The sequence below is a fragment of the Uloborus diversus genome, unplaced genomic scaffold (genome assembly GCF_026930045.1).
Source record: "Uloborus diversus isolate 005 unplaced genomic scaffold, Udiv.v.3.1 scaffold_14, whole genome shotgun sequence".
In the NCBI taxonomy this organism is placed as follows: domain Eukaryota; kingdom Metazoa; phylum Arthropoda; class Arachnida; order Araneae; family Uloboridae; genus Uloborus; species Uloborus diversus.
Genome location: NW_026558098.1, coordinates 8,973,383 through 9,261,740, shown reverse-complemented (window position 1 = coordinate 9,261,740; position 288,358 = coordinate 8,973,383). Strand labels below are relative to the sequence as shown.

General features: G+C 35.3%; 3 protein-coding genes across 3 annotated transcripts; 1 reads left to right on the top strand and 2 right to left on the bottom strand.

Moving 5' to 3' along the window:
- The first annotated feature begins 12,483 nt into the window (after positions 1–12,483).
- On the top strand, positions 12,484–13,692 carry LOC129232925 (zinc finger protein 135-like). The gene is made up of 2 exons (XM_054867028.1): positions 12,484–12,492; positions 12,782–13,692. Exons 1-2 carry the CDS (start codon positions 12,484–12,486, stop codon positions 13,562–13,564), a joined length of 792 nt encoding a protein of 263 aa, XP_054723003.1. The 3' UTR covers positions 13,565–13,692.
- A 97,379-nt stretch (positions 13,693–111,071) lies between these two features.
- Positions 111,072–112,699, bottom strand: LOC129232924 (zinc finger protein 271-like). Its single transcript, XM_054867027.1, has one exon. It carries the CDS (start codon positions 112,697–112,699, stop codon positions 111,320–111,322), a length of 1,380 nt encoding a protein of 459 aa, XP_054723002.1. The 3' UTR covers positions 111,072–111,319.
- A 466-nt stretch (positions 112,700–113,165) lies between these two features.
- LOC129232923 (zinc finger protein 271-like) lies at positions 113,166–222,574 on the bottom strand. The gene is made up of 2 exons (XM_054867026.1): positions 221,541–222,574; positions 113,166–113,208 (listed from the first exon to the last, which is right to left on the bottom strand). Exons 1-2 carry the CDS (start codon positions 222,572–222,574, stop codon positions 113,166–113,168), a joined length of 1,077 nt encoding a protein of 358 aa, XP_054723001.1.
- Positions 222,575–288,358: the final 65,784 nt, after the last annotated feature.

Below are 288,358 nucleotides of genomic sequence, written 5' to 3'. Positions count from 1 at the left end.
GATTTTCTCGTGACTCGTGTGTAAAACATTTGCTACTGATTGAAACCTGTGAAACCGTGAAATAATAATACTCTTTACTCAAAAGAAAACATGCTTTGTTATTCCTTACTCGAAAACCAATTTTAAAGTTTCCTAAGGGTTTATAGAGCATGTATTTTTGGTACGTTGATACACGTTTTTCGTGTAAAAAAATTAAAAAAAAAATCTCAAAAGTGCATGCGAGAGAAGTTCTTCTCGTAAATTGTGTTCAAAGCCAAACTCTCAACGTGGGAAAGAGAAAGTAGGGGAATATGGAGCAAAGTGAAATAGTTTAGGAAACTGGACTTTTTCAATTTGAACAAATTTTTTATTTTCGGCAGGAAATTTATGATTTCAAAAAAAAAAAAAATTGTAAATTTTTTACTTTTTTTAAAAGATGGGGCAAAGTGAAAAACATTTTCTGTTTGATTGTAAAAAAATATTTTTGATCAAATGAACAGTAAATAATATATTGAATTAATAAATGAAAAGATAACAAAACAATTTAATTGATTAATGTAAGAAGAAAAAATTTTGATTGAGTAAAAGAGTGAATGTAAGAAGAAATAATTTCGTAATTCACTAAAAATAAGTGAATTACAAAATAGAGGAATGTAAATTTATTCATAAATAAATGAGCAATTGAGTGATTTAGTAAATTATTGAATGAGCAAACGAAATACACTATTTCACTTTGCCCTGCATGCACTTGACTAAATGAGCAATATATTTAAAAGTCAAATATGTAACTAAATATATTCTGAACAGAATATTAAAAGGTCTCAATTAGTATTTAAAACGTTAATAATAAGAACTTTTATCATTTTCAAAAATAATTTTTGACTTTTAACAAAATATTACAATGTGAGTATCAATTTTTGAAAATTTCATGTATTATCGTATGCTTTAATCTTCCGCGGTATTTTTTCCTTTATTGGAATGGACTACATGTGTGAGTACATAGTTAAAATGTTACCAGATAGGTGGCGCTAAAAGCAAAGTTAATACTTCATAATTTCACATTGGCACGATATTTCACTTTGTACCACGTTCCTCTACTTTTAAAATTTCATGCAAGGCAAAAAAAAAAAAAAAACGACGGTTTTTTAAAAAATCTGGTGATATGCTCTGCAACTGAAACTTTGGAAATGTGTATTTTATTCCTTAAAATTTCATTAGGTGGAAGCATTTTATAAACTCACTTACAAACTTGTATTCGGAATTTCAAAGAAGCTATTAAATTGTTCTTAACAGAGAAAATTGTTGTGATTTTGACAATACTTGTTTTCTCACACATTTGGCTGTTCACTATGCTGAGACTTATACTGTTTGACTACGGATTGTATGTAATTTGGCAATCTGCCAAGTAAAGACGATTCCATCTGAATGAATCTAGCAGGGGAGGAGGGAAAATAACGATGGGATTTTGATGCAGGCGCTTTATAAAGTAACTAGTGCCTTATTCATTTATTGCATTCTCAAAAATAAAATAAAGGAAAACAAAAATAGTTACCATGGAAACAACGAAAAGATTATACAATATTTCCATCGTTCAGGAACGTAGCAGCAAAATGGTAAGCTCAAAACTTTATTGTGAATAAATAAATCAATTAATTTTTGCCGTGAGAATATAGATCGAATATATTTTAGATTTAAAAAATGTTGCTGTGAGCAAATTTTCATTTTTACAAAACTGAGACTAAATAATAGAGAGGCAAAAGTGCACATCTAAAAGAAAACAACTAACATCCCTATAAACTAATAGATACGTCCATTTCCGCCTATAACCGGATATTAGCCTTTCCATGTAATCGATGGTCAGACAGTAATTTGTTCTCTAGTACAGTCATGAGCTGGATACAGAAGTGGTTTACTTGAACCTTTCTCGTTCATTGTCTCATAGTTAACTCTACCTCAGAGCCAGACGGACGTAAGTCACTTAATCGCAACTTTACAGGGGACAGGAAAGACTTTTATTCTGGCACATGCTTAAGAATGGGATGTGCGCTCTTTTGACCTTGGTAAAAAATTGCAAAGAGTGGTTTCTTTTTCTTCTTTTTAAGAATTACGGTTTACATGGCTCGATACAGAATAAGCTTTCACATACAATGCACTAAATAAACAGAAAATCGCCATTTTTGGACTTACATCGCTCTGGCTCTAAGTAACAGGATAGTTCCCTAGTACAATCATGATATACATACAGAAGTGGCTTATTTAAAGCCATCTCGCTCATTGTTTTTCATTGAGTGTTGGCAAAGTTTTGAGTTATGTGGGACCAGGTAGTTGAATAGTAACAGCAACAAAACTTAAAACATTTTGTATCAGCGTAATATAGTAACAGCCGCTAAAACCAGGACTTTTCAAAATTGGATAGCCTTTAAAACTGCACAAATCTTCCCCGAGTTTTATGCTTGGTTCAATCATATTTTGTGTAATTAACATGCTTTTTATCCGTTCTCTTTGGGCAGTTGATAAAACTTGAGTACTTCTGTACGTTGCCTCTTATCTTATTCAAAGCCAGGAAATTTTTTAGCCACAAAATGAAATCAATCAAACTAAGGCATTTCTAGACTAGAATACTAAAAAACCCATATTGGCGAAAATCCATTTTCTTGCTAAGTGTGCTCTAAGAAATTTTCTCAACTAGGTCATTTGAGCCAATCAATGTTAAGTTGAGCTTCGTGGGCGGTCGGTTGAGCCAATCAATGGTCGATTGAGCTTATTGGGCGGCTAGTAGGGCGGTCAGTCGCGCCAATCAAAGGTCAGTTGAGCCAGTCAAAGGTCAGTTGAGCCAATCAATTATTAGTTGAGCTCAGTGAGCAGTAGTTGAGCATATCAAAGGTCGGTTGAGCTTATTGGGCGGCTAGTAGGGAGGTCAGTCGCGCCAATCAAAGGTCAGTTGAGCCAGTCAAAGGTCAGTTGAGCCAGTCAAAGGTCAGTTGAGCCAATCAATTATTAGTTGAGCTCAGTGGGCAGTAGTTGAGCATATCAAAGGTCTGTTGAGCTTAGTGGGCGGTCAGTTGAGCCAAACAATGGTCAGTTGAGCTAGCAAAACTGAAAAGGCACTTGAAAATCCTTGTTAACGAAAAGCAATGTTACCGTGTTGCTAGTTCTGAAGAATTCCTCAGGCAGGTATTCTTCTTAAAAGACACTTGAGAAAAACATAGCTAAGGAAAAACCATAGGGCCTCATGACGTAATTTGAGCATGGTGAGTTAATTTTGGTATGAGTTGTACCATATTAAATGGAATGAAAACGAGTTATTTAAACCAAAAAAATTCAGTTATAAATATTTTTGCCTCTGAGTTTATTCTGGAAATAATGTTGATAACATTATTACTGAAATTGATAAAAATTAAATTTAATTCTTTAAACAAAGCAATGCTAATCACACCAACTCTTTATTTTTTCATTGAATTTTAAATTTTTCTTTAATAGTTTTCATGCAGTCAATGATTTAAAGACATGAGGTAATTTAAATATGCAATACATTTTTACTTCCTTTTACAAAAAAGGAAGTATTGTATTCGCGAAAAAATTTTCACTCAAAAATCGCCCTTAATTTCCATCTTGCTCACCCCCAAATGAATGTTGAGTTTTTTTTCGATTCGACCACATGCGGAAAAGTGCCTAAGAATGTATAGACACGCGAAATATCCATTTTGACCATCACCGAGGTAATTACAACGACTTTTCTCGTGACGTCTGTATGTTTGTGCGTATGTGCGTATGTATCTCGCATAACTCAAAAATGGTATGTCCTAGAAAGTTGAAATTTGGTACATAGACTCGTAGTGGGGTCTAGTTGTGCACCTCCCCTTTTGGTTGCTTTCGGATGTTCCTAAGGGGGTCTTTTGCACCTTTTTGGGGGGAAATCATTGTTAATTTCGATGTAAACTCAAGTGGCGGTATAATTTGTCGGACACTTGGCGATATATCGCCAGTCTTTTGGTCGCCAAGTTTTGTCGCCAACTTGGCGACAAATTTGGCGGAGTTTTTTTTTTTTTTTTGGTTTCAATTTGGCCATTGTTGGTGATATTTAGAGAATAAATATTGAATCACATTAAAATAGCGAATAATGGGGAAATGACATTAAATTGGAGTAAAAGGAAGTCATGTGATGCACACATCAGCTCGTTTTTATTAGAATGAAAAGTGATCATTTTATAGAACTATAAAAACAAGCATTTATGTATGTCATCAGCACTTAAGATTATATGTGCCAAACATTTGTTGGTGTGATTGATGTTTGTAAAAGTTTTCTTTTCTATGGGATAGCAGTATAAACAGAAATCACCAACTGCCAACGCATGCAACATACCGACTGACCAGTATATTCTCTTAGTTCCACTTTCAACCACCAACACATGCAATGAACCGACATTCCAGGATATTTTATCAGCTTTAAAGAGATGACATCTACCTCCAGCTCGTTTATTCCCTATTCCTGACTGATGAGTGCACAGCAAGGGTAAAACTGCAGTTTGTGGACGAGATAACCAGGCTGTTTGTATATTGCTTGTACGAGGCGGGTTTTTAAAGTTAGACCCGTTTTGTTTTAGACACCAGTAGTTTGCACGCATATCGCAACGAACACTTGCGCTGTGTACCGGCATGCCCGAAGAACAACTGTGCTCATTTTCAGCTCTGTAGCTAATCTGTACGGTTCTGTTCTATGCTTTCATAATGTTGAAGACTATCCACATTCGCCCCGAGGCTTCGAAATCTATGAGGGTCAGTCAATAAATAACGAAGCAGAGACTATAAAACAGGCTTTATTCGACATTCTTCAAAAATACTGACCGAAATTGTTTAAACATTTATCCCTCTTTGAAATGAGTCGCATCATTCCGTGCTCATTAACACTAGAATTACGGAAGGGGTAATTTTGACCTCAAGCAAGCTTCTTTTATTAACTGCTCTTTCATATCTTCAGAAATTTCTTAATCTTTTCATGATTTTTACTTCCTTTTACAAAAAAGGAAGTTTTGTATATGCGAAAAAAATTTCACTCAAAAATCGACCTTAATTTTCATTTCACTCGCCCCCAAATAAATGTTAAGTTTTTTTTTTTTTTTTTTTTTTTTTTTTTTTTGCGACTCGACTACGCATGGATAAAAGCCTAAGATCGTATAGACACGCGAGATATCCATTTTCACGATTCCCGAGTTAATTTCAACGAGTTTTCTCGTGACGTCTGTATGTACGTATGTATGTGTGTATGTATCTCGCATAACTCAAAAACGGTATGTCCTAGAAAGTTGAAATTTGGTACGTTGACAACTAGTGAGATCTAGTTGTGCACCTCCCCTTTTGGTTGTATTCGGGTGTTTCTAAAGGGGTCTTTTGCCCTTTTTCGGGGGGGAAATCATTGTTAATTTCGATGTCAACTCGATTGGTGTAATAATTTCGCGGACACTTGGCGATATATCGCCAGTGTAATTTTCGCCAAGTTTTGTCGCCAACTTGGCGACAAAGTTGGCGATTTAAAAAAAAATTTCTTTTTTTAAAATCTGATTTCAATTTAGCCCTTGTTGGTGATATTTAAAGAGTAAACTACTGAATCACATAAAAATTGACAGTAATGGGGAAATGACATTAAATTGGGGTAAAAAGAAGTCATGTGATGCACACATCAGCTCGTTTCTAAATCATTGTGCTGTGTGATAAGGTTTTCAAGGGAAAAAAAAATTCCCACCCAAACTTAAAGGTTATACCTAGAATTACTGACAGGTCCCTGCGAGAAAAAATAAATACTAATGCGTTTCATCGCTATCTATGTGCGTTCTGTAAACTAAATTTGTTTTTGCGAACTAAGCAAGGAAGAAGGGGAAAAAACTCTCTTGCCTGCATGATATCAGAAATCGAATAAGACCAAAAGATGAAAGCTTGGGAGAAAATGGAGTAAATCAATTATAACTACAAACAATTTTTTTACTTCATTGAAGCTTGCAAAAGGTCTGAAAGCAAAGAGATTCAGTAATGTTGGAACAATAAATCGCCGGAAACGGGAAATTCCTGCTAGTTTCAAAAATGCTAAAAGCAAACAATTTTCTTCTTCTGTGGTGAAACACGACAATGTAATTCTTACATCGTATCAAGGTAAAGTAAGGAAAAATATAATTTTGCTTAGTACACTCCATTCATCTATTGAATTTGAAGCTAATGAAAACGAGCTGATGTGTGCATCACATGACTTCCTTTTACACCAATTTAATGTTACTTCCCTATTATTGCAATTTTAACGTGATTCTCTCTCTAACTCTCTAAATATCACCAACAATGGTCACATAGAGACCAGATTTAAAAAAAAAAAACAATAAAAATAAAAACAATCGTCAAATTTGTCGCCAAGTTGGTGACAAAACTTGGCGACCAAAGGACTGGCTATATATCGCCAAGTGTCCGCCAAATTATAACACCACTTGAATTTGCATCGAAATTAACAATGAATTCCCCCCAAAAAGGTGCAAAAGACCCCTTTAGAAACACTCGAATGCAACACAAAAAAGGAGGTGCACAACTAGACCCCACTAGGAGTCTACGTACCAAATTTCAACTTTCTAGGACATACCGTTCTTGAGTTATGCGACATACATACACACATACGTCACGAGAAAAGTCGTTATAATTAACTCGGGAAACTTCAAAATGGATATTTCGGGCGTCTATACGTTCTTAGGTACATGTGTACGTGTGGTCGGGTCGAAAAAAAAAAACTCAACATTCATTTGGGGGTGAGCAAAATGGAAATTAAGGCCGATTTTTGAGTGAAATTTTTTTCGCGAATACAGTACTTCCTTTTTTGTAAAAGGAAGTAAAAAGACTCCGAATGTAGTCCGTTATGTCCATTTGTTTAACGTTCACTATCTTACCAATCTAGAATCACAATTCTAGGCCAGTATTTTTTAATTATTTGCTAAAATTGCATTTACTTGCGTAATATGGTTCAATAACAAAACGCATCAAACTTAGCTACATGGCCCCTGCATAAATTCCAACAATGACGCATTGTAATCCCATTAAAAGTTAAACTGAAAGTCTGAAATCTGATAAATGTCGACATTAGCCCGTGCATATGACATACACATACCAAAGACATCAGTGATATACTTAATATTTCTGGTGAATCACCAGTAAAAGTCGACAATCTTTAATTTTGGTGTTTTACAGTAACATATATACACTGCTTTTAAAAAAGTAATTGGCAGAAACGTTTCGCTATTAATAAATGAAAAAAATAAATACGGTCCAAATCCCGATGCTTTTCTTTTTTTTTTTTTTTTCAATGAAGAAAAAAATAGTGGCAGTACTACACAAAGGTGCATATACACAACATAGTCAGACAAGGGGGCAAATTTCAAATTCAGTCGTTTAATATTGGCTTGGGCGGGGAGTGATAGTCTAAGCGAGCAGTGCCAGATCTTTAATTTTTCTGAGCTGTAACAAATATTGACACTGATTCTCTCAGTAGTGATGGGCATTATCGAGACCTTTTGATAATCGAGATCTTTCCAAATCGAGAACTTGAGCGATTGATAATCGAGAACTCTAGCTGAGTCAATCGATAACCATGAATTCGTGATAATAAGAGGTCTCGAGGGATTCGATTATACCCATCACTACACTGTTAAAACCGGAGGAGCCAGATAGGTGCGATTTTCCGCCTTAGGGTGCAAAGACGGAGCCATAGAGAGTCACAGAGGCTAGGAAATATTGTTCCGATATCTTTTAGCACCTCAGTGGAGGAAAGAAGGTAATGAAGGGCCATCAGCCCTCGCAGTAGCCAATAGCGACTCTTTTCCTCCGCAAAGGTGCCTCGCTCGCACATGCGCTGTGCACTCCGGCATAAGTTCAGTTCAGCCACTTTAATGGCGGACGACGATGCTGCAACGTAGTTGTTGATACATTAAATTTTCACATTGAATTGACAACTAAACTGGATTAAAATTCAACATTTCTGGGACAAACCTTCAAAACCTTGCGTAAGTATAGTCATTTAATCATGGTATAACATTTAAGGCTTTCCAACAGGCTTTTAGTGTTTTCAGAGTCGAGTTTCAACAAAGTAAACTGAGTACTACTTCTTGTTTATAGTTAACCGTTTTAATATAGTGATGTATGGCTTTTTCTATCATGTGTACTAATATATGCTGTTACTTGCTTGTCGCTTCAGCGGTCTCGCGGATTTTCCCCAAAATGTTTATTGTTAGCAATACCAAATAATTAATAAGTAACCGTTACGAAAATTTAACGATGTAACTTAACTGCTACAGCAGATACACTAAATGTCTTTATCTTCACAATAAAATAGCTGCGTAGACGTAGCAAAGGAAAAAAAAAGGACGCAAAAGAAATCTCTCTGTGTTTCATGCCATGACTCATTACGTAAAAATATTTCGCTGGTGTTATTTCAAAAAAAAAAAAAAAAAACGAATGCATTGTCTAGACGCGTTTATTATTATTTTTTTCTGATTTCTGTTTCCAATGCTTTTTTATTATGTGGGCCGCCAAAAATTTGTTTTGATTTTAGTGTCAAAAAAGTTCCTATTTAAAAAAGAAAAAAAAAGTTCCTTTTTAGATTACTTATGTTCAAATAGGATATTCAAATTTCGAACCATATATGTATACGTATCAATATGTTACTCTTGATTAAAATATTTTGAACGTTTATAAAACGCCTGCAATTTATGAAACGATTTGATTTTTCCGTGATTGTAATATAACTGAAAATTTTTGAATGTGTCCGTAAATTATCCATAGATGCCTACATTCTTAATTTTTGGTATTATGCTGTAGTAAATGTCAATATCCATTTAAAACTACAGAACAATCCAAGGGTTTTTATGAGATTTAGAACTCGGATAGAGGAATTGAAGTCATGAACGCTTCTAAATTATGTTGGAAAGTCTGAAATATGATCAAATGCCTTAAATGACAAATTTTAACCCAAAATCAATTCAATGTGAAAAACGTACTAAGACTTTGTATATCATAAACACAAACAATAAACACAATAATATTCAAAAATGCACACAATACGGGGGAGGGGGGTGGGAGAGGATCTGCTGCAGAAATCAGTAATGGTGCCATTTATCTCTCTGAAGGTTCCTTCTTTTCACCGCCGCTGTCTGTCTTTTAAAAGGTGCCCGATTTTCACCCTAATAAGAGGTGCGATTTCGGCTCCGTATTGGGTGTCGCTGGTGAACAAGCGTTTCACCCCTGAAAGGTGCCAAACGCAACCTGTAGTTTAACAGTGTAGCCCTTACCCATCTACCTTCAAGTTTTTTGTATCAAGTTTGAACGAAGAAAATAATTGTTGAGGATCTAAATGAAATATCCAACTTTCCTCCAGATAGTTGTGTAAAGCCTTTGCATTTATTTATTGTTTTTCTCATTACTGATTGGCAACGGACTGTAAGAACTTTTTCAGCATTGCAAACCATGTGTTTTGTCATTCAACCATTATGTTATGTGAAATGTAGCCGTGTCTTTTGTTTTCATGTTAACAGTGTTAATAGTCTGCTGACTTTAATAAAATAAAATAGTTACTTAAAATTATACAGTCCACGCTTATTCCTTTACGGGCCATCGAATTTACAATAATTATGGTGAATTTTGACACCTTTCAGAAGTTGCCGCCTGTAGCAAGGGCTAGCTCCCATACATGTAGTGCAGTCCAACACACTAAAAACAAGCGCAAAGAGACTGCAGCCTTTGCTTGTTAAAAAAAGAGTGCTCGTAAAAAAAGGATTTGTAGAAAAAATCATGAAATTGTATACATACTACGTTATTTTTATTTTTCTGTATAGCACCAAAGTTAGCTATCATTTACTGAGTCTAGCTGGACAAAAATCAAAATTGCATCACTGTTGTTGCTCGATACGCAACATTTTATTAAAAACTTAAGCACCTATAAAGCAATGAACCATGTCTAATTTAGACAGTTAGTTCCTGGAATTTTGTCCCTAAAGGCTTGAAGTTCACATTTCTCAATAGCACATTTTGTGTTCTTCTCCATGTAAGATAATTGGTTAGTGCTGTACTTTGTCTGGCCTCATCTCAAAGTATTTGTACTTATATATTGACATTGCGTTATCCAAGGTTATTATTATTCATCAATTTCATTTATTAAAGGCAAGTTTTAAATGCATTTTTATTTAAGTGAAAAAAAATGCGAATTTCGCACTATTTCACCGAAAGTTATTAGAGCTGCAAAAAAAAAAAAAATCACAATCCTCCGCCTTCTAATTTACATTTTTATATACCAGATATATTAAAAAATATCCATGCAAAATATTATAGTCCGGCTCTACCCGGCCATAGGAGTATTTTCAGGTTTTGTGAACCATGTAGGTTTGTTAAAAAAAAAAAAAAAAAAAAAAAAAATGAATTTCTACTCAATAAAGGTGCTCATGATCGATTTATTTGATCCCTTTAGTTTTGATTTGTTTTTTACTATCGTCTTCTGTTAATTACCGCCTGCTGTTTATTTGGAAAACTTGTTTTTTCTCCTTTGGCAACTATATTGTCACTTTCATTACTGTTCTAAAGTTTTTGTAAAATATGTTTTCCTACTGATAATATATGCGAATATTTTTGCTTAATACAGTTCATTTTTATTAATGTCCTCTAATTATTATTTCTTTTATGGTATTTTCAGGTATAATCAGGATTTCATGTTGGTTGGAATACAGCAAGTGTGATGCCGGATTACCATGCAAATTTGTTTCTGCTTTTGTTTGAAGACTTATTTCCAACTCATCGTTTGAGGAAATGCAATGATGGCGGAATTCCCTAAATTTTAGGTTCACATACATTCCTTAGACTTGCGGCAACAGCATATAGAGAAGACAGTGTATGTTGTGTGAAGTGCAGACTGCTCCAAGTCCGGACTCGCTTTTCGTGCCATCGCCAGTAAATATCTCAAGATTTGCATGAATTTAAATTCGTGTAGCTGTAGTTCTTACTTAGGTTATCTATTAATCCTAATATCACCGTTGAATGAAAAATATTCAGTGACCTTGCGCTCGACGAACCTCACCGGTCAACCGGTAAGTAACCAGTTACTAACCGCAGCGTTCTATGATCAACCGGTTACCGTACCATTCCATCATATATATCTTATGAAAGAAAACTTTTATATTTTTCCGCAATGGCACATCAGCCTGAGATCAGCCTTGACTCTAAGAACAATTATTTTTGTGAACATTGTTCAAAAGCATTTTCCTGTCCCTATCACTTAAAAACGCATTTGATAACCCATACTGGCAAGAAACCGTATTCATGTGAACAGTGCTCAAAGATATTTTCGGATGATTCAAATTTAAAGGCGCATTTGAGAACCCATACCGGCGAGAAACCATATTCATGTGAACAGTGCTCAAAGGTATTTTCGGATGATTCAAATTTAAAGGCGCTTTTGAGAACCCATACCGGCGAGAAACCATATTCATGTGAACAGTGCTCAAAGGTATTTTCGGATGATTCAAATTTAAAGGCGCTTTTGAGAACCCATACCGGCGAGAAACCATATTCATGTGAACAGTGCTCAAAGGTATTTTCGGATGATTCAAATTTAAAGGCGCTTTTGAGAACCCATACCGGCGAGAAACCATATTCATGTGAACAGTGCTCAAAGGTATTTTCGGATGATTCAAATTTAAAGGCGCTTTTGAGAACCCATACCGGCGAGAAACCATATTCATGTGAACAGTGCTCAAAGGTATTTTCGGATGATTCAAATTTAAAGGCGCTTTTGAGAACCCATACCGGCGAGAAACCATATTCATGTGAACAGTGCTCAAAGGTATTTTCGGATGATTCAAATTTAAAGGCGCTTTTGAGAACCCATACCGGCGAGAAACCATATTCATGTGAACAGTGCTCAAAGGTATTTTCGGATGATTCAAATTTAAAGGCGCTTTTGAGAACCCATACCGGCGAGAAACCATATTCATGTGAACAGTGCTCAAAGGTATTTTCGGATGATTCAAATTTAAAGGCGCTTTTGAGAACCCATACCGGCGAGAAACCATATTCATGTGAACAGTGCTCAAAGGTATTTTCGGATGATTCAAATTTAAAGGCGCTTTTGAGAACCCATACCGGCGAGAAACCATATTCATGTGAACAGTGCTCAAAGGTATTTTCGGATGATTCAAATTTAAAGGCGCTTTTGAGAACCCATACCGGCGAGAAACCATATTCATGTGAACAGTGCTCAAAGGTATTTTCGGGTGATTCAAATTTAAAGGCGCTTTTGAGAACCCATACTGGCGAGAAACCATATTCATGTGAACAGTGCTCAAAGGTATTTTCGGATGATTCAAATTTAAAGGCGCTTTTGAGAACCCATACTGGCGAGAAACCATATTCATGTGAACAGTGCTCAAAGGTATTTTCGGGTGATTCAAATTTAAAGGCGCTTTTGAGAACCCATACCGGCGAGAAACCATATTCATGCGAACAGTGCTCAAAGGTATTTTCGGGTGATTCAAATTTAAAGGCGCTTTTGAGAACCCATACTGGCGAGAAACCGTATTCCTGTGAGCAGTGTTCAAAAGCATTTTCCTACCCATCACATTTAAAGAAACATCTGAGAATCCATACTGGTGAGAAACCGTATTCATGTGAAATTTGTTCAAAGGCATTTTCCAATGCTTCAGATTTAAAGAAACATCTGAGAACCCGTACTGGCGAGAAACCGTATTCCTGTGAGCAGTGTTCAAAAGCATTTTCCTACCCATTACATTTAAAGAAACATCTGAGGATCCATACTGGTGAGAAACCTTATTCCTGTGATCATTGTTCAAAGGCATTTTCCCGGCTTGAAACCTTAAAATCACATCGGAGAACCCATACTGGCGAGGAACCGTATTCGTGTGAGCAATGCTCAAAGACATTTTCCATCGCTTCAAAATTAAAGCAACATCTGATGACCCATACTGGACAAAAACCGTATTCATGTGAAATTTGTTCAAAGGCATTTTCACAGCTTGAAAACTTAAAATCACATCGGAGAACCCATACTGGCGAGAAACCGTATTCATGTGAACATTGTTCAAAAACATTTTCCCACGTTCAAAGCTTAAAATCGCATGTGAGAACTCATTCTGGCGAGAAACCGTATTCATGTGAACAATGCTCTAAGGCATTTTCTCACCTTGGATGCTTAAAATCACATCGGAGAACCCATACTGGCGAGAAACCGTATTCATGTGAACATTGTTCAAAAACATTTTCCCACGTTCAAAACTTAAAATCGCATGTGAGAACTCATTCTGGCGAGAAACCGTATTCATGTGAACAATGCTCTAAGGCATTTTCTTACCTTGGATGCTTAAAATCACATCGGAGAACCCATACTGGCGAGAAACCGTATTCATGTGAACATTGTTCAAAAACATTTTCCCACGTTCAAAGCTTAAAATCACATCTGAAAACCCATACTGGCGAGAAACCGCATTCCTGTGAACATTGTTCAAAGATATTTTTCAATGCTTCAGGGTTTAAGAGACATCTGAGGAGCCATACTGGCTAGAAACCGTATTCATATGAACATTGTTTAAAGGCCTTTTCCAACACTTCAGATTTAAAGAAACATCTGTTGAACTATACTGGACAGAAACCGTATTTATGTGAAATTTGTTCAAGAGCATTTTGCCAACTCGAAAACCTAAAATCATACCAGAGAAGTCATACTGGTTAGAAACCGTATTCATGTGAACCGTTTTCCAAAGCTTCAGGTTTAAATTTAAAGAAACATCTGAGGACCCATAGTGGTGAGGAACAGTATTCATGTAAGCAGTAGCGTAACTTCAAATTTTTGGCTCCACGCAAAATCTAATTCCCCCTCCCCCCCTTCAACTGAAAATCGTATTAATGTACATTTTTATTAACATTTTTGCGTTTTTCGGCCCCTCAATTTTTTATATTATATATATTGTTTCAAACAATATGCGATTGTAAGCCATTTTTTTTAAAATGCAATGGGAAGGGGTGAGTGACTTTCTTCCTGTAATTTTTCGGTATTGAAGTTCGAAAAACGCAATTGCAAAAGATCTTTGATGACGTTAAACAACGGAGTTGGGGAAAGGGAATATATCCCTGGAAATTTTTCGAAATTAAACTCCTAAAAACGCATTTGTAGACCACTTTCGATAACGTGTTAATGAGCCCCGGAATTTTTAGAAATCCAAGTTCCAAAAAAGCAATTTTAAACGATCTTTGGACATATTAGGGAGAAGGAGATCTGCGAACTTTCTCGCGGAATGTTTCCGAAATTGAAGCTTAAAAACACAGTTCTAGGCTGTCTTTGGGGAAATTAAAAGAAATTTATTTAGTTTTATTATCCCCTGCTTCCCACCTTCTTGGCTACGTCCTTATCTTCTCTTATTTATTTTGAAAAAAGGAAAAATTGCAAGAAATCTTCTCCCTAGATCAGTTATTTGGTAGATTAGAGTGGTCACTCCTACCCGAATTTTAGACACAATAATTGTGCAATTGTTCACTTAAATATGTTGTTTTTACCTTATGAAATGTAATGAATATTTTTTGCATCCGCCTCGAAATGATGGGCCTGTTTCCCCCAATTTATTTCGTAAAAATAAAACAGTTGGTTTTTTATGATGAAATTTTCGATATCGACACTTCGACCCTAATATTTTAAAGTGTTTGAAATGCACGCGTCTGTGACACCTGTAAAAATGCTCTTAACATTCTAGACTGAACTGGTACGTGGGGTATTTTTTCCACTTTGTTTGGTGTTACCTTTAAAAGCAATTGCATTTACTAATTATACAAGGAAGAAAATAGTAATAAAAGATGAAAAACGAAAACAATCAATTTTCGTAGCCTTGATTTATTTTATGTTTTACTTTATCATTTTATCAATTACTTTAGATTTGTTTTCTTACATATTTATACGCTTTTTTTTAAATTTAAAATTTATTTTTCTACTAATTTGTTTATTCCTTTAAATGTAACTTGGCAATATTCATTGCTTTTACAAAATATTAATAAAACATAGTCTCATATAATATCTCAATAATAAGTTATTATGTGCATACATGTACAGTTGATATCACGTTTTATGCTTTGAAAATTTTCAACGAACAAATGAGCAAAATAATTTTAAAAAACTACTTACGATCAGTCTTGCATAATATAGACGAACACGCGAACAGCGTCCGCAGAAAATGTTTGGCTTCACAGAAAATTTTTTTCAAACTGATAACGTTCATTTAAAAAAAAAAAAAAAAAGATTTTTTTTTTTTTTTGAAGGGAATTTTTAAGAAAATCCCAGAATTTATTTCTGTTAAAGCCTTTCTCCAAAAGCCTTTTAAAGCACTTGTGTAAAAAAAAATAATGGTTTTGGCAGTTTTCTTCAGTTGGTGAAAAATAAGCAATGTTATTGTAAAAAAAAAATTAAATGATTTAAAGCACTTTTTTTCTTGTCTCTTTCATATTTGAATATAAATTTAATTTTTAATTCAAGGGTGAGTTAGGCAAAATTATTATTTGCAGAAAATTTTCCGGTTAGGATTTATGTTCGCAGAAAGCTTTTCGTTTTATCTAAGTCTGCTTACGATTTTACAGAAATGTTTTGGGCGAATCTTTGAAAAATACAATATAATACGCAAACCTACATCACAGTCACTATTCATTGTTCGAACATCGTTTAGAACTCTTTTAAAATTATCAGTTCTTTTGCTTACACTCACGATACAGAATTTAGAATATCTTGAATGTTATTCTAAATGAGAAGAGGTACTTACCGGCCACTTTATGCATTCAAGGTTCCTCACAAAGGAAAGAATTCTTGCTTGTTGTTCATTTATCTAAAATGCAGTAAATATAATTATATATATTTCGGCTTATTATAAAATAAGCCGAAATCAGTTGCTTAACCATGGGAAACTTTTTAAAAAGTAAGGGATCATAAAGGAAGGATAAAAACTGAATACCATTTTGACAGATACAGAAAGCAGTCAATACTTTTTCTGTCATTCGAGTTAGAGCAACTGAAATCCTCCTCCCAGGACCATAAAAGATAGATTTATTTATGTCTGTGGTTTTCTTCCCCTTCCCTGTTAACCTCTAAGGGGCATCCCAAAGGAGCAGGAGCAAGAAAAAAAAAAGATGAAAAAGGCAGTGCCGCATTCCAGAGGAGCCCTTTTTTCGCCACGCACGACGTACTTTAGAACAAGAAAAGATTAAGGAAAAAAAATCGAACAATAGGGACGTTTTCGATTTTTCAATTTTATTTGTATATGATAGAGTAACATGTGTGAACATCATAGGTGAAAAAAATTTTGCGATACTATAAGTAGGTTTTTTTTTTTAATTAATTCTTAAAGTTCAGGCGATTGTGTGGTCAGATGGCACAGGAAGTGACGTCATGCGCTCTTCCGCCGCGGGAGAAGCCGAAGGACCTGCAGTTGGATTTGAAGACGAATCAGGCTTACCTCCTCGCATTTAACTCCTCGCGATTCTGGAACATTAAACCTTGCATCCTCTCGGAAATATTCGAATACCATCATTGATGTTACTTGAGGAAGATTATTAGATTGTGCTTTAACGAATCTGGCCTCCATAGTGTGTTCAAAAGGATTATTAAATTTCTATAAAAAAAAATATCAGCGCGCTCAAAATATCCGTAGCGAAAACAATTGATTTTCGGCGGAAGGCTGCCAATTAGTGCCCTGTGACGTAAGCTCGTGACGTTTCAGAAGAGCGCACTTTTGCGCGTGGATTTTTAAAAATTCATTAAAAATCAATCACGGTGTTTTCAAATTCGGCGACGGTGAATTTTTTAGTTCTGAGGGTCAATTAACAGTATCCAATAGTTAAAATATGAACATTTAATAGGTTGCAACTTTCCTATTGTAAAAGTCAGGACAGGTTCTGGTAAAAAGGATTCTGCGGTGACGTTTGATGCATTGTGACATCTCAAAATAACCAATAACACAGAAAACTATCTTCGCTCGTCTATCCCTTTACATTGACTTCAGGTAATTCAGTGCTCATTCTGAGTCCACGGATATAAGTTGCTCAAGCATATGAAACATTTGAAAGATAAGCGATTACAAAAGATCAAAACTTAAGGCTAAACCCCCATTTCCTTAAAGATCATTTGCATGAATACAACTAAAAGCGCTCCGGGAGTCCCCATTCAACTCAGCAAGGAGGGCATCGAAGGTCCCCACAACTTTTTTTTGCTTCAAAATCTAATTTTTAGCTCCTTGCTTAAAAACTTAGGATAGCCCTGCTCTCCTTATCGGCTCCACGCTGCCAGCTAAATAATTTGTTCACTGACATTAATTCAACTTATAGCTTCGTTCAATTTAAAAAATAAAATTTTCGCAATAGCTATATATTGTTGAAATTTACTAAGTTTGAGCCGGGTCGGTCATTTTCCAGGATATGGCGGAGGGTATGAATTTAATGCACTTTATTGGGGAAAAACATCAAAATACAAGCAAAAATTGCATTGTATCTAAATTCCTGGACTTCCTTGATTGCTCAGATGACGGGTCTGGTTTGGGCCCCTTTCACTCGCTAAGCGAACTCTATTTCAACCTTGACAAACTTCTGCAAGCATAAATCTATCTGCTAGTTGTGAAAATTTTCTTAACATGCGACGTGCAGGAGGCTGGGGCATAATGCTGACACTGAGTCTCGAAATCCAGATCCTACCCCAAAACTTCTCTTGTCTGTCCTTTCCCGGACACTCGTACAGTTAAAACTCATATTTTCCCTTGTCTCTGGGGCAGGTGACCGGGTGGGGGAGGGGGGAGGTCATTATGATACTTTTTCCCCGGGCCAAGGTTTGGCTTTTGTGCATGGAGGCAGGGCCGTCCGAAGAGAGGACGGCGCCCGGGCCGAATATTTTCTGGCGCCCCCTTTCCATACTAGAGATGAGTTCGGGATCATTTTTGAGAGCCCGGGCCCGCCCGAGCCCGAAAATTTGTAACCGAGCCCGCCCGAGACCGAGTGATATCGTCTCGGATCAAAATCCAAGCCCGAAGTATTCTTGTATCAAAAACGGAGCCTTCTACAGTCTGACATGATCTCTCTGTTAATGAAAATTGTTACGTCAAATGTTCTTATTAACAGAGAGAAGTTCCTAAATTTTCTTAAAATGCTCCACTTCAAATGCATTACTGTATGACATATTGCAATAGTAATGGCCAAAAAACACTATAAATAAGCGTTAATTAATTTGTTTTGTTTTGTTTTTTGGTGGGGAGCGGGGTGGTAAATTTGACATTGATTGAACTGATTTAAATGTTCCTTTCATTTTCTCACAGTAGGAAAATGTTTATTTTCTTTGAATTTGTATGGAGATTGGCGATTGAACATCTGCGCTTGAGCCAGAGCCCGAAACCTATTTTCGGTTCTAGAGTCCGAACCCTCTTCGGGCCCGGGCTGAGCCCGTCTCATCTCTATTCCATACCCCGAATGGTGGGCAATTTTCGGAAAAGCAACCAAAATTTTATATCAATTATTACATGATTAAACATGTAATCTAAAATAATGTGTAAGATTTGAAAAACCATTTTTTAAAAAAGAATAATGCTAAAAAGTATTTTAAATGTTGTAAAAGCTTAGTTCACGGCTCCCCTTCATATCTTAGCACCTGGGGCGATTGCCCCGCTCGCCCCCCTCTTCGGACGACCCTGCGGAGGTTGGGGGCCTCTCTACTCAGGGTCTTAGAACCGAATAAGTCAACTAGACCGTGACTTAGGGCCCCTGCTATTTGGGGGCCCGATAAAGGCTAAAACTGTATTAGCAAGCGGCAAAAATTGTGATGTTTGACGTCAAGGACGGCCCGAAAAAGTGTTCGGCCTGGGGCCCCGATATCTTAATTGGCCCAATCTCTATTTACATTGGAAAGAAGTGCAAAGTTTTGGAACTCAAGAATCAAATATGCTTCTCAAACTAAGTGTGATTCACAAAAAAATTATAATAAAATTGAATGAAAATGAAGCTCAAAAATTTTTGGGCCCTTTCTGATTCCCCCCCCCCCCCCCGCTTTGCGTGGTCGTGCGGTACGTAGTTACGCTACTGTACTTATGTGACGTATATCAGTCTCGAAAATTTTCCAGGGCGAATTCCGAATGCCATTACTCCCCGTTAATTCGCCTTAGATGGCCTAAAACTGCATTTCCAACGCTTCAATTTCTAAAAATTCCCGGGTGACACCCCCCCCCCCCCCATTTGAACATCAAACGAAAACAAAGAAAGAGATCCATCCCTCTTTTTGTCAAAATACAGTGGAGCGCGAAATCTTCACTTGGTATTGGTCCCTGCTAAGCCTCGGGAGGGGGGGGGGGGGGAGATACGATTTCAATAGAGTTCGGATGTGTGAGGTGGGGCGTAATCTCTAAGTTTGGCCTAGGGGCGTAAATAGATGTTAATCCGGCCCTGTATATGAAATGGCACCCAATACTTCCCTCCTTTTTTGTTTCGTTCAAGGAAGTAAACGGTGAACGTAGCTATGTTGTCTGAATAGGGTACAATTTTAATCAGGAATATTTTTCGGATAATCCGACTTTTCAGTTTTCCGAGATTGTGTCAGCCCCCATTGCCACAGATTTTCGAGACTCTACTATACTGATCCATATTTTGTAGTGGTGCCATCTACACTTATGAAAAGGAACTAGAAAAAAATGCAGCAATGAGTTTAAAGCGCGGTTTTTTTTAAAAAGAAAAGGAAAACTTTGAAATTGCTTTCTTTCTATGAGAAGTGCTATGGTCCCAAAATAAAAACAAACTTCATCAGAAAAATCTGGAAGGCGCATAAAGGAAAAAACAAAGAGCAAAGTATGATATATAGTCGCACATCAGTGCATCAAAGAAAAGAACCACATTTTGTAGTGCTGCCATCTATACTTGTATAAATGACCTAAAAAAAGTGTTGGATTTTGTTTTAAAGCGCTTTTTCTTTTACAGTATAAATAAAAAACATTCAAATTGTTGTATTTTCTGTAAGGCTCGGTCATCGCAAAATAAAAATTTCACCATCAAAGTTCAATTGGCTTGCTGCTTCTTTTAGCGGGGTGGGGGAGGGGCAGTTTCCTTCCCCTAGACCTTGAAACTTAATAGTCTTACTTACAAGCGGGAGTGGTTTTTGTTACTTCCGATAAAATTTACATTGATTATCACCCCCCTCCCTGTACAATTGTTATAAAAAATTAATTTAGGCCCCTAGGTGTTATTTTCGGCCAGTTTGGCAAAACCCGAAACTTTGCTCTGGTAATCTTAGCTCTGCAACAATGAAAAATCCGACCCAAAAGGGCTAAACTGATGCACAGGCCTATTTATATAGCGGCTGATGAGTTTAGGAAATACGGCTGAACATATGTAAATGCAAACATACACTGACTGTTAAAATCATAACCCTTCCTTTTGGCTTCGCCGTAGTCAGGGAAATAGAAAATATTATAAATTTATAAATGCGAGTGTCAAAGTAAAAATAAATAAATAAAACATTGCTTGCTTGAAATCAGAAAAATAAGGATAATTTGATTGCAAACATAAGCAACAACTTCATATCCCAGAATCCACCCGTCCAAGTACTTTACATTTATGTGTAAATAGCATCATTCACCAATTATAACTAGGAATACCAAAAAAAAAAGAAAGAAAGAAAAGAAAAAGAAAATAACTTAGTCTCCCTCTGTCCCACTTTCCCCTACTCAGTGCAGCGGAGAGAGTCACAAACTAAATGAACCATATTTTGACAGTTTATTTCGCTAAATATTACACAAGATATTTTTGTCCTATTTCACTTTCAGATACAAGCAAAATATAATTGCTTCAGTGCAATCTTACTTCAAGCGCACCATTTAGATATTACAACTATTTAAAATAAGCATTAATGATAGAACTGTCACCAATTTCTGCACCAGCGAGAAAAGTGGGGGCACGAAAATGCTCCATTTAAATGCAGCATTGTGAAAAAACAAACGGAAAAATTTTATGTTTATGTTACATGCTTATTCTCTGCGAATCATATGGAACGTACACAAAATAAATTAAAAATTCCCTTAAAGGCGACCGTTTGGTTTTAGAATTTGCTCTAATCTCTTATAGATTCTCTTTTCCACAAATTTCTGTAACCTGACCTCAAAGAAGTGACTTAGATTACTTTCGTGTGAAGTGAGTACAGTGAAACCTGTGTAAGTTCGCGGTGCAGTACTTTAGTGGTCAACTTAAACAGGTGGTCAACTTATAGAGGTTGATTTATATGATAAGCGCTAATTTCGTACCCGAAAAAAGCGGTCAACCTAAACAGATGGTCAACTTGCAAGGGTGTTCAATTTCACAGGTTTTACTGTATTAGTAAAAGTATAAAAGCATTTTCAAAAGCCTTTGTCTCAGACATGGGTGCAAGACCTTCCGTCTCAGGACGGATTTCCGTCTTGACAAAATTTCCGAGACGGAGGTCGGGACGGAAAAATTCGATGACGAAAAGAAATTCGATGACTTTCTTTTAGTTTTTAATGAAAAAAGAAAAATTGAGTGTTTGAAAAATATACTTTAATATTACTGGACCGTTCCATAACCACGAATTTACATCGACATTCTCTCGGTTTTCTGCCATGGGCTCGTTTTGTTTGCAACGTGCTTTTGGAGGAGTGGCTTTTCGACTCGCGCCATTTCACTTTTTTTTAGGTGTAGCTCTGTTATTTCCAACTCACTGCATTGACCAAGGAGTTGCTGGTAGGAAACACCGATGGGCAACCGTTCCTGCATTTTTGACAAAGACTTGAGGAAACACTAAATTCTGTCATTGAATCTAACACTCGCTAAACTGGGAATATTGGAGGGGGGGGAGAGAGAGAGAAAGGAAAGAAGAAAAATAACGGAGCACGAGTTTGCGAAAAAAACGCTGCTCTTACAAAGAGGGTAATCTGTTCGCAAATTAAAACGTTGGTTTTAAAACGTTGATATCTTGGATAATCTAAGGCGGGGTTGAGGGGTTACTCACGGGTTACAGTATAAAATATCGAAAAACTGAATTGAAAATATTTTTGAAGCTAGGAGTGGTTCGATATTTCTCCTCTGCAAACCCTTAAAAATTTAAAAGTCAAAAAGTTTTAGGCTGTCTTTAATGATGTAAAAGCGGGGAGGGGGAGGTTTAAAAAAAAAAATCGAAGACTGGAGACTTAAAAACACTAATTTAGGCAATCTTTGGTGAATTTATGAGAGATGGTTTTGGTGTTTTAACATGAAAATGTTTTGTAGCTAATGTATTAAAAACTATTTGAGGCTATACGTAAATGACTTAAGTTAAAGGACATTTGAGACCCTCTTCCGAAAAGTGTTTGTAATTGAAGTCTTAAAACTTTCATGCTGTCTTTGGCAATGTTAAGAGGGAGGGAGGGCGCTCTCTTTAGGCGAAATTTCGAAATTGGAGTCGTTAAAGCGCAACTTAAGACCATCTTGGGGTTCGGGGTTCTCCTTTCCTAAAAAATATTCAAAGCTGAAGTACTCAGCTTTAGGTAATCTTTGGAAGACTTAAGAAGAGGGAATTCGAAGGCTTTCTCTCAATACGTTTTAGAATTTAATTTCTTAAATCTTCGGTGATGAAAAGGGAAAACCGTAAATTTAACTAAAATTTAGTGAACTTAGAGGAAAGAGTTCGGGGGGGGGGAGTCTCTCTCCCCGAAGTATTGAAATGCTGTTTTAGCTATTTTTGAGTGAGTTAAGAGTTAGGGAATTCAGGGGTCTTTCTCGAAACGTTTTCGAAATTGAAGTCTTAAAACTTTGGGTTGTCATTGGCGATGTGTGGAAGGGAGTTGCTCTCTCAATAGAAAAATTAACCTTAAACAAAAACTTACACTGCATTTAGTAAACACAATGAGAGGAGGGGGGTATTCCGCACCCTCAGCCCGAAATATTTTCGTTTCTGAAATTTTTAGAGCTTTGTTTTGGGCTATCTTTGACTGACTTAAGGGGGAAGGATGTAGGAAGATTCTTTAAAAAAGTTTCCAAAATTAAAGGATTAAAGTTTTTAGGCGGTCATAAGTCATGTTTATAGGTAAGAGGGGTACTATTCCTACAAAACAATTTAGAAACTGAAGCCTTAAAAATTGAAATTTAGGACATTTGTGGTGAATTCAGAGGAAGGGTTTCGGGAGTTCTCTTCCGAAAACTCTCTGATGCTGAAATATTTAAAACTCCACTTTAGACTATATTTGAGTGCCTTAAGAGGGATGTGATTCGGGAACCCTGCCTGGGGTTAGGATTCGGTTCCCCTATTTCTTTTTTTAATTAATGAATGTTGGAAAGGGTACCTTGTTAAAAAAATATATCTACTTCACTGAAGCGATTTTTTATTGCTAATTCTATCTTATAAAAGAATTCTTTTTCAAATGAAGACTGTGTGGGGGAATGGTGACAGTTCATTATCATTAGTCGGCTTTACCCTTCCCCCACCTTTCCTTCTTTTCTAGTTTGTTAGCGCTACCTTGGGTAGACTTTCCGATCAGAACTGATTTATGTTGCAAAAGTGAAAATCTTATGTCCTAAGCGATTTTATTGCTACAATAAAAATGTTTACGATCGGCAAAAAAATAATGGTGGGGTGTTGCAAACGCTTTTACCCCTTACATTATCCAACATTGTCTAAAATTGCGTTTTTGAAACTTCAATTTCGAAATGTTACCGAAGGTGGGTTCCAGAACTTCATCCCTTCAATAAAGCGTACAAACGTTATGAAATTTAAATTACAATTTGTTTTTAAATCTTCAATTTCAGGAAAAGCCCATAGCGCCCCCCCCCCCCTTCTCTAATATTTTTTGATGGTTGCCCAATATTGTGATTTTGGTACTATATGTTCTTTTGGTTTCTGATTTATATCTCGTTACAACTCATGCAAACTAAAAGAGGGTCCACGATAACTTGAACTGAAACAACTACTTAGCATTGGCGGGTCATTTGCAAACTGGTGATAAAGAATATTCAGCTCAGAACTCTTTAGAGGAACTTCCTGGCAATGGAAGTCGAGCGGAACGGTTTTTTTGCGCAACTTGTTCACAATCATTTTCTCGAGCTCACGATTTAAAGATTCATGTAAGTGTGCATACTGGGGAAAGATCTCACGTCTGCGAACGCTGCTCAAAGGCCTTTTCCAAAGCGTCCAATTTGAAGGCGCACATGAGTGTCCACACTGGCAAAAAACCATTTGAGCGTGAACACTGTTCAAGGGCATTTTCTCGCTTCACGCATTTAAGGACACACTTAAGGATGCATACTGGCGAAAGACCTTATTCGTGCGGAACTTGTTTAAAGACATTTGCTCAGCCTTCAAACTTAAAGACACATTTAAGGATCCATACAGGGGAAAAGCCTTATTTGTGTGAGCATTGCTCAATAGCATTTGCGAAGAGTACTTACTTAAAGAAGCATTTAAGGGTGCATGCTCGTGAGAAGCCATGTTAATGCGTAGACAGTTAGAAAAATAAATAAATCAATCAAATGCCTTCGTGCCTAAGAGACGCCTGAAGGTAACCTATTTCTGTCAATCTTGCTCAATTACACTTTTTCTTGCTTCAGATTTTAAAGACATGGTAGAGGTTTTGTATAAGGTGGTTGGATAGTGTTGAGAAGGACCTAGAAAGGACTACTTGGAGTGACCTTTCGATATAGCCGATATTTATTATATCGAAAGGTATAGTTAGTAGAAATATATTTTTGTCCCATTTTCGATTTTTGAAATAATGATGGATGCCATTTAGTGGTGCTTCAGTTCTGCTAGTCTCCCTAATTGGTACATGTGCCTACAAACACTAATGTGTTGTGCAGTATGTCACTAGTTCCAATACTTTTGCAGCAACTATATTATATAGGTTCTACGATTGAGTTGAATCCTACAGAATATATTGTTTTATTTTTAAGAGAAACAAAAAAAAAAAAAAAAAACATGTTTGGCCATCAGTCAGATATTGCGACTGTAGAGAATTAGTTAATTTTTTTTTTTTTTTTTGGTCCTTTTGAATCATCGGGTCAATGTTCCTTTTTCTGTGGAAGAACTATGATTCGTAAAATTGAAACTGCATACCGAATAATGAAACAGAAATAATCTCAATATTTTTTTCCCATTCAACACTCCCATTTTTTCCCAAATTTCTCTAAAATACTTTTTCAATCTTAATATGTGTGATTTAACATTAATTTATGTAAAACTACCTTCTTTAAATTAACATTAATTATGTTTCTTATGATGATAAAATTTGTATGTAGTCTAAAAGTGAAAAATAAAGTGATTTTCCTGTTCTATTAATGTATGCCAATTACTGGATCACAAGGCGTCATACACTCTTGGTATCAGGTGCCAATTACTGGTGATTTTGGTAACTTTTTATACATACTTTCTTTTAAAAATATCTATTCAAATATTTTTGATTTTAGTGAACTAAATAGATGCACAGATGTGCATTTTTCAATGAAAAAAATATTTGCAAGTATATATATTTTTTCTAAGTAATGAAAACAGAGGTAAGTTTAAGGACAAACTCTTAAAGTGCCAATTACTGGGGTCGTTACCCTATACACCCTTTATATATTTTTTGTTAAATGTGTACAGTGACTACATGAACATCGAAAAGGCTTTTTTTTTATTAAGACGGCGCTTTTGCTAGGGATGTATCACTAAATCAACATCGAAATGTTTATTTTTTACTCTTTAGTTCAAACTTGTCTCAGGAAATTTTTCTCGTTGATTCACGAGCACGAAATACTGGATACTGACATGCATGCGGACCATTATCACTGGCGCTGACACAGAAAGACGAGGATCGAGAGGACTATCTCGTTGGAGAGGATTATGAATCATAAAGATCGACAAGCAGTCAGGGGCGGACTGGATCTCCCAAGAGGGTGCCAATCTTAACTACCAAAGGGCACGAAAGAACTGAGGTTTAAGAAGAGCGCAAAGGTTTCAAAGGTGCAAAAATAAACGAAAGCGCACAGGTTTGAGGGCGTGAAAAAACGAATGCGCACAGGTTGAAGGGCGGTAAAAGTAAATAAATAAAGTAAACAAAGTCGCACAGGTTTGAGGGAGCCAAAAAAAAAAGAAGGCACACCTCCATGTGTTTCTCTTGACGGGACTAAAAAACTTTATGCGCCCTCGCTTTTTTTTGCGCATCCTTGTTTCTGAGCTGCATTTTTTTTTTTTTTTTTTTTTGCTCTCAAACTTGAACACTTTTGGTTCCCCCCCCCCCCCCCCGATCCTCGAACCGTTTTTTTTAAAATTATTTTATTTAATTTGTGTCTTTGAACGTGTGCGCCTTCGTTTTTTTTTTTGCGGCCTTTAATCCTGAGCTCTTTTTTTCCCACCCTCGAACCCCCTCTTTTTTTTTCATTTTATTTTATTTGTGCCTAACTTATTCGCCTATTTCATTTTGCGCCCTCAAACTTGTAAGACTTCGGTTTTTTTTTTTTCAATTTTTTTTTACTTCCTCAAACCTGAGCGTCTTCTCTCTTTTTTTTGCGTCCTTGAACATGTGCGCCTTCGTTTTTTTTTTTTTTTTTTTTTTTGCGTTCTCAAACCTATGCGTCCTTTTTTTTTTCCGTTCTTGATCCTAAGCGCCTCCGTATTTTTTTTTTCTCCTTTTTCTTTTTTTTTTTCTTTTTAATTTTTTTTGCACTCTCAACCCTGAGCGCCTTCGTTATTTTTTTTTTTCGCCCTGGAACCTTTTTTTTTTCATTTCATTTTATTTGTGCCCTCGAACGTTTGCGCATGTTTCTTTTTGCTCCCTCAAACCTGTGTGTGCGACTTTTTTTTTATTTGGGCCTTTGAACTTGTGCGCCTTTTTTTTTTCTGCGTCCTTTGAGAGCCAAGGTTGGTGCCCTTGGGAATCTATTCCGGCCCTGGTAGAAAGATCCATTTTTGGGTCCAAAACTTTAATTTCGAATAAAAAAAAACACTATTCACATAAAAAATTTTTCGAAAATATCGACAAACCTTCCCAGCACTAAACCTAGATAAACTGAAAATTTTAACGAAATTAGTCGTGTAGTTTCTGAATTTACCCCGTACATATACATTTGGATTTTGTGTTTTATTTATATAAATAAGATATTAATGCTAAATTATAGGCACACTTAATTTAATTCGTAATCATCAGTATTATCGTAACTTTAATAAATATACATAATACGGGAAGGTTTGTGACTGAAGGTCTGTCATGCGACTTATATGCAACATTCGGTGCTTCAAGATTTATTATTTTTATGTTTATTATATTTTACTATTTAATTTTTTCATTTATTTATATTAATGTTTAGTTTTTTTTTTTTTTTCAACCTGAACTTTTTTTGGACATGGGGCTCATAGAAGTGAAGCCGATACTTAGGTTACATCGAAAAGTAAATGATTGTACATCAAAAGATACAATCAAAAACAAACTGTGGAAAAAAAAGAAAAAACAATTCATTTTGATGATTTTTTAAATATTTTAGGGGGGAGTACCACCCTGAGGGTCCCTCCTTGCTGCAAATGCTCATCCTTTTAAACTTTTCTTTTCTCTAGTCCCCCAGAAGAATCCTCCCTCCCATTCCAAATAAAAATATTAGCTTAGAAAAAATGGTAGGGGGAGGAGGTAAATCTCCAGAACTCCAAAACGGGGTGGGTAATAGGGGGAAAGTGGTCATATTTGCAGGTTCGGATATATAAATTTTGACCCCCTGCAACAAAATCTGCAGGTACTCCTCCCCAGGGGCCAGCAGTGTATATTTGCAACGTTAAAAAGTCTTAGCGCTAGTTTTTTTCTTCTTTTCTTACTGTTTCTTGGGCTTTTGGGCCCCTTAAGGCCGTGACCCTCCCCCCCCCCCCGCACTTCGGGGTCTGCGGGAACGCATATTTGGATTCAGGGGGTCATTTTAAAAAACGACATTTTATACAACATTTTACAGAAACGATTGATACAATCGATATCGATAGTGCTGTTACAGAATTTCCGTTGATGAAAAGTAGAAAATTAAAATTTTAAGTCAAGAAGAAAAAATCTTTTCAAGTATAAAAAAAAATGTGTCGATCAGGTAATTTATAATCATATATTTTTCGTCTTCTTTTCAATAAAAGGTTTAAGAAATATTACCAGTATACACAGTTTTAGATCATGTTTTAAATCTTTTTATTTTGGGAAAATATTATCTCTCATAATACAATAATTTTTGAAAAATATTTATCAGGGTTTTTCGATCAACAGTATTTCCTGTTGAAGTAAGATTATGTTAAAATGTAAAACATGTTTCAGATAATAAAATCTTGTTTTCGTTCTGTAAGATATTAAGCATGTCGTTGTGGGGGGCAGGGGGGCATATAGCAGGACAGTGTAGGAGGGGCGGCAAATTTGGTGCTTGCCCCGTGCGGCAGAAACCTGCGCTACGCCGCTGTTCTTATATAATTAAAATCTGAACGTATGTATCTATGTATGTACCTATGTAGTCTTCTATGTCCGAATTTCTTCTCCTGAACATCAGTGATCTGACCATCGAACCAGGTATTGATGGATTCGTTATCTTCCCGTCTTTAAGTTTGGCTATTTAACATAATCCTCCGATAATAATTAGTGGAGTTTTCAATTAAAAACTTAATTATGACCCTCAGATTTCAACATAACATCCCTATTTTTTGAAGGCTTTCCTCCACTACATTATTATTCAATGCTTCATCTCAACTTTCTGCAACAATGCTTTTATAAAAATTGATAGCGGTGAAGAAAATCATTAAAAGGAAAGATCTGTTGCCATTTTTTTCCTCAAATATGAACAAGTAAAATTCTTGCTTTTCCTGTGATCGGGGAATTAAAAATGTTTACTTTTGGTTTATTTTTCCGCAATCTGCCGCAAAGTTTACTGTTTTTTTTTTTTTTTGTTCAAGCCTGAGTGTTGAACATGTGTCACTTTACATAACACTTATTTTTTAGGTAGACTGATCAAAGCGGGGCGAGGCAGCTCGAGACCCACGTGATAACAGGCCAGACAACTCCTCTCCCCCCCGCTTCGTTACGCCACCAGTCGTCGATCTATGAACTTGGCGCGAAACTTTGAAAGCAGTGCAGTTTACAATGCAGTTACATAGTGCTGCTTGCTCTGGCTGAAATAAATGAAATAGGAAATATGTAACTTCGGATGCACATTCTTGTGAACACAATACTGTTGGATTTATCTCATCCTTTAAACGTACCGGAATGTAGAGGCAATTAAAAATATATATATATAATTAGTCTTGTAAGTGTCTGAGTGTCTGCTGAGTGAGTCAGCGATTTGCGCTACCGAACAACCTGCATGCGAAGAAAAAAATCGGGCGCCTCATGGAATAAATTTTAAAGTTCGGAGGTAAGTACTTTTCTCAGATAAATAAATTAACATTTTATCCATTAGAATTCATGCAGTTAAGGTTACTTAACTTTTCCTCCATTACACAAACAATTGTCAGTTTCCTTTCTGATATCTTTGTCTGTAATTTGTAATTTCAGCATACTGCTTTAATATTTGAAACGGTTCACTTGCAACTTTTTATTTCTTTATTTTTTCAAGCATGTACACGCATTTATTCGAAATGGATTTTCCAAGCTGACAATATACATATATCAAAATTTTCTGCGAATATACTTGTTGCTATCAGAAGCAACGTAACTTGGTGTTGATATTCAGTTAATATGTAAACAAGTTTATTGAAACAGGCTTTTAACTGAACTAATCTTATATTTTCGGTTTCGATTAAATTGTTTCATACGCTAGCATGTGTTATTTTGATCAAAAAACATTCCTTGATGGGCTTCCGTAGTTCTGAGATAAGAAGATTAGCTTTGAACGCCGGAGGGCGTGGGTTCGATACTTAAACATTTTCCCCCAACTACGCCCCTGCAATGTTATTCAAACAAGCTGGTTCTGTGCGCAAACTAAAAAAAAATATGTTTTTTTGCTCTGTTGTCTTTAAGTTTTAAGATATTTATGTACAAATTGTGGTTGAGTTAACGGTATTCATGATTTCTGGGCTTGCGAAAGATTACTTTTGAGCAGTGGATACACAACGTGCTTTTGCCAAATGCTCTATGATTGTTTGTTATGCTTAAAAAAGGCAAAATGTCTTGAACTATATAATTTTGAACTCCTTGGGTTTTCTGTTAATAAGCTTTCAGGAACTGTGAAACTGTAATATAAATTGAATTAAGGGGCTGTCCATAAAGGATGTTGCAAAATTTTGAACAAATCCCCCCCCCCTCCCTCCTTGTTACATGTAACACTGTTCAACATGAGCATATTGTTATAAACAACGCGTGATGTCACACTTCTTTTAATCCTTTCCCTTCCCCCTGTCACAAAAATGTCACACTGAATTCCTAAAAGAGCCTACTCAGAAAAATGTTGATCTAAATTTAACATATATGAAGTTTTAAGTATTGAAGAAAGTTGTTAAAATGGTCATTCTATGAGAAGTTTTTTGAAAAAGGTTACTTTGTCATCAATTAATGCTCTTTAAAATAATTTTTCAAATGCCTAAAATGATGAACTATTAAAGCCCCCCCCCCACACGCAAGAATCATTAGCATCAGAAAAAGCTAAAAATGGAAAAGTAGCCAAATTCCAAAAAAAAAGGCTGCTTTGATATTGAATACATTTTTTTGATGTACAACATACAGTATTCATGATCTTGTATAATTCATTCTTTACTTAACGTTTTTAAAGTTGAATTCCTGTGTAACTTTTCGAGAGTGCCCACCGAAGGGGGGAGGGGTATTAATCATAGTCTCATAATAATGATAGCTTTTCAACGGCTATAGTTATAAATAACTGTGCCCTTGAAATTTTAAGGGAGATGGGAGAGATGTTTATGGGGTATTTTTCTTGAAGTTTTCATAATTGAAGGAGGTAGGGCACCGTTTACTTTGGGGGATGGCACCCAAACATTCATGTCTTTTTAAAAGTATAAATTTGCTAAGCTAAGTTAACATTAATAATCTGGTATTATGTATTTTAATTTGATGTTATGTCTTTGAAACGTATTGCAGTTATATTTCCCGTTTACTTTAGTAAAAATGTTTATTTATATTTTAAAATTTCATTTTATTCTTATTCAAATACAATGGTAAAATTATTTTTTGTTTTGATGTAATTGTAAAATGAAAGTTCATCTATTTATTTGAATACTTCTTAAGAGTTAATGTTTCAATACAATATACGAGTAGTTAAAATGCGATTAGTGTTAAAAAAAATTTCAAATGAAAAATAAAACCGTTTATTTATCACTTCGTTTTTACAAGATTGTAAAATAAAATCGTGTTTAGTTATTTGAATACTTTGTAAGACTTATAAATGTTTTTATGTGAAATACTATGAATTAAGCTCAGTGTATTTTTTCATGTATGATTATTGGTTCCTTTTTATGTTTTCTAATGAAAAAGTAGAAGTTTTAATGCTACTAAAATAATAGAAGACAATAATAAATAAACCAAATAGTTAATTAAACCAAAATACTAATCGAAGAGCTCACTTCCCAATATCATTGTGGATCGACTAACGATGACGTCATTTGCTAGTTGGATGGCCTTCGTATCTCGAAGGCCTCGGGCAGCTAGTGTAAGATATAAATCATGAATTAAAGTAGAGTAGTAAGATATAAATCATGTATTACATTGACCTTTTCCATTAATCGAATGGGTCCCAAAATTTCCACTATGAACAATTCCACGAAAAGTTGGGCATAAGGGTGTAAATTTAAAAATTGTTTCATTGCTACGAGTAATATATCGTAGCTAGACTACGTCTAGTGGTCAGAGAAGTCCGACTTCAGATGGGCAGGTTCGAGTTTCGAATCCCGACTCGGGCATAGATGTATACTTTCTCTCTCCTGGCCTTGTCCTTTCTGAGTGCAAATCTGTTGATGTGCTGTGAATGGTTGGTTGTCTACCCTATAAACGGGTCCTCGCGGCATGTGTACTGTGGAAGTTTAGGAAATTACACGGACAATTTTTATTAAACTTCTGTCTTTATTTATTTATTTATTCATTGTATTGTAACGGATTCGGTGCGACTTCCACTTTCTTGAAATGAAGACACAGTTATTGATTAAAAATACAGGAAATTTATTTACACTATGTACAGGAAAGATCGTCAACAACTGCTAAATTATTCATCAGCAATTAAGCAATTATCACACAACACCGTAAACTCAACGTTTACACACGTATTTACTTCCAAATACGAAAACAACACAGCGAAATGCCTCGCAATAAACAGAGCAAGTACGCTCTCAGTTCGAAATCTCAATCGAAACTCTCTTTTTATCCATCGCTAACGGCTTATATACACACCGAAAAGAAATCTCTCAAATATTCCACACGCTTCTGGAAAAGAGTAGACTGTTATCAAATTTTATCAATGAACAAAAAGGAAATAGGGGGGGTCGTATACTTTAGCCATATGAAAAGGGGTTGTATACTCATTACGGGAAACTATTTACAGGTTACGTTACTACAATAATTACTATTTACAGGATTTGTAACATTGCCCCCTTCCTAAGGACTGCACGTCCCGGGCAGTACAATCCCCAGAAAGGGTGCCAAACTTCTATCACAAGTTCACAATTACACACATTAAATAATAACCAATAGTGCAAAGGAAACACAATAATAACAAGAAATATTACTAAACATTAAAAGCAAAAATTATCTACAACTTTTATGTTATCAACCATGGTTGTTTACGTAATACTCATGAACTATGGCCATAGTATGGGGCTAACCGATCATAATGTACAACCCTAGGTTTTGCATTAGGTGATTTTTGGATCCTCACTACGACGTCATTTAGTCGGTTAAGGACTTTGTGGGGTCCGTCCCAATGCGACTGCAATTTGGGTGACAGACCTTTCCGTCGGATGGGATTCCATAGCCAAACCTTGTCGCCTTCGTTGAATTCATGTCCAGTAGACCTTGTGTCGTATCGGGTCTTCATCTTCTCCGCCGCGATGTTGATTCGCTCTCGTGCGAAGTTATGAACGTCTTCCAACCGGGCCTGGAGATCCTGGATGTACTCCTCAGGCGATGCAGGCCCATCCGGAGGACGACCGAAGACGAGATCACAAGGTAGCCTTAGCTCTCGTCCGAAGAGCATCTGAGATGGGGCATATCCGGTAGTCTCGTGGACAGCACTGCGGTAGGCCAGCAGGAACAAAGGTAGCTTCTTGTCCCAATCCTGTTGATTTCTGGAGACCATAAGTGAGAGATTATTCAGGATTGTGCGGTTAAATCTCTCCACCATGCCGTCCGATTATGGGTGTAGTGGTGTTGTCCTAGTTTTCTCAATTCCGAGAATTTGACATAGGCCCTTAAACACAGCAGAGATGAAATTCCTCCCTTGATCGGAATGAATCTGAAAAGGTGTTCCGTATCTCGAGATCCAATGTTGGACTAGAGTCTCTGCTACGGTGGTAGCCTCTTGATGTGGAATGGGATATGCTTCCGGCCATTTGGTGAAGTAGTCGATGGAAACAAGAATGTATTTGTTCCCATCAGCAGTTTTTGGTAGAGGACCCAGGATGTCGATCCCAATTCGTTCGAAAGGAGCTCCAACGTTGTACAGATGTAGCTTCCCTCTGCTTCTCTTCTTCGGTCCTTTACGAGCAGCACAGGCGTCACAAGAATGGCACCACTTCTCCACGTCATCCTTCGCCTTGCTCCAGAAGAAGCGCTCCCGAACTTTATTGAGGGTTTTCAAGACACCAAAATGTCCACCAGTCGCACTACTATGTATTTCTTTCAGAACATCTGAAATCCTTGATCGGGGAAGTAGTAACTGCCACCTAGATGTTTTGCCGTCGTCCGATTCCCATTTTCGGTGTAGCACGCCGTTCCGTAAATGGAGCGAGTTCCATAAAGCCCAGTATCTTTTTGTTGCAGGACTGAAGATGGAAACGTCCTGCCAGCTAGGTCGCCGACTGTCACTTTCCATGAACTCCAAAATTGGTTTTATGTCGGGGTCTTCAAGTTGAGCTTTTCGAACTTGGTCGTCACTCCATGGATCAGGTTCTGATGATATTGGAGTCACTGTCACCTGATAGGCGGTAGGGCTACTCGTTCCATACTGTTTCTCGATTCGGGAACAATAGTGGCAGTTCTCAGGACAGGGTCTCCTTGATAAAGCGTCAGCATTACCGTGAGATAACCCTTTTCGATGCTTGATCTCCATGTCATATTCCTGGAGCCGCTGTATCCTTCTGGCTATCTGGCCTTCCGGATTTTTGAAGTTCAAAAGCCAAGTTAATGAGGCATGATCTGTCCGAAGCAGAAATTTTCGGCCGTAGAGATAATGATGGAAGTGTTCTACAGCTTTCACTATGGCCAGTAACTCCTTTCTGGTGACGCAATAATTTCGCTCCGACTTTGATAAGCATTTGCTCCAGTAAGCGATGACATGTTCATTTCCGTCAATTTCTTGGGATAAAACAGCTCCGATGCCCTCGTTGCTCGCATCAGTGTCCAGGATGAAGGATTTTTCAGGCTGAGGATAGGCGAGGATAGGCGTTGATGTTAAAGCCTTCTTCAGTCGTAGAAATGCATCTTCACATTCTTTGGACCATTCAAACTTTTGCTTGCTCTCCGTCAGCTTATGCAAAGGTCGTGCAATGTTGGAAAAACCCTTTACAAACTTCCTGTAGTACGTGCAGAGCCCCAGGAAACTTCGCAGCTGATGGATGTTTTCGGGACGACTCCAACTCCTGACCGCGGATACCTTTTCTGGATCGGTTTGTACACCTTCAGAAGAGATTATGTGACCAAGGTATTTCACTTCCCGGTGGAACAAATTACATTTGGACGGGCTTAACTTCAGATTGGCTTCCTTAAGCTTCTGCAGCACCTTCCTAAGATTTGCCAGATATTCTTCGAAACTGCGTCAACGATGATGATATCGTCTAAGTAGACCAGACAGGATTCGTAGGAAAGTCCTCTTAACACTGTCTCCATAAGACGCTCGAACGTAGCTGGTGCATTGCAGAGGCCGAAGGGCATCACTTTAAACTGCCATAAGCCTTGTCCAGTTGTAAACGCTGTCTTCTCTCGGTCATCAGGGTGTATCTCAACCTGCCAGTAGCCGCTCTTCAAGTCCAGGTTCGAAAACCACTTGTGTCAGGAAAGAGTGTCCAAGGTGTCGTCTATCCGTGGAAGAGGGTAACTGTCTTTCTTGGTGATTTCATTCAGCCGTCGGTAATCGACACAAAATCTGGTGGAGCCATCTTTCTTTCGGACCAAGACGATGGGAGAGGCCCAAGGACTGGATGACGGTTCGATAACATCATTCTCCTTCATCTCTTTCAGGAGGGTTTCAACCTCTTCCTTCTTGGCGAACGGTAGTCGTCTTGGATGCTGTTTAATAGGGAGGTGTTCGCCAGTGTAGATCCTATGCTGCGTTAAATTCGTCCGGCCCACATCCTCCGATGTAGATGAAAACAGATGCTTGAAGTCGTCCACCAATTGTTCCGCAGCAGTTCTTTGATCTTTCGATAATGGCGCACTCCCAATTAATTTCGATGTCAAGGACTCAGAAGACACAGTCTCGGGGGAATTGATTCTTCTAAATGAGGCAGTTTACTGGAGTACAAGTTGCTAACACTTCACCTTTCCGAATATTCCTTGGCCTTTCACTCACGTTGGCGACTCTCACAGGAATTACATCATTAGAAAGGTCCACAAGCGTAGATGCTATCAGCTCTCCTTTTAGGTTATTGCTTAGGTTAGGGTATTCAATGAGTCCAAATCGAAAACTATTGCTTTCTTCAAGGGAGCCAGGTATTAATGATTCTGACCTTGAGGGAATCGATAAATCTGTTTGGGCTATTATTTGATGAGCGGATTTTACATCACTTTCTGCAGGGAAAACGGCTATGTCTTCTCTCATCGAGTGCAGCTCATTAGTCTTGAAGTCGAGAGTGAAGTCATATTTCTTCAAAAAGTCCAATCCGAGAATGAAGGGGTCCGTGATATTAGCGACGAATGCCGTATGATGGTAGGTGGCATTCCCAAACACTATTTCCAAGTCCACTTTACCGTCAATCTCGATTTTGTCACCTGTCACAGTCTGGAGACTTACGCGTGGCGATGTCCACAGCAGTTTCAATCCAAATTCACGAGCAACATCTGTCCTAATGATTGTCACATTGGCTCCAGTGTCGACAATCAGTCTACAGGGGTTCCCATTTACATGTGCGTAAATGAAAAGTCCATCACTGCCACTACTAGAAGAGGAAATCTGCAGAGCTCTGGTGGTGGTGATTTCCTTCCCTCGCGTAGCTTGGCGAGCCGGACAACTCCTTCGCAGGTGTCCTTCACTACCGCATTTCCAGCACTTCTGCTCTTGTTTCCTTTGGGCTGTTATGCTGCTCAGATGTCTTGTCAAGTCACCGAGTTGTCTCTCAAGTTCAGCGAGGTGGGACGACCTGGAATCAGACTCATCAGCTTCCTGAGTCCGGATTAGATGGCGATCCACACGGGTTGCTTCTTGGGCGGCCTCGTATCTCATAGCATACACAACAGCAGGATTCAGGTCTTTGACATCCGCCATCCGTAGAGCTTTCTGGATTTCCAGATCTCGAACCCCGTCGATGTAATAGTTGAGTGCCAGGTTGTCTCGAACATCCGCAGGACAGTCGCAAAAAGCAAGATAAGACAGTCTCTCGATGTCCGCCGCTAGCTCTTGCAGGGTTTCCCCGGTTTTCTGGAAACGGGACTTCAACTGGAGTCGGCTGAAATCTTTCTGGCACTTCTCACAGAAGCGAAGCTCCAACGCAGATGTGAGGGCGGCGAAATCCAGCCGCTGGCTGTCCGGAAGGGTCTGAAGAATGTCCGCTGCGTCACTTCTCAGGGATGCTGCAAGATGGCAGGCCTTGGTAGCAGAGTCCCATCCGTTCGCTTCCGCCACTATCATGAATTGGGTCTTGTACACCTGCCACGAACTTTTCCCATCAAATGTGGCCAGTTTAATGGACGGTCGAGCAACAGATGTGGGAGCGCCAAACTGTACAGAGCTGCTTTCCGCGGTCGCCAATCTCCTTTCCATGTCTTTAATTATTTCTTCCTTAAATGAAGTAAATTTCTTGTCTTCTTCTTCCAACTTATTTTCCACATTGGCGATACGCTCTTCCACAGTATCAAATTTTTCTTCCAGAGCATCAACTTTATCTCCCATGGCGGTTAGTTGATTCTCCATCATGGTTTTCATCGACGTTAGGTCACTTTTTATTTCATCTTGACTTGTAGTAATTTTAGCAGTTAAATCACTATTTAACTGTTCTTGGTTAGTCGCCAATTCATTTTTCAATTGTTCTTGATTAGCCGCCAATTCGTTTTTCAATTGTACTTGATTCGCAGTCAATTCATTTTTTAATTGGTCTTGATTAGCCGCCATATCATTTTTTAATTGTTCCTGATTAGCCGCCATATCACCCTTCACAGAGTTGATTGCGTCAAGAAGTTGTTTTAATTGTTCATCCATTGCGCGAGTAATCACCATAAAAATAAAGTCCAAATTCAAAAAGTCTTTATGAAAAAAATGTCCAAAGTCACACTTACTCCAAGAAAGTCCAGAAGAAGCCTCACGTTGGGCGCCAATTGTAACGGATTCGGTGCGACTTCCACTTTCTTGAAATGAAGACAGTTCTTGCTCTCAGTTCGAAATCTCAATCGAAACTCTCTTTTTATCCATCGCTAACGGCTTATATACACACCGAAAAGAAATCTCTCAAATATTCCACACGCTTCTGGAAAAGAGTAGACCGTTATCAAATTTTATCAATGAACAAAAAGGAAATAATGGGGTCGTATACTTTAGCCATATGAAAAGGGGTTGTATATTCATTACGGGAAACTATTTACAGGTTACGTTACTACAATAATTACTATTTACAGGATTTGTAACAGTATTTATTTATTTTATTTTTTATTTATTTATTTTTTGTGCCTTAAGTTATTAAGAAAAACTTTTCATTCATCCAGGATTGATTTAAAGCAGCAGCATTTGTATTGTAGTGTGTATATATTACCACTTGTAACATTTGTTTATATTTTGGAGGAAATTATTATTATTAGTTATTATATTATAATCACCCCCTGATTATTATTGGTAGTAGTAAAAATAAAGTAATGAGGTCTCTGCTGTCACACCCATCAGAAAAAATATGCTTAAGCATTGCACATATATGCCATGCATATATATGCATCGCAAATGCATTCTTCCATGGAAAAACATGAAACTTTCCAAAGTTTAAATATTTGCTGGCCTCAATAAGAGTACGATGTTTAAAAATTTGAATAAATTTATATTCTCTGGGAAAATTTTGTTTTGACCGGAGTGACAAAAGATTCTGACGGGCGTGACAAAATCATTGTGGCAGGCATGAGAGCATTTAAAATCGCTTTTTAAAACTTTCTAAATGAAATAGAAGATAGAACCATTTTGTTTCTTCACAAACTAGCATGCTAGTTTTTAAAAAAAAATCTGAAAACCTTATAACATGACATATTTGAATCATGTGTATTTCAGTTTTTTTTTTTTTTTTTTTGGTAGGTGTTAAGTGAGTTACTTTTATTTAATTCTTGAAGCGTTTTAAAGGAATAAAATAGCTTTAAGGGAAGTAAATAACCACCTGCACACTCCCATAATTACTCTGTTTTTCAAAAATGCCTCAGTCAAATTCTTTTTGTTAGCTTAAGTATCATATCGAAGACACTGCAGTTATTCAACAAGTAAACTTTGCCCGGATTTGCTTTTGCACAGAGTCTCAAGATGCAATTAAGTCTCATTTAAACCAATTTTAACATTTGCAAGTTGTTCATGGTTAAACAATAATACAATTTGCTCCTTTATGGAAGGCAATTCCATGCCAAAATACACCATAGCACAGAAATGTGGATGTGCCTATCTATTAATTTTTCTAAAAATAATTATATACATATATGTAACAGATTCAACATATTTATGTAAAATTACAAACAATATTTTGTATGTATTTTTATTGTCAATAAAAGTATTTAGGGGACCTGTGTCTGAGTCACATTGGTCACGTAGTGTGAGTCACATATGGTATAAACTAATTATATATTTCATTAATCTAGCAGCAATATAAATTTAAAGTACTGTCATTACAAGTTTCAACCACCTACAAATTTTTTTTTTACTCAACAGAGGAAAATACAGTTTTTTATACTTAATCACAGTTTTTTTATGTATCACTTCCTTTTCGTGTAGTGTGAATAACAACTGAGCTTTATCCTTGTACACAGAATATGCAATGAAATTTAATGGCTAGGATATTTATGTATAAATTAAAAATCAATCAAGGTAAAACAGCACTGGTAAATCTCGGTTTTTTTGCCGTACTAGTATTTTTATGAACATTTTAAGATTCAGGTTTAGCTCATTAGTAAAGTAAGTCGCGCATGGAACTAGCCGTAAGTAAGTAACTGAAGCGTGCAGCATGAAAAATATGATGTATGGGACATTTTAAAATGCTAGCATAACTGATCTGAAAACGGAATTTTCTAAACTATAAAAAGTGAAAAAAAAATGTTCTGATTGCTGCCGAGCTCAATCTAAAACGATGTACTTATATAACAATCAAACCAGTGCTTCCTTCCAGGGCAGGGGATTTTATACTGACATGAGACTAGAACTTTTCCCCCATTTTGTATGAAAAAGGGACAGTCACACAGTGGGGGGGGGGGGGGGCTAAATACAGTCAACATTGTCAAACGGAGCTAAGTCAAAACAAACAACTTATCATTTATTTAATTGTGTTGTGAAAATAATCAGAATTGAACTGTACATTGAAGCAAATACTGTAGTCCGAGCAATAGTGCAGGTAGAAATATCTTCCGGAGGATTTTTTTGATCAAAAATACCTTCTAGAGGTGTTTTTTGATCAAAAATACCTTCTAGAGGTGTTTTTTGATCAAAAATACCTTTTGGAGGAGTTTTTTGATCAAAAACACCTTCTGGAGGGTTTTTTAAAATCAAAATTACCTTCTGGAGGTGTTTTTCTTAATTAAAAATACTTCCTGGAGGGTTTTTTTTTTAATCAAAAATACCTTCTGAAGGGTTTTTTTTTAAAATCAAAACAGCCCTTTCATACGCGTAAACTACTGTATTGGAATTTGCATCCATGTTAAAGCTAATGGCTCCAAAATTATTTAAATTGAACATACTGATATGTTTTCAATGTAAAATATAAATGTCATTGCAACACAAATAGTATATTTTTCTCTCAATCTGGTTATACTAACACCCGATACAGCAATTTTTATTATTATTATTTTTTTTTCATTTCACTTATCACCTAAGGCAGTGGTACAATGCACTGCTTTATTAGTACATTGCATTATGTCCCTTCCGGGTGACGGAACGGGGCGTTTGAAGTAGATTTTGTTTCATAAGTAAATAAAAAAAAAGGGCTAGAAATTTTATTTTTGGTAGCAACAGTACAGATTTGTCGTAAGAACTTGGTAGAACATTAACATTTAATCGTTTTGAAGAAAATAATATAACAATTCTCTTCTACTCTTGTCCAATTAGAAAACCTTACGATAACTTAATAATGAAGAAAAAGTAGATATTAAAAGAACTTATTAAAACATGTTTCTAAATGCATAAATTATTCGCCCTCGTGTCGCGTTATATCGAAATATACATTTTCAAAGCCTGCCGAAATGCCAAGAAAATTCGCCAAATTTAGCTAATTTTCCCCTATTTTACAGTCCTCTTGGGTCCAATTAAAGAACATAAAAGAGACTCTACCAGCGATGTCTTGCTAGTTGTGAAGGCACTTGAGTCTGTCTTTTGCTGCAATAGCCCATTAAATCAAAATTTTTGTTGCACTTTTTTAACGGACCAGTCTCGTACGTCACACGTTAATTTCTGCGGGTTTTTTCATTCAGTGTTGCTTGTCTGTTAATAAATTGTCTTCGATCTTGGTCATTACACGGTAAAAATAAATGTAATCTTACTCCGTAAATACGGTGGCAGCATTCTGCACTTTGTGTAACCTTATTCCGGCGGTTAGCTTCCTCCATAGCAATGGAGTAACTTTACTGTTTGACCGCGGATTGTATGTAATTTGGCAATCTGCCAAGTAAAGACTTCCATCTGAATGAATCTAGCAGGGGAGAAGGGAAAATAACGATGGGATTTTGATGCGCTCGTTTTATGTCACTAGTGCCTTATTTATTTATTGCATTCTCTAGAATAAAATAAGGGAAAACAAAAATAGTTACCATGGACACAACAAAAAGAAAAGAAATTATTTTCATTTCGTTCAGGAACGTAAAAGCAAAATGGCAATCTCAAAACTTTGTTGTTAATAAATAAATGAATTAATTTTTGCCTTGAGAATATAGATCGAATATACTTTAGATTAAAAAAATGTTGCTGAGAGCAAATTTTCATTTTTACAAAACTAAGGCTAAATAATAGAAATTCAAAAGTCCACATCTGTAACAAACCAACTAACACCCCTATAAAACCAGATATTAGCCTTTCCATGTAATCGATGGTCAGACAGTACTGATAAAGCTGGTATAACGTTATGAGTGTACACCAGTTTTATCAGTTAAGTTACTCCATTGCTATGGAGGCAGCTAAGTTGCCAAGACTTTTACGGAGTAAGGTTACACATTTTTTTTTCTTTTTACAGTGATAGGGGTGGTGGTCAGCCTCTCTACAGTGTCTATTATGCCTTAAATTAGGAAATTTCGACACTCTTTGGAGACACTGAGGACCTCAGAATGCTGAATTTCCTTGCGATTACTGAAATGGAATTTCCCACACGTCTGGCTCCAACAACCGTTTTGCGTTCGAAGTCTTTCCATTCCTGTCGTGTGACCATAATCAGGTTCGAAACCTTTTCACATAAACCACTTAAATATGAATGAAAGCCCTACCGATGCCCTACCCATTTATACACCTTAACGTGCTACTATTACAAGACACTATTCCGTATGTTTGCATCTTACCATCTCATGACTTTGTCCCTCGGGTCCCATGTCAGTGGGATTAACTGGTATTTGCAATAACTGTCGATTACTGATCGTAACCGCCGGTTGTTTGCAATAATCACTACTTATTAGTAATATAATCACCGAATGTTATTAATTACCACCGTTTATAACATAGTAAATAACTATATTTATTACTTTTACATCATTATATATATTTTGCGTGAGTTTTAATAAAGTAGATATTTTTGTACACGTTCTCCTTTTCGATACTTGACTTAAAAATTATGTAACTATTAAAGTGAACCAATTCTTTTCATTTCTTTTCAGTGACTGCATGACATGGGATTTTAAAAAAGTGTGAGCCTTCAACTGGGAATCAATATACGCCTCAGAGTGAACTTTCATCCAAGGAATTTTACCAAAGTAAATGCTTGAAGAAACGCAGCTGAAGAAAGCTATCTAGACATTTTTTCTGTCCCTGTACACGATAAATAGCTTAAACAGTACCTGCAATTAAGGTTGTGAAGCAGTGCTGGAGCTGGCTTAGACATTGGTCCATTTTAAAAGTGTTTTTCAACTGTATGGATATAAGATTTTTCAGTTGAACAGCAGTTAGAAAGTAGCCATTCTACTGTCTGACCATCGATTACATGGAAAGGCTAATATCCGGTTTATAGGCGGAAATGGACGTATCTATTAGTTTATAGGGATGTCAGTTGGTTTGTTTCACATGTGCACTTTTGTCTCTTTATTATTTAGCCTTAATTTTGTAAAAATGAAAATTTGCTCACAGCAACATTTTTTAAATCTGAAGTATATTCGATCTATATTCTCACGGCAAAAATTAATTTATTTATTCACAACAAAGTTTTGAGCTTACCATTTTGCTTTTACGTTCCTGAACGAAATGAAAATATTTTATTCACTTTTTGTTGTTTCCATGGTAACTATTTTTGTTTCCCCTTATTTTATTTTTGAGAATGCAATAAACGAATAAGGTACTAGTGACATTATAAAACGCGTGCATCAAAGTCCCATTGCAATTTTCCCTTCTCCCCTGTTAGATTCATTCAGATGGAATCATCTTTACTTGGCAGATTGCCAAATTACATACAATCCGTGGTCAAACAGTAGAAGCGATAGTTTTTGTGATCGCCTATGTCTTTCAACATGCTTCTCGTTTTTGAATGAAACTGTAGTAGGGGGAAGCAACCATTTTTTGTAGAAGTCAGTTTGTTTCTTGAGCAATATTTCTTTTCTCCCAGCCAGCGAAGGAGGCACGAAAACAGACATTGCAAATCAACAGAACCATTTTTCCTTTATGACTCTCCACTGCTGATATGAAGGAGACCGAGTTGCTCTCTGACACGAAGCTTCTCATTTGATCTCTGCACGACATTTAACCATGTTTTGAATCACCATCAATACAGATAGTTTTAAATTTCTTATATTCCTTCTACATTGCTTACACGATCTCTTGCAACAGAAGTTACTGACCGTTATTCCATTATGAATAACATGAAACAATACATATTTCCAGAAAAAAAATGGTGGATCATTTAATGTAGTCCACTCATCTAAAAAGGAATTCATTCGCAGCATAGCAGTGTTCTTTTTTCCTGAACTGACAAAAAGCACTCAAAAACTGAAATGTATGTTGTGGAATTTGTAAACAGGACGTTTTGTGCGAAAGCAATTTACTAGCTTTCACAAAAAATGCTGAAAATAGATTTTCTCGTGACTCGTGTGTAAAACATTTGCTACTGATTGAAACCTGTGAAACCGTGAAATAATAATACTCTTTACACAAAAGAAAACATGCTTTGTTATTCCTTACTCGAAATCATTTTTAAAGTTTCCTAAGGGTTTATAGAGCATGTATTTTAGGTACGTTGATGCACGTTTTTCGTGTTAAAAAAAAATTTAAAAAAAAATCTCAAAAGTGCATGCGAGAGAAGTTATATTTTCTTTTGGTTTCTGATTTATATCTCGTTACAACTCATGCAAACTAAAAGAGGGTCCATGATAACCTGAATTGAAACAACTACTTAGCAATGGCAGGTTATTTGCAAACCGAAACTGGTGATAAAGACTATTCAACTCGGAAGTCTTTAGAGGTACTTCCTGGCAATGGAAGTCGAGCTGCTAAGAAACGGTTTTCGTGTGCAACTTGTTCACTAGCATTTTCTCGAGCTCACGATTTGAAGATTCATGTAAGTGTGCATACTGGCCGAAAGATCTCACATCTGCGAACGCTGCTCAAAGGCCTTTTCCAAAGCGTCCAATTTGAAGGCGCACATGAGTGTCCACACTGGCAAAAAAACATTCGAGTGTGAACACTGTTCAAGGGCATTTTCTCGCTTCACGCATTTAAGGATACACTTAAAGATGCATACTGGCGAAAGACCTTATTCGTGCGGAACTTGTTTAAAGACATTTGCTCAGCCTTCAAATTTAAGGACACATTTAAGGATCCATACAGGGGAAAAGCCTTATTTGTGTGAGCATTGCTCAAGAGCATTTGCGAAGAGTACTTACTTAAAGAAGCATTTAAGGGTGCATGCTCGTGAGAAGCCATGTTAGTGCGAAGACAGTTCAAAATAAATAAATAAATCAAATGCCTTCGTGCCTAAGCAGGGTTGGCAAGTTTCTGCCGAGGCAGTTAAAACCACTGGTAGAAACCGGTTAAAACCGGCATGGCTAATACCATTATCTGCCATTTTGCGACTGAAGCTGGCAAAAACTCACAAAATGAAAAATTAATTCTTGATATACAACAGAAAATACACGGAAAAAATAATTGTTTACCAAAATGCTGTAATTTTATTGCAAAATTATCACAATTCAATATCAAATGTTACATTGTTTGGAACCTGCAATTGCCTCTTAGAAAAAGTAGTTTAAAAAATCTAAACAGGTTCTCATTTTACTACGCACAAATGAGAAATTTTAGAATATTGTTTAAACAGGAGAGCTAGCAGACAATGCATCAAGGAGCAAGCAATGTTCGTGAAACTTTCATCTATTGTATAACTGGTCCACCATGTTGTAAAACGTGACCTGGTGATCCCCATCAAATCATCTTCGATTTGAAGGCCGTTCTACAAAAGTGCAGGCATGCTTTTGAAACTAGCCTATGCATATTTTCAGCTTCCAAGACACAAATTATGACGATCAAGAACACCTCAAAAATAAAAGAAAAAGTGGGCACCAAAATGGCCTCATGCCAAACCACCGTGCCGAAAATGGCAATTCGTTTCACAAAGCTGATCTGCCATTTTGGAGCTGCCTTTTTTTTTTCGATTCTAGATCCTCAGGATTTGGGTCTTGGAAGCTGAAAATGTGTACAGGTGAGTTCCAAAGGCATGTCTGCACCTCTATAAAATTTCGTTCAAATCGAAGAGGGTCGGATGGAGACGACGGGGTCACTTGACATAGAATGACTCAGTTTTTGACGCAACATTGTTACCTGATTCCTGCCAAAGCCAGCGCGACTCAGCTTAAATAATATCGAACCTTTCTTACCTGCTGTGATGTCCTTATGCAGAAAATTTTTGGGCCATTATAATATGACATAGCTCTGGTACTCACGGACTCTTACTTTATTGCAACATTCACACTGCGTCCGCAGATCCGTCACCGACGTATGCTTTTCTCCCTAAAACCAGTTTTCGGCCGCCGTTGCCATGACAGCAAGCCGTATTGTACGGGACTCGTCGACGGGACGAGAAGCCAGATATCTGACGGCTCTGACGTCCGTAGAGTTGGGCGTCGTATTTCATTGGTCTCCACGAGATGAGCGCGCTTTCTCTCTTGGGTGAGAGACTGACATGTGCCTCTTTCTCTTTCCGCAAAGTATGAATGCTTCTCCCTTTTTGGAAAACGTTACTCTGTCCGCTTTACGTGGCGAACGTGATGTGCGGACGCTGTTTGAATGTTGCATATGCCGGTGTATGTCATCTGAAACAAGTGTGTTCTGAGACAAAGGCTTTTGAAAATGCTTTTATACTTTTACTAATACAGTAAGACCTGTGAAATTGAACACCCTTGCAAGTTGACCACCTGTTTAGGTTGACCGCTTTTTCCGGGTACGAAATTAGCGCTTATCATATAAATCAACCTCTGTAAGTTGACCACCTGTTTAAGTTGACCACTAAAGTACTGCACCGCGAACTTACACAGGTTTCACTGTACTCACTTCACACGAAAGTAATCTAAGTCACTTCTTTGAGGTCAGGTGACAGAAATTTGTGGAAAAGAGAATCTATAAGAGATTAGAGCAAATTCTGAAACCAAACGGTCGCTTTTAAGGGAATTTTTAATTTATTTTGTGTACGTTCCATAGGATTCGCAGAGAATAAGCATGTAACATAAACATTAAATTTTTCCGTTTGTTTTTTCACAATGCTGCATTTAAATGGAGCATTTTCGTGCCCCCACTCTTCTCGCTGGTGCAGAAATTGGTGACAGTTCTATAATTAATGCTTATTTTAATTAGTTGTAATATCTAAATGGTGCGCTTGAAGTAAGATTGCACTGAAGCAATTATATTTTGCTTGTATCTGAAAGTGAAATAGGACAAAAATATCTTCTGTGTAATATTTAGCGAAATAAACTGTCAAAATATGGATCATTTAGTTTGTGACTCTCTCCGCTGCACTGAGTAGAGGAAAGTGGGGCAGAGGGAGACTAAGATATTTTCTTTTTCTTTTCTTTCTTTTTTTTTTGGTATTCCTAGTTATAATTGGTGAATGATGCTATTTACACATAAATGTAAAGTACTTGGACGGGTGGATTCTGGGATATGAAGTTGTTGCTTATGTTTGCAATCAATTTATCCTTATTTTTCTGATTTCCGGTAAGCAATGTTTTATTTATTTATTTTTACTTTGACACTCGCATTTATAAATTTATAATATTTTCTATTTCCCTGACTACGGTGAAGCCAAAAGGAAGGGTTATGATTTTAACAGTCAGTGTATGTTTGCATTTACATATGTTCAGCCGTATTTTCTAAATTCATCAGCCGCTATATAAATAGGCCTGCGCATCAGTTTAGCCCTTTTGGGTCGGATTTTTCACTGTTGCAGAGCTTAGATTACCAGAGCAAAGTTTCGGGTTTTGCCAAACTGGCCGAAAATAACACCTAGGGGCCTAAATTAATTTTTTATAACAATTGTACAGGGAGGGGGGGTGATAATCAATGTAAATTTTATCGGAAACAACAAAAACCACTCCCGTTTGTAAGACTATTCAGTTTCAAGGCCTGGGGGAAGGAAACTGCCCCTCCCCCACCCCGCTAAAAGAAGCAGCAAGCCAATTGAACTTTTACGGTGAAATGTTTTTATTTTTATTTTACAATGACCGAGCCTTACAGAAAATACAACAATTTGAATGTTTTTTATTTTTACTGTAAAAGAAAAAGCGCTTTAAAAAAAAAATCCAACACTTTTTTTAGGTCATTGATACAAGTGTAGATGGCAGCACTACAAAATGTGGTTCCTTTCTTTGATGCACTGCTGTGCGACTGTATATCATACTTTGCTATTTGTTTTTTCCTTTATGCGCCTTCCAGATTTTTTCTAATGTAGTTTGTTTTTATTTGGGATCATCTCATAGAAAAAAAGCAATTTCAAAGTTTTCCTTTTCTTTTTTAAAACACCGCGCTTTAAACTCATTGCTGCATTTCTTTCTAGTTCTTTTTCATAAGTGTAGATGGCACCACTACAAAATATTGATCAGTGTAGTAGAGTCTCGAAAATCTGAGGCAATGGGGGCTGACGCAATCTCGGAAAACTGAAAACTCGGATTATCCGAAAAATATTCTTGATTAAAATTGTACCCTATTCAGACAACATAGCTACGTTCACCGTTTACTTCCTTGAACGAAACAAAAAAGTGCCATTTCATATACAGGGCCGGATTAACATCTATTTACTCCCCTAGGCCAAACTTAGAGATTACGCCCCACCTCACACATCCGAACTCTATTGAAATCGTATCTCCCCCCCCCCCTCCCGAGGCTTAGCAGGGACCAGTACCAAGTGAAGATTTCGCGCTCCACTGTATTTTGACAAAAAGAGGGGTGGATTTCTTTCTTTGTTTTCGTTTGATGATGTTCAAATGGGGGGGGGTGTCCCCCGGGAATTTTTAGAAATTGAAGCGTTGGAAATGCAGTTTTAGGCGAATTAACGGGGAGTAATGGCATTCGGAATTCGCCCTGGAAAATTTTCGAGACTGATATACGTAACATAAGTACAGTGGCGTAACTACGTACCGCACGACCACGCAACGAGGGGGGGGGGGGAATCAGAAAGGGCCCAAAAATTTTTGAGCTTCATTTTCATTTAATTTTATTATAATTTTTTTGTGAATCACACTTAGTTTGAGAAGCATATTTGATTCTTGAGTTCCAAAACTTTGCACTTCTTTCCAATGTAAATAGAGATAGGACCAATTAAGATATCGGGGGCCCCAGGCCGAACACTTTTTCGGGCCGTCCTTGAAGTCAAACATCACAATTTTTGCAGCTTGCTAATACAGTTTTAGCCTTTATCGGGCCCCCAAATAGCAGGGGCCCTAAGCCACGGTCTAGTTGACTTATTCGGTTCTAAGACCCTGAGTAGAGAGGCCCCCAACCTCCGCAGGGTCGTCCGAAGAGGGGGGCGAGCGGGGCAATCGCCCCAGGTGCTAAGATATGAAGGGGAGCCGTGAACTAAGCTTTTACAACATTTAAAATACTTTTTAGCATTATTCTTTTTTAAAAAATGGTTTTTCAAATCTTACACATTATTTTAGATTACATGTTTAATTATGTAATAATTGATATAAAATTTTGGTTGATTTTCCGAAAATTGCCCACCATTCGGGGTATGGAATAGAGATGAGACGGGCTCAGCCCGGGCCCGACAGTCCGAGCCCGGGCCCGAAGAGGGCTCGGGCTCTAGAACCGAGAATAGGTTTCGGGCTCTGGCTCAAGTGTCGTGAACGGCTGCTCCCACGCTCGTCAAGGTCGCCTCTCACACCCCTCTTGACCCCTGACCGGATGTGGGGGCTCTTTTCGAATGGGGTTGGTGGGAACCGGGTGACTGGACGAAAGGGAGAGATGCGGAGAACAGGACGAGAGAAGGAAGGATGCGATTAGAGCTCTGGAGATGTCTTGTCTCTCGTTGACTTTCTTGGACATTTTTGTTTTTCGAGCAATCATACTATACGAGATGTAAATATTTTATGTGAATTGTGATGTGTCCCTTTTTCCTATGTCAATAAAAAAAAAACTTGGGACTTAGTGCTTATTCTCACTTACATATCGGAGCGGCAAACCATCCCAAAAAAATATGGAAACTTACCCAACGCGGTACTCCGAATTAAACGATTACATGAAAGAGCAAATTCGCGACATTGGTGGCAGCGGTGAGGGATTGGTTTGGCTGCGACGATGATCTGATGATGAGAAATAGCTCCAACGGAGTGCAGTTTACAGATCTGGTTGCTGGCAAGGATTACAAGACGTGGCTCCAAATAATGACCGTTATTTAAGCCGTCTTCTGATGATGACGCCAAGATGTGGATCCAGTGGACCGTTATTCAAGCCGTCTTCTAATGATGATGCCGATAAGGGTATCCGATTGACTGTCGATTTAACCGTCTTCTGTTGATGACATCGAAAAGTTTGCGCCAGTGGACGACTGATGAGCCTCCATTCCTTTCGTAACGATGAGGACAGAAGAGCCCTTCGACTAGCCGCAAAGTGTTCTTTTTCGTGTTTTGTGGAAGAATTGGTTTCCAGCAGAAATTGTGTGCTTCTAGTGATTCGTGTGTGACCGTCTTCGTGGTGATTAAGTTGAAACTCTCATCTGCGCACGAGTGGTAGTGATGATCCCGAAGTCTTCAATCGAGTGTGGTGAGTGGCATTTGCTTCTTTTCATTTTATTTGCTTTTTGCAGGGATTCTATTCTATCTTTAACTGTGTGTGTGTCAGTAATGTTTAACAATGTATATTTAATAGAATTAGAATGCTCTAAGAGGTGGAAAATTTAAAAAAGAAATTTTAATGTCATTCTTAAAGTAAAATATATTCTTATCTGTAATTCTGAATGCATTGGTGGTTAATGAAATAGCTTTAACGTAAATGTATTTTGGAACATATTTAAATATTGTCACTCGGGAAAGTTTTAGTTGAAGTATATTTCTTTTTGCTATTGTTAAAATAAGTAAATAAAATGGCTTTCCTAAAGAAAGGGAGAAAGGTAGATCTAATGGTGTTAGCAGAAGAAATGGGCTTGCAGGTTACACCTAACAGTAAAATTTTTGAGTTGATAAAACTAATTACAGAAAGTGATGATTTTAAAAAAGATGAAGAGGGGATAAAAGATATATATGGGAGTGTGGTGGAGGAAAGATTACAAAGGGAGGAACAGGAAAAAGAGGAGCGGGAGCGCGAACGTGAAAAACGAGAAAGTGAAGAGCGCATTGAATTGGCGAGAATCAATCAGCAGGGGGTATTGAGGGAACGTAGGAATTCTGATAGTGGAGAAAACTACCAGAGAGAGAGGACTTTGGAAGAGATAGTTAGAGCAGTTCGAGTCCTAACTCTTAGAGTCCCGAACGCGAAATTTTATATCGGAGGCTGATTTTAGTCTAGCATGAAAGTAGCGCCATCTGATTGGTCTTCGCAGACACGTGACGCATCTGATGGTTTGCTCTCCCTAAGCAACTTTCCGCAGCGACTATGAACATGAACGGAACGTTCAGAAAACTTTATTTTTTTTTACACAACACAGAATGACTATCGAATGGGGCAAGTGTCATGTGCAGATTAGTGACGTGAATTATTTATGCAAGTTTAGATTTTTTACTGAGGATTAGTTTTTACTTATCACCGCTCTCGCCTTAAGAATCATGAAATGTTAGTGTCATGTGCAGATTAGCGACGTGGATAATGTATGCAAGTTTAGATTTATTTCTATGGATTAGCTTTTACTAATCACTGCTCTCGCCTTTAGAATCATAAAATGTTCTGTGGGAGGGAAAAAGGCAGTATATCCAAATTTTCCATTTTTAGGCAATTTTGTCCTCTATTGTAGTTTAGCTGGCAAAAGCACTTTTTAAAATTTATTGTGCAGACATTTGATTTCTGTGTTGATGTTCGTGTAAAATTTTTGTTTTTCTATTGAGTTACCAAACATGGTTTTTATGAAATCAATGCAAAAGCAGCGCTTTTTATTTTGCCACATTATTACTTGAATTGCAATTTTTTTCAAAATCATAAATCTTTTAATGAAAAAATGTTATGAACATACATTAGGGTGGCTGAAAAAAAACTTTTTTAGAATTTCTATGATGCGTAGTACTGAAAAGGTGCAACTGGTGAAGCAAAGTGCACTCAAAAACTTGATTTTTGTTGGAAATTGTTTTAATCTGCTGCAATTGCATTTAAGTTTCGACCAAATGGTGCTTGTTTGTACTTGGGAAAATTAGTGGAAAAAAAAAGCATTTTTATATTCTTGATGTGGTAATGCTTTAAGATTGTAGTTGGTAGCCATGAATCCTATAAAAAATTTGATGTGTGTGGTATAGTTTACTGCATGAAATGATTTTATTTAAATGCTTTGTCTGGTATGAATTAAGTACTCAATAAATTTTAACATTTCTTTTGTATGTGAAAATACAAAAAAAAAAACTTTTGACTCAACCTTGTAAAATGACAAAAGAAAAAAAAAAGTGATTTGAAGATGCATTTACTACAATCGAACTCCAATTTAACGAATTCATTGTGATCAAATTTTTTATGCGTTAAATCGTGGTTATTCATAAAATGGGGGTGTGAAAAAATTATTTAAAAAACTGCACTTGATCTCAATCCCCTAATAAGCAACTGTGTAAAAATATCCAGTTATAAAGTGTACAATTTTCATTCAGCATCTCCCAACTTATTACACACAAGTTAATTTAAAATTTCAAACTACTGAGCAATTGATGTTTGACAACTTCCTTGATAATTGTCTCGAAATAGTTCTCTTGAGGGCCTCGGTAGCGCAGTTGGTTGGCGCGTCATTGTTGTAATCCCGAGGTGGTGGGTTCGATTCCCGCCCATTGCCCTGGTTGTAACTTCCTTTTCTGTGCTGTTAATTCTGTCCTACACTATGTCCCTGTATTGTGCTATTTGTCATATTGGATGTGAGATCATAAACAGGTCCCGTCTGACCGAGTACACGAGCTTGAAATGTATGTTGTCAATAAACCAAACCAATAGTTCTCTTTGGACTAGATGGAGAGAAGAAAATACTGTGTCACTCCATGGAAGTAGGAATACAGGAGGGAACATACCGTATCTACTCCCATTGTCGCGTTTGAAGTAACTGTATGACAGAGGTGGCCACATTGGTTGGTGAGAGAGGAGAGAAAAACTGTCATCATGCGGGCGGAAAATGTCGCGTGTTTTACTTTTCTCACTTTAATTGATTAAGTATTTATTGCCTGCCTAGGAAATTAAAAGATAATGCCCAACACAATTTTATTTTAAGCTTTAATTTCCAAAGAATTAACAGAAATGCTTTTGTCTAAAGGTATAGGAGTATATCCTAACACATTAACAGTTCTGTTAGTGTAATACAAAATTACCAGTGAAAGTCTTTAAAAGACATTTTGTTAGATGTAAAATCAAAGGTAATAGCTAACTTGCTAGAAAACTTTTTTAAACCTGCTGAATTAAATTGAATATCAGGTACATTTTAAAAGAAATTATGAAACTAGGCCCTAAAACAAGTCAATTTTTTAGAAACATAAAAGTTACCAAGAAGAAAGTTTAAGAAATTTTTTTTTAAAGATTTCATATGCAAGTCTACTTTGACATTATAGTATCTTCATCTGCAGAAAGAAAAAAAAAACCATATTTTTTGAAAATTTTCAATGTATATTTGAATAACATTTTTTTTATTACGAAGTACCCTGACCTAAAATTCCAAATTTCAGCTATAAGTAATAATATGGTTTCGTTTTAAGGTTTTCATTTTGAAGTTTTAAAACTTCACTAAAATAAAGAGAGACAAATAAATGATCAACTGATTTTAACATAATTTTATTAATAAAACTATGATTTTCTCATACATAAGATTACAAAATTATTGGAACTTTGCAGCCATGTCCATATTATAAAATTAGAATGCAGCACAATGAAAAATAGCAGCTGGTATTCAACAACGATAAATAAAGGAACAACATAAATAAAAAACCAATTTTGATAAAATTGCCAGAATAAGGATTAAAAAAAAAAAAAAAACTCTTTAAAAAAATGAAACTTTGAAGCCCATGTCCAGATTACAAAATTAGAATACACCACACTGAAAAATAGCAGCTGGAATTCAAAACAGATAATTAAAGGAATTAACATGAATGAAAAAACTAATTTTGATAAAATTGCTAGAATAGGAATTAAAAAAAAATAACAATCTATAGAATTTTTTTTTAAGGGAATTCCACGCAAACAAATGTTAAATTGCATGAAATTAAAAACAACTTAAAATCCTATCGATCCAGTTCTTTGAATTTTGATGATAGATTCTTTATTATTATCAGAGATGCACAGAATATTTCGTTGGTATTCAGTATAATGCATATTGGCAGACAAACTGAATTTTTGGTTTGGTTACACAATGATGGCAACTTTATCTTTAAGCAAAGCATAAAAAAAAAATCATATCTTATTCAAGCATTTATAAATCTTAAAAATTTACTGAACTTATCTTAATTTTAAAAGTAAGCTGAGTGGATTCATCTATTGTACAAAATATACTATGTTTATTGGTGTAAAGTAAGTAATATCTGCAAATTTTTGAACATAAATTAAAAAAATATGATTTAAATAAAAAAATTTCAAAAAAAAAAAAAAAAACACAAACCCTGCTTGAACTCCTTAAGACCGAGTCCGCCCAAAAACGGCTTTGTAGCTTAGATCCGAGACCGCCCGAATACGGCCCACTTAAACAAACACGGGGGGTAGTGGGCAGAAAGGGACACCTACTGAGAGACCACCCCAAGGAAGTTCCTTTCTTCTTGCCGGTAGTCATTTAGCAAGTGGCAGCGACGATTGCATGAATGGAGAGCTGCTAATGACTTGTGGTCACATGGTATCCTCAAAAAATTAGAAAAGACGAATTCGCTGTACAATTGCATTTTAATTTCCTCTACTTTTAATTCTCACCATTTTATACCAGTTTTTAGAAACAAATGGTATTTTGGGTTTTATAAATTTATGTACGAATTATTATTATCGGTAAAAATAATACAAAACTATGTTGATAAAGCACACAATTTACAAATAATTGCATATACATGCGTCGGGGTTACAAGGAACTTCGAAACACGTGTATGCAACTACTATTTGCAAAATTTTGCCATCTGTTAACTTTTTTTTCATTATTTTTATTTTCAGCCTCAAATCTTATTTCTTTCCAGTTTTAGAATCTCAAAAGCAACGCTTAGCAAATCAAACTAAAAAGGCGTCTAAACGGATCTGTTAAGAGCTTGAATGGGTCCTTGAAAATAAACTGCCTTCCCTCCCCCACTCCCCTCACACAACTGTTACTCAAACAGTAGCGCAACAAAAAATGAGATAAGAGGTCATAATTACATCAAGAGATAATAACTACATATAGGCACACATAATATGTATATTATTTAAGCATGGTCCGACCAACTCCAAATTTCAGGTCGCTGTGGTGACTAAAGAAAATGCCTTGGCAACTATTCTCCCAGAATGGGAGAGAAAAAAAGAATTGTGTTATCATCTTATAAAATATTTAATCTAGCGAAGGATTACTTTTCCTTTTGAGCTCAAAATTCTGATTAAAGTCATACTTACTAGTTATACATTAAAAATTTGCACTTCTAAAAATGCAAGCACAAAATTTTCTTCTGAACAACAGGTCACTCACGCTCAAAGCAATATTTTTATGCATACATATCTATCTTTATATACATTAAAATAATGAAATAAGAAGTTGTGTTTGTCTGTCTCGTGACAATTGTTACAAATCTCTAACAATGAAAATTTCGGGAAGAGTTCAGTTAACGATGAGGTTTAACTAAAAAAAAAAGAGTTGTGTGTCGTGCTATGTATGGTGCGGTTGTAATAAGTTGAGCTACGACGTTGGCAATGTTTACCTTTTCTTAAAGAAATTAGAAAAATATAGAAATATAGATAGATAGATATATTCAGACATAGGTAGATTTAAACACATGTACAGAGATATATTTTCTGATTTTCTGTAATTCTTAAACATGTCTCTTAAAAATCTAAAAAAAGAATGTTATATAATTTTATTGTAGCCTTTTTCAATAACTTTCTAAAAAAGGAAAACATGTATTAAAAATAACCATATGTTTTGTAATTTATTTATTCTGCAGAAGAATAAAAGTTATTGGCTATGCTCAAACTTTTTTAATCGAAATCGGGGGAAATGTTTCCAAAAACTAAAGCTACTAGAAAGGTTAGGCATTTTGCGCTGTTGGCTGAATATGATATCCAAAAAAAAAAAAAACGAACTTATTAGCAATATGGGCAGGTACTGATGGAAGGTCACGCTGTGAGACCACCTCAAAGATCCTTTCTTCCGACCGAAGTATTTTCAACTGATGGGACAAGTGACAGTGATGTACAATTCCCAATGGCAATACAACTACAAGGATTGATAGCTAATAACTTGTGAAGATGCCCGCTTTTCGGGAGGAAGGGGAAATGAAGAAACTTTGATATTCGTTCTAACTTTTTCATTCATGCGACTTGTTCTATTTTTTTTTCCTTTTGAAATTCTTCATTGCTTTTGATTTTTGAATATTTTTTTTCTGGTTCAGATGTTTTATTCATAATTTTAAAACATCCCATGTGTCTATAGATTGCAGACAGCTGAACCAACAAGAAAGATACGCAATAAACACTAGACAAGAGAAATAGCGAAAAATGCCGCTCGCCTGAAGTGAGACAGCGATTAAGGTGACAGCTTACCATGCCTCCTGTAATTAGTGCACACAAGAACTGAGATGCTGCCAATGGGGGTCTCAGAGTGGACGATTCCATTTCCAAAATAGCTTGGTCGAAAAAGTCAGGACTTAACTGTAGTAAAAAATTCCCCCCTTCCCGGTCTTAAAGAGTTAAAATAATATAAATTTAATATGGATAATTTAAAGATGTAAACGAAAATGCATGAAAGCATCCTAAATTAGACAAGCATTTTCCATTTTAAATTAGTATGAAATTCAAATATTAGTTGAAAATTTTTAACCACATATTTCTTATCTTAAACAAATCTGTAAAATACGGTATTTGGTGCATCTCTAATAACCATTATTTATTTATTTTTTTTATACTTCCAAAAGATTTAATATTTGCACAGAATGTCAGATTGCATTTCATCAGCACATTATAAAACTAATTTTAAACTGATTGATTTTATGGTTTAATTTGTATTTTGAATTTTATTTAATTAAAAAAATATAACTGACCTTAAAAATTTATAATATGTTTATAAAACTGACGAATAGATTGCTTTTTGAATGTGAGATTTTTACAGTAATGAGATATGCAGACTTTAAAATATTTAAATATGATGCAGCGCAGAAGATGAATAAGATAATTCTCCATTGGCTGAGTGTCAAACTGATGTTGGTTTAGAGCTGAAAAATATTGGCGGGATTGAATTCTTCTGAAAACTTCAGGTGCTTTTTGAATTATAATTAATTTTGGACTTTTCAATTTATTTTGCACAATGTGCTGACGAAACACAATCTCACACTCTTTGCAAATACTGAAAACATCATTCGATGGATAGATAAGCTTCTCCTTAGATTTATATGAGTTTAGTGATAACGATTTTGGAATGACATTAGCATACAGTGCAGTTATGCATACTGAGCATTTCAATGAGCTACTTATTTTTTTTTTGCAACAAAACCAGCAATGTAATGAATTACATCATTCGTGTATTCCGTTAAATACACACATGGAAGATCTGATTCATCAACTTCCACCATTGATGTTTGTGGGGTAGTAATGTTAATCACTTTCTTGGAACTGGAAACAGTTAAAAAATTTTATGTCTGTAAGCGGAACACAGTTCCCGGAAATATTTGCCGAACACTTTATTTCTGTGTTCACAAGTAACTTCCGGTAGGCAGAACGAAACTGGCGTGCAGTCGGATTGTCATTGCTGCCTCCCTGGAACCTAACAGCAGAAAACAGCAGCTCCACATGATCTTGACTCAACTTATACATAGGAATGTACGAGAGAGTGGGGCACTCGGTAGAAATCCATGTTCTGACAATAGCTTCAAAACTGTTAATACAAATTAGAAAACCAAGGAAAACAGTTTTCCTTCTGGACTCCAAAATTGGGATACCAGCACGGCTTTCTTTCAGGGAAAGAATGTATGATTTTGCTTTTTGCATGAAGTTTAAGTATTCATTTAAATTTTCTTTGGAAACAGCCTTCTTATAGCCTTGCTGATGTATTGACCTAGAATTCAAAATGTCAAAGAGAATATTAATTATTCTTAAAAATTCAGTTGTAGCTTCACTCCCCTGAAAATCTTGTAATTTAAGTTTGTTGTTACAAAAGTCAATGGAATCAGCTACGCTTGAAGTAAACAGCTGCGCCGCCAACTTCACTTTCATTTTCTGTTTCGAAAAGTTTATATGCCCTCCTCTCAACTTATTTCCTAAGTGGAGACCTTCAATTTCCTGTAAATCGTTGAGTGCCTCCACATATTTCCAGTCAATAATCTCTGTAGAGAAAAGACTCTTTTTCTCTCCAAATGTGTTTCTCACAAGCTTCAACATATGTGGTTGATCTGGGAAAACTGCTATTTGTTTATTCGAGTCACTAGGATGAGGGAAACAAGTTTTCAATGAATTGACATCATCAAAATTGCATCCCAGTTGCTTTGCCATCGAGAAATTGGTTGAGAGGCCATCAAAAGTTAATGACGCTACATTGACTATTTTCATGCAAAAGAGATAAGTAGTGTTTAACGAGCATGTGTTTTTGGGTGGAGCTCAATCCGTCTGTCAAAAAATAACCAATTGGTAACTTAAAATGACTGTTGACGCATACCAAAAGCAAAACGAATGCTTCCTTAGCCAATGGCAGACCATCATCAGCATTATCATCAAATCCTAAATTTATTAGGCCATGAACTTGTTTACCATCAAATTCTGCTTGCTGGCGGATAGACATTTCATCCATTATTAGAGAAAAAACCAAGGGATTAGGCGAATTTCTAATCTTCAATGATAAAGCATCAATTGCTTCTTTTGTGAAACCTGCTGCAGCGTCGATGTGTTGGTACCAGCGACTTAAAGTTTTCTGCTGTGGAAGAGCTAATCCAAATATAGAGCGCACATACTCGTATGCCCTTGGTGAGTAAAAGCTTAGGGTCAATGCGAATGATCTCAGTTCTGCTGAGTACTTTTGAGGCAAAGGACATTCGGTTACAGTCGACAGCTGGTGGTTTATAAATTCTTTATTAACAGCAGAAACTGTTGACAATACATCGAGCATCATGATCTAAAAACTTTCTCTCTTTAAGATCAGCAAGCAACTCTGACAAACTATCTATTTTTTTTCTCAAAGCGACAGACTTTTTGTTGCAAAACTTTAAGCTTTTTATCTTTTTTTCCAATAATTTCACTAAGTTCCACTACTTTACGCTTGTATGTTGCTTTGGTAGGGGATTGTGAAGAACTGAAGGCTAACTCTAATTCTGTAGTAGGCCTCAGAACTGTTGGCTACCCCTAATTCAGGAGTAGCTGACTGTACTGCAGCCTCAGAGTTGAGAGGAGCAAAGGCCCTTTGCATCAGTGGCTTCCGAGTTTTTGTCACCTAAAAATATAAAAAGAAAAATAATTTATTTGAGAAAAATAACATTAAGGCTCCTCCGAGCTAGCTTCAAACCATTTAGGTTAAAGATATTTATCACACATTGTTTTAGACATCACGTTCCCAGATAATGGAATATTCTACCTACTGGTGTCATTTTTCATGAAAAATTGGCTTCTCAAGCAAGCATCAAACAGGACACCATTGTCGCAGGGTAGGGATTGTATGTGCTCAAAATCCCAATCAATTTGATTTCAGTGTAAAATAAATTATATCAAGTAATTAACCCAATAACTCACAGAAATGATGAAATACAAAATTTAAATTTAAACAAAACTTTTCATATAATAATTTTCATATAATTACTCTACAGATGCTGTTTCCACAAGTGTGCATGAAAGAGTGTGTAAGTAAATGTGAGACTTTCAAATCTAATTAAAGATCTAATTAAGCACCCTGCATCTTTTTCTATCTGGAGAAAAGACTACATCCAACTATTCTTTACCTACTAATAATAAAGCTGAAAGTTCCTCTATCTGGATATCTGAATGTCCGGATCTCTGTGACGTGCATAGCACCTAGACCGTTTGGCTGATTTTCATAAAATTTGACAAAAAATTAGTTTGTAGCAAGGGGGTGTGCACCACAAAGCGATTTTTTTTGAAAATTCGATTTTGTTCTGTTCCAATTTTAAGAACATTTTAACGAGCAAATTATCATATCAGGGACGAGTAAATTACCAAATTATCATAACGTGGAACCGTAACATGGGCAAGCAAATTGGCGAGAAATTTACTATCCATTATTTCTAAATATACAGGCTAACCAAATGAACTTTTTATTTTCTACTACAGGCAACGCGGTGCACATACCATTGGTAAAATATAAAATGTTCCTCACCTATGCTGAAACATGAACATTGGAAATTTCAATCTTACAAAATGTTGTAATTATACAATCTGCACCCATAATGATAGCTCCGTAACTGACAAACAACTAAAACTAAGTTAATAAAATAACAATTCCAGGATTCGTACACAATTCCTTAAATCAAAATCCAGGGTCTTGAAAAATGCCAACAGTATCATTTGGAAATAGAGACGACCTCTTCTATGTTGAGAATATCATTTTGGGGTGTTTTTCTAGTATTTAGCAGGGGGGGGGGGCGGCATCGCTAACTCAAGTAGCAATATTTATCTACCATTCTACATTATGTTAAATTATACTAGAAATATTTCTGTACAGCATTTAAAATAATTGTAACAAAAAAAAAAATAATAAATAAAATTCAGACGAGGGGGTTCAGCATTTAACTTTTTGACCAAGGACACTCTTAAAATTGCACAGAATTTCGTTTAAAACTTATAAATTCCGTGATTTTAAACAAAAATAAAAATAGATTTTATTTGTTTACTTCTTAACAAAGCGTACTAAACATCAAAAAATCGGAATCCCATAGCGAATGCAAAGAGATCGCAATTCTCAAAGTGAAGGCATCAAAGGTATAAAAAACGGCTTGTAAAAGAAATATTTTTGATAAAATTATTTTTAAATTGCATTTTAGAGTCCTATGATAAACATATCATTAATATCTGTGGACACAGCTAAAGCAAAAATAAAATTAAACCATTGATTCAGCATTTTAATTTTTGAGTCATAAAAGAAAATGGAATTTTGCTTTAAAAACTTGAAGTGCGTGTTCTAACAAAAATATACTTTTCATTTATTTGCATCCTAATAAAACGAAGTTAGCTTGAAAAATGAACAAAATATGATTCTTATATCGGATGTTAAAAGATTGCATTTTTAAAAATGTAGACATCTAAAGAAAAAAAAGGCAAGTAAAACAGTTTATTTAAAGTTAATCATCCTTGTTAGCATCGAAAAATCAAACCCATATAATTTTCTCCCCAAAATAACAGTTGAACATCGCACCACACCATAGAAACGCAAATATTGACAAGCTGGTAAAATGATGAGAATATTTTCTAATCAAGTCATTATAAAGGTTTAACGCCAGACGCTAAATGTCGATAATTTTAAAGTTGGTAACCCTATCTGAAGCGATCACATTTTTTTTCCAAACCCTTACTATCCCTTTGCAGTTCTAAGTTCATTTCGCTGATATGTATTATTATTGTTTATTAAATCATCAGTGGGGGAGAAAAGTGCTTACCAAATGCCTTTTCAGAAAAGTTTACAACAACACCGCTGCTAATTAGCTGTGATAAAACAAACAAAATTATTTGAAACCAAACTTATTTCCAGCTGTTAATTTCTTTCCAAGAAGCAAACAACAAGCATTATATTTATTTGGCAGTAGAAATTTATCGCTTGCAGGAGCATCACAAGAGTGCCGATTTTTTTTCTTTGCAAAATTAGCAGATTTTGTATAAGCTGATCCCTCTAATTTGAATTTAAGAAAGGTTCCAAAAATTTAATATGCGTTACTTTGCTTTCAGATTTGCTCCTTCAAAAAACAATTTGTGAAAGATCCGATCTTGTTTATCAGAATTTTGTGAAGGGTCCGTTTTGGTTGATCGGGATTTTGTGAAAGGTCCGTTTTGTTTGATAGGGATTTTGTGAAAGGTCCGTTTTGGTTGATCGGATTTTTGTGAAGGGTCCGTTAACGGACCCAAATATCCTCTGGCCAGACCCCTGTATATACATACATATATATATATATATGGGCAGTTCTCAAAAGGTGGGAACAAAAAAAGTTAACTTTGAGCAATTTCAAAAATTTTCGAATTTGACATCAATTTTGATTTTATTCTATAGTATGCATACCTAGAACACAATATATGAACATGAAAAGACAGCAGGTATTTGTAAAAATTGTTAATTAGCAAATTAAATCAGCAGTCTGTAGGTAACAGATTTTGGACATTGTTGTCCTGTAGGTAACGGATTTTGGACATCATCATAACGTAAGTTTCACCATTTTTGACAATTGTTAATCTGATTTTTAACTTTTCCAATGAAAATTTTATTTACTACTTTTTAAATTTTGCAATTTATTAATAAAGAGGATATTAATGAAATACTTGAATGGCTATACATGCTGCTCCTTACATATAATAAAAGTTTTGGAATGATTTTGAAGAAATTGATGCAAAGTTAAAAAAAAAGCTTCAAATTAAAAATAATACAATTGTAAAATGTGACATCAGTTTTAATAATGAATATTTTTTCTAATGTCATAAGAATTAAAATGATGTCTAAAAAAATTATTGAAGAAAGCAATTCGTATTTCTATTTGGAGATCGTTAAATTATGTTTCCAAAAGAAAGAAGAGAAAAAGAATTCTAAAATAATAAAAGCGGGAAAAAAAAAATGCTAGCGCAGGTGACAAAGTCGCCAAAACTGGTACAGCTGACGATAAACTACATTTGTCAAATTGGAATTCCCCTCTGGTAACTTTTAGCTTATCGTATACTGTGTTGTCGCCAACGGAGGTTTGCTTGGCGATTTTAGCGCAAAATGGCTTTTGGTTCGATCATAAGCAGCCATGTTTCTACTGTAATTTATGTATTGTTCAATGCGTAACATATTAATTATGCAAAATACCAATGGATTAAAGAAGATAACATTATAATAACGTTTTTTATTGAGGTTAGAAGACAGTAGATCATCAAAAATTATGAATAAATGGACAGAATTATCGGCGTCAAGATCGTAACGCCATTTGGACATCTCACATGTACGTTTAAAAAAAATTATTTTTCTTCTAAGATACTGCATAAAAGCTTATGAAAACACTTTTAAACAATTAAAAATTGATTCTGAGGCTCGATAAACACCTTTAAAATGAAAACATCATATACTTAGTTCTCAAAAAATAGCATTGTAAAGATCGTAAATTTTGGACATGCATCAAATTTCAAACTTACTATTTTCTAAAATCGTCTACAAAGTGAATAATCTGTCTTTACTTTTGTTATTTGTGTAAAATATTAACAAAAAATTATTTAGTGTAAGATTCATACCTTTAAATTTTTTTTGAAACGTAGGGAAATAATTTTAAAAAATTTTTCTTTAATGGTACATTTGCTCAGTTAACGTTTTGGTATGTCCAAAATTGTGCCATTTAGCAAAGAAAATATTTTTTTAAGGGCATTTAAAGAGCATTTTTTCCATAATTTATGTCAATTCTTGTCTATACAGTATTATAATTTAACTCAAAAATTTTTGAGTTAATTAAAATTAAAGTTATTTGGTGTTGAAGCTTCAAAGTTGAGGTCTGTGTTTGCTCCCACCTTTTGAGAACTGCCCATATATATATATATACTAGCAAAAATACCAGGCGTTGCCTGGGTCAGTAATAATTATGAGAAAAAATCGTTACTTGCTTTTGTTTTCTGTTTTAAGTGAAAGAATTTAAAACATCTTTTTGACATGATTAAAAATCGAGTTTCTTCCTTTCCCATAAAACTAAAACAGCATAAGTATAAAGAACAAAATAGTATTGATTTAGAAACGAAAGCACTATATTTAAGCATAAATAAATTTCCAAAACATGAAATTAATCTTCTCATGTTTAAAAAGATTAATCTGTTGATATTTTTTTTTTAACATGGAGTCTAAAACCTTCTCTGTATGGCTATTGAAGTACGAAGTTTTTAAAAAAATGTAGCTGCGCTCGTAATCCCTTATACTTGCTGTAGTTATTTTGGGAAATTTCAACCATTGTGGGCTCTTGGTGCGATTTTACCGAATTTGTGGGAATCGTTTTGGGATACCTTCGATGATGCTCCACCCTTCTTTCCTTACTTTGTAAAATGATATGATATTAATTTTTGTTACAGAGATATTATCGCCAGTGCTGAGATACTTTTGGTCACCATAAAATGGCGCTAGAGTTTCATCCGAAATGTTTCCAAAATAAGTAGTAAAATTTGGCGATTGTTTGAAATTGTGCAAAAAGGAAAATTAATGGAAGTTTTTGTGCTGTTTATGGATTTGCCTAATTTAGATGCTGGATTATTTAACACAGTAAAAAAAGTTTTTTAAAGATTCTTTGATTGGCAATATTTTGTTTACATGGTGAAAGCAGAGAAACATTATAACGTAGTCTTCGGCTTCAAAAATAGCAAAAATTTTGGTAATCTGCTGGATGATTGGATAATGAGTAAGTGTTCAATCAGCATAAATAATAATAAAAACCATTAATTACATTAAAGTTCCATTTAAATGGAAAATCATCAGCCAAATCATGTATTATTTGCCAATCTTGTGCAAAAATATTACTTCAGGATTTGACTTGAGAAAAGCCTTGAACAATCACGAAAAGCAAAGAAAGTCAACAATACAACAATTGTCGGTATCGACAGGGAGTTGAGATGATAGTAATACTGTATTGAGAAACTGAGAAATACTGTATTGAGTTGAGGAAAGCCTTCGAACATGGAACTAAAAAGCTCATAACTTGTTTTTTATTCTAATTAGAAATTTCGAACAGGTGCCATCTTCAGCAGAAAAATCAGAGCTTTCGATGGACAGATAATGTAAATATGTTCAAGTATTTTTTCATCCCTATATTAGAGAATTTACACGAAAATAGTATTTTATTGCCCCCCTAACGGGGTTTGCGGCCCATAACGGGACGAAAACTACATGTGTTATTCTGATGCATAAGTTGTCAAGTTTCATCAAAATCCGTTCAGTAGTTTTTGCGTGAAAGAGTAACAAACATCCATACATCCAGACAAACTTTCGCAGATATAATAGTAGTAAGATACATACATATATAAATATATACATACATACATATATATATATACATACATATATAAATATATACATACATACATATATATATATACATACATATATAAATATATACATACACATATATATACATACATATATAAATATATACATACATATATATATACATCTCTCTCTCGCTAATAGGCTATCGGATCTCTGATATATATACATACATATACATATATATATATATAGATATATATACAGTCGGACCTCTATATATCGAAGTAGCAAATTGCCGGAAAAAAATTCGATATATAGAAATTTCGATATATGGAAATTACCTTATTTTATCATAAAAATATCCTAAAACATTAAAACTAAAGCTAATGTTTGTGTATGAAACCCTATTTCAAATTTATACGAGCTTCGGATTAAATGAAAATTAATATTTAAAAAATTAACAGAAATTACATTTTTGCGCTTTCATACATTTTCATTCTTCGGCAATTTCACTTGATCCGCTACATAAAGGAGATTTTCATTTTGACAATGTAATCGAGAGAAAAGTAAAAAAACATTCTACCTAACTTGAATGATTTTTACTGAAACTAGAAAGACTAGGAATGATAATCAACAGAGAAAAGGGATAACTTGAAACATTATATTACAGTGCTACTGGTTAAAACTAAGATTTGAAATAAACTTAAGGAAATTTAAGAACTCCAGAACGGAACAACGACCTATATACACACCCCTCAACCCCAGATTCCTTCTGAGTTTCGTAGCAACCTTTGAACATAATTTTCTCCCGTAACCTTCAGTTTTCATGAGACAAACAGTTAAAAGTGGAAAAAAAAAATCTACGAATGTCTCGAAAAAAAAAGTTCGATATATAGAGATTTTTTCGATACATAGAAACAATTTTTCTATGTAATGAACATTGAAATTTGCTGGGATTTCGATATATAGAAAATTTCGATATGTGGAAGTTCGATATATGGAGGTTCGACTGTATATCCTAATGGAAAGGTCCTGTATGTGAAGTAGCAGTCGAAACTTCGGGCATTAATCACATAACATTCAAAAACAGCCAGTAAATATGCCTAATATCAGATAACTTACCTTTAAATCCAGAGCATTTGATCAATCAGTGTTGAGCCGTGAGTTCGTACGAAAGACATTTTAAACACTACAATTAGTAAAACAAATTTAAATGCACAAATCCTTTGTAATGATCATTTTAACCGTTATTTAAAACAGAGAGCTAACGAGAGCAAATCATCAAACATCACGTGACAGGAAGAACTAATCAGGTTGCGCCATATTCATTTAAACGACGACAGCGCAATCTGATTGGTGCTCGCAAGCACGTGAGCCTTTAATGATTTGCTTTCCCTAAGAAATTTTCAATGGAGATTACAGATAACATAAACAAAAGACAACGCTTACTGCTGATCGGCTAATCATGATTCTTTTATTAGATTTTAATGTGACTTTCGCACGTTCTTTTACAGCTCACAGTTTTGTTTGTATTTATTACTGTTATTTCAATTTCAATCCAATCGTTTTTTAAAAAATATTACTTACTAAATTAACCCTGTTTTTAACCACAAAGTAGGAATGTCTGCTACTGCTAGCTGCTATGAATCATTACTTTGCTAAATGGCTTTTACTAGTATTCTTTTACATATTTTATATTTGTTGCACAGAATTTGCTTATTTAAACTGCATTAATTATTTCTAAATTGAAGATATAGCGTTATTTTTTCCTGTATTTTGATTTCTTGTATATTAGAATGATCCTGTATACGTTCGTTCTTTTGCTCTTTTATTGTTTACAAACATTTTATATCTTTTACCTCGTTCAATCTTGACATTGAAGTATTGCTTTGGTTTTTCGTTCTCACTGCCAGTGTTCATCTGTACTTAGTAACAATTGCATATTGTAGGTGTGTACTTTTAATTAATTCACCATAGTGAAAAATCATGATACACTGTGGAGTTGAAGCATAGCAACATTAATGTACATATGGGTTGTTTATTTATTGATTTATATGTTTGCAGGAAATCAACCTTTATATAAAAATGCGGACTTTGTTTCCCTTTCCCTTTACTAATCCCATTTCTGGAAAGTCCATTTCTGAAATAAGTACTAATAGTACCATTTTGGTTTTTTGGTATAAGGTTACCATGATTTAAAATTTATTTGCTGCTCAATGTACCGGTCAATAAAAAGTTAAATTTTCACCTACCATTTAGATTTAAGACTTTTAAAATCAATTAGTCTTAACCACAGTTCATCTTATCCAACAAAAAATTAACAACAAACCTTAAATTGGGAATGGAGAATGTAATTGGTCAAAGAAAGAATTCGTTTTCAGAGTGTTTGAATAAACAAGTTTCGACTGTATTAAGATTAAAAATATAATCTTGTATTCCAAAACTTAATAAGCAGCTCATTGTGAGTATATTTTGTTCCACTAAAAATTAACCAAAAAATGTAACGATGCCAAATTAAAAAGTTAAGCTTAGAATGAGCTATTTGCCATGTAACCAGAAATGCTAAGGGCCATTTTTATAAGGAGAAATCTTCAATTTATAGATTGGAACTCCAAATTTTAACGGTTATTCTCGCATATGTACTGTACATCTATGAAAAAAGGCATTGCTGCAGGATTTTTTCATGCAATGAGAAAGAAATATTGCAGTGGCCTACATACGTTTTTATTTTGGAGCTAGCCCATACAACCAAGTTTACTCCCCCCCCCCTCATCCCACTTTTTTTTTTTTTTTGTAATTTCATTTTCTTTTCTTGGAAAGTGGGGGTTGAGCAACATTGCCCTGATCTTCTCATTTTTTTCAAGGTGGGTCAAGAACTGCATACTGTCACCCAGTGGCGCAACCAAAAATTTGTTTTAGGTTGGCACTCTTAAAAAATTCTCGTTTCTAATGAGGGAGTGAGGAGGGGGGCGGGGGTTCTCCCTTGGAATTATTTTGGACTAAGAATGCAGTTTCAGACGGTCTCTGTTGATGCTGCGGGGAGGAAATTTCGGGGGGCCTTCTGCGGAAATTGTTAGAAATTTAAATCTTAAAAACACCATTATAAGCTATATTTGTCAACATTAGTGTAATGACAGGAGTGGGACTTTTTGAAGTTGCCTCCAATTGATTTTCTAAAAAATAGAGTAAAATCCATCACCTCTCTGCCCAATTTTTCGAAATTGAAGTTCTAAAAATGCAGTTTCAGACTAACTTCCATGATGTTATGCGAAGTGCGGTTCTCGAGCTCTCCCCCAAAATTATTTTGAAATTAAAGTCAAAAAAAAAGGAAGTTTAAAGAGACATTCCGTGATAAATTGAAACGCTCTCCACATTAAATTTTTTGAAATTGTAGTTTTTTCATTTTTAGATTTCATACGGGAGCAGTCGAACCCGAAATTTTTTCGAAATTGAAGTCTTAAAACCATGACTGTGGACTGTATTTGGTAACGTTGGGGCTTCAGCCATTTTTCAAAATTTAAGCTCCATAAAGGCAATCTCAAACAATCTTCGATGCTTTCAGAAAGCAGGGAGATTATTAATTGTCCCCTGGAAATTTTTCGACATTGAACTCTGAAAACAAGGTTTAAGAAGCTCTTTAATGGTTTTAGTTGGTGGAGGGGGCTAGCGAAGTGTAATTACCTCCATGAATAGGTTCATTGTTTTTTTTATGATCCATCATGGGTCAATAGAGATTGAATGTTATAAATTTCATATGTTTGCAAACAAAAATATGAAAGTAAAATGATTAAGAGTGTTTATCCAAAAAAGTTTTTAAATATATCAATATTCTGAAAGTTGTTGCCTCAAACAGATGGGGAGCAAGAACAGAAGATCTTCTTAACATTGCAAACAGTTGCATCAAGAGTAAGATTAATTTCGGTAGTCATATCTACTCATCTACTGCCCAATCAAATAAGAAAAAAAAATTAAAACAATGTACCACGCTGCTCTACCAGTAGCTACTGGCATATGCGTATTTAGGCCGAAATATTTCGGGTGCAAAAATAACGGATCTGGGGAGGGGGGGGGGTATTCCCGGAATAACAAGGCGGTGGCGAAATCAGAAAATAATTTTAGGGCGGAACACACTTTTAAGTCTAAAAAACGTGATGTAAACCATATTTAGTAAGATTAGGGGATGAGCCATTCTTAACATTTCAAACTGCAGAAAAAGTCTTAAACGAAAGTTGATATTAGAAGCAATGGGTGAATCCAGGTACTGGTTTGGAATGGGATTCACGCCCCAGAAAAAATTTTGAAATAGTAGTTTTGAAAATGCTATTTTACAGTTATTGGTGATATTTTAGGGGCAAGAAAGGTACGTGTGGCTCAAAGGCTATTTTTAGAAATTTTAGTCTTATAAATGTGATTATAATCCATATTTATAGTTTCGGTTAGGAGTGAGACTCATAGATTGTCTCCAATCTATTTTTTGAAAAGCAGATAGAAATACGTATCCCCTCCCCCACGCTACCTCTTTGACTTTTCATAATTGAAGTTCTAAAAACACTACGGAGGACATTTTTTGATGCTGTTACCGGTTGAGGTGTTCTGGAGCTCTCCCCTGGAAAATTTTCGAAATTGAAGTCCTAAAAAAGAAGTTCTTCTGCAATACTCCATGGTATTAAAAAAAAAAAAAAAAAAAAAGATTCTCCCAATTAAATATTTCGAAACAGTAGTTTTCAAAACCAAAATATTAACACTCTTGATGATATTAGAGAAAGGGGGTCGGAGGCCCTTGTTCAAATATTTTCCAAAATTAGAGTCTAACACATGAGTGTAAGACCATATTTGGCAATGTTAGGGACACTGCAGTTTTTCAAAACTGAAGCTCCAAAAACACAATTTTAAACGATTTTTGATGTATTTAGGTGGTTAGAAGATCTTCCTTATAAATTTTGCGAAAGTGAAGCCCAAGAAACGAAATTTGAGGTACTCTGTAATAACTTTGGCTGGAGAAAGGGCTTTGGAGAAGAAAAATTTTGAGGGCTAATAGAAAAAATGAAAACAAAATAGAAAAAATGAAAAAAAAAAGAGGAGGGAGATATGAAAGGAAAAGGCTTGTGCGAGGAGGAGGGAGGAGGCACACAATTCGTCGCCGATTATCTGAAGCTGTCCAAAAATTGAAATGTCAATATTTCTTTTTGAAAGAAATTAAGATTTTTTCTCAACATTCTTTTTTTTCGTAAAATAACTGCGTTTTCCCAAAATGAGATCTTTTCTTATCTTTAATAATAAAGAGTATTTTTTTAAAAACATCTACTCAGCATTCTTAATATGAGCACAGTTATGTTTTTCTTGCACTAACGACGTTTGGTGATACACTGGATTCAAGTAAATTTACGAGTGTATCAGCTATGAATTTTTTTCCCCCAACTGCATTTCTGAGTGAAATATACTAAACTAATTTTTTTCAAAGCTCAACCAAAAATTTTGGGGGTGCGGCGCACCCCTGTAAATCCGCCTATGGCTACTGGTCTTCCAAATTTCACTCCATCCCTATCTTGCTCAGAGAAGCAAAAGAAGCTTCCAGCAACCTAGCACATGATCTTAATGCTGAGATCTTTTTTATCAGACAAGTCGCTTTGAGCAAGTTTTCGCCTATCAGGAAAATACTTCTCTCCATGGGTGTAAGACCTTCCGTCTCAGGACGGATTTCCGTCTTGGACAAATTTCCGAGACGGAGGCCGGGACGGAAAGAAATTTGATGACTTTCTTTCAGTTTTTACTTAAAAAAGAATAATTGAGTGTTTGGAAAATATGCTTTAATTACTGGACCGTTCCATAACAACGAATTTACATCGACATTCTCTCGGTTTTCCGCCATGGGCTTGTTTTGTTTGCAACGTTCTTTTGGAGGAATGGCTTTTCGACTCGCGCCGTTTTGACTTTTTTTAGGTACAGCTCCGTTATTTCCAACTCACTGCATTGCAAACCGAGGAGTTGCTCGCTATTCTCCCTGATTTTTCGAAATAATCGGCTCTAATTAAAATTTAGCTTTCTCTCATGCTATTTTCCATCATTCTTTCGTTTTTTTCATTTGCAGATTTTTTTTTTTTTTGCAAACTTTAGACGCATAAATGAAAATTATGTATGCTCTTAAAATGTCGTAAGAGTTGAATCTGAATCACCGATTGAGAGTGATTGCTGACAAGATGAAATGTTTTCGCCACAGCAAAAGGCGTCCACATACCAGGTAAAACGGAAACTATCGGGGATTTCAATGAAAATGGGAATTTTGGAAATAATCGAGGGGAAATTTCAAGCTGGTTGGAAACACCGATGGGCAACCGTTCCTGCATTCTTAACAAAGACTTTAGGAATCACTAAATTCCAATGGAAATATGGGAGGGGGGGGGAGAGAAAGGAAAGGAGAAAAATAACGGCAGCACGAATTTGCGAAAAAACGCTGCTCTCGCAAAGAGGGTAATCAGTTCATCAGAGGATAAGGGGGGGGGGAGCTGAAAATGTTTTCCGTCTTGAATACATCACCAAACTTGCACCCATGCTTCTCTCTTATGAAATAGAAAAAATCCCCGACATCTAAGAAAAAACTCCATTAGGCATCCGGAACAAGAATTTATTGACTGACCTAACAACTTACACCAGCCAATGCATCCCCCTATGAGTACCCTCAATAATCAATCCAAACAGGACTACAATTTCCCTCAAGTCTCTTCCCTTCCAAAAAGATGATATTCAAAGGCAACTAATTAGCAAAGCTTTCGATGACTACAGTGCTACCCACTGGGAAGATTGTCATATTATTGCAACCGATGCTTCCAAAACTCAGTATTCTACAGCAATATGTATCCACAATTCGAGATCAAACGAAAATATAGATGGAAAAATATCAAATATGAACTCCAACTTCTCTGCCGAAGGGCTCACCATTAGTCGATTCCGGAACACAGGATCAAACATGGTTTTCCTTTCCGATAGTTTGTCGGTCATCACTGCACTCAAAGGAGCTAACAATAAATCCCCCAAATCATCACGATGATTACTCAAAATATTGCAAAACACACTTCTAACGGTCATGTATTCGAATTTGCGTGAATCCCTGCTCACGTGGGTATCAAATTCAATGAAACTGCAAACAGTTTGGCCAGTATGGGACACAGGGAAAATATGATACTTCATTAGATCGCTTCCGAGGATATTATCCAAAATCTGAAACAAAAGTACAGAGATAAAGCTACAGTCTCCTGGAACTGCTTTAAATACTCTTTTGGGTACAGCCACATAAACGGTCCTAGTAACAGCAAAAAAAAAAAAAAATCGACAAAAAATAGATATAAAGATGTCCTGCTGTCAATATAAAGATGTCCTGCTATCAACAGCCCGGACTTGTACTCCACTCATGCAGTTCAACCTTCACCGTATAAAACGTAGTAACTCCCCTCTGTGTTCAACTTGCAAAGTTCCTGACACTGGATCATGCTATCCTTGTCTGCAATAAGTTTTTAATAAGGAGAGAGACAGTATCCAAGCCTACATGGGCTGTGTCCCCTTGTCCTTTTCTCTTCTTTTCTCGGCTGCTCAGGTTTTGCAACGTTTGATATCCTTTCTCATGGTCCTGCTTAAGGATAACTCTTAATTTCATTTCCTTTTGTTATTCTTCTGCTTTTGGCTTTTCCCTGGTTGGGGTTGGGTTTTATTTTTGTTTGTTTCTTCGTCCTCGGCTTTCGGCCTTATGTTATTGGTGTTTGTCGTCTTGTTTATTTGCTGAGCCCTGTCCTTCCTTTTGTGTTTCTAGTGGAAACGGGACAGATTTTGGAGTAATAGAGGTGAAGCCACTTTGGTAGAGTGAAGCATATACCTCAAGAAATAATAATAAAAAGAAGAAGATTAAGAATTTTTAAATTCATTTATGGTGGAATATATTTGAAAATTTTAATTGCAGTTTATTTTTGTCCTTAAAATAACCTTTTTTTGTTTTATTTCATTTGCATATTGTCATCACTAGCAAATAACCCATCAAGGCATGATGGGTGAAAAGTGCTTCACTTCAGACTTGAGGGAAGCAAATGCTTGTCTGGGTGTCTTAATAATTTATGGGTTGCAAAATTTTAGACAGTATGTTTTGTTCTGGCAAATAATCAAGTCGAAAACAAACAAAATTTATTGTCCTTTGCTTAGCTTAAAAGCAATTTATACTTTACGGCATATGTTTGTTGTACTTTTTGCATCAACAATTAATTAGACAGTGGATGAAGCCCCCCTAGTTTATTGGAGTTGTGTATTAAGTATTCAGTAGATAGCAGTACCAGTAAAACAATTAGGTTACTTGATCCAGTTCAGCCTTTGGCTCTTTTCATGGCAAAGCATTTCTCAACTTGGATGTTACAGTAAAACAATTAGGTTACTTGATCCAGTTCAGCCTTTGGCTCTTTTCATGGCAAAGCACTTCTCAACTTGGATGTTATCTTTAAACGCGTTTTATTCAAAACTTGAAAATGTCCACTTACATCCCTTTGCTTCTCACTGCCTCATATATAATCAGTTTTACAGAACATGTGAATGTGATAGTGCACATACAATGTAATAGCAAATATCACTATTAAGTTGTGCTATATTTTATTTTATAACATTGATTATCACATTTCAGAAATGATTATAAAAATCACTCATATAAAATCATCATCTTGGTGCTTTTTTTCTCAATTGTGCGCCCCTCGTCGCGGAGTGCTATGTACGCCACTGATATTTACAATTTCATACCTGCCAACCCTTCCGGATTTCCCGGAAGTTTTACGGATTTTCATGTCCTTTTCTGTTTTTCCGGTTATGAGCAAAATCTTCCGTATTTTCACGTTTTGTAGAAAAAAATTGTATTTCACCGATTTTGGCGCTAACGATACTTTTCTGGAACGCGGCACCGCGTTTTAGGCCAAGTAGCCAAGAAAGGTTGCAGTAGGAGAATTGCACGAGAAGACATGAGGGAAGATTATGACGTCACTGAGTGATACAGCGCATGACTTCATCGGAATCCAATCGAAGCAAGCATCGCGGCGGGCAACTAGGGGCACAATTTTGGAGCCGATTATCTTCTCGTTCTCTCAGTTCAAGCTGTTTTTGCTTGTTCTTTTTTTAAGATGAGTACGAGTAAATGTTATTTCCAAACTTTTAAAGAAAGCAATACAAGTAATAGTTACTAAACGAAAGTAAGTTCAATAGATATAAAATTCCTAACTAATATCATATTGTTAAATGTAAAGAGGGTAGGTGTTCTGTTTGATTTTATTTTGCGTTAAAATCTTGTGGATAAAAATATTAAAAAATCTTCCGGATTTTTTTCCTCCGAGGTTGGCAGGTATGCTATTTAAAGATGTTAGCTTGTGCTGATTGAAAATATCAGATGTATAACAAAATGCCAGATCTATACCAAACTATACATTATTTTCAAAAATTTACCAATACTTTTGAACCATGAGGTTCAGAGATGGAGTAATTGTCTTGCAAGGAACATTGAGTGGTTTAATGTGTCCAGATGTCTTAACTCCAACTATCAATAAATTTCAACTCCCTCTCCCTAGCAAAAAAAAAAAAAAAAGATTGATGGGTTCCTTTTTTCTGATATCTTTTTGCCTTTTTTTACTTTAAATTTATTTAATCGTTGTTCTGTATATTGTTTAGAACTCTTGTCTAGTTTTAATTACTTAACTGTGTTATTTTCAGCTATGAAAGTAAAAAGTCTATTCGAAGCTCAATTAAGAATGAAAATGTTTGTTACATTATATGTAATTTCATCATGCACACACTATTAATAAATGTGTAGTGTGTTTACTTATCTCTATTTCCTACATTGACTTTTAAAATATAAGAGAATGTAACACATTTTTTATATCATTATAAAGCTAATAATATACCATACAAAATCAGGGGTCTGGCCAGAGGATATTTGGGTCCGTTAACGGACCCTTCACAAAAATCCGATCAACCATAACGGACCTTTCACAAAATTCCGATCAAACAAAACGGACCTTTCACAAAATCCCGATCAAACAAGATCGGATCTTTCACAAATTGTTTATTGAAAGAGCAAAAGCAAAATAACGCATATTTCTGTGTATAAACCATATTTCTGTGTATAAACCGATAATTTTTGGAGCCTTTTTTGAAGTCAAATTAGAGGGATCATCTTATACCAAATCGGCTAATTTTGAAAAAAAAAAAAAAAAAAAAAAAAAATCGGCACTTTTGCGATGCTATGCTCCTGCAAGTGATGAGTAATTGCTGCTGCCAAATAAATATAATGGTTGTTTGTTTTATCACAGCTAATTAGCAGCGGTGTTGTTGTAAACTTTTCTGAAAAAGGTATTGATAAGCACTTTTCTCCCCGCTCATGATTTAATAAACAATAATAATATGTATCTGCGAAATGAACTTAGAACTGCAAAGGGATAGATAGTAAGGGTGGGGAAAAAAATATGATCTCTTCAGATAGGGTTACCAACTTCAAAATTATCACCACTTAGCGTCTGGCGTTGAACCTTTATAATGACTTGATTAGAAAATATTCTTATCATTTTACCAGCTTGTCAATACTTGCGTTTTTGCGGTGCGGTGCGATGTTTAATTGTTATTTTGGGAGAAAATTATATGGGTTTTGATTTTTCGATGCTAACAAGGATGATTAACTTTAAATAAACTCTTTTAATTATGGTTTTTTTTTTCTTGAGATGTCTACATTTTGAAAAATGCAATCTTTTAACATCCGATATGAGAATCATATTTTGTTCGTTTTTCAAGCTAACTTCGCTTTATTAGGATGCAAATAAATGAAAAGTCTCTTTATTTCTGTTGGAACTCTCATTTCAAGTTTTTAAAGCAAAATTCCATTTTCTGTTATGAGTCAAAAATTAAAATGCTGAATAGATGTTTTTTTTTTTTTTTTTTTTTTTTTTTTTGCGTCAACTGTGTCTACAGATATTAATGAAATGTTTATCATAGGACCTTAAAATGCAATTTTAAAATAATTTTATCAAAAATATTTCTTTTACAAGCCGTTTTTATACTTTTGACGCCTTCACTTTGAGAATTGCGATTTCTTTGCATCCGCTATGGGAATCCGATTTTTCGCATTTTTAATGTTTATTACGCTTTGTCAAGAGGTAAACAATTAAAATATCTTTTTATTTTTGTTAATATTACGAAATTTATAAGTTTTAAACGAAATTCTGTGATTTTTAAGAGTGTCTTCGGTCAAAAAGTTAAATGCTGAACCCTAGTCTGAATTTTATTTTATTTATTTATTTTTTGTTACAGTTATTTTAAATACTGTACAGAAATATTTCTAGTATAATTTAACATAATGTAGAATGGTAGATAAATATTGATACTTGAGAAAGCGATGCCACCCCCCCCCCCCCTGCCAAATATCAGATAAACACTCCAGAATGATTTTTTCGACATAGAAGAGTAAAACACTCAACTTTAAGTTTAATTGATGCAGTTTGTGCCATCTCTAAATTCTAAAATTTTGTTTTAACAAAAAAAAAAAAAAAAATTTTTTTTGAGAAATTATTTGATTTTTCACAAATTTGATTCATTTTTCACAAAATTATTTGATTTTTCACAAAAAACAGACCCTGTGAAAAATCCTGGACAGACCCCTGAAAATATTTTAGGACGAGAAATATATCTTAAAATCTAGGGGGGGGGGCACCCTGCGAGTATGTATGTAAACAAGAACTTTATTATTCCTATGAATGTACTCTTGTTTTGAATAAAAATATTGTTATTCTTCCTTCAATTTCAATCACTTTTTATGTTTTAGCAGGATAGCATCACGGCTCCTTGCCAACCCCCAGAGTTCTGGGGACCACACATTGGGAAACTAATCTTGTTTATCTACTTGATCTGGGTTGTAAGGGAAGGTTGAAAACATTGAACAGAAAAATGGAACTAATCAGTGTGGTCTTGAAACAAAATTTTTTAAAGGGTAAAAATTCTCAATTTACTGAAAGAAAGTCCAAATTTTACCAAATGATGAAAAATTGTAATAAAAATGAAATAAAATATGCATGCATACATACCTGAATCTAATGAGGCATCATTTAAAAAAGGAGGAAAAATATTTGCAATTTTACCACACTGTCTCCAAATATTCCGAATCCTTGGTCAAAATTTGTAAAGTAAGAAAATTGTTTTCAGATGGACACAGCTATCTTCCGTCAAAATACATCTCCGCAAACAACAAAGTATTAACTGCACCGAAAAGTTAGAACAGAGGAATTGATGGAATAAAACACACCAAGTCTCTCTGTTTAATAACCATTCAATATTAATACATGCAGTTGCAGGAGAAATAGTAATTCTTTCTTTTCAGCAACTGCTTCAAATCATGGATAGTAATTGTTCGTTTTGTTAAGGCATGATTCTGTAACATAAGGAAAAGGGAAAATATAATTATTGGTTGTATGGAAAAAATGTGCATTTACTTTAAAAAAAAAAAGATCATATATAAACGTTTTTAGAAAACAAGGAAAAACATGTGCACACACAGATACTGTGACAAAAAAAACAATGAAAAGTTAAACTAAAATTTCTGTCCTATTGCTATATTAGCTAATTTGCTAAGTAGGGCAACATGCAGTACCTTATCGAAAGCTTTTTGAAAATCAATGTAAACAACATCTACACACATCTTGTTATCTCAAGTCATGGTAACCTTTGCCATAGAAGTGTAACAAATTTGTCACACATGTTTAGACTTTTTGGAAGAGCGATACAATGTTTGCCATTTTCCAGTCCTCTGGCACTGTCCGAGTTATATGAATCACTGAAAATATTTATAATAACATCCACTAATTCCTCTGCACATTCAGCTACAATTTTTGCACAAATATTATCTGGTCCCCGAGCTTTAGTTGCTTTAATTTTTTGAAATGAAGTAAAACGTTGCGATAAAATACACTCAGCAACATCCCTATCATTTTTAATTAAATTTATAGTAAAGAGAAAAAAATTAAACTTCAACCTTTTCATTTGATGGTTTTTTCATAAATATCCTTATGGATTTTAGGATTTAAATGAACATGATGTAAAGTTTCCTTTTTTCAATTTGTACAAATAATGCCCCTATTATAACTATATATAGGAAAAAGTTCTGTATAAAATGGTTACTTTTTTTTTTTAAGTGACTAATTTAAAAGTATCCACAGACTAAAAATATGAATTTTTAGACTGTGTAAAGGGAAAGAGAACATGAATAGAAAAAAAATGGTGAAGTGAAAGAAACCCTTGGGATAAAATCAGAATTGATTTTGAAAAAAATTGAAGATTTCTAGGGTTAAGTTCAGGGCCACGCTATCCATATCGTTGCCTTAGAGAACAGCAGTAAAATATCCAATTCCAGAAATAACACTAAGATATCTTACTGTTGCTCTGTGGCGAGAATATGTGCAAAGTCGTGCAGAGCACAGTGGCGCAAGAGTTAAAAAGGCAGCAAGCTCTGCCGATTACAAAATACTAAAATTTTTTAAAAATTCAACCGAAAAAAAGAAAAAGAAGTTATCTTTTCATTATATCTAATGGTGGTCGTAAAATTTTACTGTTCTTTAAATAACAATCCCTTTCATTACATATCTGAAAAGGAAAAATTTTTGCCGTGTTGCATCTAAACATGCTATTCAAAAACAATCTTTACCACTGCAAACAAATGATGATAATGCATGAATAAGAATTTTTTTTCCACGTGTTGGGGCAGACATGCTATTACGGCATGCCTATATATGCTTAAGCATAAGAAGTGCTACAGATTGCTATACAGTACAACCTTGATATCTGGAATCTCTCAGGAAGGAAAAAAAATCAAGACATAGAGGTTTTGCATTATTAAGGTTTTGAAAAAAAAAAAAGTAAAAAATAAGAAAAAGAAGATAAGTAAGAAGAAAAAAAAGCATTGTAACTCTCACAATGACATGTATAGAAATGTCACTGCAGAAACGATAAAACTAATAAGTCCTTTTAGCAATTTACTAAGTTTTAAATGCACACATTCCTCTACTTCAGGATAAGCAGATTTTCGAATTTTCATTTTTTTTACAATTTCCTTGATCATAGTTTTTTCTCGATAGCTTGACAGTTTTTATTATTGTTGAAAGTGTACTGGTAGGGATTTTAAAATTAACAGCAATTACATTTTTCTTCATCAGCATGTTTTCAGCCATTAACATCAACATTTTAATTTTATCCTCAATTGATAACACACGCTTTTCACCAGCCATTTCGCAGGAGTTAAAAATCAAAATGAAGAATAACCCGTTTTCACTGAAAACTGGTTAACTACAAGAACTTCACCCTAGTTCTCAAAGTGATCATGTGTTCCAAACCAGAAGAAAAGAGAAAGAATCTAACCTTTAGATAAAACAGACAAAGAACGTCAGCATCCCCTTCATACCCCCAAAGCTTCCCTATTCTCATACTTTCGAGGAAAAAAGGATGAAGGGCTACATGCAGATGTCTCCATAACTAGTTCTGCTATAAAATTTTCCAATGGAAAAGCACCAATCAAACCTTGCTTCTGTGGCAAAAATTTCGACATAGCAGGGGTTCCGAAAAATAAATTTCGAGATAAATATGGAAAAAGCTTGAGAATTTTATGCAAAAGGCAGGGGAAATTCTACTTTCAAGATATCAAGATTCAACCGTACCTTATTTTACACCTTCAGATAAATGAAGTGTTTGTGCAATGTATCTCTTATGATTTTTAAGAAGTTTTCCAGGTGATTGACTATTTCATGTTATCCTACATAAAAAATAAGGTAAACACATTTGCATATTATTTACTTGTGTGCATTATTTATATATTACAGACAATAATTTAGGCTAACTTATTAGTTTCAGACAGTAACAACGTGAGCATAATTATGCGATGTTTCCTATTTCTTCAACTGCTTGTTCATGAAAATTCAAACGAAAAAGGAGTTTTGGATTATGTATTTTAGACGGTTCGCCAAAGCAGACCCAGCCCAAAAAAAGCTCACCTGGGTTTCTTCGGGTGGGCACACTCGAAAAAAGCCACTATGTCGGTACAGTGGTTTTTTCAAAATTTACTGCATTTTAAAAACATTTATTTCAGAAACAAACTAAATTAGTACTATTTTAAACAATACCAAGTCCAAAAATTGGTATTGATCAATTTAATGACGATATTTAGTTTGTTATAACATTTAATTTTGGTCAATACCTGGTCCAGAAATTGCCATCTTCCTTCATAGACAATTTTATAAGTAATCAAAATTAAAACTACTTATGAATTTCACTTTTTTACATGATTTTGATCAAAATAACAGTAAAAATATTAGAAGAGAGTAAGAGAGAATCAATTCGGAATGTTATCTTTTATACCAAAATGTATTTTTGAGCAAAAGATGACAAATAATGAAACTGTAAGAAGTTAGTTAATTTATTCTGAAAGTAAAGAAATATGCTAAGTGAACTGTGCTTAACATTCAAAATAAAACTCTGTTACAGTTAATTTCTCCATTTTATATCACATTTTATTTAATGGATCTAACTCAAGTTTACATCATTTAACAATAATTTATCTGTTTTGTCATTATGAGGAAACCTTTAAGACTTGATGAATAAAAGCTGTAGGACTATTAAAAAATAATAATCATAATCTACCAATTGGAATCTTAAATAAATACACACATTTTAACTACAGTAAAACCCCTCCTAACGGACACTCCTCTTATTCGGACAATTTTTAATTCCCAGATTCCAAGGCAAATAACCTTATTAACCCCCTGTTCTGCGGACACCCTCTCTATTATGGACAAAAAAATTGGTCCCTTTAATGTTCGCATTAGAGGGGTTTTACTGTATATTATAAAAATTAGACTTATGTGAATCATTTAATAACCTATTTAATGTAAGGGTTGAGCCTAAGAGCATCATAAAAAATGTACAAAACAAAATATAACACGTCATCTTTTCTTCATAATCTTGGGAGCATAATTTTAGAAGCTTTAGTTGCGTTTTAAGAGCCAAGGAAATTTTACTTCTTCATTTTTTAAGAGAATGGGGAGGCGGAATACAAATATACCTAGGGGCTGCATGGAGCTAAATTCGGCTCTACTTTCCATATCAGATTTAATACCCCCTTCCGATGATTGTGATGAAATTATGAAGACTAAGAAGAAATAATGGCAGCTGTCCCCACAATTGATCAAGTGATTCAAAACACAAAAACAGTTTTTCTGCAAATACGAATCAAGAACAAAATTAGCAAAAATCGTTAACATAAACGTGCCTTAAATGAATATCCAAAAACAAAGAACAGATAAAGATTACATTTTACACAAATTCATTGAATAAGTGTCAATTTTTAAACAATATGCTTAGATTTTCAACCTCTCCCACAATTTCAGGTTTTCCTGCTTAGTATGCTGTTTATCGTTAGTCCAACAGAAAATATAAAATCACAGTTCTACTGTAAGTTAATGGAGACAACAAACCACTTGGACTTTTTCTCCATGCACTTAGAAAAGTTTGGTTATTCTGCCTTATATAATTAGAACCTAATAGGAAAGTTTGTATTGATTTAAAAATTAAAAAAAATAAAGAAGAGAAAAAGATATTTAGAAAACTTACATTGTAAAAAGCTATTTTTCAAATTTAATAATGTAATTTTTCTCTAAATCTTTGCTGGTTACTTTGCATTAGATTTTACATTTTTTAATGATATACAGAGTGCAGGGCCGGATTTAGGGGAGGACAGGTGGGGCAACTGCCCCGGGGCCCCCACAATACAATTTTACAAAATATCCTAACTTTCACGGGTCGAAAATATCGGTGTATACATATATATCAAAATATTCGGATATATATCAAAGTATCGGTTATTTTCGAAAATATGATGATCTTTTCAAACCCTGATTAGGGGCCTCCACTCCTTCGTTGCCCCGGGGCCTCCTGACAGAGTGAGCAGAAAGTCTTGCACTTGTTATAAAAAACGTAAATCTGTTCAACATAATTATGTATTTTAGGTAATGTTACACACATTAATTAGAAAAGTTTTTTTAAAAGACCTCTTGCATCAAGGAATTCCAACCTGTGCCCCTTAGAGCTCGAAGAATCTGTAAGCGGTGTACTCTAGTTCCCACCAAGGACTGGCGTGTTTTTTAACATTTTTTCTATCCCAGTACACATAGCAGCTCAAAGGGCTATATCAAGCAGAGTCTTCGCCACACCAGTTACTGATGTCGAAGAATTGAAGCATAGGATACACGCCGCTATGTGTACTGTGACCAGAGTTGTAAGAGTTTCGGCCAGTGGTGATTTTAACCGTGGTTAAAACCGGCTTGGACAAAATCAGTTTTGTCCATAAGAACTGGATACAGGAAATAAAATTTTAAATCAAAATTAATGAGTACATAATCGAAAGACACTGAAACATGTATCCTATAATCAGTGACTATTTATTATTTAAGTAAACAGTTTATTTTACACCCCAGCAAAGTGTTTAAGAAGGTTAGTCATTTACATCATAGGAGAAAACTCATAATTCTTTTAAAATGTTTTGAACAGTCAGGGTTCGTATAGTCCTTCAAAATTCCTTCATTTAGGAAATTTTTTTGAAGGGCCCTTCAAACTCCTTCATTTTGGTTTTAACGCCTTCTTTTCAAGGTTGGCAAGTTTTGGACACTATGGTAAAAGCCTGGTTTTTACCAGGGACGGTAAAACCCTGGTTTTTACTGTCCTGTCCAAAACTATATTTTTAGAAAAATTGTATTCTTTGAGAAAACATCAAAAACAGAATAAAATGTATCAAAGTAATGTTTCATATTGAACATTTATTCAATGAGAACAATCAGCTTATTTACGCAGCTGATTTTAATCTAGTTGCATAAAAGTTGAATTCTTGAAATGACAGAGAGATTGTGAGAAAATAATAAACAAAAAAAAATAAGTCAAAAAAATAAAAGAAATTTTTTGACTATTTATTTTAGAGACGTACCGAGTACTCGGTAATTACTCGGTACTCGGCCAATTTGCCGAGTACTCGGTACTCGGCCAAATTCTGATCAGATACTCGGCCAATACCGAGTAGTTGCAAAAAATTGAATATTGTCCAAGACAGATACCAAAATTTATATTAAAAAAAAAAGAGCAAGCATTATATTCTACAACAATTTACAATTAAAATTTATAAGTCAAATTTAAATTTTGAGAATAATGAAGTTTGTAATGCTTCAATGGTATAAATCTTTCTTTTAATGTCCCCGAAGTTTATTAAACTTGTTTATTAAAAATTATGCAAAAAAAGGCAAGTATAGAAAATATGGAATTTTTATATTAAAAATGGATATTTGCTACAAACAAAAATTAGTTACAAAAAATATAAAAAACCTTTGCTTAAAAAATTAAAGGAAATAAAACAATGTTAAAAGCACAGTGTAGGAACACTGCTGATACGTGTCTTGGAAGTTACAAGGAATTCCTTTTTCTATGCACAAAATGGGAGCTCGTGGATTTAAAGGCATCCGACAAAAGTTGGATTTTTTTGTTGAATGTCTTGACCTTCTCTAGCTCACATGTTATGCACTGAAAAAGACATTCCTTGTAGGGGGGGGGGGGGAGCGTAAACATGTGTCTGCAGTGTTCTTGCACATTTGTTTTATCTGCTTTAAAAAAATATTTATGTTTGGCGGACTGCCAAACATAAATTTTTTTTAAAAAACTGCATAACTGATTGGTATGCAGTGAAACCCCTCCTAACGGACACCCCTCATATGCGGACAATTTTTAATTCCCCAGTTCCAATGCAAATAACATTATTAAACACCTGTCCTGCGGACACCTCTCTATTGCGGACAAAAAAAATTGTCCTGTTAGTGTCCGCCTTAGAGGGATTTTACTGTAATTTGTTTTAATTCCAACTTGATTAATCATACCTTTTATTTATTTATTTTTAATTTTAAAAATCATTTTTTGGTAAAATTTTTGACAAACAAAATTGTTTATATAATGCGTAATTAAATTTCACCAGGAATTTAGTTTTAAAAACTATTATATGGACAAGGAGGTCTATACTACTATTCCAATAAGTTCAAAATTCATCACATGTGTGTCGGTGGTTCTTGTTAAAACATAATTGGTACTTGGTAACTCGGCCGAGTCGTGAAAGGCCGAGTACTCGGTAACTCGGTACTCGGCCGAGTAGTGAAAAGCCGAGTACTCGGTACTCGGCCAAAGTGCTACTCGGTACGTCTCTAATTTATTTAATCAACATGAACATTCAAGTATGAATATATATGTAATTAATTTATGCAGCTGAGTTACATAGGAATTAAATGCTGCATTAAAAATTTCAATTTGTATGCAAGAGTTTTTTTTCTTCATAAACCAAATTTTTGGACAATAATGCAGGTCAAAAAGAAAGTGTTCGAAATATAGTGCAATAATTGACTTAAATGTGATAAATTACAATTTTTTGTAGTTACAGATTGTATTATATTAAAAATATAAACTAAAAACGAATAACACAAGTTTTATAATATAAGTGCATAATCATCAGTTTCTTGTTCCTTTAATCTATGATTTAAAAAATAATTTTTGTTAAAACATCATGTGAAACTTATTTGCAAAAACCATTTAAAAAATTAAGCTTTTTTTTTTTGCACCTAAATATTGCACATTTAATAACATTCCTTTGAGTTACAAAGGGAACTGAAATTAGTTGTCTTGGTAGTGTTGTGAATTTCCTTTCATAACTCTACCAACTGTTACATAAGGAAGTTTTTGTGTAATAGTTATTGGCAACATTATAACTAAAATATTTTTTAAAAAAAGAATTAAGTGAAAACTATATTAAAAACTCATTAATTAAACCTCACATTAATATCTTTAATTATGCATTACGAATATTGCAGTAAATACAAATTGATTAGATTACACCCCTTTAGTTTTAGCATAGTTTTGGACAGTTTAATACAGTTTCGGACACTTTTAGACAGTTTTGGACGGTAAAAACCACCTGTCCTGTCCTAAACCAGTTTTAAACAGTCTAAAACCCAACCCTGCTTCTTTTTTATTTCAAGACTATGTAATCTTCCTCTATGGCAGTAACTTAAAATATTTCGGTCAACAACTTTATCACGAAGATGATTTTGATGTAGTTATTTCATATATTTAATTTTTTCATAAGGGTGTGATTTACAAATTGAGCATAGAAGTCTTAAAAGTTGAAGGTGAAAACATTATTAGATGACTAAGATATAAATGAAGTAAAACATGCTTAAATGGTGCTTGGCTGTTTTTTCAAGTTTTAATGTTATTGCTTTTCCCTCCACCACACTATCAACAGCAAGTCATTTTGTCTAAGAATTTTTTTAAATATTCAAAAATACATAAGTAGATATAATATAGTAAGTGATTACGTTAAAAAACAGTTGTTTTGTAGGTTGCACTTATGATATTGTAAAAATGGTCAACCACTAGCCTTGAGGGAGAGACAGGTTCATGAAATTGTGACAAGGGGAAGAGAGAGGGTGACAAAAGTGACATCACACAGTTATTGTAACAATATGTTTATAAAAAATATGACATGTGGCAAGAGGAGGAGTTACATGAAGTGTGACATTTTGAGATAAACAGGAAGGGGGTTAAATAAAAAAAAAAGGGCGACATCATTTAATGACTCCCATTAGTACTCTTTCAAAATCTCATTTCCTTCAAAACACCTTCATTTTATTTCTGAAATTGAGTACGAACCCTGACAGTGTAAATAGCATAATATATAATTGTTTTTACAGTTTTATGGGCACAAAATAAATTTTAAATTAAATCAAAGTATATTACTTACTTTCTTTAGCTTATATTGCAGGCTGTTTCATAAATAAATGAGTGTCTCTTGTCTTCGCTTTGAACAATTTTTAATGTTAATATAAGAAAAGTTGCATTTATATCAATAAATAAGTTTTAAAATTATTATCTTTTTAAAATTATTATCTATGGTATCTGTTAAAAAACCTGTCCAACCGGCGGAAATTGGAGTACCACTTTGACATTCTCCGAGCAACCAAGAGGGCACACAGTGAACTTTACTGATGCAAGTAGTCTAAAAAAAAACTTCTAAAACTAAGATACATAACAATAACAAACTTACATTATTGTGTCAAACGGTTATTTCTTAATGAATTTTAATAACCAGGGCAAGACTTAAACATTTGTGAAATCCATTGGTGGAAAACGATTCAGTATTTTCAAATTAAATCAAATAAAAATAATTACAAGATGAAAGAGAAGCAGGACTTAACATAATGTCAAGAAAATAAGTTACTTTTTTTGCAAAAACGATTGTTTGATTATGACATACAAAAATTGCATTTAAGAGTGTTTCAGACATGAAATTATACACCTTAAAATCCAACGCATTCGATAAATCAGAGTGTTAGTACGGCGGCTAAATTTTGAGTTTTTAAACGAAGAATTCACTAAAATTGTTTTCTTTTCCAACTGCCAAAACAGGAATGCGAAATGCATTTCTATCGAAAGCAAACCATCAGATGCGTCACGTGTCTGCGAAGACCAATCAGATGGCGCTACTTTCATGCTAGACTAAAATCAGCCTCCGATATAAAATTTCGCGTCCCGAACAAAGCGGACGGGTGGAACCATTTTTTTCATAGTCTGGAAAGGGCATTCGTAAGCGAAAAGGTAGGGTCAGAACACAAAGCTAAAGTACTTATAAACCTTCTGGGAGAAAAGGCAGCCAATCTCTTAACCTATTTAGTTGACGACAAATATGATGATTATGCCGAATTGAAAAAAATAGTGCTTAAAGAGTATGAACCGTCTCCGCAAGTATGCTTAGAGAATTTCAGAAAGGCCAGACGGAGTGATGGGGAGACTTTTGGTCAATTTTCAACCCGACTGACCGCGTTATGGCAGTATTACTTGCAGTTAAGGGAAGTTAAAGATTTTGATACACTGAATCAGTTGATAATTGCCGACAAAATATACCAAGGGCTGGACGAAGAAACAGCGGTGCACATAGGTGTACGACAGGAAAGCGGGTGGTTTAAGCCGGAAAAGCTAGGTCGTGAATGCGATGTGTTTTTTTCTGCTAAGGGAAAATCATATGGAATTCAAAAAGGTCGGGGGGCCGAATTTTCAAACGGAAAGCCTCGGGACGAAAAGGGCACGGAGAAGAAAAACTTTGCTTCAGTCAAAACCGCGGCGCCTCAGTTTGATCGGAGTAGGAGCAAACCAAATAATTTGGAATGCTATACTTGTGGTTCAAAATTTCACCTGAAGAGAAATTGTCCAAAGGAAAATTCACAAAGGAAAACTGTAACCTCGGAATTTAAACCAAGGGCCAATGTTAATCAGGTTAACACAGCAGAAGGGTCTGTGGATGAGGAAGTGGTAGTCGCAAAGGTGGTTTCATTGGGTATGCCTATTCGTAACCGAGAAAATCGGTTTTGCAAATTAAAAAGGGTGCCCGTCAGTGTGAATGGGAAGCATGCGAAAGCCTTATTGGATTCCGGGACGGAAATTACCGTCATTAGACGACAACTAGTAGAAAATATTCAAAATAAGGGAAAACCCGCAATATTTTTAAAGGGTATTTTTGGTCCAGCAGTAAAATGTCCGTTGGTGAATGTACCGTTAGGAATAGTAACGGGAGAAGGCATCAGCGTGAATGGGAAGCATGCGAAAGCCTTATTGGATTCCGGGACGGAAATTACCGTCATTAGACGACAACTAGTAGAAAATATTCAAAATAAGGGAAAACCCGCAATATTTTTAAAGGGTATTTTTGGTCCAGCAGTAAAATGTCCGTTGGTGAATGTACCGTTAGGAATAGTAACGGGAGAAGGCATCAGCGCTCATCGAGAAGTGCTCTGCGCGACCGCGGATGAGTTAGCGGAGGAAATTTTGCTACCCCCGGAAATTTTTGAAATGCTTGGCGAGGGAGGGGGGATTTGCTCACCCACCCCAGTGGAGGAGTCGTTAGGAGAAAAAACGAACCCTAGTAGGGCAAGAAGAGAAGAACGGGAGGAAACTCAGCAGAGTTTGCCACGAAAGGGGCTTTCTGGTCAAGCGGTGGAAGAAGTAGTGGGGGAGGAAGATTTAGAGGTCACCTCGGGGAGAGATAAGCGATCTGCGGATGAAGGGAGCACCGGAAGAGAGCAGAATTCGGGGGAAAATGGGATGGAAGAATTCGGTGGTCGAACAGCTGACCATTTTCGCCGGAAGCAGGAGCTGTGCGAAGGACTCGCTGAGGGATGGAAAAAAGCCCAAGAAGGAAAGGGAAATTATTACGTTGTGGATAACGTTTTATTTCATAGGGATACTGTTTTGGGGGAAAAGGTAGGACAATTGGTGGTTCCAGAGGATTCCAGAGAAGAAGTTATGAGCAGGCCCGTGCTGGGCCTCGAAAGAGGGCGGTGGAAAGATTAGTCGAAGGGCGCCATTTTTTTCAGGTGCATGTTCATACATTGAGGGGGGGGGGGGGGCTTCCTTTTCCAGGAATAAAAACATCAATTCTGGGAAAGTTTTTTCAAATTCTTTCATTCAATTCATTATTCAACTTCAAAAAAATATAATTTTGTTGAATAAGTTACCGCCCTTTGCCAGTTAGCCTTTTGCCAGGGCTAAGGCAAAATTCATGAAATACACCGCCAGCTCAGACATTCCAGCCGAGGACTGCAGTTTCGTGCTTATTAGCACTCATCAGCCCGGAATAGGAAGTAACTGAGCTGGGAGAGGGAAAACTTAAGGTAGTTATAAGTGCCAAACAAACTGGTAGCTATCTATACATATAATAAAATAAGATGTTTGTGTGTGTGTGTGTGGCGCGCGTCCCGGGAAAACGGTAAGGCCTAGAAAGATGAAATTTGGTATACAGGTGTAGTTTTTGCTGAAGTTGTGCACCTCGGGCTTCGATTTTTGATATTTTAATTAGAAAAAAAGTTATTTAATGTTTTACATGATTTTTAGCACTTTTTAGTACTTTTAACCTCACAGACCCCGAACCAATCGCGCCAGACAAATTTTTTTTTGGTACTATAGTATCGGAAATTTAATTTTAAATATGATGAACAAAAAAATTTTGAAAATAGAGCAATTTTTGTATTTTTTATGAATTTTTGAAAAAACCTTTAATTTGCATGTTTTTCTGGGTTTTATTTTTTTCTAATATCATCCTGCGAGAAGTATCAAAGCCTCATTTCTGAAATTTAAGTTGGTAATAGTAAAAACATTTAGCCCTCTTCAAAAGAAAAAAGTTCTTAAAAATACGCAATAGTTTTTTTTTTACAATTTTTTTAATGCTGAACACATCATGTCCTTTCACACATCAGTCGAAAAAAGCGTTCTTCAATCTTTTATGCCTGTGACGTCACTACTTGGGTTTCGATTCGATATTTACGATGGAATCTTAATCGCAAGCAATGTTAATCTTTTTTTTTTACTATATAGCTTACTTCTACATTTTCTGACGTGATGACCACGTGTTTTTTCGGCAGCGCTTGCTTTTTTTCTTTCCTTTTTTTTGTTTTATTTAGGAATTGCATTTATTTCTTTTTCCACCCCCCCCCCCAGCTGGACCTTTCGCTGTATCTATATTACGTTACATTTCATAGTTGTGCGCATTAATTCAATAAAAAAAGCGAGATTTTTTTAATCTTTGTCAAACGCTACTTTTTGCACACTAAGGGGAATTTGAGCTTTCTTTTTTTTTTGCTCTACTTAAATAAAAAAAAGCGGTTTTTTGAGTGTTCTTTGTTTTTATTAGGAAATGGGTGAGGAGGTCAAAATAAATAGAGATGGATAAGAAAATGTAGAGATAGATTGTAAAGGTAGATAGCCGCCGAAGGCGGCAATCTTGGCGTAAAAGTGTGAATGGCACAAAAAAAAGATAGAGATGGATTGATTAATACTGCTGCCAAATTTATTTAAACAGCCGTCGAAGGCGGCAAACTTGAAGTAAAAAGGTAAATGACAAGTTAGCCAAACAGCCGCCGTAGGTGGCTGCTTGTACATTGGATGTCAATGCCCCCCTCCCTCCCCCACATACACCATGACTTTGAAAAAACAATGCTTTCACATAAAAGTGGAAGTGCTTTTTGTTATTTTTCGACAAAATTTGCATGAAGAGTACGTCGTTTGTGTCTCTCCTCCCCCTCCTTTAAAAATATTCCAAACGACGAAACTGGAGACAGATCTAGAAAATATTTTATTCAAATTTTTAATGATAGAGATAGATATAGATTGATTGACACCGCCACGAAATTTATTTAAGCAGCCGCCGAAGGCGGCAACATTGGCATAAAAAAACGAATGATAATACTGATTTATAGAAAAAAACATTGATTAATGTCGTCGCTAAATTGTTTAAGCAGCCGCCGAAGGCGGCACCCCTGGCGTAAAAAGGCAAATGGCGTAAAAGGGCGGACCAGCTGGTCGCCGCAGGCGGCTAGTGTAAAATAAACACACCAGTCACTTTCCCGCACAAAAAAAGCCAATTGGTGTAAAAGCAGATACATTGCCAGATGATAGTTTTTCCGAACAAAACTCCAAATTTTACCTAATGACAGTTTTGCAGAATAGAAATAAATGTTTGGCCGATTGATGATATTTTTGTCCAATAGAACAACTCCAAGTGTTGACAAATGGCTACAAATTGGGCCGAATGAAAGCCAACAGTGCCAAACAAACTGGTAGCTAATACAGAATCGTCTGGTCAGCGCTAATTCTGTATTAGGTACCAGTTTTGTTTGGCACTCTTGGCTTCCTTAAGAGGTTTACCACCTCCAGCTCAGTCACTTCCTATGTCAGGCTGATGAGTGCTAATAAGCACGAAACTACAGTCCTCGGCTGGAATGACTGAGCTGGCGGTGTTTTTCATGCATAATTTTGTTATTTTGTTCCCTCTTCAAGATTGAAGCAACTTTAACAAGAAAGAAAGAAGAAAGACTCATATAGGAGCATACAGTTTTGTGTTCATGCAGAGCCGGATTTAGACTTAATGAGGGCTTAAGCTATTTCAGGCCTAGGCCTTTTATAGTCCAAACAACTTTTCTGTCGGTGGCATAAGAAGCCAGTTATAAATGTTTTCCTCTTTTTTTTTTCTTTTTTCAATGTTTTTGTCTCGTTCTTCTGATACAAACATCCACGCTTTACGTTTTTGTTTTAAAATGTATTCTGCTGTCATCTTTGAACTGACTTTAAGAGGAGAAAATTACTCAACGGAATGACGCAGCTCTCCCTTTTAGTGGAGCATAGAGTATCCCCAATTTCTGGGTGTCCGGGGGTTTCTCCCCCGGAGGAATTTTGAAAAATAAATGCAAAATTCTGTAGTTTGAAGCCTTATAAAGAGTAATTAAAACTACAAAAGTACCAAAAAAAAAAGGCAAACAAAACTTTTTTAAAATTTTATACTCTTTTGAAAATTAGGATAATACATGGTAAAAATTGATTTTGATTTGGCAATTGACAGAGAAAAAGAGCAAGGGAGGAGAAGAGATAATGTATTGTTACTTGTCGACATCGACTTCACTTTTCACTCCACAGTCCCCGTACCTACCACTATTTGTAGCTTAACCAGTTGGATTGGACCCCGAAGACAGCTTTGATCTTTTGAACCAAACGAGAAACCGAGCAATCCCTGGTCCAATACACCACGAGGTATCGTTTCACTTGGAGGACTTCATGACCACGAGCATATTTAACGTCCCCCAGTCACCATTAATGAAGACAGTGGATCTTCGATCAGCGAGGATCGGACCCGGGACCCTCCGCTCACAAGTCTGACACCTTACCGATCAGGTCACCACGGCCCTGCCATCGGCTTCCGAGGAACAATCACTCTGCCAACCCATCCACAAATACAAAATGATCAGTAGTAAAAAATGTTTTTAAAGAAATTTCGTTCATATTTAGAAAATTGGTAACAGGAAGGTATCGTACTGCCGATTCGGACCAATTAATAATGTATTATACACTTGATAAGAAATAAAATTGATGCACACTTTGCTAAGAGTTTCAAAGAATTTCCTGATCATTTTCAAATACTCTAGAACAATAAAAATTAATTGCGGCACTTCATTTGCATTCCCTGCATTTCCAATCTCGGACATTTTAGTATTGGATTGTATATTTTTACAGTATTTTATAATTTAGTAAGAAACAGCTATTTTAAGTTTAAAAAAAAATAAACTATAGATTTCTCTTTACAACTTTCTATCAAATTATAAGTAAAGGAACAGCAATACTAGTATAATGTTTTTTTAAATGCTAAACAGATTGATAATATACAGTAGAAGTGTGATAAAAGCAAGCAATAACAATAGAATGTTCAGTACTGCATTTAGGATTTTTAAAAAAATTGCAAGACATGAGAAAAGTGAAAACCATGATTTTTACATTTTTGACGCAGGATGTAATAAGGAGCTGGATTTGATAAATTTTGGTATCCCCCCTCCCTATTTTCTCTCATTTGTTAAAAATTTTTAAATTCAAAGTTTGTAGCCACACTTTTTTCAAATTTTCAAGGTTTGCAAGCCCTTTAAAATGAAAAGTTTACTTTTTCAAGCATTCTTCTTCTTTTTTTTTTTTTTTTTTTTTTTTTTTTTTAAGGAACGAATCGAGCAATTTTTCGGGAGTTGGGAGGTTGCAGTATTTTGGAAATGCATGAATGTATTTTTTTCAATGTACTATAAACAAGAACAGCGACAGGAAAGCTTCCTCTGGTCTGATTTGTGTATTTTTTTTTCTGTTGACTTGCAAAATGTGGTGTTGTATGTTAGAGAATATAGTATGTATGTAGAATATCATATTCGCATTATACTTCGAAATTTTCGAAATAATAACTACAATTTAACGAATTGACGCAATGCCAAAAAATAATTCACTGATCCAGTAAGAACAATTGTTGGAGATTACCATATATGTAAGTCTGTAGGGTCATACATTCCAAAATATGTGGTATATATCGATAAAAAGATCGATGTTTTAAAACATCGATGTTTGGGAACATTGATGTCTTGCCACCAATGTCGCACCTCTAATTCTTAGTATGACAGTACTGTAATATGCAGCATAATCACAAATTAATAAGTGACTGCAATACTGCAAACAGTGGCGTAGCAACAGCAACATAACGAGTGGGCGAATAAACTTTGCAAGGCCTTCTCCCTGAAATTTAGAATAAATTCCAGATCAAGTTGTTCTTATATTCTGTCTAGGGCCAGCTCCAGTAGTTTCGCCGAGCCGGACTAAAATGCAAAATGCCCCCCCCCCCCCTTTTTTTAAACTATTCAAAATAAATATTGTTCATTAAAAACGAGCCAATAAATCTTGTTAATTAAAAAAAATCAAAATAAAACCGCATATTTATTAAGGCTACACTTAAAGCATACAAGAGTGGGGGGGGCATCAAAAGATACCAATCACATTCTTAGTGACGGCCTCAATGAATAAGTCATGATTTAAAAAATAAAATAAATAAATCAGGACACACCCTTTTTTTTGGTTACATACGCGTCAGCGGTGCAATCAAGAAATGTTTTAAGGGGGGTTCCCTTAAAATTTTCCCTAGCTGATACAAGTTGGGTCCGAGGGTCCTCCCCCGGAGAAATTTTTGAAATTGTGGTCTTAAGAACGCATTTTTAGACGGTCTCCGCTGACATTACGGGGAGGCAGTTTCGGCTTGCCTTCTGAAGACATTTTTAGAAACTGAGTTCTTTAAACGCGATTATAGGCGGTATTTGTTGACATTAGGGTTAGAAATGGGACTTAGGGGCTGTCCCTGATCGATTTTTTTTGCAAAATAGAGTGAAATCAATCAAACCTTTCCCCAATTTTTCAAAATTGAATTTCCAAAACGCAGTTACCGATAGACTGTAATGATGAATTACTGGAAAGGTATCTCTAATATTCCTCCCCAAAAAACATTTCGAAATATAAGTACTTAAAAACGAAGTTTTTAAGCGATATTTAGTGATACTAGGGGAGAGGTTCAAAACTCTCCACTTCCATTTTTTCGGAACTGCAGCTTTTTCATTTTCAGATTTCATACGGGAGCTTCATCTCATTCTATTTAAAGAGGACTACGAGCTAAAACACTTCACCCAATTGTCGTTTTAAAAATTCAATTTTTGACTATTTGGGGAATATTATGAAAGCCCTGGGAGTTCGAGGCACTAGTCCAGAAGTTTTCTGAAATTGAAGTCAAAAAATGCGGCTATATTTAATAACATAAGGGACTCGGCAATTTTGCAAAATTGTAGTTCCGAACAAGAAGTCTTAATTTATTTCTTAGTGGAATTAGGAAAGAGCAGAAAGTGCAAATGTCTTGTTTTCAAATATTTCTTGCAGCTAGTGAGAATTCAAATTGCTCAAGTTCTCTGCATTTCTTTAAATTTTCCGTCGTTTAATATGTACAAAAGTAAGAATAGAAAAATACCTTTACTACTTTAATTCCTTTTTTTCTGCCAATAGAAATATTTATTTTTAAAAAATGTTATAAGGTTATGCTGGTTTACGTCCCAAAATTTTTCGGAGGGGGTAGCGGATCGGGCCCCGCTGCCCGCTGGAGACTGCCCTAGCTACAGTTGATAATATCTAAAACCTATGTATTCTTGTTTAAGCACTTTTATTATACTTGGTCTGACTGTCACGGAAAAAATCTGAGGCCTGCTTTTGCTTACATTTCAGCAATTAGACTAATTAGAGACTTAGGGATTTCACTAAATGATTTGCTTAATCTTAAGATACAACTAACCGCTGAAAAATTTAAATTGTAAACAAACTTATTATTTCGGTTAGGATGGAAAACAGCAAATTTCATGTAATTTCCCCATTAAATGTTTAAATATAAAACCCATTGTTACACATTTTGTTGACTTGCAACACTAATGTTAATATAATCACAATGAAAATTTTGAATCAAGGCTACTCTGGAGCAAGCATGAAATGCTCTCATCTATGAAAATAATTGATATGGGGCTAATTAAAGAGACATATTAAGATTTTTACCACGAGTAACTTGTAGGTTTTGAAACGTAAATTATTTTGAGAAACCTTTAATATTTAAATGGTTTAAATAAATTAGCACACAAATGAATCCTAGAGAGGAACAAAGATTAATTTTTAGTGCCAACAGCGTGATAGTAACATTATTCTATTTCTGAAATGTATTTAAACTAAAAAGAATAAAATAACAGAATTTTTAAAAAATACTAAGCACTTTTCATAATGAACTCAAAAGGACAAAATAACTTTTTTGAGTCAGAAATGACATTTTAAGTATTCCTGTAGTTTTCAATTATTCCAAGAAAAATGTACCCACAAACTAAGAAAAGTGCGACTCAAGTCATTTCAAAAGAAACTTTCCCAGATAAATATACATGATTCATCACACAAATTTATGACTGAAAGCTAGATAATGATAGGAAATTCTCCAAATGACTTGAGCCGCTCTTTTCTTCGTTTACGGGGTCATTTTCTTGGAATAATTGAAAGCTACAGGAATACTTAAAATGTCCTTTCTGACTCAGAAAAGTTATTTTGTCCTTTTGAGTTCATTATGAAAAGTGCTTAGTATTTTTTAAAAATTCTGTTATTTTAATACAAGCGAAATACGAAATATAAAGCAAAACTTACCGAAGTATTTTGCATGCTTTGGGGCAGTATTCTTTAACCAAGAGGAGAGGAAGGTAAAAAGACGAATAATGAAATCTTCAGACAAATTAAGTAACAAAGTCTTGTACTTAATATTTCAGGCAAAACACACTCTGAGGCTTTCATCTGCAAAATGGCTTTTTTTCCCCTTGAAATGTAGAATACATATTGCTGGCAATCGACGCAAAGCAGCTAGCAATTCTATTCACTAATTAAGAGTCTAGATTATCTATATACAGCCCGTTCACGTCCATTTCTTAGCTTGCAGAGCAGTACATGGCAAGAGATAAATAATACTTTTTATGAAAGCTCAATTCTACAAAATTGAGTGGACCAATTCGACCAATTCTACTCTTAAAGAAAAACAGGTTGTTTGTTTCAACTATCTGCAAATCTGACAGAAGCATGAATCGTGAGGAGAGATTATGCTCTTTTATGGAAGCTCGATGTACTGCGAAACGAATAATAGAAAGAAACTTCTGCGCTGATGAAGTGAAGGAATAGTACTTGGTTTAGTTTACTGCAGCTGTTTCGGAACTACTATCAGAGCCGCCGAAAAACAAGCTTGAACCCGCGGGGGGGGGGGGGGACCGCGAACTATGGTTGGTCCATGGGAAATCCTTAAGGCTGCTCTTCAGTGGGAAAGAAAAACCATCTCGCTTGAAAATGGGCCTTTTCTTTAAACGAAAGCAGTGTACATCAGTGAAGTGATTGACACTTCAACAACCAATAGAACGAGCGGTGGCCGATGAAAGTGTGGATCATGTGACCTGTCACATTTTGCAAGGGGACAGACCGGACGCTCCCCTGCTGTGCAGAGTAGTCGAAGGAGGTAATAGCTGACGGCGAAATGAAACCGCAGCTTTTTACAGACCCTTCCAAGGAAATTCTAGTTCTTTCCCTCTTGAGTCTTGACTACATAGGTAAAAGAAAAATAACTCAGTGTAAAAGGCGCGGCATTTTGCAATCCCGCTTGTGATATTAATTTATTTGCATTCGCACTAAAATTAATTTTTGAAACGAAGATTTTTTCCCCCATTAATACGGTTCCTGATCTCATCTAGGAAAAATTAACGAATGAATGAATATTTGCAATAAATTTATAAATTCGTTTTATTTTTAGAAAAATGTTCGTTATTGAAAATTGATAATATCAAAAAAGGAAGGAAAAAAAAGATAGCCTGCATGACCACACTGAATTTTAACGAAATGAACTCCAAATTCTAACCAAAAAATATTCTTTAAAAATGGATGATCCTACTTAATAAATTTGAAAAATCGAGTGCCGAATAAAAGTGGGGACTAACTAGTTATCGGTTGGCGAAATTCTTTCACTTCCTCTGCCTGTTTGCCACTCTCCCCAACCCCATCCGAGTTAGCAGAAAACATTCTTAAAAATGAAACTAGATCCTCTTTGCATAGTTAATACTTGATTGTACAATAAACATTAATGCCACTAATTAGTTACATTAACCTTTATTTGAACTGATAATATTTATATTTTAGTGCTAAATTAAATACTACTTTGTTGGTTAGTTACCTGTTTTACAAATGTAGTGGCGACTAGAAAAAAATGTGGCTACTATAAATACCTTTTCTCACCACTGGTGACCAGAAAATTCCCCTAATCTTTATCTTTGAATCCTTTTCTTTTTGAAAAAATATTTATTTATTTATCTAAGTACTATATGCAGATGAGAAGGCTACGATAGCATTTCTCAAGGGGTTGTTATGGTGAAAGTTCTTTCAAATTGAGCATAACAACGGCAAAGTCGCGGACGGCTACGGATAAGGATTTCCTGAATTTGAAAAATTAAAGATTTTTCTCTGATCTTTGTATGCAAGAGTGCTCACCCTGCTCCAAGCTCAAAGGCAAAAATCACTTTTTCCCCCACTCTCAATGTTTGTAAACTATCTTGCGTTGAAATTTTGCAATAAAACTAAACCTAGCACTTTTAGAGTCTCAGATTCCCAGTTACTAAATTCGGCAAAATACATGAGGTATTACATGCACTATATGACCAAAAGTATTGGGACACTTTCAAAAATTCACAATTTTACGGATTTCTCAAAAAATAAAAGACCAATTGCTCTCTGCTCTGTAATTTTTTTCTCATGAAAAGTATACTCCAGACGTCAAATCCAATAACAATTAAGTCTGCTATTCATTTAGGGGACCAGCAACAAATAATCTGTTCTTATCATGAATCACTCTATAGCGATGGCAGGAAAGTGTTGCCAGTTTGCTAACAATTCCTTACCATTCGTCGCCTATCCTAGAATTATAGAAATTCGGCTCATTAGATTGCTGATAACTTTTTAAAATTTAAAGAAATTGCGGTGGAATTTTTTTCATGGATTGTAGGATGTATCTGAGCTTTGAATTATGAACGTTATAAATTGCTATCTTTCGTGTCTGCGCAGTGAAAAATTAATAGCTTTAACTGTTCATATTTCAACAAATTTTCAATATTTTAACTTCAAATTTTATTATTATGTTTCTCTAAAATGCTGTCAAATATTTTAAAAGTTTAGTAACGTTTGACGAAATACTCTGCGTAATATAAGGCGAAAACCTTCAAAAAAATTTTGCATTTTTGAAAGAAATGCTTATATTTCCATGGGTATAAGAGATACTTTCACAAAAATATAAAAATAAGTTTTTGATAGATTTTTAACTCATTTCTGAAAATTATAGCTTATTCCCAGCAATTTGCAATGAAAAATTATCAAAAAACTTTTTTACTCAATTTGTTGTCGGTCCCCTAAATGAATAGCAGACTTAATTTTTATTGGAAAATGACAACTAGAGTATACATTTTATGCGAAACAAATTATAGAGCAATTGGACTATTATTTCTCGAGAAATCCCTAAACATGTGAATTTTTGAAAGTGTCCCAATGCTTTTGGTCATATAGTGTATATAGTGCTTCTACTTCAACACATTGAGCTTTTATTAAAATTTTCTAATAAGTCTTGTGAGTGTCTGATCCTCGTTAGTTGTCATAATAAATATTAAGGGTTGTACTTTTTCTCAGGAGGCACGAAAATATTACCTACATGTATATCTGCCTGAAAAAAAAAAAAAAAAAATCTCGAAATACTTAGATGAAAAAAAATCTCAACGCCTGGCTCTGCCAGATTTTAAAGTTTTTATCGCTCTGCCTCGTTTTCATGCATCTTGCATTTAATGAATCAATAATAAAAAATAAAAAAAGGGCAAGAAACAGATTTGCAGGAAATACATAAAGTTGAAACAAAAATGAAAATGAACAGCTTACATTTAGGAAAGCAATTATAGGTACAAGTAAGGGTTCACAATTAAAAAAAAAACAAACAAGACAAACTTTTTCTTTTAAGTTCTGTGTTACGCACTTCTGTGCCGAAAAATTATCGTATCCTGTCTTCAGTCACAGAATAAAATGAATGTTCTAATCCAATGATTATCAAGTAATTTTCATTCGTATAGAACAAAAATCTTTTTTGAGATCCCACATTTTCCATTCTATTGACTCCTAGTAATATGTAAATACAGCGAGAGAAAGGATTTAGCTTCTTGTTTAGGAGAGGGAACCATTTCTATATTTAATTAACATGATCTTTATCGTAAGCATACTATTTACTCAGAAATACTCCCTATTTTCCCAAGCACTCTGTTTGAGGGCTATGCCTTTTAATTTTCTCGAAAATAAAAATTTTCAAAATGCACTTTTAGACGATCTCTGGTAGTATTTGGAAGTAAGTAACAGGTCCTGTGATCTTCCACCAGCAAATTTTTGAACTTGAAACGCCAAAAACACAATTTCAGGTTCTTCAATTCTGTTAGGAAACGGGGAGTTCGGAAGCTTTCCCCGGAATTTTTCGAAATAGTCTAAAAACGCAGTCTTAGTGTGATGTTGGGGGGGGGGGGGGAGGCAAAATTTTTAAAGTGTTATAAACATGATTGTAGGCCATCTTTAATAACGTTGGGGACATGCAGGTTTTTGAAATCCAAAAATGCAATTTTAGACGACTTTTTTTTTTATGGTCAAAGGACTTTTCACAAACTCCCTTCCCGAAATTTTTTGAAATTAAAGCCATAAAAACGAAATTTAAGACGATCTTCAATGATGTTTTTTTAAGGGGGGGGGGGGGTGCTTATGTGACCTGAAAACCTTTATGCCTGTAATTAATTTTTTCTACATTGTATTAAAATGCTGATCTAGCTTCTGAGAATGAAAATAGAAAACAGTGAAAACTTGTAACCCCCATTCTATATTGTTCACATTTTAGTTAGCTTTGTCGGCAACATAAGGCTGAAAACGTCATTAAAACTAATACATACAATGCTTAGTAATTCTACCACGGTGTGTTTTTTACATTAACTGAATTATATTAAATTGCTAATATATTTTTCATGATTTTCTATGTGTTTAATGAGTATGTTGGTGTACGGAATGTTTTCCGCAATTGAATTTTCCACCTCCCAAACCTTCTAAAGAAATTTGACGAGTCTGGCTCTTAAAGACACAAATAATTTTCAAAAATGTTTGTTGAGCTGTGGAAAGCACTTTATGTGTGTACCATTTGTAGTAACATAAAACACATGTAAAACGATGCAAAATACCCAGTATCTGGAATACGATTTAATCTATATATAAAAATATTTTTCTACTGGAAGGGAAAAATGTCAACTTTTCGCATTCGACAGCATTGTAACAATGTTCATTATATTGTAAATAAACAATTTGACTCAGAAATATTCCTTTCAAATCTATTTCTTTTCAAACCACAAATTTGAAAAAAAGCAGATGTTGCGAATTTAACAGCTAATAGCACGCATCTACATGGATTCACTTTCAAAAGCACTTGATTCTTCACGAAAGCCTTATAGGAAAAGAGGAAAGAAGAAAGGACGTCCAGCGGAGGTCATTGAGGGGAACTAATGAGAGGGTAATAAATCTTACACCCCATTAGCACTTACCCCTTAAGTCTGTGCTTACCCCTCAAAAAGGGGAGGTTTCTAATAAAGGGCGGGGCGAATGCAAAAAGTGAACGTATTTTGAAATTTTTTTCAATAATTAGAACATGATATTTGTTTAAAAAATGGTCGCATTATTTCAAACAAGATCTCAAAAGAGAGCTGGAAATATTTTGCGTGTCAGGGCGTTCTTAAAATTTCGATAGCACGAGTTGCAGATGTTTTACAGAGCGAAATGTCCAACAGTACCTCGTTTTCGAAGAAATTCATTTTTTCTCGAATTTTAAAAAATCGGAGAATGGACACATCAAAAAAGTAAAAACTAAAAGAAACAGACATGGTCTTGAAAAATACTCAGAAAAAAAACCGGATCCGAAAACTTCACAGGAATTTGTAAAACAAGCTCCAACTTTCTCCGTAGGTTAACATTAGATCCGAATCTTTCAGACTCTCAGTGAAGAGCACCCTTAACGTCTGATTTTAGTTTAGTTTTGACAAAAATGAATGATGCATCATAAAAATCTGTGCTTTACGATGCCATTCCAACTTTTCTGTCAAGGTAAGTCGGGAAGATAACAACAAACACATGCGAATGAGTTCAGAACTCGAACAAAGCAACAATACATCAACAGACCGCCCTGGAAGCAGAAGCTATTTCGATAATGGGAGACATAAAAGACAGTGACATTCCGTATGAATATCCAGATAATCCTAACCATTATTATTCTATTGAGAGGTTATGGAGGAATGAGTTAGTCTCTCCCAAAACTAGTTTGGACATAAAAATACTAGAGTATATTTAAGGGCTGTAATTCAAAAACAAATCAAAATGTTCAGTTTTAAATTTTTTTTCTTTGTGTATTTTTTCTGCAAATGCTGCTGCTATAAAAAAATAATATAAACAGCAAAAAAAATAAATAATAGTAATAATAATTAAAAAAATGAAAAAATGAAAAAAAAAAACGAAAATTAAAAAATAAAAAAAATAATAAAGGCGGCTGCAGCCTCACCGCCCCCCCCCCCCTTAGAGTCGCCACTGGGGTCCTATGTCTTCGTCCTACCTGCCTTGTGTGTAAAAAAACTCGTTCGCTGAGTTACGTTTGGAAAAATCTAAAACCAATGTTTTCGTGCTTTAGATTCTTCTCGAACTTTGGGACCATATGGAATCGTCCTTCAAAATATTGGTAAAAAGACCCCCCCCCACACACACACCCGGCTCAGCTAGGGACCGCCTAGACCTGGCTTCATTGGCCTATTTGAAAATCAAATACTGGGCCACTGTGAGTAAAATTTCGTTCGCTTTTGTTTTAGTTGGTAATGTCTAAAACTAAAACCAATGCATTCGTGTTTTAGATTTTAGTGGAACTTCAGAGCTCAGTGGCATCCAAGGCCTGATTAATGTATAGGCCAACTATACCGTGCCGTAGTGGCCTACTTTTTAGGGGTCCAAAAATGGCTGAAATTGTTTTAGCCTATGGCCAAAATTATAAAGTTTCACAACCGGGGTTTTTCAAAAACATGTTTGGCCTAGGGCCTCCCGATACCTTAATCGGGGCCTTTTGGGGCATCACACGAAGACCGACACGCGGCATTTAGCGTTAGCACCGCCACTACTTGGACTGCTTGTTCTAGGTTCTACTGTTATAAATACGGAAGAGGGCAATTTAACAATGAAATATTGAAACAAAATTATGTTTTATACGGATACAAATGGGGCCAATTGTGTTTGAGCAGACAGCTCTAGATTTTTCGACCTCTTTAGAACTTTGAAAATTGCATTTTTAGAGAAGGTAGACAAATATTTATTACCGACCGGTTTTAGATGATGAGAGTTTCCGGAAAGGGGGGGGGGAGTTTTCTTTCTCGTGGTTGCTTGTCGACCAGCAGATCAGGGAAAAGTTCGAAGCGAGGTCCTTCGGTTTTTTTTTTATCATGAGAAAAATGTGTTTTATCTGTCTTCTTTTACCAATGCGGGACTGAAAAAAAATCCCCCCCCCCCGGAACAAACTTCCATCTGAGAAAAATTCGGAACGAACTGGAGATGCGAGGCCCTAGGAGGTGCGAAGCCCTGGACTGTCTCTCTCTTCGTCCACTCCTTGCTACGCCTCTGACAGCAAATTGAAAACGTATTAGAATGAAAAATAACTTTTTAAGCATGGAGACTTCGAATTTGGCATACTAATTTAGACTGAAACTACACAGTTACCACCACCATCTAAAAAGTTTGCTTTCCTCCCCGCTCCTACTCCCTTTCACGCAAAATTAGGGGAAAAGTACTGAACATATTCATATATTAATCATTAGATAATTATACATGTAATCCTAAATCTTTGTGCACCATAAAAGACAGGAATAAATTTAATATATTTGCATTTACAAAACCATTTTTTTAAAGAATAAAACTCAAAAATAAATTAAATAATTGTATTGCAGCAAAAGCTTAGTTTATTGCACCCTGTCAACCTGTCATATCTCAGCGCCCGGGGCGACAGCCCCGCTCTTCGGGCAGCCCTGGTGGTAGGCTGGCAGGTCTCCTAAGAAATGATGGCACCCTGAGCGAATATTTTCTGCAGCCCCACCCCTCACACAGAAAGGTGGGGGAAAAACTGAACATTTTTACATTTTTCATTTGATAATTTTATATGCAATTCGAAATCGATGCATAACAATGATGCATAAGACAGGAATTAAATCTAATATATTTGCTTTTTAAAAACATTTTGTTTTTTTTTAATGAATAAAATTTTAAAATACATTAATTAATTGTAAAGCAAATTGCAGCAAAAGTTTAATTTATGACGCCTTATATATCTCGGCGCCCGGAGCGATTGCCCCGCTCTTCGGGCGAGCCTGCTGGCAGATCCGTCCTAAGAAATGGCTGCGCCCTTGGCTAATATTTTTTGGGGCCCCTTCCCCTAACGTACAGAATCGTGGGAAAAGTACCGAACATATTCATATTAATTATTAGATAATTGAACATGTTAGTTTTTTTTAGTTGCTTGGGCACTGTCGTATCCTGAATACATCCTTACTAATGTCATGAATGCGAAAGTATTGTAATCTATGTATACCATAATCTATGTGTACAAAAATGTATGTTTACCATAAAAGACAGAGAATTAAACCTAATATATCTATATATCTGAGAGCAAGGAAAATCGCAATTTTTGTACGTTACTCTGGCTCTGAGATACAGATATTTGCATTCTAAAAACCCTTTGTTAAAAAGAATGAAATTAAAAAATAAATTAATGAATTGTAGTGCAGCAAAAGCTTTTTATGGCGCCCTCTCGTATCTCGAAGCCCGAGGCCATCGCCCCGCTCGCCACCCTCTTCGGATGCTTCGGATATCGGACGGCCCGTGACACCAAGGCGCGGTAATCTCTGTATAGGCTATTGGCGATGTAGCTAATCCCCTGCTACACCTTGAAATCGTTTGCATTTTTACACTGCATTTTTCCCATAAATAGAAACCATCTGTTTACTCCAGAGAACAATCTTCTTTAACAGTTCCGAGAGAAGAGGGGGGGGGTCATCAGGTGCAAACAGAGATGAATGACAGAGGGTAGTCTACAGTTTAGAAGTTGCCGACTCTTTTAGAAATCTTTTATTGCAGCTGTTGTATATATCTTAACTAGAAAACCAGTATCTTATTGCGGGTACTTACTTTATGGAAGAGATCGTTATTCCCCTTTGGCAAAATTCTACATGAGTGGTTTCTGTGCGACACATTTTTTTTTTTTTTTTCAAACTATTTTTTTCCGGTTTTGATAAAATTTTTCATTCACTGAAGAAAAGGGCGCCGTAGAAGGGGGCGCATCGGGATTCGTCCCGGTGTCCCGGTGGGCCAGCACGGGCCTGGTTATGAGTTTGGCCCATAATTCCGTTTTCGGTGGTCATATGGGGGTGAGGAAAACTCTAGAGAGAATTAAATATTCATTCTTCTGGGAAGGTCTACGCTCCGATGTTCAAAGGTTCATCGCAGCCTGCAAAGAATGCCAATTGAGGAAACCTATTAAAGTGTCAGATAGGGCCCCAATAACTCCTGTTTCGCGTCCAGATTTACCGTTTCAGGTGGTCAATGTTGATTTAATTGGACCAATTGAGCCAGCCAGCTCACGGGGTCATAAGTATATTTTGTGTTTGGTTGACCAACATACGAGATGGGCAGAAGCCGTACCGCTTACTAGTATTACCGCTAAAGCTACTTGTGAAGCGTTACTAGCAATTTTTTAGCGAACAGGAATTCCAAATGTTATAGCTTCGGATAATGGCCCGAACTTTAATGCAGAGTTAACGAAGGAATTTGAAAAAAGGATCGGGTCGAGCCCTAGATTTTCCTCGCCTGCATATCCTTTGAGTAATGGATTAGTGGAGAGATTTAATCAAACTTTAAAAAGGATGTTACACCATGTGATCAGAGAAGAGGGGAGGCGGTGGCACCTGCAAATTCCTTGTCTTCTTTGGGCATATAGGGAGGTACCCAATATTACGACGGGAGTTGCGCCCTTTCAACTCATGTATGGCAGGCCACCTCAGGGTCCCTTAGCAATCCTAAAAAATACTTGGACGGGAAAGTTTGATAATTTGCAATTAAACACGACTCCGGTTTCAAGTTATTTGCAACAGCTAAAGACTAGGTTAGAAAATGCGTCAAGAGAAGCGGAAATTACCGCGGAAATCGCTCAAGAAAGAGCTGCGCATTATTACAATTTACGATCATCGGATAGAAAATTTGAGGTAGGAGAAAGTGTCGTGGTTTTAATTCCCGATTCAACAAATAAAATTTACTCGCGTTGGCAGGGGTCGGCGACGATAGTGGAAAAGAGAAACAAGCACTCTTTTATTATCCAAATGCCCGATGGTGCCAAAAGACATGTGCATCAAAATAAAATACGACATTATATATCAAGAGCTAATGCTGTAAACGTGATTTTTGAGGGTGAAGAAGAATTTGGGAAAGTAGAATTAATGCCAACTACAGAGACAGGCAGTAATTTTCTGAAAGCGGTTAGTGATTTGAAAATGCCCCATTTAACTCCCTCACAAACAAACGAGGTAAAGAACTTGCTTACCCAATATGAATATGTTTTTACGAAAACAGTTCAGCCAGCTGGGGTTGGATGTCATAAAATTGAGCTAAAACCCAATTTGGAGTATAAGAAACCGCACTGCTACAGCATCCCTGTTGCTTATAGAAGGGAGGTGGACAGGCAAATCCGGGAATTACTAGAGTTAGATCTAATTGAGCCATCAAAATCAGAAATTGCTCATCCCATTGTTTGTGTCGCTAAAAAGGATGCAACTATTAGGATGTGCGTAGATTTTAGGGCATTGAATGCGGTAACGAAAATTCCGGTATTTCCAATGAAAGACATGCAGGAATTAATTTTTGAAGTGGATCTGCACAATATCTTACAAGCTTAGATTTATTGAGGGGTTATTGGCAGATAAAAATGGACGAACGGAGCAAACATCTAACGGCGTTTGCAACTCATTATGGGGTTTATCAATGGAAAACCATGCCCTTCGGGCTTGCCGGGGCCTCGGGTACATTCCAGAGAGAGATTAACCGGGCGCTAGCTAAGCATAAAGATTACGCGCAAGCATACATCGACGACGTAATAATTTTCTCAAAAACATTCGAAGAACATTTGATACACGTAAAGGCGGTATTAACGCACCTGCAAGATTTAGGGTTTGCTGTGCGCTTTGATAAATGTATTTTTTCGGCTAGAAAAATCAAGTATTTGGGTCATACAATAGGGAGTGGAGAGCATGCGCCGGACGAAGAAAAAATAGGGGCGATAAAAAGATTAACCAGGCCCACTACTAAAAGGGGGGTAAGATCGGTGTTAGGACTGATGGGGTTTTATCGAGAATACATACCTCATTACGCTGAGATAGCAGCCCCGCTTGCGGAACTAACAAAGAAAAAGGGTCCGAATTTAGTCAGATGGGGAGAGGTGGGAGAGCCTTCGAAAGTTTAAAAACTGCTTTATGTCGGGTCACGGCGCTATCCACCCCGAATTTTGAGCAACCATTTCAGGTGCACTGTGATGCGTCAGACTATGCCGTCGGTAGTTGTCTAACACAACTAGATACGGAAGGAAATTTCCGACCTATCGCTTTCGCTAGCCAAAAATTTTCAGGTAGTCAGAGAAATTGGGCTAGCATTGAAAAGGAAGCTTGGGCGGTACTCTTTGGGCTAAATAAATTTGACAAATGGATTTTCGGGTCGCAGGTGGAAATTATCACTGACCATAACCCACTGAAGTATCTTAATGAGACGACTCCTAAGAGTCCTAAATTAACACGCTGGGCATTAGCTTTGCAGCGGTGGAGCCATTTTATTACCCACCGTCCTAGGAAACAGCATTTAAGCGCAGATGCACTCTCCAGGCTGGAGTAGAATATAATTTTAAATGCTTGTAAATATGTTTTCCATAGTAATGTGTATCCCTGCAGATTGCAATTAAAATATTGTAAATTGAAGCATTTGTCATTTTACCTGATGTGTTTTGTTCCAGTATTAGACATTTGTGCTACTATGTGCAGTTAGTGAAATTAAGCCCCTATAAAAAGGAGCTAATTTTCCCTCTTGGTGGGGGCGTGTCGTGAACGGCTGCTCCCACGCTCGTCAAGGTCGCCTCTCACACCCCTCTTGACCACTGACCCCTGACCGGATGTGGGGGCTCTTTTCGAATGGGGTTGGTGGGAACCGGGTGACTGGACGAAAGGGAGAGATGCGGAGAACAGGACGAGAGAAGGAAGGATGCGATTAGAGCTCTGGAGATGTCTTGTCTCTCGTTGACTTTCTTGGACATTTTTGTTTTTCGAGCAATCATACTATACGAGATGTAAATATTTTATGTGAATTGTGATGTGTCCCTTTTTACTATGTCAATAAAAAAAAAAACTTGGGACTAAAGTGCTTATTCTCACTTACATATCGGAGCGGCAAACCATCCCAAAAAAATATGGAAACTTACCCAACGCGGTACTCCGAATTAAACGATTACATGAAAGAGCAAATTCGCGACATCAAGCGCAGATGTTCAATCGCCAATCTCCATACAAATTCAAAGCAAATAAACATTTTCCTACTGTGAGAAAATGAAAGGAACATTTAAATCAGTTCAATCAATGTCAAATTTACCACCCCGCTCCCCACCAAAAAAAAAAAAACAAATTAATTAATTAACGCTTATTTATAGTGTTTTTTGGCCATTACTATTGCAATATGTCATACAGTAATGCATTTGAAGTGGAGCATTTTAAGAAAATTTAGAAACTTCTCTCTGTTAATGCAGAACATTTGACGTAACAATTTTCATTAACAGAGAGATCATGTCAGACTGTAGAAGGCTCCGTTTTTGATACAAGAATACTTCGGGCTTGGATTTTGATCCGAGACGATATCACTCGGTCTCGGGCGGGCTCGGTTACAAATTTTCGGGCTCGGGCGGGCCCGGGCTCTCACAAATGAGCCCGAACTCATCTCTAGTATGGAAAGGGGGCGCCAGAAAATATTCGGCCCGGGCGCCGTCCTCTCTTCGGACGGCCCTGCCTCCATGCACAAAAGCCAAACCTTGGCCCGGGGAAAAAATATCATAACGACCCCCCCACCCGGTCACCTGCCACAGAGAGAAGGGGAAATATGAGTTCTAAGTGTACGAGTGTCCGGGAAAGGACAGTCAAGAAAAGTTTTGGGGTAGGATCTGGATTGGGAGACTCAGAGTGTCAGCATTATGCCCCAGCCTCATGCACGACACATATTAAGAAAATTCTCACAACTAACAGAGATTTATGCTTGCGGAAGTTTGTCAAGGTTAAAATAGAGCCCGCTTAACCAGTGAAAGGGGCCCAAACCAGACCCGTCATCTGAGCAATCAAGGAAGTCGGGGAATTAAGATACAATGCAATTGTGCATTTTTGCTTGTATTTTGATGTTTTCCCCCAATAAAGTGCATTAAATTCATACCCTCCCCCATATCCTGAAAAATGACGGACCCGGCTCAAACTTAGTAAATTTCAACAATATATAGCTATTGCGGAAATTTTATTTTTTAAATTGAACGCAGCTTAAGTTGAATTAATGTCAGTGAACAAATTATTTAGCTGCAGCGTGGAGCCGATAAAGAGAGCAGGGATATCCTAAGTTTTTAAGCAAGGAGCTAAACATTCGATTTTGAAGCAGAAAAAAGTTGTGGGGACCTTCGGGGGCCCTCCTTGCTGAGTTGAATGGGACCTCCCAGAGCGCTTTTAGTTGTATTCATGCAAATGATCTTCAGGGAAATGGGGGTTTAGCCCTAAGTTTTGATCTTTTGTAATCGCTTATCTTTCAAATATTTCACATGCTTGAGCAACTTATATATGTGGACTCAAAATGGGCACTAATTTACCAGAAGTCAAGGTAAAGGGATAAACGAGCGAAGATAGTTTTCCGTGTTATTGGTTATTTTGAGATGTCACAATGCATCAAACGTCACCGCAGAATCCTTTTTACCAGAACCGGTCCTGCCTTTTACAATTGTTCGATTTTTTTTTCTTAATCTTTTCTTGTTCTAAAGTACGTCGTGCGTGTCGCGAGGAGTTAAATGCGAGGAGGTAAGCCTTACGCTTCGTCTTCGAAGCCAACTGCTGGTCTTTCGGCTTCTCCCGCGGCGGAAGAGCGCATGACGTCACTTCCTGTGCCATCTGACGTCGCAATCGCTTGAACTTTAAAGATTAATTTAAAAAAAACCTACTTATCGTATCGCAAAAATTTTTTCACCTATGATGTTCACACATGTTACTCTATCATATACAAATAAAATTGAAAAATCGAAAACGTCCCTATTGTTCGATTTTTTTTCCTTAATCTTTTCTTGTTCTAAAGTACGTCGTGCGTGGCGAAAAAAGGGCTCCTCTGGAATGCGGCACTGCCTTTTTCATCTTTTTTTTTTTCTTGCTCCTGCTCCTTCGGGATGCCCCTTAGAGATTAGCAGGGAAGGGGAAGAAAACCACAGAGATAAATAAATCTATCTCTTATGGTCCTGGGAGGAGGATTTCAGTTGCTCTAACTCGCATGACAGAAAAAGTATTGACTGCTTTCTGTATCTGTCAAAATGGTATTCAGTTTTTATCCTTCCTTTATGATCCCTTACTTTTTAAAAAGTTTCCCATGGTTAAGCAACAGATTTCGGCTTATTTTATAATAAGCCGAAATACATATAATTATATTTACTGCATTTTAGATAAATGAACAACAAGCAAGAATTCTTTCCTTTGTGAGGAACCTTGAATGCGTAAAGTGGCCGGTAAGTACCTCTTCTCATTTGGAATATCATTCAAGATATTCTAAATTCTGTATCGTGAGTGTAAGCAAAAGAACTGATAATTTTAAAACAGTTCTAAACGATGTTCGTACAATGTATAGTGACTGTGATGTAGGTTTGCGTATTATATTGTATTTTTCAAAGATTCGTCCAGAACATTTCTGTAAAATCGTAAGTAGTTTTTTAAAATTATTTTGCTCATTTGTTCGTTAAAAATTTTCAAAGCAATAAAAAAGTGATATCAACTGTACATGTATGCACATAATAACTTATTATTGAGATATTATATGAGACTATGTTTTATTAATATTTTGTAAAAGCAATGAATACTGCCAAGTTACATTTAAAGGAATAAACAAATTAGTAGAAAAATAAATTTTAAATAAAAAAAAAGCGTATAAATATGTAAGAAAACAAATCTAAAGTAATTGATAAAATGATAAAGTAAAACATAAAATAAATCAAGGCTATGAAAATTGATTGTTTTCGTTTTTCATCTTTTATTACTATTTTCTTCCTTTTATAATTAGTAAATGCAATTGCTTTTAAAGGTAACACCAAACAAAGTGGAAAAAATACCCCACGTACCAGTTCAGTCTAGAATGTTAAGAGCATTTTTACAGGTGTCACAGACGCGTGCATTTCAAACACTTTAAAATATTAGGGTCGAAGTGTCGATATCGAAAATTTCATGATAAAAAACCAACTGTTTTCTTTTTACAAAATAAATTGGGGGAAACAGGCCCATCATTTCGACGCGGATGCAAGATATATTTATTACATTTCATAAGGTAAAAACGTACGATTTACGTTTTACACGATTTACGTAAACGACTGCACAATTATTGTGTCTAAAATCCGGGTAGGAGTGACCACTCTGATCTACCAAATAACTGAACTAGGGAGAAGATTTCTTGCAATTTTTCTTTTTTTCAAAATAAATAAAAGAAGATAAGGACGTAGCCAAGAAGGTGGGAAGCAGGGGATAATAAAACTAAATAAATTTCTTTTAATTTCCCTAAAGACAGTCTAGAACTGTGTTTTTAAGCTTCAATTTCGGAAACATTCCGCGAGAAAGTTCGCAGATCTCCTTCTCCCTAATATGTCCAAAGATCGCTTAAAATTGCTTTTTTGGTACTTCGATTTCAAAAAATTCCGGGGCTCATTAACACGTTATCGAAAATGGTCTACAAATGCGTTTTTAGGACTTTAATTTCGAAAAATTTCTGGGGATATATCCCCCCCCCCAACTCCGTTGTTTCACGTCATCAAAGATCTTTTGAAATTGCGTTTTTGGAATTTCAATACCGGAAAATTACAGGAAGAGAGTCACTCACCCCTTCCCATTGCGTTGCAAAAAAATGGCTTGCAATCGCATATTGTTTGAAACAATACATATAATTTTAAAAAATTGTGGGGCCAAAAAACACAAAAATGTTAAAAAAATTTTTAGATTAATACGATTTTCAGTTGGGAGGGGGGGACAAAATTAGATTTTGCGGTGGGGCCGAAATTTTGAAGTTACGCTACTACTTGGAAAACGGTTCACATGAATACGGTTTCTCGCCAGTATGGCTTCTCTGGTATGATTTTAAGTTTTCGAGTTGGCAAAATGCTCTTGAACAAATTTCACATAAATGCGGTTTCTGTCCAGTATAGTTCAACAGATGTTTCTTTGAATCTGAAGCGTTGGAAAAGGCCTTTAAACAATGTTCACATGAATACGGTTTCTAGCCAGTATGGGTCCTCAGATGCCTCTTAAAACCTGAAGCGTTGAAAAATATCTTTGAACAATGTTCACAGGAATACGGTTTCTCGCCAGTATGGGTTTTCAGATGTGATTTTAAGCTTTCCGGGTGAGAAAATGCCTTTGAACAATGTTCACATAAATACAGTTTCTCGCTAGCATGGTTTTTCAGATGTGATTTTAAGCTTCCCAGGTGAGAAAATGCCTTAGAGCATTGTTCACATGAATACGGTTTCTCGCCAGAATGAGTTCTCATATGCGATTTTAAGCTTTGAAGGTGGGAAAATGCTTTTGAACAATGTTCACATGAATACGGTTTCTCGCCAGTATGGGTTCTCCGATGTGATTTTAAGTTTTCAAGCTGTGAAAAGGCATTTGAACAAATTTCACATGAATACGGTTTTTGTCCAGTATGGGTCCTCAGATGTTGCTTTAATTTTGAAGCGATGGAAAATGTCTTTGAGCATTGCTCACATGAATACGGTTTCTCGCCAGAATGAGTTCTCATATGTGATTTTAAGTTTTGAAGGAGGGAAAACGCCTTTGAACAATGTTCACATGAATACGGTTTCTCGCCAGTATGGGTTCTCCGATGTGATTTTAACGTTTCAAGTTGGGAAAATGCCTTTGAACAATGATCACAGGAATAAGGTTTCTCACCAGTATGGATCCTCAAATGTTTCTTTAAATGTGATGGGTAGGAAAATGCTTTTGAACACTGCTCACAGGAATACGGTTTCTCGCCAGTACGGGTTCTCAGATGTTTCTTTAAATCTGAAGCATTGGAAAATGCCTTTGAGCAATGTTCACATGAATACGGTTTCTCGCCGGTATGGGTTCTCCGATGTGATTTTAAGTGTACAAGTTGGGAAAATGCCTTTGAACAAATTTCACATGAATACGGTTTCTCACCAGTATGGATCCTCAGATGTTTCTTTAAATGTGATGGGTAGGAAAATGCTTTTGAACACTGCTCACAGGAATACGGTTTCTCGCCAGTATGGGTTCTCAGATGTTTCTTTAAATTTGAATCATCCGAAAATACCTTTGAGCACTGTTCACATGAATACGGTTTCTCGCCGGTATGGGTTCTCAAATGCGTCTTTAAATTTGAATCATCCGAAAATACCTTTAAGCACTGTTCACATGAATATGGTTTCTCGCCGGTATGGGTTCGCAAATGCGCCTTTAAATTTGAATCATCCGAAAATACCTTTGAGCACTGTTCACATGAATACGGTTTCTTGCCAGTATGGGTTCTCAAATGCGTTTTTAAGTGATAGGGACAGGAAAATACTTTTGAACAATGTTCACAAAAATAATTGTTCTTAGAGTCCAGGCTGATCTCAGGCTGATGTGCCATTGCGGAAAAATATAAAAGTTTTCTTTCATAAGATATATATGATGGAATGGTACGGTAACCGGTTGATCATAGAACGCTGCGGTTAGTAACTGGTTACTTACCGGTTGACCGGTGAGGTTCGTCGAACGCAAGGTCACTGAATATTTTTCATTCAACGGTGATATTAGGATTAATAGATAACCTAAGTAAGAACAACAGCTACACGAATTTGAATTCATGCAAAGCTTGAGATATTTACTGGCGATGGCACGAAAAGCGATTCCGGACTTGGCGCAGTCTGCACTTCACACAACATACACTGTCTTCTCTATATGCTGTTGCCGCAAGTCTAAGGAATAAATGCGAACCTAAAATTTAGGGAATTCCGCCGTCATTGCATTTCCTCAAACTATGATTTAGAAATAAGTCTTCAAACGAAAGTAGAAACAAAGTTGCATGGTAATATCGGGCGTGTCGAAGTCCAGCATCACACTTGCTGCATTCCAACCAACATGAAATCCTGATTATACCTGAAAACACCACAAAAGAAATAAGAATTAGAGGGCATTAATAAAAACGAACTGTATTAAGCAAAAATATTCGCATATATCAGTAGGAAAACATATTTTACAAAAACTTTAGAACAGTAATGAAAGTGACAATATAGTTGCCAAAGGAGAAAAAACAAGGTTTCTTAATAAACAGCAGGCGGTAATTAACAGAAGACGATAGTAAAAAACAAATCAAAATTGATGGGAACAAATAAATCGATCATAAGCACTTTTATTGAGTAGGAATTCAGTTTTTTTTTTTAACAAACCTACATGGTTCACAAAACCTGAAAATACTCCTATGGCCGGGCAGAACCGGACTATAATATTTTGCATGGATATTTTTAAATATATCCGGTATATAAAAATGTGTAAATTAGAAGGCGGAGGATTGTGAAGATTTTTTTTTTTTTTTTTTGCTGCTCTAATAACTTTTGGTGAAATAGTGTGAAATTCGCATTTTTTTCACTTAAAAAATAATGAATTTAAAACTTGCCTTTAATAAATGAAACTGATGAATAATAATAATCTTGGATAACACAATGTCAATAAGTACAAATACTTTGAGATGAGGCAGACAAAGTATAGCACTAACCAATTATCTTCCATGGAGAAGAACACAAAATGTGCTATTGAGAAATGTGAACTTCAACCCTTTAGGGACAAAATTCCAGGAACTAACCGTCTAAATTAGACATGGTTCATTGCTTTATAGGTGCTTAAGTTTCTAATAAAATGTTGCGTATCGAGCAACAACAGTGATGCAATTTTGATTTTTGTCCAGCTAGACTCGGTAAATGATAGCTAACTTTGGTGCTATACAGAAAAATAAAAATAACGTAGTATGTATACAATTTCATAATTTTTTCTACAAATCCTTTTTTTACGAGCACTCTTTTTTTAACAAGCAAAGGCTGCAGTCTCTTTGCGCTTGTTTTTAGTGAGTTGGACTGTACTACATGTATGGGAGCTAGCCCTTGCTACAGGCGGCAACTTCTGAAAGGTGTCAAAATTCACCATAATTATTTTAAATTCGATGGCCCGTAAAGGAATAAGCGTGGACTGTATAATTTTAAGTAACTATTTTATTTCATCTAAAGTCAGCAGACTATTAACACTGTTAACGTGAAAACAAAAGACACAGCTACATTTCACATAGCATAATGGTTGAATGACAAAACACAAGGCTTGCAATGCTGAAAAAGTTCTTACAGTTCGTTGCCAATCAGTAATGAGAAAAACAATAAATAAATGCAAAGGCTTTACACAACTATCTGGAGGAAAGTTGGATATTTTATTTAGATTCTCAACAATTATTTTCTTCGTTCAAACTTGATACAAAAACTTGAAGGTAGATGGGTAAGGGCTAGTGATGGGTATAATCGAATCACTCGAGACCTCTTATCATCACAAATTCGTGGTTATTGATTGACTCAGCTCGAGTTCTCGATTATCAATCGCTAAAGATCTCGATTATCAAAAGGTCTCGATAATGCCCATCATGACTGAGGGAATCAGTGTCAATATTTGTTACAGCTCAGAAAAATTAAAGATCTGGCACTGCTCGCTTAGCACTATCAATCCCCGCCCAAGCCAATATTAAACGACTGAATTTGAAATTTGCCCCCTTGTCTGACTATGTTGTGTATATGCACCTTTGTGTAGTACTGCCACTATTTTTTTCTTCATAGAAAAAAAAAAAGCATCGGGATTTGGACCGTATTTATTTTTTTCATTTATTAACAGCGAAACGTTTCTGCCAATTACTTTTTTAAAAGCATGTGTATGCAGTGTATATATGTTACTGTAAAACACCAAAATTAAAGATTGTCGACTTTTACTGGTGATTCACCAGAAATATTAAGTATATCACTGATGTCTTTGGTATGTGTATGTCATATGCACTGGCTAATGTCGACATTTATCAGATTTCAGACTTTCATTTTAACTTTTAATGGGATTACAATGCGTCATTGTAGGAATTTATGCAGGGGCCATGTAGCTAAGTTTGATGCGTTTTGTTATTGAACCATAATACGCAAGTAAATGCAATTTTAGCAAATAATTAAAAAATACTGGCCTAGAATTGTGACTTTAGATTGGTAAGATAGTGAACGTTAAACAAATGGACATTACGGACTACATTCGGAGTCTTTTTTTTTTCATTAACTTCAAATTCAATAGACAAATGGAGTGTACTAAGCAAAATTACATTTTTCCTTACTTTACCTTGATACGATGTAAGAATTACATTGTCGTGTTTCACCACAGAAGAAGAAAATTGTTTGCTTTTAGCATTTTTGAAAGCAGGAATTTCTCGTTTCCGGCGATTATTGTTCCAACATAACTGAATCCCTTTGCTTTCAGACCTTTAGCAAGCTTCAATGAAGTAAAAAAATTGTCTGTAGTTATAATTGATTTACTCCGTTTTTCTCCCAAGCTTTCATCTTTTGGTCTTATTCGATCTTTTCCTAATTACGGAATTCCGTTCAACAAATATTTTGAATTTACGTCAGCAGCTAGCCGAAATTTTATTCCGAATTTATCGGGCTTCTTAGGCATATACTGCAAAAAACGGCATCTTGTTTTTGTCGGAAATAGCTGTTCATCAATCGTAATGTTTTCATTTGGATTGTTGCAAAGCTTACAGTTATCGATAAAAATGTTCCATATCTCCGATATTAGAGCAAATTTGTCAGCATGCAAACGTGAAGATCTGGTATTTTTATCATCAAATCTCAGAAATTTCATTATTTCCAGAAAACTATCTCTACTCATAGTTTCCTGAAAAATTTCGGTCCCCATGTCTTAGACCACAAACTAAGAATAGACAAGCCCTTAGCGGCTATAGCACCCCTTACATACAGCACTGCTATAAATGCGTCAAGTGCTTGTAATGAAATGTTCTAAGAAGCATTTTGAAGCCGAAGCTCCGCTTCAGCCTCTGTACATTTCTTTATAATGCATACAATTTTTTCATTTATAATTAGCCTCCATGCACTTAGCAATTTACCAGAGTCAATGAGACGTTTCACGTAGGATGTCGGTCCTCCATTCTCTCGCAAAATATTTTGTATAGGACGCCATCCAGATGTATTTGAGGTATTTTTCTTTTTTCATACTGTCCCATCACCAGCAGTTTCCTCACAAATATCTGTTTGAACAACGCTGTATTTCTTATTTGCTCTGGAGTGTCCACTAGTTCCTGCTTTGTTGCTCTTAGTCATATCAAAATTAGAATTCGTATTAATTGATCTATTTTCACAATCACTCGAGCTAGAGGATGTCGCTGCATAGTCACTTGCTAAAATAAATTCCCAGTTGCTAGAAGCTTCATTGCTATTATTATCTGATTCAACGATTTCAGAACCAGAATGCATATTGTGATAGAGATTCTATCGCAGTGTGCATTTTCCCTGCGTCTTCTCCTTCTTGCACGATCTATGAAGAGGAGAGAACTATCACCGGCAGATCTGTACTCAAACTTCTGTTCTCCGTGGCGAATGAGGTCTATCACACATATCAGATAGTTTTTGCGTCAATTTTATAATTTCATCTTGCGTTAGCCCTCTTTTACGAGCCATTAGTATGCTTATACGAAAAATTCACGTAAAAAGAACAAAAATTTTTGGCAAAAATTGTTACCCGAGTGAAATCAAATCACATAGCAAAACCTGAAGTCCTTCTATTATGCATAACTTTTCACTGTTCGCTTTCCTTTAGAAAATGTACTGCAACCATTGCAAATCACGTGGCAAGCAGATCTGATATCATGCAGAGACAGTTTTTCCCCCTTCTTCCTTGCTTAGTTCGCAAAAACAAATTTAGTTTACAGAGAGCACATAGATAGCGATGAAACGCATTAGTATTTATTTTTTCTCGCAGGGGTCAAAATGACACCTGTCAGTAATTCTAGGTATAACCTTTAAGTTTGGGTGGGAATTTTTTTTCCTTTGAAAACTTTATCACACAGCACAATGATTTAGAAACGAGCTGATATGTGCATCACATGACTTCCTTTTTACTCCCAATTTAATGTCATTACCCCATTACTGTCAATTTTAATGTGATTCAATAGTTTATTCTCTAAATATCATCAACAGTGGCTAAATTGAAATCGGATGAAAAAAAAAATCGCACACTTTGTCGCTAAGTTGGTGACAAAACTTGGCGAAAAAACACTGGCGATATATCGCCAAGTGTCCGCGAAATTATTACACCACTCGAGTTTAAATCGAAATTAACAATGATCCCCCCCCCCCCGAAAAAAGGCAAAATACCCCTTTAGAAACACCGGAATGCAACCAAAAAGGGAGCCAGAAGAATTCTACGACAGGGGGATCTCTAATTTAGTGCTGCGATAGGACAAATGTCTGAACCGGTATGGTGACTATGTGGAGAAATAATGTAAGGTACGTAGTACGCTACATATGCAATGCAAATACCTGTATGTACCTCATTTTCGGCAAATAAAAAATAGGCGCAAAGACTTCTTGATTTGCCCTCGTATAGTAATGAAATAGCATTGAAAAAAGTCGAGATTTGTATTGAATTTCTAAGAGTAACATAAGAATATACCTTGCATGTTAGGGATTCTACGTACAAAAGACATGGAAATTTTAGCTCAAACTATAATTTTCAAATTTTCTGTGAAAGTAACAACTATTCTTACCTAATGAAGGTTTTTTATTATGCCTCAGTGTATCTATAATGCATTTACACACCAAAATAATTAAAAAGGCCAAAAATATTTTGAAGGAATTATTTACTAAAAAAATGCAAGTTCATGAACATGTTAGAGACTCTAAATATTTGTGACATTTGAGAATGAGTATTGTTTAAAATAGTTATAACAGTATCTAACCAACAACAATACTATCTCATTGCTCAATAGTTTCAATTATAGAATTAACTGTTTTGTCTATTTTTTCATCAATACAACAAGTTGATGTGTACATCACATGACTTCCTTTTACACCAATTTAATGTTATTTCCCCAATACTGACATTTTTAACGTGATTCAATAGTTAACTTTCTGAACATCACCAACAGTGGCCATTTTGAAACCAGATTTTTAAAAAAAATTTAAAAAGTGCCCAATTTGTCGCCAAAACTTGGCGACCAAAAGACTGGCAATATATCGCCAAGTGTCCGCAAAATTATAACACCACCCGAGTTTGTATCGAAATTAACAATGATTTCCCCAAAAAAGGTGCAAAAGACCCCTTTAGAAACACCCGAATGCAATCAAAAGGGGAGGTGCACAACTAGATCTCACTAGGAGTCTGCGTACCAAATTTCAACTTTCTAGGACATACCGTTCTTGAGTTATGCGAGATACATACATACATACGTACATACAGACATCACGAGAAAACTCGTTGTAAATAACTCGGGAATCGTGAAAATGGATATCTCGCGTGTCTATACGGTCTGAGTCCCTTATCCACGTGTTGTCGAGTCGAAAAAAAAAAAACTCAACATTCATTCGGGGGCGAGTAAAATGGAAATTAAGGTCGATTTTTGAGCGAAATTTCTTTCGCATATACAAAACTTCCTTTTTTGTAAAAGGATGTAAAAATCATGAATGGATTAAGAAATTTCTGAAGATATGAAAGAGCAGTTAGTAAAAGAAGCTTGCTTAAGGTCAAAATTACCCCTTCCGTAATTCTAGTGTTAATGAGCACAGAATGATGCGACTCATTTCAAAGAGGGATAAATATTTAACGAATTTTGGTTATTTTTTTTTTTTTTTTTTTTTTTTTTGAAGAATGTCGAATAAAGCCCGTTTTATATTCTCTGCTTCGTTATTTATTGACTGACCCTCATAGATTTGGAAGACTCGGCGCAAATGTGGATAGTCTTCAACATTATGAAAGCATAGAACAGAACCGTAGAGGTTGGCTACACAGCTGAAAATTAGCACAGTTGTTCCCCGGGCAAGCCGGTACACGGCGCACGTGTTCCTTGCGGTATGCGTGCAAACTACAGGTGTCTAAAACAAAACGGGTCTAACTTAAAAAACCCGCCTCGTATAAGAAATATACAAACAGCCTGGTTATCTCATCCACAAACTGCAGTTTTACCCTTGCTGTGCACTCATCAGTCAGGAATAGGGAATAAACGAGCTGGAGGTAGATGTCATCTCATTAAAGCTGAAAAAATATCCTGGAATGGCGGTTCATTGCATGTGTTGGTGGTTGAAAGTGGAACTAAGAGAATGTACTGGTCAGTCGGTATGTTGCATGCGTTGGCAGTTGGCGATTTTTGTTTATACTGTTATCCCATAGAAAAGAAAACTTTTACAAACATCAATCAGACCAACAAATGTTTAGCACATATAATCTTAAGTGCTGATGACATACATAAATGCTTGTTTTTATAGTTCTATAAAATGATCACTTTTCATTCTAATAAAAAAAATGTATTGCATATTTAAATTACCTCATGTCTTTAAATCATTGACTGCATGAAAACTATTAAAGAAAAATTTAAAATTCAATGAAAAAACAAAAGAGTTGGTGTGACTAACATTGCCTTGTTTAAAGAATTAAATTTAATTTTTATCAATTTCAGTAATAATGTTATCAACATTATTTCCAGAATAAACTCAGAGGCACAAATGATATTTATAACTGAATTTTTTTGGTTTAAATAACTGGTTTTCATTCCATTTAATATGGTACAAATCATACCAAAATTAACCCACCATGCTCAAATTACGTCATGAGGCACTATGGTTTTTCCTTAGCATATGTTTTTCTCAAGTGTCTTTTAAGAATACCTGCCTGAGGAATTCTTCAGAACTAGCAACACGGTAACATTGCTTTTCGTTAACATGGATTTTAAAGTGCCTTTTCAGTTTTGCTAACTCAACTGACCATTGATTGGCTCAACTGACAGCCCACTAAGCTCAACCGACCTTTGATATGCTCAACTACTGCCCACTGAGCTCAACTAACAATTGATTGGCTCAACTGACCGCCCACTAATTTCAAAATTTCAACTGACCTTTGATTGGCGCGACTGACCGCTCCACTAAGCTCAACTGATCATTGATTGGCTCGACTACCGCCCACTACGCTCAACTGACCATTGATTGGCTCAACTGACCGCCCAATAAGCTCAATTGACCATTGATTGGCTCAACCGACCGCCCACTAATCTCAACTTAACATTGATTGGCTCAACTGACCTAGTTGAGAAAATTTCGTAGAGCACACTTAGCAAGAAAATGGATTTTCGCCAGTATGGGTTTTTTAGTGTTCTAGTCTAGAAATGCCTTAGTTCGATTGACTTCATTAAGTGGCTGAAAAATTTCCTGGCTTTGAATAAGATAAGAGGCAACGTATAGAAGTACTCAAGTTTCATCAACTGTCCAAAGAGAGCGGATAAAAAGCATGTTAATTGCACAAAATATAATTGAACCAAAAATAAAACTCAGGGGAGAATTTGTGCAGTTTTAAAGGTTATCCAATTTTGAAAAGTCCTGGTTTTAGCGGCTGTTACTATATTACGCTGTCACAAAATGTTTTAAGTTTTGTTGCTGTTACTATTCACCTACCTGGTCCCACATAACTCAAAACTTTGCCAACACTCAATGAAAAACAATGAGCGAGATGGCTTTAAATAAGCCACTTCTGTATGTATATCATAATTGTACTAGGGAACTATCCTGTTACTTAGAGCCAGAGCGATGCAAGTTCAAAAATGGCGATTTTCTGTTTATTTAGTACATTGTATGTGGAAGCTTATTCTGTATCGAGCTATGTAAACCGTAATTCTTAAAAAGAAAACCCTCTTTGCAATTTTTTACCAAGGTCAAAAGAGCGCGCATCCCATTCTTAGTATGTGCCAGAATAAGTCTTTCCTGTCTCCTGTAAAGTTGCGATTAAGTGACTTACGTCCGTCTGGCTCTGCGGTAGAGTTAACTATGAGACAATGAACGAGAAAAGTTCAAGTAAACCACTTCTGTATCCAGCTCATGACTGTACTAGAGAATAAATTACTGTCTGACCATCGATTACATGGAAAGGCTAATATTTGGTTATAGGCGGAAATGGACGTATCTATTAGTTTATAGGGATGTTAGTTATTTTCTTTTAGATGTGCACTTTTGCCTCTCTATTATTTAGTCCTAGTTTTGTAAAAATGAAAATTTGCTCACAGCAAAATTTTTTAAATCTAAAATATATTCGATCTATATTCTCACGGCAAAAATTAATTGATTTATTTATTCACAACAAAGTTTTGAGCTTACCGTTTTGCTTTTACGTTCCTGAACGATGAAAATATTGTATTATCTTTTTGTTGTTTCCATGGTAACTATTTTTGTTTTCCTTTATTTTATTTTTAAGAATGCAATAAATGAATAAGGCACTAGTGACATTATAAAGCGCGTGCATCAAAATCCCATCGTTATTTTCCCTTCTCCCCTGCTAGATTCATTCAGATGGAATCGTCTTTACTTGGCAGATTGCCGAATTACATACAATCCGTTGTCAAACAGTATAAGTCTCAGCATAGTGAACAGCCAAATGTGTGAGAAAACAAGTATTGTCAAAATCACAACAATTTTCTCTGTTAAGAACAATTTAATAGCTTCTTTGAAATTCCGAATACAAGTTTGTAAGTGAGTTTATAAAATGCTTCCACCTAATGAAATTTTAAGGAATAAAATACACATTTCCAAAGTTTCAGTTGCAGAACAAATCACCAGATTTTTTAAAAAACCGTCGTTTTTTTTTTTTTTTTGTCTTGCATGAAATATTAAAAGTAGGGGAACGTGGTAAAAAGTGAGATATCGTGCCAATGTGAAATGATAAAGTATTAGCTTTGCTTTTAGCGCCACCTATCTGGTAACATTTTAACTATGTACTCACACATGTAGTCCATTCCAGTCAGGGAAAAAATACCGCGGAAGATTAAAGCATACGATAATACATGAAATTTTCAAAAATTGATACTCACATTGTAATATTTTGTTAAAAGTCAAAAATTATTTTTGAAAATGATAAAAGTTCTTGTTATTAACGTTTTAAATACTAATTGAGACCTTTTAATATTCTGTTCAGTATATATTTAGTTACGTATTTGACTTTTAAATATATTGCTCATTTAGTCAAGTGCATGCAGGGCAAAGTGAAATAGCGTATTTCATTTGCTCATTAAATAATTTACTGAATCACGCAATTGCTCATTTATTAATGAATACCTTTACATTCCTTTATTTCGTAATTCACTTATTTTTAGTGAATTACGAAATTATTTCTTACTACATTCACTCTTTTACTCAATCAATATTTTTTCTTCTTACATTAATCAATTAATTAATTTGTTTTGTTATCTTTTCATTTATTAATTCAATATTTTAATTACTGTTCATTTGATCAAAAATATTTTTTACAATCGAACAGAGAATATTTATTTTTCACTCTGCCCCATCTTAAAAAAAGTAAAAAATTTCCCTTGTTTTTTTGAAAGCATAAATTTAATGCCAAAATAAAAAAATTATTCAAATCGAAAACGTTCAGTAACCTTAACTATTTCACTTTGCTTCACATTCCCCTACTTTCTCTTTCCCGGGTTGAGAGTTTGGCTTTGAATACAATTTACGAGAAGATCGAATTCATCAGAATCAATTAAAAACACTTTTCACAGAAAGTTGGTTTTTTCCCAGAAGAAACATTCAAAAGTTCATTCAAATAAACATTGGGAAAGCTTTTTTGATAAAATTTATAATGATGAAGCGTTCTCCTGGTGTGCATTGTCAATTGCAAGTGTTGAAGATTTTTCAGTGTCTTCATATACACCAACATCATTTACATATGTTTTTTTGTTTGAATGCATTTTTAATTCTTTCCCTAGGAATCCTACTTGTGAAAATGCCTTCAAACAAATTGTACGAAAAAATGGCTTTTCACCAGTATGAGTTCTCAAGTGGCGTTCAGTTGAGCCAGTTGAGAAAAGGCCGTAGAACAAATTATACAGGAAAGTGGGTTTTCGTCTGAGTGGGCTCTCATGTGCTTTTTAAAGTTTCCAGATCCAAAAAAATCCATTTAGGCAAAACTCACAGGAATACGGTTTCTTTCCGGCAAGGGTTCTCAGATGTCTAATTAAATCTGAAGCGCGGGAAAATACTTTTGAACAATGATCACACGTGATTGGTTTCTCTCCAGTATGGATCATCAAATATACCTTTAAATGTGAAGCGTTGGAAAATGCTTTTGAACACTACTCACAGGAATACGTTTTCTAACGAGTATGGATCCTCAGATGTTTCCTGAAATGTGAAGCGTTGGAAAAGGCTTTTGAACACTGCTCACAGGAATACGGTTTCTCGCCAGTATGGGTTCTCAGATGGGTCTTTAAATTTGAAGCCCAGGAAAATTGCTTCGAGCAATGTTCACAGGCAAATGGCTTCTCGCCAGTATGGGTTCTCAGATGTCGAATTAAATGTGAAATGTCGGAAAATGCTTTAGAACAATGATCACAGGAATGAAGTTTCTCGCCAGTATGGATCTTCAGATGTCGATTTAAATGTGAAATGTTTGAAAATGCTTTAGAACAATGATCACAGGAATGAAGTTTCTCACCAGCATGGATCCTCAGATGTACGTTTAACTGTGAAATTTTGGAAAATGTTTTTGGACACTGCTCACAGGAATGAAGTTTCTCACCAGCATGGATCCTCAGATGTACGTTTAACTGTGAAATTTTGGAAAACGTTTTTGGACACTGCTCACAGGAATACGGTTTCTCGCCAGTATGGATCCTCAGATGTGCCCTTAAGTTTGAAGCGTCGGAATATGCTTTTGAACAATGGTCACAGGAATACGGTTTCTCACCAGTATGGATCCTCAGATGTTTCCTTAAATGTGAAGTGTTGGGAAATGCTTTTGAACACTGCTCACAAGAATACGGTTTCTCGCCAGTGTGGATCCTCAGATGTAGCTTTAAATGGGATGGGGTGAGAAATTGCTTCGAGCAATGTTCACAGGCAAATGGCTTCTCGCCAGTATGAGTTCTCAGGTGTTCCTTTAAATGTGAAGAAGTGGGAAATTGCTTCGAGCAATGTACACAGGGAAACAGTTTCTCGCCAGTATGGATTCTCAGATGTGTCTTTAAACTTGAAGCCCAGGAAAATTGCTTCCAACAAAGTTCACAGGCAAATGGCTTCTCGCCAGTATGGGTTCTCAGGTGGGTCTCTAAATTTGAAGCCCTGGCAAATTGCTTCGAGCAATGTTCACAGGCAAATGGCTTCTCGCCGGTATGGGTTCTCAGATGCGTCTTTAATTGTGAAGCATAAGCAAATACTTTTGAACACTGTTCACAGTAATTACATTTTTTTGCATTATTGGTCTGCGTATGGCATTCCATTTCTTTACAGCAAGAAAGTGTTCATGAATGAAAAAAAAAACCTGATGATTTATTTTTGCTACAATGGATGCTCAAAAATTCCTTTAATCACTAAGCGTACTTAATTCGAAATCAAAAGATAGTTTGTTTTTATTTATTTTTTTTCGTACGAAGTCTCACGTTTAAGATGAAAAGAATTTAAGCGACATTGTTTTGCCAACTCTAATTCAATTCAATTTCAAGACGGGCTTTCAAGTACATAAAACAAATCAAGCTTTTTGTTCATGCAATTGTTCTTAGATTTTATTGCAGAAGTTTGTTTTTAATAAATTTTTTTTTCCGTACGAAGTCTCACGTTTAAGATGAAAAGAATTTAAGCGACATAGTTTTGCCAACTCTAATTCAATTCAATTTCAAGACGGGCTTTCAAGTACATAAAACAAATCAAGCTTTTTGTACATGCAATTGTTCTTAGATTTTGTTGCAGAAGTCAAGTTTTTTTAAAGTAGTCAGAAACGGGTCTTAATTCTTTTTTCTGTTTGATTGTTTCCCGGTTGCCACACTTAGCTTTGACAGCGTCATTATGAGAACTGTCTTTTTGTAAAATTGAACCAACCTAATTTTTAAGAACGAGGTTTTATAAGTACATATCTATTGGCTGTCCCCTATAACATCTCCTGCATACACAAAGATTTCCACATCACAGTTCTCACTTTTCTACCGTTCTCTTTCAATTTTTAAAACTTTCCACACGACACCTGATAAAAATTTACATTCAAAACAAGCTTTTGCAAAATAATATTGAAGTCAATGTTCTTTACCTAAGTAAGAACTACTACTACAAGAACTTGAATGCATAAAATTTGAGAATTTTACTAACGACAGTACGAAAAGAGAGTCGAGAATAGTAGCAGCCAAGCTTAAATTTTTTGAGATGCGCTGCAAGTTTCGGCTGCTCAGGAATGTATACAGTTCTTCATAAGTTATAATTTAAAAAAAAATTTAGAGGGATTTCTTCACACAATTACTTTGACATAATTCCTAAGACGAACGCCCAAACAATGGTGAATATCGGTGTAGGGAGCATCAAAGTCTGGCATCACACTTGTGGAAATCCAACAGCATGTATTTCAAATTATTGCTGAAAAAAATTAGAAGAATTAGAGTACATTAAAGAGAAAAACTTTAAGTAGAAGGGACACAGAATATTTAAAATTGTGCATTAGAAAGAAAACCATTCGGACGACAAGAAAAAACAATGTTTTAAAATGAAAAAAGAAAAAAAATCTTTTGCATTCAACGACACACGCATAGATTGTGAAGATCTTTTTATATACAGTAGAACCTCCTTTAAGGGACTCTAAATAAGGGACACCTCTATTTAAGGGACATTTTTTCTGGTCCCAGTCCCTTTGAATGGAGACCTGCATGTATTGGCCTCTGAATAAGGGACACTATTTAAGGGACAGTTACAGCAAAAACTTTAAAAAAAGAATGTGACTGCATACAAAGTATTAAATTATAACTGGAATTTAAGAGTCTAAAATTCAACTGGTGAAAGTTTAACATTAATGTGTAATGATAGGATTCATTTTTTCAGAGAATTTAATAATGCATGATGATGATGAATTATAAAATTCTTGCTGAAATTTAGGCATGTTTTTCCTTTTCCTCAATTTATTCGTGTGGGCTGACGGCCGATGGATGGTCAATGGCGCACGGATAACTATGTGTAGAAAATTTTGAAATGTAAACATTGAATGAAATTTTTATTGTATTGAATTTTAAGATATATAATATCTAATAAGTTTATGCAAGGAATGACTTCAAAATAATTAATGTGAGTTACAAAACTATACCATTGCCAAATTTTTTATTAAGTTTTAATTGTTAAAAGAATCAATTTTGAAATTTGCATAATTTTGAATTTCAATGGGTTTTAGCCTTTTATCTCTTAATGGTTTACGTTTATTACGAAACTAAACTCATTAAATACATTGAATATATAAACTTGAATACCTCCAAATAGGGACACCTCTATTTAAGGGACATTTTCTGGTCCCTGTCCCTTTGAATTGGGACCTCCATGTATCTGCCTCTGAATAAGGGACACTCTATTTAAGGGACAGTTACAGCAAAAACTTTTTCTTGCTGAAATTTAAGCATGTTTTTCCTTCTCCTCAATTTATTCGTGTGGGCTGACGGCGGATGTATGGTCAACGGCGCACGGATAACTATGTGAAGAAAATTTTGAAATGTAAACATTGAATGAAATTTTTATTGTATTGAATTTTAAGATATATATTATCTAACAAGTTTACGCAAGGAATGACTTCAAAATAATTAGAGTTACAAAACTATACCATTGACAAATTTTTTATTAAGTTTTAATTGTTGAAAAATCAATTTTGAAATTTGAATAATTTTGAATTTCAATGATTTTTAGCCTTTTATTTTAATGGTTTATGTTTATTACGAAACTAAACTCATTAAATACATTGAATATATAAACTCGAATACCTCCGAAGAAGGGACACCTCTATTTAAGGGACATTTTATCTGGTCCCAGTCCCTTTGAATGGAGACCTGCATGTATTTGCCTCTGAATAAGGGACACTCTATTTAAGGGACAGTTACAGCAAAAACTTTTTCTTGCTGAAATTTAAGCAGGTTTTTCCTTCTCCTCAATTTATTCATGTGGGCTGACGGCTGATGGATGGTCAACGGTGCACGGATAACTATGTGAAGAAAATTTTGAAATGTAAACATTGATTGAAATTTTATTGTATTCAATTTTAAGATATATGAAATCTAACAAGTTTATGCAAGGAATGACTTCAAAATAATTAATGTGAGTTACAAAACTATACCACTGCCAAATTTTTTATTAAGTTTCAATTGTTAAAAGAATCAATTTTGAAATTTGAATAATTTTGAATTTCAATGATTTTTAGCCTTTTATCTTAATGGTTTATGTTTATTACGAAACTAAACTCATTAAATACATTGAATATATAAACTCGAATACCTCCGAAGAAGGGACACCTCTATTTAAGTTACATTTTTTCTGGTCCCAGTCCCTTTGAATGGAGACCTGCATGTATTGAAGGGACACTATTTAAGGGACAGTTACAGCAAAAACTTTAAAAAATGAATGTAACTGCATACAAAGTATTGAATTGACTAGAATTTAAGAATCTAAAATTCAACTGATGAAAGTTTGACATTCACGTTTACAAATATGATATATTGTGAAATTGTTGCGAAAATTTGCATGAATGTTTTATACTCTTACCAGGAAACATCACGATCAAGGAAATTCAAAAAAATTCCAAATTGGTGGCATTCGAAAGAGCATTGGAAAACATGTTTATGGCACTGAAACTACGTGCCCTCGTGACCACGTTATCGAAATATGATGTCTTAAAAATTGCCGAAATTTTTAGTAAAGTCGCCAAATTTAGCGAGTTTTGTTCAGAAATGGAAGGTACGGCGCGAATTCAACATCTGCATCTGACAAGACATTTCACTTCCATATTTGGTCACCACCAAGGCGCGTGAGAAATATCGCATTAACTCTTTACTCGGGGTGACTACCATGGCGCGGGGTGTCGTGGCACAGACTGCGGCATTGAAATTTTTAGGGGCTTGTGTTCCGGGATATTAACGTGCAACTGTATAGGGGAAAACGCCACAGCCCGAAATATTTGTTTTATTTTATTGTAAAAACAAAGGAATTTTTTGTTATTCTTAAGACTGTTAAAAAACTGATGTTTAAAACTTTTATGCTTCTGCGGGTGAAATATTTCCACTGAAAGAGTTTTTTCGATGATGAAACTGTTTTGAAAAAAATATGATAACCGTAGAGAAACGGTAAACACACTTTAAAGTCTTTTTTTTTTTTTTTTTTTGAAAGTCGTAAATCTGAAGTCTTCAACAGTATCTAAATACGAAGAAAACGACATTTTTAAAGATTTCAAACCATGTTCTCAAATTAAAAAAAAAAAAAAACGATTTCTGTCAGTTATTTCCAGTGTGTTTTTCGTTATGTGTATCGTCTTCAAGTTATGTGTAAACCCTCTAACAAGTCAAATAAAAAAAATAAAAAAACTGTATCAATTTTTATTTTGCTCGTATTTGAATTCCCTTTTAACGTGAAACATAATTGGTAAAAGTGACTTCAGTATTTTTAAAAATGACTAAATAACATGCAATATGATGTGCATTTACGTTATAGCGACTTTCAGTTGCAGTGACAGACTTTTTCGAACTACAAGGGTTGTTGTTCTACGTCGACTAAAATTTTTGATAAGAATCTGTTATGAAGTAATTTTCGACATCGTTAGTTTTGCTGTGCAAATTTTTGACATTTACTATCCGTTGTTTTCTTTTTTTTAATAATTATTTTTTTTTATTTTAAATTAAACATTTTCGCTAGCAGTGGTCAGACAATAAAATTTCATGAATGATAATAACTTTTGAAAAAATAAATAAGAACTGGGATACTACAATCCATGATCATGTTCTTTCAACATCAAAAACTATCCATTTTATTTTCAATATATAAGCTTTAATAAGCATGTTTTTTTTTACCTATTCATATTAATTCTCGTACATAATTATTAATTACTTACATCACATTTCATTACAAGAGTACAAACTTAAATTAGTTAAGTAAAACACACTTGAAATGCACTTAAATTCTGAAATGCATTATTATCACGATTACAAAGTTAAATCCTACGTTCAATTTCGTTATAAAGTTGTAGCTCCTCTGGATAAAGCTCTCTAGTTTCCATTTCACAGGCTTCATAGTTACTTTTTAATTTTACCCACACAAGTAAAGTGTTAATTTGAAACATCGTTTACGCGCTTTGTAGATGACCAGAAATGGAAATGAGAGTCTTGCTAGACGCAGGCGATGAAATCACGTGGTATTTTCCATTTCTTGCCAAGTCTTTAAATTTGGCGAATTTTCGTAAGATTTAGACAGACTTTGATCCCCCATATCTCAAAAACAAAAGGACGAGGGCACACAATATTTGGGTCAAATTTTTTTCTAAAGATACTCTTTCGAATGCGACCATTTTTAACTTTTTTCATGATTACTGAACTCGTGATGTTTCCTGGTTAGTATTTTTTTCAAGTAGGCTAACAGCTGAAGGATAATCAACAGCTCATGAATAGCTTCATGCAAAAAGCTTGAAATGTGAACACTGATTGAAATTTATAACATATTAAATTTTAAATTCCATGAAATCAATTATTCTGTATCGAGCCATGCAAAACCGTAATACAAAAAAAAAAAAAAAAAAAAAAAAAAAACTCTTTGCAATTTTAAACCAAGGTCAAAAGAACGCACATCCCATTCTTAGCATGTGCCAGAATAAAAGTCTTTCCTCTCTCCTGTAAAGTTGCGATTAAGTGACTTACGTCCATCTGGCTTTGAGGTAAAGTTAACTATGAGACTATGAACAAGAAAGGTTTAAGTAAACCACATCTGTATCCAGCTCATGACTGTACTAGAGATCAAATTACTGTCTGACCATCGATTACATGGAAAGGCTAATATCCGGTTTATAGGCGGAAATGGACGTATCTATTAGTTTATAGGGATGTTAGTTATTTTCTTTTAGATGTGCACTTTTGCCTCTCTATTGTTTAGTCCTAGTTTTGTAAAAATGAAAATTTGCTCACAGCAACATTTTTTAAATCTAAAATATATTCGATCTATATTCTCACGGCAAAAATTAATTGATTTATTTATTCACAACAAAGTTTTGAGCTTACCATTTTGCTGTTACGTTCCTGAACGATGAAAATATTGTATTGTCTTTTCGTTGTTTCCATGGTAACTATTTTTGTTTTCCTTTATTTTATTTTTCAGAATGCAATAAATGAATAAAGCACTAGTGACATTATAAAGCGCGTGCATCAAAATCCCATCGTTATTTTCCCTTCTCCCCTGCTAGATTCATTCAGATGGAATCGTCTTTACTTGGCAGATTGCCGAATTACACACAATCTGTGGTCAAACAGTATAAGTCTCAGCATAGTGAACAGCCAAATGTGTGAGAAAACAAATATTGTCAAAATCACAACAATTTTCTTTGTAAGGAATAATTTAATCGCTTCTTTGAAATTTCTAATACAAGTTTGTTAGTGAGTTTATAAAATGCTTCCACGTAATGGAATTTTAGAGAATAAAATACACATTTCCAAAGTTTCAGTTGCAGAGCATGTCACAAATTTTTTTAAAAAACTTCCGTTTTTTTTTTTTTTTTTTTTTTTTTTTTTTTTTTTTTGTCTTGCATCAAATATTAAAAGTAGAGGAACGAGGGACAAAGTGAAATAGAGTGCCAATGGGAAACGATGAAGTATTAACCTTGCTTTTATCGCCACCTATCTGGTAACATTTTAACTATGTACTCGCACATGTAGTCCATTCCAGTCAGGGAAAAAATACCGCGGAAGATTAAAACATGCAATTTTCAAAAATTGGTACTCACATTGTAATATTTTGTTAAAAGTCAAAAATTATTTTTGAAAATGATAAAAGTTTTTGTTATTAACGTTTTAAATACTAATTGAGACCTTTTAATATTCTGTTCAGCAGGGCTGTGGAGTCGGAGTCGGAGTCGGAGTCGAAGAGTCGGAGTCGGACTGATTTTGGAATAAAGGAGTCGGAGTCGGAGTCGTTGGAAAACATGCCGACTCCGACTCTGACTCCGGGCTTCTTTTTTCCTTTCCTTTTCACTGACTCTGCTTGCATATCTTAAAAATTGATTACCAATTGGTTCGATTACATGTATAAAAAGATACTAATGAGAAAATAACTGCCATTATGGCAATCAGCTAGCTTGAATGCTTACCAAACTTTCTGTAGCCGTCCCCTAGTTTGCTTGCTTTTTAACTTAACTAATAGCAACTGTCAGCAAACGGTTTTGTTGAATAACATTTTCAAGTAATCACTTTCAAATAAAAATAGAAATATAGTGTTTTGTTCTATCTCAGTTTAAAATAGTAAAAGAAACGTAACAAATTAGTAAGTCGACGCCTGTAGCTAAGGTTGAAACGTTTAAGTATGATCGGCAAATTCAAAGAAGTTCTGGCTCGAAAGCACGAATCCAAAAGATACGATGAAATAATCTAATGTTTTTTTCTTTATTAAGACTATTTCTGTAAGCTTGGTTCTCACTAAAAAGTATGGAACAAAATAAGTGTAAAAAATTTCTTGATTACAACACTCAAGAATTGCAGTTAATCTTAAAATCTTCATATTTAGGTTAATTCTAAAGCAGCCAATAAAATTTAAATTAAAAATTTAGCGAAGAAGAAATATAGGTATAGTAAAAGCTATTCGTACAAATTTGTATACCGCCGCGTTTTGTGTAAAATTAGCTCCTGACGCATATGTGCCCTATTTTCGTTGAAATTTTATTGATGAAATATAATTTAAAATATATTCGTGAAAATTTTCAGAATTAAAGTATTTATATTTTTTATAAACTCTGAAATTAACTTTGGGTGTCATCTACTAGATGGATGTCACCAGGTGCAAACCACTCCCTCTCAGGAACTTGGATTTAGAAAAAAAGTTTTTTTTTCTCTCAAGTTACAGCTTTCAAAAATTGAAAGCACACGATTTGATCAATATATATTTGTTAAACATTAAAGGGGGGCAAATTACAGATAATCATTTTCAAAATTTTTAAAAGGGATTTTTAAGTCATCTCACTTTTTAACTCGTAACTATTGGAAAGTTTGATTTTTAAATTGAATTTCTAACGTTGTATGACGTCTTGGGTTTACAATAAAAAACAAAATGCTGAATTTTCATAAAAAGGAATTAATATTTCAATCTCTTTTAAGAGGTTTCCCCCCTTACCTTGAATGGAGAGAGGAAGTTTAAAAAATACAATTAAAAAAATTAAAAAAAAAATCCGGAGTCGGAGTCGGAGTTGGAGTCGGAGTCGGGCGTTTCAAAATCCAGGAGTCGGAGTCGGGGTCGGAGTCGGCCATTTTCCTTCCGACTCCGCAGCCCTGCTGTTCAGTACATATTTAGTTACGTATTTGACTTTTAAATACAGGGTGTTTCAAAATGAATAGCAGGGTTTTAACATGTTATAATATTTATTACACCAAACTTACAGCAACAAGTGATATATCAAATGAAAGAGAAACTCAAACAGTTTTGTTTGTTGGCATCAGTGCGCATGCGCGTGGAATGTTTCTGCTGCAATCCGTCTTCTTATCTGGATACTTTACAGCTATGGCTCTTCCCTCAACTGACACAAGATGAACCAGAAAACTTCATCTTTCAGCAAGATGGTGCACCGCCTCACTGGCATAATGAGGTACACGCAGGGGCGGCATTTCACCATTTCATTTGGGGGGTCGAGTTTCTTAAATATGTATAACCCAAAGCGAAACCAAACACACATTAGCTAACAAGAAGTTGTCATAAAATCGGTTTAGTATGAATAAAATTAGTGTTTAGAAACAATTAAAATTTTGATTCATTGACTAAAAAGTTATCATACAAAACAACTCGCTACTAAAGTTTTTATACCTTTTGGAAAAGTTATAATGCATGATTTTTGGAATTCGGAATCGTGTTACTAATCTATCCGTGCCCAATGTCGTGCTGTTTTGCCAGTTTAGCTAAATGGAAAAGGCATTTTTTTCCCCTTTGTGCTTCGAAAATATTTCTCTAACCTCCTGAGACATAAAAAAAAAAATCTTTCTCAACTAGCTGAACTGATTGTAATAGTTAAAAATAATTGAAGTAACACAAAGTTATGTATGAAAACACTTTTTATAGCTTGCTCTTCAAAAAATGTGAATGGCTTAAACTTTTCATCATTGAATAATCTAGTCATGTCGGCTCTCTCAGCTTCAATGAGATATCATCTGCCACCAGTTCTGTTATTCACTGTTCCAGACTGATGAGTCCATAACAAAGACGAAACTGCAGTCTCTGGATGTGAAAACCATTCTGTCGGTATATTGCTTGTAATTTTTCTTGCCTCATGCTAAAAATTTTACTCACAGTTGAAACATTTTATTTTTCGTTTTCAAAATCCAATCCAAATAAGCATAATCCCAGCCAACCATACAGAAAAATAATTATCATCACATCTTGTGTTAATTTCTTTCGAAACTGAAGCTATTACTTCATACAAAATATTCAAAAATCAATGTTTGACTTCACATCATCATGTGGATATTTGTCACTTTTTTTTTTTTTTTTTGCGCCTCTTTAAAATTGGCTCGGAGGAAGAACTTTTTTCAAGAATTTCCCGATTGATTGAAATATACATCTATAAAAAAAAATCTATTTTCAGTTTCAATTGTAGATTGAACTGTGGTAGTATGGTGCACAGATCAATTGTAGATTGAACTGTGGTTTGAATAGTCGAGTAGCGGATTGAAGATATAGGTTTTGATACGAGTAAAGCATTTTTCAAAAACCTTTTCCCGATGCAAGCAAATTGGATAAAAATTCAAACGAAGTCATACATGCTAAAGGGCATGAGTTTTTTCACCATTGAAAGAATCGTTTTGCAATAATACTTCCAGTCATCAAATCATTGCTTTGAAGTTATAGAGAAATGTTTTTATCGTTTTAACTTTTGAAGATTATCTTGTGTCACTCCACGATTGCATAATTATAAAGCCCCATAAAAGGTATTTGATTGATATGTCTTTTTTTATTCAATAATTAAATGTGCATTTTTAAGAAGTTTCTATGAAAGCATTATAATGTATTGAGCAGCTGAAACGTGTTTCTAGCAGAAGAAAGCGATGAACACTCATTAAATAAATATCCACTTAAAAAACGAGCGTAAAAAAATGTAAAATATCAAGGAATTTTCTTGTGAAAATCATGCTGCCACACCACTTTTCACGAGCCTCTCATATTGGACATACCATCGTTACACTGGGCACACAAGTGTGAAATATTTAACCTATATGAGGTAATGTCTTCTTCAGTTAAAATTAACCATGGTTCTCTATCAGTTTTCTATGTTCTGAAAAAGCCGAAAATACTTCATGAATTTCTAAACGAGATTTCCTTTAATGAACATTGATTTCCGACTTACATAATTGAATTCACCCATTTTCTATCATTCTGCTCAAAAAATTTGGAGGTGCAACCGCCCCCTCTTGACCCCCCTATTTGCCGCCCCTGGGTACACGATTGGCTTAACCTAACTGTACCCGACCGTTGGATTGGCCGTAAGGGGCCTAATGACAGGGCTTGTTTCCCATGGTCTCCACGGTCACCCGACCTAACGCCGTGTGATTTCTATCTTTGGGGGTTTATTAAGGACCGTGTGTATGTGCCTCCACTGCCAGCCGACCTTCCCGAATTAAGGAAAAGGATTGAAACAGCTGTTGCAGCAATTACTAATGAGACACTCATCAAAGTTTGGGAAGAACTCGCATATCGTCTTGACGTGTGCCGAGTGACGAATGGTGCTCACATTTAACACTTGTATGCTATTATGTAAAAAACTGAGTTTTTCTTTCATTTGATATATCACTTGTGGCTGTAAGTTTCGTGTAATAAATATTATAACATGTTAAAACCTCGCTATTCATCTTGAAACACCCTGTATATTGCTCATTTAGTCAAGTGCATGCCGGGCAAAGTGAAATAGTGTATTTTGTTTGCTCATTCAATAATTTACTAAATCACTCACTTCTTCATTTATTAGTGAATACCTTTACATTCTTTTATTTCGTAATTCACTTATTTTCTTATTGAATTCACTCTTTTACGCATTCAATATTTTTTCTTCTTACATTAATCAATTAATTAAATTGTTTTATTATCTTTTCATTTATTAATTCAATATTTTATTTACTGCTCATTTGATCAAAAATATTTTTTACAATCGAACAGAGAATATTTATTTTTCATTCTGCCCCATCTTAAAAGAAGTGAAAAATTTCTCTTGGTTTTTTAGAAAGCATAAATTTCCTGCCGAAAATAAAAAATTTATTCAAATCGAAAACGTTCAGTAACCTTAACTATTTCACTTTGTTTCACATTCCCCTACTTTCTCTTTCCCGCGTTGAGAATTTGGCTTTGAACACAATTTACAGGAAGATCGGATTCATCAGAATCGATTAAAAACACTTTTTACAGGAAGTTAGTTTTTTTCCCAAAAGAAACTTTCAAAAGTTCATTCAAATAAATATTGGGAATGCTTTTTGATAAAATTTATAATGATGAAGCGTTCTCCTGGTGTGCATTGTCAATTGCAAGTGTAGAAGATTTTTCATTGTCTTCATATACACCAACATCATTTACAAGTGTTTTTTTGTTTGAATGCATTTTTAAGTCTTTCCTAGGAATCCTCCTTGTGAAAATGCCTTCAAACAAATTGTACAAAAAAATGGCTTTTCTCCAGTAGGAGTTCTCAAGTGGCGTTCAGATGAGCCAGTTGAGAAAAGGCCATAAAACAAATTATATAGGAAAATGAGTTTTCGCCTGTGTGGGCTCTCATGTGCCTTTTAAAGTTTCCAGATTCAAAAAATCCCTTTAGGCAAAGTTCACAGGAAAACGGTTTCTCTCCGGTATCGGTTCTAGGATGTCTAATTAAATCTGAAGCGCTTTAAAATGCCATTGAACAGGATCCTCAGATGTACCTTTAAATGTGAAGCGTTGGAAAAGGCTTTTGAACACTGCTCACAGGAATACAGTTTCTCACGAGTATGGCTCTTCAGATGTTTCCTTAAATGTGAAGCGTTGGAAAAGGCTTTTGAACACTGCTCACAGGAATACAGTTTCTCACGAGTATGGATCTTCAGATGTTTCCTTAAATGTGAAGCGTTGGAAAAGGCTTTTGAACACTGCTTACAGGAATAGTTTCTCACGAGTATGGATCTTCAGATGTTTCCATAAGTGTGAAGCGTTGGAAAAGGCTTTTGAACACTGCTCACAGGAATACAGTTTCTCACGAGTATGGATCTTCAGATGTTTCCTTAAATGTGAAGCGTTGGAAAAGACTTTTGAACACAACTCACAGGAATAGTTTCTCACGAGTATGGATCTTCAGATGTTTCCTTTTTAAATGTGAAGCATTGGACAATGCTTTTGAACACTACTCACAGGAATACGGTTTCTCACGAGTATGGATCCTCAGATGTTGCCTTAAATGTGAAGCATTGGAAAAGGCTTTTGAACACAACTCACAGGAATAGTTTCTCACGAGTATGGATCCTCAGATGTTTCCTTAAATGTGAAGCGATGGAAAAGGCTTTTGAACACTGCTAACAGGAATACGGTTTCTCGAAAGTGTGGGTTCTCAGATGTGTCATTAAATTTGAAGCCCAGGAAAATTGCTTTGTTCACAGGCAAATGGCTTCTCGCCAGTATGGGTTCTCAGATGTCGATTTAAATGTGAAATGTCGGAAAATGCTTTAGAACAATGATCACAGGAATGAAGTTTCTCGCCAGTATGGATTCTCAGATGTCGATTTAAAGGTGAAGTGTTTGAAAATGCTTTAGAACAATGATCACAGGAATAAGGTTTCTCACCAGTATGGATCCTCAGATGTGCCTTTAAGTTTGAAGCGTCGGAATATGCTTTTGAACAATATTCACAGGAATGAAGTTTCTCGCCAGTATGGATTCTCAGATGTCGATTTAAATGTGAAAAGTTTGAAAATGCTTTAGAACAATGATCACAGGAATAAGGTTTCTCACCAGTATGGATCCTCAGATGTGCCTTTAAGTTTGAAGCGTCGGAATATGCTTTTGAACAATATTCACAGGAATGAAGTTTCTCGCCAGTATGGATTCTCAGATGTCGATTTAAATGTGAAACGTTTGAAAATGCTTTAGAACAATGATCACAGGAATAAGGTTTCTCACCAGTATGGATCCTCAGATGTACGTTTAAATGTGAAATTTTGGAAAATGCTTTTGGACACTGCTCACAGGAATACCGTTTCTCGCCAGTATGGATCCTCAGATGTGCCTTTAAGTTTGAAGCGTCGGAATATGCTTTTGAACAATGGTCACAGGAATATGGTTTCTCGCCAGTATGGATCCTCAGATGTGCCTTTAAGTTTGAAGCGTCAGAATATACTTTTGAACAATGATCACAGGAATGAAGTTTCTCGCCAGTATGGATTCTCAAATGTCGATTTAAATGTGAAGCGTTTGAAAATGCTTTAGAACAATGATCACAGGAATAAGGTTTCTCACCACTATGGATCCTCAGATGTACGTTTAACTGAAATTTTGGAAAATGCTTTTGGACACTGCTCACAGGAATACGGTTTCTTGCCAGTATGGATCCTCAGATGTGCCCTTAAGTTTGAAGCGTCGGAATATGCTTTTGAACAATGGTCACAGGAATACGGTTTCTCACCAGTATGGATCCTCAGATGTGTCCTTAAATGTGAAGCGTTGGAAAAGGCTTTTGAACACTGCTCACAAGAATACGGTTTCTCGCCAGTGTGGATCCTCAGATGTACCTTTAAATAGGAAGGAGTGAGAAATTGCTTCGAGCAATATTCACAGGAAAATGGCTTCTCGCCAGTATGAGTTCTCAGGTGTTGCTTTAAATGTGAAAAAGTGGGGAAATTTCTTCGAGCAATGTACACAAGCAAACGGTTTCTCGCCACTATGGATTCTCAGATGTGCCTTTAAGGTTGAAGCGTCGGAATATGCTTTTGAACAATGGTCACAGGAATAAGGTTTCTCGCCAGTATGGGTCCTCAGATGTCGATTTAAATGTGAAGCGTTGGAAAAGGCTTTTGAACACTGCTCACAAGAATACGGTTTCTCGCCAGTGTGGATCCTCAGATGTACCTTTAAATAGGAAGGGATGAGAAATTGCTTCGAGCAATGTTCACAGGCAAATGGCTTCTCACCAGTATGAGTTCTCAGGTGTCGCTTTAAATGTGAAAAAGTGGGAAATTGCTTCGAGCAATGTACACAGGCAAACAATTTCTCGCCAGTATGGACTCTCAGATGTGTCTTTAAACTTGAAGCCCGGGAAAATTGCTTCCAACAAAGTTCACAGGCAAATGGCTTCTCGCCAGTATGGGTTCTCAGGTGGGTCTCTAAATTTGAAGCCCTGGCAAATTGCTTCGAGCAATGTTCACAGGCAAATGGCTTCTCGCCGGTATGGGTTCTCAGATGTATCTTTAAATGTGAAGCATAAGCAAATACTTTTGAACACTGTTCGCAGTAATAACATTTTTTTGCATTATGGGTCTGCGTATGGCATTCCATTTCTTTACAGTAAGAAAGTGTTCATGAACGAAAAAAAAAAAAAAAACCTGACGATTTATTTTTGCTACAATGGATGCTCAAAAATTCCTTCAATCACTAAGCGTACTTAATTCGAAATCAAAAGATAGTTCTTTTTTTAAATTTTTTAATTTTTTTTTTAGTACGAAGTCTCACATTTAAGATGAAAAGAATTTAAGCGACATAGTTTTGCCAACTTTAATTAAATTCAATTTCAAGACGGGCTTTCAAGTACATGAAACAAATCAAGCTTTTTGTACATGCAATTGTTCTTAGATTTTGTTGCAGAAGTCAAGTTTTTTTAAAGTAGAGTCAGAAACGGGTCTTAATTCTTTTTTCAGTTTGATTGTTTCCCGGTTGCCACACTTTGCTTTGACAGCGTCATTATGAGAACCGTCTTTTTGTAAAATTGAACCAACCTAATTTTTAGGAACGAGGTTTTATAAGTACATATCTATTGGCTGTCCCCTATAACATCTCCTGCATACACAAAGATCTCCACATCACAGTTCTCACTTTTCTACCGTTCTCTTTCAATTTTTAAAACTTTCCACACGACACCTGATAAAACTTTACATTCAAAACAAGCTTTTGCAAAATAATATTGAAGTCAATGTTCTTTACCTACGTAAGAACTACTACTACAAGAACTTGAATGCATAAAATTTGAGAATTTTACTGGCGACAGTATGAAAAGAGAGTCGAGAATAGTAGCAGCCAAAGCTTAAATTTTTTGAGATGCGCTGCAAGTTTCTGCTGCTTAAGAATGCATAAAGTTCTTCATAAGTTATAAATTAAAAAATTTAGAGGGATTTCTTCACACAATTACTATACTTTGACATAATTCCTGAGACGAACGCCCAAACAATGGTGAATATCGGTGTAGGGAGCATCAAAGTCTGGCATCACACTTGTGGAAATCCAACAGCATGTATTTCAAATTATTGCTGAAAAAAATTAGAAGAATTAGAGTACATTAAAGAGAAAAACTTTAAGTAGAAGGGACACAGAATATTTAAAATTGTGCATTAGAAAGAAAACCATTCGGACGACAAGAAAAAACAATGTTTTAAAATGAAAAAAAAAAAAACTTTTGCATTCAACGACACACGCATAGATTGTGAAGACTTTCTTTTTATATACAGTAGAACCTCCTTTAAGGGACGCCTCCAAATAAGGGACACCTCTATTTAAGGGACATTTTTTCTGGTCCTAGTATATTTTCAGAGGTCTTTTTAAATGATATCTTATGTATTAAATATGTGACGGTTATATTCGGTTTTAACGAACTTGGGTTATGTGTGGCAAAGTGAATGAGTTAGGATGACTGAACTTCTTCAAAATGAACAAATTGGAAGTTTTGGAATGAAGGCTTTCACGGCCGGTGCTAATAACGTTGTAAGATTCCGGGCTGTTGTGCCATGGTCTGAGTGTTGTCCAAACGTTTCAGCCGCATCTGCGGCGACCATCGACAGTGTTAGCGTGTTTGAAGCTTCCAAGGAAACGACTTCTTGGTAACTGACGCAGATATCGAAATGTTGTCTTTATTTATGTGGGAAGAGCTAGCACTCCCTTTGTTCTGGGCCAGGATTGTCTGATGAACGTTCATCCTTGTTTCTATTTGGCTGAAACTTGAGCTCTCTTCATTCTGGTTGAGGATTGGCTGCTGGGCGTCGGTCGCTGTTTTTGATTGGCCAGAAGTATCTCTCGTGATAATCCGTAGTGTGTTGATCTTAATTCCTTCTTCCTTTTTGTTAAAATTGTTGGGATGTTTGAAAATTTTGATGGTTTCTCTGTTTAATTTGGCGCAATAGTGGGAAGTCCTAAAAAGCATTTTGGTTTCTTTGAATTTAATGTCATGGGTGTCATCACTAAAAGCGACAGCTGATTTCACAGGCCCCAGGCCTAGACGGCAATTTCTTTGGTGTTCTTTTATCCTTGTACTAGTGGTACTTGCACGACTTTGCCCGCAGTAGAAAAATTAAAAAGTCTTTCAGTTTGCCTGTATATTTACAAATAATGTATGGTGAATTTCTCGCCAATTGGCTTGCCCATGTTGCGGTTCCCACGTTATGATAACTTGGTAATTTACTCGTCCATCTTATGATATACTACAAACTAACTTTGTGCCAAATTTCATGAAAATCGGCCGAACAGTCTAGGCGCTATGCAGGTCACAGAGATCCAGACAGAGAGACTTATAGATTTATTATTAGTCGCTTAGATTAACGCTTCTTTTTGTTGTTCCAATGTAGGCCAATCCGCAGGAACATGGGATCTTGTAAACTCCTGCAACAGACAAAGGATCTCTCGCATCTTTCACTGATTGTAGTAAGTCGCTGACTCGATGGATGGGCTTGAAAACAGTCTTGATTTTGTGTTTGCACAGCTCTTTCAATTCTGTCAGTGATGTCCTCAACATAGGAGAGGTAGGCTGTAGAGTTGACCAGTTCTTCAGATGGCTTGTCTTTCCACTTTGGGGTGAAAAGCTCTTTTGATTTCTTGCTTCGAAATTAAATCATATACCAAAAATTGTGCAGATAGCGATCCTTATACGGATCGCTATCTGGCAGGGGTAGGCCAGAGGAGGCGCCGCCTGCCCTGGGAAAAGCTTCGCCTCCCCTAAGCAAATATTTTTTTTTAAAGAGAAGTGTTTTGCTTTGTCCGTAAAATGAAATTAACTTCAATGTCAAAAATTGCATTGCTAAAAAAATAACTTTTTGAATCACATCGGATTTCGAAACTCCTTCTTGACTACTTCCCTGTAGAACTAGCCCGTGTCTATACCCTGCCAAAGAAAGGCTTCCAGAAAAATTACCCCAAGGTATATACTAAGTCACCCTGTTATTCAGGGTCTGCTGTCGTCGCCAGTACATCGTAAAGGCTGTCAGTGACAGAGATCTATCGGGAATTGGGACTGATTAGCTTTGAGCCATTCAAGAGATTTGTCCAAGACCCAACCCTGTTGTGCCATATGGAATGAATTGATACACAAAACTTTAAAATTCTGGTCCCCCCCCTTTTTTTTTTTTTTTTTGCTTTGTCTCTAGTTCCGAGAAGTCCGTCGGCGGAAGACTAAAAAACACGTGCTCTAATTTTTGGTCCGATGACTTTAGGTGCTAGGCCCATATCGTTTAGTTTATTAATTGTAAATCATTTCCCTATTTCACTAATTTCTTATATGTGTGAAAATATATGCTGTGTATTTTTATGTAATTACCTACTAGTCACGTACTGCTTAGTTGTTGCCATGGTGATTGTGAAAATTATTATTGAAAAGTAGTTGAAAATGAAAAAGTTTTAGCGCCAATAGCGCTTCTGTAATTATAATCAGTATAAAGAAGTTGAATTAAACCGCATAAGAATTTTAATCAACACTAGGCTTCTATTGAAAGTCTTGTCCAAAACTAGTACGTCCGTTACAATTCACAAAAACGTCTAGTTCTCAGATTTATTCTATGCATGAGGACAAAAACATGTACAGGGTGAAAGAAAATATTAGGCTTGATTTAAAGATGCCAAAATTTTAATCAGCAAATTAATAAATGAGCTAGAAACCATCTTGAACTGTTGTATTTTTCTTGCAAATGGTACCTCCGTTACTCTGATTTTGCCCTATTACTATTATTTGTCTGTCCAAAATATATTTTGGCCAACCCTGGACATTCATCTTGGCTACCCTGGACATTCATCCTTGGCTGCTCTGCATACGGACTTCAATCACCATCCGCGACAGAAGAGGGGTGTGCTGAAAACTTTATTCGTTAGGGCCAACAGAATCTGGGAACCAACTGCTATTGAGAAGGAACTTTCCCACCTCACTGAATTAAAATTAGATCGCGCAAACGATAATTTTCATGATATAAAATTTCTGTTCCATTAGGCTTAAAAACGCTTTTAAATTTTTTCCCGGCCTTATTATTATTTTTTTTTTAATTCAAAGGAAGTGAATGTACTCAATGGACAGAGCCGGCCTTAAGCCGATTAGAGCAAAAGAGCCCAATGGGGCCCCGCGCCAGCAGGGGCCCAGCTCTAAAAAAAATTTTTCTTAAAAATAAATAGGAAAATAAAGTAAATAAAAAGTTGAAAAATGAACTTAAATTATCATATGCTTAACTGAAATTTAATTTGCTGGTATGGAGCTACTTTCAGCGCGATTAAGGGAATAGGGGGAGTTTCCTGAGGCTTTTAGCATCCCTATTAAAGTTAGCAAATGTATGTCCAAAACTACTTCAAATAAATTTCCAGAAGAAAAAAAATAAAACATATAGTCAGTTGAACATTTTTAAATCCATATCTAAGGCCGTACCTGCAGTACCTTATAACTTCTGGTCAAGAGAAAGCAACTAAGTAGTAGGGAACAAAAGTACAAATTTTTAATGATTATCAGCAATTAATAAGGTCCGCAATAACGTAAGAGTAAAGGGTCCCTATCCCAGGATCTTACTATCACATGGGAAATGCAGAAATTTACCCGAAACTCCGAAATTTCAGGAATTTCCAAAGCTGTCTTTTTAATTTATTTCATTTAAATATTGACTTTTATAATTGACTTGCTTTCTTTATTTCTGTAGATAAAAAACCTTAAAACTCAGCAGCAAGGACAATTTCTTTAAAACAAAATTAACACTAACGTAGGTACAATTCTGAAAAATAAATAAATAAATGATAAACTTCAAATACTGATTGTTTAATAAGCGTAAAGCATCTCCATAACAATTTTAAAGAAAGCAAATTGCCATTCTTCTTCTAACGTTTAAATACACATAGCCTGGAATATGGTTTTTATATCTTCAAGGCCAAAAAATTTCTCGGGGCAGCCATCAAACCCTGAAATATCTCTTAAAGTGACTGAAGATGCGTTTTGAAGACTTCAATTTCAAAAAAGTCAGGAGAAGGCTACTCAAACGTCCACTCTTACCTCAACTTTATCACAAAAAAATGACCAAAATTATATCATTCAGTTTTCAATTTTAAAGAATTTCCAAGGGAGGAAGATTCATAAATTTCACGACCCTCCTCCCCTTCTGCTCATCTAAAGTCTCCAAAGGTAGCCTAAAACAGTGTTTTTAAGATTTAAATTTTGGAATATTTCATGAGGAAGGCCTCTGAAACCTTTTTTCTAACTAATGACCCCCTTCTTTAGCATCAGCACAATAGCTTAAAATTTCTCTTTTAGAAAATACTGCCACGAGAAAACCCTCAAACCTTTCCTTCCCATGGATAGCATAAAATTGATTTCAGTTTCGAAAAAATTCCGGGAGGAATCTCCTCCCTTTTTCTCTATTGTTACCAAATAGGGCCGAAAATTGAGTTTTTAACACTTCAAATTTTAAAATTTTTCGAAGAGTCACTGAATCCCGTAACGTCACCACTGATAATCTAAAATTGCGCCTTAAAGCCCTCGAGTTTGAAAGTTTTCCGCAGAAGATCACCAGATTCCTTTCTTCTCCATTTTCATCAAACATCACCTAATTGAGACCAAAATTTCTGACAGGAGCCTCTAATTCCCTATCGTTACCAAAATTAATCTAAACTTATCTTAAGTTTTAAAAATAATTCGGTAGGCAGGAAAACTCCGCCTCTTCCCATTTCCCTTCATTTTACACAAAATTGTCCAAATTTACGATTCTAGACGTCTGCTTTGAAGATTCTTCCGGGGACCTTGGGTGATTTATCTGACCTATAACATCCTCCCCTCCCCAAAAAGAAAAAAAACCTCATTTCCGTACCGAAACTGCGTTTTTAAACTTCAATTTCGAAAAATTTTCAAGAAGAGCTCTCCCGTTCCCTGCAATTCCGTTCCGCTTCTTACATCCCAAATACTTTTTTTTTTGCATGTAGACTAAAATTGCTTTTTTAGAACTAATAAATGTTGGTGCATTTTCCTTTTCCGTCTAAGCTATAAATTGCGCACATAGGTGGCTCGTACGAGATGGGTAGGGGAGGGGAGGGGGGGGGGCAACCGTTCACTCACTTCCAACGGTGAAGGGGCGTGCCCCTCTCTTCTCAAAGTTGTACAATAATGATCGATAAAAAAAATGATTTTTTTTCTGGGTGGGTTGATTTATTCCACGAAAATAAAAACTAAAAATTCCAACTAAATGGACTTTTCTCAAGTTATTTCACGTCAATCGAACTTTAACCGTTTACCCGCCAATGTTCCAAAAATGGAACATCATATTTAAGTGAAAATTTTCCCAAGAAATAACGTTAAAATAAACAAGTTTTTTTTAACACAGTTTAGTCTTATTTCAAAGTATTTTTTGATTTCCTGCTTGATTGTTTATATGTTTTCAATTATTTATTGCGATTTTTCAAAGATGAGTGTTTTTTTAGCTTTTTGCAACTTTTTCTTATAAAATTTACCAAAAATTGGTTTTTTCAGAAAATGTGATGATATTTATTATAGTTGTGAAAAATACTTCAATGTATGATTTTAAAATGCTTGTAGAAATGTACAATGATATTTCCGAAAGGTGTACCCCTTCAAAATAGCATGTTCCAATTTTGGAACATTGGCGCTTTTAGGGAGTCAAATTTCCAAGAAGTAAATCGTTCGATTTCCAAGGGGAAATTTCATTTTTCGTAATATATGTTTCTTTTTTTTTTCTCATTTTGAATGTACTCTGATGTAGATGTTGGCAAAACCAAGTAAGTTTATATTTTGAAAGGATATGACGTTTCGTTTCGTTAGCAAAGAAAATAATAAGTCTTCTGTTTGACCGACTATATGGCTCCGAATCCACACCTGCTCGGACAGCTGCATTGTCACGTAATAATAAAAAATAATATTAGTGAGAGTTTTATTCTTCATATTTTAAATGCAGTTCAATAATTCGCTAGCTTTGTTTTCGGGCGAAACGAAATTCTGTTTGACGAATACCAACTGTTCATAAATGTTAAAAAATGTCTACAAGATTTCTTACTGTAGAACAAGCTGTGGCTTATTTAGAGACATTGTCAGATTCGGATTTGTCAGATGTAGATATATGCCAATTACCCCCTGATGAACTAGGCAATATCACTGAGGAAGAATTGTTGACAGAGATGAAATCCTACAATTTTTTGGTTTGTTGCTATTGAGTGGGTACCATTCTGTTCCTTCTGAAGATATGTATTGGAGCAGTGCAGAAGATACATCTGTGCCAATTGTACTAACAGTTATGCCTCAAAATTGTTTTCGAAAAATAAAAAACAACTTTCATTTGATGGACAACCATGAATTAAAACAAAATGACAAACTAAGAAAAGTTTTCCTTATTTACGAAGAATTGTGTAAAAACCCTCAACAATTTGGTGTATTTCATGAAAAATTAAGCATAGATGAATCTATGGTTCCCTACTACGGTCGGCATTCATGTAAAATGTTTATTAGATGAAAACCAATAAGATTCGGCTTCAAAATTTGGATGCTGTGCTCTTCAAGTGGATACCCATATTCCATGGAGATTTATTCAGGCAAAAAAGAAGGATCCCCTGATGTGCAATTAGGATCCAGAGTTGTAAATGATCTATTATCAGTTTTGACTGACACGTCTAAGCATGAAGTATACTTTGATAACTTTTTTACATCATATGACTTAATTTCTCAGCTATCAAAAAAAAAAAGTGTACGAGCAACAGGAACAATTCGTGAAAACCGAACTGGCCATTGTCCACGGAAATCCAAAAAAGCCCTTTCTAAAGAAGATCGCGGAAATTTTTACTATCGATCTGATGGATCAGTGTACATGTGCAGCTGGAAAGATAATGCAGTGGTTACAGTAGCATCTAATTGTTATACACATGAGCCACTTGCATCTGTAAAATGTTACTCAAATGCGCAGAAATGCAAGATAGATGTGCCACAACCTCATCTTATCAAGAGATACAATGAAGGAATGGGGGGTGTGGACGTCTTGGATAAACTTTTAGGGAGCTACAGACCTCATTTGAGGAGTAAAAAATGGTGGTGGAATCTTTTTAGTAATGCGCTGAATATTTCAGTTGTAGCTAGTTGGTTACTTCATTGTGATTTACACGAAGTCAAGATGAAGCATTTAGAGTTCCGAAGAGAAATAACTCACCTCCTTAGAAAAAAAGTACGAGTGGAAAGTCCTCCAGGGCCTCGTTGTCATTTACATAAACGGTCAAGAATGTCTGATGGACATTATATTGTATCTGCATCCCAAGGACGTTGCGTGGTGTGCAAAAAAATACGACTAAGAAATGTTTCCATTGCGACAAACGACTTCACCAGCAACGCTTCCTTTCATATGATGGGCATTAGATATTTCAGTATTGGATTTTCTGAATTCTGATATGTACACAAATGCAATTTAAAATATTATTTTTTCCGCAATAAAGTATGCTAAGATAAAAACCGCATTCAAAACCTCTTAGTTTAAAAAAATTCTCTGAAAAAAAAAAACTTCATGCAAAACGCCAATGTTCCAAAAATGGAACACACTGAAAATCATAGTAAAAATTTTTTTTCTGGAAATTTTATTTTATTTCTGTATTTACTAGACATAAATAGACATAATTTCAAAAAATTACTCAAATTTGATCATCCGTCAATAGTTCGGCGGTTAAACGGTTAAATTGGTGGAGGCAAGTCTACAGTGGCCATTTGGACAGGTTTTGGTGGCCATATTCTACATTTTCTGGCGGTAATCAGTCATGTTAAAATCCCATAATATCGTCCAGTTTTACAAAAAAAAAAAAAAAAAAAAAAGGAAGAAAAAAATCAGCATCAGGTGCGCCGTTCCCTAACCCCACACTTCTTTTGACCCCACAATTTTCTCGTGCACCAACCGCATGTGATTGGGCATAAAGATTCACAGAGCTACTTTTCTTACGTTCTTAAATTTTACACTTATTTTTGGGGCCATTCATTCATTCATTTCTGAAGAAAAAAAGAAGTAAAAATCAAAAGTAGAAATTTTAAGGAAGACTGATAATTGCGACAGTTTCGAATCCTTGGCTGAATCTGAAAAATCAGTTGGCACTTTTCCCAATTTGTACAACCATTCTGTAAAGGGCCCCGCCAGATTTCTTTAATCGGCCCCGCATCTGCTAAGGCCGGCTCTGTCAATGGATGTTGTTCGCAGGCTTTCGAATGGGACCTGAATCAAAGAAATCGGACAACTATTTCGGGTAGAAAGCGCCATTTAATGCCATTTTCGAGTTCTAAAACTAAAATTCAAACAGTTCGGTTGTTTTTTTTGGCGTTCAAAAACTACGTTCCTGCGTTCCTTCTTGGGCGCCCAAGTACCTCCTTGCCAAATTTAGTCCAGATCCGACAAAAACTTTATTTGTATAGGAAACATATAAATACATATATATAAATATACACATGTATTCTTTATTTTATTTATATAGACTAGCTGCCAAGGTAGGTAAGGTTTTGGACACTGCTGTAAAAACTCTGGTTTTTACCGTCCTGTCCAAAACCCTTGTGTACAAAACTGTGCGAAAGTGTCCAAAACTATATTTTTAGAAAATTGCATTCTGAGAGAAAGCATTAAAAACAGAATAAAATGCAGCTAGTCTATATAAATAAAATAAAGAATACATGTGTATATTTATATATATTGGACATTTATTCAGTGGAGAACATTCAACTTATTTATGCAGCTGATTTGAATCTAGTTACATAGAAGTTGAATTCTTTATCAAAATTTCAATTTCTTTGCATTAGTTTTTTTTTTTTTTTTTTGATAATAGCAACCAAATTTCCCTATGTTTATGCATGTGTGCAAATTAAAGCAAGGTTGGCAATTTTTTTATCATCCTGTTCAAAGCCCTTGTGTCCGAAAGTGTCCAAAACTATTTCTTGAGAAACTATATTTTGTGAGAAAATATCAAAAAACAGAACAAAATGAGTCAAAATTATTTATTTATTTATTTTTTTATTAAATTTAATATATTTATTCAGTGTGAAAATTCAAGTATAAATATATATGTAGTTTATTTATGCAGCTGATTTTAATCTAATTATGTAGAAATTAAATTCATTAAAAATTTAAATTTGTATACAGGAGTTTTTTTTTTCTTCCATAGATCAAATTTTTTGACATTTATGCATGTGTGCAAAAGAGTGTTCAAAATACAGTGCAATAATTGACTTAAATGTAATAGGTTACAAGTTTTTGTCGTTTCAGAATGTATTAAAAAATATGAACTAAAATAAGAGAATAACACAAGTTTTACAAAACAGGTGTTTAATCATCAATTTCTAGTTCTTTAATCTTTGATTTAAAAAATAATTTTCGTTAAAACATCATGTAAAACTTATTTGCAAAAATCATATAAAAAATTAAGCTTTTTTTCACCTAAATATTACACATTTAATAATATTCCTTTCGATTATAAATGGAACTGAAATTAGTTGTCTTAGTAGTGTTTTGAATTTCCTCTCATAACTCTACCAACTGTTACATAAGGAAGTTTTTATGTAGTAGTTATTGCCAATTTTTTTAAGTAAAATATTTTTTAAAATAACATTTTAGAAAAAAATATTATAAAAAAACTCATTAATTAAATCTCGGTTATGTCTATAATTGTGCATTACGAATATTGCAGTCAATTCGACTTGGTTAGATTACACCCCTTTAACTTTATCAGTTTTGGACAGTTTAAGACAGTTTCGGGACGGTAAAAACCACCTGTCCTGTCCTAAATCAGTTTTAGACAGTCAAAAACCCAACCCTGCTAGCTGCATTACCCGGCCTTGCACGGTCTACCTCGAAAATAAAAAGTTTTGTCAAGTGACGCATGTTCAACAATCAGGCTTCAATTAGAGAAAAAAAAAAATACTACAAAATTTGCGTCAAAATATTCATTCTCAAAGAAAGAAAAAGCAAATCAAAAGTTCCCGAAAAAATTAAACGCCATAAATACAACTAAAAAAAAAGATAAATTGCCAAATAATAATCAAAAGGGGAAATTTTTGCCTCAAAACAAAAACAAAATTTTTTTTAGTCACAGCCGAGGGAAAAAAACTGGCAACATTCTGAACGCGAATTTAAAATGATATCGAGCAAACGATAATTTTCAGATTTAAAATTTCTGTTTGATTCGGCTTTGCAGTGATTTTTATTTTTTTTCTCCGTGATTTTACACCTTTTCTTTTAAATTCGAAGGAAATGAATGAACTTCATGGGTGTTTTCAGCGGGCTTTCGGATGGGACCAGAATCAAAGAAATTGGATAATTATTTCGGGTAGAAAGAGCCATTTATGAGTCATTAAAATTATTTAATCATTTTAATGCCATTTAAAATTAAAATTCGAGCGGTTCGGTTCTTTTTTGGCGTTCAAAAACCCTTCTACGTTCCTTCTTGGGTGCCCAAGTACCTTCCTGAAAAATTTGGTCCAGATCCGACGAAAACTGGATTTGTATAGAGAAACTATAAACACATAAATATAAATATACACACATATTCTTTGTTTTTTTAATATAGATTTTGTTCGTTTATTTTTTCTTGCAATAACAATTGTTCAATTTTTCAGTAACCATAACAAAAATTTTAAGATGAAATATTTGTGTGAAATTACATCCAAGTTTTCTAAGACAACAGCAGTTCAAATACAAATCACAGACTAAACACAATAATCGACTTTTCTGCACAGAAACTAAAGTTATTTCCCTATTCTCAACTGCAATCGAAAGTATCTGCTTTGCTCTAAAGTGTTTGAGAGTAAATATATGTTATGGGCTAAATGTTGACCCATGTTACTCAAGAGCCTTTCTAAAAATTAGCCACCTCTCTTTTCCTTTAAACCAAACTAACTGGTTTATTACTATACTTGAAACAAATTTCATTTTCAAAGTAATGGAGGAAAATATCAACGATTCTGGAATAATGGCTTCTCTCTTTGTTATGAAATACTAAAAAAAGAAAGAAAAAACGATAAGCAATAAAGAAAAAAAAGAAAGTAAGAAATAAATTAAAATACATTTAAAAATGCTGCAATATTATGTTTTTAAGAATTGAAAAAAGCAATTAACCATTTTCATTTTTGAAATAATAAGTAATAATATTATTTCCTATGAAGCAGGTTACTGATTATTCCACTAAACATCTTTTGTGAATTTAAAATTTAGTTGCAGTCTCCGTTGGGTTCAAAAATCGAAAAGAAATTTTGAGGAAGTATAAAAAGCGCAATCGAGAAGAGATAAATTTTTCTTCTGTTAAGCTTCCCCGCTTGCGTCTCGCCAGACGACTTCAGTTAGGGACTTTTTCCTATTTTCTCCCTACACAACTGAAATCTAGTCCGGGGTCACTTTTAAAGATAACCACCTATGGATATTATTGGGCGGAGTAGAGCTAGCCCAAGGGATAGGGGATTAAGGAGTCGGGTGGGATTGACTTGGGATATGTGAGGTGGGGGGGAGGCGTAATCTCTAAGTTTGGTCTATGACGTAAATAGATGTTAATCCAGCCCTGACCATGTAACCAAATATCGCCATTTAAAGAATCTTTGAAACTTATGTTAAAGTGTAAAATAATCTGCTAACTAAATTAGGCAAATCTATTAACAGCACAAAAACTTCCATTAATTTGTCTTTGTGCACAATTTCAAACACTCGCCAAGTTTAACTACTTACTTCGGAAACATTTCGGATGAAAATAATGTTTAGCATCAATTTATGGTCAGCAAAAATATCTCAGTATTTGACGCTGGTAACATTTTAAGTCTCAACAAGAACCCACAATAGTTAAAATTTTCCAAAATAACTAAGACAAGTATAGTGGGATTTTGGGCGGCAGTGGCGTAGCTACACTTTCTGCCGCCCGGGGCGGTTCCTCAATTTGCTGCCCTTTTGATGGGAAATAGTTAATACATTAAAGAGCCACAAATATTTTAATAAGATTTTAATAACGAAGAAAACACACTTATCTTTTTCCTTCGTATTTTTTCTGCACAAGAAAAAAAAAGGAATTCAGATCCCCACAGAAATATTACAAAACTTAAGTCAAAATTTGTTTGTTCGCTTATAGAAAAAAAGCTTAAAGCTCCCTCCAGTTTTTTTCCCCCTTTTTTTAAAAAAAATTAAAATAAGTTTTATGCTTTTTTTGCGACATTAGAAGGTCAGAACTTCTCAAGCAAATTTTTCGAAATTAAAGTGTTAAAAAAGCAATTTTAGGCTATTTTTGGATACGTGAATTTACTGGGGAAGGTTCGGGGACGCTGTACGGAAAGCTTTTCAACTAAACTGAAAATACGAACTGTAAGCTGTATCTAGTGATGAAGGGCCTCCCCAAACTTCAACAAAGTCTCGGTTTTCTTCCCGAAATATTTTGAAACTTGAAATCAATTCTAGTTTATCTTTGATGGCGTTAAAGAGAATAAGGAACGTTCGGAAGCTTTCTGGAATTTTCATATGCCGAAGTTTCAAAAACGCAATTGTAAGCTATCTTTGACGGCATCAGTTCCCAAATGTTTGCAAAAATGTTGTGAAGTAAAATGGTTTTCCCGTCTCCCCTTGAAACTTTTTGAAAATGACGTCCCAAAACGTGGTTTTAGCCGTTGTTTGGCGAACAAAGTTGTGAGAGAGAGTTTGGAGGGGGGTTTTTCACCCAAAATCTTTTTTTGAAACTTGCTCATTTTAAACTCTTCATCACCGAAAAATAAAATAAGCTTTGTGGTCTTCCCTCAGAAATTTCTAAAAACGAAATTTGGAGCCAACTGTGTGATGACATTAGATGATTTCGTGCACATTTGGGGTCCCTACCTTAGAATTTTTCCGAAATGTAACTTTCAACTACTTTGTGCCATTTTTGGAGACATTGGATGAGATGAGGATTTTGAAGTTTGAAGTTGATGTCCTAAATAAACATATTAGACTATAGTGAATCACGTTACAGGAAGCGTCAGGGCTTGACTGCCCTCAGGAATTCGTTGATATTTAAGTTTCAAAAACTCAATATTAGGCTAAAAGATGAGACGGGACGCGAAGGGATGGGGTGATGTGGGCAAGGGCGCCCATATGCAAAATTTTAAGGGGGGGGGGGGCTCAGATATTTTCCCCATGGTTTAGCAGGATATTTTCCCCATAGAATCCGATTTCAGTACAGATTAGAGTTATTAAAATTTGACACTTTTAATAACTCTTTCATTAATTGCTGGAGAAGAAATGTTTTTACATTTTTGCGAAGAAAAAAGTACTAAAAGCAAGGAAGTTCCAATTTCAGGGGGGGGGGCTTGAGCCCCCTCTTGCCCCCCTATGTGGGCGCCCTAGGATGTGGGCGTTATCCTTTGGAAATGTTTCAAGACTCAAGGCCTAAAACTGCACTTTTGGGCTGTTTGGTGACGTTAAAGAATAGGAAGGTTGGTTGCTCTTCCCGAAAAATGCGACATTTTTTGAGGGTTTAAGAACGCAATTTTAAGCTGTTTTCGGAGGGGCAAAACTCGCTGGCCTTAAAAAACATTTTAAAGCTTTCTTTAGCAACGTTAGACAGCGAAAAAGGGGGAGGACTGAAAATGGAGCCCCCCTAAACGATTTATTAAGCTATGTTTGGCCATGTTAAGGGAGAAAGGAATGGTAACTGGCTCTCCTCTGGACATTTTTCAAAATTATAGTCCTGAAAATACATTTTAAGCTTTGTAACAGTAGGAAGAAGCTTAAAAGTCGGGAAAAGTTTCCTAATTTAAAGTTTTAGAAACTCTAATTCAGGGTCAATTTGGTTTCTCAGAGGGAGTTAAAACTCCCTTTTGGATTCGTGCTTGAGCAAATCACTTAATATTGAAGAACTCAGAAGTTCCCAACCAGGGTACGAGCACGACTCACCCCCTCCCCCTTCCCTAGATTCGGTGCTGCTATATTACCAAATTTGAATGATTTTATTTTTCACTGATAGAGGACGATAAGATAAAGAGATCCTTTACATTCGATTCACCACACTGATTCATTAGAAGAGAGCGTAGTGCATCAAAAATCATTACTTTTGATGTAAATGTGAAAGGCTTTGCCTACAGAAAATTTTACTGATTAAAAACCTTTCTTGAAAATGAATGACTAAATGAGTTTCTCATTGAAACTCATTTAACTCATTTGTTTAAAGGATTTTGCTAATATAAAAGAGAAACACAAGCAATTATTATTCGAGTTGTGAATAAGCGTTTTTATAAAATGAGCATAAAATTCATTCTGTCTTAGTGAAAATTTTGTAATCAATGACCAATCAAAGCAATTGTTGAAATAGATAATACTATCTTGAAAATGAGCAAGAAATCGCCCACCATTTGATACCTCTCTCCTTTTACTCTTGTTGTCACTTTCCTCTAGAAAAAAAGTGTTTTTTTTTTTTTTTTTTTTTTTTTTTTTTTTAAATAAGGTGGTTTCCAAGGAACTTTCTTAAAATCAAGTGGTAAATTCTTCATATAACGAAACGTTATGAAATGTATTGTTTCTTTCGCAATAGTGAACCTTAACAGTAAAAAGGAAAAAACATGGTCCCTTGACTTTAGACTACCACCTCCCTCAGTCTGTAGCTTCAGACGAAGGAAGAGAAAAAACAAACAATAGTGCTGAGATGTCCACAAGAAAAACACATGTTTTGTATTAGAGTAATTTAATTATCATAGTCGTACCAAAACCTTACAATTTGAAGACTTTTTTTTTTTTTTTTTGTTTGCTTCCAGTTATAGATCAAAAGCATGATTTGGAAAAACGTGTTAAATTTTTTCGCATCAAAAGTGTGAAATTGCCGCCCCGCAAAAAGTGCCGCCCGTGGCGGACCACCCCCTCCGCCCCTCCCTAGCTATGCCACTGATGGGCGGCTACATTTTTTTAAAACTGTTTGTATTTATAGAAAAAGTTTTAGACTATGTTCAAAAAAAAAAATTAAATGATTAATCTTTTTGAACAAGTGAAATTTCATATTTTGGAAATTTTTCAAACTTTTATATACTTAAAAGTCGTCTCATAAAAACCTCCCCACCAAGGGGCCTTCTCCACATTAAATACCCATTTAATGTTCTTCCCAGCAAAGTAACGTTCAACTTCATGTGTTTGGAGATGCAAATCAGGCTTGCTATGGAGCTGTAGCCTATTTTAGGTTCCAGAGTAACGCACAAGAACCAAACACCTCATTTATTATGTCCAAATCTAGAGTCGCACCTTTGAAACCATTGACTCTCCCTCGGTTAGAACTAATGGCAGCTCTTATTGCATCAAGACTAGCGAATTACATTAAACAACTTTTCTCGAAGATCAAAACAGTTTTCCTTTGGTCTGACTTCACCATTGTTTTGCATTGGATTAAAGGATCAGCTCGAAACTGGAAGCCTTTCGTAGCGAATCGAGTAACAGAAATTCAGAGCCATACTGATCCGCTGGACTGGAAACATTGTGAGAGCAAATTAAATCCTTCAGATATAATTACAAAAGGAAGCCATGCTGAAGATCTACTGCATTCAGAAAAATGGGTTCATGGTCCTGCGTTCCTTAAGTTACCTGAAGAAAATTGGCCAGTAGGGAAAATGCCATCTTCGAAGTTTGAAGAAATTAAAAATGAAAAAAGAACGAAAATTGAATTTTCCTTACATTGTGCAATCAGAAAGGATGAGAGCCAAAAGGAACCTTTGTTAAAACTTGAAAATTATAACTCCTGGAAGAAATTAAAGCGATTAACGGCATGGATCCAGAGATTTTGCAGAAATATCAGAAAAAGGAAGAAAGATCGCGATTTAGGAGAACTGAAAGCAGAAGAGATGGAAGAAGCAGAAATTTATTGGATTAAGTACGTTCAAGAAGAATGTTATCCGGAAGAAACCCTCTGCTCTCAGAGCAAATAACAAGCTTTCTACTCAGTCAAAATTACTGAAGTTGAATCCGTTTCTTTCGGAAAGTGGACTGCTTCTACTGGGTGGAAGACTGCAAAACGCAAATTTCTCTTCAACTCTCAAGCATCCAATTGTGCTACCATCCAATCATATCCTTGTGCAGATGATCATTTATGATGCTCATGAAAACGTGTTCCATTCGGGAGTGTCGGACACTCTAGTACAAGTCCGAGAAAAGTTTTGGATAATCAAGGGTCGCCAGGCCATCAAGTCCGCTTTGAGCAAGTGTATTGTCTGCAAAAGATTTAATGCTCTACCTGGAAAACAGGTAGTCGCGCCACTTCCATTACCGAGGATTGAACAGTCATGTCCTTTTCATGTTATAGGCATTGATTATGCTGGTCCTCTTTACGTCAAGGATAAGGAGGAAAAACATTACATTTTGCTTATAACCTGTGCCACCACACGTGCAGTGCACTTGGAACTTGTGAATGATTTAACTGCAGAGACCTTTTTGTTGGCATTTAGAAAGTTTGTGTCTCGAAGAGGAATACCTTCTGTAATTTATTCAGACAATGCCAAAACTTTCAAACGATCAAATTTGGACTTGAAGACAATTTTTTCACTAATAAAACACCCAGAAGTTGAACGTTACTTTGCTGGGAAGAACATTAAATGGGTATTTAATGTGGAGAAGGCCCCTTGGTGGGGAGGTTTTTATGAGAGACTAGTGAGAAACGTAAAAACTTCTCTACGGAAAATTTTAGGTAAATCCTCCCTCACTACAGATCAACTTGAAACGACAATTATAGAAATAGAAAGTGTTATCAACTCTAGACCGTTGACTTATTTGTACAACGAACAGAATGAACCATACCCGTTAACACCAGCTCATTTATTAGTAGGAAAGAGACTTCTAAGTTTACCATCAGTAAAATTACTTTGCAAGTCCCAATTCTCTACTAGGAGGTTGCTAATTAAACAATTTAACTATCGAGAGAAACTTATGGAATCATTTTGGAAAAGATGGTTAAGGGAATATCTGTTAGATTTAAATTCAGCACATTTTTCTCTAAACAAGGGAAAAGTAAAGGAACTTAAGGTAGATGATATAGTTTTGATTCGAGATGATTTTTTACCAAGAAATTTTTGGAAGCTAGGAAGAATTATTGCAACCTTCCCTGGTAGGGACGGGAAAATAAGAAGTTGTGAAGTAAAAACAGGCACGACAATTCTTAAAAGACCAGTGCAATTACTGTATAATATGGAACTGCAAGATTATTACTAGATATTTTTCAACGTATTTTTAAAAGGTATTTGTTGTACAGTTAAAATTTTTTATATTTGCGTAAAAGTGTTCTAAATTATTGGTTTAAATATTAACTGTTTTTTATTTTGGTTCAAATTTCAATCATGTATATATTGTAAATAAGAAGTATTTGTTAAAGTTATGTTTTCGTTATTGTATTTGTAAATATTGTATATTTATCTTATTCTTCAAACTGTTAGATTTTTGTATAGATTATTGATACATATTTTTTCTTTTCTAGTTCAAATTTAATGTTAATTAAAATTTGCTCAATTTATGAATAAGGAAAATGAATAACTTATGAATGTGAAAAATCTATGATTATGAAAATTTATGAATATGGTAAGTAATTAGTTACATAAAATATGGTTTAATTAAATTCATGGCTGAATTGTATTCAGAAAAATTAAAGAATGGAAAAAAAAAAAAAAAAATCTTGGAGTTCAGGTAGGAGAAATTCTGCATCTGACAATTTTTATGGCAATTTGATAATTATCTTTATGGTCCATTCTTTAGCTATTGAAAAAATATTTACTGGTTTTGAAATATGATGAATGAACCTTTTATTCTGTATTTGGTGCAAATTATAATGTTTGGAACTTGGATAGAATTTATGAATATGATTTTTAAAAATGTATGGTATTTAAATTTATCTCTGAATTTGATTTAAAAAAAAAAAAAATAAGATTCTTGACTATGAACTCATGTGCTCTCAAGAAAATAATGATGAACCATTGTTCATCTGGGGGGAGTGTGTAAGAAATTATATGCTCCACGTGGTTACATTGCGTAAAACTTGACGGGATCCCAAGATTAATAACTCGGGATCTCCATAATTGCGCAATGGGGCTTTACGCGATTGACTTCTGCGCAGATGCATGAGAGCGCCTGAGTTCATATGGCTATAGGCAGCTATGAAGGCATGACTGCCAAAAAAAATCTCCTGACCGAATAGCGGGATAAATTTATGGATATCTCTTGACCGCTATTCGGGATAAAGGGCAAATTGGCTGCCCATCATGTATACTGTTTCCGTATATAGAAAATAAATTAGTTTGTGTGTTGTGAATGAACGTAGTCTCTTCAATTCTCTCCCTTCTAAAAGTGATACATGAAAAATATGACAAAGAAGAAGGGGCGAAAATCCTCTTCACACTGACCCAGGCAATGCCGGATACTTTTGCTAGTTATTAATGTTTGGAAGTTTATAAATTTGGGCATTGATTTTTTTGCAATTTCGATTTTAAAAAAATATAAAATTGCCTGCATTTTCCAAGTTTTAAAGAATTTTTCAAAATTCCCTGTTTTTGTTGATTTTTGAATTATCAGTATTTTTCCTGTTTCTTCAGGTTCCCCTGTGGCATGACAACCCTATAAAATTAAGTTATCTGGTACTCCAGCTGAGCTACCAATATATTTATTGTTAATTTTTTTAAAAATTGTTACACAAAATAATAATAATAACAATACTAATTGATTAATCTTTTTAAACAACTTAAATTTCATAAATTGGAAATTCTTCAAATTTTTATATGCCAAATGTCCCAGTTTTCAGACCTATTCCCGGTGTTCCGTTCAGTTTGCTCCATGTCCCAGTACAAGACAAATTTGATTACAGATCACCAAAAGTCTAAAAATATTGTCAGCCCCGCTTAATTCGGTAACGGATAAAGGAATACCCCTCTTATACGAATAAAATCTCCTGGAAACGAATATTTCTTCATAAGTGTAATGTTAGATATCCCTGCTTAATCGAATAATTTCCCCGGATAATCAAATAATTGTGATCAGCTTCCTCATATATTTTTGCTGAGAAAAGTTTTGAATACATTAAAATAAAATTAAATAAGAGCAATTATTGACGCAAAATTTTAAGCAGTATTTTTCGGCAAACAATGAGCAGAAAAAACAGTATTCATATTCCATCAAAGCATTTCCATTACTCTATCTAGTTTCTTTTATAGTTGCCATTACCAACAAACAGTCCATAATTGAATTAAAGAACACAATGAAATATAAACATTGCGAACAATAATAAATTGATAAATATTAAGTAAAAAACGGTAATTGAAGTTAAAAAAGAGTTCTCAAAATACTTTGAGCAAGGAATCCACAATTATGAACTTTCTCAAAAAAATATGAACTAAAAAAAAGTGTCGAAACAAAGATTTATTACCTCAAGTAGTAGGAAAGTAAGATGTTTATAATTTTCATGCGTACTTGTATTATATATATACTTAACTATTATACTATTTTGTTGATTACTTAGCTAATTTAAAACTCTTTGTTTACAATAGCATTTTTTCTTCTTTTGCTTATATATTGATTTATTATTATGTTTTAAGACAAAAGTTGTCAACAAGGAAAGATAAATAAAATTTCCTGCTTAATCGAATAATAATTCTTGAAACTGACGGTATTCGTTTAAGCAGGGCCGACACTAATTAACGGTGAAGAATTACTTAAAATAATAACTTTGTTATTTTTGTACCTCAGAGCCGGACAGATTAAGTCCAAAAATTGTGATATTCATTTTATTAGTGCATTGCATGTTGAATCCTAATTCCCATCGTGCCATGCAAACGTAATGGGGTCGTTTCCAAAATTTTAAAAGTTTTCTTTTTTTTCTGAAAGAGCATGCTTAAAAACATAGGATCTGACCATTTTTTAAATAATTTATTTAAGTTTAATATTTTAAAAAAATTACTTAAATCGGTGCGCTGTCATTGTTTACACTTATGTCGTGTGACATCACAAATGATAAAATGCCATTCAATGTTGCCATTCACAGAACAAAATATTTAATTCGCAACTTTACTCATGTGTATTGGCAATGATACGGTGATAGCAAGCGTAGAGTGCAATTTTAATTCGCTGCTTGATTGTCATAACGTGGAAACGTAGTAGAAAGATGCGACCAAGTGCATCATTTGTGACGTCATAAAGACCACGCCTTGTTTGAAAAATCGGACATTTAAAAAAATTATTTAAAAAAAAAAACTGTTGGGAAAATGGAAGTATTTTCTGTGTCCATGTTATTTTTTTTTACTCATTCTATCCATTTCAATGACTAAAAGTAGTACTTTTGTCTGAAGGAAACCACTCCATTCTAAAGAAAAAATCCTTATATATTATTTCTGTACCCTTTTTTCGGTTTCTACGCCAGATCTTCCTCAATTCTTGATCGACTTCTTTGATTTACACCTTATTTTAAAGCTAATCGTGCAGGCTACTGACGAAAAATAGACCCACGGCCTAAAATTGTTTTTTTCTGTCAAAAAACCGGTTTTAAAGAACCAGAGTGAAGTTTTTGGTTAAATTTATAACTTTAACTTGCAGTGAGACCAACAGAGCAGAATAGCTTGATTGGCAGAGCGTTCGACTGGTAACCAGGAGAATGCGTGTTCGGGCCTACGTCCGAACAATCTGCATCAAAAAATTAGATAAATATCGCGCATTACACGAACACTTAATATCAAAGAATAAAAAATATGAGGGAGTAGAATAAATGATGGAAACGGTCAATGCTGTTATGAAAACTTGATGCAACGTTAAGCTAAATTGATTCTTAATTGTGAGGCTTTTTTTTATATATAAGCTTTGGCTCCGGTAAGAAAATTAAAGCATAATGTAAGCGAATATATAAGTATCAGGTTCAAGATTTCAGATTACAATGGAAATAGTTTTTTGTTCAGAAAAAAATAATAAATCGTATATTGAAATATAGATTCTTCTAATGAATTGTTGACTCTTTGTACAAGTAAAAAAATTACTACCTCAATTTGAAGGGTAAACTATATTTTTTTTCTTCTCTTTGTAAAAAGCAAATAGCCTATCACATTTTTACTACATTCGAAAAGCTATGCTTAAAAAAAACTTAGTTCAAATTATTTTGCATTTTAACCGTGCTGTTAAATGATGAACACGTGCTGCCATCTAAGTCATAACGGTTCAAGCAGCCTGCGATAACAAATTGTAAAAAATTTCAAAAAATAAAAACACTTCTCTTCAATATCTTATTTTATATATTATTCGCCGCTCATTTTAAAATTTATCAGGCCAGCTAATGACGAAAAGTAGACTTAGGTCGAAAAATCAAGTTTTCGGAAACGCCCCTTGCTATTGTAAAACCTTGATGCAGCCTGAAGTTCTTATGCAGATTTTTTTTTTTTTTTAAGCAAAGTTCTAATGTAATTTTGCAATTTTTTGCGTCGCTTTCGCCAAGAAAAAAAAAATTAACCTGTGTGTGTGTGTATGTTTTTAAATAAAGATTAAAAGCACTGGACTTAGTTTTTCGGTTAAATTGATAAGTTTTTTTCGGTAGAGTGTTCGGCTATAAACTAACTCAACTTCGGGCAAGCTCGGGCTGTCCAACATAATAGCAAATTTAGATTAATATTACGCAATACATGTACTCATAACATACAATAGATAACACACGTAATAAAATAAATGCAATGGGAATGCTACTTGGTGTTTCGACTCCTTTATGCCGGCTACAGTTATCATTCGGATAAGTTGATTGCTAATCGAAGGGTGTTCTTCCTTTTTTTAAAGCTTTGACACCGTCCAGACCACTAAGCATATTGTATGCATAAAAATGTATTATATTTACCTCAAGGGAATCCTTTTTGTGCAGAAAAACATTTTCATTGTATGTTGAAATGTAGATTTTTCTAATAGCAGTGTTCGACATTTTGTACAAATGAAAAAATATTACGCCAAATTGAAACTACGAGTTTCACCCAGTAAACATTTAATTTTTTATTCGAATACGATATAAAACATTGAAATTGTTATCAATTTCATTAGTAAGAAATCATTTTCTACACCTCTGCTTTCGGCTGAAAAAAAAAAAAAACTTTTTATCTACGTTTTAAAAATTACGCTTAAAAAACGGACTCAGTTCAACTCGTTTTGGTTTTGAATTTTAAGTGTTCGATTAAAAGCGAAACATGTGCGGGCATTTAAGCTGGAACGGTTAAAGCAGCCTGCTGTGTAAAATAGTTCAATATTCAAATATAAAAACACTCATTTTCAATTTAATTTATTACTTCTCTAGAATATTTGTTTCAATTGCTACGTGAGATCTTCCTCATTCTTTAACCAAATGCCATGCTTTACGAATAATTTTAAATCGTACCATGTTGGCTAATGACAAAACATAGACGAATGATCTTTTTTTTTTTGGCAAAAAGCTTTCTTGCTGTTTTTTACTACGCATTCCTTCAATGAATAGCGTTCGAAAAGGAAGGCGCAATTGCTAGGTTTGTTGGAGTGTTGTGCTGTTAATCAGAATGGCGCCAGTTCGATCCGTACCAATAATGTTTCTTTCTTTCCCGTCAGATGCTCACATGGGCAGGACTGTATTTGCCACAACCTGTTTTTTCATATGCACAGTTACTGCTTTTTCACGAGTCACTCAGCCACACTTTTAATGATATTTATGTTTGCATTGAAAATATTTACAATCAAAAGGTTAGCGATGATCAAATTATCACAACGTTGTATTTAACGAGGTTTTGTTAGTGATGTCTTCAAATTTCGTGCCTTCTCTGGTGCGCTTACGTTTTTCCGTTTACTTTTTTTGGTTCTTCTTTAAAATGTTCTTTCTGAAATTTTTAAAGAGCGAAATGCCTAATGAAACTATTTGAAGCACAGTGCAGAGTTCCGCACGGGTCGACTAGTCCTTCCCTTGTAGTTATTTACCAGTGTCAAGAGAGAGCGCGTCTTGTTCTTTGCATGTGCCAGACAAATGTTTTTCCTATCTCCTGTAGAGTAGCAATTATTAAACTTATGTTAGTTTGGCTTTGAGATGCAGATTTGTAACATTGACTAGTAAAACTAAATGGTTAATTACGAAGCAGCAACATTTGGTAATGTACAATATTATTTATTTATAACATATCAAGTTGTTAACTATGATTATGAGTTATCAAGTTATTTATCAGAAAAGAAATTAACGAAAGATTTTTCAGAATTGCGGGTAAACATAAACTAAAATAGCCCTGCTATATTTGATTAATTACTTTTTTATTCGTAATCATACTTTATGCAGATAAATTTTCTTTAGGTTGTAAAGTAGAAGTGTATTTACATTTCACAAAATAGAAAATATTAAATCATTTTTCATTTTAAAATTGCATAAAAAAATACAAATATTACATTAGAATTCCACAGAATATGTGGTATTTGATCAAATATTTGGTGCATAGCGTAATTGAATGGTCGATATTCGGCAAAGTATGGTATTGGGTTCATGAATGTCAAAATCAACTCTTTCTCTCTCTCTGTTTCACTAATTTCAATCGCTCATTCGAGTCTCAGACTCGTCAAGTATTCGGAACAATATTCAGAAGTACTCCAATTGTCTAAATTGAACAGTTGCCCTAAGACAGACAGGGCCGGATTTAAGGGAGGGCATTCGGGGCTAGTGCCCCGGGGCCTCCACAACAAAGGGGCCCCCACAATAAAATTTTTACAAAATATCCTAACTTTCACGGGTTGAAAATATTGGATATATACAATAAAAATATTCGGATATACAAATACAAAAGTGACGACCAGCAACAGGCTCTGGGCCCAGCTAGACTGGTCCTAGTCAATTTACAATCCCCAGTGAAGATCAATGGCCCTCTTAAAACTGTCTACTCCTTTGCTCATTACCACCTCTTCCGGTAAGCTGTTCCAAGGTTCCACTACCCTGCTAAAATAATAATTTTTCCTAATATCCATGTTAGCCTGAGATTTAAATAGCTTAAAACAATGACCCCTTGTCCTGTTTTCAGTGCTAAAGTTTAACCCCGTAACATCTTTCGTTTTAATAAATTTAAACAGCTGAATCATGTCCCCTCGGTCTCTTCTTTGCTCAAGACTGTACATTTTTAGCCTTCTAAGCCTGGAATCATAATCTAAGTGGGAAAGTCCACTTATTAGCCTTGTAGCCCGCCTTTGAACCCTTTCCAATACATTAATGTCTTTCTTAAGATAAGGAGACCAAAACTGAACAGCATACTCCAAATGGGGTCTTACCAAACTTCTATATAAGGGCAGAAGAACTTCTTTAGATTTATTTGAAATAGATCTATTGATAAACCCAAGCATCTTATTGGCTTTGTTGCTAGCAATGCTGCACTGTTGGCTAAACTTTAAATCCTGACTTATTAAGACCCCCAGATCAGTAACTTTGTCTGTCTGACTAATGACTGAACCTTGCAAATAATAACTTGTACACTTATTTCCATGCCCTAAATGTAGCACTTGACATTTCCCAACATTAACAGCCATACCCCATTTATCAGCCCACTCCGTAATATGATCTAGATCCTCTTGCAGCTGATTTGCTTGTTCTTCATTTTCTACAGTCCCCATAACTTTGACATCATCAGCAAAACAATTCATGTTCCCAGAAATATTTTTGTGAATATCGTTCATAAAGACAATGAACAAAACAGGCCCTAACACTGATCCTTGAGGCTAACTTTCACGGGTCGAAAATATTGGATAGATACAATCAAAATATTCAGATATATACCAAAGTATCGGATATTTTCGAAAATATGATCTTTTCGAACCCTGATTCGGGGCCTCCACTCCTTCGTTGCCCCGCTGCCTCCACACTTCCAAATCCGGCCCTGAAGACAGCTATAAAACAAAGTCGTGCCTAACATGAGGGTTTTCGAGGCTAAACCTTTCCTCAGCGAGGAAAAAAATAATGAAAAGCAAAATGAGGAAAATGCACCGGTGCAAAAGAGATTAAAAAATATCAAAACAATTTATTCATAAAAATTCAAACTGTCTTCCGACACAAACATGTGTGTCAGTTGAACAAAGCAGGGTCAATCTAAGATTTCTCTTTGTCATTATATCCCCAAATCCGGAACTTTTCCCTCATAATTCCTTTCCTACTTTCATTTTTCTTTTTAAATATTTGTCTATTACCTATCAAAATTAGTTTTTTCAGTTGAGCTCATTTTTAACTCTTCCCGATGCAGAGGTGCCCCCCCCCCCCTCAAATGCTCCTCAAAGAAACCTCTCCTAAAAATTTCAATGGCACAGTCTGTGCCATGCCAAACAGGCAGTCATGTATCTATATCCATCTCATGAGAAAATTGGTGACTAATTTAAAAGTCATAGCATAGCGAGTCGAAAAAACGTTATTATGATGAAATCACAACTTACTTGTTTTGATGAATATGTAAAGATTTCGAACTTATGACTGTAGCAATTGAAAGTTCTCTCTTAACATACAATTCCGGCAATTAATAGAACAAACATTATTCTTCCGCGGAATTTCAATCCGCGTTCAATTTCTCAATATCGAACAACGCTGCTACAGTACTCTTTATCGGACGGTTGCAGATAAATCCATGGAGATATAAGAAGGAGAGAAATCTCCTACGAATGGCAACACCTGAAAACGGCTCAAAAATTTCACTTTCTCACCATGAGCGCTGTCGTCGATTTATAAAGAGATCGGGTTTCCGGCTTTAATGGCAACATTTCCGGTTTCCATATTACAGTGTAAACAAATCTGATTTCAGACCTTCTTCATGCAAAGATTAATGGTTCTTTTATCGATTGAATGTTCTTAGGAACATTTTTTTACCTTCGTGATGAAAAGAAATTTAGTTTTTTCACTGCATCTTCTGTTTCTAGTTGCATTCCGATTACATTTCATTTCATAATATGGTTCATGATTATTGCTTCGTGTCGAATTGCACTGTGAGAAATTAAGCTGAAAGTAGCTCAAATTAAAAGGGAAAATTTACCCATATTTATTGAGACCCAGAGTGAGTAATTAAAAAAGCATATGAAACATCTGACCTAAATGCTACTATTTTCTTTTATTTTAATTGTAAAATCAAAGAAAATAATTTAACTTGCCCTGTTATAAAAATTCTGAAGCAATTTGTCCAACTCCTAAGTGAATTGCCACAAACGTTTGCTTAGGATTTTTTTTTTAATAAACTGAAATTTCATATGCAAACCTTTAATATGTTCTTTCTATATTTTCTTTTTATCTCAATGAAAGAAAAATCAGTTAACACGTAAATCTGGTACACTATGTATATGCTTATGTTCCATTTATTTATTAAAATATACATATAAAAATAGACACATGTATAATAAACCTGCTGTTTATACCAGTATCCATTGGTCCATAATTTTATCAAATTCCTCTTTTAACCACACAAAGGGCCAAAATTAGGGCATCATATGGTTATACTCAATGTGAACTTACAGCACATTGGTCCTGTATTCAGCACTTCAATAGAAAACAGTATGTCTGGTGCTCTTCAAGTAAATTTGTTTTTCATAAAAATTCATTACGACAAGTTCTTATGAGGTGGAACATGCAAGCAAATGACCAAATTACTGTAGGGGGGAAGGGGGAGAGACAATCTGAAAAAATGGCAACTGAGACAGTGTTTTAATGTGTTGAAAAATATAATTACATTAACTATAAGAAACTAACAGCACTTTCAATTAATTAACGTTATTGGTCGTAAGTTCCTGTCAAAGGTAGTGGCACAGCCACGGGAGGGGTTTTGGGGTTAAAACCCCTCCCAGAACACAAGCACATTCATTTCCTCCATTAAGATCAAGGGAAAAAGCAGAGTATTTGAGCTTTTCCAAGCGGAATAGGTTTCAACAAAATATTTTACTGTTTTTAATCGGGAAGCAATCAGAAATTACTTTTCAATTCTTAAATATAAAAGTTGTATTTCATGATAAGCACCTCACGTCCCCCCTGGTATAAGATAGCTAAAATGGTGTCAATAAAGCTCTACAGGGTATCATGGTCCCTCAACACTTCCATTTCTGCACAACTTCTTTTTAGGGACATCTAGTGAGAGAAAGCCTACCGCACCCGATTTTCTGAGGCTCTTAACCAATTCTCATCAAAAGATCGAAACCGTTATTAGCTAGCATTTGACATTCAAAAATACATGAATGTATTTTAGGAGGAGCTTTTAAGTGATCTCACGAAAAACACGCAAAAAATGAATATAAGATTAAAGTAAAACTAATAATAAATATTCTGTGCTTTTCCCCACTTTCTTCGTTTCAGTGACATCAATATGAATTATTAATTGTTTTTAAGAAGTTACTTAGAATGAATAATTACTAATCTGTAGAAATTCTTTGATATTGAATAATTACGCACAAGGGCACCCATATGCAAAATTTTAAGGGGGGGCTCAAAAATTTTCCCCATGGTTTAGCAAAATATTTTCCCCATGGAAACTGATTTTAGTACAGATTAAAGATGTTAAAATTTGACATTTTTTTATAACTTATTCATGATTGGCTCATATTAGTCATTAATGGCTGGAAAAGAAATTTTTATACATTTTTGCAAAGAAAAAAGCACTAAAAGCAAGGAAGTTCTCATTTCTAAGGGGGGCTTGAGCCCCCCTACCCCCTTATATGGGCGCCCTTGATTACGCATTGTAAATGAATGATAAAGAAAGCAACAATTTTTGTTTTTGAAAACCCCTCCCAGAAAAATTTTCAGGCTGCGCCACTGGTCAAAGGTTGTATAATATTGGTCACTTAAAAGATCGCAAGTATTGTAAGACTCCACAGATTATCCGGCATGCAAGAAAATCTGAAATTCCTTGCATGTTTGACAACCACACTTTATTTTTCCAGCATGCCTGCTAATGCAAGGTAATACGGTAATTTGAATTTTGACATTTTGAATTTAAATTATGTTTTACATTGACGAGCAGGGCCAATCCTAGCAGATGTGCAGCTCATGCACTGCACGCGGGCCGGGCGAGAGCAAGGGGCGGCCGCAGACCACACATAGCTCTATGAGTTAAGCAAAATTCCTCAAGAATTCTTAACAATATAACTTTTTAGAAGTCGAATAAGTATGCTGATTTTAAAATGTTTTGTCCAAGCAAAGTAATTCCTGAATTTCCAATAGCATAGCATTGTTTGAGAAAAATAGAAAGTGAGTGCACAAGTTTGCTTGAATATTCCCCACTCTTTTCTCCTTGCAACCTAGCACAACCGAAGATTAATTAAAATCCTGTATCATGCGTCAACTTACTTCTAAATTTTTTTGAGGGAAACAGCCTCCTCTCCTCTCGTTCTTCCTCTCATGTCACCGAAAACAGATTAAAATGCCTTTTTACGGCTAGTAATAATTTTTGAATGTATCAAATGTAAAACCTCATTATCGCGACACCCGGATTTCACATCACTTTTTCAAAGTTTCAAACTTATGCCATATAATTTCAATGTTAAGTGACTCCAGATTTTACGACAATTTTTTGGTGCAACTCTGATTATGACGACTCTTCGAGCTGCGCAGACTGGATCAAATATTTCTTTGCAATTGAAAAATGTTCAGTAAAATAATGAAGACATCTGGAAATGTTTGTCATAGGAACTTCGGACTCTGAGTAGAGATTTGACCAGGCATGACACCTCGAGAATGGAGGGGGCGAGTAGATAAGTTCTGAAAAGTACGCATTTCAGACTTTGACAAGAGAGACAGTAGAAAGGAATTCAAAGCAGGTGGATTGCAATACTGAATGAGGAAAACAGCACGAGAAGAGAAAGACCATAGCTACATTTAGTTGTAGGTGATCACAACAAGTTTCTCCCATGAGAGAATATTTCGTATATTTTTCATTCTAAATATGACGTTGATGAAACATAATTTCACATAAATGGACTGTTTATCTGAAGTTTGAAAATGAAAGGAAAAATAGAATGTTTCTGACAACTATAGAAATTTAAAGATTTTTGAAATGCTTGAACAACTAAAAATGCATCGAATATAATTACTGCATGTTATCTAATTTCATCTAATAATTACTGCATCTATTGTACAGTACTTTTGTAATGCTGCACTTAATTATTGCTACATACTATACGTACCGTATTATTTTATTTTATACCTTCGCATAAGTTGATATTCGACTGTATATGGGGATGACATTGATACCGAAAGCTTTTTGCTTGACTGGCAAAATATGCATGAAACGGGAAAAAATCCGTTATCATACATTTCTAGAAGACTGTAATATTTATTGCTAACCGGTCAGGGCCTAAGACATTTTAAAATGTTTATCCACGGGACATTTTCTGCTGCCAGAAAGCACAAACGCTGTACTAAATTGGCAATTATCGCTTATTATTTTCTTTCTATGAATGCTTTATTCAAGGCGAATAGTGGGAAAATGGGAACATTTCAATGCCAAACAATCTAATGGCGTCAAACAGAAAAAACTTACAGCGTCAAAATAATATGTCTGAGGTCAGCTCGTATTTTTCAGAGTGTTACGAATCTGATTGGTGCAACTTTTATTCGCTTAAGACTTGCATCAGTCAGATTTGTTTGAAACCTCATTTCTTTTTTTTCGAAACTTATTTAAAAGTAATTTCTTGAAATCGCTACAAACTCCTTTTTTTTTTTTTTGTATCGAACTACTCGCTACTCTACTTTTTTTCAAAAGTAGTGAGCTACACTACAAACTACTAAAAAATGTAGCTACTACAGTAGCGTCGCTACTTGTAGCGCACTACTTCCAACCACTGGGCTTGACTATACCAAAAGAGTACCTTGTTAGAATTAACTTTTCTTACTTCTCATAAATTCATCCTTTTTCTGGTATTTTCCTTTAAACGCGACACAAAAACTTGAAGAAAGATGGATAAGCATGTTAAAAACTAGTCAAAAATTGCAAGATGCTCTAGATGGGCGACACATTTGATCTTCGCACATGGGTGGCCGACACCCTAGGATTGGCCCTGTTCACGAGTTAAGTGAATAATAATAAAATTATAATTTGCCTTCTGACATCTTGAATTCAAATCATGTTTTTTGCAATCATGAGTTGCAATAGTACCCTACTCGTAGGGTTTCTTGTTTCTACAGATAGCTCTTGTCCCTGCAGCGGGCCCCATAGCACTGAAGGGCCCGTGGCCCAATCCAGTGGGTGGTAAGAATCTTTGGTAATTTTTTGCAGGAGGTCCAAAATTTGAATATCCGGTTTCGCCCTGTGTGATTCGACTTTCTTCATAGCGGACATTCTCGCCTTTTATCTACCTTTTTAAGACGCAAGTGGCATCCAGCACAGATCAAAAATCTGCTGTCCCTCTTTTTGAACGGCAGCATCAATATCCTATGGCTCAGGGGCCTCGAGCAGGTCCCTCCTCCTGGGCAGTGGTGTGTGTGTGTATTTTTAAGACGGGGATATGATTGTAGTCACCAAGTCCTCCAAGCGAAATGATAGCTCTGGGGGTTCTGGACCAGGGATTGGTCGGTTTCTGGTCTGGATCTGAAAGTCAGAGCCGTCTTCATTTTCCCACCCAACTGGTTAAGCCACAAATAGTGTTCGGTACGGGGGACCCTGGAATGAAAATTAGAGCTCACAGAGACCGGGATCCACATTCCTCCTAATGGTGATGCTGCATCTCCCTCAAATGTTACCGAGCATCATCCCCCATCCCAAAACGACAGCCCCCCACCCAAAAAAAAAAGAGATCAGAAACCCATAAATACTTCAATGGCAGCGCCCCCCGCCCCTTGTGACCACCTCTCCCTTTTTCACCGACTTCACACAAGAAAAATATTTCTTTCGCATAAGTTTGGTATTACACAGAACCCCGTCTGCCAAACATAATTAGAAGATTGAAATTTAGAAAAATGCCTCCTTTAGGCCAGTCTTACAGAATACTTCAAGGGGGGGGGGACTATCATAGAGAGTAACAGCAAAATTCATACACAAATGCATAATTAAATTGTTTCCAATTTCTGGGAAAGAGGGACAATCAAAATGCCCCCTGATTGCGTAAATGAAAGACATGACCCCCTTCCATATGTTACCCGGGGATAGCCCTTGGTCAAAAGTGTCAATTTTGAGAACTAGGAGGTGTAGAAAAAATATTTCAAAACATAACTCCCTTTATTAGGTTAACCTTAGTCACTTGAAGGAGAATGCATCTCCCCCCCCCCCCCGGATTCGCAACTGACGTGAAATGAAATTGAATCAAAACTAGAGGATTGGAAACTAGAAATATGAATTTTATTTTAGTAGCCAGATTATTATTTTTCAAACAATTTTAAAACTGCAGAAAGCTATACTTAAAAACAGGAGGAGGGGGGGGGGGAGCTCGATCCTTATTATTCAATAAGTATAAATTATGCATTTACTTTGTTAGATTTTATCATGGTTTTTATGTGTGATATTAATATCACAGCCTTTATTTCATTAAAATGAAACAAAAAAAAAAGTTGAACGGAAAATAAATAGAGTTAAAATATAAATTAATAGATTAATATCTCGGCGACGTCATTCATAAATGAAAGGGGGGTAAAACATATCAGCGAGTTTTGCTTAGTTTTGCGAGGAATCAACTGTCCACTTGAATCGCTGCTCATTGCTTATTTTTCTCGGTTTTCCTCTTAAAATTCATAACAGCCCAAGAAGACAATTATGTTTTAATTCCTGCAAATAAATAAGCAGTAGTTTTTTTTTTCTAGTGTCTCAACAAAAAACGAAATCACGCGAAAGGTTCTTTTAAAGGTGCTCTGAAGAAGCCGTACGATATGCAAATGTGTAGCAGACGACACAGGTCCGTTGATGCATTAAAAAAACATTTCTCTCTAAATATATAAGCTTTTAACGGCTTTCTCAGGCATGATATGTTAATCTTCAGTATGCATAGTTATCATATGCCAAAGCTTAATTTTTATTTTCACCGTTTTCAATTTTTCCTGGCGGAAATTAAATTTTCAAATTTACACTAAAATCACCTACGTTCTCTTGGAAATAGTCTAAAATGTGGCAGCAGCGCCCTCTAGAAAAGTGGAATTTTGTTGCCACAATTCGGAAGCGGAGATTTATCTCCTTAGCGTATAGTCTCCATGGATAAATCACAGCGATAATTGAAGGAGCGAACATGGTGCATGGAGTAAGAGCCAATTCTTCATAACAGACATAAGGTTAGTTCGAATAGAGTAACCGGTTGCCCCGTTAGCAGATGACGTTTGTGGTTAGCATTGAGCTGTAACACTAATAAGAGAGCGAATTAATCGGTCCGTTTTTTGCCCAAGTGGGTATGGTAAAAGAATCGCATTTTTAACATTTAAACTCAAGTTTTATCCTGTAAAGCCTTTTGCCATGCAATTTTCAAATCCTTAATATGTTCAAATCGTTGTGGCAAAAGAAGCGGTCTTTTGCCCTTAAACAAGGTGTTTTATCGTGCAATTGGTTTTGCTATACTCGCTCGAAATTCAGATCGTGAGCCTCAGTGTAGAGGAACGGGAAGTTCTCTCTCAAGTGTTATTCGCAGCTTCAATAAACTATAGGGGGCGCTGCAGGCACTGTTTAATGGCGGATGAAAAAGGTAAAACAAACACACGCCGTAACCTTTAACTTGCTTTGACGCTTAGTGAATGACAGTAATTTTTCATCGTGCTTGTGGGAAGCTTTCTTTTCTATTCTTCTGAAATTACATTACATCATAAACTGTCTGAAGCCTGTAATTCACCCCAAAGAAAACACGTGGAATGGAATGTTTTACCTTTTTCTTTAGTGTTGTTAATCACCGCAAGGTAGCGTTATTCGAGCTCTGGAGTTGCGAATAGCTCAATGTTAGTGTGGCGTGTTCATAGTATATTTTCATTAACCGCCAGCTCTATTAAAAGGCGCCTGTTTAGTCAACGGTTAATCTATCCGATCATGCCCATAGTAACGTAACTAACTGGGTGGACGATACATCACCTTCGGCTGAAAGATCGAAGGAAGTGACGTAACGAGCTTTCCACCAGAGAAGTATCCCTAGGCGAGCGGGAAATCGGGCTGTCACAATGAATGTCAAAAATGGACGATAATGTTCAATGTTGGGAGGAATTGTTTCTCAAATGCGAATCTCCTCATTTTGGATATGTTTCATCTTATGACAACTTGATGGGGAGTGGGGCACGAAATGAGGGGGCGACGTAAGGCGTAGAGCCTTTGTGTCTTTGAAGTACTCGTAGATAAAAATTCTGAGAACATATACCTGTTTAGAATCTAACAAAAGGCACTTCTCCTTTGTTCAGTTCCCTCTAAATTTCTTGGAATATAGTCGCTGCGTGGGCTTCCTGGGGAAGTGGGGAATCTAGCATTAAATTTTGCTGCTTATTTTAAATTCAAATGCATTCAAAATTATTACTTGTCACTAATTACAGTTAAATTAATTTTTCATCTCTAAATTCTATTTTGCTTATTTTTTAGAAGATCTGCATATTAATTTGTCAAATTTCCTTAGCCCCCCCTCCCCCCAAAAAGAAAAGCTCACTACGCCACTGATTGGACCCCCTCCGAAATAAAATCCTGGCTACGCTACTGCATACAATTCTTTACTGCTGCATGACTCATAAAATATAACACTATGAAATACAAAGGATAGTAAAATGTAACATCTATTTTTATGCTGTACACATTGAGGAAAGGGAGTCTTGAGAAGCCTATGATTTACACATTTTTTAAAAAACAATAGTAAAACTTTTTAATTGCAAGTTGATTTTCTTTTTACATTATGCAATGAATTTCTGAAATAAACAAAAATCATTTTTTGCTATGGTTGGGGCAAACCTAACCTGGTTAGTTTTTAATGGTGTGATCTGCTTGATAGCTCTGCAATGCCAATCTCTTCTTTAAAACATAGGAAAATGTAAATTTACCTTATCACCTTGTCTAATAATCGCATAAATTCTAAATTTGAAGTAAAGCACAGTGTGTTTTATTGTTTAGGCACAAACTTGCTATGAAAATATAGTAGGCATGTGTTGAAATTTTCGGAGCAACCTCGTCAGTCACAATGCCAGGAAATAAAAACTACCCAAAAATAAAATATTTTGGAGTTAAATGCAATGCCTTCAGTGCAAAGAAATTAAGTTACTCGCCAGAAATGGCTATTTTGTCCGATTAAATGAAACTAATTAAATGATCCCATAAAAAAAAAGAAGTGATAAATTTCCACCTTTTTTATGGAGATACACAAATTTACTATCAAAAAAAAACTTGTTTCAATGCAAGTCATATGTTATTCTTTCTTTATGAACCATAGTTTTCAGAACAAATTTTAAACTTGTTCATTTTTTAAAAAGTATAAGTTATGCAAACTATTTCACTTTGCCCCACATTCCCCTCATATAGCGAAATAACACTTCTTCATTCTTCAGGAGTTAATACTTTAAAAAATAAAATATTGGTTCTTTAAAAATTCCAAATAAAAAACTAATGAAAACACCTTTAAAAATTAAGAACGGTAGTGATTGTTATTGTTATTTTATTTATTTAATTTTTGTACATTACAAATAAAATTAAGATATTATTTTTATATCATTAAAAATGAAGTATGTTCTTTTATTGAAAAATACAGAACAGTAAATATATTTTTTACACTTGTATGTTAATCACGCCCGTCATTTCTAATACTCCCATAAATTTTCTCGGATCAGGCTGGGGGGGGGGGGGGGGGCAATAATAAAATAGTTCAATAATCATGGCCTTTTCCGTTTGTTATACTCATAAGGACTTCCTGTTGTTAAGGCAGCGAAATAACTACTTCTGCCGCAAACATGGGGGGGAAAAAAGGCGGAGCTAAAATGGCGTCACTTCCTTGGATCCTTCAGCCGAGGGAGACGTACCGTCCACCAACTAATGCAACATTCACACTACGTCCGCACATCCGTCACCGACGTATGCTTTTCTCCCTAAAACCAGTTTTCGACCGGCGTTGCCATGACAGCAAGCCGTATTGTACGGGACCTGTCGACGGGACGAGAAGTCAGATTTCTGACGGCTCTGACGTCCGTAGAGTTGGGCGTCGCATTTCATTGGTCTCTACGAGATGAGCCCGCTCTTTCTATTGGATGAGAGACTGACATGTGCCTTTTTCGCGTTCCGCAAAGTATGAATGCTTCTCCCTTTTCGGAAAACGTTACCCTGTCCGCTTTACGTGGCGAACGTGATGTGCGGCCGCTGTTTGAATGTTGCATAACTGAAGCAGACGAAAAACTGATACTCTTGCGTGTTTAAGCCCTTATCACACGATGCAACTTTACTTATGCAATAACATCTCTTAGGTTCTCGCTGCCTTGAAGCGTTTTAAGAATAAGAAAACATAATCTATAAGAAAAAAAAAACACTGAAAAGCGGTTTTGTGCTACATTTATGTACAATTTTGCAGATTTTTGTTATTTCCACCGCAAAGATTCGAAACGAAAAGTATTTGCGCAATTTCGCAGCACACAGCGCAGGAGGTAAACACAGTAATGCGTAGGTGTAAAGCTTATAGAAACTGTAAAATATATAAATAAGGGAAAATAAATTTCAAATCATCTTTAATCATCTCACAAAAGAAATTTATACAATTGCCAGGAAGTTTGCAGGAAAAAGAAAGTTTAACAAATAATTAGTTTCAGCTCGACTAAAACTTCCAATTTTAACTACAGTAGAGCTCTGTTATGAGGAACAGAACATTTATGAGTAGGGGAAGGTGGGGCACCTTGGGACATGGCCCACCTCGGGACACCATAAATTTCAGCTTCAATTTTGTAAACGGAAATTAGTTCTTTTGGGACATCATCGATGGCAGCAAAATCGATGAGGTCTCCTGGACCCCATCCAGACTAGCCACATATTTTCACAATTCCCTTGACGTTACTTTGTTTTAATATATAGAAAGAATATACAATACAGATACATTACAGTTTCATTTAAATTTACAGTAAAATGAAAATACAGGGGACAGAAAGACTTAATAGTGTATGTTCATTAAAAAACACAAAGCTAATACAAGTATCCATACAATTGCAATGGTTATTAGAAAGCAAGTGGTTGAAAGAATTTAACAAGTCATCGCCCAAAACTTTACATCATTAATGAGGTTTAAATGTACTTACATTACAAGTTATTTCAGAAAGGGCTTAAGTCCAACAAATGCAACTTTTCAGAAATCAATAAAAAGTGATTATTTCATTCAGAAATGAACTAAACTCTTCGAAAATTTTTATGACTAATCTAGCCACAAGTAGGATTATTGCCTCACCTTAAATAACGTTTTATTCCGTCAATAAAATTATTTAAAACAATTTTTTTTTTAATTGGACTTGCGCTTTCTGCAATAAATATCGTGAGAGACTAGTTTAGAGTGATGAAAATGTAAATTAAGTGAAACAGATTGTTTCAAACTGATTTATGACAATAAAAAATATAACCAAGTGACAAAAAAAAATAGTGAAGTCCATATTCATAAATTCATATCTTAAGAAAATACATCTTGTGTTTTCCTCTTTTTCTCACCTTGTTTAAATGAAATAATAAAGTTTAAATAAAGAATAATAAAGGTGTAAAAAATGATTTAAAAAAAATACAAAAACTAACAAACTGAGATAAGAAGCAAAAGATTTACGTATGTGTATAAAACTATATTCATATTCATCAAATACATCCTCCATGGAAATCTTTTTTTCTATCCGTCTAGTCTAGTTTTGTATACCAAGTTTTTAGTATGACTGTTCGAAATTGCACTTCGGATAATCAGCTTGATATCTGTTATTTCTTTCAACAGTATTAAAATTTTCTCTTTATACTCAATATTGGCAAAGGTAGTTCAGCCGACAAGCGTTATTTTGCAATATTCTCTTGAAAACCGTCTATGAAATGCTAGCCTGAAACCGTTCCTTTGATGTTCTATCGAATATTTAAACATCATGAATGTTGATAATTGAAAGCATTTGTCGCCAGTAGAATCTTTTTCTCAAATCTCAGTTTGAGGGATAAGTCCTCTTAAAAATTGAAGGGCACGTGTTTTAGCAGTTACAAATTTCACTGTTTTCAACATTTGACGGTGAATATTGATGTAATTTCAGGATTTCATTGATGAGAGATTGGCTTTCACATGGTTCAAATCTGTTATATCTGATTAACATTCTTTTTAATGTCCCAAAATCCCGGTCGCAAAGCACAAATGTCCTCTTAGAGGAAACTCATCAGCAATCTTCAGTTTTATTTCTACAAAACGTCTCCTGCAGTGTTATTCTTATTTTGACCAACGTATATCTCACTAAAAGCATAGTTTTTTCGCAATTAATAGAGTGACGTTAATAAAACCTCTGAGAAATGAGCGAATTTCCTTCCGATTCCGTGATTTTGAATCCCCCCCCAAACCCTTCGAACTAACAAACCTACCATTACCAAATTATGCTAGATCAAAGGAGTTATTTGTTTTTACTTCATTACGCCAAAAAATCTAGTTCTTCTATGATCTTGCCATTACGTCTTACTATTTCTTCTTTCGCGTTTAGTGCAGAAAGGGCAAAAATCCGGGACTTATGCCCTTTCTGCACGAAACGAAAAATGTGCCCCCAAAATAAAGTGCTTTGTTGTACAAGGATTGACTTCCCTGCTAGACCAGTCGATGTCTCTCAACATACAAATATGGGAAAATCTAACTCAATTTTGAAAAAAAAAATTGTGACTTATACCCTTTCTGCAATAATCGATTCAAATGTGAAATATGTTAGATATTATAAATAAGTATTGACAACACACTATACTATTTTATACAAAAGAAAAGTGCTTAACACAGTTCTTAAATTCACTTTGACTTAGGCAGCTAAAAAAAAAGTTAGCTTTTATTTACATTTACAGATTTAAGTGTCATTTATATTTACAGAAAAAGGAAAAACTATACTAATATTATAAAGAAAGCGGGCGGATTTTTGTGTGTTTATATGTTCAAGGTAATCTCTGGACCCACTGCACCTATTTCAAAAATTCCTTCACTACATGAAAGGTGCTTTCTTACTGAGTAACATAGGCTATAATTCGAAAAAATCCGATAAATAGTTCTTTTTTAATTCCAATTTAGGCGCAAATTTCACATAAATTCCCGAATATGGAAGTGAAAAATTACTTGCACACATTAATATTATATATCGTTGAAAATGGTAGAATTTTCTGCGTTCTAAACAATTTGTTTCAATACTTTAACTTAATCACGGCGGGGGTAATTTGCGTTTTTAGCTCCAACTTTTTTAGGCTTGGCTGAAATTTAGGTACTACTTTCTTCATTAAATCTATCAATAAAAAGTGAAGGAATTGTCCCAGTTTCCTTCTTGACACCATTGGAAAAAGTGACTTTTTACTCCAGATCTCTCTCGACCCATGGTCGAAAAACTTAGCTTCTATCTTCAAAGGAAAAAAGTTACAAGCGTTTTTAAACCAAATTCGAAAATGTCATTTTGATTCAGGTTGTCAACCATTTTATTTTCGCGTTTCCACGGTTATGCTTTTTGAATTCATTGTTTATTTCCCTATTTTGCATTTAATTTCTTAAACTTATTTTACTTCGTTTTTCCATGGTTACGATTTTAAAATCCATCTTTCGCATTTTAATTTCTTAAAAGTATTTTAATATATGTCGTCATTGTTTGGAAGGGTAATTTTGAATGGTGTTTTTTTTTTTCTTTTATTTAAGCCTGATTGTTGAATATATGTCACTTGACACAATTTTTATCCTCAAGGTGGACCGGGCAAAGCTGCTCAATATATAAAGATTTGAAAGCTACTGTTAATGTGATTTCATACTTTTTTGTTTGTTTGGCGAAACATTTATTATTGCCAAAGAAAAAACACCCGCTTCACTCGCAAAAGGGCTGGGTTCCGGTAACGTGGTCGCTTGGCGCTGAGCAGTTCAGTCTAGGACTATTGTATTAAAGCAACCGTATATGTAATTCATTGTTCTGGCGATTTGTTTTGAAAGAAAAGAAACTTTTGATCTGTTTTTATCCCAGTGAAACGTACGACATTTTCTTCTTTTTTTCTGACGATGATTTTGGAATGTTCAACTGGATGTTTTTTTTTTCGTTAGACGGATGGATTATGATAGCGTGGTTGTTGGGCGAGTTTGGCGATAAACAATAGAGTTGTGGAACTATTTTTACATTTGACAGATATTATTTGATGTCTTTTTTTTGTTTATTTGGCGAAATACATTAAATTTCAGTACAAACCGCTTCATTCGCTAAATGGAGATTTAAAGCAACTGTAAAACTTATTTAATGATTTGACGAAACGTTTTAAATTCCAAAGAAACTTTAATAGAATTTTTATTTTGAAAAGGTGTGTAAACATTTTATACAAAGAAATATTATCACTTCACATCACATCAGAGGGGGAGGGGGCGTCAATTTTTTTTAATTCAACGGACTTCCATTAAATTTTTAGCACGGGCTTCACTGTGTGGGTACTGCTAGCAATAATAATAAAAAAGCAGAATGCTCTATGTTCATTAAATAACATCGTCCGAATATTGCAGCTGCAGTGAACATCGAGCAGAGAAAAATAGCAAGTTGCCAGAAGTTAATGATTCAGAGAAGAAACTTGAAAAAGTCACCTTTGCCCCGTTTAAACTTAGCTTCGTTACAGAATCAGCATTTTTTGAAATTGAATCAAGTGCATTTGTTTGGGAAAACTTAACTACTTTTTTCCGTACAACGAGGTACAAAGTACAAGGTAATTACCAACCATAAAAACAAAAATTGATAAAACTAATAGCCTACTCAAAGGGGGTTATAGTTATTCTTGTTAGCAAAAATTATGCATCCCGTACCAGATGGCGCCAGACCAGAGGGGGAAAAAAAACCGAAAAATGGCTATTTTACTTCTTGGCAATAAACAAGGCCGCCCTAACCTATTTGGCCACTTTTCCCATAATTTTTCAGACCTTAGTGAGTATGAAAGTAGAAAAGTTCGGCCAATGGTACTTGATGCAGAACCTTTTTTTTTAAAAAAAATTCATGCTATTTAAAAATAAATAAATAAATTCCTTTTCTTTTTTTCTTTCTAAACTTCCTTCGTATTTAGTACATTTTAGTCGTTTTTAGGCTAAAATAGTAGCAGTTGTTTTACAAAATAGTCATCATTGTCTTGGCTAAAATAGTCGTCATAGTCTGTAACTACCCAAAACAGTTGCTTTTTTAGTCGTCAGTGGCAGCCCTGCAGTTTCAAATGTTTCTTTAGTCCTGTAGAATCAAAATATGTCTTTAAACAATGTTCACATGCATAAGGCTTTTCCCCAGTATGGACACGCAAATGTCTTTTTAAGTCTGAACCATTAGAAAACGCTTTTGAGCAATGTTCACACAAAAAAGTCTTTTCACCAGTATGAATTTTCAAGTGTCTCTTGAAGCCTGAACCATAAGAAAACGTTTTTGAGCAATATTTACAAGAATAAGGCTTTTCCCCAGTATGAACTCTCATGTGTCTTCTGAAGTCTGAACAGGCAGAAAACGCTTTTGAGCAATATTCACACGAATAAGGCTTTTCCCCAGTATGACGTCTCAAGTGTTTCTTGAAGTCTGAACAGGCAGAAAACGTTTTTGAGCAATATTCACACGAATAGGACTTTTCCTCAGTATGAACTCTCCAGTGACTCTTGAGCTCTGAATATACAGAAAACGCTTTTGAGCAATATTCACACGAATAAGGCTTTTCACCAGTATGGCCAAGCAAATGTTTCTTTAAGCCTGAAGCAGTATAAAACGTTTTTGAGCAATACTCACACGAATAAGGATATTCACCAGTATGGACACTCAAATGTTTTTTCAAGTCTGAAGCAGTATAAAACGCCTTTGAGCAATACTCACACAAATAAGACTTTTCACCAGTAAGGTCACTCAAGTGCCTCTTCAAGTCTGAACGGGTAGAAAATTTCTTTGAACAACATTTACATGAATGTGGTTTTTCACCAGTATGGACTCTCATGTGTATCTTAAGCTGTGAAACGAAAGAAAATACCTTTGGACAAAGTTTACATGAATGCTGTTTCTTAGAAACACGGATGTTAGAGCTACACGACATTTCAAATGCAAAATTGCGTTCGCGGAATATTCAGAGACTACTATCGTCAAAATGGATTGTCAAACTTTCTATGAGTCAGTGGTCAACTATACCTTCTACCTAAACCACAACAGTCAAGTGCTTTTCAAGTATTACTCTGTACGATTGCTGAGAGAGAATTTTAGTGAAAACATTCAACAAGCCAGGTTTTTGAGAACTGTGAATCAGTAAACAAACTTCAAAATCGATATTAAAAGAACTAAAATGTAGCTAATTAATTACACTGGTACTCATTCCTAAATGTTTCATCAGGTCCCAAACTTCTTCAAGTTCGAGCTCTCAAAGTTACGAAATCTTATTATTTTAAGAATGATTTCTTAAATGATGACTTAAAAAACTCAATCTCTATAAAAAAAATAAATAAATAAAAATAAAAAATCTTTTGAGTACAAAAATACTTCTAACTGAAAAAAGAAAGGAAAAGACAGTTGCTGCGAAATGGTATCTACTTCACAAGTTCGTCTTAAATCTGCTTTGTTCTGATTGAATCAAAGTAAGGTAGTTTTCGGTAGCTTTAAGTGCTGCGTGGTGATCGTCCACACAAATGAATAGTAATCAAGACGATTTCAATTTCATGTTTTTGTTGATAACTTTAAAATTGGTAAAATGTTATAATGATTAACTTACATATTTGGAGTAATACAACAACTTGATGTCCTTCAGATTAGCTGGAGCAAGTCACGGAAAAGTTGGGTTTTGGTGACTAGGAATGTCTTTGCTCATCCTTTTTGCCTACGAAGGTAATACAATAACTTGATGTCCTTCAGATTAGCTGCAGCAAGTCACGGAAAAGTTGGGTTTTGGTGACTAGGAAAGTCTTTGCTCATCCTTTTTGTGTACGAAGAATAATACTGTAGTTCCAGTATTAAAACTAGCGCTTTAGATAGCTGCACCTTTTTCAAATATATCTTTCAATACAAGAAATAATTTGAAAAGCTTGGGGAACCGAAGGACTACTTTTATTAAAAGAGTAACAGTTCTGCAACTGAGTTTTGTCGTCTCTCCTTTTCAGGTACTTGAAGAAAGACTTTGTGATATTTAATGAGCATTAGCAGAAACGACCATGACTTCAGTTTCGAATTATTGGCGACATACACTTTTATACATCAGTTGGAACGACCTGTTATGCATCAATGGCTCAGCTCAGGGAAAGAAAGTCTTCATCTTAAGTCTTAAAATTAGGAAAATGACACTTTGACTGCATTTCTCAAAACTTTGACTTCTATAAACTTCTTCGGTTGCATGTGCACAGGAAGGTTTATGTTGTTCGAGTTGAAGACTGACGTCACAGAAGTTGAAGTCTGATCCCAAACAGTGCAGATTACTGCTGAAAATAATGAGAATAATTAACCAAATTCGTTAAAAGAAAAGAAGACTGTGTTCCCAAAACACAAAATCAATATTAACCCTTTCAGACCTGGTGTCAGGTATACCGAACATACACTTTAAACAGCTGTTAATCATTTAATAATTGATTTAATTAGTCCTGGACATAAACTATATAAACAGCTGTTAATCATTCAATAATTGATTTAATTAGCTGATTTTTTTTTTGTAGTTGACTCTTTACATTCTATTTATTATAATCTGTGAAATAATTTTTCGTTTTGGGATTGACAACACTGACATATAAGGATTGAGAGATACAGAGTGGCTCATTTTTCCAACCATGGATTTTCATCTGAAAAGCGAGGTTTTTTTCCTGATTTTTTAAAAGCATATAATCTTTAATTAATCGTTTCAAACACTTATATTACGTTTTATAATTATTTGTAGAACATTTTATAATGAAGTTTGTTCGGTATTTTATCGTTTTTTGTATATGAAATATTTATTTCAAAAATATAACTCCAGAATATTGGACGTGCCATAACTCTTAATTTTTCTCCTACAAACTCAAAATTTTGTCTATAAGATACCTGTCGCGAATTTGCTCTTTCATATAATCGTTTTATTCGGAGTACCGCGTTGGGTAAGTTTCCATACTTTTGGGATGGTTTGCCGCTCCGATATGTAAGTGAGAATCAGCACTTTAGTCCCAAGGTTTTTTATTATTGAAGTAGGAAAAAGGGACACATCACAATTCACATAAAATATTTACATCTCGTATAGTATGATTGCTCGAAAAACAAAAATGTCCAAGAAAGTCAACGAGAGACAAGACATCTCCAGAGCTCTAATCGCATCCTTCCTTCTCTCGTCCTGTTCTCCGCATCTCTCCCCTTCGTCCAGTCACCCGGTTCCCACCAACCCCATTCGAAAAGAGCCCCCACATCCGGTCAGGGGTCAAGAGGGGTGTGAGAGGCGACCTTGACGAGCGTGGGAGCAGCTGTTCACGACACGCCCCCACCAAGAGGGAAAATTAGCTCCTTTTTATAGGGGCTTAATTTCACTAACTGCACATAGTAGCACAAATGTCTAACACTGGAACAAAACACATCAGGCAAAATGACAAATGCTTCAATTTACAATATTTTAATTGCAATCTGCAGGGATACACATTACTATGGAAAACATATTTACAAGCATTTAAAATTATATTCTACTCCAGCCTGGAGAGTGCATCTGCGCTAAAATGCTGTTTCCCAGGACGGTGGGTAATAAAATGGCTCCACCGCTGCAAAGCTAATGCCCAGCGTGTTAATTTAGGACTCTTAGGAGTCGTCTCATTAAGATACTTCAGTGGGTTATGGTCAGTGATAATTTCCACCTGCGACCCGAAAATCCATTTGTCAAATTTATTTAGCCCAAAGAGTACCGCCCAAGCTTCCTTTTCAATGCTAGCCCAATTTCTCTGACTACCTGAAAATTTTTGGCTAGCGAAAGCGATAGGTCGGAAATTTCCTTCCGTATCTAGTTGTGTTAGACAACTACCGACGGCATAGTCTGACGCATCACAGTGCACCTGAAATGGTTCCTCAAAATTCGGGGTGGATAGCGCCGTGACCCGACATAAAGCAGTTTTTAAACTTTCGAAGGCTCTCTCTTCCACCTCTCCCCATCTGACTAAATTCGGACCCTTTTTCTTTGTTAGTTCCGTAAGCGGGGCTGCTATCTCAGCGTAATGAGGTATGTATTCCCGATAAAACCCCATCAGTCCTAACACCGATCTTACCCCCTTTTTAGTAGTGGGCCTGGTTAATCTTTTTATTGCCCCTATTTTTTCTTCGTCCGGCGCATGCTCTCCACTCCCTATTGTATGACCCAAATACTTGATTTTTTCTAGCCGAAAAAATACATTTGTCAAAACGCACAGCAAACCCCAAATCTTGCAGGTGCGTTAATACCGCCTTTACGTGTATCAAATGTTCTTCGAATGTTTTTGAGAAAATTATTACGTCGTCGATGTATGCTTGCGCGTAATCTTTATGCTTAGCTAGCGCCCGGTTAATCTCTCTTTGGAAGGTACCAGAGGCCCCGGCAAGCCCGAAGGGCATGGTTTTCCATTGATAAACCCCATAATGAGTTGCAAACGCCGTTAGATGTTTGCTCCGTTCATCCATTTTTATCTGCCAATAATCCCTCAATAAATCTAAGCTTGTAAGATATTGTGCAGATCCAGCTTCAAAAATTAATTCCTGCATGTCTTTCATTGGAAATACCGGAATTTTCGTTACCGCATTCAATGCCCTAAAATCTACGCACATTCTAATAGATGCATCCTTTTTAGCCACACAAACAATGGGATGAGCAATTTCTGATTTTGATGGCTCAATTAGATCTAACTCTAGTAATTCCCGGATTTGCCTGTCCACCTCCCTTCTATAAGCAACAGGGATGCTGTAGCAGTGCGGTTTCTTATACTCCAAATTGGGTTTTAGCTCAATTTTATGACATCCAACCCCAGATGGCTGAACTGTTTTCGTAAAAACATATTCATATTGGGTAAGCAAGTTCCTTACCTCGTTTGTCTGTGAGGGAGTTAAATGAGGCATTTTCAAATCACTAACCGCTTTCAGAAAATTACTGCCTTTCTCTGTAGTTGGCATTAATTCTACTTTCCCAAATTCTTCTTCACCCTCAAAAATCACGTTTACAGCATTAGCTCTTGATATATAATGTCGTATTTTATTTTGATGCACAAGTCTTTTGGCACCATCGGGCATTTGGATAATAAAAGAGTGCTTGTTTCTCTTTTCCACTATCGTCGCCGGCCCCTGCCAACGCGCGTAAATTTTATTTGTTGAATCGGGAATTAAAACCACGACACTTTCTCCTACCTCAAATTTTCTATCCGATGATCGTAAATTGTAATAATGCGCAGCTCTTTCTTGAGCGATTTCCGCGGTAATTTCCGCTTCTCTTGCCGCATTTTCTAACCTAGTCTTTAGCTGTTGCAAATAACTTGAAACCGGAGTCGTGTTTAATTGCAAATTATCAAACTTTCCCGTCCAAGTATTTTTTAGGATTGCTAAGGGACCCTGAGGTGGCCTGCCATACATGAGTTGAAAGGGCGCAACTCCCGTCGTAGTATTGGGTACCTCCCTATATGCCCAAAGAACATAAGGAATTTGTAGGTGCCACCGCCTCCCTTCCTCTCTGATCACATGGTGTAACATCCTTTTTAAAGTTTGATTAAATCTCTCCACTAATCCATTACTCAAAGGATATGCAGGCGTGGAAAATCTAGGGCTCGACCCGATCCTTTTTTCAAATTCCTTCGTTAACTCTGCATTAAAGTTCGGGCCATTATCCGAAGCTATAACATTTGGAATTCCTGTTCGGGAAAAAATTGCTAGTAACGCTTCACAAGTAGCTTTAGCGGTAATACTAGTAAGCGGTACGGCTTCTGCCCATCTCGTATGTTGGTCAACCAAACACAAAATATACTTATGACCCCGTGAGCTGGCTGGCTCAATTGGTCCAATTAAATCAACATTGACCACCTGAAACGGTAAATCTGGACGCGAAACAGGAGTTATTGGGGCCCTATCTGACACTTTAATAGGTTTCCTCAATTGGCATTCTTTGCAGGCTGCGATGAACCTTTGAACATCGGAGCGTAGACCTTCCCAGAAGAATGAATATTTAATTCTCTCTAGAGTTTTCCTCACCCCCATATGACCACCGAAAACGGAATTATGGGCCAAACTCATAACTTCTTCTCTGGAATCCTTTGGGACCACCAATTGTCCCACCTTTTCCCCCAAAACCGTATCCCTATGAAATAAAACGTTATCTACAACGTAATAATTTCCCTTTCCTTCTTGGGCTTTTTTCCATCCCTCAGCGAGTCCTTCGCACAGCTCCTGCTTCCGGCGAAAATGGTCAGCTGTTCGACCACCGAATTCTTCTATCCCATTTTCCCCCGAATTCTGCTCTCTTCCGGTGCTCCCTCCATCCGCCGATCGCGTATCTCTTCCCGAGGTGACCTCAAAATCTTCCTCCCCCACTACTTCTTCCACCGCTTGACCAGAAAGCCCCTTTCGTGGCAAACTCTGCTGAGTTTCCTCCCTTTCTTCTTTTCCTGCCCTACTAGGATTCGTTTTTTCTCCTGAGAACGACTCCTCCGCTGGGGTGGGTGAGCAAATCCCCCCTCCCTCGCTAAGCATTTCAAAAATCTCCGGGGGTAGCAAAATTTCCTCCGCTAACTCATCCGCGATCGCGCAGAGCACTTCTCGATGAGCGCTGATGCCTTCTCCCGTTACTATTCCTAACGGTACATTCACCAACGGACATTTTACTGCTGGACCAAAAATACCCTTTAAAAATATTGCGGGTTTTCCCTTAGTTTGGATATTTTCTACTAGTTGTCGTCTAATGACGATAATTTCCGTCCCGGAATCCAATAAGGCCTTTGCATGCTTCCCATTCACACTAACGGGCACCCTTTTTAATTTGCAAAACCGATTTTCTCGGTTACGAATAGGCATACCCAATGAAACCACCTTTGCGACTACCACTTCCTCATCCACAGACCCTTCTGCTGTGTTAACCTGATTAACATTGGCCCTTGGTTTAAATTCCGAGGTTACAGTTTTCCTCTGTGAATTTTCCTTAGGACAATTTCTCTTCAGGTGAAATTTTGAACCACAAGTATAGCATTCCAAATTATTTGGTTTGCTCCTACTTCGATCAAACTGAGGCGCCGCGGTTTTAACTGAAGCAAAGTTTTTCTTTTCCGTGCCCTTTTCGTCCCGAGGCTTTCCGTTTGAAAATTCGGCCCCCCGTCCTTTTTGAATTCCATATGATTTTCCCTTAGCAGAAAAAAACACATCGCATTCACGACCTAGTTTTTCCGGCTTAAACCACCCGCTTTCCTGTCGTACACCTATGTGCACCGCTGTTTCTTCGTCCAGCCCTTGGTATATTTTGTCGGCAATTATCAACTGATTCAGTGTATCAAAATCTTTAACTTCCCTTAACTGCAAGTAATACTGCCATAACGCGGTCAGTCGGGTTGAAAATTGACCAAAAGTCTCCCCATCACTCCGTCTGGCCTTTCTGAAATTCTCTAAGCATACTTGCGGAGACGGTTCATACTCTTTAAGCACTATTTTTTTCAATTCGGCATAATCATCATATTTGTCGTCAACTAAATAGGTTAAGAGATTGGCTGCCTTTTCTCCCAGAAGGTTTATAAGTACTTTAGCTTTGTGTTCTGACCCTACCTTTTCGCTTACGAATGCCCTTTCCAGACTATGAAAAAAATGGTTCCACCCGTCCGCTTTGTTCGGGACTCTAAGAGTTAGGACTCGAACTGCTCTAACTATCTCTTCCAAAGTCCTCTCTCTCTGGTAGTTTTCTCCACTATCAGAATTCCTACGTTCCCTCATTACCCCCTGCTGATTGATTCTCGCCAATTCAATGCGCTCTTCACTTTCTCGTTTTTCACGTTCGCGCTCCCGCTCTCGCTCCTCTTTTTCCTGTTCCTCCCTTCGTAATCTTTCCTCCACCACACTCCCATATATATCCTTTATCCCCTCTTCATCTTTTTTAAAATCATCACTTTCTGTAATTAGTTTTATCAACTCACAAATTTTACTGTTAGGTGTAACCTGCAAGCCCATTTCTTCTGCTAACACCATTAGATCTACCTTTCTCCCTTTCTTTAGGAAAGCCATTTTATTTACTTATTTTAACAATAGCAAAAAGAAATATACTTCAACTAAAACTTTCCCGAGTGACAATATTTAAATATGTTCAAAAATACATTTACGTTAAAGCTATTTCATTAACCAACAATGCATTCAGAATTACAGATAAGAATATATTTTACTTTAAGAATGACATTAAAATTTCTTTTTTAAATTTGCCACCTCTTAGAGCATTCTAATTCTATTAAATATACATTGTTAAACATTACTGACACACAATTAAAGATCGAATAGAATCCCTGCAAAAAGCAAATAAAATGAAAAGAAGCAAATGCCACTCACCACACTCGATTGAAGACTTCGGGATCATCACTACCACTCGTGCACAGATGAGAGTTTCAACTTAATCACCACGAAGACGGTCACACACGAATCACTAGCAGCACACAATTTCTGCTGGATACCAATTCTTCCACAAAACACGAAAAAGAACACTTTGCGGCTAGTCGAAGGGCTCTTCTGTCCTCATCGTTACGAACGGAATGGAGGCTCATCAGTGGTCCACTGGCGCAACTTCTCGACGTCATCAACAGAAGACGGTTAAATCGACAGTCAATCGGATACCCTTATCGGAATCATCATTAGAAGACGGCTTGAATAACGGTCCACTGGATCCACATCTTGGCGTCATCATCAGAAGACGGCTTGAATAACGGTCATTATTCGGAGCCACGTCTTATAATCCTTGCCAGCAACCAGATCTGTAAACTGCACTCCGTTGGAGCTATTTCTCATCATCAGATCATCGTCGCAGCCAAACCAATCCCTCACCGCTGCCACCATTGTCGCGAATTTGCTCTTTCATATAATCGTTTTATTCGGAGTACCGCGTTGGGTAAGTTTCCATACTTTTGGGATGGTTTGCCGCTCCGATATGTAAGTGAGAATCAGCACTTTAGTCCCAAGGTTTTTTATTATTGAAGTAGGAAAAAGGGACACATCACAATTCACATAAAATATTTACATCTCGTATAGTATGATTGCTCGAAAAACAAAAATGTCCAAGAAAGTCAACGAGAGACAAGACATCTCCAGAGCTCTAATCGCATCCTTCCTTCTCTCGTCCTGTTCTCCGCATCTCTCCCCTTCGTCCAGTCACCCGGTTCCCACCAACCCCATTCGAAAAGAGCCCCCACATCCGGTCAGGGGTCAAGAGGGGTGTGAGAGGCGACCTTGACGAGCGTGGGAGCAGCTGTTCACGACAATACCCTTTAGCATAGTACACTGTACCAAATATCAACATTTTTGGTCCAATATTTCATAATTCCGACTGAAGGGGTTAAAGTGGAGTATGCAAATTCGATACGCAGTTGACATAAAAAGGATGTGAATGTGTATACAAATTATACGGTGTAATAATTTAGTTTAACAGTAGACGCACGGGTAAGCTGACTTTTGAAAAAAAAATCCACCTTCATGAACAAGTAGGCATTAATTGATGAAGGACAATTCTGTCGTATTTCTACTTCACAATATAATGTGCAGGGAAAAGTAATGAATTCACGTTGCCACGGTACTAGAACAGACAATGGTGTTGCAGCGCCTCTTGCAGAAGTTGGTTTGCAGCGCCAGCAGAGTACAACTCAACTCGCCAGTGTTGATGTTTTAAAAATTCTGCACGCGGCAGTCGGCAGCTAGTCATTTTTCTCTTGACTTGTCATGCTGTAGTTTTACCTTTGAATGTCTTTTACTTGTTTTTAGTTCTTTACAATGCTCGTACTTGTTTAGTGTTTTAAGATACTAAATTGGTTCTTGTTAAACGAATGCTATGTGCTCCTTTTTCCGACTCTGCAGTGTTAAACTCAACTACCAGGGGCTATGCCAGCATTTTATTACAGCAACCCGTGCTTCTCTAGTTTCCAACCAGTTTTGCAGTGGACACGTACAAGGGGGCCAACAATGTTCAGGTGAACTGTGCGTTTCTTTTCTCTTAACAGCACTGCCAGTTTTTAGTATGAAGTATTACAGGAAACTATAAGACAGTATTGGGATGAAAAAAATTTCAATAAGTAGTAATTAAAAGAGCACAGTTCTGTAGCTGCAACAATCGTCACAGATTCTAGAAGAGGGTTGCAGACAATTTCTGAATTGGAAAAAAAAAAAAAAAAACTTTCTATCCCAATTTGTCGAATTTCAAGTGGAAAACTACAGTTCAGAATGAAACAAAAAAAAAAAAAAAAAAAAAAAAAGAAAGAAAAAGAAAGAAATCTTTCCTAATAATCAGGCTGAAAGTCTGGATCTCTGTGATGCGCATAGTGCCTAGACTTGTTCGGCCGATTTTCATGAAACTTGGCACAAAATTAGTTTGTAGCACAGGGGCGTGTACCTAGCAGGGTTGGCTGAATTGGACCCATTGGGTTTTTTTGAAAAAACCCATTTAAAAAAACCCATTATTTAGCCCACTTATGTGTTTTTTAAATTTTCTAAGAAGTTTTTTAAAAAAAATGGTTAATTTAAATTCTTTCACAATTTAAACTTCTTTTTTATTTATTCTACACCACAGACAATGGACATAAAAATTGAATTTTGAACTTTAATAGTATTTCTTAACTCTTAACGGTATTACAAAAATACTTCAAAGATTTTAAATAAATATATTTAACTTTTTTCTTTAACTGGTCAATAAATAACTCAAATTATCTTGACTAAGTCATGTCACATCTGATTTTCTCAATATTTGTAGATTGCACAGAGGAAACTACTCTAGCTAAAAGACTTCCATGTGATTATTTTCTGCAAACCAACATGTCACAAATCTCGAATAAACACAAGGTATATTTTTCAGAAATTAACAGGTTTTACAAACGGTCGGGCAGAAAACAAAATAGGATGTACAGTATTTTCATTATCTTACAAAAAGTTTAATATTTCTTACTCTGTACACAGAAATAGAAAAACAGGACCATTAAATTCAAAGAAATATCTTGAATAAGCTGGAATTCAGTAAAAAGGGATTTATACTACTTGAGGTTCTACAGTAGTTTTGCATAACAAAATGAAATACAATAAAGTAAAATGCAAAAAAAAAAAAAAAAAAAAATGTAGTAATTAAAAACGAACAATAGATTTTATCACTCAAGAAGTAACTCTGCCTTAATTGCTGGTAATCATGGAAACTAAAAAATATAAAACTTCACCATTCTTGGGTTTCGTCATCTTTTATACTTTTTTTCAGAAAACGCTGAATTTTCCAGCTTTTTTTACCCCAAGATAATTACTGTGCTTTGTCCATATACGTAGGCTACAATATGCTACAAGTACCCCACATTTTCCCTAAAAAAAGACACCCCCCCCCCACACACATTAAAAAAAAACAGCTTTAGTTGGGTTTTATTTAAAAAAAAAAAAAAACCAAAAAAATATGGGTCCATGGGCTTTTTTAAAAAAACCGGGTTTTTGCCAACTGTGGTACCCAGAATTGATTTTTCGAAAATTAGACTTGTTCTTTTTATATCCCAGTTTTAAACACATTTTCACATAAATTTGATAATATGGGGAACAAATATTTCATTCACATATTTAAATTTTAAGTCATTCTAAAGTTCAGAAATTTCTGAATCAGATGAAGTTTGTTCGAAGTTTCTACAAGCATTAGGATAGCTCTAGGAATCGTTTAAAGAAAACTCATGGCATGGTATTGATAAAAACAACAAAACTTTTCAAATACTCGTATTTTATGAAGAAACCAATGAATAAAATGTCTTGATCTCTTTCAGGTAAACTACAGCAAGTCACAAAATGCGTAAGGCTCAGCAATGTCTTTGCTCATATCTCCTTTTGCTAAGAAGAATAATAAAACTGTAGTTTCAGTTTCAAAGTTCGAATATGTTAGATATTACTAGTTCCTATGACTATTGCTCTGCACAAAAAACAATAACAAAGATAATTAATAGCCGACGAAGTGACTGGCAGCCTGGAAATGGAACTTGCTTATGTAAGGTTAATATCGATTTATTTCTCATGATTTTACTATCATTACGTTATAAATGCTCTGCAAAATTTGCTAACATGTTGCAGTGTTCAACGGAATATCTTTTATTCTGTGTTACTGGCACCCGCACGGCTTTGCCCGTAGTAGAAAATTAAAAGGTCCTTTGGTTCGACTGTACATTTACAAATAATGTATGATGAATTTCTCGCCAATTGGCTTGCCCATGTTACGGTTCCACGTTATGATAACTTTGTAATTTACTCGTCCATCTTATGATAATTTTGCTCGGGAACATGTTCTTAAAATTGGAATAGAAAAAGAACAAAATCGAATTTTCAAAAAATCGCTTTTGAGGTGAACATCCCCATGCTACAGACTAACTTTGTGCCAAATTTCATGAAAATCGGCCGAACGGTCTAGGCGCGTCACAGAGATCCGGACAGAGAGACTTTCAGCTTTATTACAGTAGACTCCCGATTATCCGCGAGCAGTTTATCCGCGGGGCAGATTATCCGCGAATCAATCAACAATCACGAACATGTATTTTCGCAGTAAAAAGCGAATACCAGTGGCTGTTTTTTTTTTTTTTTTTTTTTGAAAAATTGTAAATTTACTCAGTTGTTTCTGCTTGATTGATTGATTTAATTTTATTATTATTATTATTATTATTATTATTATTATTATTATTATTATTATTGTGCGTTCTTCATCGTACATACACTTGTTTGTTATTGATGTTACGTTCGGTTGTGCAAAAATACAAAACATTTGTACTGTACTCTATATATATTTTCACTGTTTGCAGAAAGTGTTATGCATCAATACAGTTAATAATTTGAGATAGGACAATTTTTACCTGATTTGTCCCCCATTTTATCTTTTTGCGGTTATCCGCGATTTTTATTATCCGCGGCACTTGTGCCACCCAATTCCGCGGATAATCGGGAGTTAACTGTATTAGTAAAGATTTCTGTTTGCTCCTGCTTGCTCCAACATGTCGGATGCGTCGGCCTCTCCAGTTATAGGGGCTCTAGGCAAATCTAACCAGGCAGCATTGTGAAGACTACTCAGATCCCAGTCACAGTAGGCCAACCACAGTAGACAATGCCAGGTTGCGTTTGCGACAACTGTTGTTGTTTTTTTAATTAGAAAATTAAACTCTAAGCTTTTTTACTTCCTTTTACAAAAAAAAGGAAGTATTGTATTCGCAAAAAAAATATCACTCAAAATTCGGCCTTCATTTCCATTTTGCTCACCCTCGAATTAATGTTGTGTTTTTCTTTCAACCTGATCACACGCGGATAAGTGCCTAAGAACGTATAAACATTCGAAATATCCATTTTGACATTCCCCAAGTTAATTACAACGGCTTTTCTCGTGACGTCTATATGCACGTATGTCGCATAACTCAAGAATGGTATGTCCTAGAAAGTTGAAATTTGGTACGTAGACTCCTAGTGGGGTCTAGTTGTGCACCTCTCCTTTTGGTTGCTTTCGGGTGATTTTAAGGGGATCTTTTGCCCCTTGTTGGGAGGAAATCATTGTTAATTTCGATGTATGCTCAAGTGGTGTTATAATTTGGCGGACACTTGGCGATATATCGCCAGTCTTTTGGTCGCTAAGTTTGTCGCCAACTTGGCGACAAATTTGGCAGATTTTTTTTTTTTTAATCTGGTTTCAATTTGGCCACTGGTGGTGATATTTAGAGAGTAAACTATTGAATTACATTAAAATTGCCAATAATGGGAAAATGACCATAAAATTGGAGTAAAAGGAAGTCATGTGATGCACACATCAGCTCGTTATTTTTTCTGTGAACATAAAATATTTAACGTAACACTGAAAGAGTCATCTAAATGTTAAGTTCACTGTTTTAGAACAATTCTTCTTTGCTATAAATGCTGAGCAAATAAGACAACTCATTGAGTTTGGTTTAAAGAATTACACAACATTCATGACTATTAAACGACAAAGTCTTATCTTATAGCTCATTTTTAGCAGAGAAGTAATACCACAATTTGGGTAATGCTCTCAGAATACTAGAAAATTGAAAAGAAAAACCTTGATTGATATGCAAAATAAATATTAAAAATATATGAAAAAACATATATTCATAAAAATTACACATCGTTTGATCTCATTCAAATTCAATTGAATTCTGTATCGAAATATCTACATATTTTTTTCTTTTGACATCACAAAATGCAACAGCTGAAACTTTATTCCGATTCCAAATTTTCAAGTTTTGTTCGAGCTATCTCAAATTGTTTTAATCATTAAATTAATATTATTCAAAAATGTCTCAATTATATCAGGATTTAAATATCAGTAGGATTACATATAAAACTATACTATTCATTCGTAGATTTTTAAAATCTAGCCAACTTTTCTGTGTTTTGTCGCTATCCTGGCAAAACTACCATTTTTTGGGCAAAATAATCAATCCTAATAACCATGGTTATCTTTAAGCCTTTAACTTCAAAAAAATTAAATATCTTCTTTGTTTTACTGTTATACAGACATAGACAAAAATTTCGAAGGTTGATAGGGTGACATTCTGAAAGATGAAAATTGTCATTAAGTCGGTGTGTTGGAATTTTATATGAACAATGTCCAATCCTAATAAAGACGATTTTTTGAAGAAATAAACAACACAAAACAAGAAAAACGCACTTTAAGAATGTAATTACAGATAACTAAAGAACATAATAGATTTTTGTTCGAAAAACGGGAAAAGAGTCCGGGAGTATGTACAGAGGGGTAGATGGAACACCTGTGGCGAGGGCCCGAGCCTGCCAGAAGGAGGCCCGAGATTTCTTAAATGAGAGGTGAAATAAAGGTAGGGACGGTAGGCAGGGTTGTAGCTTTGGCCTGGACAAAACTGATTTTATCCAGGCCACTGGCTAAAACCGGCCAAAAATGGATTTTACCACCATAGAACTGGCCAAAAATTACTTGAAAATACACTTTTAATTTGTATGTATGTGAGAGAGGTGTGTTTTGCAACTAATAAATCTGTTTGTTGGAAGTTGTTTAATTAAGCATAACAATTTTAGTTAATTAAATATATTAGTGAAGTAATTTACATTACTATAACAATAGTAGTTAACATTTTATTTTCTTCAAAATTAATAACTGAAATTGCTCACACTAAAACAAAAGACATAAGGAATACAAAACAGCCTGTAACATAAATATAGCAACTTTCAGTAGTGTTGCTTTTAATTTTTCAAAAGTGTTTTCCCCTTGCGCCTTTAATTTTGTTTTAAAAAAATGACTATATGTTTCTAAGATAAGTTCTTTTTTTTCTCTCTCTCATTTATTCTTCAAAATTATTTGAAATACTTGGTACGTTTGTGTGTGAGAAAGTCGGTGTCGTCACCTATCTATTCAGCTTACAATGTTTCACTCTATTATTTTTTAATGTTACTGTATATTTTTCATGTAAACCTGATCTTCTAAAGATGCTGTAATTTCTACAAACTTTAAAACATACTATTTAGATAATGAAAGGTGATTGATTATGGTTTATTTTGCATTTCTTTTTAATAATTTATTTGGTTTTCATTTAAAATTTGATAATAATCTAAGCGGCCAAAACTGGATAAAACTGATTTTATCCCGGCCGGTTTTAACCGGTTTTATTCATGATTAAAACCACCACTTACAACCCTGACGGTAGGGCTGAACAATATGGAGAGGGCCCATAAAAATCATTCATTACTGGCCGCGAAAATTTTGTGCACACGTCCGAAAAAACCACTTCTTTAAAACTCAGTTAATGATGGAATAGAAAGCTCAAGTCAGTAATGAAAATAATATTGAAATAACCAAATACAATACAAAATGCAATCATTTTTGTTCACACAATTTTTTAACACGTTTATTAGAGATGCATTAACTTTGGTTCCCATTCGGTAGGTAAAATAATTTAAATAATAAGTAGTAAAAAGTAGGTAAAATTAATATTCTGTCAAAGGAATGTTTGGCAACTGAGTAGAAAATTAATTTAAATTTTGACAATTAGCAAACAAACATTTTTTTTAAATAAAAGGAGCAAAAATGAGAATATAGTTCTTATCTTCAATCATATGGCACATTATAATATTAACCTTACTATTAGTCAGGGCCATCAAGAGGACATGTCAGCCTAATCAGAAACTATAGGGGTCTGGCCCGGTGGGAGGTGGGGACTTGGAATTCAACTAGAAGTATACATGAAATACACCGCCAGCTCAGTCATTTCCAGCCGAGGACTGCAGTTTCGTGCTTATTAGCACTCATCAGCCCGGCATAGGAAAGTGACTGAGCTGGAGATGGAAAACCTCTTAAGGAAGCCAAGAGTGCCAAACAAACTGGTAGCTAATGTAGAATTAGTGCAGACCAGACGAGTGACCAAAGCAAGCTAATAAGAGAGTGCTAATAAGCACGAAACTGCAGTCCTCGGCTGGAAATGACTTAGCTGGCAGTGTATTTCATGTATTTCTGCTTTAGCCCTGGCTATTGGGCGGTAATTTACTGAATATAGAAGTATACATTTTTAAGTTTTATGAAAAAGGCACCCACAAAAGAAAGCCCACAGGGGCTAAGATGGGCACCTTAGCCCAACAAGGTGCCCATCTTAGCTCTCAGCAGCCCGCCCTGCAATTACGAAATACACAACAGCAACCAGAAGGGGAAAAAACCCTAAAGTTTTAAATGTTTATAAATATCTAAACTGAATCAACTATTTTTTCATAAAATATGCAGCTAAAAAAGGAAGAAAAAAACATTTAACATTGTACAGGTAAATAATATACAAGTTATTTACCTGAACATTAAATTTTGCACTATTTGAATTTCTAAGGTTTTACACCAGAAAGAATATTTACCAATTATTAAAAAAATAATAATAATAAAAATAAGTAAAATAAATTAACCATTGTAATAAAAGTCTTAATATTGGCTAATTACGGTGCAGGAATATTTGACACTCTACAAGATTATTTATAACATAACATGTAGTATGTACCATGATTATCAATTATTAAATTAAAGGAATTATCAATTCATGCAGAATTGCACGCAAACATAAATCAAAATAGCCCTTGCCTCAACAAACTTTGCTTTTAGGATAATTTTTTATTTAAAATCATACATGTAGATAGATTTATTTTAGGTTGTTAAATGGAAATGCATTTACATATCACAACAGATAGAAAATATACAATCCTTTTCTATTGAAAATTCAAATGTTAGTTAAAATTTAACAGGATATTTGGTATTTGATCAAATATTCGGTTTTAAGAAGGGTTCGTGATTCTTTTTTATTTAAATTGGATTTTTTAAAATTTAAATCAGATTTTTTTTTTAAATGTTCAATAATCTGTAGATATTAATTATTTAACATGTATATAAACACAATATATTTCATACAACAGATGAATTCACTCAGATTACTTTTAAAATTAAGATAGGTTCTCTAACTATTCAATACATTTTTAATATTTATAAATACGTTATATTGCTTAGATAAGATGTGATTTTGTATTAAGATAAGGTTGCTTTGCTTAAAGATAAGGTTTTGGATCATGTTGTGTTGTACCTATTAGTATAAAATAATATGTTGAAAAATTACTTTTCTTAACTATATTAGTCATGGTGTATAAGAAAAACAGCAAATATTTATTTTGTTCTAAACTGTAATTTTGGAGTAAAAGCATAAAAGCAATATTGCAAGAGTGAAAATCTGTTACACGCACAGAAAGTGGGATCTTTGTAGTTTTGCTTGTTGAATTTAAGATAGTATTGTAACGGATCCGGTGCGACTTCCAACTTTCTTGAAATGACGACACAGTTCTTGAGAAAAACACAGAAGATTTATTTATACTATGTACAGGAAAGATCGTTGACAACTGCTAAATTAATCATCAGCATTTAAGCAAATATCAATCAACACCGTAAACTCAACGGTTGCACACGTATTTACATCCAAATAAGCAAAAATACAGCTCAAAAGGCTTCACAAAACAGAGCAATACATGCTCTCCAGCGTACTGCTGCAACGATTCACAAGCAAAAACTAACTCGAGGCTGACGTTTTATCATGCAGCGGCTATTTATAAACATTGAAAAGTTTCGACAATATTCGAAATGCTTCTTGAAAATCGTAGTATCTTATTTCTTTCCATTTACAAATTTTATCATTCAGAAATGAGGGGACCGTATACCTCAGCCGAATGTATAGGAGCTGTATATTCATTACAAGAAGCTATTTACAGGTTACGTTACTACAATAATTTTAGATGAAAGATAATTTAATAAACGCCAAATTTAGCTACATTACGACAAATTAATCACAAAAATAATTACTATTTACAGAATTTGTAACAGTATGATGCAGTGTAGTTAAATCTAGGGCAATACATTCTAAAAATGCAAAATTAAAATTTATAAAAATAAAATCAACTGATTTTAATTAATGATTTTGTTTAAAAAAATCACTTGATTCAAATCAATTTAATTTAAGTTGATGTTTTTTTTAATCACTTGATTTAAATCGTGATTCAAATCAATGAACCCTGGTTCAAAGTGTAATCAAACTTTCAGTAGTACTCGTCAAAACATGGTATTGTCTGCATGAATGTCGATCAACTGTTACATTGATTTCATCTGGTGATTTGAGGCACAGGCTGATTAAGCATTGGGAACAATGTACAGAAGCAAGTTCCACAAAAAGAGAAAAATATTGCCGCTATGAAATGGGATTGGTTATGTTTTTTGCATTTGCATCTGGGGCATTGCACAGTATTTTTGACATTATGTAGAGTTCGTAACATGACCTTTTCTTGCCATAACTTTTTAATTTACCGTTTGGTTTGCAAATTTAATTATTTTAATTTGAGCTGGTGTGTTGGTAGGAAAAGATCAAAATAAAATATGCTAATCAAACAGTAAATTAAAAAGTTATGGCAAAAAAGGTCACGTCACGGACTCTACATAAAGGTCAAAAATACCGTGGAATGCCCCATCTGCAATAAACTCCTTCTTGTTTAAATTTTAGTACATTATTTCACAACAAAAAACCTGAGCCTAGTGGCTGAGCTATAGGTGGAAAACCTCTTAAAGAAGCCTAGAGTGCCAAACAAACTGGTAGCTAATACAGAATTAGCACTGACCAGACGAGTGACCGAAACAATGGCTCGGTTCAACTCGAAGATTGAAGGCAAAGCAGTTATATTCAGTAAGTTACACCCTATAGCCAGGGCTAAGGCAGAAATACATGAAATACACCGCCAGCTCAGTCAATTCCAGCCGAGGACTGCATTTTTATGCTTACTAGCACTCATCAGCACGGCATAGGAGTTCCAGCCGAGGAGGCAGTCCTCCGCTGGAAGTGACTGAGCTGGTGGTGTATTTCATGTATTTCTGCCTTAGCCCTGGCTATAGGGTGTAACTTACTGAATATACCTGCCTTGCCTTCAATATTCGAGTTGAACCGAGCCATTTTTTCGGTCACTCGTCTGGTCAGTACTAATTCTGTATTAGCTACCAGTTTGTTTGGCACTCTAGGCTTCTTTGAGATGTTTTCCACCTATAGCTCAGTCACTCCTATGCCGGGCTGATGAGTGCTAGTAAGCACGAAACTGTAGTCCTCGGCTGGAATTGACTGAGCTGGTGGTGTATTTCATGTAAAAACCTGCTATATGCGTGATATGTTATTAATGAATCCATGGGTATTTTCAATATCTGTCTGTCTGTAACGTATGTACCACAGTAGTAAACAGAGAATTAAGTTCGATTTGAAAGCAGTAAAATGAATGAACGCTGCGGTGACTAGCCGAGTCAGAATTCTTCTGGAAATATGCCATGATAGTCCTTACATGAATGTAAAATGTCATACCAATTTAGGTATGATGGCAGAAAACAAAATATTCTGGAGGGATTTTGAACAAATGCACCTGGTTCGACTAAATCCTTCGATCCGTCTCTTAAGTGGCGACACGCTCCAGCGTCCGCCATTTTGTGTCGTTCGGCAACTTTCTCCCTATCTCAATAGTAGAAAAATGCAGAGTTTTGCTCATTGAAAAGTATCTTTTTATCAACGAATGTTTACAGATTTTTAATCGTAACTTATGTAACTGATAATATACATACAAAAATGTTGAATTATACCTCAGTAAAATATTTTTTTTATTATTAAACCGAATATTAGTAAAAAGGTGTTTTGAAGAAATTTTCGACTATGTTTAAGAGTAATTTCTTTTTTCCCCTATTGACCTTCTGAGTTAAAAACTACTTGAAGTGTTTTAAATATGCGTCTTATTATTAGAAAGTTGGTGTAATAGAACCAGGGGCGGATACAGAAAAATCTCTCGGAGGGGACCCGGGAAATTGAATTCCCCCTTCCCCCTGCCACATACGGTGTTTCATAACAAAGTTTTCATTACTTTATTTTAAAATGTCTTTTTTAAAATTTTTTTAGGATCCCTTAAGCTAATATCCACTTCTAAGAACATATATATTATGTACCAATATACTTTGAATGTGGACGTAAAACATTTTTAACGTTTCAAGCCAATTAAATACTAAACCATAATAATGTTACCGAAATGCTATACAATTAGCGGTTTTAATTTTAGGAACAATGTCGTAATGATTATAACATGAGGGCGAGGTTATTCAATAAAAAAATATACTCATACCTCATTTGAGGTTTTAATATTATTTTATAGTATTTTACCTATAAAATATTATTTAATTAAGAAAATCATAGTTATTAAACATATAAGTTTTTCTGAAAAATTCAGGACAATTTATTCTATGTGGATTTTGAAGCAGTTGCTGATTGTTCTTGAAGCCATGATACAGTTGAGATAACATATTCATATTACATACCGCCTCCATTAATATCATGGTTTTCTCAAGAAACTACGATATGATTTCTTTCATTATGCATTTTTTATAAGCTGAAAAAGAAAAAGCTATTATTTCGCAAATAGCTTCCTGGATCAAAATAATTCTTTTAGGCACGCCTGCACATTTTTTGAAGAATGTTAGATATTGATTCTATCAAAGAAAAATTAATGGACGAATCGCGATACTACGTTCCCTTGAATTCAGAACCACCGAGTTAAATGTATAAATGTATTCTGCCACTCTAGGACTTAGATATGACTTCTTTAGCAAATAAAAATGCTATTATTCAAAATATGCTTTATGTGTGTTTTGTGTTCTGTTTAATTAACTAAAAAAAAAATGCTATGGAGCAGTCAATTAAAAAATAGTGAATAAAATAGTTAAATAAATTCACCCTTTTGGGGGGGCACGGGCCTCCTGCCCCCCCCCCCCCCCCAAATCCACTACTGAGTAGAACAATAGTGAGCTAAATTAATTATGTAATAAATTATTTGTGGGAAACAGTTTGAACTTATTCATGGCAAGCAGTATCATTTATATTACTAATGTGTGTAGTTTTCTTATAAAAAATGATTCACTTCTAAAAAATTTGCGAAATTTATTTTTGTTTTAACTAATAAGGTTTTATTTTCAGCAGGACTCTTCCATGTTTTTTTTATCAAAATAAAAATTAAACGAAAACAGATTTTTCCGGGCAAAAAAAAAAATCTTTACGTAATTATATAACTTGGCTTGAGCTACGTGTTACTATAATCTCAAAGAAGCTTAATTTTTTTAATGAATAATTTCATACTTTTAATATCTTAATTTTTATGCGCAAAATAGATAAATAATTAACTTGGCAACACACTGAAACTCATGGCTATGACACAATTAAAAGCAAAACGACGTGTTCTTAAAGTAATTTTGCTACAGTTATTGAGACATTTTGAAACTAACTAAATAATAGAAAATTTACTTAAAAAATAAATGAAATAATTAGTATATTTAAATTTTGACGGTTTTGTTATCTTAAACTCAGAAAAATCAGTTTTGAAAACAGGGCAAATATTTTACTACTGCTAGCAATTTATTAGGTGCCGTTACATAGTTGAGCTTTGCAATATTTGAAGGAACTATTTATGATGATTTTAGTGAATATCCTTACTATCCCATGAAAATTAACAAACCATCAGACAGTTTCATGAAAAGTAAAAAATATTACAATTTCACCGAGAGTTTCATAAAGTACCTGAAATTGCGCAGTAGTATTGATGAAAACATTTAAAATACATAAATAATCTTTCAATGTACTTCGATATAATAATTTTGAACTGTTAGAACATCTTGATGCACTACACCAAGGCATCTTCACATTAAAGATAGCGTTTGATGAAAAATACGAATAGCAAAGAGAAAATATCTAGTATTCCGCACAGTGAAATCACACAGGCAACGACACAAAATGGCGGACTGAACCCACGTGACTGCCCGCCTCCAATCGCAGTCGAAAGCGGCGCGCAGTGCATGGATCAAAGTGTGTCGCCACTTAAGAGAAGAATCCAGGGCTTTAGGTACGACCAGGGCCGGATTTGGAAGTGTGGAGGCCCCGGGGCAACGAAGGAGTGGAGGCCCCTAATCAACGTTCGAAAAGATCATCATATTTTCGAAAATATCCAATGCTTTGATATATAATATCCGAATATTTTGATACATGTATATATCCGATATTTTCAACTCGTGAAAGTTAGGATATTTTGTAAAAATTTTATTGTAGGGGTCCGTTTGTTGTGGAGGTCCCCCCCCCCCGGGGCAGTAGCCCCACCCGCCCTCCCCTAAATCTGCCCCTGGGTAGGACACCAAACAGTAACTAATTATTTGACACACTGCTTTATACAGTGAAACACCGTTTATACGTTTTCGAAGGGACTGTATGAAAAAAGTGTACAACAAACGAAAAAACGTATAATAGGTATAGGTTAATATGTATTAGACTTTGCAGGGACCCATTTTAAAAACGTATAATTGATAAAAACGCATAAAAGAGAAACGTATAAACGATGCTTCACTGTACTTCTAATACGGGGAGGCTGAAAATATATTAAAATCTCTCGCTTTATGAAATCCTGAGCATGGGCCTGCTACAAAAATATGTTAATGGACTGAAAGTGATGGTAGTTTTCATTATAAACATGTCATGCTGCATTTTTAATCCAGCTAATTAATTTTCATTTAATTTATTTTCATCATGTTTGCAGATACTGATTAATATATCGGGAAGCACTAGGCAATACACTTTTACGGGGACTCCAATGGTCAAGCTGTATAATTTTAGCCATTGACTCACACAATTTTAACCACTTGAAATCACGAAAATGCAAGGAACCATGAGTTAGTTGGCCTATGTAGCCATTAGGCCCAGTACATTTGGTCAAAAAGTTACATATTGGTGATACCACTAGTGCAGCCAGAAATATCTTCTGGAAGGGGTTTTTTAATTGAAAATACTTTCTGGAGGGTTTTTTTGATCAAAAACACATTCTGAAGGGTTTTTAGATCAAAACAGCTCTTTCATATGCATAAGTTACGGAATTTAGAATTTGCCCCCCCCCCCCTCTTTTTGATGCACCAGTGGGTGATACCATAATTTATTTGATCTTTTCTATAAAACAGGTCTTTAATAAAAATTTTATTAAATAACATGAAGAATTCTGTAAAAACATTTTTGCCAACACAGTGTTGAATGCTGCAGTAGAACATGTAAAATAATCGTCAAAATAAATACGGTACACTGAACATGTAAAATAATCGGCAAAATTAAAAAAAAAAATAGTACAATGTCGTTAACCGGGACCAAAGGTGATACGGATAATCGGGGCAATACGGAGAATGAGCAAACCAAACACTTAAATAATAAACAGATCTACTGCTCTTCAGACCTAGATAAAATTGAAAACTTTTTGCACTGTTAAATGAATTCTTAAGCATTTGCTGCAAAAAAATTTGGTACTTATTGCGGCCTACAGCAAAAGTTGAAAGAGATACAGTCGTCTCTCTCGACTTTCGCAGCTTCACTACATCGCGGTTTTTTTTTTTTTTTTTTTTTAAATATAGTAATCAGATTTTTTTATGCGCTCGTGTAAACTGTTTCCTACATAAGAAAAGTATGTCTTGTCTTTTAAGAAAGGTAAGCCCTTCTGAGGGCTGTAGTAGTACTAGTTGAGGGAGTGGAGGTGTAAAATCGTCGAAGAAAGAGTTGGGAATCGCTATCTCATTTTAATCGTTAAACACTAACTGAAAAGTATAAATCACTGTATCATTACATCTGTAATTGTAAATGGTCTTCAACAATATAATACCGTATATACTCGCGTATAGGTCGATCTCGCGTATAAGTCGACCCCCCCTTTTTCAGAGAAAAAATCCAGAAAAAATCTAAAACCCGCGTATAAGTCGACCCCCATACTTTCCAAAAACATCGCGAATTATTTTCAAAGAAATTTCAAAATAATGAACACATTTATTTACAAATAAAATAGGAATTAAATAGGAAAACATTTCTAAAAGCCTTCAAACTCGGATTTCGAGTCGGACGCAAAAAAAAAGTTCATTAAAGTCCGCTTATGTCATCACCGCGTCATCGTATACATCGGCGGCTGCAGAATCGTCAATGATATCAGAGGTTGCGTTCGACGAATCTCACCGGTAAGTAACCAGTTACTAACCGCGGCGTTCTATGATCAACCGGTTACCGCAGCGGTTACCATTCTAAGCAGTTGATTGGTTGATTTGAGCACGTGATCATTAGCTGTCACGTGATTCACTAACCGGTCGTGCTCGTCGAACGCACTCTCAGTCTGAATGGCGCGACTGTTGACGATAAATATTTTCATATGTTTCACGATATTTGTTAATTGCTGATTTGATCCTTAATAAAGAAGAATAAAATTATCTTTATTTATGTGTATTATTTAGGTTTTTTAAGTTATTATTTTTGAATAAGTTTACTTTTTCACACGATCAACTTATCAGCCACTACCTGTAACCGCACATCGGCATTTCTCGTAGCTTCCCAGCTCTCGTTGATCGGAAAAAAAATTTCGGAAAATTTGACCCGCGTATAAGTCTACTCCCCTTCCTTTGATCTCATTTTTTGGACAAAATTTCTCGACTTATACGCGAGTATATACGGTAGATTTTTAAGTTTTATATGTAATACCTTAAATAAGGATAAATGTAGAGGAAGAACGGGGGTACGTACGGTCACTAACTGGCAATTAATTCATCATCGAACAAGTTGAGCTATTTTCATAGATTAGTAGTAGTGTGTACGAACTGCATGTGTGTGTGTAGTTTATTTCCCAATAAATAACAATGTGATACCTATTAGATCTAACATATCTCATTTTCTCATATTTTGTGCAATTTTTTAAGTAATGCAAATATAATGGTGGCTCTGTTTCGTGTCTAGGGCGTTCTATGTTAAAAACCTATTTAAATTGTCACAAGTAAATTTTATGCGCTCCAATCAGGACATACGGTTTATAAATACAGAATCCTACTTAGCGGAAATTCAGTTATCGCGGTAAAGTCTGGAACGAATTAACCGCGATAAACGAGGGTTGACTGTATACATATAAAGAGCCTTTTAAGTCTGGTATCATTTTCTAAATCGGAAAGACCTCTCGCTGTAGCGCTTTGGTGAAATTTTTCCAATAAAGAAATATCTTTATTCACTTTACACAAATTCCCTATAAACTGACTGCTGATGAAGTGATGTACGTTCAGGATGGACACTGGACCCTCACTTGCTTGTGTTCTTACCCTGCCACACAACTTGTCTTAACACTGTCGAGTGGCTCGACGTTGAAAAGCCAAAAAGCCACGGACAGGCGTTGGACACAGGGACGTAACTAGAGGGTGGCAGACGGGGCTTGTGCCCCGGGCGCCAGATTTTGGGGGCGTTAATCTGACTAAATAGATGCTTAAATTTAATTTTTAAAAAATGGACAAGTTATTAAAAGCCACCCCCCCCCCCAAAAAAAAAAAAACACGCTGTGCAGGGGCTGGCAGAAAGTTTGCATGGTTTAATGTGGATAAAGACAAGGGAAGGATAGACAGAGAGAGAGAGTAGGAGGGCGCAGTAATGGCATGAATGTGTTTTCTCAGAATGACCAGTACTTGTTGTATCTTATCTAAGAATTTTCCTCTCGGAGGAGGAGTATGGGAGCTAAGCTGAGGGATGTACACACCAATACAAAACAGCGGAAATGCTCAAATGTCCTTTTTCTGCAATTAAACGTCATAAAGCTGTCAACAATCCTGTCAACTTTTACAATGACGAGAATTTGTCTTCCCCACCCCAAGGGCCTAAGGGAAAATCGTTACACTGTTCCCTTGGCCGTAGCCCATGGCTTAGGAATTGGAGCCACTATCTTTATCCAACAGAACCATTTTCTAAAGAGTATCTTCTCTAGCTCGCACCACGACCTTTTTTCTGCTTTTTACTCTGTTCTCGGGATATTTTTTGCTCACCTTGTATATTTTTAAATCAATTTTAAGATATGTCGAAATTACTATCTGAAGCTGTATTCAGAAAAAGAGCGAAAGACCACAAAAAAGAGGCCCCCAACAATCTTCATCTTATTTATCATTGTGGTTAAATGCTAAAGACGTTAGGAGAGTAGGTAAGGCATTGTTTATATAATTTGAATGATGTAATACAAATTTGTTGAATTTTATAATTTTTCTCATTCTTGGAAAAATATCTCGCACTATAATGATGGAGATTCAATTTAAAGTTCGGGAGGCTGCCAATTTTTCTTTAGAAAATACTAGGACTTTGAGGATAAATTGAACTAAAACGATAAATTTTCGACTTAGTTTCAATACATTTTTTCCACCCACACAATATTTTAAATATGCTTAAATCATCAACGTCAGTCTATGTGTCAGAATTCTGCCATTTTTTACGGCTCTAAACTTGAATTTTTCTTTGGTACTTTTGATGCATATTATTAATTACAGTAGAACCTCGTTTATCTTGCCCCCGTTTATTCAGATCTCCGGCTTATCCAGATCAAATTTTTAAAGTTAAAAAATATATTCACTTAAATGATATAATTCTAAATTATGATAGCCGGAACGAAACTGTCAATGTACCAAATATTTGCTCTTTATTTTAATTAAGCGCACAACTCCTGCATAGGATGTGCAATAAATTATAGTCATCTAATAAACAACATGGCATATTTGGAGTGTCATTCCTACACCACAGCAGCTGAACTATAAATGATTGAGTAACACGCATCAAACGCGAGTAACAATTCTATGTAATTTTGTTACAGCGTTTTTTTTTTTTTGCTGTCATAAAAGATAAGTCTGCTTATTTACGAATGTTTTACAAATTACCCGGATTTTTGTTATCCGGATTGCCTTTGGTCCCCGCTACTTCGGAAAAATGAAGTTGTACTGAAAATGAAAATAAACTGAACGGAAACGCACTGAAAACATATAATATTTAACATTTTTAAGATGTGTTTTTTTTTTATTTTAAAGTTAACAGAAAGAGATTTGATCTCAAGCACATTAGATTTCTGTATTTCTATTAACTGTTTCTCAGATGTATACTATATACCAGAGTTGGGGGGACGTGTGTCCTTTATAAAAATTAGCTCTTGTAATAATTAATATTTAACTGTACAGATTACAAAAATTTAAAATGTGTTGCACATAAAATTATTAAAATAGAGTTTAAATAAGATAATCTGTCCTTTTGAACAAGGATAAAATACATCAATTAATTTCAAGTAAGAAACAACCTATTAAATTTTTTATCGGATTTAAAATTATTTCACGCATTATTCGCAATTCCAATAAACTATAGGGGTTGCTGCAGCCACTGTCTAATGGCGGATGAAAAAGGTAAAACAAACGAGTGCCATTACTTATAACTTGCTTCGACGCTTTGTGAATGACAGTAATTTTTCATCGTGTTTGTGGGAAGCTTTCTTTTCGATTCTTCTGAAATTACATTACACCACAAACTGTCTGAAGCCTGTTATTTTACCCCAAAGAAATCACGTGAAATGGAATGTTTTACCTTTTTCGGTAGTATTGTTAATCACCGAAAGGTAGCATATTCGAGCTCTGGAGTTGCGAATTGCGATATGTTGCTCTTTTGTAGTTGAATATTGTTATTTTTCTTACGAATTTATATTAAAATACTGAAAAATAAATAATTGAAAATCTTTGTTTCATTGAAGTTATAATTTTTAATTTATTGTTTAAAGCAATATTGCAACAAGTTCTGAATTATTCTCTTGCGAAAATACAAAAATATTTTTCCTTGAATAACTTCATATGTAAAATAATAAATAAAATACTTAATGATTTTTACCCCCTATCGCTAAAAAGTATCGTTTTAAAAAAAAGCAATACAGTGATAAAGCTATATAAAAACTTATAATTACGTAAAAGTCGCATTTATAAGACTTATGGCATTATAGGCAGCGGACTCCTTTATCACTGCCTAATTCAAATATGGCTTCCAGTGGTGAAACGGTTCAAAAATGTTACCAAATGGAATGTTATTTATGCGTTGAAATTTGATAGTTAGAATTAAATTTAAGATTTATTTAAGATCTTAATTTTAGGTTTCAGTTCTTGTTTATTGTATACTAGTGGTACCCGCACAGCTTTGCCCATAATAGAAAAATTAAAAGGTCTTTTGGTTCGCCTGTATATTTACAAATAATTTATGGTGAATTTTCTCGCCAATTGGCTTGTACCCATGTTACGGTTCCACATTATGATAATTTCGTATCCCGCCAATTGGCTCGTGCTCATGTTACGGTTCTACGTTATGATAATTTCGTAATTTACTCTTCCATCTTATGATAATTTCGTTCTTAAAATTTGAATAGAAAAAGAACCACATCGAATTTTTGAAAAATCGCTTCGAAGTGCACACCCCCATGCTACAAACTAACTTTGCGCCAAATTTCATGAAAATCGGCCGAACGGTCTAGGCGCTATACGCGTCACAGAGGTCATGACAGACAGAGAGACTTTCAGCTTTATTATTGGTAAAGATAAAGATAATTTACCATATGGCGCGTTTAGCTCAATATAATATTCTGTCGTGCATATACTGGAGCTTAAACACCCTTTTTAGTTTTTAGTCTTTTGACTATACTTATTGAATCCTCCACGGCTGATGAGCTCATGATTCAACCTTTCAACTTTTTCTATTAATTGCTGCTTGTATTTTTCTTTTTCTCATCATTATTATTCTTAAAAATTGTTTAAAACTTGTTATATGGCTTGTGTATTTTATATATTTATTTGGTTTTTTGTATGGGGGGGGGCGCCGAAACGAGGTCTTGCCCCTGTTCGAAAATGATCTAGTTACGTCCCTGGTTGGACAAACTAAACCTATCAATGGATAGTATCTGTATACGTTTTAACGTGCTGTATAACGTAAAAAAATAAAATTTTAATTGAAATATCAATTAATAATGGAACACAAAACCCAAATGAGAAATCAACCTATCATTAAAATGAACTAAATATGTAGAATGTACCGTCATATATTTTTAATTACATTAAAAAGAACCCATTTGATGTAGCTTATAGTTAAGTAAAGGAATAGAAAGCTCAAATAATCCATAAAAACAACATTTAAAGAAAAAAAATTTTTAAGATAAAATGATTTTTTTTCAAACTATATTTTTAGCATGTCAGAAACCGTTCCTTGTTTTCACTTCGTCGCTAAAACTTTTCTAGGACTCAATAGAGATAAGGGAGACGTTCAAGAATGCAGATTCAGTGAAAAAAGGGTTGTTACAGATCTTTATATATAAAAATGGAGTTTGGTAAATTTGTTCCCTAAGATCTCAGAAACTACCCGGCAGATTTTTCTGAAACTTTCACCGTTTGTTCAGTTTGGTACTGGAAAGGTTTATAAACCAGTTCTAAAAAAACCCGATTGGTACTGGAAAGGTTTATAGACCAGTTCTAAAAAAACCCGATTGATAGTTCCCTTTTTATTCCAATTTTAGTCCCAATTTTCGCATAAATGCCCCACTATTTGGGTGGAAAAAAACGTGCACATATTAACATTATATGTCCATCGAAAAGCGCCATTTTTTCTGCTGAAGATAGCATCTGTTCGAAGTTTCTAAGTTGTATAAAAAACGAGTTATGAGCTTTTTTGTTCCCTGTTCGAAGGCTTTCATCAACCCAAGTCATTATTTATTGTGTCATCTCAACTCCCAAGAATTGTTGTATTGTTGAATATTTTTGCGTTTCGTCTGACTTTTTGAGGCTTTTCTCAAGTCAAATCTTAAAGTAACGTTTTTCCACAAGATTGGCTAAAAATAAATGGATTTGGCTGATCATTTTACTTTTAAACGGAACTTATGTAATTAATGGTCTATTATTATTATTTATGCTGATTGGACACTTGCTCACTATATCCAACCAACCAGCAGAAATATCGCCAGAATTTTTTCAGGAAGATTTCAGTAGCTGATGCATTTGGCAGTTTTTTCCACTGTCGCTGTTTTTGAGCCCAAAGACTATGTAATAATGTTTCTCAGCTTTCACCATATAAACAAAATATCACCAATCAAAGATACTTAAAAAAAAAAAATACTGTGTAAAATAATTCAACAACTAAATTAGGCAAATCCATAAACCGCACAAAAACTTCCAGTCATTTTTCTTTTTGCACGATTTCAAACAATCGCCAAATTTTACTACTTATTTTGGAAACATTTCGGATGAAACCGTTTAGCGCCATTTTTTTTTCCGGACCAAAAGTATCTCGGCATCTGGCAATAATATTTCTATGATAAAAATTAGTAAGGAGGGGAAGTATTATCGAAAGTGTCCCGAAATGATTCTCGCAAATTTGGTAAGATTTTAAACCGCACCAAGTGCCCACAAAAATTGAAATTTCCTAAAATAACTAAAGCAAGTGTAAGGAGAACACGGGCGGCTACATTTTTTAAAACAGTTCGTACATCAATAGCCATACAGAGAAGGTTTTAGATTTAAAAAAAAAAAAAAGTACTAACAGAAAAATCTTTTTAAACATGTAAAGTTTAATTTCATATTTCGGAAATTCTTCAAATTTGTATGTGCTTAAATGTCGTGCTTTCGTTTCTAATTGAATACTATTTTGTTCTTTATACTTATTGCTACTTTAGTTTAATGAGTAAGGAAGAAGCTCGATTTTTAATCACGTCAAAAAGGTTTGTTTTAAATTCTTTCGCTTAAAACAGAAAACAAGGGCAAGTAAAGGTTGTTTCTCATAATTATTACTGACCCAGGCAACGCCGGGTATTTTTGCTAGTATGATATAAAACACTACACGAACCCGAAGAATGAAACAACTTCGCTCTTGATTCGCCCCCGTTTACAGTGATTGCTCCCTTGCTAGTTACAATGCATTAATAACTGCAAAAGGCTTTGAACAAAGTGTCGCAGCATCCAGCTGTGATTGTACACATAAAGTATTTAAAAGTCAAAGAAAAGTGAGCACGATGCATCGGAAAAAGCATTATGAGAAAATTAAAACTTACTCGTTATGATGAACGGAAAAATGTCAGGCAGTTGCAAGTTCTCCGGGAACGCGGCGGACTCCGACAACAAATGTTATTCCCCCAAGGAATTTCAAACTGCATTCATCTTTCAAGTCCAATTACGATCATGAAGTACTGAAGCTTTTACTTTTTAACGGCGGTATTTATTTATTATCGAACTCAGAAAGTATCCTTCTTCTTCTTCTTCTTCTTCTCTATTTTGAGGTATATGCTTCACTCTAACACAGTGGCTTCACCTCTATTACTCCAAAATTTCCATGTTTCTACTTGAAACAAAAGGAAGGACAATGTTCAATATTCAGAAAATAAGACAAAAATTAAAAAACGAGAGGCAGAGAGCAGAGGGCAAGAAAGAGGCAAACAAGGAACAAAGCTGAACCCCAACCAGAGGAAAGACAAGGAGAACACCAAAGGAAAGGAAATTATGTATCAATAGCCTTGAGCAAATCAATGAGAAGGGACATCAAGCGGCGAGAAGCATGAGCAGCAGAGAAAACAAGAGAAAAGGACAAGGGGACACATCCCATATAGGCACGAATTTTGTTTCTTTCCTTGTTATATTTATTGCAGACTAGAATGGCATGGTCTACTGTATCAGGAGTATTGCAAGTTAAGCACAAAGGGGAGTTACTATGATTGATTCGGTGCTGATTGAATTGAGTGAGAGTGGTACGGGTCTGAGCTCTTGATAGCAGGACATCTTCATGACGATTTTTTGTTAAATTGTGATTGCTGTTTCCTTGCCCATTTAAGTGGCTGTATCCAGTATAGTATTTACATCTGTTCCAGGAAGTTGTAGCTTTCTCTCTGTACTTTTGTTTCAGGTTATTTATTACGTCTTCAGGGGCAATCCAGTGGAGAATGATATTTTCCCCGTGTCCCAAGTTAGCCAGTCTGTCAGCAGTTTCATTTGCTTTGATTCCCACGTGAGCAGGGGTCCAAACGAATTCGAGTGTATGACCGATTGAATTGTGATTGGCAATACTTTTTGAAATCATCGTGATGATGTGAGGAGATTTATTGTTAGCTTTTTCGAGGGCAGAAAGGACTGACAAACTGTCGGAGCAGAATACTATCTTTGGACCTGTGTTTCCAAAACGAACAATAGCGAGCCACAGAGCGAGCCCTTCAGCAGTGAAGATGGAGTTCATGTTTGAAATTTTTCCCTTTATATTTTCGTTTGAGCTAGAATTGTGGATCCCTATTGCGGTAGAATATTGGGTTTTTGATGCATCAGTTGCTATTAAATGGCAGTCTTTCCAGTGGGTGGAGTAGTAGTCGTCAAAAGCTTTGCTAATTAGTTGTCTTGGGATGTCTTCTTTTTGAAAAGGAAGGGACTTGAGGGAAATTGTAGTTCTGTTTGGATTAATAATTGACGGAATACTAATAGGTATGCATTGGCTGGGATAGATGTTTAGGTCTGTCAGTAAATTTTTTTTCCGAATTGCTAAAGGAGTTTTTTCTAATTTGGTAGGAATTTTTTTAATCTCATAGGAGAGAAGTGTTTTTCTGATTGGTGAGAGCTTGTCCAAGGCAACTTGTCTGATAAAAAACATCTCAGATTTGAGGTCATGAGTTTGGCTGCAGGAGGTCTCATTTGCTTCTCTAAGCAGGATAGGGATTGGGGTGAATTTTGGGAGGCCAGTTGCTACTCGTAGAGCAGCATGGTATATTATTTCAATTTTATTTTTATTTGTCTGGGCAGAAGATGAATAGATGTGACTGCCAAAATTAATCTTGCTCTTGATGCAGCTATTCGCAATTTTTAAAAGATCTTTTGTTCTTGCTCCCCATCTGTTCGAGGCGACCACTTTTAGAATGTTAGTATATTTAAAGACTTTTTTGGCTAAGTAGTTTATGTGTGATTTAAAGGTGAGGTTATTATTGAAGTATATGCCTAGTATTCTGATATCTTCCCTCCATTCGATGGTATCTTGGTTTATAGATAAATTACGATCCGTCTTCTTTCTTTTACTTGAAAAATTAACTGCCACACATTTCTCCGGTACAATCGTCATGTGCCAAGTTTTACACCAGGAATATACTTTATTTAGCGAATTTTGAACATCATTAAGTGTGTTGTCAATGTCCACACCTGAGCCTAAGATAAAGATATCATCAGCGTAGGTGATTATTTTTACGTTTTTGAGATGTAGGTGGCAAAGATCTTTGATGTAAATTTGGAAAAGAAACGGGCTCAATACCGCACCTTGGGGGACTCCTCTTTGTGATGTTATATTAGTTGAAAAATGTTCTCTCCATCGGACCTGGGCAGATCTGTGACTGATGAAGTTGTGTATCCATTGTGCAGTTTTTCCTTGTATTCCATTTTGTAGCAATTTCCATATTAGACCATCATGCCAAACTGCATCATAGGCTCCCTTAAGATCCAATGCGACGAGGAAGGTGAAACGACCTTCATTTCTTGCTCGGAACAACTCATGATGGATTTCTGCCAAAATTACATCGCAGCCCCTAAAAGGTATAAAGCCGTATTGATTAGGAGGGAAAAGATTCTGTTGAATACTATGGTTTGTCAGCCTGGTTAAGATCATGCGTTCGACAGTTTTAGCGAGAGTAGATGTGAGTGAAATTGGTCTGTACGAGTTTATTTCTTCTTTATTCTTCCCTTTTTTGTGGATTGGAACTATATGGGCATTTTTAAAGGAGTTTGGGACCTCTCCGGTATTCCAGAGATGGTTAATGGTATACAGAATTTTAATCTGGTTATTTGCTGAAATATTTTTTAATGCTTTTGCAGATATTTTATCAGGTCCGGGGGCAGAATTCCTGTTTTTATTGATTGCTTCCTTTAGTTCGTTTAAAGTGAAAGGTGCATCTAAGTAACAGTTTCCACTGAGGTCTAGGGGAATAAATTCGTTGATTTTCTGATGCTTAAAAAATTTGCTGAACGCATTTGCTTGGGCAACAGGTGAATGGAGCTCTCCCGCAGGCGTATTTAGGATAAAGTGAGATTTTGTATCTTCGTACGTTCTGTTATTAATGCTCTTTAGAATTTTATAAATGCTGTGATTTTCCTTTGCCATGTTAATGGTCTTATTCCAATAAATTCTTCGTAAACAATTACATAATCTTCTTAGTTTTGCCCCTATTTGTTTGTATTTTCCCCATGCATCACGGTTTAGAGAGTTTCTTGAAAGTCGAAGATATTTTCTTTTTTGGCCCAGGAGAAAACTGCATTCTCTATTCCACCAGGGATTATTGCTGCTTGTTTTTATAATTTCATTCTTGCTGTTTTTAAAAATGGTTTTTTCTATGATATTATTAAAATCGTTAATATTAATGATGTTGGCATCATTAAGGTATTTGTTTAAATCACAGTTGAAATTTTTCCAGTTTATTTTCCATCTGTTTTGGTAATGACTCCCGAGATGCGGAATATTTATTTTGATAGGGTGATGGTCACTGTCAAAGGTATCGGCAATTACTTCGTATGATAGATGATTGTAAAGGTCCAGAGATGTGATTGTTAAGTCCAGAATAGCAGGTTTATTGTTGATTGAATAGTATGTGGGAGTACTGCAGTTTAAGAGAACCATGTTGTTGTTAATTATCCAGTCGATTACTGTTTCAGCATCCCGGGAGTCATTATCACTGCCAAGGGAGGTGTGGTGGATATTGAAGTCCCCCATAATTAAAAAAGGAGGGGTCAGATATTGTTGAAAGGTAGATAGCCAGTTTTTGTTCCATGAGCCGGATGGAGAATAGATATTAAAAATTTTTAGGTTTTTTTTTTTGTAAAAGATTTCAATTCCAAGTACTTCAACGTTGGAGATAGGTAGGGTGATGTTGATAATTTTAGCAGAATATTTTGTACTGACGGCCGTAATGAGCCCGCCCCCAGGACGGTTTCCCCTGTCCTTACGAAAGATGGTCTTATCTTTCAGATTAAAATAAATTTGATTATTTAAAAAAGTTTCTTGAATGGCGATAACATCAGCGCCCAAGAAAAAATCCGTGTTCAGCCAGGTGCGCTTGTTAGAGACGCTTCTAGCGTTCCACTGTAAGAAGTAGCAACCTGCCATGGAAAACAAAAGGGAAGAAAGGACGAAAAAAGGAAAAGTACAAGCGCACCAGAAAACGGCCGGAAAAGCTAACATTCCACAAAAGAAGAAGCAGCAGGGACCGGCCCAAGAGCCTCATGTTCCATATGATTTTCGTCTTCTAAACAAACCGTGTCTCCTCTTTGCCTCTTAAAGGCGTTCCAGTCGATCTTTGAGTCCATATTTTGAAAGGATATTTTTTTTTTATTGCCAGAGTTGGTAACTAGATTTTGTAGCATTTTTGCCACGTTGGTGTTTATTTGAAGTATACAATTTTTCATCACCATTTCAATTGATGTTTGTAGCTGGCTGATTTGGCTGATGAATTCAGCCCTAATTTTGGATTCAAATATTTCCATTCTTTCTTGAATGGCTTTATCCATGACCTCTTTGGTTATGAATTTATTTTCCTCGCCCTTAGCAGTAATCTTAGCATAAGTGGTGTTATTACTTTTTATTCTTCTTCTAGCTTCACTTAAGCTTAAGTGATTGATGCATTTGAATGTCATGATTTCAGCTTCTTTTATCCTCTTTGGGCATAAATTGAAATTTGCTGGATGTGCATTTTCACAGTTGATACATTTTGGAGGGAAGGTACATATCTCTTTGTGTCTATTTCCGCAATTTATGCACTTACTTGCCTCTGAGCATTTGTTGGTGATATGGAAGAAAGAGAAACAGTTGCTGCATTGTCTTGGCTTGTCAATGAATAGAGATATTTTTTTTCTCATCATGAACACTTTGATATACTCGGGCACTTTGTGCCCTATGATTGTGATTAGTATCATTTCTGTCGGAATCTGCCCCTGAGGGGTATTTTTCTGAAAGCGACGAGCTTCCAATATAATAATTTCATTTTCTAGTTCCAGTTCAGATGTCAGGTCAGTCAGTCCTATGTCGTTATTGATGTCCCTAAGGAGGAAGCGGGAGGTGTAGTTTTCAATGATTAGATGGGCTTGGACTTTTATATTAAGTATGGTCGTTATTGACGTGATTTCTTTAGCACATTCGAAGCTATCAGTAATAATCAAAAGGCTGTCATTTCTGGTGAAGTTGATGCTAGTTATCTCATTGGAGCGTTTGATTTTAGCCATTAATTCAGCCTTGATAAGCTTTGGTTTGTTACGAGGAATTTTTTCTGCGTCGATACCCGATAAAAATATGGGGAACGAGGTGACGCCATTTTCAAATGCTGTTTTTACTATGTCCGCATTTGGTATTTCTTTGGTGTACTTGTGGGGCTCCATGAGGATGGGAGAGCATGCAAAAAAAAGAGAAAGCAAGAAAAAGCAAAAGGCACCTTACCTAGGAAACGAAAAGCATGAAGTGGCAAACTCACCACCGAAAGGGAACTTGCTTGCTCCCCAGGGCAAGTAGAAAATTCATTCGTGGATAACAGTCCTGTATCCGAGAACTACGAAGCCTATAGGAGAGAAAGACCAAGGCCGAGTAGAATCTTATATACAATATGCTGACATACAACGGGACCACCTCGCTCGGCAGCCAATCACTAGACAAAATTTCCGAGTTAGGCCTAGCTCGGATGCATTCCAAAGTCCTGAGTGTTAACTAGCAAAGAACAAGCGGACAAAAAACGAAAGGAAAAAGAAGCGACCAAATTCAACACATTTTCACTTTCTTGAACACAAGCACATTTAGTCAGCTTGTTGGAATCCGCATGCCATGCTTAACCTTTGATGAGGTTCTATACATTTTTTAACAAAAAAAAAGAAAGTATCCAAATGCCCAAGACGAAATCAATGTAAACAACAGAACAATGCCATTTACTTGACAGTTACAGGTAAACCTCAGCGATGTTTGAAAGAGACGACGAACACATGGAAAAATGATCGGTCTAGGAAGATTTTGCGATGTACATTGAGCGCCGGGAACATTGGGAGCCGAGCATATTGTCCCCAATATTCCCGGAGCCCAAAATGCTCGGCGCCCAATGTTCCCGGCAGCAAATTTTGAAACGCTTTCAATGCTTGCGTTCGACGAGCTCAACCGATAGATACCGGTTAACCGATAACGTGACATCTCATGATCACGTGCTTCAATCAACTAATCAACAGATCGAAACTGTAACCGGTAGAGGATAGAAGCGGTTAGCAACCGGTTACTCAGTGGTTGGCCGGTTAGGGTCGTCGAACAAAACCAATTACAGTACATTGGCGAAAAGAGAAATAAAACGAGCGCGTTCTATTAAAAAGCATGGTAACCTGGATACATTAGAGCAATCTCGAGTAAAATGTAAACAGAGCCTGGACAGTATTCACCTGACGTCACTGCGGCCAAAAACCCCTCACTGCAATGCATTGTGGGAACTGTAGCAGACGAAAATCCGGAACTACAGCGTATAGTAACACTTGCTTTTATGTGGCTTATAAACTCTTCTTTCTATTTAAAAATGGGAGTTTTTTTACGTTTTTAACTAAGAAACGTTGTAAAAGAATGATGGACGATTTATTTGATACGAAATACGCTCTTTATTATCGTATTTTCATGGGTTGAAGCCTCTTTAGTTCCTTATCAGAAACATGGTGAAAACTCGAATTCTCTTTTTATTTTCCCCGTTTCTCGGCATTTTCCATGCATTCGTAAGTCTTTTTAAGCCCTTAACATGTTCATTGTGCTCATAAAGTCCAGTAATCCTTAAATAAAACGAGTTTTTTTAGCACTACTGACACTACGTAATTGGTCAAAATTCTTCTGAATCTTAATTTACGTCTGTCTTGTTGTTATGTTTGAAAAATTCTGCTAGCTGTAAACATTTGCAATAAACTCACATTGAAAGAGACGCAGAACAAATTTTAACATGATAGATAATACGTGCTGTTTCAAAATGAGTTTCTTTGACTGTTGATTTTTTTTATGTTCTTAAGAATAGTAACTGAAATACGATTTGAGTGTCTTCTCTTATGTTGTTGATGGTTTAATTATTGGTTTTCTCTGAACAATGTTGAAGATTTTGGTTAGTTCAACGATAATTTAAAGTAGTTATAAGTGTTTTAACAATAAAAATGTCGTGAAAAAATCTGTAAAAAATACTACCATTTAATGATCTAAGAAATACATTTTATCTCAGGAAGGAATATAATCATTTCATTTAATTTGTAATTTCACTTTCATCTGTCTCAGTTTTTAGTTTTATAAAAAAAATAATAATAATAAAAAGAAGTGATGGGTGGGAAGATATTTAGTCACTGCTCCTGTGCTCTGTGGGGCTCCTGAGAATTTGAGCGATCAGTGTCAAGCAGGTACCACGGTACTTGGAAATTTCTCACAGCCACACCACCATGCTCAATTTTTTAGAATGAAGCTAAACTAATCATTCCCTGCCCATTAAGTACATGTCACGATAATAAAAAGAGCAGCTCTAAAGCATTTGACCTTATTTGTCATTTAAATTTTTAACAACGAGAGTACATTTTAAGCACATGGATGTTTTTAATATCGTCAGCCTCTGTGAGTCTGAGCATTTGCCTCCTCTGCCCCCCCCCCCTATCGTCGGCCCTGCCAATGAATAATGAAGTAAAAATATTTACGAAAAATGTTGTGTAGATAGACAAGAAAAATAGTGTTTAATAACAAATACAGTCGGACCTCCGTATATCGAACTTCCACATATCGAAATTTTCAATATATCGAAATCCCAGCAAATTTCTATGTTCACTACATAGAAAAATTGTTTCTATATATCGAAAAAGTCTCTATGTATCGAAATTTTTTTCGAGACATTCGTAGGTTTTTTTCCACTTTAGACTGTTTGTCTTATGAAAAATGAAGGTTAGCGGAGAAAACTATAATCACTAAAGGTTGCTACGAAACTCATAAGGAATATGGGGTTCAGGGGTGTGTAGATAGGGTCGTTGTTCCGTTCTGGAGTTTTTACATTCCCTCAAGTTTATTTCAAATCCTAGTTGCAACCAGTAACACTAAAATCAGTTTCAAGTTATCCCTTTTGTCTGTTGATTATCATTCCTAGTATTTTTAGCTTCAGTAAAAATCATTCAAGTTAAATAGATTGATTTTTTACTTGTCTCTCGATTACATTGTTAAAACGAAAATCCCCTATTGTGGCGGTTCAAGTTGAATTTCCGAAGAATGAAGGTGTATAAAGGAGCAAAAATGTAATTTCTGTTAAATTTTTAATTATTAACTTTCATTTAATCCGATGCTCGTTTAAATTAGCAGTTGGGTTTCATGCACGAAAATTAGTTTTAATTTTAATGTTTTAGGATATTTTTATGATAAAATAAGATTGTTTCTATATATCGAATTTTTTTCCGGCAATTTGCTACTTCGATATATGGAGGTCCGACTGTAATTTTATTAAAATGAAATGAAACTAAGTAAGCAAACATTTAAGCAGTAAGTGACGCCCCTAAACCAGTGAAAAGAATTTACCATAGCTATTCAATAAATAAAAATTAAACTTACTTTTCTAAAAGGAACATTACCAATCCCTAACAAAAACAAAATTCATGCAAAAAACCGCCGGCTTTGTTTATTTACTTAAAATGGCACTCAAAAAAAAAAAAAAAAGGCTCTATGTTTCCCGTAGTGTGCAAAAAGCAGGCCGCTTGCAAAAAAAAAAAAATCACTGCTGTTATTAAACTAATTGCGCACGAATATGTAACGTTAATGTGTTCAGAAAAAAAATCACTGCTTTTATTGAAATAAAATGTGCACGAATATTTGACTAAAAAAAATTACAGCAAAACGTCAAAAAAACAAAACAAAAGAGTATGAAATTTCTGAACATTAAAAAAAGAAAAAAAAAGAGAAAGCAAACGATTTCAGTCAGATCATGTGATGAGGTGAATTCGGAGCTCAACCGGCAATACGTACAGCTCGCGTCGTGTTCTGCATTTCAAAAATTGTTTAAAAAAATATTGTGTATTTTCAAAAACTTTTTTCCTATGAAGGGGACGAAATGTTTTTACTATTGCCAACCAAAATTTTAGAATACAGGCTTTAAGAGTTTTTACAGGATGAGTTTAGAAAAAAAATTAAACCCAAAAAGAAATGAAAAAGTTTTTTTCAAAAATTCCTGAAAAATACAGAATATCTTCAAATTTTTTTTGTTTTTTAACATCCTCAGTTTTTTGTCTTGCCTGAAATATCAAACGTACTTTCTCTTTCCTTCGTTGAGAATATGGCTTTGAACAGAACTTCCAAGAAGATCGCGTCCATCAAGATGCATTCCCAAGCGTTCATTTACTCAAAAAAATTCCCAGAAGCACATTTCACAGGAAGTTGTTTCAAAAGTTCACTCAAGGACATTGAGAATGTCCTTTTACAGTAACTTTATAACAAGGAAGTGTTCTCCTAGTATGGATTCTCAATTACTAGTGTAGAAGACTTTTCAGATACAACATCATATGGGTGTGTGTTTATATTTAAATGCATTTTAAAAGTTTTCCCAGGGCTCCTCCTTTTGAAATGGGATCCTCCTTTTGAAAATTCCTTCGAACAAATTTCGCAGGAAAATGGTTCTTCGCCTGCGTGGGTTCTCTCGTGCCTTTTGAAATGTTCACATCCAGAAAATCTGTTTAAGCAAAATTCACAGGTATGCGGTTTCTCTCCAGTATAGGTTATCAGGTGTGGTTTTAAGCTGTTCGAGTGGAAAAATGCTTTTGGTCAATGTTCACATGACTACTGTGTCTCACCAGTATGAGTTCTCAAGTGTGATTTTAAGGTTTCCAGTTGGTTAAACGCTTTTGAGCAATGTTCACATGAGAACTGTGTCTCAACAGTATGGGTTTTCAAGTGTCCTTTTAAGGTTTCCTTTTGGTTAAATGCTTTTGAGCAATGTTCACATGAATACGGTTTCTCACCAGTATGGATTCTCAAATGTCTCTTAAAATGTGAAGATTTGGAAAACGCCTTTGAACAATGTTCACATGAATACGGTTTTTCGCCAGTATGGGTTCTCAGGTGAGAATTTAAGCTTTTCAGGCGGGGAAACACTTTTGAGCAATGTTCACATGAGTACGATTTCTTGCCAGTATGGGTTCTCAGGTGTAATTTTAATCTTTCCAGTTGGGAAAATGCTCTTGAGCAATGTTCACATGAATACGGTTTCTCGCCAGTATGGATTCTCAGATGCCTCCTTAAATGTGAAGAGCTGTAAAAGGTCTTTGAACAATGTTCACATAAATGCAATTTCTCGCCAGCATGTCTTCTTAAGTGTGATTTTAAGCTATCCTGGCGGGAAAATGCTTTGGAACAATGTTCACATGAGTACGGTTTCTCACCAGTATGGGTTCTTAGGTGTGATTTTAAGCTTTTCGGGTAGAAAAATGCTTTTGAGCAATGTTCACATGAATAAGGTTTCACACCAGAATGGGTATTTAGGTGTTGCTTTAAATTTTGAGCTTTGGAAAATGTCTTAGAACAATGTTCACATGAATACGGTTTCTCGCCAGGATGGGTACTCAAATGTGATTTTAGGCTTTCCAGTTGAGAAAATGCTTTTGAGCAATGTTCACATGAATATGGTTTCTCGACCGTATGGGTTCTCAGGTGTGATTTTAAGCTTTCCCGGTGGTAAAATGCTTTGGAGCAATGTTCACATAAGTACGGTTTCTCGCCAGTATGGGTTCTGAGGTGTGATTTTAAGCTTGTCAGGTAGGAAAAAGCTTTTGAACATTGTTCACACGAATATGGTTTCTCACCAGTATGGATTCTCAGATGTATCCTTAAATGTGAAGACTTGCAAAACGTCTTCGAACAATGTTCACAAGAATATAGTTTCTCACCAGTATGGGTTCTCAGGTGTGAATTTAAGCTATGCATGACGGAAAATGCCTTTGAACAATGTTCACATGAGTACGGTTTCTCGCCAGTATGGGTCCTCACATGTTTCTTTAAATCTGAAGCTTCGTAAAACGTCTTTGAACAATGTTCACATGAATAGGGTTTCTCGCCAGTATGTGTTCTTATGTGCTTCTTTAAACTTGAAGCTTCGGAAAACGCCTTTGAGCAATGTTCACACGAATACGGTTTCTCGCCAGTATGGGTTCTCAGATGTTTCTTTAAATCTGAAGCTACGGAAAACGTCTTTGAACAATGTTCACATGAATACGGTTTCTCGTCAGTATGGGTTCTCATGTGTGATTTTAAGTGTTGAACGCGGGAAAATATCTTTGAACAATGTTCACATGAATAATGCGTTTCCTCTCGAGTATGGATTCTCAGATGTCTCCTTAAATGATCAGTGTTGGAAAATCTTTTCGAGCAATGTTCACAGGCAAATGGCCTCTCGCCAGTATGGACTGTCATATGTCTTTTTAAATGTGCAGCAGAACCAAATACTTTGAAACAGAATTCACAGTTATGACATTTTTTAGCATTATGGATCAGTGTATGGTCTTCCATTGCTTTGCAGTAAGAAAGTAGTCATGCACGAAAAAAAAAAAAAAAAAAAACAGACGTTTTATTTTTGCTAAGATGGATGCTCAAAAGTTTCCTCAGTCACCAAGCGAAATTGATCAGAATTTTTTTTTTATAATGGAGCCTCATATTTGAGAGGAAATAACTTAAGTGTCATTGTTCTGCGAACTCTAATTCCTCCATTCAATTTCAAAACGGGCTTTTAAGGACATAAAACCAATCAAGCTTTTTGTAGTTGCAATTGTTTTTAGATTTTGTCACAGGAGTGAAGTTTTCTCAATCAAGAGTCATAAAGGCTTCTTTCTTTTCCAGTTTAATTGTGTCTCGGTTACCACACTTTACTTTGACAGCGTCATTATGAGAACGACCTTTTTATAAAATTAACCGAACCTAACTTTTACGAACGAGGTTTTATGAGAACACATCTATTGGCTGTCCCTTATAACATCTCCAGCATGCACAAAGATTTCCACATCACAGTTTTTACTACTTTACCGCTCTTTCAATTTTTGAAAACGAAATAGCTGGCATGCTTTCATGGAATTATATCTAGTGTTCTTTATTCCTCACAAAATTGTGAGTTTATGACCTTTGCACAGGACACCCGATAAAAATTTACCTTCACAACAAGCTTTTACAAAATAATATTGAAGTGAATGTTCTTTATCTAAGCAAGAACTACTACTACATGAACTTGAATGCATAAAATTTGAGACATTTACTGGCGACAGTACGAAAAGAGAGTCCAGAATAGTAGCAGCTTAAGCTTCCACTTTTTGAGATGCACTGCAAGCTTCTGTTGTTGGTGCTGGGACAAGCTTAGGAATATATGAAGTTCTGCAGAAGTATTAAATTAAAAGACTTAGAGGGATTTACTGTCCTTGTATTGCTTCACACCATTACTTCGACATAATTCCTAAGACGAACGCCCAAACAATGGTGAATATCGGTAGAGGTAGTGTCAAAGTTTGGCATCACACCTGTGGAAATCCAACAGCATGTATTTCAATTGTCGCTGAAAAAAAAATTAAAAAAATTAGAGTACATTAAAGAAAAAAAAATCAATAGAAGGGACACAGAATATTTAAAATTGAAAAAAAAAAAAAAACTATTTGGACAGCAGGAAAGTGAATGTATTTTAAAATGAAAAAATACTTTAAAATCAGCGACAAACACATATATTGTGAAGACTTTCTTTTTATATAGAAAGGGGAGACAAGGGATACTATCCCCAGTTTAGTTTTATTTTTTTTCTCTGGTGCAAATTATCAGTTGCGAAAAAAAAAAGAAAGAAATATGTGAACAATCGTAATTGCTTCTTCTATCCAACAATATTTTTTTCATTTGAAATGAAATAGATAGTTTACGCAAAATAATATTTTTTAATATTTTTAAAAAGGGATCATGTATCCCCACATCAAGGAATACTTGATCCTTTCAAGGGGGATATTTGATCCCACGGAAAAAATATGTAGACTTGTCATTTTATCAGGAAATAACCTATGGATTTTAGTTTTTCACATAATGCATCTAAAAAATAACAATATTTCTAATTCTTTTCTTAAGTGATAATAATGTGAACACTAAAATAACATTGTTTTAAATTCAACTAGGAAATTTGTAGAAAAATGTACACAACTTTAATGAACTTAGGTGCTTTTGATCAGTTACTTATTCTCCTGCGAACAGAAGTTTTTCTAAATAAAACAAATAATTCTTTTCAAGGTAGTGTAATGAAGCTAAAGTTAAAACAAGTATTAAAAAGTTACAATGATAGCTACAAAAATCAACTTATTTGCTTCTTGTCTTTCCATAATAACATTATGCTACGAAAAGAGGTAAATTATTTTCCAAATAATACCTTAATTTACATTAGTTTTTTCTCATTCGTTCTTTCCTTCTGGCAAAAAGATCACGTCAGCATAATATGCAAATTGCCAGTAGCATTTAAGCTCCCTGCACTTTGTCCCGTTCTCTTCCCTTTGAATTTCAACCCAAGTCAGACTTGGTTGTTTTTTGGCAGCTCAGTTGAGTCTGTCCGTTTTGGCCGATAGCTTCGACTTACTGCTCTTGACATGAATAGCATAGCTCTATGTGTTTAACATTTCATACTTTGACTTAGAATGTTTGCTTCAGAAGTCATTTAAAGTATTATGAGCTACTTAATATTGTATTATTATTATTATTATGAGCAACTTAATATTGCTGAGTTGAGTATCTCCGTTTTGCCGATAGCTTCGGCTTACTGCTCTTGACATGAATATCATAGCTCTATGTGTTTAACGTTTCATACTTTGACTTAGAATGTTTGCTTCAGAAGTCATTTAAAGTATTATGAGCTACTTAATATTGCTCAGTTGAGTATGTCCGTTTTGCCAACAGCTTCGGCTTACAGCTCTTGAAATGAATATCATAGCTGCATATGTGTAACGTTTCATACTTTGACTTAGAATGTTTGCTTCAGAAGTCATTTAAAGTATTATGAGCTACTTAATATTGTAAAGAGCGATTCTAGATATTTCGTTTAACATGTCATTTTGTATATCATAGACATAATAAACAAGTTACTTTTAACTTTGGCTCTTCTTGATGTTGCACAAGATAAATATGTGTTTTCAAGAAATATCACACGTCCTGGTTGAGCTTCCACTAAAAGTTAACATGCTGAGCACTTTTAAAAGCTCACAGCTCAACACATTAGGAGTTTTTCGATTTTTTTTAAAAGAAGGAAAATGTAAGTATCTGTGTACTTATGAAAGAGAAAAGAAATCCTAGCATATATTTTCCAAACCTGAAAACTCAAATGCAAACATTACAGCTGTTGTAGTTCCTTAAGTTCCACTCAACCCAACTGGATGTGGCATCTTAACACATTCATTCTCATCTGCTGCAGTTTTCTCAATTTTTTGGGAAGAATAGATCGATTGAGGATATTACGTTTTAACTTGAAAAAACTTATTTCAAACTCTGAAAACCCAACTTTTTATTTTATTTAATTTACATAATGGACAACTATCCTTTTCGTCTTAAATCTAATGATAGCAAAATCTTTTTTTTTTTTTTTTTGAGCAATCACGATTGCTTATTGCTTTTACTTGACTGTTTTTGGCATTCCTATCATTTTATTTTCCCACCAGCACCCTCTGCAGCATCACCGTCGACCGGCTCCTCACAATGCTGCTCCTATAGTGAAAACCGGCTCCAGGTTGCGCCCATATCCTACACTTACACGCATACATACACGCACGTACACACACACAAACACCTACACACACATACATAAACACACACTCAAACACATACACGCACACACATACATACAGACACCTACAAATACACACACGCCTACCCACAACTACCCACACACTCATGCCTGCACACAGACACAAACACATATGCCAACACACATACACATTCCCCCCCCCCCATCACACACAAACACTCATACACACAACTACGCACAAAATCATACCTGCACGCAGACACAAACACACATGCCTACACACATACACATACCCCACACACACACATAAACACACACGCCTACATACACACACATACACTCGAGATTGCAAAAAACCTAATTTGAATTCAAGATGTCAAAATTCAAATTAATTTTTTTTTGAGCAATCACGATTGCTTATTGTTCTCATTTGACCGGTTTTGAGGTCCGTGCCTTTTTCAGCTTGGACCAGAAGCCTCTGCAGCACCACCGTCCATCGTCCTCTGTAGGCGGCGCGGCTGCTCCGGTCCTGAGCTATCCGCTTCTCCTGGTCGGAGGCGTCCATGTCCTACACACACGCGCGCTCACACACATACACACACGACTTCCCACACATACACTCACATACGCCGACGTGCATACACACAGGTATACACACACACACAAGCCTACACACTTACACACACAACTATGCACATGTAACCGCCCAGGAGGAGAGGCAGGCTTGGATGGGGCGGGGGGGGGGAGACAGGAGCTGTTTCTAGAAACAATAACTCCAATGAGTAGGGTCCTGTCTCAGTTCGTGATTGCGAAAAACATAATTTGAATTCAAAATTTCAGAATTCATATTAATTTTTTTTTTTAAATTCAAACAAAGACACTCAATTTCAACTTGTTCAAGATTAGATTTATCAATAGAGTTAATTATGTTTATATGTTTCAGATGTTATGTGTAAATAAAAACACCGAGTTTGGTTACAAGTGCGAACTGATATTTTAATTATTTAGCAGATTAACTGCAGTGATTGTTTATATCTTTCACTTATACTATGATAAATTTTACTAGGTTAACATGGGATTAAATACATGAAATACACCGCCAGCTCAGTCATTTCCAGCCGAGGACTGATAAGCACAAAACTGCAGTCCTCGGCTGAAATGACTGAGCTAGCGGTGTATTTCATGTATTTCTGCTTTAGCCCTGGCTAATGGGCGGTAATTTACTGAATATGGTTTTAAATGTTTAAAATTTAAGTCAACTAAGTAAACTACAGTTATATTGTTTTCACTGCATTTAGATTGTTATAAGGATACTTAATCCCTGGGATCATGTATCCCTGAAAAAAAAGGGATCAAGTATCCCTAATATGAGATTTTTGCAAACATACTTGTTCTATTATTATAAATCTGCGGCAGTTTACTAAAAATATGTCTTAATTATTAACGACTGTATATACTTTAATATTATACTTCACAATTTTTTTAAGGTTGTATACAACAGATAATGCAAACTTCAGAATGCTTTTGGGCAATTCCATGGTGTCGAACGTAAAAAATGAAGAAAAAACTTTCAGTTTTAATTCCATTTACCGAACATGAACTGATCCAAAAATATTGAATTTATTTACAAGATACTAACTACATTCTGCTGAATAAAAAATCATGATATTTTTTCAAAATAGATCCCTTTAGTATAAATTTTTAAAAAAATAAAGAGTTGATGTCGGATGTAAACACACAAATAGTAAAAATGATGGTTTACTTAAAAATTATTAAAAGTCTGAATTGGCTTTCATTTTAATTTTAGCAACACCTTAGTTCTTAAGCAAACTTATGACTGAAGCATATTTCAGTTTTCAAATGATATAATAAAGAATAAAATTATTTTTAAAAATATTTTGAGCTTGGTGTCAGACGTAAATTGTTCATATTGGACGTAAACTATTGCTCTTAAATGCAAATACATAACAATGGTTGAAACTAAAAATATGTAAATTATAGGTTACATATACAAAATTTACCAAGTAAATTTAGAAGCGGGATTGGTTGGGGGAAGTGGGTCACCACCCTAAAACTGAAATATGCATATGGATTTTATACTTTTTTACATCGATCTTCTTATGGTTCATCACAGTGATTGGTTTTGCATATATTTGGGGTTTCGTGGAATTTTTATTCTAGATCAGAGAACTAGTCAAAAAAAAAAAAAAAAAACCTGGAAAATATTTTTTGGCAAGTTCAAGAACATTTTTCAAAAAAGTGTTTCCCAGCTACTTTTTATTATTTTTTTTATGATCATTAAACCTTCATGTACAGTTTAATTTGAAGTTCATACTACAACCAGAATTCTTGAATAAAAAGCTATTAATAACTTAGAGGAGGGGTCAACTTATCCCATAAAATTTTTACTATAAGAGGTCTCCACACTATGGGGTAAGTGGTTCCCCCCATAACAGTGAGCATTTGAAAATCAAAAGCAACTATCATGACTGTGATGATGAGTAGGAATTCAGCTACAAAAACTGCTAAAGCTGGTGATTAGTTACATGTGAAACTTACGTGAAAGAAAACCATTCAGGTTTATGTAGGGCTTAATGTTGATAATGGTTCTTCCTTAGCCAACTTTACATAGATTCAGTCATTTAGTGTTTCTAATTTCTTTTTCAACTTATAGTTTTGGCTAATTTGCCAAAATTGATCTTAATCAACTGTATTACGTTCATTCAACACACCCTTTATATGAAAAAGTACACCTAATACCTACATACCTAAAGGCTTTCAATAAATTTCAGAAATGAAATTCTTTTGTTTTGTTTTAAAATTTTCCATGATACAGATTTAAAAGACAGTAAATATCTCATAAATAAATGCATTTGCAAAAAAAGTATTCACACTAAAAATTTACAAATTTACATACTTTATCATGTAAGACTCCCCTTATCCCTTTTTTAGATATGCTTCATTTAAATTTAATTAAAACGGGGGTGACCCACTTACCCTATCCATTCAATTTTTTAAAAAATATATTCCTTAAGAATAATTAAAGCAATATTTTAGAATATAATGATGGGACTTTTGTTTATTAATAATGTCCAAGCTAAAATAAGAAAATAACTTAATTTTTTTTTGTTTCAAAACTTTTGTATGTTTTCAAAAACGAACTGTTCTTAAAAGGGGTCCTACTTTCCTTGATGAACTCTATATGTATATACAGTAAATTCACTAAGTTGTTTTTTATGCATGTTTCACTTTAACTTTGAAATTAAAGGCAAAGAAGGATAAACACAGTTAAAAACATATGCTGTTTAAAGGAATGTAACAGTGTCAGACGTAAACAATTTTTTACGTCCGACACCTAGATTTTAATAAAAAATATTCACTTGTCACTAAATGAAAATAGGTTACATCAATGAGATTGAAAATCTTACGTTGTACCCAAAAATACATGTACAGGGTGTTCAGAAAAGGACTCCCTGATTTCGAAATTAAACATCTCGAAAACAAATGCCGATACTGGAATAAAATAAATGGTATGTTTATTGTAAAACCCATAAAAATCATGTACAGAAACTTAGAAATTAGTAACGAAAATTGCCATCAGGGAGTGCTGCACGCTGTAATTGCAATACAAGTCCTCATAAATAGTGCTGCTAAGAGGTTGGACGATAATTTCTAGCAAAAATGTAAATGCCTCTGAGAGGCAAAACTACTACTGAAGCGCCTTACCCCTTTGCAGTACTATTTATGGGGATTTCCATTGCAATAACAGCTTGCAGTGCCCCCTAATGGCAATTTTTTAAACTAATTTCCAAGTTACTGTAGGTGATTTTTTATGGGTTTCACAAGAAACATGCCGTTTATTTTATTCCAATATTGGCCTTTGTTTTCGAGACATTTAATTTTAAAATCAGGGAGTCCTTTCCTGGACATCCTGTATGTAGGTTTAAAATTATTGGCTCAGTATAATTTTGGTGTCGGACGTAAAACACTTAATGTACCCCTATGTACTGATATGGTACATATACATGTATATATCGTCCTCCCAGAGCAACACTAAGATATCTAGTCCCAGGAATAACACTAAGATGTCCTAATGCTGCTCTGAGGCGACGAGTTATACGCCGATTCTAATACAGTAGATCTAAATATAGAGACTTTTTAACGCCTCGCCCCCCTCTCTTTGAAAAGTATATTCTGGCTGCGGTAGTGCATAGAGGTAATTATACTAACAACTAAGTTTTAAACAAAGTGCTAAGGTTTTTCTTATTGTCTTTTCAATCTGAAACCGAAGGATTTTTTCTTTCCAAGTGGTAAAAAATTAAAAAAACTGTAAGAAAATCCGTAAATTTTCAATCATTTACTGCAGTAAAGTGAGTAATAACAGCGTCAAACAGCTCAAACCACAGATAAACTGATGACACATGTTTTGTCGTTACAAGGAGCACTATTTTAGGAGCAAAAGAAATAAGCTTAGTGTGTTGATCCCAGGACCATTTTTATAACATTATCTTTTGTTCTATCAGTCGGAATGAAAGCAAATTTGGTATTCTATCTGTTTTTTGCCGTAAAAAGTCATTTTGCTTATGAAAAAATAGGGGGTTCCCATTCAAAAATTCAGGACTTTGCACGCAATTTGCTTTAAAAAGTCTCTTACAAAAATTTCATTTACGCAGTTTTAACGAACGCTTTAATGCATGTCGCTTGACTCCTTTCTTTCTTAACATGCAGGTATAATTACGGAACAATGAAGATTGCTCCGTTTTTTTCCTCCCATGACTGTGTCGCGGGAGCTTCGGCCACTAGACGGCGCCCCACTCTTTGTTGATGTATGCTAACGCTCAGGGGCGGCAAATGGGGGGATCGAGAGGGGGTAGTTGCACCCCCCAAATTTTTTGAGAGGAATGATAAAAATGAGCAAATTTAATTTATGTAAATCGCAAAGCAATGTTCAAAACCAGACACCAGCAAGTGTTTTCCGTTTCTTAAATTATTAGAAATTCATCAAGCTTTTACCGGCCTTTTCAGAACTGGAAAAAACTGATGAGGAATCATGGTTAATTCTAACTAAAGACTTAATTTCGTCATATAGGCTAAATAGCTCGTTCTTGTGTGCTCTGTGTAAAGATGGTTATGAGAGGACTGTGCAGTGGTGTGGCTGCATGATTTTCACAGAAAAATGCACATTCATTGTTACACTCATGTTTTAAATGTGTCTATTTAATGAGTGTTCATCACTTTCTTCTGCTAGAAACACATTTCAGCTGCTCAATGCATAGTATGCTTTCATAGATACTCTTTAGAAATACATATTATTTTTGAAAAAAAAAATCACATCAACAAATATCTTTTCTGGAGGCTCTTTAACTATACAATCTGCCCCCCCCCCCTATCATGATTACTATCTGTTAGCCAATGAGTGTTTTGTTCCATACTGAGTTAATTCATGTTTAAGAAACTCGAACCCCCAAATGAAATGCTGAAATGCCACCCCTGCTAACGCTATCTGAGTGCGTGGCTATACTGTTATTCTGATTCTCGCATCGGTGTACTTTTTGTGAGCTGCAACTCCGTCCAGTAATAAAATATCGATGTGCTTACATCATTAGTCTTCAATGAAATACGAAACACCCTCGCCTTCAAACCACTCGACAGACTGTACAGCTGAGAACAAAGCCTTCGTCACTTTCACTCAAAAAGGAACTCAAAAGTTATGTGAAAAATGATGAATTCTCGATAAATTCATTCATGTATTTTCTTTAAAAGGTGGACAATTGTACATATGAAATTACATATGTAATTTCATATGTACTGAAGCATTCACTCTTTCAATTAAGAGGAGTGTGCGCTATGTGCCTCGCCTCCATTTTCATATCCATATGTTAGCTACAATTTTCTATTTATTAACAAACAAGAGTTCACAGGAAAGTTTTGAATAAAACAGGCAAACCACATCCACAGGCAAGCACCACATCTCAGATAGCGAGGCCCCTGCAAACGCAATTAGCCAGTTACGGTGATAATGTAAGGCTTTAAACATCACACTTGTTTAATCACTTAATTAACACTTGTTTAATCATTTACTCGAGTGCAACAATAACTGATTATCAAGGCTTCTAACTACAAGTTTATAGTATACTAGCTGCATTGCCCGGCTTTGCGCGGTCTACCTTGAAAATAAAAATTGTGTCAAGTGACGTATAATCAACAATCAGGCTTAAATAAAAGGAAAAAAAAACAATGCAAAATTTCACTCTCAAACGACAGATAATAAAATACTTTTAAGAAAAGAAAATGAGAAAGATGGGTTTAAAAAGCGTAACCATGGAAACACAAAAATAAAATAAGCTAAAGTGAAAACAAAAAAGATGGAAATAAACAATGGAGTCAAAAAACGTACCCAAGGAAGCGCGAAAATAAAATGGTCAACAACTTGAATGGACATGAGGGTTTTTCGAACTTGATTTTAAAAATTTTAAAACTTTTTTTCCTTTGGAAATAGAAGCTTAGTTTTTCGACCACAGGCCAAGATAGATCCGGAGAAAAAATATCGCTCTATCCAATGGTATCAAAAAGAAAACTGTGGGACAGTTCCTTCCATTTTTATTGATATATTTAATGGAGGAAGTAGTGCCTAAATTTCCTTACCCCCCATTTTATTTCCAACATTGTGTCTGGTGTGGATGAATACTTGTTATACAAAGTTACCTTGAAATCTTAACAGCCACAAACATCGGTAGATCAACAATCATGAGGTAACACAGGAGATTTTGGGGCCGTGTTCCTGTAGATGTCTTGCGCAGTTTCGGACAAAAACATGGATTAGAATTCTCCTGTTACAGGACATGGATGGTGTTCTACTGATGTTTATGACTCTTCGAGGTAACAAACACGGTGTAACAAACATTCACCCGCAACTAACCAACACATTGGTGAAAATAAAGGGGGGGGGGGAAGCCACTTTCAGACCAAATAATCGACTCGATTTCTGCACGTTTATAAACAAGCAACAAGGGGGCCTAAATGCAAAATTTTAAGGTGGGGCTCAGATATTTTCTACATAGAAACTGATTACAGTACAGATTAGACTTATTAAAATTCGACAATTGTAATAACTTCAAATATTAATAACTTATTCATTAATTGCCGCAGAATAAATGTTTTTACAATTTTACAAAGAAAAAGCAAGGAAGTTCTAATTTCAAGGGGGGGGGGGAGGCTTGAGTCCCATCCTCACATGGGCACTAGGGTGGTTCAAAAAAACTTTTTTTCAGCTAGAATCCAGGACACCCCCTATATTTTTTATACTTACTATAGTAATATGCTGTAAAAGTTTTAGCTTAGACGGTGCTCAATGGCCCCTCTATTTAACATTAGCCATAGTATAGAAAATTGCAAATTTAGAAATATTTCATTTCCACAGCAGTGTTTTTTTTTTGTAAATAATTATTTTATTTCAATGTATATGCATATTACTTGTGTATATTATAATATGTCCATTGTTTTTTCAGTTCAACGAATTTTTTTAATCCCCCCTCCCCATACTTATGAAGTTTGGGGGAGGGGGTTGAGCACTCTTCTAGTTGAAATAGGAAGCTAAAAATCTTCCAATATATTACTATCCAGGGGCGGCAAATAGGGGGTTCAAGAGGGGGCGGTCGCACCCCCACATTTTTTGAGCAGAATGATAGAAAATGGGTGAATTCAATATATGTAAGTTGGAGATCAATGTTCATTAAAGGAAATCTTGCTGGTTCTCAGCAACTATTTGATGAAACTCGACACAATCTCAGACTAAAAAATGTGTTTTTCGTTATTTGGATGATGACTTAGAAATTCATGAAGTATTTTCAGCTTTTTCATAATATAGAAAACTGATAAAGAACCATGGTTAATTTTAACTAAAGAAGACATTGCCTCATATAGGCTAAATATTTCACACTTGTGTGCCCAGTGTAACGATGGTATGTCCAATAGGAGAGGCCCGTTCAAAGTGGTGTGATTGCATGGTTTTCACAAGAAAATTCCTTGATTACTTTACATTCACTTTTACGCTCATTTTTTAAGTGTATATTTATTTAATGAGTGTTCATCGCTTTCTTCTGATAGAAACACGTTTCAGCAGCTCAATACATTATAATGCTTTCATAGAAACTTCTTAAAAAAGCATGTGATTATTGAATAAAAAAAGACATATCAACCAAATTTACCTTTTATGGGGCTCTATAATTATGCAATCGCGGAGTGACACAAGATAATCTTCAAGAGTTAAAACGATAAAAACATTTCTCTATAACTTCAAAGCAGTGATTTGACGACTGGAGGAATTATTGCAAAACCATTCTTTCAATGGTGAAAAAGCTCATACCCTTTAGCATGTATGACTTCCTTTGAATTTTTATCCAATTTGTTTTTGTAATACTTTCTAAACACTAATTTTATTCATACTAAAAACCGATTTTATGACAACTTCTTGTTAGCTAATGTGTGTTTGGTTTCGCTTTGTGGTTATACATATTTAAGAAACTCGACCCCCCAAATGAAATGGTGAAATGCCGCCCCTGCTACTATCCACAAGCATGGGCGCCCATATGCAAAATCGTAAGGGGGGGGGGGCTCAGATATTTTAACCATGGATTAGCCGGATATTTTCCCCATGGAAGCAGATTTTAGGACAGATTGGAGTCATTAAGATTTGACATCGTTAATAACTTATTCATCAATGGCTGGAGAAGAAATGTTTTTAAATTTTTGCAAAGAAAAAAGTACTAAAAGCAAGGAAGTTCTAAATTTCTAAAGGGGGGCTCGAGCCCCCTTGCCCCCCTATATGGGCGCCTTTGTCCACAAGTCTAAAACTATTGAGGGGTGTCCTGTTATCTAAAAGAAACTTTTATTTTTACATACATTTTTGAACCAGCCTGATGGGCAACCTTGATAAGCAATTAGCTAATACTATGTAAATGTATGACTTGTGTTAAGTATTTTGTTGAGTATAAAGGTGTGTACCTCTTGAGAGTACCCACACAGTAAAGTAATAAAGCGCACTAGCCAGATCATTCCCAGAAAACAGCATCTAAAGTTTTACGCGCATCTTATCCAGGTTGTTCCGTTTCAACCTGCAAGACCTCTATTTTTGCAATCATTAGTCCTAACTGCATACTTCAAGTTGCAGAAATGTTCAAAATCAGATGCAGAATTAAGGTATTGAAAGTTTGAAGCGAGAATAAAAATCAGTCGGAAAATACAAAACTTAACTTTTTATGGGCCCTAGGTTCCCTAATTTTTATTTAGAGAAGTAATTATTCACCACTATTAAAAGAGCACAGTCCTATCCTTTGCATGAGACAGACAAATGTTTTTCCTATCTCCTGTAAAGCAGAGATTATTTGACTTACATTAGTCTGGCTCTGAGGTGCAGATTTGAAACATTGACTTGTAAAATTAATATCGGATTAGCTTGTGAGAATTTTTACAGCAAGATTTTTTTTTTAAAGGCCTTCTAAAAAAATCTTGGCCAATGCAAAGAACATGTAAATAATGTTGGAATTTTTATTCCTCATTCAAAGTTTTTCTTCCAACTAAACTAAAAAGTATAAACATGTAGGAAACAAAGTGTTCGAAAATATCTGCTAGCATCATGTATTATTTAATACCCCTGATTTCGGTTCATAATTCGGTTCCCCTGATTTCGGTCACCATTTTTATTCATAGCATTGAGAATGAACTACCCTATAAAACTCTTCAAAAACCAACCAGGGGTGCGTACCCTTTTGAATACTGGCTATGCTGGAAGGGAGGGGGGTGGGGGGGAGGAGTACTCTGGTGTCCCGGTTGAACATTTCATTCTGGAAAGCCTAACTATTGGTAATAGAGTGAAGCACCGTTTATATGTTTTTGAAGGGACTGTATGAAAAAAGCGTATAAATGAAAAGACGTATAATAGGTGTACGTTAATGTGTATTAGACTCTGCAGGGACCAATTTAAACTAGTATGTTGTGGCCATCACGAAACTTTCTTCTATATTTTTCTTTTTTTATCTGATCCCTCCCCATGCTTAATGAGGAAGCAATATTCCAAAAAAAAAAAAAAATTACATATGCAAAAACTTGACGACCATTCCAATGTATGAATTATTGCAAAAGCAAAGCAAAGAGCGAAAATTGAAAGTTACTTTAAAAGCCTTGCTTGAATTAATTACAAATATTTCACTTGTTAACAAACATAAGATGGCAACAGTTAAAAATTTTAAATCATTGCGAAAATATTTCCGATCATTTCCATACAATTAAAATCACGAGAAATACGCAGACGACAATCTATTACGGTTTAACTTTCTTATTGTTGCATTAATAAAGCTATTTTTATTCGCAAAAAAAAAAAAAAAAGAATCAACACCTCTTGGATCGATTGGCATCAAAATTGAACCAAAGCCTGTTTACATATGGATTCACATATATTCCAAATTTCAACCAGAACGTAGCATTACTTCTTGAGATAGGGCACTCACAATGGAAAAAAAGAACGTGCGATTGCGCTACCCCCTTTTTAGCTGTTGACACCAAAATAAAATCAGCTCTTATACCCACTAAGGGCTACTTGCCGATAAATTTTTCTTTCATTCCGTTCATTATTTCTTGAGATACAGCAGTCACAATTGACGACAAAAAACGTTCTATAGCTCAACCCCCGTTTGAGTTATTGACACCAAAATTGAATCAGCACCTGTTCCCGTTAATGGCAACATATGGACCAAATTTTGTTTGATTCCGCCAGTTACTTCCTGAGGAATAGCAAGCACTCTTAACTCAAAAAACGTCCCATTGCTCCACCCCCCTTGGAGGAATTCGCGCCAAAAACCAATGGGCACAAGTTCACATAGCGGCACATATGTGTACCAAATTTCGTTCGATCTCATGCGGTAGTTTTTGCTGTAGAGCAGCCACAAACAACTGGTCACACACACACAGACAGACAGACATTTTCGAAAAATAGTCGAAATGGACTCAGCACACCTCAAAACGTCCGAATCCGTCAAAATTCGAAATTCGAAAATTTGCACGAATCCAATACTTTCTTCTATATATTAGATATAGAAGAAAGTAAAAACGGGTAACTGATAAAAACGTATAAAAGAGAAACGTATAAACGGTGCTTCACTGTACTATAAACGTATGTATACAGTGCTGTAGCTGGAAAAAATTTCATAACTTAATTTTTTCAAAATGCACTATAATTGTTTAAAACATCTAAAACTGAATGAAGTTTTTTTTGATTCATTTTCGAATGTACGTGAGTATATTGTGCAAAGATCACCTACAACTTTTTTCAATAAGCAAAGTCGTTCATATGAACGAGTTGAATGGCCGTATGAAAAGAATGAACAATCCTCTGATGAACGGTTCAAAAAAAAAAGAACGACATTGCTCACCTATTATTTATATACAAATTTACAGCCTTTTGTTATTTCCACAGCAAAGATACAAAACAAAAAGTATTTGCGCAATTTCACAGCACATAGCGCAGGAGGTCAACACAATAATGTGTAGGTGTAAAGCATAAAGAAACTGTAAAATGAAAATGAATAAATAAGGGAAAATAAATTTCAGATCATCTTTAATCATCAGACAAGAAATACATACAATTGCCAGGAAGTTTGTAGGAAAAGGAAAGTTCAACAAATAATTAGCTTCAGCTTGACTGAAACTTCTAATTTTTAATTACAGTGGAGCTTGGTTTGGGAAACAGAATATTTATGAGTAAGTGTTACGACCTTAGAGCAGGAATTAGTAAATGGAGGGAGCAAGTTCAATCATTTGTACAGCTCAGGCACAGATCCCAAGTCACGTGACTCAACAATAACGAATGGTTGAGACTTGACTTCTGTGAAAGCCGTTTTGAGTGATTCGCGGTTTTGCATGCAACTAGAGAAAGAAATCTGATTTCTTCCAATGCTTTGCTTTAAAATCTATCATGTGACTTAAGATCTTTGCTTCACAAATGAAAGTCTTCACTCGCTCCATTCAACTCTTCTCAATGGTTACGACTATTCTAATGCTGATTTACCTTGCAGATTACTTTTGGGTTTTTTTCATCTCCGTCGCATATCAGTGAGATACATTCTGTTAACGGGACTTTGAATAAGTTCAACTGTATATTAATCCACTTCACAAGTTTTTTTTTTTTTTTTACAGCATATGAAAACATAGATAACAGAAACCCAAGAACATTGCAAATGTTTCAGCTGCAGAAAAGGGGTCCTTCACATCAAAAATTATTCAGGAAGTTTTAACTTGGAACAATAGTTTCACTCCAGCGTGTTATCTCTAGTGTGTTTTGAAGTTTAATAATTGAGAAAATTCCCAAAAAGGAACTTTTCTGGAGTGTGGTTGTTTACCAGAGTGGACTTCAGTGTCCTTGAATGAGAAAATGCTTCAGATGCAACTTCACAGAAATAGTTTTTCCCCAGAACAGAGTCTTAAATGCAAGGTCTCTAAGAAAAGTATCTGACCTCATTTTGTAATGTGAAAACCAGAGTGCTCGTATGAGATGTCCTTGAACCTATTTGCAAATCGTGCCAATTTATATAAGTCTGTCTCTAGCGTTAGTCGCTGCCAAACAGCGACGGTTATAAAACGGTTAGACTGGGATATTGTGCAGTGCTTTTGCCATTTTCTTTTCTCTTCTTTATTGTCTAACGGTTTGAATAGGATATTGTGCAGTACTTTCATCGTTTTCTTCTTTTTTTTCCTTTAATTTCCAGGAAAATCACAAAACCACTGGAGCAGTTTTTTTCCAGAAATTCCAGGAATTTTTTGCAGCGACAGACACATGTTTATCATTCGGAAGATGCAGATGGCTTTCGGTGAAAATTTGCGAGCATATTTTTCGCACTTCATTCAGACTTTTATGGTAAAACAGCCGACTCGTGCTGTTCACTAGGCTGCATATTTTCCTAATATGGCCTTTTGCTACTTCCGACTATTCCCCAAAATTAGCAAGTCACAAAGGAACAACATTTCAGACAAAAGAGTACATAATGGCTGCAACAACAGTCAAAACAGTTTTTTCCCATATGGCAGCACTGTTGGGAGAAGTGCATCGAGTCTGTAGGAGAATACTTTGAGAGGGATTAGGTTTTCAAGGCTCTACGTAAGCCAGTTTTTTTTCTTACTCCAGAGATCGGATACTTTTCAAATAGATGTCGTACTTTCGAATCTGAAGGTAGAGAAAATTCCTTAATACACAGGGTTGGGTTGCTGCCATTACCAATTCTCCAGTATGCATAGCTTCAGGAATTCTAGATCTCAAAAGTCTCTTCCAGCTCAAACTTCACAGCAACATGGTTATCATTCAGAATACATTATCCTCAAGTGTTTTTTTTTTTTTTTTTCAGAATTGCCGCTAGAGATATTTTCTGCACAAACTTAATGTAATATTGCTATTTGCCAGTATGGAATCAAGTGCATTTTCAGATTTCCTTCCAATGAAGATTCCTAAGAAGACACTCTACAGGAAAATGACTTTTCCCCAGAATGAATTCTCAAGTGTCTTTTAGGCCTGTAAATTAAGAAAATTTCTAGGAACGAAACTAACATAAATTAGACACTTTCTTACCATGAATTTTCAAGAGTTGTTTTAGCGTGTTGGAGCGACGAAATATCGTACAACACACTTCACAGGAATATGGCTTTTCCCTGGCATGGATTTTCAAGTGTTCGCTTAGGGTTGCCTGATGAGAAAACTTCCCAGAATGTACTCCACAGGAAAGTGGCTTTTCGTGTGTATGGGTTCTCAAGTGTTCATTAAAGTGCCCATTTTGGGAAAAGGCTTTAGTACAAACTTCACAAACATATGGCCATTTGCCTGTATGGGTTCTCAAGTGTTAATTTAAGTTTCCATTTCCATTCCCTCAAGTGTTCATTAAGTGCTCATTTTGGGAAAAGGCTTTAGTACAAACTTCACAAACATATGGCCTTTTGCCTGTATGGGTTCTCAGGTGTTCATTTAAGTTCCCATTTTGGGAAAAGGCTTTAGTACAAATTTCACAGACATATGACTTTTCGTGTTTATGGGTTCTCAAGTGTTGATTAAAGTGCCCATTTTGGGAAAAGGCTTTAGTACAAACTTTACAGACAAATGGCTTTTCGCCTGTATGGGTTCTCATGTGTTCATTTAAGTGCCCGTTTTGGGAAAAGGCTTTAGCACAAACTTCACAGACATATGGTTTTTCGCCAGTATGGGTCCTCAAGTGTCTTTTCAGGCTTGTTACATCAGCAAATTGCTTTGAACAAACTCCACAGGAGAATGGCTTTTCGCCAGTATGGGTTCTCAAGTGTACTTTCAGGTTTGAAATTGTAGAAAATTTCTTTGAACAGAATCCACAAGAATGTGGTTTTTCACCAGTATGGGTTCTTAAGTGTTCTTTCAGGCTTGCTCGTACAGAGAATTCCTTAGAACACACTTCACAGGAAAATGGCTTTTTTCCGGTATGGATCCTCAAGTGTACTTTCAGATTTGCTAGTAGAGAAAATTCCTTCGAACACACTTTGCAGGAAAACATCTTTTCGCCAATATGGTGTCTCCAGTGCCTTTTCAAGTTCGCTTGTTTAGAAAATTGCTTAGAAAAAACTCCGCAGGAAAATGGTTTTTTGCCACTATGGGCTCTCATATGCTGATTTAAGCTTTCAGACGCAGAAAATACTTCTGAACAATGTCCACATGAATATGGCGTCTCATCAGTATGCACGTTAAGATGGCTCTTGAAATCAGAAGCGGAAGCTTCAGATTTTTTTGAATTCTGACCAATATTCACACAAATTTTTAGATTCAATACGGATTTCAGAATTATATGACACTGTGGAAGGTAGAAAATGTTTCTTGATAAAGTTCAATTTAATAGATTTTCGTACAGATGGTTTCTGAATAGTTCTTTCAGTCATCAAGTGATTGAAATGGACTTAATTCAGAAACCACAACTTCGTAAAATAGTGCCCAAAAGAAACTCAGGTATTTATTCAATCAACTTCAAATCGGGATTTGAAAGGTCTAAAAAAAAAAAAAAATACAGACACAAGGACTTGTTTTATCACAGAAGCACAAATTTTTTCAACCATGAGTCTGAAGCATTTTTTATTTCAGTGTACCTATGTGCCGTTTGATTTAAGTCAAATTGTGATGAAGATCTTGTTCAAATTTGTGACAAACTTTTTTTCTTAAGAACGAGGTTGATAAGTTATCTCCAGCAAACACAATTCTCATAGTCCCGATACTCAATTACTCTTAGATTTGAAGACTCAGATTTGTTTTAAACCCTTTTCAGACATACGATTTTCCTTTATATGGATGACATTTATCCTTTGCCAGTTGTAAGGTAAGGAGAAGACAGATTACAAGAAAATGTATGGATTATCTTCACATAACCGAATCTCAAGACCAAATTTTGCATAAACTTGGCACTAATTTTGCTTTTTGTTCGTGCAGGACCGTAACAAATATTGTTTTTGTTGCTCCTCTCTGGATTGCCACAAGTATTGCGTTCGGTATTCCATACAAAAAGTTTCCACAACAAAATAACCAAGAAAATGGTACTTAGCCCCTATACTGACTCAAATGGCATGCCACCAGGAAAAAAATACTTTTGCACAGAAATCACCAGAACAACGGATTTCAGCATTATCATAGCATTATCTGCTGTCACGAGAAGATAAACTATTACATTAGAATTTACATAAATGTAATTTTTAGGGTAAAAATGGGAATAATGTCTTTTAAAGTGAAAAATGTATTGATTTCTGGTATGTATGCACTTCGTGCATTTCTGGGTGGAGGAGTTCAGACAATATTTCAGAAATACATAGCACAACTGTCCTTTGTTTCATTCATTTACAGAAAGAATATCCTGAAACTATTTCTGTAATCGTCGCACTTTGATCTTCCAATGCAATCGTCTTTTTAGCACAATGAATCAGTCAATGAGTTGACATCTGTTCATTTCAATTTTTAATTTGGAACTCTGAACTAAAATGGCATTAAAATATTTTTTTTAATAACATTCTTTGGCGATTGCTCGCATGTCAGAATTCACAGTCTGAAATTAAATAAAATAAAAACGTGTAAGCTAGCTGAAGAGAAGTAAAAAGATTTAATAAGATTTGAAAAGCAACATTTGACAAATTTCTAGTACATATAATGAATCAAACAAGGAAAAGGAATAACTGATTTAGGAAAATCGGTGAAACTATAGCACTGACGTAGGAAAAGAGGGGATGGCCACTGGGGCCGAACTTCACCCAAAACGTTCATTATTTATCTGATGAAGTTATGTTTGTAACTTTTTTCAGTTCATTTCAAAAGAAAAAAAAAATCTCTCCAAATGTCAAACTTTTGCAATATCTTTTTGGCGCACGAGCAAAAATGGAAAAAGCTAAGGATTAATACAAAAAAAAAAGCCCTTTCCTGCTGTCACAGACTAGAACAGCTGTAGCAAAGGGCACAATAGCTGGAGCAAAAGGAGCATTTGCACTGTTGCAAATAGAAGTTGATTCTTTTTTCTGTATTAACGGTGAGCATACTTTTTTGTCATTTAAAGCATTAATAATGCATTGATCGTGATGAATGAAACTGCTTGCAGTTTCAGAGGTCTGGTCACCAATAGCGAGCAGAGGGCGATAACTCCCTATAATTGAGGCAAACTTAAGCAGGCAGCATTGTGAAGGCTACGCAGATCCTAATCGTAGCACGACGCTGCCAGAGTAGGTTTGCCAGAATCAGTTAATAATGAAAATCCTAATATGGCATAAAAATACAACTCATATGAAAAATTAACACACTTAAACTAGGCTAACAGTAAGATAAATAAATACCTTTGTGCTGAACAGTAAAGTAAGACAAAACAACGTAAATTTACAAATTTGTGCTTCTACTTACGTTGTTTTGTCTTACTTTAGGCTAACATTTTTTTGTTTACTAACTTCAAAAATTCACTTCTATAAGTAAACGTGTTGTAGGAATTTGGTGATAACATTTTTATTTCTAATTGAATTTAAAATAGAATTTTACTTCCTCAACTCAAAATAATAATTTAAAAAAATGAAAACCAGACAGGAGCTCTGGAAATTATACAAAACAATGAATAAATATTTTTTGCGCTGGCCAGTGGGGGGGGGGGGGGGGACTCCGCAAAGTGCGTAATTTTTTCAGAGGGGGGTCTCCGCACAGATCTGAAGTTTGAGAACCTCTGGTATATACTATTCCCAGGGCAGTATCAGCAAATTTTTATTTCATTTTATTTTATTATTATTTTTTTTATTTATTTATTTATTTATTTATTTATTTATTATTTTTTTTTTTTTGTATTTTTGACAACTATTGTACTTTAGATTTATTGCACTACCTTTCTTATTTGATTTCCATTCAAAAAAAAAAAAAAAAGCACGAAATAACGTAAAATTCGAACATTTCCCACACATTTACTGTTGTTATTTAAGGTTACACATTTGTGAGCATTTGATTCAATAAAAGCAGTAAGTTTTTTTCATCTTTTGCACACTGCAGGGAACAGAGAGTTTTTTTTTTCTTTTTGGCACTATTTTAATTAAATAAATAAAGCGTGCCGTTTTTTTGCATAATCTTTGTTCTATAAACAAGAAAAAGATTGTTAATTACCACCAGAGGTAGAAATGCATAGATCATATAGATAGCTTGATAGACAAATAGTGGTCAATATAGGTAGATGCTCAGTAAGAGTTAGATAGGCCCGTATTTACAAAACTTCAACAGGTGATCAATGTCTCCCTCCCCCCCCCTTGACTTTGACAAAATAAAGCATTCACATAAAAGTGGACGGGCTTTTTGTCATTTTCCGACAAAATGGGCATTGAGAGTACATCTCCCCCCCCCCCCCTTCTTTGGGGCTGCTTGCATAAAAAGACGAACCAGCTGGTCGCCGCAGGCGGCTATCTTTTTACATGTTTTGGCAAATAGTTTTAAAATCCAGAGATTTTTTTTTTTTGAAAAGGTGTGTACGCATTTTAGTTGAAGAAAATTGATCCCTTAACACCGAGGGGGGAAGGGGGAGTGGATTTTTTTATTGAACGTACTTCCTTTAAATTCTTAGTTCAAGCAACGTCATGCAGGTACAGCTGGTTTTAATATATTTTTTATTGAAAAAATTTCATAAACAGCAATATCTCAGTATGCGCCTCCAGCTCCATTTCTTCAGCCCTATTCCAGACCGTTGAGCCCAAAACAAGGACGAAACAGCAGTCTCTGAAGGGGATAACTGGGCTGTTGGTATATTACATGCAGCAATAATTTTTTCTTATGTATGTAGCAATGCATATTCACCATACATGTGGGTTCATGATAATTATAGGGGCATTTCAAAGTATTTAGCAGTTACGAACTCTACACTTCATAAGCATGTTTTAGCCTCCAACTCATAATTGGTGCATATTTAGAAGTTAAACTTTTTGTACAGTTAAGGTCCTATGTACGAGGGCAAATCAAAAAGCCTTTGCGCCTATTTTTTAGCCAAAATATGGCTGTGAATTGGTGTTACAATTTGGCGGACACTTGGCAATATATCGCCAGTCTTTTGGTCGCTAAGTTTTGTCGCCAACTTGGCAATTTTTTTTTTATATTTGGCTTCAATTTGGCCACTGTTGATGATATTTAGAGAGTAAACTATTGAATCACATTAAAATTGTCAATAATGGGGAAATGACATTAAATTGATGTAAAAGGAAGTCATATGATGCACACATCAACTCGTTTTAAACAGTTTTTATGAGGAATGGCCCAATAATTTGAATTTATTTCCCACAGAAAGTTCATTTAGTTCATTATTATACCTCAGAGCCAGAAGGATGTAAGTTACATTATGGAAATTTTACAGAAGAGAAGAAAAACTTTTCTTCTGGCGCATGCAAAGGATGGGACATATTGTTACAAATTCTGTAAATAGTAATTATTGTAGTAACGTAACCTGTAAATAGTTTCCCGTAATGAATATACAACCCCTTCACATATGGCTAAAGTATACAACCCCCTATTCTTTTTTTTCTTATTTCATTCACTGATTTTATCAATGAAAGTGTAGTTGTAGAATGTTGTAGCATTTTCTTTAATCTTTGAGAGATTTCTTTTCGGTGTGTATATAAGACGTTAGCGATGGATAAAAAGTTAGTTTCGATTGAGAATTTGTACTGAGAGTGTGTATTAGCTCTGTTTATAGCGAGGCATTTCGCTGTGTTGTTTTCGTATTTGGAAGTAAATACGTGTGTAACCGTTAAGTTTACGGTGTTGAGTGATATTTGCTTAATTGCTGATGATTAATTTAGCAGTTGTTAACGATTTCTACTGTACATAGTGTAAATAAAGCTCCTGTGTTTTTATCAAGAACTGTGTCTTCATTTCAAGAAAGTGGAAGTCGCACCGAATCCGTTACAATATGTTCTTTTAACCCTGGTTAAAAATTGAAATGGATTTTTTTTAAGAATTATGTTCACATGGCTCGATGCGGAATAGGCTTATACATACAACGCACCAGGGCTCGAAAATTATACTGCCCGACATGCCTGGGACATGTAAAAATTCCGATCGGGCATGAAACTTTTACCCTTACATGCACGGCTGGGCATATATTTTTTTGATTAAATATTTTTTCCTAAAATTTAATTTTTCGTATTTCATTGAAAAATTACCGTATCCTTACTTGCAGCTCAAAATTTATTTCAAGCCCTACTGCTAAGATGGTTTGCTGTTTCCGGTTTGCGTGGAAGCGATCCTTCCCATTATATAATTTAAATTGTTAAATTTAACGACGGCTTATTATGTACTATTTATTTAATCATTTTTTAAATGATTTATGTAAAAATAGTTTGTTTGATTAATGCTGTATGACAAATTCAAATGCTATTACTGATATAAAATAGGGAAAACTGGGCATGTAAAATTTGAAAGATTTTTCTAGCCCTGCAACACACTAATAAACAGAAAATTGCAATTTCTAGACTCACATCCGTCTGGCTCTCAGGTACAGATTTGTAGTTTATTTTTTGTCATAAAGAAAAAAAAATATGACAGCAATTTATCCCAGAACCCCCGGAGAACGTTGGCCCACTTTTAGAAAATCCACAAAAACTTTTACAAGGATTAGAAAAGAAATATAGTCGACTCTCAATAACTCGAAGTCCTAGGGGACCAGCTAAAACCTTCCAGTAATCGGTTGTTTGAGTTATTGGAACTTCCTTTCCCAGCCTTCTCAAGAATAATTTTACATTTAATTCAATTTAATTAAGTGCAAAAAGATAGACAATAACCCTTGTAATCATTAAGTTACCACTAGGCAGAAATACATGACTAAGGCAGAAATACATGAAATACACGGCCAGCTCAGTCAATTCCAGCCGAGGACTGCAGTTATGTGCTTATTAGCACTCATCAGCCCGGCATAAGAGTGACTGAGCTGGAGGTGGAAAGCCTCTTAACTAAGCCAAGCGTGCCAAACTGGTAGTTAATACAGAATTGGCACTGACCAGAGAAGTGACCGAAGCCTTAGTCCTGGGTATAGGGCGGTAACTTACTGAATATACCTGCCTTGCCTTCAATATTCGAGTTGTACCGAACCATTGCTTTGGTCACTCATCTGGTCAATGCTAATTCTGTATTAGTTACCAGTTTGTTTGGTACTCTTGGGTAGTTAAGAGGTTTTCCACCTCCAGCTCAGTCACTCCTATGCCGGGCTGATGAGTGCTAATAAGCACGAAACTGCAGTCCTCGGCTGGAATTGACTGAGCTGGCAGTGTATTTCATGTATAACACTTATAGTTGGGATAAAATTATGCATTAGTATGTATTGAATAAAAGAACCTTTACAGAAAATTAATTTAATAAAGATAATTGTCAGATCCGCTTAAACGGGTAATGGATAAATGAATACCCTGCTTATACGAATATAATATCCAAAAATCGAATATTTCCCCCTTACACGCAATTTCAAAGATCCCCGCTTAATCGAATATTTTCTCTGGATAATCGAATAATATTAATCAGCTTTCACAAAAGTTTTTGCTCAGAAAATTTTTCAATAAGTTAGCAATAAATTAAGCAAGAAGAATTATTAACGTAAAAATATAAAGTAAAACCACTGACAATAGCAGGCAAAAAAAACAATATTCATATTCAACCAAACACCTCCACTTTTCTTTCACATTTCTTTTGTCTCTTTGCCGTTACAAAAAAAAAAAAAAAAAAAAATAGGTAGTGCAGTTGATGATTAAATAACAAGGAAATATACACATTTTAGACGATATGTAAATTGATGAATATTAAATGCAAAACATGGCAAACGAGGAGGGGGAAAAGAAGTCAGAAAAAGTGTTCCCAAATGACTGAGCAAGCTATTATGGAATTTTTCAATAGATAAAGTACTGAAAAAAGGTGCCAAAACAAATATTTCATCACTCAAGCTGTAAGGTACTTTCAAAAATTGTCATACCTACTTGTAATATATGTACTAATTATTAAACTGTTTTGTTTTGTTTGTTTTGCTTATTTCAAACACTTCTTACTGACAACATTAATTATTCACTTTATATAGCAATTAATATATTATTATGCTTTGAGACAAATGTTATCAGTTTCGAAAGGTAAATAAAATTTCCCCGCTTAATCGAATAACATTTTCAGGAAATGAGGATATTCGATGAAGCGGGGCCGACAGTACTTAAAAAATTATTTTTGACTGCTTATATATTTTTTTTAAATCACATCTTAAAACGTGAGATTGTAAAAACAATTCGACTTATCTACGTTTTCAGAGTTTTCCAGGCACTGCAGTAAAATGTTTGTAAAATCCCTCCCCCCTCTCCCTTCATAATAGGATCACAAAATGATGCCATTCATCTTTATCTGTGCTTGATTTTAGCTTTATTATCATTGCTGTATATGAAACCACATCTCTTAAATCAGTTTAACTACTGCTTGTTTTGTAGGCAGTTTCTGTCATCAAAGCCATGATTATTGGAGTCATCGGGAAACTAAAGGCTACTTTTTCCAATTTTTGATAAAAATTTTAAATCTCTCAAAAGATTAGCAGGCAATGAAATTTTAGGTCATCAACCAAGGCAAAAAGAAAGAGCCTTATCCACTACTTTGAACTCAATTTTTCAATACTATATGAATTAAGGATTAGTATTGTAAATAAATTATTCCCCAAACACTAGTTGATAAACAAAGTAATGTGATAAAGCAGGGAAAAAACCTTTTTTTCTCGCTTTAGCTGCATTTTATACATAAAATGAAAACGAAACTTTTATAGATACTTTGACTAAAAAGAGGTACATTCGAGATACAGTGCATAACCTTTTATCCGGGAACCAAAAAAACGAGAAACCAGAAAACCAGCAACCTTTTGACGATTTTCCCGTTATTTTTTTAAAATGTTCATTTTTGGCAATTTTTGAAAAACTAAGCATATTTTTTTTGAAATACCTAAAAGAATATGAACAGTTTCTTAATAAATACCATATTAATCATCTATAATTCGGGAAAATGTTTTCAAAAACAAACTTCAGAGGATTCCTTAAAGCGGGGCAAAATTTCCGGAATATTTTCTCAAATTAAAAAGTACCCTCGTAAGTCTGAAATTTTCGTGTTTTATTCCACCTGAATACTAAAGAAATGAATATTATCACATTCTAATGCAATATTTTATTGAAAAGTCTCTAATTAAAGCCGTTTGGAGCGTAAGTGATGTCGGAAAAGCGCGGGAACCAGATTTGCGAATTTTTTGGATAGTTGGTGGTGGAATCTAGAAATCGTTAAACGCAAGACTCATAAATAAAATTTCTATTGGTATGAACTTAATGCAAAAGCAATTGTTATCAATAACTACCATAATCGCAAACACCAAACCTTTAAAAGAAATTTATTTTTAAAAAAGCGCGTTCAAGAAAACAAATCTTTCATACACTATAGTAGAAAAATCACACATTTATGTTCAAAAACTTGTTGCTTGCCTTTCTCTTCATTTTCTTTTGTTTCAAAACATGGAAAAGTAGTTTTTTTTTTTCTTCTTTTCGAAAATAAATGTGAGGGTCTCAGGTCTTATGGATAACTTTCAATAATAAGCATTTCTGGACTGTTTTCTTCTTATTTTAATATGTATTACTATTTATTGTAGTAATTTAAGTTTCATAAACAAACGGCCAATAGCGCTTTTTAGCGACCCAGATAACCAGGAAATTCAGATGTCCGGGACAGCGATGGTCCTGAACTCCCCGGAAATTTGGTTCTCTACTGTATAGAAACAATTTTGCACTGAAAATGCTACATTATTTTGGGACCGAATGAAAACTTTGAGACACAGGAATATTTGAGTTATCAAGAGTTATCATATCTATTCTAGTAATAGCAATAGTGAAGTTGATGAAAATTCGAGTTGTGCTGGGTCTTGAAAAAATGTGGATGGTTCTGGCATAAACAGCACAAAAGTAGAAGTTGGTCAACTTAATAGGGGAGGGTGGGCTACAATGAGGCAAAAAACACATATTTTTCACTTTTTGTACATTGGTGAGTTCTAAAGCACAGAAACATATTTGATTATATTAAAGGTATCAAATTATAGTATATTGCACCAAATTTAGCCCATTTAATGTTAGAAAAAAAAAGTTATGAGGCTTTATAAATTTAATGAAAAGTGTCTCATTGTGGCCCAGTTCTGGGCCACTATGAGACATAACTAGGGCCACAATGGGACAGCTGAATAATCACTGTATTTTTACCTAAAAATATTGCCATCTCATATGCTAATTCTCTTAAATCTCTCGTACTTTTTCCACAACACATTTTTGAACTAGAACCAGAGTAATAAAAGCCAATCCTCTGACTCAGGCCCAGGGTTGCAAAGAAACATATTATTTTTTGTTTAAAGCATATTTTAAATGTTTAAACTGTTTTTTTTTCTTACATACGAAACAATTTTAACTACAGTAAGCAAAAAAAAAAAAAAAATCATTAGGATTTAAAAAAACAAGAAAAGAATAAAATAATAAATGTCAAATATTAATTGATAATTAACTTATATAATTATTTTATACAAATATTAATTATAATTTTAAAGTGCTTTGAAATGAGTACCATGTTTGGCAACCTTATTAACACCTAACCAGTTTCTAGTTTTGTTTTGTACAAAGCTGTGTAGTAAAATAAAAAGTTCACTTGCAATAATTAGTTAAAATATAAATATTTTAAAATCAAGCCTATTTTCTATTGTTAAATTTATTTTTTGTAAACTGAAACAAGAAGTTGATAAGTATCCTACACTTGCTTACTGCTGCTTGGGCCACAATGAGACGTCTCATTGTGGCTCAAACAACAAAATAAAGATTTTTGCTTCATATCATTAAAATAAACCATGAGTTAAAAATAATGTAGCTGAATAATAGAAGATTAAAGTGTCAGTAACAGCATAAACTGCAACACTAAGCGTAATTGTTGAAGTTTTTCAAAATTATGATAGATGCAAGAAATTATCCAATTAACTTTCAGTGTCCAAACAGTAACTAATTTTTTTCTACAAAACAAAAGCATCGAACAGCATGGAACTAGAAATTCTGGGAAGCATTTTGGTTATGTTTACTCTCCTAGGTGATGGTAGCTGTCAGAACTGTATTCATTTTTGAATTTACAATGTCTCATTGTGGCCCACCCTCCCCTATTTGATGTAATTTAATATACAAATACAAATACAAAAGTGACGACCAGCAACAGGCTCTGGGCCCAGCTAGACTGGTCCTAGTCAATTTACAATCCCCAGTGAAGATCAATGGCCCTCTTAAAACTATCTACTCCTTTGCTCATTACCACCTCTTCTGGTAAGCTGTTCCAAGGTTCCACTACCCTGCTAAAATAATAATTTTTCCTAATATCCATGTTAGCCTGAGATTTAAATAGCTTAAAACAATGACCCCTTGTCCTGTTTTCAGTGCTAAACTTTAGCCCCGTAACATCTTTCGTTTTAATTAGAGACGTACTGAGTACTCGGTAACTACTCGGTACTCGGCCTACTCGGCCAATATGCCGAGTACTCGGTACTCGGCCAAATTTTGATCAGATACTCGGCCAATACCGAGTAGTTGCAAAAAATTGAATATATAATTAAATTTACAAAAAAGCTCAAGCATATATAATTTTCTGCAACCATTTACAATTCAAATTTAAATTTTGAGAATAATGAAGTTTGAAATACTTTAATGGAATAAATCTTGGTTCGAATGTCTCGAAAGTTAATAAAACTTTTTTGTTAAAAATTGTGCAAATATGGAATTTTTGCTACACAAACTAAAATTAGTTATAAGATATATAAAAATACCTTAGCTTTAAAAATAAAAGGAAATAAAACAACGTTAGAAGCACAGTGCAGGATCACTGCAGACACGTGTTTTGGCGTTACGAGGAATTTCCTTTTCAATGCACAAAATGTGAGCTCGTTGATTTAAAGGCATCCGGCAAAAGTCGAATTTTTTGCCGTATGCCTTTACAGTCTTTAGTTCACATGTTATGCACTGAAAAGACGATCCTTGTAACACAGAAAAACGTGTCTGCAGTGTTCCTGCACCTTTGTTTTTTTGCTTTTAAATATTATTTGTTTATCGAACTAGACCTATAATGAATAAATTTGTGTAATTTGTTTTAATTCCAACTTGATAAAACATACCTTTTATTTATTCATTTTTAATTTAAAAAATATTATTTTTGCAAAATTTTGTAGTTAAATTTCAGCAGGAATTTAGTTTAAAAACTATTATATGGACAAGGAGGTCTATACTACTATTTCAATAAGTTCAAAATTCATCGATGTGTGTCGGTGGTCCTTCTTTCAACATAATTGGTACTGGGAAACTCGGCCGAGTAATGAAAGGCCGAGTTACTCGGTAACTCGGTACTCGGCCGAGTAGTAAAAGGCCGAGTACTCGGTACTCGGCTACTCGGCCAAAGTGCTACTCGGTACGTCTCTAGTTTTAATAAATTTAAACAGCTGAATCATGTCCCCTCGGTCTCTTCTTTGCTCAAGACTGTACATTTTTAGCCTTCTAAGCCTGGAATCATAATCTAAGTGGGAAAGTCCACTTATTAGCCTTGCAGCCCGCCTTTGAACCCTTTCCAATACCTTAATGTCTTTCTTAAGATAAGGAGACCAAAACTGAACAGCATACTCCAAATGGGGTCTTACCAAACTTCTATATAAGGGCAGAAGAACTTCTTTAGATTTATTTGAAATAGATCTATTGATAAACCCAAGCATCTTATTGGCTTTGTTGCTAGCAATGCTGCACTGTTGGCTAAACTTTAAATCCTGACTTATTAGGACCCCCAGATCAGTAACTTTGTCTGCCTGACTAATGACTGAACCTTGCAAATAATAACTTGTACACTTATTTCCATGCCCTAAATGTAGCACTTGACATTTCCCAACATTAACAGCCATACCCCATTTATCAGCCCACTCCGTAATATGATCTAGATCCTCTTGCAGCTGATTTGCTTGTTCTTCATTTTCTACAGTCCCCATAACTTTGACATCATCAGCAAAACAATTCATGTTCCCAGAAATATTTTCGCGAATATTGTTCATAAAGACAATGAACAAAACAGGCCCTAACACTGATCCTTGAGGAACCCCGCTTAAGACCTCACTCCAATTAGAATAATTTCCCCTTACAACTACTCTTTGTTTCCTTCCGGTCAGCCAATTCTTTACCCAAATGAAAGTTTTCCCTCCTATTCCTATATCAGCTAATTTGCTAAGTAGAGCAACATGCGGTACCTTATCGAAAGCTTTTTGAAAATCAATGTAAACAACATCTACAGGCTTCTTATTGTCCAAAGCCATGGTAACTTTGTCATAGAAATATAATAAATTAGTTGCACAAGATTTACCTTTCCTAAAACCGTACTGAAAACTAGTCAATAGATTATTAGTCTCTAGAAAATTTACTATCTTAATTTTCATCAATGTTTCAAAAATTTTGCAAACCACCGAAGTTAGACTCACAGGTCTATAATTTCCCGCACTCCCTTTAGACCCTTTCTTGAAGAGCGGTGTAATGTTAGCCAGCTTCCAGTCCTCTGGCACTGTCCCCGAATTATAAGAAGCATTGAAAATGTTTGCGATTACATCTGCTAATTCCTCTGCACATTCAACTAAAATTTTCGGATAAATATTATCTGGCCCCGGAGCCTTAGTCTCTTTAATTTTTTTCAAATGAAGTAAAACGTCATCCCTGGAAAATACAAAGTCCTCAAGCTGTACTATAGCTTGTGTCTTGTTGGTGTCAACTGTTGAGATACAGTTATCGTTAAAAACACTCGAAAAAAAGTTATTAAGAACATTAGCAATATCACTATCGTTCTGAATTAAAATTCCGTGCTCATCAACCAGTGGCCCAATATGACTATTTCGAACTTTCCCCGAATTAGCGTATGCAAAAAACCTCTTGGGATTCCTGTTTATGTTATCTGCCAGTCTTTGCTCCAACTCTCTTTTCTGAATCCGTTTTATATGTTTTGTTGTTTTTTTAAATTTATGTTTTTTAATTACTATAATAACAAAAAGTTCTGTCTAGAACTAGACGAGCCTACTTTTCCGTTTACCCATACTACTTTCTAGTACCTGATCAATATTCTCAAAAGTAGCTAAAATCGCAAATGTTTTCAAACATATTTTTAAAATACTTTAAGCTGATTTCTAGAAATAAAATATTCCTCACTCATCTAAAAAAATTAGAAGCGTAAAAAAAAAACGAACAAATAACATAGCAGCAACTTTTAAACAAAGCAGCTAATACACTATTTTTCCATTAAAAAATCTTTAAAAGCTTTCAAAATGAAAAAATAATAATTAAAATTAATAAGCTCATTAAAATAAATACATCATATCAAAAAAAAAAATCGTTTCTTTTTCCCCTGTTGCCAAAAACAATTTTTTAAATGAATTATACTTACCAAAATAAATAAAAACAATAAAATGTCAACTTAAAGAAATAATTTTCATTGTCAAAAAAAAAAAAATCGTCTGCGCATATCTTTATGTAGAAACATAAATGACTTCGAGTTTATTCGTCGCAAACTGAATACCTAAATTAAAACTTTAGCGTAAAAATAAAAACAAGTCAAATCAACAATATTAATTTCACAGTCAAAACCATAGCTGCGGAGTCGGAGTCAATCTCATTTTGGGATAAAGGAGTCGGAGTCGAATATCTAAGAATCAGAGTCAGTCATTTGTCCTCCATGTATAAATTTTTGCCAAAGCTATGAAGTCAGAGTCGAAGTCGGGGAGTCGGAGTCCGATTAATTGTCGGGCACAGGAGCCGGAGTCGGAGTCAAAAAGCCCCTAAATTCTCGGAGTCGAAGTCTGGAGTTTGGCGTCAAGAGCTATTTCCAACAAAATTTTTTTGAAGTAAATCCGCCTTCAAGTACGAAATCTACATTGACTTTCAGTTTCCCCGTAGGAGCTAATGTTAAGGGATTTGAACTGTTCAAAATTGAACGGAAAATTGTTCAAATAAAAAAGATATTTTATATACAAGTTTTTCATCAAAAGCTTTTGCCTGCAAAGTTTGTTTGAAGCAAATTCGCCTCACAGTTCGGAATTGCCTTAAATTTCCCCATAGGCGCTAATGTTAAGTTTTTTTGAACTGTTTAAAATTGAACAAATATAGTTCAAATCAAAAAGTCAAATAGGGGAATGAGGTGTCCTCGCCGAGATCTTTCGAACAAAAAAAAAGTTTTTTTGAATCGGACTATTCATTTAAAAGTTATTAGGGGGGGGCAGACAGACCAACAGACATTTTCCCCCATCTCAATACTCTACTTTCCAATTTTTAATTTTTCAATATTTATTTAATTATTTATTTATTTTTGACTTTTCTTTTGTTTTTCGCGATATTTTTAAGATGCATTAAGCCTTCTTTCATGCTTTTTTCTTCTTTTTTAGACTTTTACTGGGAAAGTAGGCTAACAAAATAGCGTAAGTTAATTACAAATGTTGGACAGTATTTATCATTAAAATTGCAACAAAAGTTGTTTTCCTAATGTTAACTAAGGGATATGTTAAATATTAATGTCAAAAATGTTAATCAATTGAACATTCTCTGGATGAACACTTTCATATGAAGCATTGGCCATACATACAGACGGTAGCAAACTTGAGGACAGTAGGACCGGGAGTGGTGTTTTCATTAACGATATTGAGAATGAATGTAGGCTCAGCATCCGAAACCCTGACTATTGCTCAGTTTTTATATCGGAGATCATAGCTATTGAAGCTGCCCTTAGTGAAGCCATGACCACAGACAAAAATGGTATTTGGATCTTGACTGACAACATAAGTGCTATACAGTATTTTAAAAACTGGCGCAAAATCTTTGACATCCAAAGCCAAAAAATCATTAAACTTCTCTACAAGATGGGTGGGAAGAATTAAGTATGCCTCCAGTAGATTCCATCCCACACCCCAAAGCAGAATACTTGATGATGTTCTGAAACACAAAATCATTTGACTAAAATTGTTCTGCAAGTACTTCAAGCGTTGTATACACAAGCAACCAATGTGACTTTTTCCACAAATCGAGAGCCCTAAATCAAACCGTTTCATAGTTTTTTTTTTCTTTTCTTTTTTCTTAAAACTTCACTGCTGCTATGCATTTCTGTGGAACCTAAACCGATTGAGAATATCCAAAAATGTTTTATACATTTTCTAAAATCCATAGAAAGAGCAAGATACAAAATTTTATAAAATTCCAAACCTAGGTGTCAAACTACTTTTTTTGGGGGGGGGGGGGTATTTTTACATGGCATGAAGGAGCAAGCAATTAAAATAATGTTAATAAATAAATAAATTACTAAAATAATAAACGAAATGAGTCGAATTATGGTAGCGTGTAACAAAATAATTCAAAACTTTCTAAATAATTGAACTAGTTTCAGGATGCAAATGGATTGAAATCTGAAACAAGCTACGCATTTTTCGGCGATGGACGTGTTCCAGTGTTGGCATGTTTCCAAAACATACGTTTGTGGAGGAAATTGCAGTGGATGAAGATCGATTCGAAAAGGAAAGGAGGAACCAAAAACGCTAGAAAAATCAGAATCTTTTCACATTTAAAATATGAAATATCTGTAGAAACTGCCAATTTGCTACAAACATCTTCTAACCCAAGATCGAATTTTGCAAATTATGCAGATTTCTCTAAGTTTAAAGTAAATCTAAAGCTCCTGCAGATGGCTTATCGAATTCAACATTTCTCGTGAGCAATCCGCTGAACTATCGTAATTTCCGAGAATTGTACATTTTTTCTAACTTAAAGAAATCTGCAGCTTCTACATATTTTATGCAGAAATTTCACAGAAATCTGTAGAGTTTCTGCAGAAAATTTCTCTGAGTTTTCCTCTCACATTTGAGCAGAATTGTTCTGCAGCTCAGGCATCTGTTCTGTGACATACGTCGCAAATTTAGTAGTATTCTGCTTTGGGGATCCAACGTTGGAGTTTTTGGAAATGAGATTGCTGATGCGCTCGCCAGACTTAGATAAAATGGAAAGCTTTCTGCGAACACAAATCATAACTGGAAAATTTTCTGCAAATAATTATTTTGCCTACCTCACCCTTGAATAAAAAATTAAATTTATATTCAGATACATGAAAGAGGCAAAAAAAAAGTGCTTTAAATCATTTAATTTTTTTTTACAATAACATATGCTTATTTTTCACCAACTGAAGAAAACTGCCAAAACTATTATCTTTTTTTACACATGTGCTTTAAAAGGCTTTTGGAGAAAGGCTTTAACAGAAATAAACTGGGATTTTCTTAAAAATTCCCTTTAAAAAAAAATTAAATTAATGTTAGCAGTTTGAAAAAAAAATTTCTGCAAAGTCAAAAATTTTCTGCGAACGCTGTTCGCGGGTTTGTCTATATTATGCAAGACTGGCGCTCGCCAAAAATGGTTGTGATCTTCAGAAGGATAATTATTGTGAGCTTACTCCATCGAAAATCCACTCCTTAACCAGACGGCAAATACTCTTGAAATGGCGCATCCCGCCGGTCCACCACTGGTATGCAGCCAAGAGTCCTGGTTTGTCAATTTCTTGCAGTGGTCCCGACCTCTTCAATCAGCCATAGCTCGATTCCCTAGTGGTCATTTAAAGTGTTTAACGTTTTTTAAACAGGGAGAAGATTTTTTCCCTTGTTCCTGTTCCCTTTCTGCAAGTCCTGCTCATCGTCTTGCTTGTATTGGCGCCCTATAAAGGTAGCTGTGCGATGAGCAGGTTCTTATTTACAAGAATCTAGTGAGTCGGGACTTTTTGAACCTGGTGTAGGCTTTCCTACACCAGGGGGGATATGTAACAACAACTCTTTTTCTGGGATGATGAGAAATCTTTAACAAAACTCATGGTAGAAAATAGAACTGCTCATTTAATTGTTTTGTTGAAGCAAAAAAAAGAAAGAAAAAGCGGACCAGCGTGTGCAAACTCTCGCTACACACTGATACAGACAAAAAATTTTCTAAAAGTCTAAGTTAAAGTTTAAGTTGTAATTCTTTTCAAAGGACTTACTTTTAGTTCTTTCTTTTGTGCAGGCTGTTCATCAAGTATTTTTGTAAAGAAAAAGCTGTGTTGAAACAGTAGTCAAATGTAAAGCCTGTAATGTTTTGTAAAGTCTGAAATCAAATAGATAAAATTAATAAAAACTAACAAATTAAAAAATACATAAATAAAAATCTTTTAATTACACAACTCTGAAAAACTAAAGTTTTTACAAAAATATAAAATTAAGTTTTGGCTGATCTTTATGTTATTTGGTCTCCTGATTTCAAAAATGATCTCTAGGGTCTAGGTGGGGTAAAATGGGTATAAAACAGTCAACTTTTGGATTTTGACTCAAATATTTTTGTCAAAATATTTTGTTTCTATTTTTTTGTTTTTTTTTTTTTTTTTTTTTTTTATGTATGCATTACATATGTTGAGAGTAGAATTAAATGATTTTCACACATAATTCGATATAAATTTATTTTTGAGAGGAGTGTTTATGACTATATGTTTTCTATACCCATTTTATCCTACGCAGGTGAAAATGGGTAGCCAGTGGGGTAAAATGGGTATAGTGGAGTAAAACGGGCAGTCCAAGAAATGATAAAAAAGCATACTATTTGTTCAATGCAGTGTAATAATATAGACTTAAGAGTTGGTTAACAAAAATTTAACTATTTAATTTAAAAAAAATAGTGCAAACAGTAAATTTGACAAAATATTAACAAGGTTTATTTCAATGCATGATAGCCATACTTGTCACTTTAAAAAAGTAATGGCCTCTATTGTTAAATTGTGGTTCATTATTTTTTTTAATTATTTGATGTTTTTCAATGAAATCCATGTTGTCTACATCAGGAAAAATAAAAAAGCATCCCTTATCTTGGATTTTGTAAAAATATTTCATCTCATATTTCCCTCAACAGCCATATATTTGCCAATAAATTCTTTCTTGCTTGTTTCTTCTAAGTATAATATTTTATACCCAGGCACCTGTGGTTAAACTTTGCTTCATAAGCATATTTTTAGCAGTTTCTATTCCAGATACTTCCTCTGAATGGAAACTTTCCTCTTTCACTATTTTTTGTTCTTTAATTCATTATTTCTTTCACTTTCAACTCTTAGCCTTTCTAAAACATCGTTGTCAAAACTTTCTGTATTTGCCAGTATACATTTAAGTTGTTTTAAATAACTCATGCAGGTAGTTGTCAAATCTGAAGCTCTTGTTAAAATTGCAGGCAATATTGCACTTTTCAAATGTTTATAAGGTGACAAAATCGTGCTTTGTGACGTATATTTTTCGGATTGAAATGAGGACCTGTTCTGAGAATTTAAAGGTACATTAGAGAAATTGGTAGCATCTGATTGCAACAAAATACAAATGTGACGACCAGCAACAGGCAGGGCACAGCATATTTTGAGGAAATTGTTATTTTGTGCACAAGTGCACACAAACTCTAGAATAAGTATATACCGTTGGCTTCTCATTATTTATTATGATGGAGCAAAGTTTATTTTATAAAGTCATGGCATTGCATATTTTTATGTATCAATCATTTTAAATTAACCACAAATGAATTAATATTCATTTAAAGGAAAATATGCTGATCTTTTAAAACAACTTGCTGGAATGATAAGCCTAACCATATACCCATTTTACCCCATTTTCAAAATATGAGATTGAAAATAGAAAAAAAATTTTTTTTTTCCCCTATAAGTTGAAGCAGCAGCAAAACTGTCCATAAAGATACAGTAAAACCTGCCACATCCGGACCTGTCACATCCGGACCTCCCCATATCCGGACGGTTCGCGGAACAAATTTTCAATTTTTGAGTAATAAAAAGTCAAAGTATTTCTTTCTTTCAAACTGTGCGACAGGCGAAAGATGAGATACATGGCGAAATAAAGTCTTTTTTTCCCCCCAAATGTGACATCCCTCTGTCAGCCTATGGACCAAGGTGTTATAGAATCTATAAAACGTGTCTATCGACGAAAGTTACTGATGGTTTTGATTGCTGGAATGGATGAAGGAAAAAAACGTTACAGAGACTCTAAAAAAAAGTGGACATGTTGGATGAGGTGATGTGGGTGGCCCAAGCATGGGATAACATAAAACCAATAACAATGGTATGGTCATGGAGGAAGTTACCCAAACCATCTGATGAACCTACGGGGGAGAAACCAGAGGAAGGTAGCAATGGAGCTTCCGCCGAAGACGAGATTGCTGAACTGGTAAAGAACCTGCTGGGATGTGAAAAAATGAAGGAAGACGATGTTAACGAGTGGTTGAGTGCAGACGAACAGAAGGAATTAACAGACGGCGATATATTGAACATAGTGTGCAAGAATGATGATGAAAACTCAGACAGCGAAGGGGATGAAAGCACTGACAAAAATCCGGTCGTAAACGCAATGAGCCATTCAGAAGCTTTCAAGTCGTTCGAGGCTCTACTATCCTACGTTCAAAGTCAAGATGATACTTGTACAAGTGACGTGATGCTCTTAAAAAGGATGAGAGACATGGCTTCAAAAAAATGTGTACAGTGTGGAAAGCAGCAGAAAATAATTAACTTTTTCAAAAACTAAGTAAATTTTTGTTAATACTATAACTGTGATGTGTAACTTTTTGTAAATAAATTGCGTAACCTTTTGTTTTTCTATGGAGCATATTGTACGTATATACTACTAAGTTTAAAACTTTAAATTTTGTTTATGAGAACAGAAATACAGCTTGAAAACTCTATAATACAGCCAGGGGTCAGTCCAGGATTTTTCACAGGGTCCGTTTTTTGTGAAAAATCAAATAATTTTGTGAAAAATTAATTAATTTTGTGAAAAATCAAATAATTTCGCAAAAAAAAAAAAAAAAATTAAACGAAATTTTAGAATTTAGAGATGGCACAAACTGCATCAATTAAACTTAAAGTTGAGTGTTTTCCTCTTCTATGCTGAGAAAATCATTCTGGGGTGTTTTTCTGATATTTGGCGGGGTGGGGGGGGGGGGGGGTGCATCGCTCTCTCAATATCAATATTTATCTACCATTCTACATTATATTAAATTTTAAATTATACTAGAAATATTTCTGTGCAGTATTTAAAATAATTGTAACAAAAAAATAAATAAATAAAATTCAGAATAGGGTTCAGCATTTAACTTTTTGACCCAAGACATTCTTAAAAAGCACAAATTTCATTAAAAACTTATAAATTCCGTGATTTTAACAAAAATAAAAAGATATTTTAATTGTTTACCTCTTAACAAAGCATAATAATCATCAAAAATTCGAAAAATCGGATTCCCATAGCGGATGCAAAGAGATCGCAATTCTCAAAGTGAAGGCATCAAAAGTATAAAAACGGCTTGTAAAAGAAATATTTCTGATAAAATTCTTTTAAAATTGCATTTTAGAGTCCTATGATAAACATTTCATTAATATCTGTGGACACAGTTGACGCAAAAAAAAAAAAAAATAATAATAATAATAATAATAATAAAAAATAAAATAAACCATCTATTCAGCATTTTAATTTTTGACTCATAACAGAAAATAGAATTTTGCTTTAAAAACTTTAAAAGAGAGTTCTAACAGAAATAAAGAGACTTTTCATTTATTTGCATCCTAATAAAGGGAAGTTAGCTTGAAAAAAGAACAAAATATGATTCTCATATCGGATGTTAAAAGATAGCATTTTTCAAAATGTAGACATCTAAAGAAAAAAAAAGGTAATTAAAAGAGTTTATTTAAAGTTAATCATCCTTGTTAGCATCAAAAAATCAAAACCCATATAGTTTTCTCCCAAAATAACAATTATAACATCGCACTGCACCCGTAAAAACGCAAATATTGACAAACTGGTAAAATGATGAGAATATTTTCTAATCAAGTCATTATAAAGGTTCAACGCCAGACGCTAAGTGGTGATAATTTTGAAGTTGGTAACCCTATCTGAAGCGATCATATTTTTCCCCAACCCATATCCCCCCTTTTCCCTATCCCTTTGCAGTTCTAAGTTCATTTCGCAGACACATATTATTATTGTTTATTAAATCATGAGTGGGGAGAAAAATGCTTACCAATGCCTTTTCAGAAAAGTTTACAACAACACCGCTGCAAAATTAACTGTAATAAAACAAACAACCATTATATTTATTTGGCAGTAGCAATTATTTATCGCTTGCAGGAGCATCGCAAAGAGTGCCGATTTTTTTTTTTTTAATTAGCCGATTTTGTACAAGCTGATCCCTCTAATTTGATTTTAAAAAAGGTTCCAAAAATTATCGGTTTATACACAGAAATATGCGTTATTTTGCTTTCAGATTTGCTCTTTCAATAAACAATTTGTGAAAGATCCGATCTTGTTTATCAGAATTTTGTGAAGGGTCCGTTTTGTTTGATCGGGATTTTGTGAAAGGTCCGTTTTAGTTGATCGCATTTTTGTGAAGGGTCCGTTAACGGACCCAAATATCCTCTGGCCAGACCCCTGACAGCTATTTTTAAATGCGGTCTTGATATCCGGATCGGTCTGTCGCTACATTGATCCGGATGTGGCAGGTTCTACTGTATTATGACACAGTAATAAAAATTTCTCAAAAATCAGGAGCTGGAGATAGAAGTTTAAGCAGACAACATGCGGAAACGGAAACATGCACACTAAAAAACAATCTATTGAAAAAATATATTTTGTGAAATAGAATTCAGAACAGCCAAGTATAATGTCCTACTCAAAAAAATGCAAATTTAATTTAAAATAATTTGTTTTTAAAACCATATATTTTGACTACCCATTTTACCCCACCTGACCCTATCTTTTCCCATCATGTCAGGAATTTTTGTAAAATAGATTTCCATTTTTCCTATTACTCAAAAAATAATTCTAATGATCAATTTTGCCTACAGTATCTAGACACTGTTTGTTTTTATGGCTTAAATATATGTAAAATAATCAATTTTTATTGATTCACATTGATTCTTCAGCATTCAATTATTTTGCATTAGTTTTAATGGATGAAAATCACCACAACATGTGCTGCCTCTGTTTGAGGGAAAAAGACATTTCCTTGAGTTTAAACTTTATATCTCCGCCCTATTACTTGTAGCAATAAAACAATTTTCAAATTTCAACCCTCATGTCCACTTTTCCGTGGAATTGCCCCATTCTAGAAATTTTGCATATTTTGATCAAAAGTTCATCTAATGTAAGTAAATAAAAAACAAAAATACATAATAATGTTTAAAGTAACTATCTGGGTATGGATGGTAAAGACAGCAATATATATATATATTTTTACTTAATTTGATATCTACGCAGGGCCGGATTTTGAAGTATGGAAGCCCCGGGGCAACGAAGGTGTGGAGGTCCTAATCAGGGTTTAAAAAGATCATATTTTCGAAAATATCTGATACTTTGATATATATCCGAATATTTTGATATATATGTATCCGATATTTTCGATCCGTGAAAGTTTGGATATTTTGTAAAAATTTTATTGTGGGGACCCCGGGGCAGTAGCCCCGCCTGCCATTCCTTAAATCTGGCCCTGTATCTACGCATCTGCATGAAGATTTCCACAGTAAGTTTTTGCCCTTTAGCCCTGGCTAATGGGCGGTAATTTACTGAATATAACTGATTATATGTTTGGGTTAATAGTGCCACCAAGTGGTTATGAAAGAGTAAAAACTGTCAGATGGTAATGATGCAAAATGTCAGGGAAAAATTAAAATTGTTTCACAAATATCTCAAAATTGCAATCAAACAAAAAAGAAACTTTGTTTTGAATTTGATTATGTGAGGCAATTATGAAATTTTTTTTTCAAGATATTTTTTAGTTTTATTTGCAGTATAGTTAGATCACAAAACCCAAACATTGAGTCGAGGGACAGTGGATGGTAATTACTTTTTAGTCTGAACAAAAATAGGTATTGTCTATCACTGTTAAATCCATGTTATTTTGTTTGGTAGAAGGTGACAAATAAATAGTATTAAAAAAAATAATTTAAAAAATTAATGAGGTTGCAGCTAAGGGGCCATTCATTAATGTAAGGGTCTCGAGGGAGAGGGGGGGGGGTTCAAAAATCTCTACATACCCTTATTTTGGGGGGGGGAGAAGGGGTCAAACCCATTCTTACGTAGTATTTTTCAAGTCGATATTTTATGTTCAAAATTGCGCGGTCATGTGGTTTGGAAGAGATCATATTTCATTTGCCTCAGGGAAGGTAAAAAACGTATTAGGATGATCTGTTTTTTACTTATTTTTCAAAGAATGAATAGCGTAAAATATAATTAAAGAATCGCACTATTCATGGCACATTTTATTTTTACATTAGTTTTGCATTATATAATAAATTTGAAAAATAAAAATCTTTGATTTATATCAATCTGGGAATTTCAGTGAAATTGATCCTTTTCTATCAAAATTTTATTATTTTGAAAAACGAAATGTAATCTTATGTAAGAATAGGGGGGAGGGGTTTGAAAAATATTACGCACCCTTACATGGGGGGGAAGAGGGGTCAAAAGGTGTCAAAGTCATCCTTACAAGAATTAATAAACGGCCCCTAGCATGGGACGGAAAAATCCACATTTCTAGAGAATGTCCCACATACAGATGTCAGGAGAAAACTTGTGGTAATTCACTCGGGGTGGTCAAAATGGATATTTATCCCCACGTTCTTAGGAACTTAGGAAAAAACCCCCTTAACGAACATTCGGGGATGAGTAAAATGAAAAAATAATCCGAAAGTCGGTGGGGGGGGGGGGGATTATTTATTTATTTTATTTTTTTTGCAAATACAACACGTTCGGTTAGGGACCGAAAGATTCTGAAAGCGTCAGGGTGAAATAGTGCAATATCTTCGCTTTTCTACTTAATTTTCTTATCGTTCATGCTGCCATCTAGTGAACAGATGTATGAGTATCAATCAAAGATTAATTATAAAATAAGGTTGCAAAGCGTTTAAAGTTGTCTTCTTTTTTGTTCCGTATTCATTTATTCTTTATAATTAGCCAAAATATAAATATTTGGAGAATTAAAAAGATTACATTTAGCATTTATGATGGAAAAAAATGAAAAATTGACTTTTTCATTTACATACATAATTATTTACTTTAGTGCAATCTTATTAAGAAAAGAGAAGAAGAATGTATTATTTTTGGTTACACTTGCTGTAAATGGATGAATAAATAAATTTTCAAATTTATTAATATATAAGCACGATAAAATTCAAATTGCCTATAATTGTTAGTAATAATAAAATTATTCAAAGGGACAGGAATAAAGTAGTATTATCAAACGGTTTTTCATTTGGGTTATTCTGAATAAATACATTGTGCATTTGCATGAAATAGACTTAGGATATGGAAGAGCTACGAGTCAGAAAAAGAGTAATTTAAAATTGGACGACAAACATTGGACGTTCTTGGGAATTGGTATTTGTTACATTTGGAGGATGTAAAATTAAGTCTCTGAAAAAAAAAAAAATATGTAACCTCAACTGATGAAAGTACTCAATAAACTTCGGTAAAAAAATATTTTAGAAATGAATAAAAAAAGTATTGATTGAATTATTTTCTTCCTATTCATTTACTTTTTGCACTTAGTATTCATTATTAATTAATGCCAGGTGAAAAATAACTATGTACAATAGAATAAAAGTTATTAAACTAATTTTTTGATAATCATATCTTTAAAAAGTGAAAAGGATGCTGAAAAAATGTCAGTTAATTAAAAGTGAGCAACGAAAATTTTTAATTGGAAAAAAAAATTCAAATTCGTTTACAACAAATTTAATGATGAACATATCAGTTTAAAATATGAGTTTCAGTTTTATATCAAATACAAAAAAATAAAAAAAACTAATTTGAATTCTGAAATTTTTAATTCAAATTATGTTTTTCGCAATCACGAACTGCGACAGGACCTTACTCATTGGGGTTATTGTTTCTAGAAATGGCTCCTGTCCCCCCCCCCCAAGCCTGCCCCTCCTCCAGGGTGGTTACGTGTGCATCGTTGTGTGTGTGTGTGTGTGTGTGTGTAAGATTGTGTGTGTGTGTGTAGACTTGTGTGTATGTACGTAGGGAGTGTGAGTGTATGTGTGTGAAGTCGTGTGTGTGTGTGTTTGTGTGTGTTTGTGTGAGTGTGCGTAGGACATGGACGCCTCTGACCAAGAGAAGCAGATAGCTCAGGACCGGAGCAGCCGCGCCTGCAGAGGACGGTGAGCGGTGGTGCTGCAGAGGCTCCTGGTCCAAGCTGAAAAAGGAACCAGACGCTAAGAACGGTCAAGTGAGGACAATAAGCAATCGTGATTGCTCAAAAAAAAAAAAAAAAAAAAACCCTCAAACATTTTAGTCTGCAAGACGCTCATATGTGAAACATTTTCTATGTTAAAATTCTATATGAAAGTAGTTTTATTGTAATAATGATAAAGGTTATTAGAAATGACTACTTAACATCTGGGTTTGTGATTTTTTAATTTTCTTTTTAAATTAAAAAACTCGGATTTTTTCATTCACATTTTTTTAAATCTTGAAACATTTGTATTGTTACAAATCCTGTAAATAGTAATTATTGTAGGAACGTAACCTGTAAATAGTTTCCCGTAATGAATATACAACCCCTTTTTCATTCGGCTAAAGTATACGACCCCTATTTTCTTTCTTTTCATTGATAACGGTCTACTACTTTACAGAAGCGTGTGGAATATTTGAGAAATTTCTTTTCGGTGTATTTAAGCCGTTAGCGATGGATAAACAGTTAGTTTCGATTGAGAATTCGTTAGTGTATTGGCTCTGTTTATAGCGAGGCATTTCGCTGTGTTGTTTTCGTATTTGGAAGTAAATACGTGTGTAAACGTTGAGTTTACGGTGTTGTGTGATAATTGCTTAATTGCTGATGAATAATTTAGCAGTTGTTAACGATTTCTCCTGTACATAGTGTAAATAAATTTCCTGTGTTTTTATCAAGAACCGTGTCTTCATTTCAAGAAAGTGGAAGTCGCACCAAATCCGTTACAATTTGGCGCCCAACGTGGGGCTTCTTCTGGACTTTCTTGGAGTAAGTGACTTTGGACATTTTTTCATAAAGACTTTTTTTGAATTAGGACTTTATTTTTATGGTGATTACTCGCGCAATGGATGAACAATTAAAACAACTTCTTGACGCAATCACCTCTGTGAAGAGTGATATGGCGGCTAATCAAGAACAATTAAAAAATGATATGGCGGCTAATCAAGAACAATTAAAAAATGATATGGCGGCTAATCAAGAACAATTAAAAAATGATATGGCGGCTAATCAAGAACAATTAAAAAGTGATCTGACTGCAAGTATGTTGGCAAATCAAGACCAGTTAAAAAGCGATTTAACGGTGCTGAAAAAGGACTTAACGTCTAACCAAGAAGAAATTAAAAACGACCTTATTTCGGTAAAGACTGTGATGGAAAATAAATTTAATGACATAGAGCATCGAGTTGATGCTATTGAAGAAAAATTTAATACCGTTGAAAGCCGATTCAATGCTGTAGAAAATAAATTTGAAGATGAAGATAGAAGATTTCATCTACTAAAAGAGGAGATCTTTAAGGACGTGGAAAGGAGATTGGCGACCGCGGAAAGCAGCTCTGTACAGTTTGGCGCTCCCACATCGGTTGCTCGACCGTCCATTAAACTTGCCACATTTGATGGGAAAACTTCGTGGCAGGTTTACAAAACTCAATTCATGATAGTGGCGGAAGCGAACGGATGGGACTCTGCTACCAAGGCCTGTCATCTTGCAGCATCCCTGAGAGGTGACGCAGCGGACATTCTCCAGACCCTTCCGGACAGCCAGCGCCTGGATTTCGCCGCCCTCACATCTGCGTTGGAGCTTCGCTTCGGTGAGAAGTGCCAGAAAGATTTCAGCCGACTCCAGTTGAAGTCCCGTTTCCAGAAAACCGGGGAAACCCTGCAAGAGCTAGCGGCGGACGTCGAGAGATTGTCTCATCTTGCTTTTTGTGACTGTCCTGCGGACGTTCGAGACAACCTGGCACTCAACTACTACATCGACGGGGTTCGAGATCCGGAAATCCAGAAAGCTCTACGGATGGCGGATGTCAAAGACCTGAATTCTGCCGTTGTGTATGCGATGAGATACGAGGCCGCCCAAGAAGCAACCCGTGTGGATCGCCATCGAATCCGGACTCAGGAAGCTGATGAATCTGATTCCAGGTCGTCCCACCTCGCTGAACTTGAGAGACAACTCGGTGACTTGACAAGACATTTGAGCAACATAACAGCCCAAAAGAAACAAGAGCAGAAGTGCTGGAAATGCGGTAGTGAAGGACACCTGCGAAGGAGTTGTCCGGCTCGCCAAGCTACGCGAGGGAAGGAAATCACCACCACTAAAGCTCTGCAGATTTCCTCTTCTAGTAGTGGCAGTGATGGACTTTTCATTTACGCACATGTAAATGGGAACCCCTGCAGACTGATTGTTGACACTGGAGCCAATGTGACAATCATTAGGACAGATGTGGCTCGTGAATTTGGATTGAAACTGCTGTGGACCTCGCCACGCGTAAGTCTCCAGACTGTGACAGGTGACAAAATTGAGATTGACGGTAAAGTGGACTTGGAAATAGTGTTTGGGAATGCCACCTACCATCATACGGCATTCGTTGCTAATATCACGGACCCCTTCATTCTCGGATTGGACTTTTTGAAGAAATATGACTTCACTCTCGACTTCAAGACTAATGAGCTGCACTCGATGAGAGAAGACATAGCCGTTTTCCCCGCAGAAAGTGATGTAAAATCCGCTCATCAAATAATAGCCCGAACAGATTTATCGATTCCCTCAAGGTCAGAATCATTAATACCCGGCTCCATTGAAGAAACCAATAGTTTTCGATTTGGACTCATTGAATACCCTAACCTAAGCAATAGCCTAAAAGGAGTGCTGGTAGCATCTACGCTTGTGGACCTTTCTAAGGATGTAATTCCCGTGAGAGTCGCCAACGTGAGTGAAAGGCCAAGGAATATCCGGAAAGGTGAAGTGTTAGCAACTTGTACTCCAGTAAACTGCATCATTAGAAGAATCAATTCCCCTGAGACTGTGTCTTCTGAGTCCTTGACGTCGAAGTTAATTGGGAGTGCGCCATTATCGAAAGATCAAAGAACTGCTGCGGAACAATTGGTGGACGACTTCAAGCATCTGTTTTCATCTACATCGGAGGATGTTGGCCGTACGAATTTAACGCAGCATAGGATTTACACTGGAGAACACCTCCCTATTAAACAGCATCCAAGACGACTGCCGTTCGCCAAGAAGGAAGAGGTTGAGACCCTCCTGAAAGAGATGAAGGAGAATGATGTAATCGAACCGTCATCCAGTCCTTGGGCCTCTCCCATCGTCTTGGTCCGAAAGAAAGATGGCTCCACCAGATTTTGTGTTGATTACCGACGACTGAATGAAATCACCAAGAAAGACAGTTACCCTCTTCCACGGATAGACGACACCTTGGACACTCTTTCCGGACACAAGTGGTTTTCGACCCTGGACTTGAAGAGCGGCTACTGGCAGGTTGAGATACACCCTGATGACCGAGAGAAGACAGCGTTTACAACTGGACAAGGCTTATGGCAGTTCAAAGTGATGCCCTTCGGCCTCTGCAATGCACCAGCTACGTTCGAGCGTCTTATGGAGACAGTGTTAAGAGGACTCTCTTACGAATCCTGTCTGGTCTACTTAGACGATATCATCATCGTGGGACGCAGCTTCGAAGAACATCTGGCAAATCTTAGGAAGGTGCTGCAAAAGCTTAAGGAAGCCAATCTGAAGTTAAGCCCGTTCAAATGTAATTTGTTCCGCCGGGAAGTGAACTACCTTGGTCACATCATCTCTTCTGAGGGTGTGCAAACCGATCCAGAGAAGGTATCTGCGGTCAGGAGTTGGAGTCGTCCCGAAAACATCCATCAGTTGCGAAGTTTCCTGGGGCTCTGCACGTACTACAGGAAGTTTGTGAAGGGTTTTTCCAACATTGCACGACCTTTGCATAAGCTGACGGAGAGCAAGCAAAAGTTTGAATGGTCCAAAGAATGCGAAGATGCATTTCTACGACTGAAGGAGGCTTTAACATCAACGCCTATCCTCGCCTATCCTCAGCCTGAAAAATCCTTCATCCTGGACACTGATGCGAGCAACGAGGGAATTGGAGCTGTTTTATCCCAAGAAATTGACGGAAATGAACATGTCATCGCTTACTGGAGCAAATGCTTATCAAAGTCGGAGCGAAATTACTGCGTCACCAGAAAGGAGTTACTGGCCATAGTGAAAGCTGTAGAACACTTCCATCATTACCTCTACGGCCGAAAATTTCTGCTTCGGACAGATCATGCCTCGTTAACTTGGCTTTTGAACTTCAAGAATCCAGAAGGCCAGATAGCCAGATGGATACAGCGGCTCCAGGAATATGACATGGAGATCAAGCATCGAAAAGGGTTATCTCACGGTAATGCTGACGCTTTATCAAGGAGACCCTGTCCTGAGAACTGCCACTATTGTTCCCGAATCGAGAAACAGTATGGAACGACTAGCCCTACCGCCTATCAGGTGACAGTGACTCCAACATCATCAGAACCTGATCCATGGAGTGATGACCAAGTTCGAAAAGATCAACTTGAAGACCCCGACATAAAACCAATTTTAGAGTTCATGGAAAGTGACAGTCGACGCCCTAGCTGGCAGGACGTTTCCATCTTCAGTCCTGCCACAAAAAGATACTGGGCTTTATGGAACTCACTCCATTTACGGAACGGCGTGCTACACCGGAAATGGGAATCTGACGACGGCAAGACATCTAGGTGGCAGTTACTACTTCCTCGATCCAGGATTTCAGATGTTCTGAAAGAAATACATAGTAGTGCGACTGGAGGACATTTTGGTGTCTTGAAAACTCTCAATAAAGTTCGGGAGCGCTTCTTCTGGAGCAAGGCGAAGGATGACGTGGAGAAGTGGTGCCATTCTTGTGACGCCTGTGCTGCTCGTAAAGGACCGAAGAAGAGAAGCAGAGGGAAGCTACATCTGTACAACGTTGGAGCTCCTTTCGAACGAATTGGGATCGACATCCTGGGTCCTCTACCAAGAACTGCTGATGGGAACAAATACATTCTTGTTTCCATCGACTACTTCACCAAATGGCCGGAAGCATATCCCATTCCAGATCAAGAGGCTACTACCGTAGCAGAGACTCTAGTCCAACATTGGATCTCGAGATACGGAACACCTTTGCAGATTCATTCCGATCAAGGGAGGAATTTCATCTCTGCTGTGTTTAAGGGCCTATGTCAAATTTTCGGAATTGAGAAAACTAGGACAACACCACAACACCCACAATCGGATGGCATGGTGGAGAGATTTAACCGCACAATCCTAAATAATCTCTCGCTTATGGTATCCAGAAATCAACAGGATTGGGACAAGAAGCTACCTTTGTTCCTGCTGGCCTACCGCAGTGCTGTCCACGAGACTACCGGATATGCCCCATCTCAGATGCTCTTCGGACGAGAGCTTCGGCTACCTTGTGATCTCGTCTTCGGTCGTCCTCCGGATGCGCCTTCATCGCCTGAGGAGTACATCCAGGATCTCCAGGCCCGGTTGGAAGACGTTCATAACTTCGCACGAGAGCGAATCAACATCGCGGCGGAGAAGATGAAGACCCGATACGACACAAGGTCTACTGGACATGAATTCAACGAAGGCGACAAGGTTTGGTTATGGAATCCCATCCGACGGAAAGGTCTTTCACCCAAATTGCAGTCGCATTGGGATGGACCCTACAAAGTCCTTAACCGACTGAATGACGTCGTAGTGAGGATCCAAAAATCACCTAATGCAAAACCTAGGGTTGTACATTATGATCGGTTAGCCCCATACTATGGCCATAGTTCATGAGTATTACGTAAACAACCATGGTTGATAACATAAAAGTTGTAGATAATTTTTTTGCTTTTAATGTTTAGTAATATTTCTTGTTATTATTGTGTTTCCTATGCATTATTGTTTATTATTTAATGTGTGTATTTGTGAACATGTGATAGATGTTTGGCACCCTTTCTGGGGATTGTACTGCCCGGGACGTGCAGTCCTTAGGAAGGGGGGCAATGTTACAAATCCTGTAAATAGTAATTATTGTAGGAACGTAACCTGTAAATAGTTTCCCGTAATGAATATACAACCCCTTTTTCATTCGGCTAAAGTATACGACCCCTATTTTCTTTCTTTTCATTGATAACGGTCTACTACTTTACAGAAGCGTGTGGAATATTTGAGAAATTTCTTTTCGGTGTATTTAAGCCGTTAGCGATGGATAAACAGTTAGTTTCGATTGAGAATTCGTTAGTGTATTGGCTCTGTTTATAGCGAGGCATTTCGCTGTGTTGTTTTCGTATTTGGAAGTAAATACGTGTGTAAACGTTGAGTTTACGGTGTTGTGTGATAATTGCTTAATTGCTGATGAATAATTTAGCAGTTGTTAACGATTTCTCCTGTACATAGTGTAAATAAATTTCCTGTGTTTTTATCAAGAACCGTGTCTTCATTTCAAGAAAGTGGAAGTCGCACCAAATCCGTTACAGTATATTAGGGTTGGTTGGGGGACGTGGGTCACTGCGGTAAGTGGGTCACACCCTTCTAAAACTGAAATAGGGATAAACAACTCTTCAAACTCTCTTCAACAATTTCAAACTCCTTTGCAGAGATCATGTTAAATTTCATCACAGTAATTGGTTTAGCACATATTTGGGATTCGTGAAATTTTTCTAAGTCATAGCACTTAGTCAAAAAAAAAATTCTGAAAAAACTTTTCTTGCGAGTTTAATTAACATTTTTCAAAGAAGTGTTTCCAGGTAAGTTTTTATTATTTTTATGATAATTAATTTTTCACCTATAGTATAACTTAAAGTTCATACAGCAACAAGAATTTTTGAACAAAATATTATTAATAAAAGTGTTTAAGAGGAGGGGTCCCACTTACCCCGTACATTTTTGCTATACGTGGTAAGTGGGTATTATACCCATCTACTAAGTAAGTGTGTATTATACCTACCCCCTCACTATGGGGTAGGGTCCCCCTATAATAATGGGAATTTCAAAATAAAGAGCAACTCTGATTAAGTATTTGTATTGGCGAAATACTAGACGACTATGACGACTTAGTATAGGAATTGATAGCTGAGCTAAAAAACTGTTAAAGCTGGTATTATGTATTCGTGAAACGTTTGATTTAAGTAGGTCTAATGTTGGAAGTTGATGTTACAAATTAAAAATAGTGTTGAATTTTCAAGAACGAATAGAAATAGTGACACTTTTTATTGGCATTGTGCAGAAGATGTTGGGAAAATTACTGAGGATGAAACGATAATGGTTCTTTTTTACAAAGACGCAGTCATTTAGTGTTTCCGATTATTTATTTTAATTTATGATTTTGGCAAATTTACTCAAATTGATCTTAATCAACTGTATTACGTTAATTAAACACACCTTTATATGTAAAAGTAAAATATATGTCCCTATAGACTTTCAATAAATTTCACAAATAAAATTGCTTTGTTTTTCGTTTTAATATTTTCCGTGATACAGATTTAAAAAACAGTAAATATCTTACAAATGTCAAAAAAAAATTCCCTCTAAAAATGTACCGCACCGCATTTTTAGATATGCTTTATTTAAATTTAAAATAAAGGGGGTAACCCACTTACCCCTTACTCACGCCCGGCTCCTGGGGTAGGCGGCCGCCTAGGGTGGCAGATTTTAGGGGCGCCAAATATGGAAGTATGAAAATCTGTTCCAGCGATATAAGATTCACGGCTTCAAGGGTAAAAGTACAAATAATTTAGAGTGTGTATCAGTGCTTGGACATGCAAAGCAAAGCATATATATATATATATATATATATATATATATATATATATATATATAGTTCAGTTCGGAATATAACTAAAAATTCAATTTAGTTTTAGAGGCGGCAAATTGCGTGGTTTAAAAAAGTAGTCTTTTGAAAATATTAACATCCGTTTCAGTGATATAAGATGCACTATTTTATTAATGAAAAAGACAACTTAAAGTGTGTACCACAGCTTTGATATGCAAAATCCATATTATTATTTTATATTATGATTATTATTACTCGAAGAACCTTTGTTTATTAATAATATATAAGATAAAATAAGACAATAAGTATAAAATTTTTTGCTTCAAGACTTATGCATAAGGTTTCAAAAACGAACTATTCTCAAAAGGGGTCCCACTTACCCCATCCAACCCTACTTTACATTTAAAAACAATACATTTCCCACACAATAGATGAAACAGCAACTTTTTTAGCTATTTTCGCTTCATGGCAGCTATATTTGAATAATAGGTATAAGTAGACCAGTTTTAACACAAATAATGTATGATTCAAAATAAATTTAGCGTTTAAAATTTAAAAAAAGGTTCATAGAATTTTTATTTTGATCTTTTGGTGCAAGTCTAGAGGCATAGTCCATAATAAATTTTTATCATAAAATGTCTGTACATGTACATTGAGCATAGTTATCTGAAATTTTTCCCCCAGTCTCTTCTCCCCCTTTTTTCAAGCAGTTTTCAAGTATAATTTTCTCTTTTTATAAACTGAAAACTGTCACACATTATGATAGAACTTTTACAATGACAATTAGAAATCATCCTTCAGAACAAATTTTGACTATCAACCACTAGGTTTCAAATCTAGCTGCTCTGCCACCCCCCCTTCCCCCAGCTACAACCACCAATCCTTTAACTATATACTTCTAGGAAACAGTGGTACCCCTATTTCCTATTATCATATGTTTCATATTTTTTAGAAGAAAAAATCTTAAAATTTGACAGTTTTCTATGTTTATGAGCTTAGAGTCGACAAAAGTTCTGAAATAGATTTAATTGGGGTGAATAAGGCAACAGTTAAAACTTGATTATAAACCAGCCAGAACTGATGAACCTTTTAGCTTACTCTTAAAATTAGCATTAGTTCCCTAAATATTCAATAAATTCTTAAGATTCAGAAATAGGTTATAACGTTTAGATAAGTTGCGATTTTGTTTAACGCTTTGCTTAATCAGGGGTGCCCCTCATCCTAAAGGGAAAGAGCACACCCCCCTAAAAGTCACGAAGTGTCCCCCCCCCCCCGCCCTTATCAAGAGCTCCCCAAAATTGAGAAAAATACTCCTAAAAACAACCCCCATAAAAATTTCAATGGATCAGTCTGCGGCATGACCCTTCCCTCCCCCCCCCCTTTGGTGGGCACCCCTGGCTTAATGATAAGGTTTCCATCATCATGTATATTTTTAGAGTAAAATAATGTGTTAAACAATTACTTTACTTAATAAGTTTACTTAATTACTTTATTTAAAGTCATGGTGTATAAGAAAAAATGCATTTTTTTTATACATACTTTTTTCCGAATTGTAATTTTGGAATAAAAGCAATATTGCAAGAATAATCTATGTAGTTTAGCCAGTTGAAGTTAAGATTGTATAATGCAGTGCAGTTAAATTTAGAGCAATACATTCTAAAAATTCAAATTTAATTAATAAAAATAAAATCAACTGATTTTAATCAATGATTTTGTTAAAACAATTTCTTGATTCAAATCAACGGGGTTTTTTTTTTTTTTAATTACTTATTTTAATTCATGATTTTAATCATAACTTAAATCAAGCTGATTTAAATCAACGAACACTGCTTAACATTAAGTAAGATTGTCAAGCAGTTAATAATAATAAGTATTAACAAAATCGAAAGCGTTGTACGGTTCCAAATTATGAACACATTGAGCATTAAAAAATGATAACAATTACGATTAAAAAAATGGTGCTCATATTTTAATATTTTGTTGTCAGTCAAGAACTTTTTTTAAACGTTTTCTTAAATTAGTCAAGTGCATGCTGGGCAAAGTGACATAGTTCAATTCGTTTACTTATTCAATCATTTTAAGTATTAATTCATTAATTAATTAACAATTGCCTTATTCACCCCAATTGGATTTATTTCAGAACTTTAGTCGACTCTGAGCTGATAAGCATACAAAATTGTCAACTTTTAAGAATATATCTTGAAAAAGGTATAAAAATTATAATTCTAGGAAATTTAGTAGCACCAATGTTTCCTAGAAGTATAAATGAATGATTGGTGATAGTAGATGGGGAAGGGGGGGGGGGGGGCAGACCAGCTAGAGTTGAAACCTAGTAGTAACGAAATTTGTACACAAGGATTTCTATTTGTCATTGTAAAACTTCTATTATCATGTGTGACATTTTTCTTTTTATAAAAAGAGAAAATTCTGTTTGAAAACTGCGTGAAAAAGGGGAGAGAAGGGACTTAGAAAAAATTCTAGATTGCGATGCACAATGTACAAACATTTTATGATAAAAATTTACTATGAAGTATGCCTCTGGACTTGCACTAAAAGATCAATAATGATAATTGATATCTACTAATGTTTCAAGACTAAAACAAAAAATCTAAATTAAAAAAATCCGAATTTTTCGATTTAAAAAAATTATAAAAAACACAATTCCTGATGTTAAGTAGTCATTTCTAACCTTTATCATTATCACAAACTATTTGCATATAGAATTTTAACATAGAAAATGTGTTTCACATAGAGAGTCTTGCACAGTAAAATATTTGAGTGCTTTTGTCTGTAGTTGATGTAAAACTGAAACTCATATTTTTAACTGATATGTTCATCATTAAATTTGTTGTAAACGAATTTGAATTTTTTTTCCAATTAAAAATTTTTGTTGCTCACTTTGAATTAACTGACATTTTTTCAGCACCCTTTTCATTTTTTAAAGATATGATTATCAAAAAAACTAGTTTAATAACTTTTATTCTATTGTACGAAGTTATTTTTCACCTGGCATTAATTCATATGAATGCTAATTGTAAAGAGTAAATGAATAGAAGAAAAAAAAATTCTATTAATGCTTTTTTTTTTTCATTTCTAAAATACTTTTTAGCGAAGTTGACTGAATACTTTCATCAGTTGAGGTTACATGAACTTTTTTGTTCAGCGAGGATTAATTTTACATCTTCCAAATGTAACAAATACCATAATTCCCAAGAACGTTCAATGTTTGCAATTTTTTCGTCCAATTTTAAATTACTGTTTTCATGAATCGTAGCTATTACATAAATTAAGTCTATTTCATGTGAATGCGCAGTATACTTATTCAGAATAATGCAAATGAAAAAAAAACCTTTAATAATGCCCTACCTTATTCTTGTCTATTTGAATAATTTTACTATTACTATCAGTTGCAGGCGATTTAAATTTTATCATGTTAAAATATTACTGAATTTGAAAATTTATTTATTTACCCATTTATACCAAGAGTAGCCAAAAATAATGCATTCTTCTTCTCTTTCCTTTATAAGATTGCACTATCTAATGTAAATAATCATGCATGTAAATGAAAAAGTATTTTTTCATTTTTTTCCACCGTAAAAAAATTATTAGCCTTTTTAATTATTCGAATATTTATATTTTTTCTAATTATAAACAATAAATGAATACTAAAAAAAGAAAGAAGGAGAACCTCCATTAATAAGGCTTTGCAACCTTATTTTTATAATAATTATTGATCGATACTCATACATTTATCCACTAGATGGCAGCATGAACGATAAGAAAAATCATACAGAAAAGCGAAGATATTGCACTATTTCACCCTGACGCTTTCAGAATCTTTCGTTCTTTAACCGAACGTAATACAACACTTTTTTAACTATGTAAAAGTAAGTAACCCACATGCAGGTGCTTCATTTCAAATTTTTTTGCAGGGAGGGGGGGGGGGCAACGGTTGTATACAACAGCAATGTTTGTCGGCAAGCAACAAAAGCATTAATTTTCATTAAAAAACATTAATTTTAAAAATTGGAGGGGGGAAATTGACCCCCCCCCCCCTTAAATGCTAGGTCTGAATAAGAGCTCCACCGAATGCCAAATTACAGCATGAGGACAAAAAATGGCTGCAGCAACTTCATTGATGCATATTTTTCGTCACTGTGACATGTCCCATGTTACGATCGGTTCCCCCACACCATTCAGCATCCGACTCATTGAGGAGTTGGTTGATGAAAGAACAGAAAGGAGATATTGTACAAATTAGAGGTTTTTGAGAGTAAGCTTTCAAAAAGAAGGTTAGCATACAAGATAATAATAGCAATAAAATAATAAAATGAAATTTACTTTTTCTAAAATCCACGAAGATATTAACTAGTAGCAAGTTCAGTGTCACTTCGGATATGAAGCAATTCGCTAGTCTTGAATAAAATTTATTTTAACGCCTCAAATGCAACTAAAATTATTCATTTCCTGGTTCAGATTGCTCAAAAGAACTACGTGGAATTTAGAAAGGCAAATCTTACATGGTATTTATCAACTAACAAAAACAATTTTAATATTTTCCACGGATTATAAACAACCTATGCGCTCCAAGTAAACAATGAACTTTTTTTCAAGTCCGCGGTTGCAGTTCCTAGAGTCACAACTGACTACAACTGTATTTATGTCGAGGACTGCATACTAAGTGCCTTGCCTCCAATATTTTATGTACCGATAGGTAGCAGCACCATCACCGGATCGAACAGTTAATGAGAATTTAGAACTAGTCCAGGAGCTAATAGCTACCTGGTGCTAGCACCCCCAGAGGTATCGTTTCACTTGGAGGTCATTGAGACCACGAGCATATTTAACGTCGCCCAGTCCCCTTTAATGACGACGGTACGTCTTCGACTATCGAGGTTCGAGCCCAGGACCCTCCGGCCCCGAATCCGACACTCTAGTTAAAAAGGTTAATCAAAGAGGAAAGAGACAAATGTGGAGGAAGCGGTCGTCGGTTTTTGCAATAGCCTTGCTTTTGTCGGAAGCTTTCTCCTCCATAAGCTCAATCTCAACATTCAAATAGAGGTGTATTAGGACCCTGAAACATGTCAGTTTTTAAATCTTCAGTGATTTAAAAATTTACTTTTAAATGTTGGGGTTTTTTTTTTTTTTTTGGTTTTTTGTAACGTGATTCCAAGATCTCTATTGCTTACCTGCAACCGTTATACATGTGAATTCTCGGGATTTAACCACTCCTGTAAAATAAGTGTTTTGACCCTTATTAATTGGTAAATATTTAATTTAAAAAGAGTTCTGCTTGAATTTCATCGTTTCAAGTTTTGATTGCCAAAAGTGAGAAGTTGTGTTGATTGTTTCTTGCGTATGTTCCTATGTAAGAACGCTTTGAATGTGATAAAAAATACCTTTGTGCTGAACAGTAAAGTAAGACAAAACAACGTTAGAAGAAGCACAAATTACGTTACAGGGAACGCCTTTTTCAATGCAAAAAATAATGAGCTTATGGATGAAAAGACATCCGACAAAAGCATTGCAAGTAATTTGCAAATTTTGTGCTTCTTCTAACGTTGTTTTGTCTTACTTTGCTTTGATTGTTCCATTTCTTTAAATCTTTGCACTTCTGTTTCCTTATTCTTTCGTAATCAAAACGTATTGACATTCTCCTGAATTTTTTCCCAGCGTCAATGTTGATTCAAGTTCAACTAAAGCTGATTTCACATTTTATTGTCATTGTAAATATTTATTCATGGAAAATAGTAAAGTCGTTGAGGGGGGAAAAAAATTTCGAGTGGTCTATTTTTTAAAGCTGGCTTAAAATTAGTTAAAAGGGAACGAATTAAAACTTTTGCTTTTACGCTAATATCCAAAAGGTATTTATCATAATATTTACTGTTTTAGTAACATTGTGAACCTTGAGCTGAATGTTCTTCTAATTGCTTCTGCCTTTATATAGGAGTTTAGTAAGACCCCATTTAGAGTATGCTGTGCAGTTTTGGTCACCTTATCTGAGGAAAGATATTTGTGTTTTGGAAAGGATTCAAAGAAGGATAACTAGCCTAATAAAGGGACTTTCAGATTTAGATTATGATACCAGACTTAATAGGCTTAATGTGTATAGCCTGGAGCAAAGGAGGATCAGAGTAGGGGACATGATTCAGTTGCTTAAATTTTATAAAAATGAATGATGTCAATGGATAAAATTTTTGCACCGAAAGCAGGACGAAAGGTCATTGTTTTAAGCTAATCAAATCTCAGGCTAACCTGGAAATAAGGAAAAACTACTACTTTAGTAGGGTTGTGGGCACTTGGAGCAGCTTACGGGATGAGGTAGTAATGGACAAGGGGGTGGATAGCTTTAAGAGAGCCATTGGTCTTCATTGGGGACTGATAAATTGACTAGGACCAGCCTAGCTGGGCCAAGAGCCTGATGCTAGTCGTCACATTTGATGAATTTGTATGAAAAAAGTTATGGTGCTGTCTTGTATATTGTTGTACTCTTTATACGTATTTTGAAGAAAACTTTGCCTTTTTAAATATTTGATTGGTCCAATGAGGCATCATGATGTTTCTCATGTTTAAAACGTACATATATCTTTAGAGTTGCTTTTTATTTAAGGACTAAACATACCAAGAGCCGCCGGTCAAAAGATTGATTATGCAATTTAGCAACAAAAATGCACATATCATCTTGTTGCTCTTCAAAGTTCGACTTCACGACATTTTCTTTTAATTATGTACGGTTAAGATTTTTTTTGAGCAATCACGATTGCTTATTGCTTTAAGTTGACTGTTTTTGACGTGCTATCATTTTATTTTCCCACTGCTACCTTCTGTACCATCACCGTTGACCGGCTCCTCACGCTGCTGCTCCTATGGCGAAAGCCGTCTCCAGGTTGCATCCATGTCCTACACACATGCGCATACATACACAACTACACATACACCCACACACACGCATACATACAGACACCTACACATACACACGCACAAAAACACACATACACGCAACTACCCACACATACACATACCCCGCCAACACGCACACACATTCATACACACAACTACCTACACACTTATGCCAGCATACAGACACAAACACACATGCCTACACACTCATACACATACCCCCCCGCACAAAAACACACACGCGATTGCGAAAAACATCATTTGAATTCAAGATGTCAAAATTCAAATTAATTTTTTTTTTAGTTTGTGTTTTGCTTGTTTTAAGTAAAAAATGTTGTGTACTGTATCAACGGCGAGTGGTCATTTAACCATGTATGGCAGAAATTAGGATGCATTAGGTGTTAGTATTTTTGGTGTTAAAAAAGGTTCTACTGGACACACTGGCTGGTAACTCGGTAACTAAAGTGATATTTTCTGAGGGGGAGGTGGTATGTTTAGTGTAGTGATGTGCCGGATCGTTAAAAAAGTAGATCCGCGGATACGGATACGGATCAATAGTGGCAAGATCCGCGGATACGGATACGGATCTCAAAATGTTTTTACCCATATCAACTACCCAAGTGCAGAATTTGCTACGGAAGGTGTTCCCGTTAGGGTAATGGTAGTGTTTCTTCAAAAAATGTCATCTACTACGAAAATATAATCAAGACTATTATTTACTCTTTAAAGAAATATCCGTTAAAATTGAGGGAGAGTAAGCTTATTTCTAGATAACTTGAAAGATGTAGGATACAGGAGCAAGAATGTAAAGCTGCTTCTGGACAGACTAGAAATATTTTTCGCATTTTATTTCAGCATAAATGCAGCGCTGACCCATTCCACCGAACTTACCAAGACCGACGAAATAGCTGAGCCTGGAACACCTTTACAAACAGTGAATAGAGAATTTAGTCTCACTTTTTTGAAGGATGCCGAGAAAAACCAAAAGGAAGAACAACAATAACAAAAACCAATATTAAGTTAAAAATTTAAAAAAAAAAATATCCCAGAGGGCCGACCTCAGATTGAGATGAATTTCGCGGGTCAGAACACGCATTGCTGACAAATATGAACTGACAGCAGATAGAAATTTTAAATCATTGAGTTTTTTTCTCTTTATCTTCCGACTATGAAATCGCTACCAATCACGCGTATAAAGGCTTAGAATAGCATTTAAAATTTACCTATCAAGATAGCTCCTACTGTATATAAATTGAAAGTTCTAAATAAATATGAAACGCAGAAAACTTCGTTCTTTCAATTAGGGCTGATATTTTTACGTACCGGTAGCTTTAACTACCATAATTGTAAAAGCTGTTAAATCGGGTTTTAATTAATATCTCCAGTAATTAAAGTTCTACAAAAACGAGGCCAAGCTAAGAACACTTTCGAGCAAGTCACCTTTTGAACGAAAAAAGCAACTATCAAAATTGGTTCATCTGTTTAGGAGCTACGATGGCCACAAATAGACACACAGATACACACTTTCAAAACTTATTACCCCTTCCTTTTTGCGACGGGGGGTAGAAATTGGCTTCGGAAATGATCCCTTATAATTTAAATAGGGAATAAAACCTAACTTAAACGGAATTAGAGTCCTTTATGAAAACATTAAAGAATTTTTAGAATAGAAAAGATCCGTTTAAGATCCGCCAAAAAAGTAACGGATACAGATACGGATACGGATCTTTATTTTCCCTCGGATATCCACGGATACGGATATCCGGAACATCACTAGTTTTGTGTAGTCTTTGACCACATTTAAAAAGTATTTTAGACTACTTGAAAAATTGATAAACCCCAATGCCTGCCAGTTAAAGATCTTGCATGTACGCCAGATACAGCGGTGCCCACCATGGCGCACACTGCATCACTGACATTTTTAGGGGAGTGCACACTTGCTCATCGGAGGGTAGCTAGATATGACCACTAGGGTGGTCCAAAAAAAGGCCCCTTTTTAAAAGTTCCTGATTTTTACTGGTCTTACCCTCTCATTTGGTTCCACTTAGTGATTGCAATGTCGGTATATCAAATACTGGTATCTCGAGCAATTTTGAAATTTCGTAATACCCGTATTTGCTGAGGAAAATACCGGCATTTTAGATATTAGCAGAAAATAATAAATAGTTTTAATTGAAGAATTTTCAATTCAACTCATTAAATATCTACTTATATTTTAAATGTACATTTATTTTCCCATGATACAGAACTGAAATCAATCTATTGATGTAAAAATTTAGCTTCAAAAGCATGAACTAAAAGAATATTATTAAACAAAATTATTTTTTGTGCTCCATGTATTTTTTTTTTTTTTTTTTTTGCACTTCCTTGATCGCTCATTTTCACTTTTGAGAAAGTTAATTTCCAGTGTAATTTTGAATGCCTCCCCCCCCCCCCTTTGTTCGATGAACAATTTAATCAAACTATCAATTGCAGGAATGCTTTGATTTTTTTCTTAAATATTTGTCTAACTGTACTAAATTTTGACAAAACCTTGTCTCTTGTCAGCATTACAAATGGTAATTCGTTGGCACCAGGGACTGATTTACGGCAGGGCATTTGGGGCCCGGGCCTGGGGCACCAAATTTCTGTCATCAATTTTTTTTCTTTTTTTTTTAGGGACCAGTGTTCGGGGCCTCTAACTAAAGGAAACAAAAAAATTTTGTCATTTGACTTTTTTTTTTTTTAATTAAATGAAAGCATATTAGCCAATTGTTGTGGAGAACGATCATTTTCGCTATTGAAGAGAATTAAGTGTCCTTCGCGTACTCTCATTTCTGATGGTAAATTATCTTTATTAGCTCTGTTATCAATAGAAGTAAGTTTGACGTAAAACTTGATTATGAGGACATTATAGATGAATTTACTACAAGAAAACAAAGGAGAAAATATATAAAGAATCATTGCTGCGCAGAAAGCACATTATGATTTACCTTTACCATTTGTATCATAGTTTTTCCATCTGAGATTGTAAAAAATTTTCTAACATGAAAACCATAAAATTATTTTAGATTTATATTAAATAATTTCATTGCAAAACATCTTAATTATTAACCTTTTTCATATCAAATCGATATTTTAAAGTTTTCTTTCTATCAAGTGTAGTTGTGCACCTCCGTTGGTTGCATTCAGATGCTCCAAAGGGGGTCTTTTGCCCCTTTTTGATAGTAAATCATTGTTAATTTCGATGTAAACTCAAGAAGTGTTATAATTTTGCGGACACTTGGTGATATATTGCCAGTCTTTTGGTTGCCAAGTTTTTTCGCCAACTTGGCGACAAATTTGGCGATTTTTTTTTTTTTTTGAGCAATCATGATTGCTTATTGTTCTCACTTGACTGTTTTGATGTGCTATCATTTTATATTCCCGCCAGCACCCTCTGCAGTATCACCGTCCACCGGCTCTTCACGATGCTGCTCCTATAGCGAAAACCGCCTTGAGGTTGCATCCATAGCCTACACACACGCGCATACATACACAACTACACATATACACACACACCTACACTCACAAACACATACACACACGCATACATACAGACACCTACACTACACACACACATACACACAACTACCCACACATTCATGCCTGCACACAGACACAAACACGCATGCCTACAGACATACACATACCCCCTACACACAAACACACATACCCCCCCACACAAAAACACACGCCTACATATATATACACACACACTCGTGATTGCGAAAAACATAATTTAAATTCAAGATGACAAAATTCAAATTATTTAATTTTTTTTGAGCAATCACGATTGCTTATTGTTCTCACTTGACTATTTTGATGTGCTATCATTTTATATTCCCCCCAGCACCCTCTGCAGTATCACCGTCGACCGGCTCCTCACGATGCTGCTCCTATAGCGAAAACCGCCTCGAGGTTGCATCCATATCCTACACACACGCGCAAACATACACAACTACACATACACCTACACTCACATACACAAACACATACACACACGCATACATACAGACACCTACACACATACACATAACTACCCACACATTCATGCCTACACACATACACATACCCCCTACACACAAACACACATCCCCCCCCACAGTGGCGTACTGAAGGGGGGGCAGAGGGGGCGGTCCGCCCCAGGCCCCGCTTTGACATAGGCCCCCAAATTTCAATTTTTGGTTTTCACCAACATTGTCGCATATCTTGGTTTGAACGCTTAAACAAGTTGGCTTAATAAATCATAATTTTTTTAAAGACCAAATATTTGTTCACAGTGACTCCTCTTCGGAATCAATGGAGGATTTATGATACCCAGGCCCCGCTTTGACATAGGCCCCAAAATTTTAATTCATTTTCTTTTTCGCCAGACGTGCCTTATGTCATGGTTTAGATAAATAAAAAGTTGATTTTTTATGTAGAATGAATATTTTCTCGGTGACTCTTGCCTAAACAAAGAGAGGGCAAATTATGCCCCACAGGCCCCGCTTTGACATAGGCCCCGAAAATGTATCTTATTTTTTCCAGTAGATCTGTCATATACATCATGATTAGAAATATTAATCAGTTACCTATATATGCGAGTATATATCATAAATTTTGTTAAATATGACTTTTTTTCACAGTGACCCGTCCTAGTGTACAAAGGCACATGAGCGCTGGGCCACGATTTTAATGGGGGCCCCAAATTTTTAAATTAACCAAACCTATAAAAATCTTTTGCTTTTATTTCGTTAAGTGCTTTCAGCAAAGTTTTATGCATTTTTTTTCAAACAATTTATGTAAAAAAAACTAATGCATAACAGATGCACGTTTATAATTTTTGATCATTACAGAATACAGCTAAAATATCTGTTTTATGTTTTGTTTTGTATATTAAGACTACGATGATCTAGTCTTAATTCATACACTATTTTTGAAACCAAATTCAAACATATAAGCAAGAAAATCCATTCCTAAATGAGAAGTTGTCTATCCTTTGTGGCGTGGAAAAATCAGTCAGATAAATTTTTCTTTTTACCAGCTGCACTTCTGTGGTTTTAAGTTTCGTCTCCTGCCCAAAGCTATAACTTCTAAGAGCAAATTGGACCCTTCTGACTCAAGCAAAGAGGACTTCCTTTTTGTAATGCCCCTTTCGCCAGCGTAAAACTGTTTAATTGGTCAATCCTTCGGGACTTTTGACCTTGACTGCGTAATACCTCCTCCCATCCATTCTATGTTGGATTGCAAGCTTACTTGACTATGGAAAAATGAGCTGCAGCCAAGCAAAAGAAATAGTTCCTAGCGCTTTGTCCGATAATCGGGGGAAATTACGCTCTTCGCTTTAGAAATCGGATTAGTTAGTTAAACCCACGCATACGCAAAATTTTTTTGTCTTAATTTCTGTCGAACATTAAATATTTTCAATTCTACCAGCGAAGCCGTGCGGAGCGTTTTCTCCTCTTCAATCAAACGCGCCAGGCAAGTATAGGGTCACACCAGAGTATTTTTGTCTGAAGAACATAAAGAGCATTTTTTTTTTTTTTTTTTTTTTTGTGAGTGAGACCTAGCAGAAAAGTTTTATTTAGACTGTGAACGTGTGAATTTCATCCTTATTTAGGTAAGCATGTTTTAAAAATATTTTTCTCTGAGATTAGGTGATGTTATCAGGTAAATAGTTCCCTGGTGTGTCTTACTCAAAGGAATAGTAAAGGTTTTTTTTTTTTCTGTAAAAGCCAATTATTATCCTAAAATTAATTAAATCTGGAATGCTTAAACGTTTCTGTTCACTGTACTTGGATGTTCAGATGCAATAAATTTTTAAGATACAATATAATTTTAGGACTTTTTTCTGTTTTTGATATTTTCTGACAAAGCACAATTTTATTAAAAATTTAGTATTTACTTAATTTTACTTAAAACCACGTGTTTTACTGTGGTATTTACAATAGTGTCCGAAATCAAACCAACACTACTGAAATATGTAAAAATGTACCACTTAAAATAATTACTGTCATATATGGTACGTACACATAGTTTGAGAAACTTCAGTTTTAATACCAGGTAGGCCCCCATTTCGAGTAGCGCCTCAGGCCCCCATCTGTCTTGGTATGCCACTGCCTCCCCACACACAAAAACACACGCCTACATATACACACACACACACTCGTGATTGCGAAAAACATAATTTAAATTCAAGATGACAAAATTCAAATAATTTAAATTTTTTTTTTGAGCACTCACGATTGCTTATTGTTCTTACTTGACTGTTTTGATGTGCTATCATTTTATATTCCCGCCAGCACCCTCTGCAGTATCACCGTCGACTGGCTCCTCATGATGCTGCTCCTATAGCGAAAACCGCCTCGAGGTTGCATCCATATCCTACACACACGCGTATACATACACAACTACACATACACACATACATACACAAACACATACACACACGCATACATACAGACACCTACACTACACATACACACACACAACTACCCACACATTCATGCCTGCACACAGACACAAACACACATGCCTACAGACATACACATACCCCTTACACACAAACACACATACCCCCCCACACAAAAACACACACCTACATATACACACACACACACACACTCGTGACTGCGAAAAGCATAATTTAAATTCAAGATGACCAAATTCAAATTGGGGAAACTAAAAGTCAATGTTGATTCCGTACTTGAAGGTTGACTTACTTCAAACAAATTTTGTTGGAAATAGCTCTTGACGCCAAACTCCAGACTTCGACGCCGAGAATTTAGGGGCACTTGACCCCGACTCTGACTCCTGTGCCCGACAATTAATCGGACTCCGACTCCCCGACTTCAACTCTGACTTCGTAGCTTTGGCAAAAATTTATACACGGAGGACAAATGACTGACTCCGATTTTTAGATTTTCAACTCTGACTCCTTTATCCCCCCCCCCTATGGTTTTAACTGTGAAATAATTATTGTTGATGTGACTTGTTTTTATTTTCACGCTAAAGTTTTAATTTAGGCATTCAGTTTTCGGCGAATAAACTCGAAGTCATTAATGTTTCTACATAAAGATATACGCAGACGATTTTTTTTTTTTTTTTTGACAATGAAAATTATTTTTTTAAGTTGGCATTTTATTGTTTTTATTTATTTTGGTAATTGCATTAATTCTTTTAAAAAATTATTTTTGGCACAGGGGAAAAAGAAAATATTTTTTTTTTTTTTTGATATGATGTATTAAGCTTATTAATTTTAATTATTATTTTTCCGTTTTGAAAGCTGTTAAAGATTTTTTTTTTTTTAATGGAAAAAAGTGTATTAGCTGCTTTGTTTAAAAGGTACTGCTTTTTTTTAAAAAGATGAGTGAGGAATATTTTATTCATAGAAATCAGCTTAAAATATTTAAAAAATATTTTTGAAACAATTTGCGATTTTAGCTATTTTTGAGAATATTGATCAGGTACTAGGAAGTAGTATGGGTATATGGGAAAGTAGGCTCGTTTAGTTCTAGACAGAACTTCTTGTATTACTTGAATTAATAGTCTTCTTGAATTCCGTACAGCAATTGTAAAGCACTACGAAATCAGATCCTAATTAACAGGATTCGTTGATTTAAATCAGCTTGATTTAAATCGTGATTAAAATCATTATTTAAATCAAGTGATTTTTTTAAAAAAATCATCGATTTAAATCGATTTGAATTAAGTGATTTTTGAAAATGCTTATAAGTTTTACGCATTTTCTGATTTGCTGAACGTATGAAAATTGAAATCTCCAAATGAGAATACCAATTCATTCTCAGAAAAATATAATCGATTTTCATTGTGTTCTGAAATGGTAAATCCATTGTTGGTCATATGAGACAAACAGTTTTA

Excerpts from the sequence above, each read along its gene's own strand:
- LOC129232924 (XM_054867027.1), bottom strand. The coding sequence starts at position 112,699 with ATGGCACATCAGCCTGAGATCAGCCTGGACTCTAAGAACAATTATTTT.
- LOC129232923 (XM_054867026.1), bottom strand. The coding sequence starts at position 222,574 with ATGAGAACCCATACTGACGAGAAACCGTATTCATGTGAACATTGTTCA. Across the intron at positions 113,209-221,540 it reads ATCCATACTGGCGAGAAACC|GTATAATCAGGATTTCATGT; the intron begins GTATTCATGTGA and ends TGGTGTTTTCAG.